Raw genomic sequence first — 270,494 nt, forward strand, 5'->3', positions numbered from 1 at the left:
GCCCAAACTGTCCAATTGTTCGCATGCAAGAAAGTGTATAGGCTCGCCGAGGTCAGATGCAGCAAGAGATACAAAACAAGTTGCGCAAGCTGGCAGGGCCCAAGGTATCCAAGTTTTTTGGAGAACGGACATGGAGCACCACCAGGGGCCCGTTTCGGAAGGCGTCTCCCGTCTTCACGTGGCAGTGGCAGGCGCAGCCCAGGACGCCAACAAGGAAGGACACCGCCCGACGACAGTGAGACTACGGAGTGGCAGGTGATCGTTCATTGCATCCTCCCGATGACCTCGTCTTTCGAGCAACAATTAGACCGGTTTGCAGCGACGCCGGTCATGTTGCTCCCTCGGAGACAAGACGCGGGGAAATGCTTGGGGCGGGGGAGGGGTCGGTTTCGTGTATTGCTCCGTGCGCCGTCCGTTGAAACGACGAGACAGACAGCAGCTCCAGCTGCACCGGGCCGGGCACGCTGTAGTCGCACAGGCACGAAGGGGCAACTGGAATGCCAGCTTTGTCTACATGTCACGTTCGTCGAGACGAGTGGTGAAGCAGCGATGGCTACCTTGTCACAATGATCCATACAGAAACAAGGGGAGGGCCGTGATGCAAAACGCCAATAGTTTGTCGTCCCTCGGGGGCATTAAAAGGCAGCTCGCTCCTGTCCTCGATTCTTCTCGCCCAAAGAGGCGTACTTTGAATATCTCAGCTAGCGCAGTGGTGTGGACCTGGACTCAATCAGGCCATCCAAGCAAACCACTATGCATTCTCGCTACGTAGAAAGAACCCAGCGCACCGCCAGCACTCCGATTTCACCTGCCCGCCGCGAGTTCTCTTGGCAGGGCCTTGGCACGCACCAGCGGGAGGGTGTTCTCAGCGCCGGGTTTGCCGATGGACCTCCGTATCACAATGTCCAATATCGGGAAGTATAATATATAATATATATATTCACATATTCTCAAATTGGTTACAAGAGGTTACGAGCCGGAAAGTGTAGAAACAGCCTTTCAGCCAGTTGGAAGCCAGTCGCAGGCCGCCAACAGGTTGCAGAAAACCGGCACATGTGTCTGAGACGCGACGATCTGTTCTTTGATGGGCATGGGCGGGCCTTCCAAGTCTTTCCTGATTTCTTGTGGAATTCCGAAGGAGTACGAATCACTTTGCATCTATCTTGCTCTTCTTTTCCCATTCACAGAGCCTGTCGACATCCGCAGCATTTCTTCCACTTACAACAGGTGTGTGTCTCAGCGATACAATACAAGCGTTGCACAAGGGTGCGCCCTGTTGGGTACTCTCCAGTGGAACAGGGTACGGACAACGCCGGGCCGCTGCATGATACCAACCGTGATTTGTGCTTTGTGCTTTGTGTTTGCTGTGTCAAGTGTCCGGCGAGCCAAGCTGGCCCTGGTGATGCGTGGTCCAATCGAGACAGCCGAGATGGCGTACCATAAAACAGGCTCAGACTGGTCTGGGCGATTCGCGATGGCCAAGCCTCTGTCGGCTGCACGTTTGCTCGTCTTTGCCGCCACTGAGTTTACAAATATCTTACGACTGCAGGGGAGCGAAATATCGGTGCCTGCTCGTCTCAAGGACAATGCAACGAACTTGTGAGGCGCAGGGCAGAAAGGCTGCCTCTCGCACTGGAGAGGGCCTGGCGTCGGCGAAGCCAGCCTCGGCGTTAACCCCCCAACTGCTCAAAACCGGTGCTGGAAGGCAAGGAAGGGAACAAACTTGTTGGGGGTGGGGAATATTGGTGGACATTTTTAGTGGCTACGATGCCCTCCGTAATAATACCTGCTCAGTCTCCATGTTCTTTTGTGGAGAGCACGACCGGAAGAACGCAAAAGGCAAACTGCTCAAGAACACTCACACTCACACACGTAAACAAAGACAGCAGTGGTTTATGACCATGTGTTCGACATATGGCTCAAGGCGATCTTGCCACAGAATTCAAGAGGAGACGAAACAAACCTCCAAGTCTGTCGGCCATTCTCGTATTGTCCCCGTAAAGTCGTCTACTTCCCTACACTACTCGTCTTAAACATAGCCTACCCCCTATGGCGGGTACGACGAAATGAAGATGCAAATACGGGCATATTACTTCCGTACTAGTCATGGCATACCCGTCGGCAGCACAACCACATGTCCTGTCAGCCAGTCCAGAGCGCCGGTGCCAGCCCACGCCACCAATACGGGATACATCCCATGCGCATCCGCGACTGGCACAGAGAGTCCCTGCGCCTACTGTCGCGTACGTACATGTCGTCCGTACGCACTACTCCATACAGGGTACATGTATTGGTGTCTGTGCTTTGATCGTTTGGGCAGGATCCATCTGCGGGCAGAAGAAGTGGAAAGGTGACATGCATGAGACAAAAAGCCGCATATCCATCAGTCCGTCAAAGGAAGGCGATAAAGGAGAAGAGTGACGAGACAATCGCCGCAGAAAAGCAGAAATAAGAAGAGGGTCTGGAAATAAGGTATGGAGTACGAAAATGAGACCCAGAGACTATTGGTTTGCCAAAGCAAGAGAAGAACGACAGATGCGCCAAAGCAAGAGAAGAACGACAGATGCCAAAGAATCTCCGTCGAAGAGAAAAGAACAAGTAATACAAACGACGATGTATTACACATATACAAATGCACTGAAGGCCAGAGAAGGCAAGACGACCTCCCCTCTCCCCAACCTCGCGCCCTACGAGTGGGTTCCTTGCCAAGACATTTTTCCTGAAGAGGCAGGGACCACCGTCCTAGCTCGGCTCGGGCGCACCAGCTGGGTAGAAATCGACGCTGGAGATCGTTTGTGCCGGGACTGTTTTATTCTTGTTTACTAAGGCCGCTTGCAAAATGACAGCCAGTCTCTCACAAAGGAAGGCGCTGGTGGCCAAAATGTTGGCGAGGAAGGTACGACGCAGAGCCCCAACTTGGGGCAATACCTGTATTCGTTGCTCAAGCTGCACTTGCCAGGCCACAAGCTCGCCAAACCGGAAGCAGCGACCTTGTTGCCTCGCTGCGGCACGCCATGCATATTGGCATTACGTTGCCGTGCAGTGACGCAGCCGGTCTGCACCTTCTGCGTTTGCACAGACTCAGAGTTGCTTCGTCTCTGTGTCCCATTCCAATTCCGCACTTCTCCCATTCAGAGTCCATATGAGTCTTTTGTTTAAGAATCCCCATGGGACGTTCTCTGGACGCCACACTCTCTTCACCGCTTCCGACTTCTTCGATCGACCACCTTGTTCCAGACGTTCTCTTCCTTTTCTACCGCCTGACCCCCCTTCACCCGTTGTCGTCGCCTCCATCGCGCCCTCCCTTTCCTTCGTCTACTTTTTCCTCTTTACTTTCTCGCTATTCCATCTCCGACAGCAAAGCATTCGACCACTCAACGGCCCTGGCCCAAACCGTGCCACCTCCAGACAACTCACATCAACCGAACCGTACGGCGAGTCTTGCCCCATCCGTTCGTATTAAAGACTGTGGGTGCCGCCCTTTGTGGCTACAAACAGACGCCTTCTCCTGCCACGCATTTCTTCTTTCGCCCAGAAATCAATAAACGCCAGTCTACCCCTGGGGCCTTGTCTTTCACGACTCGCCTTTCATCTTCATCGCCAATACCCTTTCATCGACTCTTTGTTTTTTTTTGGTTTTTTTTTTCTAGGAAAGAGGACACTTTTTGATTCGCGCGCTCCGGCAACCTGTAACAGCCGAAGCCTAGGAACTCTCACCAGCTCTTGGCTCCCGTCATCCGCACACCCCTGTCCAAACCGCGCTCTGAACAGTCTGACGACGACGCCCTCGTTTTTGCTGCCGCGCGCTTAGTCGAACAAACGGCCCTGCCTCTTCGACTTTGCTTGACAACATCTTTTCAAGGTGAGCCTTTCTCATCCACTCGATTGCTTTTCGTCTGCTTCACTTCGAGCCTCCGATGCCCTTGTTTGAATTCCGACACGGCTACCCACCTGCCCCGTTGTTTTAACTATTTCCATTGTTTCTATTTTTTGCTCCTGCATCTACATTGAATCGACATCTACCTGCTGCCGCCTGATTGCGCGTCCTTTGTGTCCTTGTCTTTGTTTCCGTCTCTGGTATTCCCCGACATTTTTTGCACGTCCTCTTGCGTTGCGTTACCTTTGTCACAGAGAAGAAGGAACAAGAAGTGGCACAGCACAAAACATAAAACAATGCATCTTGTTCAGACTGGCATCAAGACGATGCCTGCGGAATGGAAACGGATTATCCAATCCTTTCAAGCGACGGATTCCTGGACCATTCTAGACCCCATCTCGCAGACAACAGGAGGAAAAATGACGGCCAAAGATCGCGTTTTGTCAATTTCTTCTGTGCATAACGGCAAAATTGACGAGACGGTGTGCCCACTTTTGACAGGTCTCTTTGACGCCTCATTTCTCTTTTGTTTTTCTATCCCGTTCCTTTCTTCCCCCTCTCCCCCTTGCAGTCCCTCTGCTTTATTTGGCACCTGTCTATGCTTCGTTTAAAAAGCCCGGGAGCTCGCCAGAGGTTCCCGGCCAGTTCTTTTGACCGTTTTCTTGGCGTTTGTCCGTAACACAATCTCATTGTTGTATGCTGAAATGCATCTGTTCCCATTTTTGACCACATGGTACTCCATTCCTTCTGCTTCACCGATATCTCTTCTTTCACACAAATAGGCTTCAAAGCCCCCATTCAACAGCAGTTCTCTATGCACAGAGCTTCAGCTTCACTTGAAATTGCAAACCCCATCCATATTTTGAATTCCCACCCTATCCTTGTCATCATCCCCTGTCAACAATTTCACACCACTGCGACGTCTTGCAGAAAACTTGAAAGAAAGCGGATTGTTCCTTTTACTTTCTCACGGCTTCCCAATACTAAACAACCATGCGCAGACTCTCCTCCAGAACACGAACACAAAGTTGGTCCGTCATGAGTATCGACTCCATCATGCACTCCGTCCCGCCAAAGAGCCCGACGCTCTCGAACCGCTCGTCCCGGGACTACGACACCGGATTTCCTGAACCATTCTGTGGCAACGGCAACACGACCCTGCGGCATCCCGACGCCAACACCTCCCCCGACGCCTGCATCTCCTCTGATGACATAGCCGTCGATCACGTTTACATGCGGTCACGGCGGTCGTTTTTGCACAAGAACAAACGGGCGCCGCTGAGCCATGGCAAGCTCACGGCGGCCGAGCTGCAGGCCTACAACGAGCTGTCATCGATTGTCGAAATCCCATCACGGACAGACGTCTCATCATCAGCGGGCTCTCTGCGCACGGACTCGCGGCAGTCCAAGGATGGCAGCGAGAGCCTGAACCGGCCGTCCTCCTCGGCCCACAGCGACGTGGCTGGCCTCCGGAGCATCAACGGCACACTCGGCCGCACCAGCAGCGTCAGCGGCCAGTCGACGATCTCGCACAGCGGATTCCCCCGCAGCGGCAGCGTCTTCCGCAAGTTCAGACACCACGACTAGAGGCATGCCCGGCTCTGGATCCTGCGGCTGCGGACGCGGCAAACAGGGCAGACGCAGCAAGCACAACAGACGCAAGAGACACAGCAGACACAATCAACGACGAGCCTGTTTGTCGGATATCTGGGGCGCCGCCTGTTTTGCTGCACCTCAATCTCAAAATCCGCTGCGTCGGCCTGACCAATCGTTTTCCTTTTCCTTTTTTTTTTTTGATTTTTGAATTTCGCTTTGGAGTATTTTTGCTTGGGATATTTGGGGTTTATTGCATAATTTGCCGTGGAAAACGAGTTTGGAAAGCGAGGCTGGAAAGCGAGGCAAATATTTGGGCGTACCTTTTCTCTCTTTTTAACGACTCTTTTACGACGGCCTAGTTTTGTTTTGGTATCCTGTCGGACGTTTGTCTTGTCATTAATTTTCTCGATCATGCAAGCCACACTCGCTGCTTTACAGGTCGCTCTTTTCCTCTGTATTTACAACCCCCAAAAACAGCTCCTCCTACTGGATAGGACGCCAAAACGCTTCACAGCGTAGTATCAACATATTTTTATTTTGTCACAAAAGCAGACCACGGAAGAAGATAAATCGCAATGCAAACAAATGAATATGCAGTGTTGCTATAAGAAACCATACAAGCCCTACTTGATCCGGCAAGGTCGTCAACCCACTCTCCCAGTATTCGCCATGCTGTTCATTCCCAATGCCTTGCTGTGCGAGGCGTTGTTCGTTCTTCAGCTGCCCCGGTACGTCGTGTACGAGAACGGATTCAGCAGCAGCGGCACGTGGTAGTGCTGCCCCGCGGCCACCCGGAACGTCACCGCCACCTCGGGGAAGAAGGCCTTGCCCGCACCGTAGTAGCCGTCCGTGTCGAACCGCAGCGTCCACGTTGTGGGCGGCGGCGGCGGCGGGGCGGCCGAGTCATCGCTGTTGCCGCTTCCGGCGACCGAGGCCGCCGCCTCGGCCTCGGCCTTGTCGAGGACGTCGTCCAGTGTGTACACCGGCACATCCCCGGACGCGTTGGACGCCGAGTACGGCAGCCACACGGTCACGCGGCCGTCCTCGTTGGTCTGCGACTCAAAGACCTGGGTGGCGTGGCCGTGGTGGTGGCTGTGCGGGGCCGCTTCAAGGGGGGCCGCGGTGGCCGCCGCCGACGCGCCGTTGGTGGTGGCAGAGGCGCCGGCCGACGACGAAAAGGACGACGGCGACGGGGTGACGAGCTCGAGGCGGACGCGCACGCCGGTCGCCGGGCGGCCCTGGGCCGTGTCGAGGATATGACAGGTGATGCGGTCCTTGGCCATGGCGGTACGAGTGGTGGTGAGAGCGGAGGTTGTTGAATGGCGTGAATGAACGTATCGACAAAAGACAAAGTAGAACGCCAACGGAGTATGTCAAAGACAGTATGCCGTCCTGAAATACGCGATTCAGTGCCTTGACAAAAAAAAAGTGCAAAGGACGAGGCTATGCAGTTGGTATGGGCGCGGAGGGGGAGAAAAGAACGTCTAGAACTGTTCTCCAAGTCCTAGTCTCGTTGAGCTGGCAGTGGTAAGGCGGAGGACTCCGGCCTCCGCACGTGTAAGATACGTTGGGCTGAGCCGCGCCCGACTTGCAGAAGAGGGGCAGCCTGGTTTGTATGGAGACGGAGTGACGACAATACAGTGCTGAGCAACCAGCTGTTCGCACTCATACTGTACGCCCTGATCAGCCACAGGGTGCCAGCCACTGCAGCACGCCCCGTCTAAAAGAAGCACTGATGCCCTTGTGGCCCACTAATACGGCCGCCCTGCGCCTTCCCGCGAGTCAGCAGTTAATTCGTCAAGGGGGCAGGAGCATGCCTGTTTCCATTTTAAGACAGCAGGCCAGCGCCCCCCGAACTGTCCTTTTCGCATGTGTGTCCCAGGGTCGCGCTTTCTGCCGGACATTCGGACGGCACGGAGATTCTGAGCTCCGCGAAAGGCAAGCTGTCTATTCCAAGGATGTTGTGTTCTTGCCATCCAACAGGCTGCCGTCGTTTAGTCCAAACTACGTACTCGAGACGATCTCGTGTATTGCGTCTTTTGCAGACTGGGACTCTCTCTGCCATTGGGACGCAGTCTTAGCTCGTGGGACGCGCCTATTCGGCGTCCTATTATCCACTACTGGCCTTTTTTAGCCTCTACCCATTACGTTGGTTCCCTGACGGGCTTCTCTCTGTTTGGAGTGCAAGCCTCGCCAAGTCATTCGAGTATATTTTTTGTGTGTTTTTGGTAGAGGAACAAGGGGGGCGTTGTTCATCTCCTTTGTCTTTTTGATCTCTTCTGAGCCTGTCATACGATTCATTGTCTTCCGGCGTGCACCTTTTGATTCCGACTGTGGCCACGTCTCGCATCAACATCCCTCGACTTTGACGTTCCTTGAGCGTCTCGAATTGTTTCCCTGTTAACCGCATCGACAACCTCAATCGTCCTTCCCTTTGCTTCCTATCCCCGCCGACCGGCTCCATGCTCGCGCAGCCACGCCAATGAACGTTCGCGACCCCTTTGGCTTGCACCGAAACCCAGCCATTGGCATCCTGCGCGCGACTGCGACCCAGGCTGCCCTTGACTTCCGCGAGCGAGCCATCGAGGCGGGCGCCCAGGCGCTCGAGAAAGGAAAAGAGGTTCGGCAGGTCGTGGAGAGTGCCGTCGAGAACGCGCTCGAAACTGCCGCCAACGCGGCCGCCAACGCTGCAGCTACGACTGCCACCAACGACGACATGGCGTTTTCCGTGCCGCGCAACGTGCCCACGTTCAACGACCCCCAACGGCTAGCAGAGGACCACTTCTGGGCCGCCGCGACGCGGCGACCGGGCGCTGGTGCGAACAACGCAGGGAACAAGGGAATCATAGGAGCCGCCGGCAACCTGCTGGACGCCGCGACGGGCGGCCGGAACCGCCAGGCGCTGCCCATGTACAAGGACAAGCCGTACGGCTACCCGGCGTCGCAGCGCCGCCGGCCGCTGCTCCGGCGCAGACGCTTTTGGGTCCTGCTGGTCCTCGTGCTGGTGTCGATTTTGTACTACCGCGGCTGGTTCGAGGAGCACAGGGAGCGTGTGCCGCTGCGCGGGTGGACATGGTCGACCAAGGACGAGAAGGCGCGCGGGCGCGTGGACTGGCTGAGCCGGCGCGAGCGCGTGGTCGAGGCCTTTGAGCTGAGCTGGGACGCCTACGAGCGGTATGCATGGGGTAAGGAGAGCCACTCGGAGGCGCTTTCGTCCGGGCGTTTGCCAAAGAGACGTTGACTAACCGCACTGCAGGCCAGGACGAGTTCTATCCCGAATCCAAGCGCGGCCGGTACATGGCCCCTCAGGGCATGGGCTGGATCATTATCGACTCGCTGGACACCATGATGCTGATGAACCTGACGGGACGGCTCGCACACGCCCGCGAGTGGGTGTCCAAGTCCCTGACGTGGGACCAGGACCAGGACGTCAACACCTTTGAGACGACCATCCGCATGATGGGCGGCCTCCTGTCCGCCCACTACTTGTCCAACGAGTACCCGGACATGGCGCCCCTGAGCGAGAAGCAGCTCGCCAGCACGGGCGGCGAGGACCTCTACCTCGAGAAGGCCAAGGACCTGGCCGACCGGCTGGTGTCGGCGTTTGACAGCCCCACGGGTCTGCCGTGGTCGAGCGTCAACATTGGAAAGTCCGAGCCGCTGCCGGCGCACGACAACTCCGGATCGGCATCCACCGCCGAGGCGACGACGCTGCAGCTGGAGTTCAAGTACCTGGCCAAGCTGACCGGCGAGAAGCTCTTCTGGGACAAGGTCGAGCATGTGATGGAGGTGGTGGACGAGGGCAGCCGTGCGTTTGAGGGTCTCGTTCCGATTTTCATCAACCCTGCGACGGGCTCCTTCATGGGCCAGAACATCCGTCTGGGCAGCCGCGGCGACTCCTACTACGAATACCTCATCAAGCAGTACCTGCAGACCAACAAGAAGGAGACGGTCTACCAGGACATGTGGCAGGAAGCCCTGGCGGCGGTCCGGAAGCATCTCATCACGTACACGGAGCACATGCAGTTCACCATTATCGGCGAGCGGCCCGACGGCCTGCTGCGCCCGCTGTCGCCCAAGATGGACCACCTGGTCTGTTTCATGCCCGGCACCATTGCGCTGGCGGCCACCGAGGGTCTCCCGCTGGCGGCGGCACGCAAGCAAGCGTGGTGGACGGCGCGCCACGACGCCGACATGAAGCTGGCGCACGAGCTGACGCAGACCTGCTGGGGCATGTACAAGTACATGGCCACGGGCCTCGCCGCCGAGATCACCCACTTCAAGATTGCCGACCCGCCGCCGCCGTTCTCGGCGTCGCACCGCATGCCGCCCGCGACGTTCGACACGGACCCCGACGCGCCCTGGCGCCTCGACTTTGAGGTCAAGCCGCTCGACCGCCACAACCTGCAGCGGCCCGAGACGGTCGAGAGCCTGTTCTACATGTGGCGCATCACGGGCGACGTCATGTACCGCGAGTGGGGCTGGGAGATGTTCAAGTCGTTTATGAACTACACGGCGGTCGACGAGGGCGGCGGGTTCACGAGCCTGACCAATGCCGACGCCGTCCCGCCCGTCGGCCGCGACAACATGGAGAGCTTCTGGCTGGCGGAGACGCTCAAGTACTTTTACCTCTTGTTCTCGCCCAACGACGTGCTGCCGCTCGACAAGGTCGTCATCAACACGGAGGCGCACCCCTTTCCGCGCTTCGACATGGGCCCGCTCTTCCACACCGGCTGGAAGCGGAAGCCGGCCGGCGCCGCCAAGGTGTCGCCGCCTGTTTCATAGGATATGTAGTTGCCCGGTGGGATGGGTTCATCGCGCCGTCACTCTGCAAGGTGTCGGTGGTCCGTCCAGTCGCTTCCTCATTTTGAGCAGTTGGTACACGGCGTTTTGTGTTTGGATTTATTTTGTTTCAGAAAAAGAAAAGGCCGAAAAGAAGCACAAGCTTTTCGAGATGGTAGTCTCTCTCTCTCTCGTCGTGTATATATTTTATATCATTGGACAGCATTGTTGTGGGCATCTTTGATACAGCTTCAAGCAAATAAAACGGGGAAAAGACAAGACGTGTTTGTAATGTGCAGGCCTCTATGTCGCACGTTCGTAGTACTGTGTAGTACTCGGTGAAGTCGTCAACCTGCTTTCCATGCCCTGCTGGACATACACCGGAATTGGTAAGGCGCAATCAGATTGTATCCATGAAATTTTGATTTTGAAGCACCTGCCTTGTTCAGCAAGAGCTTGGACCGGGGATCCAAGAACCGGTAGCAACAGACAGTCAACAAGACACGGCAGAGGGAATAAACGAGAATAAAAGACGCAACGACGAGTCATTCTCATGCGCCAACGGGAGAGGCCCCCGAAAGCGGTCCTGTCATGACTTGCACGCAGTCGATTCCTGAAATGGACGGCAGGAGGCGTTAATCAAGGAGAGCGGCAATCGCGAATCGAGCACGTACGTCGTGTCGTCTTTTGTCGTCTCCTTGTCGAGTGGGTCGAAAACAACAGCTATCTGCTGTGCCTTACAGGATCCATCTCGTGGAGACATCATCCACTTGCTTTGATAGCTTCCTCTCCCCTTATCGTGCGATAGCAAATATGACTTGAATAAGGGAAGAATGGCATCCACAGCCAGCGTAACGGTGTAACCAGAAAGGAAATGTTCTGGAAGACAGACGACCGACAGGGTGACTGAAGCGCGACAGAGACAAACCACACATGCAAAGGAAGACGACCGTCGAAAAGTGAAGCAAGATGTAGAGCGTATCAACGGGCCATCCAGGGGACAGAACGACAGCAAATTCAAACAAAGTCGTGCCGGTTCATAACCCAGCCCCTCTCCAACTGTTTCTACCTGTCGCCTCGATTTCATGTCTTCACAATGGCATATGTGCCGTTTTCCAAAGCGGCTTCTAGTCGCGCTGTTTCTTGACCCTGGATGCCTGGTTACAGCACTGGCTGGGGTCTGCCAAGTCTCCGCTTAAGTGACGCTATCGTACCGCTGTTTCGTCTCTACCTCCTCAGTTGGCATTCTAAGACAAGGCTCACCTTTCTTACGATCTCGTTCGTTTCCTTATCTTGCACCTTCCTCTGTATACATGATACACGCTGCCCCAATTTGCGCCTTCCTTCGTTCTTTCCCATCGATGGAAGCGTGGCGTTCTTTCCATTGATCGTTCAAGCCAAGTAAAGTAACATTATGCTAAACCAAACTAGGGCCAGCAAGCACTAAGAAAGAAGGAGCGAACGAGACCCGCACACGTTTTCGCCAGGTCGTTCTTTCTCTTGACTTCCTGCACCAGCCCGCAAGCCGCCCCCAGATTGACCAGTCCCCCTCTCACTTCGAAAGCCACTAGCACCTCACACCACCTCCACCGCATCCTTTTCTTTTATTTCCACTTCCCACCCGCCTCTCGTTTTGACTTATCGTCTTCTTCCTCTTCACTCGTCAATCGTTTTGCACCTGCAAAACACAAGTTGCCGAACTCGCCGAACATTACGCACACCGCCGACTCGTTTCGCCTCGCCCCGACTTTGTCATTTCCCCACTCTCGGATATGGTCTTTTGCGCGGGCTGACTTGTCGACAGCGTAAACCGCAACAAAGTCAGCGGCCAGCTCGATCAGCAAGGCCGACCTAGTTGGCAATTGGGAACCGTTGCCTTTCCTGCCAGGAACGCACAGAGCGCAGATCACCGCGGGCTGTGCCTTCACGTTGACGTCCCTTCTCTCGCGGCCGCGCCGTGCTGCTCGAATCGAGGGCGCATTGACGTCCTGTCTCTTATCTTGCACAGCATCTCTCTTTCGGACACCGACGACTCTTGCGATATACGACCCGAATGCCCATTGCCATTCCACGAATTGGGCAAACGACCTTATCCTCTGCTTCATTCGTGACCTCATAGCCGGTTGTTTATTTGCATTTATCTGGCCTTTTGCAAGCGACTTGTGACACACATCGGAGGTAACTTCCGGGACGAACAAGCCGCATCGAAGCGACGATTTCAGAGTCGATTATACTCGAACGAAAAGCAGGTCCTTCCCACGGCACTGCGAGCGGTGTGTGTGACCGCCGTTTGGACTTTCAAGAGACGCCACAACGATTGGCATTCTTTTGCAACAGACGAGCAAACACGGCGAACGGGACCTGTCCCGAATCGACCAACTCGCTCCAATGGGGAAGAAGCCGTACTTGTCATCGTTGGACCCAGATCTGGAGTTGAAGTTTTTTAAAATAAAGGAGGACGGCTTGCAACCGGCCAACGTCCACAACATGCGAAACTCGACAAGCGCAGGAGGCGATAGCGGGGCGCGCATTGGCCACATTACGACGAACGATCCAGGATACTACTATGACGACCCGGAACGGAGCACGCGAGGATCCCGGCTCGGTGGTGGTGGCGGCGGCGGCGGCGGCTCGTCCTTTGTCGGGTCCGAGAGCCGGCCGTCGTTTGGCCTGGGCACGGGCGACGCCCATCCCAGGAACGCCTTCTCGCGCTGGGTCGACACATTCCGCCGCGACCCAACCGTGCATTTCACACCCGATTCCGTCGTTAATGCCCGGGTCGGGAGCAGTTATGGCAGCAGTGCGGGCGACGGGACCGGTCGCAACCGGATGTGGAGAGCTGGATACCCTCTGCATAACATGCGATATGGCGGCCCACAGCATGACGGTGGCGACGAGGACGAGGACGACAATGACGATATTGACAACGACGATCTCGAAGGAGGCGGCGGCGGCGGCGGCGGCGGCAGAGGTGGTGGCCGCAGGGGGCACAATGGGCGCAACGGACGCAACAGCCATTTCTACGACCTACACAGTGCCAACCTCGCTACGGCTCACTCGGGCCTGGCTCGCGAGCTCAAGGGCCGCCACCTGCAGATGATTGCCATTGGCGGTTCTATTGGAACCGGTCTCTTTGTGGCATCCGGCAAGGCGCTGTCGCAGGGCGGTCCTGCTTCCGTACTTTTGGCGTACGGGTTCATCGGCATGATGCTCTACTGCACTGTGCACGCGCTCGGCGAGCTGGCCGTCGTCTTTCCTGTGGCTGGTTCGTTCTCGGCCTTTTCGACGCGCTTCCTTGACCCCTCCTGGGGCTTTGCCATGGGCTGGAAGTAAGTACCCCTCTGGAATCACACACCATCGACTACCTAACCTGCTAACCCACTCAGCTACGCATTGCAGTGGCTCGTCGTTTTACCGTTGGAGATTATAGCAGCGTCGATGACGGTGACGTACTGGAATCCACACCTGAACAAGGCCATTTTTGTCACCATATTTCTCCTCGTCATCATCAGCATCAACTTGTTTGGCGTCAAAGGCTACGGCGAGGCCGAGTTTATCTTTGCCATTATCAAGGTGACGGCCATTGTCGGCTTCATCCTCCTCGGCATTGTCATCAACATCGGCGGCACGCCGACCGAAGGCTACATTGGCGGCAAGTACTGGCACGACCCGGGTGCCTTCAACAACAGCTTCAAGGGCCTCTGCTCGGTGCTCGTGACGGCCGCGTTTGCATTTGCCGGCACCGAGCTTGTTGGTCTTGCGGCGGCCGAGACGCAGAACCCGCGCAAGAGCCTGCCGACGGCCATCAAGCAGGTGTTTTGGCGCATCTCGCTGTTTTACGTCGTGGCCCTGACGCTGGTGGGCTTGCTCGTACCATATAACAACCCTCGGCTGCCCGGCTCCAAAAACATTGCCGACGCCACGGCGTCTCCCTTTGTGATTGCCATCGAGAGCGCCGGCATCCAGGTGCTGCCCTCGGTCATGAACTCGATTATTCTGGTTGCCGTGGTGTCTGTCGGCAACTCGTCCGTCTTTGGTTCTTCGCGCACACTCGCTGCCCTCGCCGACCAGGGCCAGGCCCCGCGCATCCTCTCGTATATCGACCGCCGAGGACGACCGCTCATGGCCATTTTGGTTGCGTCGAGTCTCGGCTTTCTCGCCTACCTCGCCGACGTGGACACACAGTCGGACGTGCTCAACTGGCTGCTGGCCATCTCGGCACTCAGCAGCGTCTTCACGTGGGGCAGCATCTGCTTCGCGCACATCCGTTTCCGCATGGCGTGGCGGCGCCGCGGCCGCACGCTTACGGAGCTGGCATTCCGCGCGCAGTCGGGCACGATCGGATCCTGGCTCGGCTTCTTGATGAACGTGCTCATCTTGTTGGCCCAGTTCTGGGTGGGCCTCTGGCCCATCAACTACGGCCAGGCCAGCACGTCGGCCAATGTGAAAAACTTCTTCTTGGAGTACCTGGCCGTGCCGATTGTGCTGGTCATGTGGCTCGCGCACAAGCTCTGGTACCGGACGACGTACGTGCGGCTGTCGGAGATGGACATTGACACGGGCCGGCGCGAGTTCAACCTGCCACTGCTGGTGGCACAAGAGCAGGAGGAGAAGCTGTACTGGCCGCGGTGGAAGAAGATGTACAAGTTCTTCTGTTGAGCAGCATGTGGTCCACGACCTGTTATGATGTGTTGCACGAGTCTTCTTTTTATGTTTCGACGATTTTGACATTGATTTCCTTTTCTGTTTTTGCATGGCGTTGCGGACTGGGAGGGTTTGGAATCCCCACCCAGGGAGCGGGAAAGCATTTGACCATTTGTCTTTTTTGTTTCTGATTTTCTTGTTCTTTTTGTTTTGTTTCTTGTCACGCAAATCTAGATACCACGATTTTTGAGGCTTGGGTTGGTTGGACCGGGATCGGTCGGCGGTGATTTTTGTCCGCTTCTTTTAAATTGGAATAAAAGCACAGTGAAAAAGGTGGCAACGACTTCAATACTCAACGACTATTATGTGCGGCTGGAAATGGAAGCCAAATGAAGTGAACATGCACACATACCGTGGCTTATTGCTCCAGACAAGACCGCATTCATCAGACAAGGCAAGTAGTTCATTCGGATGCTCCTTTTCCTTTTATGTTTTGCTACTCTTTTCAACGATACTAACAGGCTGTCTACTCCATGCACGTCGATCCAACGTCGTCGTCATCCCGGACATTAGAAACCTCCCACCCTTTCCTCTACGGGCATTCCGCCGTCTGCCGCCTCATCATCTTGGGCACGGCCTTGCCGGCCGGCGACGTGGTCGACGGCGCCTCCAGGTACTTTATCCGGAAGGGGTCCGTCTCGACAATGTCATAGTCGCTGGGCTGCTTCGGGTCGCCAAAGATGTGCAGTGCGTGGAAGACAATCTTGTACAGCCCCGGAGGCGCATAGGTGCCGTCGGTCATGCTGCCGTCCCAGGTGGCGTTGAAGGGGTCGCGCGACATCCACTGCACCGGGAAGCTCTGGATGGAGCCCAGCGTCTTGTACCCAAGAATGTCCTGCAGAGCCGGCGCCGGCGTCGTCGGCGACGAGCACAGCTTGATCGGCACCAAGTCGGCGCGGATCAGCGGCGAGCCCATGACAAAGTTGAGGTTGGTCTGGACGAGCGACGCGGTGTGGTTGGCGTTGGCCAGCAGCTGCAGCGCCGCTTGCTGGGCATCGGTCAGGTTCTTCTGGCCGGGGGTCAGGCGCACCGGCAGCACAAAGAGCGTGTTGGCGGGCACGCGACGGGCGCCCAGCCCGGGCACGGCGGTTGCGTTGGTGCTGTTGCCGCTGGCGGCGGGCACCTTTCCCAGGTACGTCTGGACGGCGTCCAGGACGGTCAGCGAGCGCATGCTGCCGACGACACCGAGGTACGGCAGCGACAGACCCGACCCGTCCGATCCGTTGATGGCAATGTAGCCCGAGTACACGGGCAAGCGCGCGGGATCCAAGCCGGCCGGCGGCGTGGCCGACACGATGACGACGCGGCGCTGGCCAGCAGGGATGGTGACGGTCGTGCCGTCGCCGCTGGCCGTGGACTGGTCGGACGTGCTAAAGGCCAGCGCGGCCGGACTGTCCGCGACCTGCAGCGTGAGTGGGTAGTGGGCGGGCTGGATGTCGGTGCCGGCCAGAAAGGTGTACGAGGTGGCGGCGCCGATGTTGGACAGCGTGTACACGACGGAGGTGTGGCCGTGGTTGGTAATGGTAAAGTTGCGCAGGGGGGCGTGGTGGTCCGTGTCGTTGAAGGAGAGGCTGCTCTCGCTGAGGAGCGTGGTGGCGTACGCGGCGTCGTACACCTGCACGAGGCCGGCGCCCTGTTGCGGGACAGGCGCCAACAGGGACGGACGGGGCCGCGAGGTGCCGTCGTTGTACAGGTTGGGCTGGGCGGTGGACGACAGCAGCGACTGGAGCGCCTGCGGGTTGTTGCGCAGGTCGGGGCGGGCCTCAATGAGCAGCGCATAGATGCCTGCCACGAGCGGGCAGGCCATGGAGGTACCCGACAGCACGGCATAGGCGCCCTGGCTGCGCGGGAAGGTCGACAGGATCTGGCCGCCGGGCGCCGCGAACTGCGGCTTGACGTCGAGGTCAAAGGTCGGGCCCCAGCTGCTGAAGCTGCTCACAAACCCGCCCGACGCGGTGTTGTTCGCATTGTTCAGGCCCTTTGGCGCGGTGAGCGGGTCCGTCATGGCGACGAGGACCGTCTCGTTGCGGGCGAGGGCGGCAATCCAGGCGGCGCCCTGGTCGGCCGTGACCATGGCCATGCCCACAATGCCGGGCACGGAGCTGACGTCCACCTGCAGGGTGCCGGGCTCGTTGTTGTACAAGAGGACGTACTTGGCGCCACGACGCGCGGCGTTCTGCGCCTTGATTGTGAAGAGACATGTGCCGCGGCGGGCGAGCACAATGTAGCCAGACAGGTCGTTGGTGCTATTCTTGGCGGGAAGGGCCTCGCAGAGGTCCGTCTCGGTGCTGGTGTTGAACGTGTCCGCCCACAGCGGCAATGTGACGGACGACCAGTTGGCGGGGCTGCCGGCGGTGTAGCCAAAGGACGTGTTGGCCACGGGCGAGGCGGCGCTCTTGACGGCGAACGTTGCCTTGGAAAACAAGGTCGGGGACACGGCGTTGTCGACGGACGCCACCGACACGACGCCAAGACCGTCTGCGGCCGCCGACGCATAGAATTGGCCGCTGCTGCCATCGTTGCCTGCCGACAGCGTGCAGGGCACGCCGTTGGCGACAATGCGCGACGTCGCGACCGCCCACGCCTCGTCGGACCAGCCCGAGGACCCGCCGACCGACGACGTGATGACATCGGCGCCCGCCTCGTAGGCGCGGTTGAAGGCGGCAATCAGCACGTCGTCGTTGACGTTGCCCTCGCACCCAAACACGCGGAACATGCCCAGCTCGACCCCCGGCGCGGCGCCCGTCACGCCAAACGAGTTGCTGCCGCCCTGTGCGGCCAGGATGCCCGACACGTGCGTGCCGTGGCCGTTGCAGTCCATGGGCGGGTTGCCCGAGGGCACGGGCTTGTTGGTGCCCGTGTAAGCGTCGCCCACCAGGTCGTACCCGAAGCTCACCAGACACCCGGGGCCGAAGCAGCCGCCCAGCGCAGGGTGCAGGTAGTCGACGCCCGTGTCGACGACGGCCACGCGCACGCCCTTGCCGGTGATGCCCTTGGCGCGCAGCTGCGTCACTTGCGTCATGACGTGCGTCGACAGCGTGTCGTCGGCGGTGGCGCGCCGGACGTGGTCGTCGTCGCTCGACAGGTTGGCTACCCAGTGGCGCGTGTGCTCCGGAATGCGGTACTGCCGCACTGGCCACATGCGCTTGACGGCCGGCAGTGCCTCCAGCTGCGCCGTGGCGTCGACCGTGGACGTCTCGTCGGGTGCGTGGAACTGGATGGACGCGCCGCGGAAAAGCTTGAAGTTGAGGTCCATCTTCTTGGAGGCGTTGGCGGCAATGGCGTTGTAAAACTCGCTGCCGTCGTGCCCGTCTTCAAACTCGACAATGTAGTTGCCGGGCACAATGTTTTCGGCGCTGGCGGCACGCGCGGCCTGCTCGACGATCTGGCTGCCGGGCCCGCCGACGGCCGCCGAAACGGCGCCGGCCAAAAGAGGCACCGCCAAAATGGCGGGGATATGCATGGTGCCAGGCGAAGGGATCGAGGACAGCAAAATCAATAACGGAACGAGTGGAGTGTTGACAAACGAGTGGCAAGACGAGGAAACCAAACAACAGAAGCAATGATGGTCCTCTCTGTTGTTGTACGGCAAGCGCAACTCGTCTCAGATTCAAAATGACGGTGGGACAGAGGGGGAGGACAGGATGGCAGATGTGTCACTTATGAGGGAGGACATGAAGACAGACGGCCAAGAGGACAAGAGCCATGCGCACCCTGTCTGGGGAACAGCTTGTTTCCATGCTGCCCACTTTCGACCTTGGCCATTTGAATTGATTATCCCCTCAAAGCGGCCATAGCCTCATTCGTTCCATCTATGGGGACATGTCTAGATTGCCGTTCCCGGGTCCTGGTGAGGACGCTGAGTTGACCTGACTTTATCCAGACGGCCAGCAAAGGAACCAGGAACAAGTGTGGGGGATGGATGGAGCGTCGTGCCTTGCAGATGCAGATTGTAATCGGGGGTTCCTTGCCGTTGCGGCTATGTTGTCTCTGGACAGCCCCCTGAGAAAGGGGCAGTCACTGACGTTCCCTTTTCGTTCTGGAATGTCGATGGGCTGGGCATCGGTAGGATGCAGAGTATTCTCATTACGAGGTATTAATGCTTGCTGCAGGGACGGTGCGGCTAATCTACATAATACAGAAAAATGAGGCTTTAACGGGATGTAGACGACATACAGATAAAGAACAAAATTTCGACATGAAAGGAGAAGAATGGCCAAGTCGGGGAATAGATGCACGAGTGCCGGTGCGCCCTCTTTGTCCCTTGGTGCTACAACAAGCAGTACACAGTCAGGCAATCACCCGTTCTGTCCAACCGCCGACGGACCGTGCTCGCGTGATAACGAAGCGAGGACAGGGCATTGGCAGAGCGGAGGGTGCGATAAAAGAATAAACCAAGCCGATGTTCGTCAATCAGGACGCACATTGCGTGTATCAAGACCACTCGCTGTCGGACGCGGCTTGGCAAATAATCGTCGTCTGGTTGCACGAACTGAGTTAAGGCATGTGCTGACTGTTGGCACGGCTTGTGGCTGTTGGTCTCTTTCTTTATTTGTTTATTTTGTCTTTTATCTTTTATAATGTCCCAATTTCCAATCTTTATTGTCATCTCTGTCTCTCACTCTGTTCGGCATCTTGTTGCCCGAGCGTCCGTTTGTTGTTTGCGGAGGATGTCCGATTTGGAGCAGGGAGCAGAGCGGCATAGGGGGAGCTTTGAAGGCTCATATCTGAATATACACCGGATAAACCGTGCCAGAAAAGTAGGAATGATGGCCCCGAGGACAAAGCACAGGAAAACGGACCCACAAAGCGGGAGAGCTCGTGGGAAGAGGCACATAAGAGCCAGCCTATTATCCAGAAACGTACAGCTACAGAAGGGTTAACGTTACAAAGTTGACCGACAAGAGCACAGCGATCCGGAGACAGGAAATACGACTTCTCAAGAGCTGTGAATATAATTGCCGCTGTTTCATGTTTATATTTATTTACAAAGAGAATAATCCATGAGTGGCGAAGATGCATTTGACCATATCGACGAGTAAATCAAGAGAAATCTGCTTATTTTAAACTGTCAAAATAACACTCTTCAAAGAAACAAAAAGAAAAAGAGGAAGAACAAATCAAGTCTAGAAATTTCAACCCATCAACACCTCCAGTCATTGTAGTGGCATCGTGAGAAGGCATCGAAATTTAATTAAGCAAAGTACTATTTTCCACATAAGGTCACATTGCGACTCGTAAAGGTGAAGACCCTTGTGCACATTGAGATGATGCGCGCATGCACAGAGTGTTAGTTGTCGTCTCGCTTAGCTCCGGCTAGTCTCGGGATCGCCCTTGCTGAGAGAGGAAGCTGAGAAATCTTCGTTGCCGCAGGGCAAGCACGACCCAGGAGCCAGTCCACGCCTGGAAGGTCGCCGTAAAGCGCCACGAGCGTTCTCGACGGCCAGGTCTGGCCACAACCCCCACCAGGAAACGAAAAAGAGTGGGTCCGCTCGCATGTTGCACCTGCATGGCAGTCACCTAGCTTTGGGTTTGCCGCCACGGTGGGAAGGCGCAATCGTACGGCAAACTTTTGATTTTGTCAGAGTCTGACGTCGGTTGGCTCTTTCCTATTTCGTGACTGTCTCCCCATTTTCTCGCTCCTTCTTCTTCCTCGTAGCCTCGCTCTTTCCCCTTTTCTCCTTCTCCCGTGTATCATTTCTCTCGACAATCATCGACAATCTTCGACGCGAATTATCACAACCAATCCTTACCCTCCCTTGTCTCCCACTCCACTCAGAAGCAACACCCAGCATGGCTGCCCCGCTGCCTACGAAGCCGGCGGCGCCTGCGGACGCCCGCACCGCCTCATCGGTGCTGGAGCTGATCAACGGCACGCCCCTCGTGCGTCTCAACAAGGTGCCCCAGTCGCTCGGCATCACCGCCCAGGTCTACGCCAAGGTCGAGCTGTTCAATGCCGGCGGCAGTGTCAAGGACCGCATTGCGCTGCGCATGATTGAGGAGGCCGAGAAGAGCGGGCGCATCAAGCCGGGCGACACGCTGATTGAGCCGACGAGCGGCAACACGGGCATCGGCCTGGCGCTCGTGGGCGCCGTCAAGGGCTACAAGACCATCATCACGCTGCCCGAGAAGATGTCGGCCGAGAAGGTGTCGGTGCTGCGCGCGCTGGGCGCCACCATCATTCGGACCCCCACACAGGCCGCCTGGGACAGCCCCGAGTCGCACATTGGCGTGGCGCTGCGCCTGCAAAAGGAAATCCCCAACAGCCACATCCTGGACCAGTACACCAACGTGGACAATCCGCGGGCGCACGAGTTCGGCACGGCCGAGGAGATTTGGGCGCAGACGAACGGCAAGATCACGGCGGTCGTGGCCGGTGCCGGCACGGGCGGCACGATCTCGGGCATCGCCAAGGGCCTGCACAAGCATAACCCCAACATCAAGATCATTGGCGCGGACCCGGTCGGCAGCATCCTGGCCGAGCCGGCGAGCCTCAACGAGGAGGGCAGCAACACGCCGTACAAGGTGGAGGGCATCGGCTACGACTTTGTGCCGGACGTGCTGGACCGCCAGGCCGTGGACAAGTGGTACAAGACGGAGGACCGCGAGTCGTTCCAGCTGGCGCGGCGCCTGATCGCCGAGGAGGGGCTGCTGGTGGGCGGCAGTTCCGGCTCGGCCATGGCGGCCATGGTCCGCGCGGTCAAGGACCTGGCGCTGGGCCCCGAGGACGTGGTTGTGGTGGTGCTGCCGGACAGCATCCGCAGCTACCTGTCCAAGTTTGCCGACGACGACTGGCTGGCCGCCAACGACCTGCTGCCGGTCACGGAGAACGGGGCCGAGGCCGAGCAGGCGCACCAGGCGCACCAGGAGAAGCGGCAGAAGCTCAGCGAGCCGTCCAAGCGCCGCCCAAGCAACCCGTACGGCACAGACACGGTGCGCCAGCTGCGGCTCAAGCCCGTGACGTCGGTGCTGGCCGACAGCCCGTGCAAAGATGCCATTGAGACGATGCGCGACAAGGGCTTCGACCAGCTGCCCGTGCTGACGCCCAAGGGCGACCGCCTGGCGGGTCTGGTGACGCTGGGCAACCTGCTGTCGTACACGTCGCGCGGCCGCATCACACCCACGAGCCCCGTCAGCGCGGCCATGTTCGACTTTGGCCGGCTGGACGAGGTGGTGACGGACCCGCGCGACATTTTGGTCGACACGTCCGGCACCAAGGCCGACCGGCGCAAGGGCAAGCGCGGGTTCGTGGAGATCACCATGGACACGCCGCTGTCGGTGCTGAGCCGGTTCCTGGAGTGGAACAGTGCGGCGATTGTGACGGAGAGAAGCGGAGATGCACGCACGGCCAAGCCTGTGGCCGTGGTAACCAAGGTGGACCTCCTGACGTGGATGATGAAGGAGCTGAAGAACTAGTAAAGCGGGTCGAGCGGTGATGTCTGGCAAGTGTTGCGGCCGACCGTGCCGTACAAGGCGCGAGGCACAAAGGTCTTGGATATAAGATGATCAGAGACTGATGACGCCCGCTAAACAGTGCGGATCGTCAAATGTCATAACGGAGCATATTCAACATGGGATAGAGGGCATAGATTCACACATTCTCCTCTGGGAAGGGTTCTCGTGCATTTGCCGGGGTTTGTATTGCTTTTGTTTTTGCTTTGTGTCCCCGTCCAATTTACGTTGCTTTTGATTTATATTTGAATTTGACTGGGATGCTAATTCTACAATTGATTTTCTATTATCAGATTAAGTGTTTTTTGTGCAGTCGTAATTCGTGTTGTTACAAGTACTGTGAAAACTGTAAAAACGATTCCATGTTCCCATGCTTCCATGCTTCCATGCTCCCATGCTCCCAACAAATAAAACTTGACTGTCCCTGTCTCCCATCCCCCCCCCCTTATACCTTGCTGGCAATCCACGTCCACCACTTGTCGACGCCCGGGCCTGCACCCTCAGCACCTGCCACGTTGCCTGCAATCACGTCCACCTCGGTGTCGAACTCGCGCATCTGTGAGAACTGAAAGGTTTTGGACCCATACTCGCCCAGCCATTCGTCCGCCTCGTTCGTGCTGTCCACGTCGTCGGCGCCCACGTTGCTGCTCAGCAGGCCCTTGCTGCGCGTCGACCGGATGCGGCCCAGCTCGGCCTCGAGCTGTGTCCGGACCAGCGCGGCAGGCAGCGCCGTGAAGAGATCCGCCTTGTTGGCCGCGACCAGCACGGGGATGCCGGGCGGGGCCTTGGACGAGGGGGTGCTGCTCATGCGCTTCTGGAGGGCCAGGAGAATGTCGTACAGGTACGACGCAGCCGCCGCCAGTCCGCCGTCCTCGCTGAGCGCGGCGCCGTCGACCATGTAGACGACGGCCTTGACCTTGGTCTTCTCGGCGGCGGCCGTGGACGAGGCGGCGTGGGACAGGCGCGCCAGCGTGGCGCCGCGCAGCTTGCCGTGGCCCGGGGTGTCGACGGCCAAAAACTTCTTGGCGACGGCGCCCGAGGCGTCGAGGTCGTCCGTGTAGCTCGAGGTGCCGTCCTCGTTGACGGCCAGCTCGACAACGTTGGCGGTCTGCGAGGTATACGTGTCGGCAGGCTTGGGGCTGCGGCGCTCGAGGCGCGTGACGAGGGCGGTCTTGCCGGCGCCGGGCGGGCCTGCGATGAGGACCGAGGGCAGCGTGATGTAGGCGGTCGAGCGGGAGAGCAGCCAGTGGAGGAAGATGGGGAAGAGGAGGACGGTGGCCAGGCCGATGACGATGACGGGTGTTGAGGGCGTCAGGAGGAACTCCAAGACGTCCTTGGAGGTGCTGTGCCAGTCCATGGCGGAGGGAGGAGGTGTCGCGTGGCTGGCGTCGGCGTAGAGAGGCGTACGATAAGGAAAGCGAGACACGCAGAGAGGCAGAGAGGAGAGATCGGTGCTGATGACGAAAATGTTAAGGCTACGAATTAGACGTTGCAGCTTTACAGATTTGCGCGTGTGAATGGCCTGATGGTGATAAGTGCGCCCCACTACAGCAATCTACAGCGGTCTGTTAAGCCCTGTGGCTTTCCGGCGGATATGAACAATTCAGCCTGTCATGCCCTTCTTAGGCAGGAAGCCACACTGTGGAACAGAAACTCCATTAAACTCCAGGGTCCACGCTGTAACATTTACAGCCAATCAGTGGCCCGCCCAGCATTGGTACGGAGTACTGGGCGCTTCCTTGCTGAAGCAGAAAGACACCTGTCAGCAGCAGACAGAGGTACAAAGGTACAAAGGAGACAGGTAAATTGCAGTGGGCAACTTTGCGTACCCTTCGCTCTTGCCTCGCATCGTTAGCACGAACCTAAAATAGGGGGCCGCCTGCCCCGTTTCGAAGAATAGCGGCGCGCGGCTGACTGGTAAGGCGCAGCAAGTGCGCCAAGCGGAAAGAGCAATGGAGGGCTCAGCGGCGCGTCGTAACAGGCAGAGGCAGGCAAGGATCACCGGCTGAACAATTAAAAAGCATTCGTCTGAACGCTCCGCACAAAGGTAAAAGCGTGACAACTGCCAGCAGCCACGCCACGCGAAAGGAGACGTTTAGAATTAAAGTTCAGCAGGGGTCTGTGTATTCTGGATCTCCTTTTATTCAGCCCCGTCGTCGCTTCTTTCCCAGGCCACGCTTCTCTGCATTCTCACTCCTCGATTTCCGCGTCATCAAGCGTCACTTTTGATCTCGACTTTGCTGCGCTGCTCCCCTATTCTCGAGGCCTCGACACCCTGCACGCTGCCTAGGATAGGACCTGACGACGTCGTCCGCACCCTCGACACCTATAAAGCCCTCCTGCCCCGATGCCCGACGCCAAATCAGCACCGGCACAGCCGCCGGCCAAAGGCAGCGCGGCCACGCCAAAACTGAACAACGAGATGGAGCTCGGTGCTCTCAACGGCGGAAGCTCGGCGGCCGGCGGTGCCGCGGCCGCGGCGGACGAGCAAAAGGACATTATGCACCTCGCGCGCGTGGGCGATGTCCCGGCGATGCAGGCCCTCTTTGCCGAGGGCGAGCTCGACGCCACCTACACCGACGCCGAGGGCATTACGCCTCTCCACGTATGTTTTGTCCCGCCTATCCTTGCTTTTATGTCCTTGTTTTTTTGTCCTCACTGCGCTCGTTTTTGTTTTGTCCTCGCTCCGCTCTTTTCTTTCTGTCCTCGCTTCGCTCGAGATCGCACCGCTAACCAACCAGTGGGCTGCCATCAACAACCAGTATGCCATGTGCACGTTCCTCCTCGACAACGGCGCGCCCATCAACCAAAAGGGCGGCGAGTCCGTCGCCACGCCCCTGCAATGGGCCGCCCAGCGCTGCCACTACTACACCGTCCACCTGCTCCTCCAACGCGGCGCCGATCCCCTCATCACCGACTCGCAGGGCTACAACACCCTGCACATCTCCACCTTCAACGGCAACGTCCTGCTGCTCGTCCTCCTGCTGCACCAGGGCATCCCTGTCGACGTCCTCGACGGCTTTGGCCACACGGGGCTCATGTGGTCGGCCTACAAGGGCTTCCCCGCCTGTGTCGATCTGTTCCTGCGCTGGGGCGCGAGCGTGTCGGCACAGGACGAGCAGGGCTTCACGGCGCTGCACTGGGCCCTCGTCAAGGGCTCGCCGGGCTGCATCCAGAAGCTGCTCGAGTACGGCTCCGACCGGTTCGCCAAGACGGCGACGGGCAAGACGCCGGCCATTACGGCCCAGGAGCTCAACACGGCGGCGGCGTGGCACAAGGCGCTGCGGGAGTGCGGGTACGACGAGGACGGCAACCCGACGGCGCCGGCAGCCGGCAGTGTGGTGGCGTTGCTGTCGAGCGTGCCCGGCGCGGCGGCGCTCGTGGCCGACAAGCGCGGGTTTGCCACCAAGTTCTTGTACCTCTGGCCGTTTGTCATTGTCTGGGCCATGGTCTCGCTGCTGGCGGACCTGCCCGTCTACCTGGGCGTCCCGCTCTCGCTGGCGGTGGGCTACGGCATGCAGACGATTGCGCAGCAGGTCGTGCAGCAGGCGCCGCCGGACATGCGCCAGCTGCAGCGCACGCCCTGGCTGTCGGGCATCTTTGCGGGCAGCCTGTTCTTGGTCGCCATGACCTGGCTGTTCCGCGTGCTGCCGGCGACGACGTGGCGCGTGGCCGCCCACACGACGGCGACGTCCACGCTCAAGTCGGCGGGCGACACCATTGTCACGACGCACTGGCTGCTCAACCTCGTCTTTGCCGTCGCGCTCGCGCTGACGACATACTACTACGCAGTGAGCATGACGTCGGACCCGGGCTTCGTGCCCAAGCTCAACGGCATTGCCGAGCAAAAGGCCGTCATCGACGACCTCATTTCGCAGTGGAAGTTTGACGAGGCCAACTTCTGCGTGCCCTGCATGATCCGCACGCCGCTGCGCAGCAAGCACTGCCGCCGCTGCCAGCGCTGCGTCGCCAAGCACGACCACCACTGCCCCTGGATTTACAACTGCGTCGGCATCAACAACCACCGCCACTTCTTTTTGTATCTCATCAACCTGACCGTCGGCGTCGTCGTGTTTGATTTCATCGTCTACTACGCGCTCGCGGCGGCCGTCGCCGCCGCCGAGGCCGCGGCCGTGCCGGGCTACGACCGCTGCAACCTGCTGTCGCCGTCGCTGTGCGTCGTCATCAACGCCGACGCCTTCACGCTGCTCGTGGCCGTCTGGGCCTCGCTGCAGCTGTCCTGGGTGTCCATGCTGCTGTTTGTGCAGTTCATCCAGGTGTCCCGCGCCATGACCACCTACGAGAACATGTACGGCGTCAGCGCGCACGGCCACGGCCACGGCGGCGTGAGCGCGCTGCAGTCGGCCTTTACGTCGACGGGCGCCCCCCTCAACCCGGGCCACGCCGCGGCCGCTGGCGACGACGGGCATGGCCATGGGCCTGGTGCGCACGGCCACGGCCATGGTGGCCACGGCCACAGCCACGGCGGCTTCCTCAAGCAGTGGAGCAAGATTCTGGGCGTCGACACATTCATCGAGACGGCGACTGGTCGCGGCGCGGCGTCGGGCGGTCCCGGCACCAAGCGGCGCAACAAGAACCCCTACTCCCGCGGCTGCCTCACCAACTGCAAAGACTTTTGGTGCGATCCGGCGCCCCTGTTTGGCCAGCGCGAGACGGGCAGCGCGCTGCTCGGTGGCGTGACCGTCAACTACACGGAAATGTACGAGTCGCCGCGGCTGATGGAGGCGACGCGGCGGAAGCGCAACAACAACGGCGCCGCATACGAGGCCGTGGCGGGCGACGAGGTGTAGAGCGTGTACGCGAGCCGGAGTGGTACCATGCTGCATAGGAGTTTGAGCCTGGCGCCATTAAAACATGGGTGGTGGGCCTGGTGGCTGATGTTTTGCTTTTGCTGTTCAGTTTTTGGGTTGTGCGCGTGTGTTTGTCCGGCATTTATGCCTTGGGTGTCTACTTCAAGGGGTATCTTTCCTGGGTATCTGGAGTTTTGTCTCTTCCTAATCCTGGCTACATCTACATCTTACTTTTTTGATCGACCATTTTCTTCTTTCGTTTCTTGTCTTTGGTGCTCGCCTTATTTTTGTACCCCATTTTCGTATTGACAATAGACAGAAGAAATTATGACATGATGAACAGAATCGATCGAGAGAGTTTAGGTTGTTGTTTAGGATAGAAGATAAACGTGAGGTATTCTTTTCTCTTTTTGCACTTTTTATACTCTGAGACTCTGTATCAATGATCCTCCACACTTCGGCTGTGGTTCTATTTGGTGCGCTGCCATTGGCCAGTTTCTGGTCAGGCCCCACAACTACGTATGTGTATTACCGTCTGCTGCTTCACATACAAATTGTAAATCAGCAACAAAGTGACCTCATCCCATCCAACACCGACCACAGCTTCCCGGCGCATCTACCCAATTGGCCCAACCACGGACGCGGTTCGTCTCTACAAACACCCCACAATGATCTGCTCTGCCTGCCGCCTCGCCCGGCAGCAGCTGGTGAACAGCGGACGCCGTGCAGTCTCCTCGCCGACGTCTTCGTCGGCGTCCACCGTCGTGGCCCGCCGAGGACTTGTGACTCTTGCGCGCTCAGCTGTGCGGCCCTCGCTCTCTGAGACACACACTGTCCGCCGTACCGCCCAGCCGGCACTTCTGTCCACCGCGCGCGCGCACTCGGCGGCTGCCGCCACGCCGACAGAGTCCTCTTCGTCCGCAACCGCCTCGCCCTCTCCCATCCCGAAGCCAGACTTTCTCGACGACGCCGAGTCGCACATCTGGGACTTGCTGGTCGCCGCCTTTGAGCCGCATGAGCTGAGTGTGCGTGACATCTCGGGCGGCTGCGGCAGCATGTACGGCATTGAGATCTGCTCGGAGCGGTTTCGCGGGGCCAACATGCTGAAGCAGCAGCGGATGGTGAATGGCGCGCTGGGCGACCTGATCAAGGGCTGGCATGGCGTGCAGCTGAAGACGCGCGTGCCGGAGTGACGGGAAGACGTCACGGCGTAATGGCGTACCGGCGTACCGGCGCCGGAGGCACATCTGTCGTAGCAGGCGGGCGGACAATGGACGACAGCCGGGCACGTACAATCATATAGACAAACCCAATTCTTGACACATATTATTGCTTGGCGTGTTACTGTAGTATATATAATTTACATACTTTATATATGTATACATTTTCTTCATTTTTATCAAAACGTATATGCTAATGATACAGTGTGCAGTGGTATGGATACAGGCGCGACAGAGACACGGACAAAAGAAATGCAGTGACAAGTCGCACCAAGAAAAAGGAAGAAACGCCAATATATCCAGTCTTGTTCGCATGGCAAACGTGACGGTCAGAACGGCTTCATAATAGCCTCCAGCCAGTTCAGATCAAACCCAATACAGTCGCCAAGGGTGCCCACTATAGCGCATCCGTCGTCTCCTCGGCAGTGGCAGCCTCGTCGGCCTCAACAGCCTCGTCCACCTCGTCCACTGGCAGGTGCACTGTTTTAGCATCCGCCGTAGACTCGGCATCGGCCAGTTCAGTCGTCTCCTGGGTTGGCGAGTCGTCGACCACTCCGTTTGCGTCGCCCAGAATGATGGGGACCTCGTCAGGCGCAATTGTGGCAGCGTCGGCTGCTTCCGTATCGGCCTCGGCTTCGGCTTCGGCGGCCTCGTCAGCCAGGACGGACTCGGCCGCTTCGTCATCGTTTGTAATCTTGGGCGGCACAGCCGCCTCCTTTCCCTCCGCCTGTCCCTCCTCGGTGGCCTCAGTGGCCTCAGTGATCGGCTCGGCACCAACAACCTCGGCGGTCGCAGCTGCTGCTGCCAGAGCCTCTGATCTGGCCGCCGCCTCCTCCTCCAGAGTTGCCTGTGCGGCAGCCTCGGCGGCAGCCGCCTCCTCAGCCTCCTTTGCCAGGCGTGCGGCTTCTGCGGATTCTTCGGCCTCCTTGGCCGCCTTGGCCGCCGCCACATTGGCCTTGATCGTGTCCGCGTCAAACTCGTCGCTGTCGTCGAGCTCGGCAATCTTGAGTTCGGCCACCTGGCGCAGACGCCCCAGCTCCTTGGCCGCCGACGCCGCCACGCCCATCGCCTCGTCCTCGACCGCCTGGCCCGCGCTTGTCGCCGCCTCGAGGCCGGGGTGTGTCACAATCAGCTGCTCCAAGTCGTTCTCCCACTCCTCAAAGCGGCCCTTGAGCTGGTGGTACTTGGCCCAGTCCTTGTACGTGATGCCCTCCATCCACGCCCACTTCATGCCGATCCGCTGCAGCGCCAAGTCCCTAATTGACCCGAGGATCTGGAAGTGGTTCTCGGCCGCCCGGCTGATTGTGTCCTGCAGCTCCTTGCCGTACTCCTCGCGCCACGAGCGCACGGCCTGCGCCTTCTCCTTAATCTCGACGCCGGCACGCCGCACCACCACGAGCACCTGCTCCTCGGCCGCGGACGGCGTGGTCGTCTCCTGCTTTACCGCGCCGATAATGTTGACAATGTCGCGCCGCAGCTGCACCAAGTTCGTCACGACCGTGTTCTGCAGCCCGTCCACAAGGGCCTTGCCCGACGTGCGCGCGCTGCGCCGGATCATGCGCTTCGAAATCTCCTCGACGCTCTTCTCAATCTCCGCCGCGCCCTCGTCTGCCGCCTTGGCGTACTTTTCCTGCCAAGCGTGCAGATCTTCGGCCACAGTCTCGCGCGCAAGGCGCCGCACCTCGTCCTCCGCCGACTCCGCCTGGTCCTGCACAATCGGCTCCGGGCGCTTCAGCTTCGCCGCGTCCGTGATGCCGGCGGGAGCAGGCGCCGCGGAGGCGGTCGAGCTGGCGGCCGCAGCCGTAGCAATCGAGGTGGTCTCGGGCTGCTCAGTGTGGGCTGTCGAGGTCGAGGTAGTCGTGGTGGACGAAGACGCCTTGATGGAGGTAGTCGAGGTGGTCGGCTGGGCTGGCTTCGTGAACGAGGAGGATGCGCCACTGGTGTACGCGCTGCTCCACTGTTAGATACAAGCTAAACGGTTGAGTCGCGCCAGGGGCGACAAGTACTTACGTCCGCTGCGATGTGACCTTTTCCGTATACTGGCCGATGTTAAGGCCGATCTTCTGCAGCTGGGGCTCGACCGTGTTGACGTAGAAAATGCGAAGCTGGGGCAGGACAGTCGAGTCGATAAACTCCGAAGCCTGACCATACGTCCAGATGGCCACAGGCACAACTGTTCCCGTCGTGAAGGCCGAAGCGGCCGAGTAGCCCTGAAGGGCGTATGGCGAGAGGAACTCGTACGCGGGGAGGATCACTTCGTGGTGCGTCTGGAGCGCGCTGTTGCGGCCAATCTCGTAGTATGGTGCAACGGCCGTGGCGGCCTTGTCGACGTGCGGACCCAGCACCTGGTTGTATTGCTGGAACGCGGCATTCTGAGCCTTGGCCAGCTGCGGCTGGATGTTCGACGTCCACTGTGCCTGGCCAAACGCTTGCGCCTGCTCGACCTGGGGCGCACCATACTTCACAGCGTACTTCCACGCGGGGGCGATGACGGTGCGGTCAACCGTGTCGTAGTACGGCCTCACCACTTGGACATATGGCGCGGCGTAGGCATCGTAATGCTTGTGGACGTGTGGTGCGACGGCCTGCTTGATCTGGAAGTACGGCTTGCAGAGCCAGGGTGACGAGGTGTCGCATTCCTCGAGACTCGACGGACACCGGAAAAGGAGGACGAATATGGAGTACCACGTGAAGATCCTAAGAGGAGGAAGTTAGAGTGGCGACAGATTCAAAACGGAACAACAAACACAACATCAGCGACGCAGCAATCAGCACGAACCTAGCAACCGTATTCAAAACATATCCGAGAAAGCTCCTTGACGACGTCTTTGTCTTCCTTTTGTTGAGCGATGTCGTGCTGATTTTTGATGCCTGCGGCGAGCCCGAGGCTCTTGCCGGCGGCGCTGTCCCCCTTATGTCGGCCATGACGTGAATCTTGGGATGGCGATGCCGCGCCGAGGAGCGAAGAGAAAAGGGGGAGACGCGGTGGCGATAGAGGATGCAAGCTAGCTAAAGGTGTGTGTTGACAATCGACAAGAGAGGTGGGCGAAGTTGATAATCTTTATCCCTCTCGGCGTCGTCGGAGGCAGTCGACAAAGATATAACAAAAGAAAGAAGCTCGAGCGAATAACAAAAAAAAGAAACACAGAAACCAGTCCGCGCAAAACGTCAGAGGAAAAAGAAACAGAAGCGCGTTCCCACTAGCGACAGGTGACGCTAATCTTGCGGAGATCTGGAGGGCTCGACGGCTCTCGATTGGTGTGAACGCCACAGATGGGGAGCAGTTGGCCGAGGAAGCTCGAGATCAAGTGCAACGGTGATGATGGACAAGAACTGGAGACGGATATAAAAGACGGGATGAAGTTTGTCAATAAGGACGAGCAAAGCCAAGACTTTCTTCTCTCGAGTTAGACCACGCCCTGCAGTGCCAATTGGGAAGGGGCCACCTGGATTGTTCTGCGACAGAGGAAAGGAAAGTGCTAGGATCGCGCCTGCACCTTATGCCCCGTTTTCACACAAGACAACACACTAGCAGTCGACGCAGCGCTGTGAGCTATGCGCTAGGGAAGGCAGCACCTACACAAACCGGGTTTAGCAGCCGAGGGGCAACAGTTACAGCACCCCCTTGTCTCACGCGGCTCCTTGCAGCAGCTCCACCAAGCCCTGCTTTCGAAACAGCTCACAGACAAATTCCGACAGGGTGGAGGTGTTCTCGATGTTTCCAGTTGCCGTGCACTCCGTACCGTACTCGCGGTCGTCGTGAGCATTCGGAGGCTTCTCCGTGGCAACATTGCACCTGAGCCAAGTACGCCAGGACTTGCACGTGATTTCGCCGTACATATTACAGCTTCCAACAAGTGGAAGGTGCGACCGGCAGCTGCTTTCCCCAGCATCACCATCACTTATCCTGACCCTGTGATAACTACGTATCCTCGGTATCGTACTGCTGTAATACAGTGTCCAATCAGCTGACTGACTCTCTCTTGTCGCTTATTCCGCTCTAGCCACCTAAATGCAAGCATATGTACGAATTAGTCTACAAGTACTGAGCCGTATTTAATCGTCCATTCACTAGTAGTAGACCAGGCTGAACCTCGCACCTTCCATCCATGATAATCGACAGCCGCGCCGTGACTGTTTGTGGTTGCTCTGTGTCTGTTTGGGCAGGCGCCAGTGGAAGGGTTAGCGTCTCACCTGCCCCACTATTGGCCGCTCTGTAGTGTGAATGAATCGCCTTGGACGACAGTCGGAGGCTCGCAGGCTGGCCTCAAGTGAGGAAGCACCCCGCAGTACGAGCGCATGGTCGCGCCTTCTGCAAACGGGCGTGCATCCCGTGCAATCAGATCCGGCACCACTTCACTAGGCTTCACTCTCGCTGCCTTCGCTCTTTCCGCTTACTTGATTACCGTCATTCCCGAGACCCGCTGCGTTTGCGTCTCTCTTTTCTCCCATTGAAATATCCAGCGTCTTCCGTTGTCCTTTTCTCTTTTTCTCCTCCTCGCCTTCTCACATTGCTGCACCTAGCTTTGCCATCGTCCCAGCGTCATCGCTCCCTCAGACCCGAGATACGACAGTTACCCCTCTATTTCACGACGTTCGATTTTCCAACCAATTCTGCCACCATCTTAACTCGACCGACGATATCCTTCTCTCTGATCCTTCGTCGTAGCTTTGTTTTTCGAGCCAAAAGCCGACTGTCGGAGCACTCTAACCGTCGACCTTGGCTGTGGACCATCGTGCTTCTGCAAGACATCCCGATCCGCGCAACATCGTGCCTCGCTCGTGCCCTCTTCACAGCGGCCACTCCGACCGCCACGCGCCGCGCATTCTGCCATCGCTTGCAGAACTGCCGTCGCCATGTCGGACCAGTCGATCATCCGTATCTCCAAGGTTTGTCTTGTGTCCTGTCACGAGAAGAAGAGCATTGTTGTTCTCCCGGCTTGATCCTGTCTGTTGGACAAGCCTCTGCCTGGCCAGCGCTGAATGGAATCCTCCTACTTAGGAATTGAGCGACATCCAACGAAACTCTGATTTATGTGAGCATCGCCTTGTGTTCCCGTTCTCTCGCGTCTTGGCTCGCCACATGGTTCTAATTCTCTCCGACTAGCACTCGCCGTTGCATGCCGCGATGCCGATGTTCGAAATGTCACGACCATGATTATCGGTCCTCCGGACACGCCTTACGAGTTTGGCTTCTTCGAGGTGAGACAGTGGCCGATCTTTTGCCCATTCCCATCCTTGGGGACCCCTCTGTGTACGACCCCCGACTTTGGTTGCTAACCGTGTCTGCGCATAGTTTACCGTCAAGTTTAGCAGAGGTGATTATATCCCATGTCGACATCGGTGTAGAGTGCGCGTCGCATAGCTGACCACGGAACTGTCTGTTCTCTGTCGAATAGACTACCCTCGAAAATCGCCCAATGTCACAGCCTTGACAACAAATTCAGGCCGCAGCCGGTTCAACCCCAACATATACTCCAACGGCCGAGTTTGCCTGTCGATTCTCGGAACATGGCGCGGCGAACGCGGCGAAGAGTGGTCGGCAGCACAGGGCCTCGAGTCGATCCTGCTGTCGATCCAGAGCCTCATGTCGAGCAATCCATACGAAAACGAGCCGGGATTCGAAGAAGCCAACGACCCTTCGGACAAGAAGAACCAGAGCGACTATGTCCAAAAGATCCACCACGAGACCATACGCGTCACGGTCATCATGCGCCTTGAAGAGTTCTTGGGACTAAACCACAGCCGCATCGGCCGGTTGAGCCAAGCAGAGCGTTGCAATATGGTCGAGGACATTGACATGGACGGTCTCGAAGAGACCGTCGCCCCGTTTGAGCCCTTTAAGGACCTCTGCAAACGCCGTTATCTCTGGTACTACGACACGTACCTTGCGTCGGTACGCAAGGCCAAGGCCGAGGTGCCAGAGGGACAGATGTTTGTACGGATGCCCTTTGAAGGGGCGAACAACACCATGGAGGGCCGCTTCTGCTACGGCGAGCTTGAGAAGCGGCTGGTCGCCATCAAGGAGGCGCTGGACGAGGAAACCAATGGTTGGGCCGCCGAGGGCAAAGAGGCCGTTGAGCAGACTGCAACGGTGTCGGTCAACCTCCGCCGGCAGTTTGAGCAGGCCGTCGAGGCGTTCAAACGCGACGGGACGCCTCACAACATTGAGCTCGAGGACAACAACCCGTTTGTCTGGATCATTACCTATTTCGGCAAACCCATGACCAACTTGGACGGCGGTCTCTTCCGCATCCGTTTGATGCTGAGCCCGCGGTTCCCTCAGGAGCAGCCGCGTGCCCGGTTCGAAGTGAACATTTTCCATCACCGTATCTCTGGGGACGGCACGCCGTGCTATGTGGTGTTGCCCAACAAGCGCGAGGACGTGCGGTCGCACATTGAGGCCATCATCGAGGCGCTGGAAGAGGAGAACCCACCATATGACCCTCGCACGCTCGTGAACCCCGAAGCACACAAGTTGTTTTGGGGCTCGCCCGAAGACCGCAAACTGTACAACCGCAAGCTGCGGCGGACGGTCCAGCAATCGTTAGAAGGGTATGTTCCCGGAGCCCCTGTCTCGTAGTGGTGTCTTGGCCCATATCCAAACTAACTTTGTGCAGTGATTTCTAGAGCAAAGTTCTGAAGCGTGACGCAGACGTTCCATATCGTCAATCCTACACTAAAGGCACGCCATATCCAGCCATGGACTATTTTGACATTGAAACTGAATGTGGTTCCATGGCCAATTCGTTTGCTTTTTCCTTTGCTTTCTATTTTCTTTTCGGAGTTTTAGGGCTTCCGTTTTTCTCTAGCCAGCGACGGGGAACAGCAGGATTTTTTGAAATAAATACAGCCTTTCGTGAACCTTTTTTGGCGTGTCATTTAATTTTGCAAAGCCCCTTTGATTGTGTTTCTTATTCTCTTTTACTGTCATCCACGACATTTGTTCTGTATCCGTCAGTGCCTATTTTGCCAAGGACAAGCCGCGTTGGAAGACTCACGCAACTTGCTCCGCCTCTCTTTCCATTTCGCTTAATCTCTGCACTTATTCCTTGCAGGTGCTGGTCAGGCTATATAACGAGCAGGAAGTTCAACGTTACGACAACATCCCGCATCCCAGCCACAAAGAGTTGTTTGGATAAGTACAACAGTCGAGGCCAACCGTGTCCATCCTTCAAAGTCTACCCTCTTTTGTAGGCAGGCAGGCCCAGTTCTCCGCGCCAATTGGTTTGTGCACAGCTGCAGTTTAAAGCAAGCTCGTATTGAGACTGTCGGCGTTGCTGATGAGAATGATAGTTTCAGGCTTGCACTGCGACGCAGCAATATCGTGACCCGATGAAGGATCCGGCGAGGCCAATTATGTAGTCATAGCGATGGCGAGATATGCCTTACAAAACGCATACATAAAGACTATCGAGTCTCTCGTTATTCTCGTGTCCGATCCATCGTTACCCAACCTTGTCGTCTAATTCGGTAACGTCCCTCTTCTCTCCCGCTCCCATCGTCCATCTCCTCACCTTTTCATCATGACTCGTTTACATACTCTCGTGGGCACTCTCGCCCTCGTATTCCTTCGTCCGGCCCTGGCCGTCCCCAACGTGACGGCCGTGCGCCTCGACGATACCACGTGCCAAAAGTACCCGGCTGCACTTCCGTTGGCGGGCGGCGACCACGTTGACGCCAGCCGCTACCTCCAGCTCGTCATCGCGCAGAGCGAAGACCCGGCCGTCGATGGACTCTATGCCACCGAGATCCCTGTGCACTACGACGGCAGTGGTCGCGGCGAGCCGCTCGGCGACTTTAACTTTACCAGGCTGGCCTTCAGCCTGCTCCGCTCGCGCCTGTTTGCGCGCGTCACGTTCCGGTGCTTTGACGGGGTGCTCCGTCTCAGCACCTCGAACAGCAACGACACGGCCACGCCGTCGAATCTGAAGCCGCCCGCCCTGGGTGTGCACAAGGACAAGAACAATGCGTTTATTATCGAGTCGAATCCCAAACTGGAGGCCAAGAATGCGACGGCGGCCGCGCCCTGGCGCGGCTACCCAGTCGAGGCGTACGGCCACTACAACACCACCACGGGCGAGCGGCTGCCCGGCGTGTTTCTGGGTGTGCTCAATCAGACAACGTGGGCCTTTGATTTTGACACATCGGGCCCCTGCGGTCAACCGTACGTATACAACGCGCGGCTGCTGGGGCTGCCGCTGGACCCTGACGTGGAGAGCCGTGCATCGGCCCCGGCCTGGTTCAATGGCTTCATCCAGGTGGTCGAGTACTCGTGAGATTGAGTCCGTCATACGGCGCGGTAGTGAGGTGTATCTTCCGCGCCTGTTGGTAGATTAGTGTGTTTGTGTATTCAATTATTTTCAGAATATGGAAACATTTCAGTTCGTTCAATATAGTGTCAATTGCTATCAGCTATCGTCAAGCTTCATGAAATTCCTGCCATTATCTGCTAGACGTTGGTGTCCTCATGCACAGGCACCGCTCAATGAGTAGCAATCTCCCGCACGGTGCTGCGGTGCATCCGCGCCAGCCAAGTGCCCGCCATGAACGTCCGGATGCGCTTGCCGAACACCATGAAGATGATGAGGGACAGATTGTTGGCCAGCAGCACGCCGGTGAATGCGCCGGCAATCATCGTCAGGTACCCATGCTCCGTGATCCAGTCCAGCAGCCCAAAGCCCATGCCGAAACTAATGGCCTGCTTGCCCAGATTCATGGCAATCAGCATCTCGCTAATGTTGGACGTGTAGCTGTCAATGGCGTAGGCGAGCGCAAAGGTAAAGTAAAAGTAGGCGGAGAACTGCGTGATGCCGACGCCGAAAAAGTAGGCGATCCAGTGCAGGTCGCGCGCGGCCGCAAAGCCAAAGATGATGAGGCCGGTGGGGGCCAGCAGCATCGACGGCAGCATGGCGCCCAGGCGCATCTCCGACTCGCGGATGCCGCCGTTGCGGCGCGTCAGCCGCGCGGCGAGAAGGTCGGAGGAGGCCGTAAAGGGCACGGCCAGCACAAAGCCGATGAGCGATGCCAGCGCGATGAGGCCGGAGCTGGTCTCGGACCAGTTGTAGGGGGGCGCCACGATCTTGAGGGGGAAGATGTAGTTGAAGGTCAGGGCGCCGAGGCCAATGTAGATGCCGTACGTCGACACGACCCAGAAGACGGGCGGGACCAAAAAGTAGGTAAAGCTGCGGACCATCATGGTGAAAAAGGGCGAGTCGCGCTCCCAGACGCCCCAGAACTTGAGCTGCTCGAGGCGTGACTTGCGGCGCGGCACGGACCGGCCCGCCGCGCCCCCCGCCGTGCTGCTGTTGTCGTCGTGCTGCACGGTCGCCTTCTCGCCGCCGTCGACGGCGACATTCGTCGACGTGGCCGTCGGCGACACGGCGGGCGGCACGCGGTGGTAGGTCGTCTCCTCGACGACAAAAAAGGCGACAATGAGCAGGGCCACGGCAAAGGCAAACTCGACGTAGAAAAACAGCGGCCACGAGTAGCCGCCGGCCAGCATAAAGCCGGCAAACATGGGCCCCGTCGAGCCGAGGCACAGGCACACGGTATAGTAGCCGAGACGCTTGCCGCGCTCGTGCAAGAAGAAAATGTCATTGACCAGCTGCACGGGCAGCGCCTCGCAGACGCCGGAGCCGAAGCCGTGCAGCACGCGGCAGGCCATGAGCGAGCCGTAGGTTGTGCACTGCGAGCAGGCAATGAGGCCGGCGCAGTAGACGACCATGGAGCCGAGCATGACGGGGCGGCGGCCAATCTTGTGGTAGAGGGGCACGAGAATCAGGGAGCCGAAGCCAAAGGCCAGGTTGGCGTAGCTGATGATGTTGGAGGCGATGCCGGGCGGTATGTCAAACTCTTTGGCGTAGATGCCAATGTAGACAGAGGGGCCGAGCAGGGCGGAGTTGCCCAGAAACGAGTAGATGGCGCAGACGGCCAGGATGAGCGACTTTTTGAGGTTGGTCCACTGCAGCGGGTCGTTGGGGTCTTCGGCGGGCACGGGATACAGAGCCTGGCCGTAGGCGGTGTCGTCGCCCTCGGCGGCCCGGAGGTCGACGGTGCCGGGAATGTCGCCTTCCTTGGCATGGCTGTGATGGTTAGGGGCGAACAGCCGATCAATCGAAGCGCGGACAAAGCGACATACCTGTGCACGAGGTGCCTCTGTGGATCAGACATGGCGGCAGACAGTTGAACGATGAGAGGAGAATGAAGGGGCCAGAGGATGAGGATGATGAGTACGATGAGAGGGGGGGAGGGGGAAAACAAGACAGCAAGAAGACCTAAAGAGGAGAACCTGGTCTCGGAACGGTCAAGCTATATAAAGAAGGGATGCAACGACGGGTCACAGAAGGCAAGCTGGAGACAAACGGCAGGGGACGGTGTGGGAAGAGAAGACTGCATGGGGATACGGTTGTACGGAGTATTGGTGCGTCTTTGATGCAGATATTTCGTCAAATCCTTCCAGCTCGTTTAGTTTATTTATTCTCTTTCGTTTCCTGTTTACCATGCCGATCTCCGAGGCCCGGCATGGTTTGAGAGTTTGAGCAAATCTCCAACGGGTAAGAGAGTAGGGGTGACAGAGGGAGAAGGATCAGAGACAGTTGCAGATACAGGTTGCAGCTACATGCACAAGACACCTATGACTGTTTATGAGCAGGGACCTGTTTCTGCTGTCTGCCTCCCGATTGTTGTCGTCTTCCGTTCACCTCCCCCAGTATTGACTTACACGTCAACTGCCCGTCTCCGCATTTTCTCTGTTCTCAACTCTTAGCTTATTTACCCCATGTGGCCCCCCATACCCCCCTTCTCGCCTACTCCTCCTTAGCCACACTTCGGCAGTCGTCCTGCACCAGTAACACAACTTGGATGGTCGTGGGCCGATCTCAGAATGTGCCCGACACGGGGAAGAGTGACTCGTGAGTGCGCCGTATGTACACCAGATGCTCATCACCGGCCCCCACCGCCTATTCTTCCCCCGTTCCCCTCACCTTCCTTCTCGCCTCTTTCTTCCCTTCCAGTCGACCATTCTCTGGAATAGGCTAGACAACGCGGCCACGCGAACGAGTGTTATGGAATTGGTGTCAACGAGGTTAAATTGTAATATCAAGCAAATGAAGCAAATGAAGTTGTACGGAGGGTGGGCGGGCTCGACAGCAAAAGAGTACAATAAAAATACAATGAAATAAAGACTCGGTTGTGCTTCTGGGCGGATGCATTCCGTAGAGACTACCTGAACCTCCTGTCGTGCATGCTTCTAGTCAATATTGACATGCTTGGCAAGAGGGGGCGTTCAAAGAGCTCAAGGACAACGAGGCGGGCTCACGTATGGTTGTGGTCGGTTTGATATCTTTATGTGCAAATACGACACGTTTCTTTCCTGACTTTAAGTTTACTGTAGTTTCTTCATTCCACAAGAGAACACTACACAGCAAGCGTTTCTGCCTTCTCGGCCGGGAAAATTAGCGGTGCCTTCGTCCAAAGGCAAGCTTCTTCAGGTGTGGGATTGATCCGGGGTAGGGCTCTGTAGTTCTGGGGGAAGACGACTTCCCCAGGTCTTTTGTGGGGATTCGACACCAGCGGGGACGGCGCCAGCAACGTCGTGCTCATTATTTCGTATGCAGTTGTGACAACCCGGACAGTGCTGGAGTATTCAATTCGGTGGGCTAAGCAAAGACCATGAAGCGTGGCCAGACCGGCATAGTTTCCGCTTGTTTGGGGTAGAAAAAGAGGGGAAGGAATGTCGGAATGGCAGGGCAGTTGAACAGTCGGCGGCATCAACCCGAAATCGCAGCCAAAACCGTTGTGGCCCAATTGAGGAGGCGTCTTGTTGACAAGGTCTTGGCTGGGAGCTGACAAGCAGATAAAGGTGAATGCAAAATAAAGAAAGCTGAAATGTCGTGTGACCAGAAACCTTTATACTAACTCTGTTTTATGCAATAAAAAAATAAAAAATAAAAGACAATGACGAGAACAGAGTTGGCTGAAACACCACATGCGGTATCTGTGCGTTCAGCTGCGCCATCGTTATTCGGTGCAAGTCCAAAAGCACAACTGTCCATTTGTTTGACCTGCATGAACACATCCTGGAAAGACATGTCTTGCCTTTTTTATGACTGACGAGTCTGTGCGTAGGGAGTCGACTTCACCTTGCTCTCGGCCTCTGCTCACCAATGTGCCTTGTCAGTCGTTGAATTTCCCTCTGTTTTTGTGATGTCTTGCAGACTGATATGAAATAACAACTGCAAATGGTAACTCGGGAGCAATAATGGCAATTCATGAAAGCGCGGTGGACCAACAGCGCCTAAAATTGATGCGCAACGCTTTGTAAAAACAACGTCAGGACAACGTCAAGTCTTCGTGCTGTCGGCGACTTGACAGTTCGCTTTGCCGTCACCTATCGTCCGTCGTGCAGGTGTTTGTCGATCCTCTTTCATTTGCTCTTTCTACACTTTTGTCTTTCCATTTCTCCATTTCTCCGTCTCTCTTTATATTCCCTTTGCCATATTTTCCGCCATTCAGTATCGTCCCCCTCCCGTCTCACGTTGCATCCCTCCCGTGTTCCCGCGAGTGCATCCAACTTTGCCGTATATAATCAAGAGAACCCATTGCTCCATCATTGGTCGGAGCATTTGATCGGTTGTACATATATGTGTTTGTGTCTATATATATAAGCTTCAAAAAAACTCCAGTTTTGTTAGAGTCCAAGTCTTAAGGACTTACAAATTCGTTGAAGTCAGACTGTACATACGAAAGGATCGCTCTGTTCTCTGTCGTCCTTGACCTCCGTGGCAAGTAGCTGTCAGTTCCTGTTTGCTAGGCAGGAAGACGTTATGTAATGTTTTACTAAGAAGTCAGTGGCTTACGTATTAGTTGTATACCTTGAACTGACGGCAAAAATATAAAATAAAATAAACTGTATCATTTATAGGGTGTGTACTCCCGACCTTGTGCAACATGTGTAACGATGCCCTCAAACGAAATATCATGATTAAAAGGTACTTTTCAGATGTACCTTTTCAGATTGATGGCCCCAGTTTTTCGCCTTGCGGGAAGGAGCCTCCGTAGATCCCATTGGCCAGATTGTTATCGGCTATCGCTGTCTAGTGTCACGTGCCAGGCGATCCACGCATTCGGTGGGGCAAGAGTTCAATAATAGCTGGGACCTCACAACGCAACTCACCACAGCGCAACTTGCGCCAGACAACACACCTGCGAGTCTTTCGCAAACGGCGCGAGACACGCAGCGAAACAACGAGGACACTTTTCTTTTTCTTTTTTTCTTTTGTCGACCATGGCTGGTGGAAGCGGGTCCGCAGGCAGCAACACCGGTGCGCAGGCAGCCCGGCCGCCTGTTGTCGAGACCCAGATCAAGCCGCCCCCGATTCCGCCACAGGCCTTGCGGCCGCCCCAGCCGATCTCGTCGGTTGCGTCATCGTCGTCGCTGTCGTCCACCTCGTCGGCGTCGTCAACCTCGTCGGACACCACAGGCGGCGTGCCCGCGTCGACAGCACCTGTGCCAGCAACAAACAACGGTGCAGGATCAGCATCGTCATCGTCATCGTCATCGTCATCGTCATCGTCATCATCATCATCGTCATCGACAGCGGCAACGGCAACTGCACCTGCCACGGCAGCTGGTGCTGGTGCTGGCACAGGAGCACCTACAACGGCAACTGCACCAGCAAGCACCACACCTCAGACGAGCATCAGCCCATCGGCCGTGCAGCAAACGCCGGTGCCACCGCCAGTCCCTCCCACGCAAACGCAGCAGCCACAACCAAAGACGGCCACGCCCGTTCCGCCGCCCACCGTACCGCTGATCCAGGAGACACCGGTGCCGGCGCCGTCGATTCCGGCCTTTGCCTTTTCGTCCATGTCGCCGCCGGCTGCCGGCAGTGGGGGCAGTGGGGGCAGTGCAACGCCCAAGACGTCACCCAAGGCCAGCGGGGCGACGGCAGCGGCGGCGAGCAAGGCGGCCAAAGTGTCGCCCAAGGCAGCAGCGCCCAAGGCGGCCAAACCGGCGACCAAGCCGGCTGCGGCTGCCGTAGCTGCGCCCACAGTTGCACCTGCACCTGCGCCTGCGCCGCCGCCACCACCGCAGCAGCGAGCCTGGTCTCCGCCGCGACCGCCCATCTCGCCCGTGCTGCCCGCCGCGGAACTGCCGCCGCACCTGGCGCCGACGACGACGGGCACGGGCACCTTTTACACGCCCAACTTTGTCTCTGGGCGGGCCATCTTTACGCATACGGAGGCTGCCCGCGAAGCAGCAGCACACAAGGCTGCAGCGGCGGCGGCGGCGGCGGCAGCGGCGGCAGCAGCAGCAGTTGAGCCGGTGCGTGGTGCCGGTGCCGCCGCTACAACAGCCTCCAACGACAACCCCAACAGAGACGCACCTCTCCCTCCAGCACCCGTTCCCATCGACTTTGCCAGCAACACGGACGTGCTCGCCCTCCAGAGCACGATTGCCATTTTGCAGCTGCAAAAGAAGAGGGCGACGGCGGACATCCAGGCGCTGCACAGGGCGAAAGAGGCCGCGCTGGCCCAGCCCGAAGCATTTATGCGGCAGCTGCAGGGGATCCGCGAAGGCGGCGCTGCGGCAGACGACTCCTCTGTGAGCGACAGCGATAGTGGTGACGAGGACCAGGACGAGGATGAGGACGACAACAAGTACAGCAACGGTGCCGGTCTTGGCGCCGCCGATAAGGACGGCGACGTGGATATGGTGACGGAGACCGACGAGGGCAGGCCGTCGTCCGGGACGCTTCATCATAATACCGACAGCACCTCCTTTTCGACGTCACCGACCCGCCTGCTGCCGACGCCCGACACGCCGTCCGTCCACGGATCGGCGTCGTCCAACTCCACGAGCGGCCAGGGAGGGCGTGCGGCACCGCCTGGCCGCCGCATGGCTACCGCGCGCGGTCGGCTCAGCCAGGCCAACCGAACCGGCGACGGCGACGTCGCCGGGCTCCCCGACCTCCGCAAACTGCCGCAACCGCAAAACGTCGTGCGCATGCCGCCCATCAACTGGAACAAGTACGCCGTCGTCGGCGAGGGGCTCGAGAAGCTGCACGCCGAGCAGGTCCGCCGCCCGCCCGTCGGTGCGCCGGCGTCGGCCCGTGTTGTCGAGGGGAGCGCTCAAGGCGCCGCGTCTGCCGTGTACCGGTTTGCGGGCGGCCACGACAACGCCGCCGCCGCAGCTGCCCAGGCGCCACCCGCGCCCGAGTACCAGGGCATAGCGGCACCGTACGACCCGCTGGGGGACCCGCTGGGGGACCCGCTGGGGGACCCGCGGGGCGCGCCAGGTGCTGGGTTGGCTGCCCAGCCGCCACAGCGGCCGCCTGCACCTGCACCTGCTGCACCGCCTGCACCGCCCGCCCCGTCCACGGTCCAGACGACCGACCCCTTCGGTATCCAGCATGGTGTCCAGAATGGTGTCCAGAATGGTGTCCAGAATGGTGTCCAGAATGGGGGTGCCCTTGGCAGTGGAAATGGCAAGGGCACAGCAACGACACCCGTCAACCCGGGTGCCGCCCAGACGGCGGCAGCCACGGCCGCGCGACGCGGCCGGTCGTCTATGTCGCGGCGCTAGAAAAGTCACGGCAGACGACCGGGTGTACGGGGAGGTGGGCGCGGACATGCGCGTGGGCGCGGAAACAAGGTCACCGAAGTGTAGGTTTCGAGGTGATGAATCCCCGTGTACATAGCTACTGCTTTTGTTCGCTTGTATTTCTCTTTTGTCTTTTTTTCATTATTTTTCGTGTTTGTTTCCGTTTAGATCGAAACATCGCTGCGGCGTTGGGGTTTGCATTGGGCTTTATGGACTGGACAACATTGGGAGTATGGGCCACGCGGAAATTATGGAACGAAACCGGAGAATTACGATAGAAGCAAAGAAATATGAAAATGACGACAACTTTACGAGGCTGCTCAATGTGGACGTGTTTATATGTAAGTTTTGCATGAATCCGGCTGCTTCTTTTCATTCTTTTCATTCTTTTCATTCTTTTCTCTCTTTTCTCTCTTTTCTCTCTTTTCTGTCTTTTCTGTCTTTTCTCTTGACGATATACGATCGACCGAAAGCATGGAGTGTCCACGACGGCTCAAGGGTTTAGCCGCCACCTCTCGGCACAGATCAAGCAGCAATATACCAAGAAGCCTGACGTCTATACGAAACCACCCAAACCGTTCGGTGTGGAGATGCCACGACTGGGCGTCGTGTTCTTTTGAGGCGAGGGTGTATAGAATTTTATTTATTTGTCTTTTTTTCTGCGTCGAGTTCTGAGTCTGTACATACGTTTTGTTTTTCTTCTGTCGGTCTTCTTCCTCCACGCGGCAACCCACTGTGATGACCATTCCCGACGCTCGCCCTCGTCCTCGCTGGCGACGCATCATGGCGGCCATTGTCGCCGCCTGCTGCGTCGCCTACCTTTTCTTGTTTGTACAGTTGCATGCGAGAGCGCCCCATGCGTTATCTTCTTCGTCATCCTCGTCATCCTCGTCATCCTCGACGACATCCTCGCTCTCCAACAACCTCCACCTCACCGAAAAGGAATGCCGCGCCGCGTTCCCCAGCCTCATGGACCCCATCGACAAACAGGTCCGCCGCGGTCCGTTTCCGCTGCACCCGGCCTCCGATCTCGGCCCGCTGCAGGCGCGTGTTCGCAACGGCCGACTCCGCATCCTGTCTGCCGAGAAACACAGCATGCTGCCGCCCGAACTGCTCGACGCACGCGTGGCGACGCTGCACCAGATTGAGCGGGCGCTCCTGACAGCGCCATCCTCGCCTGGCGGTGCAAACGCACTCGACACCGTCTTTTCCGTCAACGTCCAGGACCAGCCGTACGGCTCCGCCTGGACGTACTCGCTGCCGGCCTACGCGGCCCCCACGGCCGGCAACGCCCCCATCGGGCGCGCCTTTCTCATGCCGCACTTTTCGTTTTGGGCGTGGCGGCCGCGCATGGTGGGGTCGTTTGCGCGGGCGGCGGCGGCCATTGACGCGATCGAGGCGCGTCTGCCCTTTGCCCGGAAACAGGCGCAGGCCGTCTGGCGCGGCACCGCGCGGTTTGCGAGCGCGCACCACCCGGCGCTGCGGACCGACCTGCTCCGGGCGACACGCGGCCAGCCCTGGGCGGACGTGCAGGAGCTGGCGTGGCTGCCGGAGGTGGTGGACAACGACAACGGGACGGGGGCCGTGAACGCGCTGGCGATGCAGGACGCCAGCAACGGCCTGATGATTGAAGACTTTTGCCGGTACAAGTACGTGGTGCACACCGAGGGCATCACGTACAGCGGGCGGTTCCAGTTCCACCAGCTGTGCGGCAGCGTGGTGCTGACGGCGCCGCTGGCGTGGATGCAGCACACGACGCACCTGGCGCGGCCGCTGTATGCGTCGGATGTCTTGGGAGGCGGCGGCGCGACGACAACCGCCGACGAAGAACAGGCGTGGCCGCACGCGGCCCCCGACGCGGCCAACATTGTGTTTGTGGCCCCCGACTGGTCGAATCTGGGCGCCATGGTGCAGTGGCTGGAAGACCACCCCGCCGTGGCCGAGGGCATTGCGCGGCGGCAGCGCAGTCTGTTTGCCAGCGGCCCGCACGGCCGCGGCTACCTCAGCCCGGCCGCGGAGGTCTGCTACTGGCGGGCGCTTCTCGCCGGCTGGCGCCAGGTGGTGCAGTACAACGACACAGAGGTGGGCGAGGGTGTGCCCTGGGAGCTGTTTTCGCTGGAGCCAAGGTGGTAGGGGGGGTGGGGGGTCTGGGTCTGGTTGGAGTGGTGCGGACAGACGCATGTGGAAGCTGGAGCTCGTCACGCGTCGCGACTGGCCCTCCGCCGCCGCCGGCCCACGGGCGCCTGGGGCTCGACCTCCATCATGTCCAGCCACTCCAGCGCAAACCCGACGAGAATCCGCGACCAGTCCTGCACCACCGGCCGGTCCACGTGCTGTCCGTCGTCCAGGAGCGTGCCCGCGTGCGCAGGCTTCGCGTCCGGCACGACGGGCAGGACGGCGACGCCGCGGCGCATAAAGGGGATGTGGTCGTCCCGGTCGGTGGCCCAGCCGCTGGCGAGGTCGAGCTGGTGGACGGGGGTGGCGTGGTCGGGCAAAAAGGCGGCCGAGGGGTCGTCCGTGCCCAAGCCGCCGTTGCTGCTGCTGCTTGTCAGCAGACCCAGCCCGCGCAGGCGCTGCTCGACCCGCGCCATGGCCTGGTAGGCCCAGTGGGTGGTCTGGTACCGCGACGGCACGCGCGGTCGGCTGCCCCCGAGCAGGTCCAGAAGCAGCAGCAGCGAGATCTGGTTGAGGCGGTTCGGGTAGCCGTAGAGCGAGGCCGCCAAGGCCGGGTTGGTCTCCTTTTCCCAGGCCGCAGCCAAACCTTCGCTCCCTGAAACGTCTGCCGTGGCGCCGGCGCCTTTTTCGCTGTCTTTGCCGGTGGGCACGCCGTCCACAAACACCACCTGCAGCCCCATGTCCATCGGCACCGTCCCGCCTTCGCCCAGCTCCTGCATCTCCCGGTACATTTGCGCGGCAAAGCCGTCCAGGCTCCGCGCCACGTGCAGCAGCAGCGCACACGACACGGCCGCGTCCGTGGCCCCCACGTACCCGGCCGGCACGCCCGTCGAGGGCGTCGCGTAGTGCGTCGCCAGCGTCAGCAGGTTGGCCTGCCCCGGCCGCGTCCAGGGCGGCTCGCGGCGGAAGACGAGGTTGGCCAGGTGATGCGCCACAAACTTCTTCTTCTTGTCCTTGGGGTCCTGCGTGTACGTCGTCGCGTTCTGCCACTCGACCGTCCAGTCCGGCAGGTTGGCCGCAAAGTACTGCACGAGATGGTCTTGGATGTCGGCGTGGCCTTCGGAACCGGGCGCGCGCGGCTGCAGAAACGGCGCCAGCAGGTCGCCCGCCACAGGGTCGAGCTCGGCCTCCGACACACCCGGTACTTGTCGGAGGAAATTGTCAGAGAGCGGCTTGTATGCGAGGCCGTGCCGGGCGAGGGCGAGCGAGGCGAGGAGAGAAATGGAGAGGTGCATCGTGAGCGTTGGGATGTGGGATGTGGAATGATAGGAAAGAAGGGGGCTGTTTTGTTTCTCGGTTGTTTTCGTTCACCTCACTCAGCCTTGTGTCGTTGTGATGTGAAGCACAATGTATGGATGACTGGGATGGTAGAATGAGAGTACGAATAATGGGCCAAAATAACAAAAATAAACGACAAAAATAAATAGCAGAAAAATAACATCAATAGACGGGCACGAGTCAACGCCGAGACTGATTTCCGTCAACGATACTCGTCACGCCCGAAGCTTGACGTTTTGATTTTCTGATTTTCTGATCGTCTTTCTTGTCATTTCTTGTCTTTCTTGTCAGTTCTTGTCTTGTCTTTTTTTTTTCATTCCTAGTCTTTCTGGCGGAGAACGACCGTCTGATGTTTCTCTTTTTTTCTTTTCCATGTCCGCATACATGCCTCGTCGTCCCCTTACCTCGTACCCTTGCATCGTCCCCGACTCTCCCTCCTCTCCCTCCTCTCAACTTGGACCCAGGCCTGAAACAAGACTTGAAGCAAGTCCAGCCGACTCCTGGGACGAGCAGAATGCGACGTGCCGCAGATGTTCGTTTGATCGCCCGCCAATCAGCAGTCTGCATGTCGTGTACGTGCACGGTCGTGCCGGGCTCAGTAGAGCGCTAAACAGACAAAACCCGCTGAATGTCGTATTTTACAGCGCTGTGAATTAGGAGCCACAACCCCGTGGACCATTTTACAGCGCTGCAACGATGACCTACAACCCCCGTGGCACTTCTCCAACACGACGTGTTTCAGGACCGACGACGAAGGCGTGAAAAAGGAGGACCAGGAAGAACAGGAAACAGTAGCATCGAGAATGGGACAAGAACCACGACAAAACAAGAGACACTACGACGTCGAGACGTACGGGCAATAAGTATTGTGACAAGAGAGAGGGTGGGGAGACGACGTAGAAGGCATGGAGGATGCTATTTTTGATCGCCATGGATCTGTAGGGCAACAACAAAAGAGGAAAAGAACATCACGGCGAAGAAGAACAGCACCGATGAGAAGCAACCAGAGGAAGGGGTTGATACAAAACCAGTGTGAGGCACGTCAAGTCGAGAGGCTGGTCTGGTTTCTTTTGGTTGCCTCGCTTCGTCTTTCTTTCTTCTCTCCTGTTTTTGTTTCTCTTTTCCTTTTCTCCTTTTTCCCATTCTCCTCCTCTCGTCTTGTATCTCATCCTATCCACTCGTCTTTCTCTTGGTTTTCGTTTTCTATTGTGTTCTTCTTCCCATCCTTTCTTTCCCTTCTCACCAGGCTGGCCCTCCGGTCTATTTGCTATTGACATTAAAGTCTCGATACGTCTTGTCTTGTCCATCCACTTCCACTCCTTTTCTCTATTCCTCCTTCACACCACACTCACACCCACAATGAACGCAAAGTACGAGTCCGTCGGCCGCCCGGCCAACCACCACGACGACGACCTTGACGACGAGGACCTCGATCTCGAACTCGACCTGGCCCTCGGCCGCCACAGCAGCAGCAGCACCGAGGTCGACGAGAGCCTGCTGGGCGGCAAGAACAACAAGCTCGGCGGCACCAGCGAAGACAAGCTCGACCGCCGCCTCGCCCGCCAGCAGCAGCGCGCCCTTCAGCGCCGCCGCCGCTCCGTGCGCGCCTGTGTCGGCACGTGGGCGCGCTGGGGCCTGGACACGATCCTGCTGCTGGCCATCCTGGGGCTTGTGGCCCGCCAGCAGACGATGTCGTCGTCGTCGTCGTCGTCGTGTGCCGGTGCCGGCCCCGGCCGCCTCCTGGACTTTGGCGGCGACTTTACCGGCGTCGGCCCGCGCGTCAGCCAGCAAATCACCCGCTTCACCTCGGACCCGTCCTATGCGCCCATGAACACGTCCGAGTTCTTCACCGAGGCCGTCCTCCAAAAGTGGAACCACCTCATGCCCGTCGGCATGGGCTTCGTCTGGGTCAACGACACCCACCGCTACCACGACCTGCCCACGCCCATCGACTGGCCCGACAAGACCGTCTTCACCACCTCCGTCACCCACCAGATCCACTGCCTCTTCACCATCGCCCAGACCTACTCCGGCCTCACCAGCGGCCACCCCATCCCGCCCGACCACCACTGGCACATGATCCACTGCATGGACTACATGCGCGAGGCCATCCTGTGCAGCTCCGACATGGCCCTCGAGGGCCACGAGACCACCTTCCCCGACGACAACGGCGGCTCCGACGGCTGGGACTCCAAGCACGTCTGCAAGGACTACCGCGAGGTCAAGGCCTACCTCGAGAGCGTGCGTGCCTATGACGACCAGCTGATCTACTAGACGGCGCCGTGCTGTGATGCTGTGCGCGTCGTAGGAGTTGTGTCTCTTTTGGTTCTCTTTTTTCCTTGTCTCGTCCCTGTTCGTCAACTTTCTTCGTTCATCTTCCTCTTTCGCTTCTTGTATATATGGATCGGGCATTCTAAAATCCACAAACACGTTAAAAAGACTACCAACACAAATAAACTTTATGATCGGGACCGCAAGGAAGACATGCTGTGACGGAATGAGTATACGATCCGTTGATATGGCGTTGGCGCTCGTCGGCATTCTCTTGAATCATGGAATTCGCATGCCGGGGCCGGTGTAGGGACGCTGACAACACAGCAAGGTAAGGATGGCACCACCGTCCGGTAGGACTTCTCTAGGCTGTGATGGTCCATTGCCATGATCGTCTCTTGCCTCCTTACTTTGTGGCTGTCCAGCGCCCCAGCATGCTCACCGAGACAAGATGCCAATGCCAGAGAAAAGGGCCGCAAGCGGCGCAAGGATGCGACGCCCACAAAGCGATGACCAGATCAGGGAATCATCCAGAAACGAGCACGGGCGTACAGAGGACACAGCAAAGAGGCACGGAACGTAACACGCAGCGATAGGACAAGCGATGATGTGTTTAACGACGTACACAACGAGGCGGGAGAGGGCTGTGGCGGTGCCCGGTCCGCTGTGAAACGCCCATCCGCACGACGGTGTTCTATGCAAGATATGTTGTTACGCAGCACAGTGCTTCTTCCTTCCCACTCGTAGCTTTGTTCGACGGGTTCTGCTCTGGCTACCAGTTTGTCCCATGGTCGCAGTGATTGCTTCGATGGCCGTGGCGGTAGTGCAGCAAAGGTCTCGTTTGTTCAACAAACCCCCTTTTCGTTTCTACGATGTATACCGTCTCGTAATTGGCTCGTGAGGAGACGGCGGGAAGGATACATGTGCGCGAACCAAAGAGAGGGAAAAATAGCTGGTGTCAGGGAATGTCTTCGGCAGCACTCTGGAGTTGCATCACCCATGCGTCCTTTGTCGGCTCTACTCCGTTTTCTAGCAAGACTGTCCCTGCTTCAACGTACATCGTACACAAAGCAAAAAGAAACCGGAGAGGGCAGGGGGTGACGCACCCGAAGCAACATCAGAGTCCCTACAGACTGTCATGCACGAACCTGGACGCAGGACAGGCAGACACAGCAGGCATCCTCATTTTCACTTCGGTCACGATTTCGACGCTTGACTCTCATCCGACGGGACCATGAGGTCAAACACTGTGACATGCTGGCCATTGTGTCGATTTCTGTTGGGCCTATTTGTTTTCGTCTCTTGGTTCTCGGCTTCTTTGGAGAGAAAAGAATCCTTTGTGTAGGGAGACTTTTTGGTCTCGTGTCAATGGTGGTGGTACCAGGCCTTGGTCACAGGCCGATGGGTTTTGTTGGTGCCACAGTAGAGGGCTTTCCCTCCAACGCCACTGCATTCTCAGTCTGCACGGTAAAGCATCGGCGAGGCCAGTCCAGTAACTAGAACTAGACGCAGGATGAATCCAAAGGTGGCCCTCGTGCATCCAATTATTAAACACGATGATGACCCATCCGTAGGTGCCAGAGAGGGTGTGAGGTGGGCGGCTTCTTGTTTCTGTGGGCCTGGGCTATGTCGAGTGACCGTTTTTCGTTTTCCTTCTGCTGACGAGCACCCAAGCACTTGGTTCCAGTCCAACTTTTTGCCATGGGACAAAACGGGTGTGGGGCTCGCTCATTGGAGTTTGCCGTCGAGGGCACACCATTGATATCAAGTTGAGAAAGCCGCTCCACATCTTGACATGGGTGCGAGTATATTTCTGGAAAGCTAGAAAGTCCTGATATGGGCAAAACGAGTTTACCTTTGAAATGTCCATCTCCGTCTTGCAAGACTTGCTCTTTGTCGTTCCTCTGGTAAAAGTTCTGACCAAGATGTCACAGGGAAAGCCAGAGTAAAAGTGAAGCGGGAGCCGTGACAAAAGGGAAAACGGGTCGTCGGTTGGATGGCCCCAGAGAGACCTTGCAGCATGCCAGGCCAAAGGGCCCAGGGTGTACGAAGTAGCCCATTCAAAACTAGGCCCGAGAGTATCGGACCTGCAAGGTAAAAAGCCCGCGCGTGTGCCAGCTCATGCTGCGCTGTTTATATTGCACCTCCTGCTACATCGATCTTCTACACCTTTAGCATTCGGAAGTGGAGTAACAGGAAGAGCAAGGAAATAAGATAAGAAATAAGAAATAAGGACTAGGAAATAGGAAATAGAAAACAGGAGACTCGGGGGGAAAGAATTGCAGACGTGCGTCTCCAGGTGGCTGGCTTATGGTGTGCTTGCAGGCAATTGGTCGGAGGCGAAAGAGACACTGGCGTCTTTACTGTGCATGTCCTGTGCTCCCGTCCAATATCGGGTCTCGATATATCGGTTTCCAAATGTGTTTTGTCTTTTCGTTTCGAGCGCAGCATTCGTCCAAGGAAGTGATTATTCTTCCCATAAGTTATAGTGAACAGGCAAACCACGCTTGGCAAGAGCCACCGACTTCTTTTCGCATCCTCCTCTTTCCTGCTGCTCTGTGTCTTTTTGAACCTTGGGAAAGAGCGACGGGCAAAACATATTTGCACAAGGGTGTATCTTTTGCCCGTGTTACCGGGAAGGAGCAAGCGGAAAGGCCAGTACTGAGAAGGACCAGGCCCACTGACATTCCCAAGTGCCAAAACGTTGGACACCAAGAGGTTAGCAGCAAAAAAAAAAAAAAAAAAAAAAGCAAAAAAAACCACGCAACTTGTTTGGGGTGCTGTCTGCTCGCTAAAATACAACAACGAACAACGTACCCTTGCAATACCCCGTTCCGACCAACCAACGACGACATACCCCTGTATCATGTTGCCTGGTGTTGTTTCCATCCCGCGTTGACACCGAACGGGAGAAAACCACTTTGTTTGGCTATGAAAAGGCTAGGCTTTGCCTGAAAAGACAACAAAATGGGCACGGGACACGGGATACGGGAGGGTCTTGGAGAGTGTTGTATTCTATTTCTCCCTTGTCTCACCGGGGACCCAGTCGTCTAGCATTCAGACGCCCATCCTGCTTCTTTTCTATCGTCTGACCCTCGTATTGTCGGTCGGCTTTGGGGCTTCCTTCGAGGGGATCGTTCTGTCAGTTGAGGCGAGAGAAACATAGCGAATGCAAACCACAAGAGAAAGAGCTCGCCTCTGCGACATGCCTCGTACTTGGCAGGGCTTGGCCAAGAGGAGATGTCTAGACACTTTGTGCAAGTGGCCTCGACGGGTCAACAGTGAGGAACTTTTGACGAATTACAGAGGCGTTTAGTTTAGATGACGGGCGACCGAGAAATGTGCACCAATAAGATTACAATCTCAACGTCGTCGGTTTTCCAGCGCCTCGGATGCTCTATTTCTCAGAGTATCTTACCTGTGCCGCATGCGCCTTTGCAATACATCAGATGCATCGCCCGGCAATGGAATTGGCTTCCTTTATCTATGGCTTTTAGGGCAAAGAGGAAGAACAAGCCAAGTAGAACAAGGCAACGGTGGCTTTCGCAAAATGTATACTTTGCCATTTATACACCATTCACCGAGTATACTGGTGCGTTGGCAAAAGCTGACGACAAAGAGCTACTTGTCAATACAGTCCTTCGTACGCACTAACACCGCCATCAGTGCGCTCGTCTCGTCGGTTTGCATGACGTGTTGGTCTCTAGCGGCAAGGTCGCCATGGCCGACCGACTTCGCGGACTCCGGTTTCGCCATCAACTATCTCAACTACTGCTTTCCGTCACATTGTCTTTTCTAATATGTTTTTGCCATATGACTGGATGCTTTCCTCGTATTCCGAATCAAACATGTATTATTACTGAGTACGTACGTTGCGTCGTTCATGTAACAAACAGAAACGATCCAACAATATAGATATTTGCTCAGCCGTGGCAACCGGCGTGAATGGAATGCAGCGGGAATGACACTTCTTGCCGCATCATAATTAGTGGCACAATGGGCTTATTAGATATCCAGTGAGCCAGTCCACCCCAGACTTAGCAGAGTGCTGGGCTTCCTTGGTTGTAATTAGAATGCTTGCCATCACCCAAGATTGGCGGGATCAGCGGGAGGGGATGTTGAATCGAGCTGACTACACACGAGTTTTTGTTCTGTCGAGGCAAATCGGAAGCTTCCGGTGGGCTTGCAAACGGCGCTTGGTGACAAACTAGTCCTTTCTCTACGATGTATGTACTCTGTATTTCAATTCATCTCCTGTGCTTCCCGATTTCTTATGGCAATACGGCACACTCCTGCCTTTTCATCTTCTTGTCGTCGTCGACACATCCTTGTGACCGGAATGTTTAACGACGGTGATTTATTTATTCAAAGATTTTGTCTGCAAAACTAGATTTGGGTGCGGCCTCTCATTTTGGTAAGGTACCTTTTGCCTACACGGGATTCCCTGTGAATATCTACCCGTAGTTTGCATGTTTCGGCACGGTTGAGAGACAAAACCGATTCTCGTCTCCATCCAGCACTGACAGATGGCTATTCCCGGCAATACGACGGACTAACAGACGATCATAGTAATCTGCCACAGAGCGTATCGCCTACGAGGAACCACCTGTAGACCTCACGATCGATGGCCGTAATCTAAATCATATCAGCGCCATTGGCGATTTGTACCTTTTTCAACCGTGTTCATCTCTTCTGAGTCCTTAATGCCCCTGGAGTTCCAATATCCAACCTGTGGGATGAGAAGGAGAGTAGCCACGAGACGAACGAAAAGGGGCCAGGTCTTTTGATGGAGTAATACAACATACGACGTACTCCTTACGCAGCACAGACTTACTCTTGTACATACGATACGGCATGCAATATGCCGCTAATGGACCCCAGACTGTATTGGATTTTGTCTGTTTTGTCTCACACTCCATTCTTTCGCCGCTCTTCTCTTCTTTCTCTCTTTCTGCTGTCTAATACTTAGTCTATTCAAGAGAGAAAAGCTGACTTGAAACAAGGCTATGATCGTAATAGCAAAGAGACAGTTTTTGCGATCTGAATCAATGGCTAAACAGCAATATTGTCGATATGCCCATTTAGATAAGATCTTTGCCCCAACGACAGCTAGCCAGCAGTAGCGGACCAACCAGTAAGAGTAGGCTCGTTGGCAAAGAACACAAGGCCGAGCCCTCTCCGACGGCCGCTTCTTCTCTTCGCGTTGGTCAACGACATACATGTGAATAGAAAAACTGGGCCGGCGAAAAATACGTCGTACGTCTTCTCAGTGTTCCTACAGCCGTAAATGGTCCGCCCTGCCATGGACTGGCCAGGCCCACCTGCCGACTATCCATTCAATTATGTTTTTTTCTTTCCAGTGGTTCACAGCAGGAGCGTCTCGTAGTGCTTTCCCCAAAAGAGCGAAAAGTGGACCGACCAAAACAGTTGCCAAAGTAGAAGCACGGAAGGAAGGAAAACAGGGCGAAGGCAAAATGAGGAAGGTACAGACCGGGGAGGGTTTGCAAATTGACTCGTGTCTGCACTCTTACCACATTGGTTGTAAGATTATCTCTCTTTCGAGTGCAACACAGAAAATGAAATAAACTGAATGTAGACGCTTTTTGTTTTTATTGCAGGTGTCGAAATCGCCGTCTTTGAGATGATGAAGACGCCACTAGCCTAAACTGGGATAGGACTGCCTTCAGTGCCCTAACAGGACAAGCGGAGCGAGGGGTTCTTCTTAGGGAAAGGGGAGGGGGGGGGGGGGACAACGGGCGAACAGAGAGCGACGGCATCAGGTGTGAAATTCGGAAGGCGGGATGGGACAGTCGGATTGGCCAGGCCAGCAGGCCTCACCCAGCGCTCCCCTCTAGTGCGATTCGGGCGTCGAGAGAGTAAAATGGTCGCCTCACTCATTACGAACGGTGATTGGCGCCCTCGTCGACGTTAAAAAAGCTCGATGTTGGGATATTCCCATTCCTATGCCTATCTTGTCCATCCTGTCGTTCCGGTCCTGTATTAGTTGTTTTAACACAATAAAAAACAGTTTGCTCATCACATTCGGCAGATTGTCTGTTTTTCGATCGCCTTGACTTTCACTTTCCCTTCTTCTTCTTCTTCTTTTTGTAAATGGCGGACGTAATCCCACTATGGTGGAGTAATACCAAGCAGGACGTAGAGCACAGTAACACTTCAGTAAGGAATTCTGTCCTCTACAGCTTACAGAACCACAATGTGCACAGCGAGAGACAGGTGGAAAGTGGCCTGAAGAATACGACGTACCAAGACTTCATATTATGGGGGCCCAACCAACGGGTGTCCGTACCGGACAAGGCAGGCGCGAAAGCAGGGGGAAGGGGCTGCTAAAGGGAAACTGATTGGTGTGGGTGGGTGCCGTGCCACTCGCTCCTTTCACTGGTCCCAGAAAAGAACGCCAGGCTGATGAAATAGAAAGTGCTTCAGTTTTGATGACCATCAGACAGATATTTTGAGTGCAGGGTACGCGGGTCAATGCGGGCTTCACTGGGGCGAGGTATTGTATCCGGTACTCCGTACTCCGGCTTGATACAGCACAAATACGTGCGGCTTTCTGTTGTTCCTTCTCTCCCTGCCCGTCTGTCTCGCCGCTTCCTCTTCAGCCAAGCGAGAAAAAATGGGGAAAGCGGTTGCGAGACGAGGAAACGAATAGTTTGGCAATGCCCGACAAAAAAAACACCGGAAGGTTCCATCAGTATTTTTGGAGACCATCATCGAGAGGCAACTTCTTTCGCGGAGAGGGTAAGACTCTTGCATGTTTTGTGAGTTCAAGTCTCCAGTGTCTGGGGCTAAGACGGGCAGCCCTGTCTGCTCTTTCCATTTTTGTGGAGACCGGTGTCGTTCTTTCCCGGTCTTTTCACCTCCACTCGCCCTTGCCTTGTTCAAAATTCACCTTTTGCTGCCACTTTGCCCATGTCTCTACTTTTGGTTTGTCTTTCATTATTAAGGGCGTCGCCTTCATTCTGGCCTCAACCCCAAGCATGGCATTCCTTGTCCTTTGGGTCACAGCTCAAACACTTTTGCCGGACGAGGTACAACTTCTATCGTACTTATTGGCCCCTTGCGTTGTCCCTCGGCCTTCTGCTTCTGGCCCAGAGGGACTTTGGAGCCAAAAGACAAATCATATCTAAAAGTGGGTTCCGCTTGGATGAAAGCAGCGCGGGATCAACACCCTATAGTCAAAAGGAGAAAGAGCCAAGAGGCACCAAAATTTCACTACAGTAAGACAAAAAGGCGGGCAAAAAGCACGGATACAAAGGGCCTCCAAACGCCCTCCTCATCCACCAACAAAGACTGTTGTGGTGGGCGCGGATACTGTGGCAGTAACGCATCAGCGTGGCCCGAAGTCAGATGGGCACGCACTTTAATCTTTTACGGGCCACATTTTATATCGTACAGTGGGAATATCATCTGACGCTCGTGCAATGAGTGCAGTTCAGGCGCAGAAGCCAACGCCGATCCACTTTTCATTAGGCCTGATTTCGATGCCATTATTCGCTCGCTCCTGTTTGTTTCCCTGTTGTATTCTCTTGCCCATCTTTCCTTCATTCTCAGCCTCTTTCTCACTTCCATCTCTCCCTTTCTGTCCTTACTTTCAGGTTTTGTCCGCTTGCCCGCTTGCACTGTTCTTCCTCCCATTTACGTCACAATTCTGGCAAGACACAGCCAGGGACCCCATCGGCGCCTTTCAGCCATGGTGCGCACATACCCAAACGCGATGATTTCTCCTCGCCGACCTTTGTGTGTCCCAGAAAGAGGTAGCGTTTTTATGTCCCTTCCCTGTCTTCCCTGTTCTGCGTGTCGCTTGGTTGCATCCTTGCGCACCTCCCCTCCCCTCCCATTAATACCGACGGGGAGTCGCAAAGATACAAATTGTGTTCGACATTGGTTTTCGGGCAACCGACGGGGACGGTCCATCTCCTTCCCGCTTCATGGTACGTGGACAGAAAGCAGAAACGCAACAGCCAGACGGTAAAGTAGCATTGTTATGTTACCTGCGCCACCAGAAAACGAACGTCGAAACAGAGCGGCGAAGAACAGTTTGGCGATGGGACCATTTTGCTCAGGAAGACGAGCAACCTCGTCTCGTACTCGTAATGCGGTGGCTTGCAACTGGCGTATAGTATACTATTCCTACACTGCTGCGACGTGAAGGAAGTCTTTGCGGTTTGCTTATTTTAGATGGATGTGACAAGGGACACCCACAAGGGAGAGCCTGCGCCGCCCATCGTCACTCCGCCCCGCCTCAGCTTCCAGCTGCGTCGTAATTGGCAATGAGGGCCCTGCTTTTTGTTGCCAGCTTGGCCCAGAGCCCCAGAACTGGCATGGCATGGCCCAGCATACCATGGCCAGGCCCCAGTTTTATCTCAGAGCGACCGACCGGCCGGTCTTAGCTGGGTGGTGGGTTCTTCTTCGGAATACGATTCCTGCTTGGTGGCGCGGACTGCGTTGTCTTCAAGGACCTTTCGGTGCGTTTGAAAGGACAGCAGAACGACGGGGTTTGGCCATCGTTTTCTAGCAAGTGCGAGTGGCAGCTCGTGCTGCCTCATTCCCTCTTCCTGCTTTACGTCCCCTCCCTCTTTCGTCCAAGGTCAGGAAAGGTGGCAGGGGCAACCGGGCTAAATGTTGTTGTGCAACACCTTCGTACAGATTGTTGTGCATTTCAAATGCATTCGCTGCTCGGCATGGATGGACCTTACCACGCCCTTTCCGTCTTTCCCAAAAGTCACATTCACAATGGTAGGTGCAGGGTTGCTCTTTCTCTGCGACACCCACACAATGAACTCCTTTGCCATGGTCTCGTCGAAGGTTCCTTCCCACTCATCCGTAGGTGATCCCATTTCCATTTGCATTCCTGCCTTGTGTTGCCATGCCCAGGAAACTGTCAGACTGTGTAGACGCTCGCTTTTTTCTTTCTCACAGAGCAATGCCTGCGTGTTCAATTTGTGTTTCGTAACTGGCAATTTCCTGTTTGCTGGTCTTGTCGCCTGGGCGAAGAGCAATCCATCAAAATCCTTGTCAGGTTTTCTCGTCGTTCTGTGTTCGGTCCCTGTCTCTCATTTGCTTCTTGCGTGTCTCCCCTGCTTGGACACCAGGCCGCACCTTCCTTCTGATTCGCCTGCCAGTCCTCGAAACGACTTCGGGAAAGCTCCCCACCTCTCTCCTGCCTTCCTTCCCCCTCCGCTTGTGGACTGGACATACGACGTGCGTCGCAGTCGCCGGCGCCCTGTCTTTCGCCAGCCCGCTACCAACCGCACCAATGGCCTCCTCGCCGCACACCAAGTGGCGCTACACAGGCTACAGCAGCACTACAGGTGTACCATTCACGCACTACGACCGGCTACGAGGTACCTTCCACATGGCGGATTCTGCCACAAAGCTCAATGTATCTTGACGCTTTTTCGTACCTTTTCCCGTCTTTTTGTCTTTTACACGCCCCTCTCGTATATTGGCTGCCTTACTTACACGCTTGCCCATCTCTGTCTTTGTCGTTGTTGACCTCCACAAACCTCCACATCATCCACCACCTCCACCACTACGCAAACTAATTACAGAATCGAGGGAGAGACTTCCATGCGACGGGGGGGCAGTACGACGATTGTCGGAGGCGAGCATCACTCCTTCAATATTATTGTCTGTCTGCTTTCCTTTTCACCTTTTTGTTTTTCACATTTTCCTTTAATAGCTCTTGCCTCATGCATCGTACATTGTTCTCCTGTTCTTTCCTTTTTCATCTCGACATACTACCGATTCGTTCCTTCCTGATCTGGACTGGCAGCTTTGCACCGACCTCTTTTAACTCGCTCTCAAGTCCTCCTTGACCTCATCTTTGTTTTACGACCACGTCGGTTTACCTCTGCAGCCTCGCTGTTGCAGCCCTCTGGTCTCTTGTTTTCATCCACCATACCCGTCGCGTATATCCCAGGCCTTGTTACCTTTTGGAGAACAACATACACGGCCGCAGGCTCTTTCGCCTTTTGCCATTGCTCCCACCCGCGTGGACGGCATATCTTGGTCCCAGTTCCCATTGCAACGACGTCTATTTCGCTTCTATTACGATCTTTACTTGCTCGCCCTACGCTTCGTTGGAAGACTTGGAGCGACCATTGGCGACAACAACAATGGGCACTGAATATACTTAGGTTCCCGCCAACGACGAAATATCGCCTCGATATCTCGAGTTCTCCCGACGTGTCTTTTGTTTGCACTCTTGGACTTTGTCATTTTCGACGGCAAGGTGAATGGCAATACATCGTGCTCCAAACTAACTTAGGCCGATACGTTCTGAATAAGAGTTGTTTGGCCGTTGGTCACTGACATTCGCCAAACGACAACGATCCTGCACCAAGCTTAATGGTCCAAGTTTGGTCCATCTTGCCTCCAACAGGATTGACTGTGACTATCTCCGTACATCATCTCATCGATTTGCGGGAACAACCGAAATATCGCCTCTAAGGGATACATATCGCTGGCCACACATCACCATTCACACCTGGTATATCCCTACCGCGGCTGGCCTCGACGAGACAGCTGTCGCTGCCTTGGTCTCCTTCCTCCATCCCCCGTTATCAGCCGCAAATGTATTCGGCCGCCGCATCATTCAGTCTACCACCACCGCCGACTTCTCCATTGCGTACATCATCACTATCCACGAACTCGGCAGTGGCACGACGTCTTCCTCTACCTCGCGAACCTTCCAGACTCCTCCATCCACTCCAGCCTCCGGCTTTCTATCCCAGAACGACGTCTACGGCATCCAAACAGCAGGCGTCGTCCTACGCTCCGAGCGGTCTTCGCACACCACCGGGCGACGACCACTACGGCGCTATGGGCAGCCTCACGCATCACAACCTGCACCTCCATTCAGCTGGTCTGGCCGACTACGAGGGTCGGCACCATGTTAGCTCCTCATCACACGCCGCCGACGCCGACCGCAGACGAGCCATCCTCAGCGAAGCGCACTCCGCTCTGACTCTCGGCCCATCACCACCCACAGTGAACGACTACAACAGCGTCGCCCGCTCCGTGAACCACGAGGTCGAAGCGCTCCAGGCCCAGCAGGTCCAGTCACAGCAAACATACCATCAGCAGCAGCCAGCAGTTGCCCGTTTTTCCTCGACCTACCTGACACCACCAGACGCGGTTCCATTGGGCTCTCGGCAAGCTACTATAGAGAACGAGATGCTGTCCGACAACGGAGTTCTTAGCCAGCCGACGGCCTCCTTGAACGCCGTCCCCACGACCACAAATGGCGGCACAGGCACCAGCGCAGGAAACCCGCCGCGACACCAGAAAGCAACATCCATCACGGAGAAGGACTCGTTAGCGATGGTGATGCACAGCCCGGAGGTGCCCAGGTGCATCAACCCCCAGGGCGGGAGCATATCAGACTTTACTGCAGAGGTGCGTAGGCTCCGCAACATAAACGATGCTCCTTTTGTGCCAAACCAACCAGAACCCGACCCAACATGTTCATTTGAGACCTTGTCGCCGCTGACCAGTCCTCTCACTTTAGATGACCTGTTTGTTTTGGTTTGAGACGCCCAGCGTCTTTATCCAAGCAAGCAAAATCGACGCGCTGCCCGCTGACGCGTGGATACCCCGACTGAGCAGTAATGGCTTCCCTACAGAACCGTTTCGGTCCTGGGTGAACCGCATGATCAACACAACACAAGTCACGCAGAATGTTATTTTGCTTGCTCTGCTTTTTATCTACCGTCTTAAATCGCTCAACGTCATTGTCCGGGGAAAGCCAGGCAGCGAATTTCGTCTTCTGACTGTTGCCCTCATGTTGGGAAACAAGTGTACGTTTTGAGTTGATGTTTTGCCGAAATACATATTACTGATGACTAATCATTTTATGCATATAACAGTTCTCGACGACAACACGTACACGAACAAGACGTGGTCTGATGTATCGGGCCTACATGTGAAGGAAATCCACGTCATGGAAGTCGAGTTTCTGAGCAACATGCGGTACAGCCTGCTCGTCTCCAAAGATGAGTGGGAGGACTGGATTGGCAAGCTGGCCAAGTTCCGCATGTACTATGAGCGTGCGTCTACGTCGACAACGTCGCCCCCTAGCCTTGCAGTTGCAAGGCCCGCTGCTTCACCGCTGTCGTCACCTGCATCATACCATCAGCAGCCGGTAGCAAGCAACATGAACTTGTCTCCTACTGCGGGGGCTGGTGCCCTCCAGATGCCGTCCTACTCGCCGTCGACCCGCCCGAATTTTGCCGCACCTCCTGTTGCATTGGGTCAACTCCCGGCCTGGCCTGGCCAACTGCCTACACCACAGGTTGATCCTTCTATGAACGGACGGAACGGAAACTCGAAGCGGTCCTTGTCCTTTGAGGACATTACGGAGCCTCCGCCGAAGCGGTCGTCTCGATATGTCTCCCCGGGGTCCACGCTTCCGCCACCAATTCCTTCACAAGCACGATCCCAGGCAAGCTCAGGCTTTTCGTCCATGGCCCCTGTTGCAGAGTTTGAGAGTGTACCTGCAAATGTCGTTGCGTCAACTGCAGAGTCTCGGCGGTTGCCCGCTCCGCAGCTCACGCTCAACACAGCCGCAGCGCAGATGCAGCATCCGGTCCAGCAGCACCTCCAAAACAGCACAATTGCCAATTATCCGCCCACCACAGGCATGCAAGCTCCTCAGCAGCAGCATCAGCAGCATCAGCAGCATCAGCAGCATCAGCAGCATCAGCAGCAGCAGATGGCTGCACTGTCCCAGGCACAGGCCCCAGTTGCTCTGCCACCTCTTCTTGCACACGGCGTGCGTGCCATGGCGACTGTATACCCGCCCAACGCCGGTTCCAGTGGAGTCGCACTTCCGTCTGCTGCACCCTCAACTCAGACGGTCTCGACGACCTTGGCACCCGCAACAGGCCTCGCGTCCCAGCTTTCCATGCAGCAGCCTACAAGCGGCCCTGTCACAGGCAGTAGCTCGGCTGTGCCATCATACCCGCCGCCACAGACGTTCAGTACGCCTACGAAACGGATGAGCCCGAGCAACGTTCTGACGCCGAACGCTGCGTCCGTGTACGCCGCTGCCACCAACTCTTCGCCGCTGGCCGAGAGCTTCCCCCATCTTGCCAGCGGTGTGCACACGCCACTTACGCACTCCCCGTCGGTCTATCTGCAACAGCGTGCGAGCCCGTACCGGCCTATTCGCAATGTGCATATGCTGCTAAACCCGCCTCCGACGTCGAGCCTGCAGGATTACCAGACACTGGGCCCGATTCTGATTCCGCCCACGCAAATGTACTACCAGCCACTCGGTCGCCCCAACGACCTGCGGTCGGGTATTGTCCCCGAGTTCCAGGGCATGCAGCAGTACGGCGTTGGTCCGATGCGTCACGGTGCATCGCTGACGCCGATCCATGCTCTCCAGCAGCACCAGCAACAACAGCAGCAGGCGATGCAGATGCCGCTGCGCGATGCACGGGTCAAGCAGGCCCAACAAGCGCAACAGCAGGCCCAACAGGTGCAGCAGATTCAGCAGCAGCAGCAGCAGCAGCAACTCCAAGCTCAAGCTCAGGTGCAAGCACAAGCACAAGCACAAGCCCAGGCTCAGGCTCAGGCCCAGGCCCAGGCTCAGGCTCAGGCTCAGGCTCAGGCTCAGGCTCAGGCTCAGGCTCAGGCTCAGGCTCAGGCTCAGGCTCAGGCTCAGGCTCAGGCTCAGGCCCAGGCTCGGGCATATGCCAACCAGCAGTCTCAATACAATAACTAGGCGATATGGCAAGATATGCAGCCATGTATGGCTTACTGAACAGCCGACATGCCTGTTTTCTGTCGTTCTTGGCCCTCCCAACTACCAACACATCTCACTTATTCGCATTAGCTTCAGCCTTACTTTGAACGCTCGCCCATGAGTGCTTCTGTATTATAGTTATACTCTATTTTTTTTGTTTCTATTTCTTTGATCTGCTCGTCTTGTTTCTGCGGGATGGGTCCAGGGGCACTCTACTTCATCTAGCATATTAGCGGCGTTTTGCTTATCTTTTGTTGCTTTTCTCATTGTTTGCAAAGGAGGGCATGGCCCATTACGTTTCATAGCATAAGGCATCATCACGGAATCGGGAAGGAAAGTTGGGGTATAATATTATTTGAGCGCGCCGACGCTCTGTCGTTGCTTTCCATAACGTCTTTATTGCCTTGCGTGTTGCGTACTGTGTAGACATGGTGTTCTGCAGTCGCCCAACACCTCTGCGGAAAAATGCAGTCTCCAATACTCATCCACGAGGCACGAGATTGTCTTTTACCGAAGTGTGTCAGCGCAGGCGAGACGCGTTTTTCTGCGAAGCATTGCGAAGTGCAACCGTAGATACGAAAATGAACCTTTGAGCAAAAGGGTGCTTCACTTTGAACCGTGGAAGTTTCATCAAATGGGTCCAAGGAAAATAAGATGGCAAATGCAGACATTTTGCCCATTGTGAAAAAATGATCAGAAATTGTCCCCAGACAAAAAGTGTTCGACGAAATGCCGCCGGTGGTGCGTCATTCAGATTGCGTGCTGTCGCGGTGTGATGTCATCTTCGCGGGCCGCGCTGCCTGGTGCGGGGCGGACACCATCGGCGTCAATTAGCGCTTCCGTGTATACTAAGTCCACTGGGGTATCTGGGTATGTCCCCTCAAAGCGTAATGCTCATCATCCTCCTCGCTTACGCGACATCGGCTACATCTGGTGACACGTCAAGGCCCTCATGCCCCTTTTCTTCTCGTTCCATTTCTCCTGAGCAAACACACCTGTTGGGCGACTTTAATAACATTCACATTCATCGCCACGGGACTACAAGTTGCCTTGCCAGTTTTATTCGCTTTTCTATACGCCGTACGGTACAAGCATAATGGCATCTGACACCAGAGCCTCGTCCGACGCGGTGGCGGCCGAGCAGCAGCCTCTCCTGGGCCCAACATCCAACGGCAACAACGACAGCAATGCGTCCACATCTGCTCCTGTTTCTGCTGGCTCGGCGCCTGCCTTTCGCCGAAACTTGGGCGCCCTTGAGGCGTTTGCCATTGTTATTAGCATTGTCATTGGCAGCGGCATCTTTACGTCACCCGGCGCCGTCGACACCAACGTCCCGTCACCGGGCGCTGCGCTGGGCGTCTGGCTCGTAGGCGGCGTGCTGGCCTGGACCGGCGCCGCTACGCTTGCAGAGCTCGGCACGGCCATCCCAGGCGAGGGCGGCGTGCAGCCGTATCTGCAGTACATCTATGGCGACATTGTCGGGTTCCTGGCCGCTTGGACGTGGCTCGTTGCCGTGATGCCGGCGACGCTGGCCATTCTGTCGATTGTCTTTGTGGAGAGCCTGTCGACGGCGACCACGGGTGCGAGCGGCAACGGTGTCGACGGCCAGTCTCTTGCACACAAGCTCCTGTCGATTGCTGTTCTGGCGGCTGTCAGCCTCGCCAACTCCATCAGCACGCGCGTCAGTGCACGCCTCAACAACTTTTTCGTCGGCACCAAGTTTGTCGCCATCGGCGCCGTCGTCGTCGCTGCTCTTGCCGTGGCCATTGTGCAGACGACGTCCATCAAGCCCGGCGAGTCGCTGCCGGGTGGGCACGACTGGACAAGCAACTGGTTCGCCTACCGGCCGACGCTCAACCCAGACGGCTCCCTCACGGACTGGACGCAGCTCTCGAGCTGGGCACTGCTCGGCCACGTCTCTGCCGCCTTGTACGGCGCCCTCTGGGCCTACTCGGGCTGGGACAAGGCGGTGTACGTGTCGGCCGAGCTGCGCGAGCCGGCCCGCCAGCTGCCTCTCGCCATCCACGCCGCGCTGCCCACCATCGTGCTGTGCTTCCTCGCAGCCAATGCCGCCTACTATGTTCTCCTGCCCTGGAACGTCGTGTCCACCACGGACAGCATCGCCGTGACGGCATTTGCCCGCCTGCTTGGCCCCGCCGCTGGGTTTGCCGCTGCCGTCCTTGTGTGCCTTGTGGTGGCCGGCTCGCTGCTGGGCAACTCGTTTGTCGCCGGCCGCATGGCCGTCGCCGCGTCCAACAAGAATTGGATCCCGCGCCCCTTTTCCGTCCTGGGACGGCTCGGGCGTGCGCCCGCCAAGGACAGCACCGCCGGGGACGCCCCCATCAACGCCCTCGTCCTGGCCGCCGCCATCGGCTCCATTTACATACTGCTGGGCAACTTCCGTGCTCTGCTCACCTTCAACGGCCTCGGCGAGTTTACCTTTTTTTTCTTGACCGTCCTCGGCGCCATTGTCCTGCGCCTCCGTGAGCCCGACCTGCCCCGCCCCTACAAGCCTCTGATTCTGGCGCCCATTGCCTTTTTGCTCGTCAGCGGCTTCGTCGTCGCGCGCGGCGCGGCCTTTGCCCCGGTACAGGCGCTCGTGTTGCTTGTGCTGTGGCTGCTGGGCGTCGGCTACTACTACTTGCGGCGGTGGCTGCAGCAGCAGCATGCGGTCGTCTCCCACGACGAGTAGACAAGGGGAGATGTGGTTGGAGGCAAGGGAGCCTCGGGTCCGGATGGCTTGTGTTGTCAAAGTAAATAATTGGATGGTTTGGATAACAGTTAGACGCTTTAGGTACTGGATGTTTTTTTCTTTTTTTTTTTTTTGTCTTCTCATATATGTGCATCGACGGCGTTTTGGGTCGCGCCTGCCCAATTCATTATTTATCCAAGTCTCTCCTTCTTTCGTTCGCTCTTTCCTAATTTTGAAGTCGCATGCCAATCATGTTTTCATTGCTCTTTCCTTCTTCGTCTCTTGTCCCTTCTTCTTCCAGCGCTGTCAAGCTTTCCCCTTTAAACATGCCATCATTCTACATCCTAACGCATCTGTTAATTACATATCGTTTTGTCTCGTCACTCGCGAAAGCCACTTCACCAACGTTCGGCAATTCGGCATGGAGGCGGAACAGCAGCCGCCGCTGTGATCAGATAAACCCCCGACCCATCATCGACACACCCACCTCCAGTTCTACAAGGTTTGAGAGGCCTTGCGAATATCGCCTTTTTGCTCCGAACCCAGGGGTTAGGTTTCTTCCACAGTAAGTATGTCCATAATTGCAGAGTTAATGGCAAGAATCCAAGCGGCTACTTGTCTATGGCCTTTACCGAGCCTCCACCCTGGACAAGAAAACGCAATCTGGGCGGATAAATCGAGCGTTTCCCCACGGAACTTGAACCAGCTCGAATCCAACGTTGCGCACATTTTCCCACGTAATGCCCTTCCCGGCGACCGAGAGACTCCCTGGTATCATGTGAGATCTGTCACTTTCAAGTGTCGACAACGGCAAATGAGCACGCCCAAATGTCTACCAGGCCGACGCAAGATCGAGGGAAGTACCTGACATACTCACTTGATTCTTTCTCAACGACCATGCATCCAAGTGGCGAGGCAATTCTTTGCAAGGCGTTCAAAATACGGTCCTGGGCATTAACCAGCATACACAAGACCGCACTAGAAACAAATGATGTCAGGCAGCACCAGTGTACAGTATTTGACCTCCGCGATATATTGCCTCTCGACCGGACAAACGCGCAGTGGACTATCATACACTACTACCAAGGGCACTGGAAGTCTGGTTTTCTGCCGTATCAGTATATTTGATCCCTTCCGGACTTATTGTGCCTTGGCTTCTATCCACAGACGCAAATGCTCCCTTTTGCCTTCTTGTCTCCGATGGAAAATAAACCAAACAAGGTCGATGGATGGGCATGCCCGCTTCGAGCCATCTCTTGAAGACCATAATCCCGCCAGGTTGCCGTCTTTCAGATGTTTGCGAAAGTCTCAACCACTTGTCCTTTTATTTCCTCGACTTAATTTTCCTCGTCACTCCAGTGTTCCTTGGCTTCCTGTTCATTCTGGCCTCTCGTTACTCCTCTATTTCCCCTAACATAATTACTGGTATCATGTTACTGCTCCAGTGAGAGCCCTGATTCCCGTTCCCAATTCAGCCCTTCAACGACTTTGATAGTTCGGAAACTCAGTTTCTTTCCACACACACACGCCGGGAGGACAATATTTCGTCACTATTCGAGCTCGCGACATAATATATCCTGATCCGCAAGTACGGAAACGGGGAGCGATATGCCCGACAGTGTCCTCGTTTAATAAACCTGCCCTCTTCTCGTGCGGTCGTCACGCGCGCTCCTTTCTGTTTCCTTCACATCACTCACGATCGAGCACGTTTTTTGCCCTTTTTGCGTTTCATTTTTGTCTGCTACCACCTCTAAGCGGTCGAATCACAAAGCGTTTATTTCTGTTATGTTTCCTTGCCAAGGTACCACTTCATCCAGAACCTAGCCGGTCGATCAGAATGAGGTATACTGCAAGTGTCCAAGTTCAAACCAGCTAGCCGTCTTCTCTTATCAAAGAATCACAGGCTGCGTGGCTGAACATATCGCCAAAGAACGGGCTGAGGTGCATTTATAGTGGGAAGTTCCTTGTTTTACGTCTTAGTTGTTCGTCAAACTCACGCCCTGCGTTTCTTCCCCCTCCCTTGGATACAGATCAAATTCAAAACACCCGCCTCTTGTATTAGGCTCGCGCAACAGCAAAACAACGTCTAGAATGAGAGTAGCTCAGCTCGTGCCTTGGGGTGCGGTGCTGACTGGTTTTGCTGCGTCCCCGACCTCGGCGGCTCCCAACGCAGACACCTCTGTCTATCATGACTCGGAGACGGGATTCACGTTCACGCAGTACAACGGAAAATACACGCTCAACAACGCTGCTATTACCTTCCGCGTGGCCGTTCCGAGCGGTGTTCCGGCCAACACAAACTTCGACGTTGTCCTTCAGATTGTCGCCCCAAGGGATGTCGGCTGGGCAGGACTTGCATGGGGTGGTGGAATGACACAAAACCCATTGGCAGCAGCTTGGGGAACGTCGACTGGAGCTATCATCTCATCGCGATGGGCTACGTAAGTGTTTTTTTATTTCATTTTTGTTTTTCCCGGAGCCCAAAAATACAAGACCGTCCCCCTGCACATATACTAACCGTATTGCAGCGGCCATTACCTTCCGCAGGCTTATGCAGGTTCGACATATCAAATCTTCAAGAGAGGCACCAAAAACAACGGGACACACTGGCAGGTGACGGCCAAGTGCTCCGGATGCACCTCCTACGCCTACGGGTCGTCATCGATTATAAGCCGGCTAAGTCCCACCGGCAGCAACCGATTCGCGTTCGCCTATTCGGCGCTGAAGCCCTCCAACCCCTCGTCAAACACATCCGACTTTGGCGAACACAGCGTTATCGGGTACTGGAACCACGACTTTGGATCAGCAGCCAACCCGTCATTTACATCTTTGGTCGCGAAGAACTTGTAACCGTGAGATCCGTCCGTCCTTGGCCTATCAAAGGCCATTTAGATTCTCGATAAGGCGAAGGGAGAAGAGGGGTGAACGGGAGTATGTGCATACGAAAACATTACACACGGGAATGAAAGTGGCTAGAGGGAAATCTTGTAGAAATGAAGGCATATTTATTCATTTTCACTTTTCTTCGTTTTATGTTGATGAGCATCATTTTTAAATTCAGAAAGAAAAATTAAAGGCGGCCCCATAAACCAACACCAAGATTAGCTACTAAGCAAGAAAAGGATGTTGGACATGACACAGGACGACCATTACTCACCACTGTTGGTACTTGTTTTGGTTAGCACCACCTAAACTTGAACTCTAATTTAATTGGCATATAAAACGTCGTATCACTCCAACTTGCTCCTGCTTTCCTCTTCCATTTTTTCTCTCTTTTCCTCAAACCTCGACGAGGCAGCCATCGCAGTCGGATGTAGCGTATATAAAACCCCGTATAAAGGTTGCCAAAGGTACGTTCTCTCTTCCCCATTATATTCTGCTGTCCCCTCAATCTACGTCGTTCAATTCCACACGTTTCCTATTTCTTTTCTCTAGCTCTACACTTTAATTTCTGTTCTAGTGGCCACCTGGTTGTTACGACTAGGCTTTGGGAACTTAAGAAACCAACATGACGCCAGAATGAGACGTGCTTCTAATTTCTCTCTTCTTTCTCCTTTTCAAAATATTTTGTCGTTCGGCCACGTACTCTCATCCTTTCTTCCTTTTCCTGCTCTTCTGCTTCTCTCCCCTCGAGGGTGACTACCTTGCCAAAGGGAAACACAGAGGCAGAATGCAATAAAGACAAACTAAGAACTGAAGGATGTTGAATGTGCCCGTGCCCCCAAAGACAAAATAATAGAAAACAAAAGAGATGAGATATTTAATTGAGAAGGCGTGTTGGGCAAGGGGGAGACTTTAGGGAGACTGAAACCAAAAAACAAGAATGAGGGGAGCAGAGACACAACCGCGTGTGGAACAAAACGAATACAAAAAGGTGCAGTCTGGGGGTACTTTCGAAAAAAGGGAAGAGGGACTCGAGTCTACCGGGGTGGGAGGGACCACAGAGAAACAAGACCAGTCGAAGGAAATATGGAAAGAAAAAATGTGAACTGAAGCAGGGGTGATACCCTCGGCGGCTGAGACTGATATCTCCAATTAACCCAATCTTCGTTCCTCTCTTCTGTCTTGCTTTCCTTCTCTTCTCAACTTTCTCTTTTTCGTTTTTCGTGTTCCCTTCCCCCCCATTCTGGAGTTCCAACGTTTCTCGTTGGAACTCGTCAGAAGAAACCCACGACCAAAGTCAAAACAAAACAAAAAGGAAACGTGAGCAAAAGGAGAAACAAAAGGATAAGATGCTGATGCATCTTCCACTCCCCAAACCAGGACGTCTTGATACCTCTTCCTTCCCCTTGCAGAAAATTCCTTCCTTTCTCCAGTCCTGTCTGCCCCATTGATCGCGTCTCTGACTTTTTCTTCGAATCTTTTTTTTTGTCCGGGGGTTTTAACTTTCCATTCGGTCTCCGTCTCTGCCAGGAGCTGCTGCCAAGAGACCGATTGATTCTTTTTGCTCCCATGTTCTGACTTTCGTTTTGGCTTCACGTTCTTGGAAACCGTCACAGACGCGAGACAAACTCATTGGGCCCATTGAAGAGCAGGACTGGCAGAAGCGATTGAGTACTATACAAGCTCAAAAGGGGCCTTTGTCTACAGCGCTTAGGGTCTAGACAGTCGTGAGACAGGTTAGTTAGTTTTACGGGGAGCTGGGCAGAATTCCTTGGGCGTTGGTTCTCTTGTTTGTGGATGTTACGCAGAGGTCCACAAGCAAACATGCCTCTTAACCACCCATTCTCGGGGGTTTGTCTTATTTTCGGCCTTTGTTTCTGCCCCTGGCAGTGCTGAACAGGCCCAAAGGGAAAAGGATGGCTTCTGGGGAGACCCAGGAGCACTATACAGGGGGAATATGTGAACGCATGCAAGCTGGTGAGGCACAAACCAAGACTTGCAGTTTCTTCGGCTTCACAATTAACACATCCGAACCCCTTCTGTTATTGCACTGCAGGCCAGGGATAAGGGCCGGGGAGGTGTGCCATATTGCAAGACCGTTTTGCTTTTCTTCTGCGCGTGGTCGTTTCTTTGCAACCCCCCGCTTCTGTTCCAGATTTTTTTCTCGCTGCTGTCTCTCTCCCAGTTATTTTGCTTGGTTGGTGTGTCCTCCTTTTTGCGCTTTTGTCAGTGATGAACGGCCCTCTCTGAAGTAACGAACTTCGGTTCTCATGTTGGAGAGGGATTGGGATGCTTTTTCTTTACTTCTGGGCGCCCTTTTGCTAGCGGTCTCACAGAGTATAAGGATCGTGAGTCATCTGATCTGAGGCAAGCCGAAGCACATAAAACTTCCCCCTTCCCCTTGTCAGGACTTCTTTTTGATTCCGCGCGCTCTATTTTCGTCGGTATTTTTACTCGTCACAATTTGCAGTTTCCGAGCATATTGCCGTTCCGAGAGGCTTTTATACTCTAGGTGCGTTGTTTTACACCTACACAATTCACAGTGACACCAAGGCTTTAATTGGATTTTGCTTTTCAGTTTTATTTTTTAAATATAGATAACTGGTAGCATCTCGGTAATGGTAAAGGGGGGAATACAATGGCTTCAAAATGTATAGAGGGATGGTCGGTACCAAGCAAGTGGCGAGTAATATGTTGCTATGAAACGAAATTCAGAAGTGGGAAATTTCTCCCTGAAATGTGGCATGCCAAGTGGTTGAAAGATTGAATGAAAATGATGTTGATGTATGGTGAACCAAGAAAGAAAAATAAAAGACTGGCTGCTTGCAAAAAGCACTATGGTTGATGGAGTAATTTTGTTTGACACAAAGGGAAGGAAAAGAAACGGAGACACCACAAATGCCAAGCAATAAATCACGAAAAGCCAAAAGGGGGCTAGATCCAAACAAACGAACGAGTTGATACATTTTATCAAATTAGTTGGCAAAAAACAACGGTCAAAGAAAGGGAAAGGAAATGACATAAAAACATTGACAAAAAAAAGGGTAGAACAGGGCCTCTAGGTCAGTGAAGCCGCTCCTTGAGGTAGACCACCGCAGCATAGCCTGCACAGCACTGCGTGCTCATGTTGTGCGAGCACCAAGGGCACTTGACCATGGTCGTGATCGCGCCCGAGACACCCAGGTCACGGTCAGTGACCACCGCATCAGGCTGCGCCATGCATTCGTACACCCGCGATGGCATGTCGTGGAAGAACTTGCAGTTGCAACACTCAACAAGCATCTTAGCCATGGGCTTGGACTGCGGTGTTTGCTTGGCAAGCTGCTCGGGCTCGTGAGCCGGAATTCGGAACCGTGGCGACGTTGGCGACTTCCCTGATAGCGGCGCACCTGGTGCACTCGCCGGTGGTAGAGGCAACAACGTCGTGTTGGTCGGAGCTATGTGCTGCCCGCTTGAGAACGACGCGGACGTTTTGAGCGGTGGCCGAGGCAAAGACGGCGTCGACATATTGGTCTTTCCGGACCGGATGACATTCGAGAGCGGCGAGGAGACCAGGGGGGCTGACCGGCGCGCTTCCTGCAGGTACATGGCACTGGGTGAACTGCGCCCGGAAGGGGGTCCCTGGTCAAGCACAGCTGGTGCAGATGCGGGGCCCATCAAAGCAGTTGAATCACTTTGAGAGGATGCCTGAGTATCGTGGTCTCCGGTCTTGGGTGAAGCAGCCGAGCTCCGAGCCTTGGACTTGGGCGGGATAAAGGCCTCGTGGCGGAGAGGGGGCAGGAAACTGACATCGATGGACGTCCTCCGGGGATCGTTTCCGGCAGGAGTGGGTGACGTGGCACGTTGGCCATGGTCCGTTTGCCGTTGAGCCTGCGGGTCATGCTTGCTGTCATCTGCTATGCGAGGTTCTTCGCTGACGACAGACATGTGCTTGGCTTGCCTGCTGTTTCGTTTTTCGACTTTCCGGAACGAGCTCTTTTGCAGCGTCTTTTCCGGAGACGGCTGCAGCTTCTCCTCGACGAAATTGTGACCGTCCAAATAGTCCGTCTCGTCGACCTCCCGCTGGGCGTAATTGTAGGCCGGGGGAGCAACAGCTTCACGCTCATGGTTGATCAGTGCTGGGTGGACACCAAGAGCATTCTGCGCCTCTGCCAACATGGCAGCTTCTTTGAGGTTTCCAAACTGGGACTTCAGCGAAGCGCCAGACTTTTGGTTTGTCAGACTCGTCACGAAAGATTGAGCATCATTGTCCGGCGTTATCGTGGATTGACTCCAAGCCTCGTCAAGGATTCCGAGGCCCTCGGAAAGATTGGGAGTGGACTCCAACATGATGTCTTCGTCGTGAGGTTCAGATGCACGCTGATCAATGTGGCCATTCGGCTGAACTGGCTTGGTCTCCTCGTGATTCTGCGCTCGAGTTCCGGGGCGCTCGACGTTCTCAAGAAGCCGACCACGACTAATGGGTCTCTCAAGGTCGTCAAGGATTCGCCCCTTGCTCCGAGGTCGACCTACGTTGATGTCCCGCACACTTTCCGTTCTGCTAGCTGGTCGGTTTGGCAGGACCTCATGGTTGGCGCGACTCGAGGACGTATCAGTCTTCGAGGTTTCACGTGGCGCAGTTGTTACTTCCACCGTCGATGGGCCTCGGTTGTCGTGTTGCAATGCCGTTGTCGTGAGATTCTCCTGGCTATCCTTGAACATGTCAGGGCTGCCAATTTGAACCTCTTCGATGGTGGCGGAGAGTCCTTTTGCGGACTGCGGCCGAGAGGTATCCGGTGTGCTTGCAGGCGATGGGGGAATAGAAGAGTCATCATGGTAGGACGACGTCGACGAGCCCTCTGAAGGACGGCTTGTGACCGGGACCCTTTGTGACATTGTCTCCTGGTTGATTTCTCCGAGAATGCGAGCGGCCTTGGGAAGGCGTCTTGCATCCCTTTGAGGGATTTGGAGGCCGTGACTGGCGAAAGGCGCGTCGTTCTTCGAGCTTGACATTGATGAAACCGCTGTCTGGGTAGAATTCTGTGAGTGCATGCGTGAGGGAGACTGTGACACAGGCGCAGACGTCGGTGCTGTGCCCAATGGATTGCTGTGGGATTGGAGATGCATCGCCCCCATGGCCCGCTCCTTGAAGCTCCGACCCGCGTTCGTGTTTGTCGTGGATCCGCTCGATGTGCTGCTTCGGCGGCCGATTCGAGACTTGATCGAAGAGAAAATCCCACTGGTTGGGGTCGCCAAGTCGAGGCTGGGCGGCGAATACGTCTTTGAGACGAAATTCATGTAATCGGTATTCGACTCGCCGTCCTTCTCCACGTAGTGATCCTTGTTGTTTTCGGGCAAGGATGGGAAGGCCTCAATTTGCTTGTCGGGGATAGAGCGTGCTGGTGGCTGGTGCTGCTGTAGTGGGTGCTGGTGCTGGTGGCGAGACCGTGATGGCTGTTCGAGCCGCTGCTGGCTTTGCTTTTCCCGAAGAGCCGCGTCCTCTTGTTCGCTCGCTTCCTTGACGCCATTTGGTACACCCGTTGGCTTTGTAACCTTGGACTGCGGCGAGCTTGACCGATGGCCGTTGGACTGCGGGTGTTGTTGTTCGGGTGCGCCTAAATAGGCAAACTGTGTTTGGTTGGGCCCATTCAGCAGGTTCGGGTCGGAAAGGGCCGCCTCTTGCATGAATCCTTTGATAGAGCGTTCGATACTCTGTGCCCTCGCCTTGCGAACGTAGCCTCCAGACCCTGGTGAGTCGACACTCTGTCGACCTCTTTCCCCATTGTCCGTCGTGTGATTGAGAGACTGGTCGGACATGGTTTTCGTAGCAAACAGTCGGTGGCCATTTGAGTTTCCAGGCTGATCATCCGGCTTGGCTGGAACAGGTGTGATGGTTGAGGCCGAGTTCTGCCGACTGTGACCAGTAGGGAGGTTGCTCCGGAGAGCGTGCGACCGCGAAGACGTCGGAGGGTACGAGATCTTGTCGTTGGCTGACGTAGGTCTTTCTTCTGTTGTAGTCAGCTTCTTATTCCCGGGGGGATTCTGTTGCTGGACCTGTGTCGTCGTGAGGGCAGGTTCACGAGAGGTGTCTTGGGCGGTGGTCGGTTCCGATGTTGCTCTTGAGTAGGTAGGGCGCGACATCCCCCAGACTTCAGGAATGAGAGCTTCGCTGGTAGATGGGAAATACCGAAGTACCTTCATACCATATCCGTGGCTGCTGTTAAGACGTGATGATGCTGAGCTGGATGGTCGATCCCGTAGGTTGTTGATCGAATCGGGATTGTCTAGAGGCGGAGACTTGTATAGACGGTTGGCCGCTCTCTTCTTAGAACTGGCTCGAAGTTCTTGGTCGAACCTCTCCTTTTCCTTCTTCCGAAGCTCGGCTTCCTGCTTCCTCTTTTTGTCCTTCTTTTTCTGCCCGTATCCCTCCCAACTTGGCGACTGGCATATTGATGACTGATCGGACTCCTCGGCAATGTCGTCCTCCTCGTCATGTCCACCATTCTTCGTCGGTGTCGAAAACTCAACCGACTTCTCTCGTGGTGTAGTATCGCCGCTGCCGTCTGCCACAGCTGACATCACATCGCTATCGACAGCCATGTCGCGAAGTACCGGCCTCTGTGACTTCTGGCTAAGCTGTCCTTTTTCGCCAGCATCTGTAGGCGATGGTATCGTGATGGAGAGTGGCGACGCGGGGCCAGTACGACGCACAACAGTTGTCATTTGGTCAAGCTGCTGGTGTTGCTGGTGTTGCTGGTGTTGCTGGTACAAAGACTCCCTTGAATCTCGGCGTCGGGTCTGTATAGGTACCGGCGGTGGTCGTATTTGATGTTGGAACGACATAGCCGAAGTGTCGGGCGTTGGCGATGTCTGGGCACGTTGAAGCCGGGCGAGCTATATATGGAAAAGAAAACGAGGTGTCAGATAAAATGAGTACATGAGACGTCTTGAGAAAGACAAAAGCAACGAAGGGGGGGGGGGGAAGCAAGACACAGAAGACGGGGAAATGGGCACACGAAAAAATGGCAAAATGCAAAGAAGTGTAGAGAACTGAAATCTCCGCAGAGGCAAAACACAGGTCAAAGCTGAAGAGGAGATGGGGTTGTTTTACCTTGTATTGCTTTTCCAGATCAAGCATTTTTTGCAAGCTCTCCGATCTTGGAAGAGGCTTATGCCCGTCGATGCGTGTAGCTGCCATGATGGCAAAAACAAGTGAAAGTTCGTGAGCTCAGCCCAGTTCACTGTCCTTTCCCAAGAACGTGAAGAAGGAATGGGAAAAATAGAATAAATAAGAACTCGGGAGTGAATACAAGGAAAGAACGGCGGCGAAAGGTAGGCGGGACAACAACGCCAAAAAGAGTATAAAGAGAATAAAAGGCGGAGACAACGGATCCCAGACACGGGAGCCAGTTACGTGTACAGGCGTGGCATAGACGGTACGTGCGAGCTTGAACGAGTAGCCGTGAGTATCAAGTATGAAGAGAAATAAAACAAAATGACGAAAAGAACGAGCGGATGTTCTGCGCGTCCGGTCGTGACGGGCAGCGGTATGGGGTATAGTTTCGACAGAGGTGGAGTGGGCTGCTTTTTTTTGTTGGCTTTTTGGGCACGCTTGGCGAAATGCGGTAGAAGGTAGAAACGGCGGGCAGATATTAAGAAATAGAAGGGGAAGAGGGGGGGCGTGTGCGTCGTAAGGAAACTGAAAAAAAAAAAGCGAGTATGGAGTTTGAATTTAGGCGCGAGAAAAACTCAAACAGGGTTTGAAGCAGCGGACGATGCCATGGGATTGGACGGCCAAGGAGGATGAGAATAAAAAAAGCAACACGTAAAGTGCAGACGTGAGAGTGGAAACAAAATGGGTGTCGGCGGGTAGGGGAAAAATAGAATGAGACTGGATGGCGGTTGAGAAATAAAGGCAGCAGCTCGGTACTGCTGGCTGGCGTTGATCGTCACCCGGCGAGAACGATGGAGGGGCGTGAAAAGAAGAGAGCAAAGTATTGCCGGGTTGTCGAACTTGGTACGTCTCTTCCTTGTTCGTGAACAGTTTCTGTTTGTTGGTAGAATGATTTATCAAGTAGCTGAAAAGTTGAGAACCAAAGAACGGGGAGAGATCACAAAAGGATATGACGAAGACGAAAAAACTGCGTATTGCCGGGACGTAAAACAAGGAGCCGGTAACGAGACAAACTACCAACGACGCAGTCCAGCTTCTGCGGTCTACTACCACTTGGGTTCTTGTCTTGAAATTCTCTCGTTTGTTGCGTTCTGTGATTCTCCGGACTATCGGAGAAGACTCGCAGTCGTCAAGTGTGGAAGAAAGCACGTAGGCAGGGCGATATTAAGGCTTCGTTTGTCGAGGGTTGGTGTGGAGCGAGAGGCAACGCCAGGGGCGTGAGCTTTTGAGTTATTAAATATTAACAAGCAGTCGACACCGACAGCAATTCTGTAAAGTACAGACACAAAAAAGAGACGAGGATCAAGGCGAGGGGGGTGAGTGACGGATGCCGAAATCGTGACTCTCAGTGCATCGTGGAGGGACGATGTGACGACGGAGACAAGGCCGGAGGTGTCGCAGGAAAGGGAAAGAGTAGGAGAGAGAAAGGTGTCAGCGAGTGTGGAGGATTGGCCGGTCTGATGAATAAATGTGGGCCCGGGAGAAATCGAAGAATCGAGGCCGGGCAAACGACGGGCGAGAATTAATAAGGAACGGCGACAAAGGCAGGCCTCGTGGGAGAATGAAATCGAAGCGAGCGTGGCGATGGTGAGGCGTGGTGAAGGCAGACGATGTGACAGGCAAAGAATTTGGTAAGAAGGGCGTGAGAAATACACGACGAGAGGAAGGCAAGGAGATCGTGAGCAGGGAATATGGCCGAAAACGAGAGACCGAGATCGAGAAGGTGGCGGTTGGCGAGCTGCTGGACGAGAACGAAAGAATCAAAATAGAAAGAAGGTCGAGCGGCTGTGCGGTCCAGCAAGCGGGAAGAAAGATGATGGCGTAGTAAGTAAAGGTCGAAAGGGGGCCAACCGAGAGGCGAGGAGAGTAAATGTGTGGTATGGGTGGAAAAGAAAAGAAAAAAGGAAGAAATAGAGTGGACGTGTAAAGTGAACGAGACTGGGCGCCGCGCGTACCTGGAGATCCGGTAGAAGAGAAAGGCGCAAAAGAGCGGACGAAGGAAGCGCTGGGAGGACACGGTGGGAGGATGCGCAGCTTCGTGGGAAATAAAATAAAGAAGCAATCAATAATAAAAATAAAATAAAAAGGAGCAGACATGCGTGATGTGTGCGTGTACGACCTGCAGAGGTAACGCAATGTGCTGCATATGACGAGATCAAAATGAAAATAGATATAGCTGGCCCCCTTGTCAAGAAAAGGTGGCTGACGGCATGCGCATGGGCGTGGAGGTTACGGGAGGACGAAATAAAGGGGCATGGACAAGCGGTCGAAAAACTAAATGGTTAACATGAAGCCTAAAAACAAGGCCACGGAGAGGTTTGGCGAGGATGGCGTAAGAAATGGGAGAAGAGGAAGGAAGCAGCTGATACGGAAGGAGAAGGCACGAACGGGCATCAGAAAGGGCAAGAGCGCGGCCATAGTGCAAGGAAGGTGCAAACGGCCATAGTCCCAAAAAGGCAAGAACAAAACAAGGGAGCGAAGGTGCATTTGACAGGCAGATCATGAAGACGGAAGCCCGAAAGCGAAAGGTATGCAAGCATCAGCCTCAGCCGGCTGTGGACCAATGGCTGCAGCACATGTACTGGCCTTTATACGACGGAGCCGGGCGCGGCGATTCGCATCATCTTGACTTTATTTCGTGTTATGGAGAGAGGCATATGGCGGCTTTTTTTTCCAGGCCGCGACGGAAGGAGCAATTGCTTTTCTCCTTTCCTCGCCTGCTTGTGGCACCTGCGGCGACCATCGCCACGCAACCACGACATCCACGACATCTACGACACCTCTCGACGCCACGCGCTCCGCGCCATGCCCCTGTTTTCCTCTGCCGATATTTCTGTGCGACTGGCAAGATATGTGCTCGTGAACCCCGTCCGCATGGATCGTGATGGAAGCAAGACGGATTCGCATAGCATGGTCATAGCAAAAGGCCGGAAAAAAAAAACACGCCCCGAAATTGCTCAGAAAACAGCCTCATATTCCATGCCATTTTTTTTTTCTCTCTCAAAATGCAATATATCCTAATTCGAGGCTCACTAATGGATGAAAAAATGAGGAACAGCATGAAACCTTGAACCAAACATCAATCACCATGTTGAGAAAAAGAGGGCTTCTCCGACATTCTCCCAAACATGCTTCACCTCCCAACAAAGGCACTACACTCAACTCACCATCCGACGTCGAATTAAGCTCATTGATTCGAGCCTGTACTTGCCATGGGTCAGCCAGTTTGATGCTCCGTTCCGGTAGTAAATGCGACCCTCCATCAAGACCGCACAGGATACAGGTTGGAGCTACCATTTGCGCAACCTACGCTACAGGCAACGTGCGTCGCGCCTCAACGTGGCTCCTGATCCTTTGACTACGCCGCCCGACCGATCCAGTCGTGAAAGAGAGGAATGGGCGGGCAAGAGTTGGGCGTGGCGGGACGATCAACCGAAAAGACACTGGACTGTCGACGAAACCGGTCCAAAGGCTCGAGCCACAAAAAAGTGAGTAAAAGCGATGATCTTGCTGTTTGGAAAAACCTGTTCTGCTGTTTCTTCAGCTCTTTGCTACGCGCAGATGCCGGTGACCGCTACACGCAGCTCGCATTGGGGAAAGAAGTGGCCAGGCCCAGAGTTTTTCGTTTCAGGCAACCCGCCGGGATTTCCCCAACCCAAATGACCAAAGTTTTGCACAAATCAACAAAACACTCCTTCATACATAACCCTCCTTGGCAGCGGAGCAAAGGCCACAAACAGCCAACCTGGAAGCAGCTACGGGGAAGACGAAACGGGAAGAATAGAGAGGAGGAGCCGAAATGGCCGAAATGAGAAGACGTGCTCAGTTCATTAAACATTGCCTTTTTTTCGTATCATTTGCTTTACGAGGTTACCTATGTGTTGCTCTGCGTTGAACACATGTCTCTCTATTGTTCCGTATTATTCTTTTGGCCCGTATTATCGCGTTTGTACGTATACCTCTCCTTTTCGTCTCTTATTTAAGCAGCCACCGGTACCCGGAGCAAGACCTGTACCGTCAATGGTGGTAAGATGCTGACCCGGATGATCCAGTCCAGTGAAGAGCCGAGACGAACATAAGCAGAGTTGTGTCGTCAACGGAAAGGAAGAGGCACAGCTTCCCCTGTCGTTGTACATTTGTAAGAGATCTGTCAAGGACTGGCAGAACTAGGCCCGCGTTGGCCGACGAAGCCGCCGGCAGTGACACGTTCGTATTGGTAGCAGGGAAAAGCAAGAAAAGGGGCTCCAGGCATGCTACTTGTTCCTTGCCTGTTGCCTGCCTGTTGCCTGCCTGCATTCTACGTGCATTTTGCCTGCTGTCTAGGCCAGGGGTCGAGCTGGGTCGATCGAACGACAGCAAATAAAGAAGACAAATAGAGGCCCGTCGACACGAGTTCCCAGTCGGATCCACAGCAGCATACGAGGAAAATATGATCGAATTGACCATGCTGCAGGTCCTCTCAGGTGCCTTCTGTGCAACGGGAGCGGTGACCTATTTTCAGTGTTATGCATATGCCCCCTACCTTGTGCGCCAGTCGTTCCCTGGCACCGGCTCTAGGAAGGAAAACGATACAAACGAAAGTAGGGGAAGGACACTGCCGTGCCACGTAATGCCGTCAAAGTCATAATTGTACTCGTGTGCAATTACACCGTACCTTTACCCAGGAACCCGCCCGATCCAAAGATCCCGTAACCAAAAAACTGTGCCCAAAGTACAACCACACGAAAGACTGGTATGGGGATAAATAAGATGCATTACGTAAATCAATACCTGACGCCTTGCCCGCGCGTGCCCTCACTCCTTCCCCCAGTCAATCGCCAGCGGCTCCTCTCCGCGCCCTGCCCGCCACCGGTCGGTTGCTGCCATCAGTTCGTCGCATCCCGTCAGCAAGAACGGCCACTTCTTCGCAAACCCGGGCGTCACCTCCCAACTATCAGGCAGCCAGGGATCCGACCATACTATGATGCCACGGCGCTCGACGTCATCAAATCCCTCGTAGAGTCCGCCCAGCAGATCGCAGCACAAGTTGTCTGGATCCCACTGGCCGTACGTCCGTAGCAGATTATCACGCATGGCGGGCGAAGGTACGCTGCTGATCCACAGCATGTCTGGCCGCCGCGGTTCTTGGTCATGGAAGATGCGGCGCTGAAGCGGTGTGGGCCGAAGAGAAACCGGGAGATCGTCTGGTGAGGTGGCCGGGGTCGGCAGCGGGGGGTAGATGTGGTCAAGTATCTGGTCGAGACCACAGTCGGCGTCCATGGCGGAGTGCAGGATGGCGAGGATGGCCATGTTGGTGAGTGTGGCGCGGAGGACGTTGTACTGGATAAGGGTGAGGAGGCGGTGGTCGAGCGAGAGTGGGAAGTGGACAAAGGCGGCAGGGAGGATGAACATGTGGAGGTTTGGGTTTGGCTGGAGGCTGAAAAGAGACGACAGGGAGGAATTTGATCCGGTCGCTGAGCCGCCGCTCGACACATACTGCAGGAGTGGAGGTATAAGCTTCACGCGGCCAGGCACATAGCTGGGCGGTGACGACGAGCCCGATGGTAAAGAAGATACTGTTGGCCGAGGCGTCAACACAAAATATCCCGCCGGTTGTTGCACTCGCTCTTTGTAGAGCTGCAATTGCTGTTCCTGCTCTGGATGGGTTTGGACTACAGGTTTGAGGACCCAAAAGCCGGACGACGCCTGTCCCTGTACGATTTATTAGCCTGTGGGAAATGTGGACGATAATAGCACAATGTGGCTTGATCTCCAGCCGCATACCTCATTTGATGCTGCCAGGGCCGCCTCGGATGCCTCCAGAGCTTTGCGCCGTCGCCATGCCCGCTGGTGCAATCGGTTCTGCCGCTTCCTCCGCTCGGCCTTGTCGGACAGCCCCTTCCAGATATCAGCCTCTCCATCTTCATGTGTCTTCCCCTCTCCCAGGCTGTGCGGCTGTCCGTGTCAGTCATTGTAAGTCAATCAGGTCCATCAATTCGTCCGTTAGAGAGACTCACTTCAGACATGTATGCCGACGTTGCCACGGTCACTTGATGTTGATTTGGATGTGAGTGTCAAGATTCAGTATCCCCATAAGCGCGCGTGTCCGCTGTAAGAGAAAGAGATGGATTGGAAATGCAGTCGATATGGTGCAGGTTGAAGAAACAGGTTGCCGACGACGACGTATGTTCTCCTTCGCGATGTCCGGCTGCTCATGGGCTATGCCCCAAACGGGCAATCGTCGCCCTGCGGTCGTGGTTGCCCTGTGATCCCTGCTAGCACGAGGCCCGCAAGCCTTCCTGCCTTCTTTACACAGATATGCTTACGCGCTAGTGGCCTTTTAGGTTTAGCATGTTTTCGGAGACATGTGCAGCCAATGGCGTGCAAGAGATGCATGGATCGTGGCTGCCGGTCAAAACATCAAGACATCGACGGATGAGAAAGGCAAGTACGTTCAGAGCGACAAAAATCTATAAAGTCGAGGAAGGAGCAGTATCGTCCTTGCCTCGATTTTCAAAGGAGTTTACCGCGTGCTCCAAGGTTTTTTCTTTCTTTCTTTCTTTCTTTTTCTCTATTTTCTGCCGTTTTCAGAACCTCACCACACAGCATACCCTCGCATCCACTTCACGATGGCTGGCGTCACCAACTTCAACCCAGAAAATGACATTCCGTCATTAGCTGGCAAAGTCATTTTCGTCACAGGAGGTAGGTCTGACCTGAGTAAAGCACCAGACGTGCAAGCAGCCTCAAAATGACTGACACATCTCTCGTCACAGGCACCAACGGCTTGGGCCGTGAGTCTATCCTCGCGTTTGCCAAGCACTCGCCTGCCCACATCTACTTTACCGGCCGCGACTCCAAGGCTGCTGCCTCACTCGCTGCCGCTCTCGCGCCCTCCGGTGTTCCCTCGACCTTCCTCGAGCTTGACATGGCTTCGCTTCCTACCGTCAAGGCCGCTGTCCAGCGCTTTTCCCACGGCCGCCTTGACATCCTGATGTGCAATGCTGGTATCATGGCCAAGCCACCGTCCTTGACCAAGGACGGTTACGAGCTGCAGTTTGGTGTTAACCACATGGCGCACGGGGCTATCATTCAGGGCCTGCTACCTGTTCTTCAGAAAACTGCGGACGAGCCAGGGTCCGACGTGCGCGTCGTCTGTCTAACATCAACGGGTTGGCGGGCACACCCAAAAGCCGGCGTAGACTTTAACCAGGTGCGCACGACCATGGACAGCATTATGGGATCGTGGGTTCGATATGGGTACGTTCTATTATATTTACCGTTTTTTTTTTTTTAATATTTTCGGTTGAGATCCCGTCTTGTCTTCTAACAGAACGCAGACAGGGGAAGCTTGCCAATATTGTTTACGCCCGTGAACTCGCCAAGCGCCATCCCAACATCACCGCCGTGTCGATCCACCCGGGTGTCGTGGAGACGACTCTTGTCACGGAGCTCTCTTATCCACGAAAGAAGTTTGTCTATATCGCCAACAGCATCCTCGGCGATCCTATCGTTCGCCCTGAGGAGGGCTGCTACAATCAGGTGTGGGCAGCCGCGGCAGCCAAGAAAAGCGAGCTTGTCAACGGCGCCGTGTACTACCCGGTTGGCAAGATGAGCAACGGGAATCTTGACAAGGTGGCACAGGACCCGAAACTGGCCGAAAAGCTGTGGGACTGGACCAACGAGGAGCTGGCGAAGATATAACATGTGCCGTCGTGTGTGTGGCCGGCCTGACTGTTTGTGTGGCGCGCTGTCCCTGGCCCTTGCTCGACAACGATTTGCTGTTGCCCGTCTGCGATTTTCCAGGGATATTTGTTTTCCATTCCATCTCGCAACTGCTACTTGATCCGGGCTTTAATCTATTCCCCTTTCTTGTTTGTTTTCGTTCCGATCAACCGCAAACATTGACAGTGTTGAATATGGTCTAGATGTTTTGTGACCCAGACTTTGATCGACAAAGACGTAAAAGTCCAGACCGCATACAGTAGGGACGCGCGTACCTGCTTTCGGCTTCGGTTTTATATTGCACTTTGAGCGGTACATCTGAGAGGAACAATGAGGGCGGCTCCATCTTCCGCCTTTGTGCTTAACAATATTTTTCACAATATTTTCCACGTGCTCGAAATAAAGAACGACAATCGCAATAGCCATACAAGTGCCCCGTATGCAAGGAGTGGGAGACAATGTTCCGCTGTGTTGCAGCCTACCTCGTCACACGCCAAGCCGGATTCGGCTCCGGCACCGAGACGAGTGCCATCTGCAATGATGTGATGGGTTGTTTTATGCAGTGCGTGGGAGAGCCAATAAAGAGGAATATATATTGAAAATCACCTCAGCAGACTTCTGAAGATCTTGCATCAAACGTTTAATTTACGCCAACATTGTATCTGCTCAATTTCTGAGAAAACAATGGACCAGAAAGGCTTCTTTGTTCAAGCACTCCCTCAAATAAGCTTTCTCGTCTCGTTTTTGTCGATTGGAAATCAACCCTGCCAGTGTGTTCTTTACCCCCTGCCGGCAAAACTCCACGGCGTTAAAAGATCGTTCCCCATGTGCGATTTTTTCTACATCTCCTAAGGGGCTTTCGTCATCGTTCACTTTAAGCAAAATATAAGCGTTTACGAGCCAAGACTCCAAGAACTGGCAAAAGCCGCTACCCCGTAGTCTTGGCGATCTACAGAAACAAAGCCCCGTTGCTTGTTGCAGCTTTGTCACAGCTTTCTCTTACAAACACATTTATTGGAAATCCTTGGCTTTCGTCGGCAGATTTTTGTGTGGGTGTTCACTCATATGTTCATTGTGCCCAATTATCACAACATTCCGAAAGTTTACATGTATGTTGCTCCTGTCGTCACGGACCATGTCCACTCACTTTCATTAACACGTCACCACCTCACAAATCTCACGAATCTCAAACCGTCCATTCCCGGTTCCTATGAGCCATGCTTACATACCTTCCATTTAAATGCATGCAAGGCACGCCAGCTCGCATGACGATTCTTGAACCCCGGGATTACGAAGATGCCTCTCTTGTTTAGCGACATTTTCCCATATCGTTTATTTTTTTTTTATTTTTTTTTTTTTTTTTTTTTTTTTTTTTTTTTACAACCGGCAAAGAGTACACTCGTTGGTGATCCGAGGCCGCACATGTACACGGGAGAGGCTTTCCAATGCCTGTCGGCCGATTTCCCGCCGACAGGGGCGTGTTGTTTGTGTTTTCTGACCTTGAACCTGTCCAGTGCACCAGACGGTATATGCTTGCAACACTTTTGCCGTGTTTCTAGAAGTCTACCGATCCGTACTTGTCTAGTCCTGCTTGAGAGTCACTTCACGTCGGCAAACTCTCCCACGCCTCACCCGCGGAAATTTTGTCTCCCAGTTTTGCGTTTTTCCTTACCTGCCTACTTCGAGCCTTTTGTCTTGCCGCTTCCCCAGTTTTCTTCTCCACGTGAAATGCTTCCCCTCATTTCTTTTCTGTTTATTTCTTTTTCTTTCCTTCCGTAAACCGAGCGTCGCTACGAGGAATATGCACATAGGGTCTGGAGAGCGCAAAGGCACGTTTCTATGCTCCGGTTGGCCGCTCATCTTCTCGTTTGAGTTGCTTTTACGTATTTTGCCTGCCGTCGACGGCAGCAAACGTAATGGAGGAGGATTGATGAATTCGAGTCCACGTGGCTCCTCTGCGATGATATTGGCTAATGTTTGTTTATTCTTGTAACCGTCATAGGATCAAGTTTCTCAAGTCGGTGTGCACTATTACAATAGCGGACATGATACAATTGCCCGACTGCGGAAAATACGACCGAAGACTCCTAGTTTTATTTATAATTTGTATTTAGAGGGAACAAAATCACGTCAGTTTATTCCTCGGTGATGGCGCTGGTCCAATTTCTGCCACTGTTCCTCTCCCATACAAGCCGGAGCACCTCACGGTAAAGAGACAGAGTATTGTGGGCAATGGTATATTAATTGCTGCTCCTATTATTACTCCAGATCCTGTCGCTTCTATTTATTCGCGTACTGCCGTTCCATGGGGGAGCTATATTGAGGCAAGGCGTGTCTTTTATTGAGGCAAGGCGTGTCTTTTATTGAGGCAAGGCGTGTCTTTTACCGGGCCCAGTCATCCATTCAGCCGGACATCAACAAAAGCAAAGTCCGTGTGCGTGCAGTGAGACAAGACTAGAGGAATGTGAAGGAGTAGGAGCACGCAGGAGTCTCGGGATTTTATTTCTCTAAAAAGGGAAAAGGAAAGGAAAGCATAGCCGCTCGGCCAAATTCACAAACAAGAGAGGGCACAACCATGTTTGATGAGGCCACAAGGGGCCATTCATGTCCTCTGTCCTCTGTCTTCTGTTCCCCGTGGCCTGGCCCCTTTCATTTGGAAAGACCCCGGAAACAAGCAATTTTATATGAGAAGATGCGTCCCTCGAAAGGAGGGTGTACAAATATATTGCCAGGCGATGCCTAGTCTCCGGTTTTTCTTTTCAGGCAAATTTGGCTTTGCGCCACCGCACCCCCGGGTGGCAATAAGCTTCGCCAGTCGTTTGATTTTTGCACGACCCGGCAGTTTACTTTTGTCTCTTTTTTTAATGCCTCTTTTATTGCTCTTTTGCTTGTCTTTGACTCCCTCGGACACGACCTTCTTGGCAGCACCCACGCCCGAAACATGCTCTGTCCTGCTTGTGCTTAGCTAGAAACCAAGAGCAAGCAATAGGACAACTTTGCGAAATCGGACGACTAAAGGGGAAAACATGGCCAGTTTGTTTTCTTCTCTTTTTTATTTTATTTTTCTTTTTTTTAAATTTTTTTACTTTTATTTGTTTTACTTTTGTACTGGTCTTGTGTCTAGTGTATTGTGTCTTGTGTCTTGATATGACTCTCGTAGTTGCAATTTTGTTATTGTTTTGAAACTTTGAACTTCCTGACAGTCAAGGATTGTGTGTCCGAATCAGCGTACTCGTAGCACGGGCTGTTTTTGTCTATTCGTTTTGTCACACCAGTGGCTCGCCCGTGGAATCAAAGAAATGAATAAGGCTGAATTGAATTTGAACGTTCGTCAACCTAGAGACATGGTTCCAGCAAGTCGGGGTCTGGGATAAGGGTGTGCCTCTATTTTGTTTTATTTCTGGTCTTTTCTTATCATCTAGAGAGAGACAGAGACGAGACTGAATGTTACCAGTCGGTTGGATTTGCCTTGTTTGTTGAGTGGGAAGTGTGTTTGCCATACGTCTTCTGGGGCAATGACAGACCGTGATGAAACGTTGCGTCTTCTGAGGCTGAACAACCTTAGTAGTATGATCCTACAGAGAAAAGACTTCTAATTGAAATGGAACAAGAGTCCCACGAGCCTGGTCTTGTTATATTCCCATTATCTTCCCTTCTCTCCAAGGCAATGGAACGAACAGCTTTGCTTAAAATATTTCATTAGTTTCTTATTTTTGAAACTTCTATTAAATGGTTTATAATAATCTTTTCTGTCCGGCATCAACAACCAGGTGTATCCAAAACAGAAATCTCAAATCCCGGCAACCAGCGAGAGCCCTAACCACCGTTGATCCTAGTCTATATATCCATCGAGAAAAAGCCCGTAGGAACAAAAAAAAGATCCCGACATAGATTAGGAGAAGTACCAAGCGCCGAAAATCAAAAGACTGAAAGATAAAATAAAATGAGGTCGCTATTGCTGACTGATGAAATGGGGGACAGGTCTATGCAAAGTATTAAGACGGAGGGGATGATCAAAACAACAACAACAAAAAAAAGATGAACAGGGGGTATGTGACGAGGTCATTGTTCGCGGTGGTCTCTTTCTCACGGCTCAACCAGCTTCTCGGCCGTGGCATCGTTCTTCTCCTTGGCCTTGTCAACCAGGCCCTGGTTTGTGATGTGCTCTTGGTTCAGCGAGTAGCCGCGGATGACGAGCGCCAGAATGAAACAGAAGCCAGAGAAGGCGACGAGAGAAATGTAGATGACACGCAGAGAGTCGCTGTAGGCCTGGATGAGATCGGTCCGCTCGGGGCTAGGCGTCATGGCGTTGATGATGCCGACGACGGACGTGGCGTCGCGCGAGTAGTCGCCGGCGACCGCGGAGAAGGCAGGCAGGGCCAGCAGCTTCTTTTTGAAGGAGTTTTGGAAGATGACACCGCTGATGGCGACACCAATCGACTGACCCAGAGTACGCAGGAACGAGAAGAAAGCAGTGGCCTGGGCGTTGAGCTCGGGCTCGACGGCGGCCTGGATGGAGAGGCCCATGGCCGGGAAGAGCATACCGCTGCCGATTCCGACGGGCACGTTGAGCCAGATCCAGGCTGCAATGGGCGTGTCGGGGGCGAGCAGCAGCAGCAGACCGCTACCGAGCGTGGTCAGGAACCAGCCGATCCACAAGGACCAGCGGTAGTGGCCGGTGATGCCAGAAATGACACCGACGGCAGCAGCAGCAGGAGCAACAGTCAGAGTCTCGGGCAGGACGGCGACGGCCGACACGATGGGCTTGTAGCCCTTGACAGCCTGGTAGTAGAGGGGCAGGAAGTAGAGAAGAGACCACAGGACGGCGCCGTGCAGGATGGTCATGATGTAGGTCAGCAGCATGTCGCGGTTGTTGAGGATGCGGTTGCTGATGATGGGCTCCTTGGCCCACCGCAGCTCGTAGAAGCCAAAGAGGAGGACAACAAAGGGCCCGATGATGAGCGGGACCAGGACTTTGTAGGAGCTCCAGGGGTTGGCAACGCCACCGGTGGTCAGGCCGTACAAGAACGAGGTGGTGCCGGCGGTGAACAAGATGGAGCCGATCCAGTCGAAGCGGCCGAGCTTCTGGATGATGCCACCGGGGATCTTGGACTGGTGCAAAAACAGCACAACAAAGCCCAGGCCCAGACCGATCAGGGGCAGGTTGATGTAGAAGATCCAGCGCCACGAGACATTCTCGGTGAAACCGGCACCGATGAGCGGGCCGGTGACGGTGCCGATGCTCCACATGGCGCTGAGGATCGAGAACCAGGCCGGACGGAAGGCCAGGGGGATCAGGTCGGTCATGACAACTTCCGTGAGGGCAATCAGACCACCGCCACCAACACCCTGGATGGTACGGCCGGCAATGAGGACGCTGAAGTTGTTGCCGAGGGCGGCGATGAGGGAGCCGGCGGCAAAGAAGATGACCATGAGGTAGATCATGTACTTGCGGCCAAAGATGCTGGAGAGGGCGGCGACGGTCGGCTGCAGGACGGTGCTCGCCAGCAGGAAACTGGTGCCGGACCAAAAGGCCTCGAGGGCGCTGCCACCAAGGGCGGCACTGATGGTGGGCAGGGCGACAGAGAGAGTGGTGGCGTCCAGGGCGACGGCAACGGTGAGGACAAGCAGGGCCGAAAAGGCAAGATAGAAGGACCGCGTGGCCTTGAAGACGGCCTTGTCGCCGACCATTTCGACGGTGCCGCCGCCGGTGGCGACAGGCTCGTCGTTGCTGCTGCTGCCCTCGCCCTCGGTGGTGTCGTTGGCACCGGTCGTAGGAACTGCCGGCGTTTGGCCGGCAGAGCGGACAGGCTCATTGGCGTCGCCATCGTCGCGTAAGGTGGAGGCGGCCGTGTTGACGTCGGAGTCGGCCGGCTGTTCGGCCTTGATGACGTCGGCTGTAGACGCCATTGTGTTGATTTTCTGTGCTCCTGTGTGTGTACGACGAATTGGTTGGTGTAGGGATATACTCTGTATGTTCCGCAGGTTGTTTTGTGTGTCGTGTTACTGAAGGGCGACAGTTCAGCTCAAGACGCGATGTACAGAACACTATATCGGGAAAAGAGTGTCACAATAAACAAATGGGGAAAACAATGAACAAGGTGGTCGGGGTGTAATTGTCGAGGTATGTCGAGATCAGGTGGCTGCTGATGTGTTGTTGGTGGTGAGTGTTGATTGTTAGGGTTTTCGATTGTTATGATGCTTCGCCCCTATTTGACCCGGTGGGGAGGGAAGGGGATTTGGATATCTTTATAGTTTCGACGGGAGAGGAAGGAAAGAAAGAGAGAATAAAAAGGGAAGGAATAGAAAAGATGAGACCTAGGATGGAAGGAGCAAACAAACAGGCAAGCACAAAAACAGGAAGTGCGAAAATGTGACAAGGGAAAGAACGACGCAAAGTGAGAGACACGCAAAGCGAGACCAAAACTCAAGACGGAGAGAACGCGGATAGATTGCCAGGGATTACGGGGGAACCAAAGGACAGAGAATCCTCAGAAACATCACAGCCTAAGGCTTTACACGTTTTCTTGGCGAGTGGGAAGTACAGAAGTAGGGACCAGACAACAAAGCGTGGAAAGTAAAATGGGTAGACAATACTCCGAATGCGAGGTCGAGAAAATACCGAACAACATGCTCGCATGCAAAGGCGGACCAACAATTGGACGACGGACCAGTAAAACGTGTGAGATAATAAGACGTTGCAACGCTTGAGACCGTGAGCATTTAGATGTAATACTGAAGAATGGTGTTGGTGTGTAAGGGTCTACGATACGGACGTGCGCTCTTCCAAAGACTCGTTTTCGCAATGAAGGAGCGAACAGATGGAGCAAATCGAACAGCAAAAGAAGCGAGACGGATCACAGTCCAGACTGTCTATCTGGACAAGACTACCAAGTTCAGTTGAGGAGGGTACTGAATGGTGAGACATAAGCGACATGGAGAGAGATGCCCGTTTCTCTGGGATCCAAACAGGGCAAAAGCCGATTGGGGGATCCACAGCTGCCAATGCCACATTCCCGCCGTCAGCACCGTCGCGCTACGCCTTATGGAACCGTGCGCGCCAGTGTCTCGTTGGCTTTTGAGACGACGCAAAAGCTCGAAAGTCTGCGGGATCTCCGTTGGTTCAATTCAAAGTGCGGGCCAATTATTGGGCCCTTGGCACCGGCTCATCCAGCAGCAAAAATTCCGGGACGTTCTGACGGGGCGCGCGGCACTACCAATACAGTAATATTTCCAGCCGGCGTGGTCAGTTCGTATCGAAACGAGTTGCCCAAACGAGCAGCATGATTGTTGGCGGCAGTTCTACTTGCAGCAAGAGGATAGAAGGCTCGTCAACCAACACATCAGATGATGCTTACGAGTTATGCCTTACGTACGCCTTGCATCAGCTGAGTTATGGCGTAGGTAGCTGCCCAGCTATTCTTCTTTTGTTTTTGCGACGTTCAATATGCTGAGGTCGGAAACTATGTCGACTTCACCTTAAATGGGGGTCTCGGTAGGGCCATATGGCGGTCCTAACCAAATCCTATGACGATCTGTGCGAGAATGAAGAGGCCAATGCTGCATAGTGTAGGGAGTGCGTAAACCGTCAAATTGGGATCAAGTATAGCACAGTTGTCCGTTTGAAAACGGTGCATGACAACTTGCAAAATATTGCTGCCTTTATTCCGCAAGATGTGAGCTATGATTCATGATCGTGTGTGTATTACGTGGACGGCATGTTAGCCGGACGCAAGACAAGTCGCACGGACCACAGACGACGGAAAATAGGAAGATTCCAGAGACAAACGAGACAAGACAATCGAGAACGAAAGGCAAATTGATAATCTAGGCGGAGGAAGGCGAGGCTGTGGACACGTCGACACTGCGCGGAAACTTTTGTAGACGGAACAAACCTTGCGAGAACATGACATCAAAATAAAGGGGATGACAAACGACAAACGAGGCGGATTCTCATGAAACTCGCGTGGTTGTGGAATGCATGGAGACGATCCGGTCCTGAACAACCACGAGTCCCGTAAGGCTCAAGTTGTGCGGCGCGGAGGAATTGCGTCGTCGTTATCGTCCGCGTGCCGTGGAATTACGGGAACTATGGAGAATTCCGTGGTGGTCAGGGTTCATTAGGCGTGGCGCTGGCATTGAGCGGGCAGCAAAGCAAAGTGCGACTCTTGTGCGTTCTGGTTGGGTTGGAACGGAGCTCTTGGTGGTTTGGCGGTCGAATATTGGGCCGACATCAGAAGGCTTTGGCACCTGGAGTCAGTGGATAACCACTGGACTCTAGCAGCCTTCAGGCGCTGGCAAGACCGTATTTGGCCTGTTGCGTCTTCGCACCGTTTGAGTCGTTGCCCCGACTTTGGTCCGACTCCGTTCCACATGCATCTTACTCCGACGGCCCCACTGTTTATTTGTCAGAACGATGTTTAAGGGAGCCAAGGAGCGTGTAAAAAAGCATACGACATACAATGAATGCACGCGACATAAGACCATTGCGTTATGAAGTGTTTTGAATTCTTCTTGCTTGCGACTTAATTTGGCTGCCTCATCGACGGATCCATGGAGATGCGACGTCACACGATCCGACCGGGCGGGAACAGATCGTTTGCATCTTGTCCACTGCAGAGGGCCTTCGGTCAAACAAGACACAAACAAACCAACGGAGCCAAACTAAGACAGGACAACCGGGGTCAGGAGACGGTGGTGCGTACGGCGTTCATGTTTGACGGTCTGACAGTCGCTGTTGGTCGACTGTCAACCTGTCAGTCCACGGATGCACACCTTGTATGGTAAGACAAAGTGAGCGACATTTGAAGAGTACTACTCACCGTCAGCGGTGTAATCGAGTCTTCACAGACCATATAAACACACTTAAGCAAAAGGGAATGGTCGTCGTCGGCGAAACTGGGCGGGGAAAAGAGAGCATGGAGGTAAGCACCAAAGATGAATATGAGAGCGCGGCAATGATCCTTTTTGGTGTTTGGGTCACGCCTGGAGCGTTGATAGGATCGGTTGGATGATATCAGAGGGCAGAATGGCTCTGTAGGAGACACAGTCGGTTAGTCGTCAGTCGACATAGCAAGCCGTAAACTACGGCGTAAACTACGGTGCTGGTTACTAGAAAAAGTCAAACTCGCTTTTATGAAGCACCACTTTTTTTTTTAAAAAAAAATTCAATATCTCACAGGTTGACAGACGCTTTTATGTGGAATCCTCTCAGTCCGACATACATGACGAGCGTCAATGTCAAGGTTCCATTGTCCGTGATCCTTTTGGGGTAGTCGTATTCCTGGGAGCCTTATGGTTGGGCTGATCCACCGTATTGATTGATAGGTTCTGGATTCTAAGCCAAACCCAGGTCAACAACAAAAAACATATCGCGAAACAACATGACGTAAACAAAGCTAAAACGCTATTATTTTGACATATTTTAAATAAAAATCCAATGACAAAGAGGCGACACTTGAAATAGCAAAAACCGAAAATAGCACAGAACTGCTATTGTGCCACGTTAATGATACCACCATATGCAGGCCAAGAGCAGACAATCCGCGGAGAGGAACAATTTTGGGCAACGTAGGCCAGTTATCCAAACTATCGGCGTCCTTCGCCTGCATGGCCGGATCGTGCTTAATCATGGCCAATATTGTCCAAAAGTAACCAAAACGGTCATGAACGAATGTAGCGAAGACCGTGATCAGTCCAGCCGGTCGTCACCGCCAGCCTCTGCCTTCGTCCACCGCTCCAGCACAGCTTGTGATTCTGCACCGAGATTGTCGCCCACACTGGCCTCCTTCCACTCTGCCTCGCTCTGCCGCTTGCGTGCCGCCATCCGCCGTGCCTGCATCTCCTTTTTGCTGGGCCCGACACCGGGACCCACGCCGCCCGTCAGCTTTTGCACTTCCGCTTGCACGCCCTGCATCGTGTACGCCGGCACCGACCATGCGCCCGCGGCCGGCTTGAACACGACACCACCAATGCCCTTGGCAAAACCCTTGACAAACCCTTTGCCGCCACTCTGTTCGGCGCCCTGCAGCGGCTGTGTCACGAGGCCCGTGACGCCATCGTACAAGCCAAGGCCAAAGGCTTTGCTGGCCGCGCGTATGCCGCCGCCGAGGCCGTCCACCGCCGGCTCGGCGCCGCCTCTTCCACCATCATCGCCGGCCGTGCCGACTCCCGGCAGCGCCCGGACCGTGTCGTCGTGGTAGAGACGCGGCGCATTGTGGAAGCCACGGGCGAGTCCGAGGCAAAAGTGCAGCGGCGTTTGCAGGCCTGTCGACACAATGCGGCTGATGCTCTGGCCGGCTTGCATGGCCGTGTCAAGTGTGACGGTCGCCGACGGCGTGTCCACTTTCACAGTGGTGGCCCCACCGTCAGTCCCTGCCCCCTTGTCTCCGCCATCATCGTTTGCCTTCTTCGCCTTGCGGAACAGTTCCTGCGGGAAATCGGCCACGGCCATGGCAATGCTGCTCAGATCACCCAGGATGGCTGATCCGGCACCTGTAATGGGCTCCCACGGCTGGTCGCCCGTATGAATATGGTACTCTTGTGCGCGGAACAGCGCTAGATCCGAGTACGCCAGCTTGTTTTCGTGAACAAGAATGGCTGCCGCCAAGGCGCTCAGGCGCACGGTTGTCGTTTTCGTCTTGTTTCGGTACTGCCACACAGCCAAGCGGTCGGGTAGAATCTGGCAATGGATCCGGGGTCTGCTTAGGTGCTTGTGGAACGACTGGGCGCCAATCACGGCTCCGCCGCCGTCCTTGTCGTCACGGATCTTGTCGCCCAGTGCAGCCGCCTTCGTCTTGGTCGTCGGGCGCAATGCCAGTTCAATGGCCGCAGCCAGCCGTTCGGCTGTCAGCCGTGAGAAGGGTACAGGGTCCGGTCCTGCGCCAGCTTGAGCCACCAGCGAGCCCCAGAACGGCTGGTCGCCAAAGAAGGGAACAACGACGGATGGCACACCGAACCGTAGGCCGGCAGCCGTTGTTCCGGCGCCACCATGATGCACCACACAGGCCATTCGTGGGAACAGCCACTCGTGTGGACAGTCACTCTCCAAGAAAAAAATGTCTTTCGACTTGCCTTTGTATGCATCGCCTTCCCCCAGACCACCCCAGCCCTTGGACACAATGGCCCGCGCGCCTTTGAGTCGGCCAACGGCATCGACAACTGTCTTTGTCAGACCGACCGGGTCGTCCACCACAATCGAGCCGAAGCCAATGTAAATGGGCGGTTTACCAGCAGCTAGGAATGCAGCAAGCTCAGGCTGGGGCGTATATCCTCCGCCAGATGTGGCAGCTGAAAAGAAGTAGCCGGCCACTGTAATCTCTGCACCCCAGTCTGGTGGCTTCGGCAGCAGAGACGGTGACCAGCAGTAGGTCGTTGGTACGTGTAGCCGGCCCATCAGGCCGCCCTGGTGAAATGGCGCAACTGCCAGGAGCGGCGACAAAGGTTCGAGGCCGAGATTTCGTGAGCGGAAGCGGTTTATAATGTCGCCAAGGCCTTGCCACGTCAGGCATTCGACAATCGTATAGGAGAGAAACGAGGCAAATCCGTACACAGACGAGGAGACATCTGTGGACGGGAAAGACGATGCGGACGAAATGCACTTGAGGTTGGCCAGTGGGTGTGGAAACGATCGTGTTGGTGTCCATGGCATGGTGAACATGATGTGCAGCGGCACACCGAGACTCTCGGCAATATGGATGTGCGCAAAACTGGGCGGGTTGGCGATGATGGCGTCAGCCACAAACGGCACATCTTTAGCGCCGTGTTCGCTACCACCGTTGTTGTTAACCTTGCCATCGCTGGCATTGCCCTGGTCGTCGGCCATCGATCGCCAACAGCCGTGCAACACGGCCTCAATAAATCGACGGCGCCCAGCGATCTCGCCGTTGGTGTACGACTCCATCGGAGGGATGAGTCCACCGCCGCCGCCGTCTTTGTCGTCGTCACCGTTGTCGCCGTCGTCGCCGTGGTTTTGACCTCCGCCTCCATCATCGTTGTCTTTCTGTCCCGTCTTTCCGTTCTGCACCATAAACGACATCAGTTCGGCCGGGTCGCCGCCGCCAATGTCAAAGAACTCGAGTCGGCCACTGTCGCCGTCTCCATCCCTTTCGGGAGCCTCGACAAACTCCTTGAAGACCGAGTGCGTCACTAGACGTACACGGTGGCCATAGGTACGCCGCAGGACGTGGCCGAGAGCGACAAACGGCTGGACATCACCACGTGAGCCGACGACTTGGATGACGATGTTGAGTCGCGCTAGTTTCGGATCACTTGTGCCGCCTGCATCGGCTGGCGAGGACGAGGACGAGGCTGGCAGGGGCTTGGATACCAACAAGGCAGCGAGCTTGCCAGGGTCGGTTTCGTCGATAGCAATGTCGACTCGGCCATCATCTGCATATACGTTAGTAACCGTTGTCGCCCACGAATCCAGTCTGCAAAAACAGTGAGGAGCAAGTACCCGTGACGGTGGCATCGGCCTCGAAGCCCGAGTGCGACGACAGCTTCAGGTGCTGGACAGACATGATGGTGATAGGGGATATGCGCCGCCTTTTCGTTCAGCCTTTCAATGTGCTTGACCTGTCGTCTATATGTAGGCGATGTCTAGATGCACACCTTGGTTCAGGTAAATAACAATAAGTCGTCCTGTGCACAACAATGTAATAAGAATGCTGTCAGTCAGTTTGCCGGGTGCTGAACGACGTCAGAGCTGGTCTTATACCAATGCCCTCGCATAAAGGCCGCCTGCATGTTTGGGTCGTCATATTTGTCGTCGTCATTGCTTTTTTTTTCTTGGCAGACAACAGAGAGGCAAAACAAATGAGACGAATGGGAGGACATTTGAACGATGTGTGTCAAAACCGATGACGAATGTGGTGAGGTGGGCTTTGGCTATTTGGGCGGTCTGGAGTGGGCAAAGATCGGCACACAAGCAAGGGAACGGGCCTAGCCTGGGGCCAAAACCGGAGAAGACGTTAGGCCTCTGGGGCAGATGGAGGCATTGCATCGACATTTTGGTTCGAAAGGTAACGCTCAGAGGCCATGGATCGCCGATTCTGTCGCCACCATTTAACAACGAGGGGAATGACTTGGTGTGGCTGGAGGCCTACTTGACGCGAAAAGAGAAGGAGCAAATGCTCCAAGGTACGCAACGGAAGGTGCACGTGCCCTGCATGCATTTTGCAGGCAAGTGCGAGTAAGAGGAGTAATTCCAATGACAAATTTGGTAGCCGCATGGCAATCGTCGCGTTGCAAACATGGGAGTTTTTGCACGGAAAACTCCCTCAACGAAAGCTGCGTTTTTATTTCCTTTGACGATCCAACCATGAGTGTTTTCTATGTGAATGCCACCTTTCAAACTTTCATGAGCCACCTGTGAGAGGCACAGCAAAACGAGGACAGGTCCCATTTCCATTATCAACGTACATAAACGAAGCAGCATAAAAGACAATATAATGACAGGTACAGTGAATAAAATATAGGTTTTCAAATAGGACCATCTCCAGCGCTCTCTCCCACTCGCTCAGCCTTTCTCATGCAAAAGGCCATTTCCATCGTTCTTTTGTTCCTTTCGTGCCACGAGTTGCCGGCCAAAGAGGTATAGTGCAGGGCGCATGCCAAAGAACAAAAAGACAGTTGGAAATCAGAGCATTCCGCTGCAGGGATATGTTGCTCCAACAAATTTCCAATATTCTCTCTAGTCGACGAGGTAGCCGAGCTGCAGGTGTTCTCTCCACTTGGGTCGGGCTGGTAGCAGTATACTACATGTGCAAATGCGATTGACGAAGAAGATATGTTGTAGTAGTTTAAAAGTAGTTGTGGGGGTAGGGTGTATAAAGGTTTTGGGGGGGCTTTCGTATCATTTCTCGGCTGGCTGGGGTCGCGTGCTGCTTTCCTCTATCGGTTGTTGGGTTGTCGACATCGCGCTTAGCTGGAGAACCGCCGCGTGATCTTCGCAATGACTGAGAGGTGCGTTAGAGGGCTACTGTAAGAAGCAGGTATGGAAAAACAGGGGGCTGGCTTACTGTGTAGGGCCACCACAGAGAAGATGAAGACAAGCGACAGCACCAGCACAACGACGGGATCGACCTTGAGACCGGGCGACTCGTCCGTGTACAGCCGCAGCATCGTGCTGCTGCTGCCACCGGCACCGGCCGCCCGCGTGCTGGTGGGCCGGGAGTTAGCAACCTTCTCCTTCTGGTCGGCCGCGGCGCGGCGGCGGATCTGCGTGCGCGCACCGCCCGGCGGCGGCGGCGGCGAGGACGATGAGGCGCGGTTGATGCTAGCACCGGAGGCGGCGCCTGCCGGGGTGGGAGACGCAGCACGAGGGGAGGACTAGAGACGGATTAGATTATGGGCGCACGAGCAATTGGATGGAGGAGGAACAACGACGCGCGCGACATACCATGATGATGGATGGACGAAAGAAAAAAAGGGGAAAGAAGCGAGTCGAAAGAATCGAAAGATGAAAATCAATTACAAAAGGAGAGTGTCAAAGGAGAGAAAAGAAGAGTCCGAAAAATAGAAGAAGAACAGAAAACAAAAAAGAGACGACTGAATGAGAAGGGGTGGTTGAATTGCTGATCTCGAAATCGCAAGAAGTGGTAAAAGGGGAAGAGGAAGAAAGAGACGAGAAGTTCGCGTCGGTTTGCGGTTTGCTGTCTGGCGAATTGAGGCCACGACTACCACACCTGCCAGGGGTTGGCAGAGGACGGAGCGAAATAAAGCTTCCTTCCCAGCCTGTCTTGGCCCCTGTGCTCCCCAGAAAGAGTGTCCCGTACCCGCTAGGAGGCTGTTTCCAGAACGCCAGTCGCTCAGAAGCGGCCCAACCTTCAACCAATTGCGCTGGTAGTTGCTGGCAATTAATTGGCGCATGAATGTTTGTCCGGGTCCCGGATTGGGCTAGAATGACCGACAAGCAGCTAAAGGAATACCTAATTACATCCTGAAGCTACCGCGCATTACCAGAGGCTATAGAAACAGTAATTTACTATGGCTCTTTGATGGCCGAGCTCAACACGACGCGACAACATAGTCTCAATAGGCCATTGACGGCATCTGGCAGACGCTTTGAGCATAAATTTTGTGATAAGTTCCTATCCATAACCGAGTTGAGATTCGGAACAAGACGATACACGACCGCTAAAACCAGCCCCCGAAGCATTTGCACCATCTTTTTGTCACTATCGACGATTTCAAAGATGGTTGGTCTGCTTTACATACGGGCATCACAATGTTCAATAGGATTGTGTCCAAAGCAAGCCGCAGACAGAAGACGTGCAGGGCGCAGCAGTTGCAATGTTGGGAATGAAAAGAGGCCAAGAAAATGAGCAGGCTTTGTTTATAGAAAAAAAGAGGACTAAGATGAGTAGATAAGAGATGAAGGAAATCAAAACACATCAGAAAGAAAGCGACAAACAGCACACCAAGAAAGCAGACTAGTTGCATGCAAGGCTCCAGACCCAGAACGAACAAGGAGACAACAAAAGGAAGCAAAAGAACTGTAAACAAGGGAAGAAAAAAGGAGAAAAAAATGTAGTTTGAACGCCGTTCGCTATAGTATTAAGAACTTTGTCGACAACGACCAATAATGGCAATGAGACGAAGAAGAACACTAATATAAAATAAGCCGGCATCAGGTAAAACACGCATTCAGAGGCGCGTCAGTTTCTCTTCGCTATGTTCGTCCTCATTTCTTTCCCCACAAAGTTCCCGTCTCTTCTAGAGATGGTAAGGTGGGAAGCGGCACACCGGAAGGAAGATGTCGGGTATGTATGATTGACTTGTGCTTGCGGTGCTCGTATGTTCGTGTGATCTGGATTGTTTGTTCCTTTTTCGTATGTCAAAGCGGTTTTGTAGTTTCTATAGATGCGAAAATTTCAACCGCCGGGTCGCTCAACGACGCTCTCGCCAAAGCAAAACCAAAAAAGTACGTTGGGATAAACGAAGCGATATGTATAGAGGAGAGCGCGCAATGGTATCCGGAAGAGTGAGAAAGAAGAAATTGCGTGGTGAGGTGAACAAAGGAAAAGAATATGTCAAATTGGCCATGGCGGTTCGTATTCGTTTCAAAGAGTGACATCGAGGACAAGGCTGACGTCCTGGACGGTTGGGCCAGCCAGGTCCTCGAGAACGGGAATAAGGTCGAGCAGCTCGTTGTCGTGGGCGTCCGAGAACCAGCTGCTAATCGGAACAGCGTGTTGCGGGTGGAAGATGTAGGATGTGGGCGAGTTGTCAATAATGATGGTGTCCTTGAGGTCGCGACCAATCATAGACAGATCCTTGACATAGTTGCCCTGATGGTTGAAGCAGCTCTCACGGAACAGGCGGTGATGCACGACGTTGTGGATGTCCAGCTGGTCGAGCAGAGGGTTGCCGTACTTGGAGACAGAAGCCGTGAACACAACCACCTCGTACAGCTCGCCGACACGCTTCATAAACTGGTCGACACCCGGCCGCTTAATCACGTAGATATTGTGATAGTTGCCCTCAATCTCCACGGGTATCGTGAAGTCGGCCTGGTGAAGGATCTAGGAGAATGTCAGCTACATGTTTGGCGATGCTTAGGCTTCGCATTACGATTGCCCTACGGCTGTGCTTACCTTGAATGAACTGTGCACCAGCGTCTCATCGAGATCCAGAACCAAACATTTCCGTCCCTTGAGGTGCGGCTCAATAGGTGGCAGAAGAGCCTTCTGGCGGTGCTGCTCAATCAGTTCGGCAATGTTTGCGTTGTGGTTATCAACCTGCGGCAGAGCGCCCGTCGGCGCCGGGCCAGGAGGAGGTGGTGGTACGTTGGGGAGCACTTCGGGCACCTGTGTCAGGACCTGTGCATTCCGAGCGGATGATGTGGCAACACCTGCGTCTTGCATCTCAACATCGTCGTCACTACCGTGCCCCCCTGCCACGTTGCCGTCTTTGTGGGCCGGTGTTCCTGCTGCAACGCTCTCCCCTGCGTTGTGCGTCTCGTCAGCCGTAGCCTGGTGGCTGGGCGGCTCGACGGTGACGATAGGGGCACCTGCTATACTTCCACCGCTGGTGGCACCGGTCAGAGACGCGCGTTTTGAGTCGGAGTCGCCAAGGGTAGATGTGCCTGCAACAGCTGTTGACGCTGCGGCGGATGACGCTTGGTCTTGCACCGTAGTTGCCCCTGAGCTCCGTTTCTCCTTGGACGACGATGCAACTCCTGATGTGGAACCTTGCTGCGCGCCCGAGGGCATGTACTGAGGCTCGGGCTGCCGTGTCTGGAGAAGTGGCTCGTCCGCAAACGCCTCTTGGCGGTGCTCGTCCTTCTCGTTGAGAGCGACGCGGCCTGCAGCGCTGATCTCGTCGTTGGGTGTGGCCGTCCTACGGCTGGCGGTAGCAGGGCGTGGGGGAATGTCCTTTAGTTTGTTGGCAGGAAGGGGTTGGTCGTCGACGTCGAGGGCGTTGGCATCTTCGGGGACGGTGCAGCAGCCGAAGATTGCCAGGAAGCCGCCGCCCCCCTTCTTCCGCTTCTGGTGGGCGTTTGTTGCCACGGCGGGCGAGCTGGGTTGTGAGTTGCCGGGTGTGTTTGTGGGGCCGGTGACGACACCCGAGTGTTTGCTGGATACGCTGCCGTTGCGATGGCGGGCTAGGAAACTGTTCTTCGATTCTCGAGATTGGCGACCGATGCTGTCGCGCGAGTCGCTTGCAGTGGCGCCGCTGAGACCTGTGGATGTCGGGGAGGGCTGGTTTTTCTGTGAGGACGTTCGAGATGGGACGTGGAGGAGCGCGCGGCCCTTTTTCGTGGCTGCAGGTACGTTTGCGTTCGTAGCGCTACTGCCGCTGCCTTCGTCCAGGGCGTACGATGCCTTTTCGTTGGAAACTTCGGCCACGGGCTGGTGCGGCGTCTGCGACAGTGTATCGCGAGACATGGTCTTCTAAAAGAGTGGAAAACAGAGCCCAACAAAGCCGGATAAGTCGGCCAGGTGGGATTGGGAGATAGAAAAAGTGCCTGCGGGGGGGTTGTTCCTTTTCAGGCGTCAGTGGCTAGTTTCGCTGCTTATTTTGTTCGTAGCGGTCGGTTTTCATTCGTAGGCGACATATGCGGTAACGGAATGGGAAAAGAGGAGGCGTGCTGGCTGAAAGAGGGTGGGGGGACAATGGCCATGTGCGCCAGCCTTGTTCAGAGACGCGAAGTGAAAACACAAGGCAATGCGTGTAGCTTTAGTGCGTGTAGCTTTAGAATGAGGCAAAGAGGGAAACGAAGAAAAAAGGATAAACCAGATCAAATAAGAAGCCTGAGGTGGAGATGGCGGACGGTGGGTGGGTTGAGAATTGAAGAAGGCAAGCCTGTCTCCGCACAGTTTCCTGTGCTGGAGATTTTGTAGACGGGCTGCAAGGAGTGAGGAGAGCAGCGTAGTGAAGAGAGATAATAGTGTTATGGGTGAGGTACGAAGCGTGGTTTGAAGCAGGCGAAAGCAGTCGGCGGCAGGCTGCAGGCCGGGAATGATGCAAAGGGGATATGGCTTTGGGATGGGTGAAAAGTATGGAGGGTCGCATGCGACAGCTGTCTCTCGTCGGTGCGTGTCAAACGTGCGAAAGAACCACACGGGGTGTAACACGAGCGGCAGCTACGCCGCAGGCGGGCGAATCTGCACAGGGACAGCAGCAAGTATAGGAGAGGGAGACGAAAGATGCACACAAAAGATGCCAGCGAAAGAGGAAGGCTACCCAGGGCAGCCCGGAAGAGGATGGGGAAAGGCGAAACAGGCGATGGACAAAATGAGAGGATACCGAGAGGCTGAAAATAGACAGATGTGGGCAGGGAGCAAGTGAGGAAAGGGAGCGCGGGAGAGGATAAATAGCGGCTGGCGGACAGTGGAGGATCGAGACGAGGCAAGGGAAGGCGGCGAGAAGGAGACGAGTCAGGATGCGGCAGGCGAAGCAAGCAATCGCACGCGGCGAAAAGGGGGAAAAGGTTAAAGGGAATGGCGAGCAGAATTCAAGGCTGGGCCGCAGCTAGCAAGCTCGACGTTCGCGGCACTGCGATTGCACTCACCCGTGTCTCTCAGTCGGATTGAGTGTGATATATCCCTTTGTCGTGTTGTTGTTCGCTTTGAGGAGAGCCCCTAATGCGCGGTTTGTTTGGGCGGCCCGAGGCAAGGGCAATTCGGGGCGAGATAGCACCGACAGCACACTGCAAATGTGTCGATCGGAGAGAAACCGAGGTTCGATGGTCGAGAACAAGGCGGTGGTCGAGGGAGGCCGAATAAGGAAATACGCAAGGCGAACGATGCTGTGTATGTATGAGGAGTAGATCTGAGGTCCGCAGATATCGATTCGGCGACGTGGTTGATTTGCGGAGAGGGATGGTGAGAGAGTACGAAAAGTAGGAGGTATGGTGAAGAGAATAGGAACGCGACGACGCGGATCTGGCGAAAAGTAAGAAGATAATATCGCTTGGGGGTTGGGTGGATTTTCTTCTTTCCTCGAGTTGAGAGCGCGACGGGAACAGGACTGGGGGGGACCAGAAATTACACCGTAGGAGGAATCACAGTGCAAAGCCGAAAGAAGAAGAGCGAGGAAGAGAGGCTGGCGCTCTGGTTGAGTTTGGGTCTGTGTGCTGAAGAGTGAGCAGCGGATTGGATAGGAATTACTGAGTATGTTGTAGATGCGGCAGCGGTTTGGGGGCGTATTAGTGGAGGCTTTCGTAGGCAGGATAACAGAGAATACAGGTAGTGCCGGCGCCAGGGCGAATAAGAAAACAATGCCAAAGCAATAGGCCGCGGCGGCGCGTTTTCAACAATGGGCGAATAGAATAGAGAAAAAAAGGGGTTGGCTGTGAAGAAAATGTCCGGAAGAAGATGAAGCCAAATGGAAACTTCGAAAGAGGAAAATGTGCGGAGGGGAATGAAATTAAGAAATTGGGCAAGAGGCAACTTGGGCAAGAACGACCCCCAAGGTACGACAACTCCGTCCAGCGTGTCGACAGAGAAACGGCAAGGGCTTTGCTCTGGGGTGGACATAGTTGGTGGCAGGGGAGCGACACAGGGCAGCAGTTTCCCCTTTTGATTTGTGGTGGAGAGTTGTGCTGAAATAAGAAAGAAATGCTGAAGCACAAAGACACCCAGAGCGGGAAAGAACACAACGCCACGCGCGGATCTTGGATAATCTTAGCGGCAGCTTGGGCGCTGTTCGTGGGCGGTGTCGTATTACGCTGTGATTTACAGCGCGCAACCAGTATTGTTCAGCACGGTGTTCACTGGGTCACCCAGTAATACTGTCACATCTAGGCGGTCAAATCACACAGCGCTTGCTTCCTCTTTCTTGGATGGGGAAGAAAGGTCCGAATCCCTGCAACCTTGTGCGAAAGCTCCCCACATATGATTAGCGCGGTACTTGTATGTCCGTACGTTTTCAGTTCGCATTCATGTACCTCATAACAACGCATTTTAAAAAGCGGGTCAAGCAAATAGCGGCCGTGAAACATCGGCCAATGGCGCTCCGCAGTCCTCTCAAAGTGGGGCCGCAGTGAACGGGTACCAGAAAAGCATGAGCCAGGAACCTCTTCCACCGTGCCAGCACGCTCCATATTCCCGCGTTCTGTTCGTCGAGTGTGCATTCCCTGGTTGTGAACGTGCAAGCTCAGAGTGCCAGGTGCGAATTCGGCATTCGAGAAACCTCGTCGTTCTGCGCCAATAGGCCGGCGTGGACCACCTGTAAGTCGGTATCTGTGTGGGGAAGAGGGAGGGCAAAGGAACAGTGAATTGGCACGCAGATTAGCGCTGCGCAGGCGGCAAGCCGCCGTCCATTGTTCCCCTGCAGCAGGTGCCACGCACGCGGAGTGACCAGCCCGCCCGCCCGCCAGGAGCCAAGAGCCAAGAGCGAAAGGGCTGCCTTGACTCGTTCTAGACTCGGGCGCGTGGCTACGAGGCGCTTCCATGCTGGGCGCATAAATGTTCCAGCTTGGTACATGTAGTCACAGTTCACAGCCAGAAAGTCAGAGTGCAAAAAGGCATAGCGCCTGCAATGACTGCAACATGCCTGGGCCAACAGTGGTGTGGCCACGGCCACTCCCCGCAAGTTGTGTGTATGCGTGTTTTCTTTTGACCTCTCGTCAACCAGCTGGCTCCGTACCATCCGCATGAGAGTCGTCGTAGAGCATGGGAGCATGGAATGGGTGGTGAGCCCCAGATCAGCGACTGCAGCTGCGTCCATGCTGTGATCCAACGCAAAAAAGAGGTGAAGTGAGTTGAGGAGAAAGCTCTGTGCTAAAAATAAATCTCCCACGCTTTTCTCGCCTCCTTGCCATCAGACCACGACCGCTTCCGAAGTCTTAGTCTTGAGGACGGAGCGGGGAGAGCATCAGACGCAGGCCTCTGATTGGCCCAGAGCACCTGAGCTTGCCGCCAGCCCAAAAGGTGACAACCGCAATCACAATGATGGGCGGCGGTTGGTGAGGATGCGAGGGAGGTAAAGACGCTCACTAGCCTGCTAGCTTTACTAGAAACACAGACGACACAGAGTTAGCCGACGGCGTACGCGCCCGGCTCCAGCACATTCATGCATGTTCTGCTGCCTGAGTTGACAATCATGACCAGATGCAGGAAGCCGGTTGGAGGTCTACCTTCTACTCATACCTTACCCCTTATTCCAGCGTGTTTATCCCGGTTGATGTGACTCGTCCGCTCGTTCCCCGGTCCATGCCCATCTACGGCATACGCTCTGCTCGCAGCCGCCTGCACCTCCTCGGAACGGGTCCACGGCGGCAAGCCAACGGCCAGACGAGTGGCCGCGATCTCTATCGGACATGGCCATAGCCACGAGCCGGAATAGCGGGTCTTGGTCTGTCCGTAGCTGGTCTTTGCATCGTGCAGCGTCCCTCCGTGCTTTCCGTATGTCTTTTCAACCATGGCTTGGATAGGCATGTTCGTGTGCCACGGGAGGTGCACTCGAGCTTCAACGGTAGCATTGCAGCCATACAGGTTTCACTTCCTAATCACAGGGCTGCGTTTGAGAAGTTGCTGGTTAACGATCATCGCCTTCTAGAGAATCGTTACAGATGCAAATGTCGGCAGCTTGGGGGCATTTTACGCTGTAGAAGCCCTGAAAGTCTTGGTTGATTACTGTGGCTCACCCCTGTGGCGCTGAGTTCTGCCGCCAGTCATATGCGCAGCAATGACGTTGACCTTTTTGGCGTGCGGAATTGGCCTCTTGGTTAACATGCCCGTGCCACTGAAGAAAGAGACCCACAAAACTCCACAGTCCGCGTGCTTTGTCCCAAGCCCCTTCCCCAGAGCCAAAAGTTACCAAAGGCGCAAGAAACAGGAAAGAGCGGCATGCCTCGGAGAGCACTGTCACATGCCTGTTCCGGCCAGAAACGTTCAAGGCGATCTTGGAATGAGAACGCCGCAAACCCCAAAGCCCCAAAGCCCCAAAAAATAGCAAAGAGACGAGGCCATCTCCATCAATCCCATCAACACATACTCTTGTCACTTTCGACAACCAGTTCGTCATCGTCGACGAAACGCCATCACTGCATCCATCGATCCCCATCGGGGCATCCGTCATCAGATCGACTCCGGACTTATCGTGACATCTCGAGGGCGACAATCGATTGAGTTCGTCCCTTTTTTCGACAGTCCCCGGCCGGACTTGATTCGTGCCCCCCCAACTCCAACAGGCGATTGATCGCAATTAATCGCTCGACACCTCCCTCCATCTTTTTACGCAATGGCGGCGCAGTCCACCCTGCGTCGGTCGGCCGCCGAGGTCGCCATCGCCGCCTTCATCGAAAAGTACGGCGGCATGGTGCAGCGACGGCTCAAACGCACCACCCGCACGACACGCCTGCTGGCCGCGCTGGCCCTCGTGGCCTCCATCGTCCTCGGCGGCGAGGGCGGTCGTCGCTGGTGGCGCCGGCGGCGGCTGGAGCGCGAGCAGGGCTCCAAGCTCGTGCGCACCAACTCGTGGCTGCACAACAAAGACGGCTCGCGCACCATCTACGTGCCGTACCGCGACCGCACATCCAAGGTCGTCATCCACACCACCAAGCCGCTGACCTTTGAGGCGCACCGGCGCCTCTTCCTCAACCCGCCGCGCGTGTCGGGGCTAGGCGTGCCCGGTGCGGACGGCCAAGTACCCGGTGCGCAGACCAAGCCAGGTCTCAACCTGGCCTTCTTGCACCAGTTTTTGAGCTTGATGAGCATCATGATCCCGCGCTGGACGAGCAAAGAGGCCGGCCTTCTTGTGAGCCATGCCGGCTTCTTGTTGCTGCGCACGTACCTGTCGCTCGTGGTCGCGCGGCTCGACGGCGAGATTGTGCGCGATCTCGTCGCCGGCAACGGCAAGCAGTTCTTGTTTGGGCTGGTCAAGTGGTGTGGCCTCGGCGGCTTCGCGTCGTACACCAACGCCATGATCAAGTTTCTCGAGTCCAAGGTGTCCATCGCCTTCCGCACGCGCCTGACGCGCTACATTCACGACCTGTACCTCAACGAGAACCTCAACTACTTTAAGCTCTCGAACCTCGACGGCGGCGTCGGCCAGGGCGCCGACCAGTACATCACACAGGACCTGACGCTCTTCTGCGCGTCGGCCGCGGGTCTCTACTCGTCGCTGGGCAAGCCGCTCATCGACCTGTGCATCTTCAACTACCAGCTGTACCGGTCGCTGGGCCCGCTGGCGCTGACGGGGCTCGTCAGCAACTACTTTTTGACGGCCAGCATCCTGCGCCGGCTGTCGCCGCCCTTTGGCAAGCTCAAGGCCATTGAGGGCCGCAAAGAAGGCGACTTCCGCAGCCTGCACGCGCGCCTGATTGCCAACGCCGAGGAGGTGGCCTTTTACGGCGGCGCCGACATGGAGCGCCAAGCGGTCAACCGCGAATTCAAGGACCTCAAGACGTGGATGGAGGGCATCTACATGCTCAAGATCCGCTACAACATGCTCGAGGACTTTATCGTCAAGTACAGCTGGAGCGCCTACGGCTACCTGCTGTCGGCGCTGCCGGTGTTTTTGCCGGCCTGGGGCGGCCTGGGCGGCGCCTCCGAGCTGCTCGAGGGCGTCGTGGGCAGCGGGAGTGGCAGCGCGGGCGAAGGCATGCGCGAGCGGTCGCGCACCAAGGACTTTATCACCAACCGCCGGCTGATGCTGTCGCTGGCCGACGCGGGCGGCCGCATGATGTACTCGATCAAGGACCTGTCGGAGCTCGCCGGCTACACGAGCCGCGTCTACACGCTCATCTCGACGCTGCACCGCGTGCACGCCGACGCGTACTACCCGCGCGGCGGCAACCCCAACAACAGCGAGCTCTACTCGCTGTCCGACGTGCAGGGCACCATGCAGAAGGGCTTTGACGGCGTGCGCCTCGAGAACGTGCCGATCGTGGCGCCGTCGCTGTGGCCCCAGGGCGGCGAGGAGCTCATGGACTCGCTGTCGCTCATTGTGCGGCGCGGCGAGCACCTCCTGATTTCCGGCCCCAACGGCGCGGGCAAGACGTCCATCGGCCGCATCGTGGCCGGCCTGTGGCCCGTCTACCGCGGCCTGGTCAGCCGGCCCAAGACCACGGGCGAGGACGGCATCATGTTTTTGCCGCAGCGGCCCTACCTCAGCATCGGCACGCTGCGCGACCAGGTCATCTACCCGGACGGCGAGGTGGACATGCGCGACAAGCGGAAGAGCGAGTACGATCTCAAGCGCGTGCTCGACGACGCCCACCTGGGCTACCTGCCGGCGCGCGAGGGCGGCTGGGACACCAAGAAGGAGTGGAAGGACGTGCTCAGCGGCGGCGAGAAGCAGCGCATGGCCATTGCGCGCGTCCTCTACCACGAGCCGCAGTACGTGTTCGTCGACGAGGGCACCAGCGCCGTGTCCAGCGACGTCGAGGGCCTGCTGTACGAGGTGTGCAAGGACAAGGGCATCACGCTCATTACCATTTCAACGCGCGCCTCCCTGAAAAAGTACCACACGTTCAACCTGATTCTCGGCATGGGCGAGCGCGGCGACGAGTGGTCCTTTGAGCGCATCGGCACCGAGCGCGAGAAGCAAAACGTGGAGCGGGAGCTGCAGGAGCTGCGCGAGCGCCTGGCCAAGGTGTCCGAGTGGCGGACGCGGCGGGACGAGATTGAGAAGGAGCTCGCGCAGGTGTGGGTGGAGGGCGGCGAGGCCCCGCTGGCGCCGCCGCCGTATACCGAGGTCGCGGCGCTCGAGTCGTCCGAGTCGTCCGAGTCGTCCGAGTCACCCGAGAAGGGGACACCAGAGGTGGCAGAGGAGAAGGAGACAAAGGCAGATGCGCCCGAGGCCGGTGTCGAGGCGTCTGTCGCATCTGTCACGGAGACCACGGAGCCCAGCATTGTGTCTGTCCCTACAGACGATTCCGAGGTGCAGGGGCAAGCGTCTGCATAGATGTGATGCGACGGACCCTTTCCTATCTGTTCCAATTTTGTATAACCACCAATTGCATTGCCATATCTACGGTTTTTGTCTTTCTTATTGTTGGTTTCTTCCTTGGTCTACATATTAGAACTAATATACAACTATAGTCGCCGGTTAACGGTTATTTTATGTGCACGACTTACACAGTAAGTCGAGAAAGCGCTGGGCCGCGGGTGATCTCAAGGACATCGTGTAACGCAGTATATTGTTGTGCCAGTCCATGGGTGTCCGTGTCATTCTTGTATGTGACTTTGTAGCACGAAAGAGTGCACACTATGAAATTGCGTTCCTCAGTATGAAATATGCGCTCACCGTGGCGCCCATAGCACGCATATCTGTCATGAATCTTCAAAGGCTGCGGGAGGCAAAGTTAGATTCATGCGCCGGTCGCGGTTGTCCTCCGTTTGCTTGATCTTGGCCTGCAGCGGACACCGTTATACAGGCGTGCGCGCGGACCGAAGATGGTGGTTCAACTGAACGAGCGTTGCCGCGTGCGTCAGGTCAACCTGCCGGTCGCGGTCCTGGTCCGCAAGGACCTGGCACCGGCCCTCCTCGATATTGTTGGTGCGCGAGTTGCGGCGGGGCGGCGTTGTTTGTGTTGTGCCACGCCCGGTTGCGCCCCGGTGGGCCCGTGATGTATGTCCCGGAGAGCCGGGTATGCGACCACGATGGGCCACGCTTGGGTCTCCCCCCTCAGTTAAACAGCCGGCTCAGTTTATACGGGTTCTTGCCCCGCGGCACCGGTACCGGCACATGCCGGTTCAGCGCCTGCGCCCATACGTAGCAGCACCAGAGCGCCACCAGCACGTCCCGCAGATCGCGCCGCAGCGGCTCCGTCACCACCAGCCGCGACGCCTCGTATAGTTTGGCCACTTCTTTATGCTCCGCGTCCGTCCACGTGCACACGCCCTTTTTGTACCGCGCCCGGAACAGCACGTTGTCCTTGGCCCCGTCGGCCCAGTGGAACTCGTGTTTCTCGATGCGTGCCGGGAGCGCCTCCCAGGCATCGGTGGGCCCCTCGCGCCACCCAAAGACGCCCAGAGGTGCTGTCCGCGACGACAGGCTGTAAATGAACCATTCGGGCGGGCCGGGCTTGAACAGGGACGGCAGGAACTTGTTAATGTGCCCCAGCACATAAAAGCCGCGCTTACGGACGCGCGTCGACCCATCATAGTCCAACCTCTCCAGCTCGACGCGCTTGGTGGCCGGCGTCAGACCCGCCAAGCCCAGACCTGACTCGTACAGAACGACGCCGGGCGCGTTCTCGGCGTAAATAACCTGACCGTCGAGCACGAGCACCGTCGGCGGTAGAATGTCGGCTGGGTCCGCCACAAACGTGTGCGAAATATCGGTCGGAGCAGATGCGCCGCCAGTGCTGTCAGTGCTGTCAGTGCCGTCCGACGGTCCAGTATCGAGCAGCATCGACGTCTGAACACGATACGGCGCGTTGTCCTTCTCGGCCGGGAAAAGGACGGGCGACTTCGGCGTCGAAGCTGACATTCCGGCTGACGGTTTGTAGCCTGGGAGCGCCCCGTTGCCTCCGTTTATTGTCTCCGTTTCGGAGGATGCTCGTACGACCTGCTCGTAGCCCGGTAGCGTCTCCGTTTTCAGATGGGCCTGTTCCATAATGGATGAGAAGAAAAAGTTACAAGGACAAATAGGGACAAATAGGGACAAATCAAATACGGTTGAGAAACGGTGGGAATCAGTTGTGAGAAAAGTATTGCACTGTCGTGCCAGGGATATTGATGGCAGCGGCAGTGATTTAACACAACAAAGACAGAGGTGAGAGTACAAATAAACGACAATATGATACAGAGTCTCCCTGTAAGCAAGAATGGAGGCTGCTTCGCGACCGATAAGTTGAGGGAACAGCAAAGAAGATGCGGGGGCGATGAAAGAAAAGGAAAATGGCAAAAGCACAATGGGGGGCTATATGACACAAATCGAAAAAGACATAGAGTATGAATAAAAAGATGGAACCACACGGGAGCTTTCTGATCCTAAAATGACGCAAAAGGATGTCAAGAGGACTTACGATGCCTCCGTGGCACAAACGGCATAAATAACGAGACCTGTTGCTTGTAACAGGACAGAGTCGTGCCGACAGAGCCGATTAACATCCCGTGTAACCGTAAAAGGAGAATTGGGAGGGCGTAAAGATTTAAGCGAGGAAAGACTAAGCCAAAGGGAGTGACGCTCGCAAGAAGGATGGTGTGGGTAGAGTCTGTTTGTTTGTTTATTGGTTCTGACGGTTTATTCTTTGTATCCTTCATTGTTTTGTCTATAGATGATGATGCCACATATCTCACGATGTTGTCCATCTCTCGTTTGAGAAGTCCACACATCTTTATTCACTCTTTTCAATGACGCATTTACGTTAAGATAAACCAAGTGTTAATCTTTGCTATTTAACTCTTTCCCTCATTATATATAAATTACCACTGGGCTTTCCTTAACGTCCCCGGTCTCGCCTTAGATCACCGGTACGACTTCTGGGTTGCCACGTACATTCACCTCGAGAGCAAGCCAACCAGTGACGAATCTCAGTCCCATGGTTTCGTTTGTAACGATCACTCACTGTGGAGCCACGACAGTGTTCTCCTTTACAACAAAGATGACGCCGTCATGTGCTCCGTCGTTGGTATTTGATATTAAGAAGTCATGTTAAAAGTTTAATCCCAGTTGTTTGTATAATGAGACAATTTTATTGAATTCATTGTGTTGAAGTCGAATTTATGACTTTACTTAAATATGATTTACAAAAAAATTTAAACATAAAAATGAATAAAAAAGCACAAAACGCCAACCGCGCCAACATAAATCGAGAAAACAATAATATCAACAGATAAGTATCTTATTTAAGGCGCGAATAATAAGACGACCAAGGAGAATATATATTAAAATGTGGTGTAATACCCTGTCAAGCCACCTTAACAGCTGCCAACGGAATGGTGAGACGTTTCACAAAAGACATCCTCTGCCATTTTTGCGGGATGCTCTCATAGTTGTGGAGTTTGATAAGACACATCAACCCCGCCGCCCCTTAGTTGTGTTGTGAAAGTCTTGCTTGTTCTCTACCTACTTTTTCAAAGTCCCTTTCATCTCTTTATACTCATTGTCACACAACGCACAGATACGCACCAGAACAAAAAAAAGACCAAAAAAAGACCATTGTCAATCACTTCAAATCTATCATGCTGAACACAAACAGTTCTCACTAGGTAAGATACCAGATCAACGAATTCTTTTCAGAGACCAACATGCTGTTCACGAGACGGGCGAGCAGCAACCCACGGCTACACCCGTCCAGGGCGGCAGTAGCTGCACTGTCGACGAAAGCCGTACGGGAGCAAGACTCGCAAGGTCCACATCGACAGTGTCGAGTTTCTGGCCCGCAATACGGCGGTCGCTGCGCCCAATGATTTGCGATACCTCTTTGGCAGAGACATCGGCTCTTTTGTCCTCCCAATCCCCCCTCCCCCCCACACACGTCAAGTAGACTATCATTTCCGTTTTCCCTTTTAGTATTGGCGCGTTGTGCTGGGCGTTTGCCCATTTCGTGCTGTGGTTGGTGTCTCGCCTGTCATCTGGTCTGCTGGCAGTACCTTCCCCCCCTTGCGTTGCAGTGGAAAGTTAGCGCCGCGACGTCCCCGGCCGGACGCTAACAAACAAGCTCATTTAACTTTTTTGACCTCATTTCCAAAATTGCTCTTGAGAAGAGACTCACAGAGAACAAAACGAGCGCGAATTATCCCAATACGCCCGCCTGGCCCGAAGGATCGCCCTCGACCTCTGTGTTCTCTGTTTGTCTCGTCCCATCCGGGGTTCTCGGTATGTGGCCGATCCAGCAAAACTGCGACTATGGCAGTTCTGGTTCTCGTTTCCGTTTTGGGCCACCAATGCGACTTTGTCCTTTTGGTCGCCTCCGTACTCCGTACAATTTTGGGCTTAACCGTAAGAGCTGCAGAAGCACCGCATGATACGTTTACGATGCACTCACCTACCGTGCGCTGCATATGCAAGCTGTCCCCTCTTTTCACATCGTGGAGTTGGCATGGACACTCGATACACGTATGTCGCACGACGTGCAGTGCGGCTGAGCTGGACAATCTCGATGCATGTAAGATTCTCTCCGCCCTGCTGCTGTCAAAGTGCAAGTGGCCCTGTGCCTCTCTTGTCAGTAGTCTCTTGGCGAGCCGCTCTCGCCTGCATCCGTGCTTGGCGAGAGACTTTACAACAATGAGCGTTCTTTTCGTATTTGTTTCTAATGGTCATATCCATCTCCCATACTTTGAGTCGTTTCTCTCTCCCATAGCGATTCTTTAACTTTGGTTGCCTCCCTGGCAGTCGGCGTGGACCATGAATGCAGTCTGATCTACAGAATACCTCATAAGGTGAAGCAAGGGAAAGGGGGACACGCACCCCGACTGCACATGGCGTTTCTCCCTCTCTCGTTTTCATTTCGAGGTCTCAGGCCCGTCTTGGTTTTGCTCTTTGATATATATCCACCGACGGAGTAATTACATCCCAAAGATGCTGTAAAGGTATCCAGTAAAGAAACTTTGAACGGTCGAAACGAAAGAGCTCATAAATGAACAGAAAGAGCTGTCAAAGGTCCCTTGCCTCGAAGACCCCCCTCTCGTTCGACTCCTCTTCCTTGTCCTTGTCCCCTCGCGATCCGGCACCCTGGTCGTCCAAAAACAGACCGCAAACCACCAGGCCACAAACAGGGCCCGTCCCCTCAGCTCCTCCAAGCACTGACCCTCTGTCCCATCTTTGCCCAAGGCCTGGGCCCGCTCCGTTTCCCTCGTTTTCTCGCCCTCAGTTCTTCTTCTTTTTCTCTCCCTTTGAAACCTTAATTTACCACGTAAAAAGAGGCGAACAAAGAAAGTTTGCCGGCGTTAGAGGGCTGGCAAGTGAGGGTTGACTGGCTTGCGAAAGAGCCTCGTCCTCGTTCAATATCGCCTTTCTTATTATAACAAAAGGCCCTGCCTCTCTTTTACGTTGATTTACGACCTTCAGTTACGTTGTATGTCGTACAACTATCGCCATTCGTTTTACATCTCTGCATTCAACGGCGTAGGGCACAACTCTGCGCCTACCCCGGATACTCTATACGTTCGCTCTTCTGCCCATCATCTTTTCGCTCGCTTCTCGTCATTTTCTCTCTCTGGCAACCGACTTTCGCCTGTCTTGGCCGCTCATTCGCATTCACTTTTACGTTTCTCGCCCTCGACTCGCCCACACGTCGATCCCCATACGAGGCGGCATACGACAAACGACATATAATATTGCAGAAAGAAAGACATAGCAGGAATTACGTCGAGCAAGCCGAGCAAGACAAGACGGACAGGAGGAGCTGTCCGCACTCTTTAGGCCACGCCTCGTCCGTCTTGTTGTCGTCTGTATCGTCAATTACTGTTGCACTTTTAGGCCATCGCCGCTTCTAAGGAACAATCGATAGCTGTAGCGGGCCCGCGACAATTTCCAAAAGACGTGGACATTTCTGGTTTTCAGTTTGGGGGGGTTTCTCTTTTCATTTGTGACACTCTTCCTTGCTTACCAAAGTCAAGGATTTACGACAATACGAGAAATTGCAAGGTCACCATACCACCCTTTAAGGAGCACTACCGCGCGGGGACCGCGGGAAGAATTGGAGACGGAAAACCGAGAGCGACACATTCTCCTTCTCCAGTCCTTTTTCCTTTTCACTTTTTCTGCCTTTTTACGTCGTCCATTTTTGATCTTCTCCTACCCACGGCGTGCGCCCGCCGACAACATCCTCCACAATGGCACCGTCGGGACGGCGCGCCTCCATGAGGAGTGTCCGCACCCTGCCCATTGTGCACGAGGACGATGACATGGTTGTGGTGCCAACGCCCGAGTCAGCCGCCATGTACCCAGTACGGCAAAATCGGCATTCGGGAATTGTCACGGCATTGCCGACATTGCAGGCCAGCGACGGCGGCGAGGGTGCCGAAAGTAGCAGCGGAGGCAGTGCCGGCAGCGGTTCGGATGAGGAGGCAGATTCATCACAAAGTCCCAGCCCCAGCCCCAGCCAGAGCCAAAATTCCAGTCCGAGTCGAAGCGTCAACCGCACTCCGAGAGCATATAGGGCCGGCAGCATTGGCTCCTACCATAGCCAAGGCAGCCTTCGCAGCTACCATTCACAACATTCACAACGGCAACACCCAGCCCTCCCCGGCGGACCTCTTTCACAGGCCTACCACGGCCCCAACTACCCATACGTCAACCCGGCCTGCAGCGAAAGCAGCGAGGAGAGCGGCATCACGGACCGTAAGCTGGAGGAGCAGATGGCCGGGACGGGCGGCGCAGGTGGACGCGGTCTGCCCAAGCGCGCACAAGACCGCCAGTGGTTTTCAAAGCGAGGCGGCTGGTGGCGGCTGATCCTGACGCTGCTGCTGCTGGCCGTGATTGCTGTCGGTCTCGGTGTCGGCCTCAAGTTTGGGCTCCAGCAGGCCAATAACAACAACAGCAGTGGCGGCGATGGCAAGGGTGGCGGGAATGGCGACGGCGACGGCGCGGGCACATCGACATCACCACCGCCCACGCCGGCCACGCCGTCGGACCAGTTCCCTGCCGGGCGCTACTCGTTCACCGTGGCCCTCACCAATGTCTCGACGGCGTGCACGACCAACGGGTTTGCCTTTGGCTGTGCGCCGTCGTCCAACAACGTCTTCTCGGCGTCCGGATCGCCTGCCGCCCAGAACGCCTCGGCCGTCACCTTGGAATGGACCATTGCCGGCACCACCGGCGGCAGCACCAGCAGCGCGTCCGCCATCACCATGTACACCATCTCTTCGTCGTCTTCGTCCTCGTCTTCGTCCTCGTCATCGCCCTCCTTCTCCAGCATCCACATGACCCTCCTCGACACCGGCCTCGCCTCCGAGCGCCTCGTCTTCAACTTTTCCATGGACCTCGCATACGTCCCCACGAGCGATCTCGTGGATCACCAGACCAGCGCCGCCACCTGCTATTTTAACCAGACCACCCTCCAAGCCACGCTCTGGACGCAGCGCCGTGCCACGTTCCCGCCCACCATTGCAAACGTGCCGGCGCCGACCGAGGCCTCGACCTCCGCGTTTGTACCGTGGCCCTTTGCCGTCGAGATTTCCCAAGTCCAACAAGGCGGCCCTGCGATTCCGGACTGCGTCGACTACCACGGCAATTCGCTGGGGGACTTCAGCGTCCCCGACGGTGGCGCGGCGGACGTGTGCGGCTGCTGGTACTCGAACATGGTCGGTGGAGGAAGCAGCAACGGGACGTCGACAAGGTAGTCAAGTTGGCTGGGAACTGTCACTTTGATCAATTATGACTCTGTTCGATACCGCCTTTTTTGTTTGTTTTGGCATATCTGGCGTTCATCTGTTTTTGGCGTTTTCTTGTTTGGCCGAGTCCATGGTCGTTGCTCTTTATGCTTCATATACCCTCCATCGTCATTGGTGTTAGTTTGGTCTGTTGACAAACGCGATAATGTAAATAATATAATACGAATTTAATCATCAAGGTGAACAAGAATTGAGAGAAGAAAGGAGCAAAGACAGTCAACAAGGACTGTGAATCTAAATGGCAACAACGTCCGCCAAGAACAGACGCGACAACTCCGTCTCCAAGTACAACGAGAGCCTTCCGCCTAAAGTGGAAGGCCCGGCCGAACGTCGGTGCCTTTTTGGAGCTCTCCCCGGTTTTATTTTTATTTTTATTTTTATTTTTTTGTTCCCCTCGCTCTTTCCTTGGAGACGGCTTCCCGTGGCGATCGTATTGTGGCCCTCTGTTTGGCGGTCTTTCTTCTTTTGGGTACTCAGTGGATGTCGGATGCGGGATGTTTGGAGTTTTGTGTGGGTTTTCCAAGAAAGAGGGGCAGGCGCGACTAAGAGGATTTATCCACGAACCGCGCTTGGAGAGACAAACGAACTGGCATTGATTTTTCACAGCCTTTCTAGCCTCTAGCCTTTTCATTTGTACATGTACCTGCACAGGACAACTATCTTGCGCTAGAAACGTCGCCCACAAAAGCATCCACAGTAGTTACCATTCAGGCTAAATTCATCGCGCGCGGGAGGGGAAGGGGAAGCCTGGGATGAAGCTTGCTTGGCCTTGTTGTCGGTCCAGACGCTTTTTTGTTCTATGTCATATGTGGGCGTTTGTTCTTCGCATCTTGCGCCTGTATTTGTAAGAGGGGGGCCTATTTATCCCAAATGTGGGCTCTTCAGGAGAGGCAAGTTGGAGATCACGATATCGTGGACATGCTCCGAGTACGGGTCGCGCCTTCCTCTTGCTCCTGCCTCGACGTCTTGTACGCATCGCCCAATCTAGTAATTCTCACGCGCGGGTGAGTTGCCTTCGTCTTTCAGTACCTGTCGAGCTATCTATGCAAGTACAAGGAGTAATTACAGTGACGTCCACGGAGAACATAGAACGGCAGTGCAGAGTGGACAGCGGGACTCAAAATTGACACCAAGTTTTGCCCCAAGGTGAATGACCGAAAAAAGACCCGCCGGACTTCTTTGCGCCGCCGTTCGCCTCCTCACGTCATAGCTCCGGTAGCTCCTTCCCTGTAGAAACGAGAGCAAGTGCGCGCCAACAGGGCCAGATATGGGGCTCTCGCCGGGGTATACGGCACGGACTGCCATTCTTGCGGCCAGCCCAGAATGTGTCTTTTTGGTTTGAAGTGGAAGAAGAAATAGTTTGACAGAACGAAAGCAACGTAGGAGGGCGACAAGTGACGTCTAGCGTGCCGTGAAAGGCCAAGAATCTTGGAGATCAGAAAAAGAAAGAAAGACAGGACAAAAAAGCCTTGGTGGTCGCGGCTCCCTGCCAGCCGGTTTGCCTGCTTGCCGCCCTGCCGTCTTCATCGCCCGTTGTGTTTGGGAAAGGGCATGTGTTGTTCCGCACCTTCCATCACTGGTCTTGACCCCGAGCGAGGAAGTAGTCTCCATCACCCCACCACATGGATGTGGTGTTTGACCAGCACAGCAGGCGCATCCCACGTTGCGCCGTAACAGCTACCCCCCCATTTGTCCCTTCCTTCGGAGCTTCTCGTTTTCTTATATAACTCAAACAGACCATCCCCCCTTTGTCATAAACTTTATTTCCCGATTGTTTTGCTTCTTTTCTTCTTCTTTCTCCCTCTCCTCTCTTCTTTTTTCTTCTCCCTTTCGTCTCTATTCTCTGTTACTCCAACTTTCAACCCCTCATCTAGCAACACATCCCAATCGGGCAATTTTTGAACGTTAGTCCTGCCCTTTCGTGCCCAGATCGTCCTTTGCGCGTCCCCAACAAAACAACCTCAGAGAGACTCGCTCAGTGCATTCTTCAGCCTTTTCTAACACAAGCAGACAACCGCAATCATGTCGAGTCCCACCATCAAGCTCAACAGCGGCCATGAGATGCCCCAGGTCGGCTTCGGCCTGTGGAAGGTCGATAACGCCGTCTGTGCCGACACTGTCTACAACGCCATCAAGGCCGGCTACCGTCTCCTGGACGGCGCTTGCGGTGAGTTTTGCTGTCCTTCGTTCCCGTTCGTGTTGCTCTCTGCTTCCTCTCTTCGCGCTCTTTTGCCCGCTTTGCATTCGCTGTGACCCCGCCAAATGTGCCTTGCGGCACACAACCCCTCCTGTGCCGTGTCTGCAGCCATGTGCAATTTTGTCTTGCGCAATCTTATGCACGCCCTGTGTTGAGACGGGACGGCTGGGAGGCGGGGGGATGGGAGCGAAGGGGGGCGAAGGGGGCCGAAGGGGCGAACGGTCGAAGGGGGGTGCTGCTCACTGACTTTCTGGACGAACATACACTGACTCTACTCCTGTCTCCAGACTACGGCAACGAGGTCGAGTCTGGCCAGGGTGTGGCCCGTGCCATCAAGGAGGGCATCGTCAAGCGTGAGGAGCTTTTCATTGTCTCCAAGCTGTGGAACTCGTTCCACGATGGCGACCGCGTCGAGCCCATCACCCGCCGCCAGCTCAAGGACTGGGGCATCGACTACTTTGACCTGTTCATTGTGCACTTCCCGCTCGCCCTCGAGTGGGTCGACCCCGAGGTCCGCTACCCGCCCGGATGGCACTACGACGACGCCGGCACCGAGATCCGCACCTCCAAGGCCAGCATCCAGGAGACCTGGACGGCCATGGAGTCGCTCGTCGAGAAGGGCCTGACCAAGAGCATCGGCGTGTCCAACTTCCAGGGCCAGCTGCTGTACGACGTGCTGCGCTACGCCAAGATCCCGCCCGCCACGCTGCAGATTGAGCACCACCCGTACCTGGTGCAGCCGCGCCTGCTGCAGCTGGCCAAGCGCGAGGGTGTGGCCGTGACGGCATACTCGTCGTTTGGCCCTGCCTCGTTTGAGGAGTTCAAGATGGCCGACGCCGAGGCGCTGACGCCGCTGTTCGAGGTGCCGCTGATCAAGGAGCTGGCGGCCAAGTACAAGAAGTCCGCGGGCCAGATCCTGCTGCGCTGGGCAACCCAGCGCGGTCTGGCCGTCATCCCCAAGACGCAGACGGCATCGCGGCTGGCCGAGAACCTGGACGTCGTCGCCTGGGACCTGGACGCCAAGGACGTGGACGCCATCTCCGCGCTGGACAAGAACACGCGGTTCAACCAGCCCACAAACTACTTTGAGACGGACAAGCTGATCCTGTTCGCTTAAATGGCCTGTGCTGCTGTTGCATGCGACGTGTCAAAGTCATGATGGGCACTTGCTTCTGTCGTAGGGTTTAGAAGAAAAAACACGTTTTCACGAGAACGAAAAGAAATAAAGATCACTGCAATGATAAACGAGGTGAATCATTTGTGTTTTTGACAACTCGTAGGCCAATAGCCGTATGTGTGTGAATGTGTTACGAAATTGAGTAGACGTGACGAACTGCAATATACCCAATGTCCCAGTCATATAACAAAGTAAGAAAGAGCCCTACAAGAAAAGAAGCGAACGAACAGGACTTCGTGTACATAGTATGGTGTCGGTCATTTCTCTCGGATAAAGGCTAGACTGTATTAGTAGGGGGGCTTGTGGATCAATGCACCTATAACATGACGCAAGGGGAGACATACTAGCATCAATCTGCTGCACCTGCGGCAAGGCCATGCGCACTTTGTTGCGGTACAGCGCCGGCGCGCGCAGCTGCAGCGGGTTGCCTTCGAGGTAGACGGTGTCGAGGTCCTTCTTGTCCCGCAGGCAGCGCTCGACGTCGGCGAAGTCGGCGACGCGGTTGTAGCTGGCCCAGACCTCTTCGAGGGCAGCGAGGTGTTCGATGCCGGAGAAGGAGGTGAGGGCGTTGTTGCTGACATCGAGGACGCGGAGGCGCGGGACGGCTCCGCCCGACGCGGCGCCGCCAGAGGCGTCCGAGTCTGCGGTGGCGGTGGTGTCACCGTTGGCGGCGGCCGCCTCGCCCGCCTCTGCCTCTGTGTCTGACGGCTCGGCCGGCCGTCTCAGGCTTTCGAGTGATTCCAGGGCATTGTGCGAGATGTACAGCTCCTCGAGCGTCGGCACACCGTGCAGCGGACGCAGGTCTCGGATGCGGTTCGACTGCACGCTCAGCAGCCGCAGCTTGGGCAGGTTCCGCAGGCCCTCGAGCGACGTAATCTTGTTCTTGGCCAGCCACAGCTCTTCGAGGGCGACAAACCCGAACCCGGCGAGCGGGGCGATCGAGCGGAGCCGGTTCGAGCCCAGCTCCAGCATGCGCAGCGTCGCCGCGGCCGGGAGGTCCGCGAGCCCGTCGAGCGAGGACACCTTGTTGGCGACCAGGTACAAGTCGACCAGCTTGGTCAAGGGGGCCAGGTGCTTGATGTGCTTGATCTTGTTGAAGCTGAGGTCGAGGCTCGTCAGGTTGGGCAGCTTCTCGACGCCGCGCATGTGCGACACGAGGTTGTCGTACACGTCCAGCTCCTGCAGCGTGTCGGCCACGGGCGCGAGCCCCGACGACAGAGACTGGATGCTATTTTGGCGCAGGCACAGGCGCACCACCTTCTTGAAGCGCTCCAGCCGCAGGGCGTCGATGTCGTGAATGCGGGCGTGCGTGGCCAAGATTTCGTCCGTGTCTGGGTCTTCGTCGTTTAGCAAATCTTCGTCGGCGGCAATTTCCTCGCCAGGCACGACGTTCTCGTCGTCCGAGTACTCGGGATCAGACAGGGCTTCGGGGTTGGCCAGAGCCACATTGTGGTGGCCCGACGGGTCCCCGGTTGCCGTGGCTCCTGTAGTCTCTGTAGTCTCTGCAATCCCTGTAGTCCCCGTGGCCGGCGTGGGCGACGCGTCCTTCTTGGGCATTCGCAGCTTTCCGTCCCAGCCCTTGCTGTTGCGCAGTCCAGGACTGGCAGCGGTCGACGTGACGCTGTCGGCAAGCTGGTCCTCCCCGTCACCCTTGTCACTGCCGGCGGGTGTGACGCCTGGTGCAGCGGTGGTGCCGTCGGGGAGGGTGATGTGTGTCTGGGGTTGGTGAGGTGTTGTCGGCAAGTCATGTCGCGGCGCTGTCTGTGTCGTCTCCGTCGTCTGGTCCTCGGAGACTGCCACGGCCGGCTGTTCGCCGTCTTGGGCCATGGTCGGGGATCAATGACGTTGGGCGCGTATGTGTCGTGCGGTGGCAAGGTCTGGGATCGTGAGTATCAACGTCGGTGCTGCCAGAATGTGGCCAAGTCGAACCAAGTCACCAGCGAGTCGTAGAGACGCCGTAGGTTCGTTTCGTCGTCAGGTCGCCGTCAAATGGAGGCGGCTCGTGTTGTGGTTTAAGACAGTTGATTGCTTTGTAACGTCTGAAAATAGGTGCCGTTTGTCGAGCCGTTATGCAGTGTCACGCTGGGAAGCTTTGTCGCGTCAGGGTGTCTGTTCGTGATTTGGAGTCAAAACAGTGCCAGTTGTGTCTCAGGGTCATTTCGTTCGCCACAAGGTTTGGTAGATGACAAAGAGAGAAAGGTTCTTTAATGGGCTTGAGAAGGAAGAGAGGGGCGAGATTTGCCCTTGTTCAGTACTGTATGTGTAGTTTGGTGGAAGTTGATGGCGGGGCACGAGCTGGCTAAAACGGGCGGTGCAAGGCTACCGCCATCTGCTGTAAGTGCATTTCGAGAGAAAGCTAGGCGATCGGTTTAGAGCATCAGGCCTCAGATAGCGTCACGGGCTCCTTGGACGTGTTCTCGAAGCCGAAAGAAAGAATGAACACGAAACATGTGGCTGCGTGAAGTGGCAGTACAACGTCTTTTTAAATACGGAATATTGCTGCGCGCCTAAAAGGCTGATATTTGCGCTTTCAGTGACAATGCACAACCTGCTTTATATATCTCCAACCGCACCGAAGTACGCAGTTTTGCTGTGTTCGGGCTGTTGTGTCGCCTTGCACTTGGAGCTGATCGACGGTCATCTGCCCCGAAAATATGTTGATATGCTGCAGAAACATTGTAGAAACTTTTGCACCCCAATGAAGCCTCACCTTCTACGCCGTAGCACTCTAGAGAACGAACACTTGCCGGGCAAAACCTGCCGCCAAGCTGGACCACGACTATGTCTTGTCCTGAGCCGCCACAGATGGCCTGAGAGCCCCGTCGAATGAAGGTTATTGGATATGAGAAGAAAGTCCTCCTGTTGGACTTTTGGCTGACGGCCAAGAAGTGATCGGCCCGTGACGGTCCGTTTTGGCTGTGCGGTTGTTTTGTAGTGTTCTTGTTAGTGACGGCGGCCGAGTCCGGCTGGGCTGTCTCCAGAGGCTGCCTAGTTCAGGGCGCCTTGCAAGTGTCAACATTGAAAACGAGGCTGGCATGGCAAACCTCCGGAGCCAACAAAATGAACAAATACCAAAAACCAAAACAAGACCTGCAATGCAAGGCTTTGAACTAGTCGAGACCAGGACAATAAATAATAAACGATCTACTAAACACTAGAACTAATACTGTGTCGTCACGTTCGCATAAGTGTACGTACGACAGAAAGGCGACCAGATGCCTTTTTGACGAGCCAAGCCGCCTCATTTCCAGTTCCCCTCTTTTGCAAGGTGAAATTTCCGTCGGCCACTGTTTGTGTGCCTGGCTGCTTATTGCCTGATCGTGGGACAGGATGTGACTTTTGTTTCTTTAAGATTTTATCACTGTTTTTCTTTTTTCTTTTCTGATCCTTCCCCTGCACATGACCAACTTTGGCGGAAGTGGAACCAGTCATTAAAAGCAAGAGTTATCTTTGAAGGTATTTCCCGTTTCGCTTCTGACTCCGTCTTGGCTCGACCAGGGCACTATTTTTAAAGTGTTTGCAGGGAGGGAGCAACTTGAGATGGTGGGATAAAGAAGAAGCCGAGTGAGACCGGGAGTGTGACTGTGAATCGTCAGTCTTAAGTTTTCACGGGCCGTCTTCGGACATAGTAGTCCAAGTCTTTTTTGTTCAAAAGCACCATGAAACATGCAAAGGACATTGGCACTGCCCTCATTTGATGATACTTTAGAGAAGCCATACCTTTATTTGGTTAAATGCTACTCTCTCGCTTTAACAAGCAGCCTCGTCACCTTGACGACTTTTCCTCGCAGTTTTGCTCCCCGTTTCATTATTGGTCACGACAAGCGGATATATTTTGACGCACGCATGGCACAGGGTTGAAGTAGCAGACCCTTCACCGGCTGGAACCCTAGTCGAAAACAGACGTTCGGAAAAAAAAACATTGAGACCAAGTGCCAAATAAGGCAAGCCAGGCACCCGTACATCTGTTCAGCCATGGTCCATGAGGGTGGATGGATGGGTGGATAAGGTGCTAACGGCAGGCGGGACAACAACGTGCACAAAGGTGTGCGAGACTGTCGTGCAAGTGTGTGACTTTTCTTTGGAAAGCTCAAGATGCAAAACAATATGCACATGAAGCGGGCCGTCTTAATTTCTGCGCAGTGAGCAGCCTCACATATTGGAACGTCTTGTCCGAAGAGTACGCCGTATGTCGTGCTCCGTATTCAAGAACAAATAAATCTAAATGCGTCTCTTGACAACTTTTGATTTTGTTACCCTCCCAATGTCTAAGGTGTCGGGTGTTCCACAGGGATATTGAATACTGGTTCCCTGGTAATTTATTCCATAGCTGTTCACGGGCCAAGTGGCTGCCTTAGATATCTCCAGCTAGTACGACGCACAACGAGGCCCCCTGGATCTCCCAGATGGACAGTTGTTTGAACAAGAAGAGGGGATTTCTCACCCCCAACACCCCCAACAAGAAGTCACGGCTCGGATTGACCTGGAGGACACCCCGTTCCCTCCCTCTCGTATTTATCTATTTTATGTATTTAAACTGGCCCAAGAAATAAAGGCGGATGCAAGCCCGAATGCAGGTTCTCCGGCACTTGATCCGAATGCAGATAGAGCAAAAGACAAGAAAGGGGCTAGGATAACAGTTGGGGATATATTCACGAGATGCGATGACGAGCATGTACCCAGTTCGCAGCAGGCAGCAGTGCACAAATGCACGAGGTACAAGTGTGATAGCAGGCTAGTGTATGCCACTGTGTGCCTTGCCCGATTGTGTGGGTTTCGTAGTGGATGGGTGGATGCACCAGCGGGCTGCAGTGCGACCGCTAGTCCGTTTGAGCTAAAGGCGGAGCGGTACAGCGAATACGCAGGCCCCTGTAATACAAGGATGCGCAGATATTACAGCGCCTGAATATCAATTTAATCCCCTGTAGGCATCACGTGCGGACGTGACAGTTTCGCACTTGACCCAGTTGACTCTTTCTGGCAAGTCGCGCCCGGGAACGCGCCTCGGCCAAGAGCATCGCCATCCATTCTTCCCTCCCTTGTTCCCCCTATTTCTTTTCTTCTTTCGGCTTCTTTTCTGTCCCAAAACTCCCAAAAGTCCCTCACTCCCCTGCGGCCCACCCTTTTACGCGTTTGCTCCTTTCCTTTTTCCTTGGTCAGTTGCTGGCACTGTGTTGGATTTCGCGGATGTCGCCAGTCGGTCCTGCCGCACAGCCCATACAAAAGCACCCTAATCCACCCAAAAAGGCAGCCAGGCAGACAATCGAGCCTCACGCAACTGTTCCCCTCTTTCCCCTTCTCTTTCCTTCCCTTTTGGTTCGCTTCCTTCACAGTCTCGTCCACAACGCACGTTCCTTCCTTCATGCGTGCATTCTTGTGCTCTCTTGCAGGCTTATATAAATATTGGCGAATCCCGCCGCACTCGATTTCTCTTCTTCTCAGATAAATCTCTCTCGTAGTCATTAATGGCCCATCGCCCATCGCCCATCGCCCATCGCCCATCGCCCAACAAAAGATAAGTAATCGCCCAACGACGAATTCCGTGAATGTCAACATACACATCAGTGACAATATTCACATTGCATCTCGACAAATCAACCATTTCCGTTTCTAGAAAACATTATGAACTGAACGCTTATTATTTCCATCATTTATTGTCTGCATCTTTATTGCCTCTCCTACATCTGATTAATTTATTTCTGTTGCTTTTCGTCTCTCCTGCTATTCGCCGCATCCATTTGTTTCCTTTTCCCTCCTTTTCCCTCCTTTTTCCTCTTCTGTGTTTTCTTCGTTCCCCCATCGTCCCACAGTTCCGCCATCATGTTCTCGCGGTCACAGAACAAGAGCTTCTCCAAGAGCCAAAACATAGGCAAGCCGGGAAGCACGTCGTTCAGCAAAGATGCCGGCGTTTCCAAACACCGCCGTCATGACTCCTCCCGTCCCGGCCGCCGGCCGCCTACTATCGGGTCTGCCGCTGCCGTTGCCGCTTTTGCTGAGGGAAGCAATCATCATCGCAGCCAGACCTCTCCAACGTCCATGACATCGGCCATTGTCACGCTCGTTGTCGGCCGAGAACAGCGCATCTTTGCTGCTCACGAGGATATTCTCTGTGCCTCGCCCTACTTCCAACAAGCCCTGCACAACCAGCCGCTCTTCTACGAGCAGAACTCGCCGTTCTCGTCGCCGACCACCCCTTCTTCCCCCGCCTCACCCCCCACAGCCAGCAAGCGCATCGCTCTGCCCGAGGATGAGCCCGAAATATTTTCGTCTGTCCTCGAGTATCTCTACAAGGGAGACTACTATCCGCGCTTGCTGCACAACAAGCGACGCAACTCATGGGAGCTGGAGCGGCCGGACACGGCGTCCGCCGACCAAGGCGTGGAGGCCACCATATTTCACCACGCCGTCGACGGCGACCTGCTCAAAGACACAGTCATGTACTGTACAGCCGAGCGGTTCGGCCTCGACGAGCTCAAGCGCATCGCTCTGCGCAAACAGGGCCTGCAGAGCGGCATCCCTTGCAGCACGATCCTGGCATCGGCGCGCTTTGCCTACGCCCACACGCCCGAGACGGACTCCAAGCTGCGTGCCCACTACCTGGCACTCATTATCCGCAGCCGCGGCACTTTCAAACGGAGCGGCACCATGCAGCTGGAGATGTACAATGGTGGCTCGCAGCTCTTCTTTGACCTGTTTGTGGCGCTCTGCAACCACGTCGACGACATATCGTCGGCCCAGAGTCCGCGCAGCAACCGTTACTAGTGTGGAAAGAGTTGTGTTATTTCCTTCTTCCTTGACCTGCTTGTCTCTCCGTCTCTTCTCTGTCTCCTGCCTATCTCCTGCCTGTCCGTTTGCGTCACAGAAAACATGACCAAAAAAAATACCCTTCTGTGTTTTTGGAAACTTAATCTTGCCGAAGAATAGGGAAGCGCTTTTCTTTATTTTCTCTTTTGTTGACATCGTCTCTTCCTCACCTTGTATTCGTACTGTCATTATTTTACGATAAAGATCTACTGGATGTTCGGGGTTTGTTTTCGTCTTTTATCTTTCATCATGGTCTTCCTTTTCCAGCTTTCTATTTTTTACCTCCTTTGGTTACTCGAACTCTTCTCTCTTGGACGCTTGGGAAGTTACAGAAGACTATTTTACGGCAAAAATGCCAATATTGGTCACTTTGATTTGGTTTTTTATTTGATTTTGGATATTGTTTGTTTTTTGTTTGCAATACGGTTCTTTTTTGTCTTGCTCCAGCCACAGACGGATAGCTACAGCCTCGGGAAGGCCAATCGTGCCATCTTCGTTTTGATATCACTATCTTTACATTCTATTCTTATCAAGGGGCCGTAACGAGGCACCCAGTTATGTCCCAGTCTACAAAACAAAAGAAATACTGCATCTTGGGCAATCACACGTTTCCGTCATTAACGCCAACTATCTGCGTACGTGCCCTCGTCAAAATCAAACCATACCATTTGTGACACTTGGCTCGCCCCTATACCGTGAATACTGGTGGAAATAGGTGTAACGTCAGTTGAGATCCTGAGTATGAGATGTGGAACTTGACATTCGTCTCCTGAGGCATGACTCGGCTCCGGTAAGGTCTTGCAGACGTAGGGCGGCATCAGCATTTCTGAGGCGGCGCCGAGATGTGACGGTCGTATCTCGTTCTGCGGAGTGTACTGTACTCGTGTAGCTTTTGTCGCCATCGACTGTGTCGTCGTCGGGCGCAAACACGTCTCCACTTCATGTCCCCGTCCCCGCCACCGTCCCGGTCCTCATGGTTAGCATCGCATCCAGCTGTCGCTCGTACGCCTGCACGTCCAGCGGGCCCGTCGACCAGAGGATGAGCGCTTGCACGTCGACACACGCGGGGCCTCTCCCTCTGTCGGAGGCGGTGGTGGTCGGAGCGGTGTGCCCCGTCACATAGCCCATCACGTTCACCCATGCGCCCACCGTCGTCTGCTCCGCCGTCAAGCCCTTCAGCACGAGGTCCACGTTGACGCGGGCACGGACTGCATGAGCCGGCACGTGGGTGCCGCTACCGGTACTGGGCGTCGGTGGCTGGTACGGGTGCTGTAGCGTGAGCACACCTGTGATGGGATCGTAGTCGGTGACGCTGCACAGTCAGTGTCTTTGATCGATGCAGGAATGCCGATGCCGTGCATGGAATGGAACTTACCAACCGAGAAACCGAACTTTCTGGCCAGTGATCTTGGCTGGCAAGCTGGATAGAAAGCAAATCTCAGAAGCCGACGTCGAGGGCATTTCCGTATGTGAAAGTTGTTGGATGTGAGGATGCCTAGTTGGAAGGGACGTTACGATAAATGCATTTTGATGTTGGATGATCACCTCATTTCCGGAGTCAGGTACATTTGTTGCCTAGGTTCTTCCAAAAAAAGAAAAGAAAAAAGATAGAACTCTTACGATTTCATTCTTTTTCGACTTAATTTACCAAAAAAGTATATTCGAAATTTGATAGGAAACTGGGATATTATCACAACACCCTGTATTCGACTGGTTGTCTTCGTCTTTGGTGGTGTTGGCTGTTGTGGTCTCAGTTGTCGTTAGCGTGCTTTGCACGCATTGCGCATCATTAGATGGTAATTAGTAGCTAGAAATCGCGTCACGTGCTCATAGTTTTCTAACAATTGCATGGCGGGGTTGTCCATTCCAGCTACTTTTTGCGCGGCACATGGCAGACCATGTCAGGTGGCGAGATGGTGGGACAGTCGCAGGCACTAACCACCGAGCCACCACCGAGTGAATGTGGCAGCCTGGCCACACAGAAGACAGGCTGCGTTCTATGGGCTTCGGCTGGTGGCTACCTACCACGCTACGTATTTGGGGCCTTGCATCATCATTATCATTGGTGGTTGGAGGTCCCCTCTCTTTCTCCTCCATTTCCCGGCCCAAGGCTTCGTCCGTATCGTTTCTTCTTTTTCTCAACCACACCAACGTCCTCCCTTCCCGACGTCACCACCTGCGACCGGTCACCGAATTACCCTGCGACTCTTCTTCTCTACGTAGACAACGCGACGACAAAGACCGACGACCACGCGACTCCTGCGACACGGCGATAGTTGCCACCCCGCGGCATCTTCCATCTTGCGTATCTGATCTGATCTGTCACCAATCCCGCCCCCGACGCACCTCATCGGTTCTATTTCGGAAAGGGGAAACATCCCAGTGACACTACCGCCGACTTTCGTCTACAGTCTCTCCCTTCCAATCCTAGTGATACTCGACGAAACGACACTTGCCGTCGCCCTCTCGTCTTCTCGAACCTTATCTCTCCATCTAGCCGACAAACGACACCACACCCGCTCCGTGATTTTGCGTAACGCGGCTTCGATATCCTCCTCCTCTCCTTTCCCTCCCGTCCCCTCTCTTACCTTGCCACATTTTCACCATGTCCAACGTTTGGGGCTGGTTCGGCGGGGGCGCCGCGCAGAAAAAGAAGGACACGCCCAAGAATGCCATCCTCGGCCTGCGGGCGCAGCTCGACATGCTGCAAAAGCGGGAGAGCCATCTCCAGTCGCAAATCGACCAGCAGGACGCCCTGGCACGGAAGAATGTGACGTCGAATAAGAATGGTAAGTTCCGCTGCGAAGCTGGCACTGGCAGATGAGGAGGCCCCCGCGATGGATGACGATGCTAACAATCATTCTCTCTCAGCCGCGAAAGCTGCGCTGCGGCGCAAAAAGGCGCACGAGCACAGCCTGGAGCAGACCCAGGCACAGATCGGCACCCTCGAGCAGCAGGTCAACGCCATCGAGTCGGCCAACATCAACCGCGAGACCCTGGCCGCCATGGAGCGCGCGGCCACCGCCATGAAGCAGATCCACGGCGGCTTGACCCCCGAAAAGGTCGACGAGACCATGGAGCGCATCCAGGAGCAGAACCAGCTCAGCGAGGAGATTGTCAATGCCATTACAAGCAACCAGATCGGCGAGGCCGTGGACGATGCCGATCTCGAGGAGGAGCTGGAGCAGCTGCAGCAGGAGCAGCTCGACGAGAAGATGCTCGACACGAGCGTGCCCGTATCCGATGCAGTCCACCGACTGCCGGCCGCCGCCAATGGCGAGAGTATGTTGTCCCCAACTCCCCTGCAAACACGCTTGCCGTGGTCGGACACTAACGGAACAGTCAAATCAACACCAGTGGCGGAGGAAGACGACGAAGAGGCCGAGCTGCGCAAGCTGCAGGCCGAGATGGCCATGTGAGCGCCTTATAACCCGGTGACGGATGCGAGGCGACATACGAGGGCGACGACAAACGACGGAACGGAAACGGAAAGCGAATACCCAACGGGACGCGACAAACAACAGGTAACGACAGGCGGCAACAGAAAGCAGATGGCCAAAGAAAAGGTCGAGAACTAGAACGAGATACAATCACCAACGGACAAGACATGCGAGAACAAATGCGGACCCAAACCAAGGAGCGACAAAAACAGAGAAGCAGTTTTCGCTAAATGGACCCTGTGCTCCGTGGACACAAAACCCTACATCGCATCCTACAACATCCACAGTGCCTACATTCCCGATGTGCATGTAGAACAATGGTACGGGGTGTATGGTTTGGTAGAGTGCGATTCCGGGAGGGGGGAGGGGGGGTTATGTTTGTTTTGCATGGTCCTGCATCCCGTTTTCATGGTCCTGCATCGTTCCTCGATCCTATTATACCCGGCCCTGCAGTCAGCTCCGGAAAGGGAGTTGATGTGAGCACGTCTTCTTTTTGATAAACGGCCCTGTCAGACGCTCATACCGAAGATGTGGCCGGCCCTTCCATGCCTTCGCACGGGTTGACGTGTTCAAAATGACTTGCATCGCATTCTGCTCCGTTACTCTTCGACGCGAATCGACCGTTCCGAGCTTCAATATTTGCTTCTCTGCCGCATTTTACGCTGTCCTTTGGATGCGTGCTGCTTGCTACCCATCTTGCGTTTTTGGCGTTTTCGTTTTCTAGCAAATTGTTCCGTCCTGTCTCCCGCCCTTGTACTGTGTATCGCACTCTCCAAACGCCCTCCTCTGCGCGTACCCACCCACGCTCTCTACTATCTATGTGTTATTTCTACCATTATTTTTATTCTCCTCAACAAAGAGGGTTTGGGCGTTGGCGTCTTTTGTTTTTGCATCTTCCGTTCTTTTCACTTTGTAGGGGCTACTTGTTTTCTGCCTGCGTCTTCCTGCTCTTCTCACATCATCTCCATGTTCCGTCCTGGGATATCTTTGCGAAATTCTCTTTTTTTTTTTCGTCCCGTCTATTGCATGCAGCTCTTCTTGCTAGCAAATCATTCCTACTAGTTCTTCTTTCGTTGCCGCAGCCCCTCGTCCATGTTTTTATCGTAATTTTCTTGCAGAGTATAGAAAGACGAAATTCAAATGTAATGAAAAACATGCGCTCTGCCGCGGATAACCTCAAAAATATGCAATCATAGAATTGGCTGACAGCCACAGCCCGCAGATCTTCCACGGAGATCTGTATCTGGACACTTGTGGCGGTCTGTATGTGGTATAGCTGTAAGGATGAAGCACTATACGAATAGCTCTTGGATCGGAGGCTGGGATGCCATTGCTCTTCTTGCTTTTGCGTATGGGGCCTGCTCACCGCGTTTTTGACTACGTGGCTGGTGATGCTTTTCGGGACGTGCAATTTTGGCTTTGGCTTCGTCTTGTCTTTTGGTCCACGAGAATATCCTTCTCCTTTGAGACAGCAAAATCTCATTTAGTCACCGTTTTTGTTATTGCCTTTCGTTCTCATCTCGTAAGTTTTCACCTCTCGGTCGCGTGCTCCACTGGTTACTGTCTAATACAAAGTCACAACCCCATCTTTTGGCGTCTTTTTCGGCGTCTCACCGCTTGTCCTCGGCCAGTATGCATTTACTCCGAATGTGTTTCTGTTCAGACATGTTGTGAATTTGTTTTACTTTAATCATATAAGTTTTCATACGTATACGCAGTGCGGAGCACGGAGGATTTGTGTATCTTGTACTCTCCTTCTCTCCCATCTCATTTAGATAACTGGGGTGACCGTGAAGTGCTCGCCGCATGCCTGCACGGACTCTCATCCCAACAAAAAGTAAGTGGATGGTTCGTTCCCCTCTCCAAACATCTCCAGAAAGGCAATGTGACTTCTCCGCCAATGGCGCCAAGACCAAGGCCCCAGAATGCGAGTGGATGGTCTCATCTGCGAGCTTCTCTTTTTGGTGTATTTACCTCCCTTTTGGGCATTGGAATGGCTGGTCTGTCTCCATTGGGCTGGCGACAAAAGGTAACTGACAAGAAAGTATTTCGTAGGAGTGGGCGGCGACAAAGACATGCTCTCTTTCGTCGACGTTCCATCGCTGGCTGTGGCTGCAAGCGCAATTCTCATGACCTTGCACTTTGTTCCGATCGGCAAGACGACTTTGTAAGTGTCTGGCTTTCTCTCTCCATTCACACATTGTTTTCTCGTCCGGTACCGCTCTGGTCCTGCAGTGTGACGATGCAAGGCCGCTTTCTGGCCCACTCAGTACGTTGTCCCTACATCGTACTGTCGCCCGTCTACTGAGCAAGCAAGCTCCGAGGGCCGATAGTCCGTTGTCTCATTTTCCCTCTCCTCCTCGTCATGCGTTGTCTTCGCAACTCTCCCACCTGTCATAGCCATTACCATTGTTGCGTGATAGCTGCCGTGGGCCGACATGCGAATCTGCTTCGATGCCCCGTATCGCACATCCCGCGCTTGTAGCACTTTGTGCTGTGCGTGTGCTGTCCAGATATGTCGTAGGCGCCCGTTGGGCTGCATTTTTTTTAAAAAAAATAAATAAATAATGGACAGTGCCGTGGCTCCATTTGGGGGTCATTAATTCTGTCGGCTCTTTGCTCCTCAATATTTGAGGCGGGCCGCCGACAGGCCAGAAACGACGCCACGTATCACAGCACCACACAATGTGATTCCACGCATTTTTTTGCTGCATGCTGCACACTGCGCACTCCACGCAAGCAAAAGGAGCATCCCGCTTGCGCACCATGCATACTCCTCGGCTCGGCAAGCGTGGGATAGTCGCTCGTTTTCGTTCTTCCAAATCGGTGATTGCATCCGAATGGCCACTCTTGTCTGCTGTCTTTTCCCTTGAGTTCGAGATGGCTGATTGTTTTCATCTTCTTGTTTCTCATCTCTGCCTCGCCACGTCCCATTTTCTCTCTTCGCCTCGTTTCTTTCCCCACAACCTCGATAACCTCGCAGCAAAATCCCCACTCGTCTTCCCGTCCTTCGTCCCACACCAACCGCATCAATGCCAGCAAACCCAGTCGCCCGTCACCGTTTTTTTTTGTCTGCCCAACTACGTACTGTTCGTGGCTGTTGTCCCGCCTCATCTTTTCTGTTTATTAGGCATACGGCTGTCAACGAGTGAAGTACATTGGGGAGGGATATTGTCTAGGACAGCGCAATGCTTAAACCAATGACTGATAGGTTGTTGCTGTCTGTTGTTGGAAGGAGACTATGAAAGTGATGAGTGAGGAAGGAACACGCTGCCACGGGCAAGTACGTCGTACAGCCGTGTGCCTCCTTCCGTTTTGACGCAGTACATATGGGAAGCTACCCAGTTTCCTTAGGCTCTATTTTGCTTAGTGATACTGTATGCTGTGCCAGGCTGCTCTTGCCTTAAGCAAAAACTACTGTTTATGTAAACAAACACAGCGTCATGTCGCACGTTTTCCCACCGTCACCCCTTGCGCTCCTTGACAATATCGTTCGTCCCGCCTCGTCAAACCGACTCGACTCGACACGTAGACACGGCAATCGTCAAACTAGGACCTGGCCACACCTCTCCAAGGCTCCTTACAAGATACACCTCGCATTTCCCAATTGCCTGACGATAATCGTTTCGTTCTCTTTGCTTGGTCGGCTATGGAAACTGCCAACAGCAACCTCTTCAAGCCCAGACCCTTCGGACTAGGATCAGGGTGAGTCGTCCCCGGGGAATACTGTCGTCGGAGGACTACATACATGCTAGAACCATGACCGGAAGAGTCCAGGGCTATGTTCCCAGAATCGCAATTGATGCCGAACACCCAGAAAAGCAGAAAGTAAGCATGGGGTATCGTACCAACGGCAACAGCAACGGCGACATATAGCCAAGGATGTCTGGTAGTCGACTCCCAAAGATCTGTTATACGTTGTGATGCCCAAAAGTCGGAAGGCCGGTAGGCCTGAAGGTCCTTGAAATCTACGACAAGCAACATATTCCCACAAGACTTGGGCACCAGCCCCGTGAGCACTCGTTGACTTCGTCCCAGTCGCTCACACATGCATTTGGGTTTCGTTGGCTTGTTTGGGCAATCCCCACACTTTTCCACTTTACCAACACCCCCTGTTGCCGCCTGCAAATCTCCTCCACTTACACAAGACGGTGGCCGATTCGTTTTGCTCAACGTCTCGAGCCTTTTACGGAGCACGAAAACAGAGCACACAAGCACGAGCATCGAGGACAAGGACATCTCACGGAGAGGCCACCCCGTTTTGAGCCATCTGCATTGCATTGGGCAGCCATTGTCCCATTTTTCGTTCCGTATGCTGGCCACTTACCGCGGACAGTCACGCACCTGTTACTCCTTTACTTTTATGCTGGTCATTACTGGTCATTCTCGCCTCTTCGTGTCTTGTCCGCTGGATGCCAAGTTAGTGCAATGTTGGCTGGCCTCACTTGGGCCTTCATCTCGCCTTTGGACCACCTCCTTGTTTCTAGTTTTCTTTTTTGCAGCTATGGGCATTTTCATACTGTTTATTGTCGGTGCAATCCTGCAATTGTATTTCTTCGCTGTTTTTCGTACCCAATTCTGTTCAGTCTGTTGCGACCCGCCAACGAAGCAATTTCGAAAGCTGGACGTGGACACGAGCCAATGGACAGTGTGCACGATGTGCTGTCCGCATACCCACCTCCATACCGAGATCACAAGAGCTTGTAGCTTTTTACTTTTTACGTTTTTTTTTCTCCGCTCGGTGCCTGATTGGAACACCAGCTTCTTATGATAACACCCCGTCTAAGTGCAGAGCCAAATCAACCTGCATGCAAGGACCCGCCCAGGCGACTGCCACAACAGACATTCGTCTTACACACCCTTTTCTTCCCGCAGAGGAATACAACGCATTTGCTGTTAGACGTCGACTGGACGAAATAGTGCACGAGCACCAGCACGAAAACTGACACGGATCTACGCAGTCGACGAGGCTGGAATGGTCACAAAAAAAAGAGAAAAAAATGAAGAAGTAACAGAGAAAAAACTCCAAAGACGGTACCTTGTTGACAGGGGAGGCCCGAGAGCTCCAACGACGTTGGGTCTCTATTGGGACTCCAGCAACCCAGCATGTCCCCATTTTTACCCTGCATGTTTGTCTTTGTTCCTTTCGTCTGGTTCCTAATTTTTGACGACCCTTCTCTGGGGTGTTTTCTCTTTCCTTCTTTTCAATTTCCCTCCCTCTCTAACATCAACAGTTCTACGAAATCTTCATTGTTTGTTTTGTTATCCAGTTTTTCTGTTTCCCTGCCTTTTCATTTGCTTCTTGTGCTTGCAGTGCTTCTTGATTTTTTGTTATTTTCCTTTGCATTTTATCATTGTCCTTTCTTAGCCTCTGCCATTTTGCATCCATATCCCGCAGCATCATCCCACTACAGCACGACAGCACGACCACACGACAAAACGAAGAAACGATCCGACGGACAGACAGACGCACCTTTCACCCGCCATCCCAACCTCTCGGAAGACAAGCCACATAGCTTGATTTGCCATCTCCAAACAATCAACATCGCCAATCTTCATTTGCTACGCCCAGCCGTCCACGAAAGATCGTGGAATCTTGCCTTGCATCTGTTGGCCCCCGTTTCCGCCGCCACTTCCTGTCCCTTCTTAAAATTTATTTGTTAATTTCACTCCCCCCTTTCCGTCTAAACATTACTGCCTTTGCACACGATTCTCGTGTTTAACTGCAGCGAGGTACTTGACAAGCAGGCGCTGAAAGGCCCACTTGACGTTCCTTGCTCCACGAACAAGAATCGAGTCATTGTGTTGAGTTTGAACTATCAAATCACAAATCTGATCTCTCAATTTTGTCCCTTTTCTCCGTTGAGAAGGACGTCTCCGAATAAAACCAAAGGTGTGCCTTCTTCGAGCCACTGAAAAAAGATCTAAAAAAACACGAAAACAAACAAATTCTGAAAAAAGGAGCGAGCTTACTCGAGACCTTCAAACCCTACCCAGCTGCCATGGAGGACATGCAGCGCTCGCTGGGTGACAGTGTCATCGTCAGTGAAGCCCGCATTTTTGACCCGGCCAATGTCCAGGTGGCCAACTATGACCAGCTCGTCGTATCTGATTTTTCCAACATCCAGTACCTCGAGGTCACCGACTCAGAAGCAGAAGACGAGTCGGAGTACAATGACGACGGTGACGATGCAGAGGATCGCGAATACTCCCACACTCCAGCCGTCAACTCTGAAGGCCGCACGGCTCCGACAACTATTCTGACGCCCGCCCAGAAGCGCAAAAAGGAGAAGCGGAAGTCCAGGAAAGCGAAAACCAATGCGGACAACAGCAGTATGTCTACGACCTACGTCTACTTTAACAAGCAAAATTACTAACACACTCACAGATGCAGAGGAGGTAAAGTCACCAGCTACCGCTGGCTCCGAAGAGGATGGCGACGTTGCCACCTCATCTCCAGCTGGCGCCAAGGCCGCTTCGGAGGACTTCTGGAACCCCAAGATCAACGCCAAGAAGAAGAACAAGCGGGCCGCCCAGAAGGCCGCCCAGCGCGGCGCGGTTGCTGCTGCGGCTGTTGCAGCCGATTCGGCGACCGCCAGTAGCAGTGGCACTGCAAGTGGCGTCACATCGTCGGGCGAAACTGACAAGCCGGCCACCGGCAAGAACAACAAGAACGACAAATCCGGCGGCAAGAACAGCAAAAAGGACAAAAATAAAAACAAGAAGAACGGCAAGGGCGCCACAAAAGACGTCAAGGTCGAACCAACAAGTGAGGCCGCCGAGGCGCCCGCCGAAGCCCCCGCCGAAGCAGCTGCTGAAGCACCGGCTGAGGCACCGAAAGATGCTCTCGAGGCAGAGGAGAACGCAGCCCCCGAAGCCACCACTGAAACTGCTGCTGAGCCTGCTGCTGAGCCTGCTGCTGAGCCTGCTGCTGAGCCTGCTGCTGAGCCTGCTGCTGAGCCTGCTGCTGAGCCTGTTGCTGAACCCGCTGCTGATCACACCACGGATGCACCGCCTGCTACGGAAGCACCCAAGTCAGAAGACGTGCCAGTAACTGCACCTGAAACGGAAGTTGCCGAGTCCGAGCTCACACCAGCTGGGGAGGACGTTCCCGCTGCTGCTGCCACCGCTGCTGCTGAAGCTGCACCTGAAGTACCTGAAGCACCTGAAGCCACACCGACCGGTGAGGCTGCTCCTGAGGCTGCTCCTGACTCCACTGCAGACACATCCGTTGAGGCGCCTGCTGAGGCTCTTGGCGAGACACCCGTGGAAGCAATAAAGGTGACTGAGGCCGCCACAGACGACACGCCAAAGGATGAGCAACAAGAGCCGCCATCGCCCACGCCTTCGGGCAAGCGTGTCCACTTTTCGGACGATAGCAAGGAAGGCGATGACGTAGTCAAGGCCAAGGAGGTGACCGAGCCAGCTAATGAGTCTGCTGAGGCTCCGACTGAGACGCCTGTGGAGACCTCTGCAGAAGCCCCTGCCGAGACTCCCGAGGAGGTCGCCTCTGAGACTCCTACCGAGACTCCGGACGAGGTCCCTACCACAGAGCCGAGAGAGCCTACAGAGACTCCAGCTGATTCCGCCGCAAAGGCCACCACGGAAGCCACCACGGAAGCCACCGTCGATTCAGCTCCCGAAATGGAGAAGGCCGACGAAGCTCCCGTAGAGGCACCCACTAAGGTGGCCGAGGCTGCCGACGTTTCCGCCCCTGAGGTAACGGAAGACAAGGAAGTCGGAAATTCTCTCGAAGAGGTTGCTCTTGTCGACGGGACTGCAACCACTGAGGAGGATGTATCCGCTAAAGAGGTAACACCTTCTGAAGCCGTCGAGAAACCAGACGATGATCCTCTTGAAGGTGCTGAGGAGCCCGCAGTGGCACTTGCCGCCACCACTGTTGACGAGGTGACCGAAGCTCCCGATGAATCTACCAAGGAGGTCGAGCCCGAGATCAAGGCTGAGGCACCAGCAGAAGAGCCAGCCTCCAAACCGGCCCCGGAAGTTGAGACCGATGCCACCGTCGTTGAAGCCGCTCCAGTTGAGACTCCTCCCGTTGATGCTGGATCTTCCGACACGTCTGGTAAGGAGGAGGAAAAGGAAGAGATAGCTGATGCACCTGCGGCTGAATCATCAGAAGGGCCAAAGGCTGAGGAAGTTGAGGCGCCCTCAGCCGCACCCGAGCAGGCTCCTGAGGAGACGGCGGTGGTAAAGACCGAAGAGACGGCCGAGGAGAAAACTGAGACCGTTTCTGAGCCGACACTTGAGCCAGCCTCCGAAACAACCGCCAAAGCTACTGATGAACCCACCGCCGAGACACCTGCAGAGGAAAACGTTGATGAAGCAGCTGCTGAACCCGCTGAAAGTCCTGCAGAGGCCGCCGCAGGCGATGCACCAGTTGAGCCGGCTGCCGCTGCTGGGGCCGAAGAAGCTGAAAAGGCCTCCGAAGCCGCCGCACCGGAAGTTCCTTCTACCGAGGAACCTGCCGAGGCTGGCGCTGACGCAACGCCTGCTGGAGAGGAACCGCCCACTGTTTTGGAAGTGGTTCCTGCTGAGGATGCTCCCGCTCCATCGTCTGCGGACAAAGAGATCAAAGATGAGCCTGCTGCCGAAGAGGACAAGCCGGAACCTCCTGCCGAGTCTCCTCCTGTGCCCACCTTGGCTGATGAGCCGGCGGGGCCTGCTGATTCCGCTCCGGAAGCAGAGACAGACGCTGCTGCGCACGTCTCCTCTGAAGAGTCATCGGAAGCCCCCGCTGAACTTCCCGCTGATGTTTCCGCCGATGTTCCCGCTGAGGAACCCGTCGAAGAGTCTGCAAACGCATCTTCTGAGGCACCCGTGGAAAAGGATATCAAATTGGCCGCCGCAGAGTCCGACGAACCTGTCGAATCCGAGTCCAAGCCTGAGGCAGACAAGGTTTCCAAAGATGAAGACGAGGAGAAGGTCGCGGAGGTTGCTGAACCTGATTCACCTTCACCTGCCCCTCAGGCGGAGGTTGAGACCGAGACCGCACCTCCTGCCGAAGACAATGACGCAGACGATAAGTCCGAGGTTCTTCGTCCTCCTGCTGAAGAGCCGGCCAAGCAAGAGGTTGCCAAGGAAGAAGAGACCGCTACCCTCGGCTCGGCCCCTGAAGCAGTCGTGGAGGCTTCGAAAGAAGGTGACTCCACCGCTGCTGAGGACGCCCCTACCTTAGAAGAGTCGCCAGAGGAGCCAGCAAAATCAACAGAGACTGCTGAGACAAATCCAGCTGACGAGCCTGGGAAAGTCGTTGGGGCACCTGTAGAGGCTGACGAGGAAGCATCCGAGCCAACTGCCCAGGAGCCTAGCCCTGAGACGTCTTCAGCAACTCCCAACGAGCCAGTCGTCGAGCCTACCACTGAGACTAATACTGAGACTGCTACTGAGGCTGAGGCTGAGGCTGAGGCTGAGGCTGAGGCTGAGGCTGAGGCTGAGGCTGCTCCCGAGCCCGTCGTCAAGCCTTCTGCTGAGCTTGAACCCGAGGAGCCTTCTACAGACAGCAAAGAAGATGCTGCTGCAGGTGTGGCCGCGGTTGCCGCTGTGGCCACTGCTGCTTCAGTAGCCATTGCCGTGTCGTCCGATGTTAAGGACGAGACTTCTAAGGAAGACGAGAAAACAGCCGCCCCCGGTGCTGAAGCAGAAGAGTCCACTTCACCTGCCGAAGAAATCAAAGAGGTCGAGACTATCGAGGTTCCTGCGGCCGCCATTGAAGAAACTGACGCTCCAGCTGAGGCAGCAGCTCAGCCAGAGACAGATCCCACCAAAGAAGTCGTCGAGGACGATCCAGAAGCAGACGCGAAGGCTGAAGAGTCGGGCCCCGTGAAGACATCCGATGAGGCCACGCCTGAGGAGACAGTATCTGCTCCTAAACCGGAAGCCGCAGCGGAGGCGACTAATGAAGTGGGAGCTACCACTCCCGACGAAGCCCTATCCAAGGCTGCCGAGGAACCTATCGCAGCTGCTGCCCCTCAAGACGAGGCAACTGCCGCAGATGGTATCCCTTCCACGTCTGAGGAGACTCCTGTTGCTGCACCTTCCGAGGAAGAGGCAGTAGACGAGACTCCTAAGGACGAGCTTTCTGTCCCCAAAGAAGCTGCTGCCGAAGAGGCTGTTCCTGAACCTCCTGTTGCCGAGCCTTCCCTTGCCCAACAAACAGCTTCTCCCACCATCGAAGCTGACGTTGACGTTGAGGACGCTGGCACGCCTGAAGTATCCCCCGAGGAGCCGGCCGCAGAGTCTGCTCCACCTGCGGATGCGGAGGACGAGGAGCCTGCGACTGAGAAGGAGGCTGACAAAACACCTGAACCAACGGTCGAGCCCGAAGCTGCTCTCGCTGATGTAGCCAAGGCCGAAGCCGCTCCCGAGGTTGCCGAGGAAAGCGAGACTGTCAAGGAGGTCGCTGAGGAGTTTCCAGCTGAAGAGTTGACGGAGGAAGTTACTCCCGCACCCGACGCTACGGTCGAGGCCAAGGATGCCTCTGTCGCTGATCCTACCGAGACGCTCGCAGAGGAACCAAGTGTGGCTCCTGCTGTAGAGAAGGAGACCGAACGTGTCGAAGAAGACACCAAAGAGCCAGACAACAAGCCGACATCTGAGCCCATTGTCGAGGCACCTTCCGAGGAGCCGACGGCGGAGCCGGCTACTGAACCTGAAGCAGTGGAGGAAGCCAAGGAGGTCGAGGCTGAGGAGACACTAGTGGAGACAGCGGTTGCCGAACCTGCAGAAGAGAGCGAAACCGTTGACGAAGCTCCTCCTGCTGAAGAAACTCCTCCTGTTGAAGAAGCCCCTCCTGTTGAAGAAGCTCCTCCTGCTGAAGAAGCTCCTCCTGTTGAAGAAGCTGCTCCTGCTAAAGACGCTTCTGAGTCTCACGAGAAGGAACCAGCTACGGCGTCCGTTCCCGAGACCGATCCTAAGGTTGATGTTTCTCCTGCTCCTGCTCCTGTTGAGGACACGCCGGCTGCCGAGGACAAGTCTGTCGAATCAACTCCTGAGGATTCGAAGGAGATTGCTGAAGCGGCACCAGCGGAGCCTCTCGTTGAACTTACCGCCGAGCAAGCCGACGAGTCGCCTGCAGTCCCCGTAGAGGCTGTCGAAGAGCCAGCTGAGGCAGCTCCCGAGCCTGTTATTGAAGCCACCCCTGAGACCGCTCTTGAGACTACCCTGGAGCCTTCTCAGGAAGTTTCCGAGGAAGTCGCGCCCGCAACCACGGATGAGTCCGCACCCGCGCCAGCTGTCGAGACTGTCCCTGAGACCGTCCCCGAGGCACATGCCGAAGCCCCGGCTGATGTTCCCGCTGAGGCCACTCGTGAGATTGCCACAGAGGAGCCCGTTGTCGAGGTGGCCCCTGCACCTGCCCCTGCACCTGCTGCTGAGCCGGAAGCTGAAGAAGCAAAAGACACCGTTGCGCCCATCCCCATTGTCGTTCCTCCACCGATCCCCGCCGACACAGACAAGTCAGCCGATGTTGAGAGAAGAAGAAGACGCCGCAGTTCGAAAGGTGAGTTAGACCCCGATTCCCACGATGATACCCCTGAAATTGTGCAAGTGAAAGAGGAGGAGGACGAAAAGAAGGACGTGAAAGAGGAGGAATCAAAATCAACAGCCGATGAGATACAAGAGGAGGCAACGCAAGAGGAGGCACCACAAGAGGAGGCCAAAGAGGATCAGGAGGAAACGCAGCTGAAGGAGGAGGCGATTGATTCTGGCATTGCGCAGCCATCAGAAGTCGACAACACACACAGACAAGAAGAGTTGGAGCCGCAGGTGACGGAAGAGGTACAGGAGGAAGAGATGAAGGAGGCAGATGCACCTGTTGTTGAGGATGAGAAAGGAGTGGAGAAGGACGAGCCGGTGGTGGAAGAGGAGAAGCCTGCCATTCCTGCCGCGACAGAAGAAGTGGAACCACATCATGAACCGTCCACTTCTCAACTGGCAGCCGTCGGCGGCGGCATTGCAGCAGCCGCTGTTGCTTCGATTGCCGCGGCCCACAAGATGTCATCGAACGAGACAACACCTGCCGAAGACAGTTCCTCCAAGGAAGCGACAGTGGTCGAGGCCGACGCCGACGCTGAACCAACTGAACCAACTCCCGCCCAAGCACCAGAGGCCATTGAGGAAGGGAACTCTGCCCCTTCACACGACAGTGTCGACGCCTCTGAGGAGCCCACGGCTGAGCAGGCCCGTCTTCTGATAAGAGATGCCTCCCCAGTGACCGCCCTCAGTGAAGGGGCCGATGTCGATGCCGCCGAACCGATCATTGGCGAGGCCGTTACTACTGAACCTGTCGAAACCGCTGTCACTGAGCCCGCGGACGTTGAGGCTACCTCTGTCAATGCTACCGTCGCTGACTTCGAGACACTTGCCCAAGTCAACAACACTGTGACCTCTGAGGTCGCTGCAGCCGAGGAGCCCGCTGAGATTGAGTCGGCTGAGGCAAAGGTCGAGGCACAGCCAGAAGCCGCCGAAGCCGCCGAAGCCGCCGAAGCCGCCGATGAAGACAACTCTGCCCCCAAAGAAGCGTCTGAGCACGAAAAGCCAGCGGAGATTGCAAAAGAATCAGAAAATAAAGCGGTCGCATCAGAGCCACTTGTCTCTGAGCCAGTTGCCAAAGCACCAGACATCAAGCCGGACGCCGACGAGGGGAACGCTGCTCCTACCGAGTCTACCACTAAGCCGACTACTAAGACATCCACTGTGGTTCCCGCCGAGACAAACGCAGAGATCATCGCCGAGGAGCCTTCGGAAGCCCTCGTTGAAAAATCTCCAACTGAGGCCGTAGATGATGACGAGACCATCCCGGCTGAGACTACAGCGGATGCTGTCGCCGAGGCGCCGGCTGAGATTCCAGACAGTGCTCCTGTTGAAGCCTCCGTCGAAGCTGCCGCTGAGACTCCAATCGAGGCCGCTGTTGAAGTCTCCAGCAACACAGTTGAAGTCCCTCTCGAGCCTGTGGAAAAGACAGAAAAGGTCGCCGAGGAGATAACTTCCGAAGCTCCTGCTGAAGCTGTGGAAGAAGCTCCTGCTGAAGCCGTTGAAGAAGCTCCTGCTGAAGCCGTTGAAGAAGCTCTTGCTGATGCTCCTGTCGATGTCACTACTGAAGTTCCTGCTGAGGCTACGGCTGAGGCTCCCGTCGAGATTCCTGACGAGGTTGTTGCTGAGGCTCCTGTTCGAGTCGCCATCGAGGAGGTCCCAAGTGATGAAGCTCAGGCCGAGACCACAGACAAGACAAAGAAGACGGAAGAGGCAGTCGAAAAATTGACACCGGAGCCTGCCGTCCAACCTATCACTGAGCTTGTCGCCGAGGTACCTGTTGACTCTGTTGCTGAGGCTACAACTGACGTCCATGCCGAGCCCGAGCTGCATGCCGAATCCCGCGAAGTCCCAAATGTCTCCGAAGCAGAGCCTCTCTCGGACGTGCCGACAGCAGAGGTTCAATCTTCTCTGATGGAGACAGTTCCAACCGAGACTCAAGAAGCCTCTCATGCCACCGAGGCTGCCCTCATCCCCAGGCAGGTCGCTGCCACAGTCGAAGCTCCCCTCTCAGAACAAGCTACTATCACGGAACTTCCGTCTTCTCCAGAAGTCCCAGAAGTCGCTGTTGCAGGGGTTGCCATATCTCAAGACGATGTCGAGTCTACTATGGTTGAAGCCCCGAAAGCCGCTCCAGAGCCTGTTACTGCGGGTGCTACGGAAGCTCCTGTTGAGCCCACGCCAGTAGAGACAGAAGCTCCTGCTCTAGAACCGGCAACTGAAGAATTGGCTGAGTCCTCCGTCGTGGAAGACACCCAAGTATCTGAGGAGGTGGCACCCACTGTTGAACCGGCTGTTGGGCCACCTACTGAAGAGGCTCTGCCAGCCGTTGCAGCAGCCGAGACCAAGGACTTCTCTCCCACCGACTCGGCTGAGCCCAAGCTGGTCGAGAAGACGATTGAGGAGACCGTCCCAGTCGAGGCGGAGAGTGTAGAGCCAGGCCCAACTGCCGTCAAGTCCGATTGGCCCGATGATACCGCCGAGATTGCTTCTGCAGAAGTGGTTTCAGTAGAAGCAGTTCCTGCCGAGGCGGTCTCGGTCGAAGAAACTAAAGTCGAGGACGGCACTGTCGCAAAGACTGTCACTGAGGAGTCTTCCGCCAATGTTGTCGAGGAACCTACCGAGGCCGCCGAAAAGGCTCCTGCTGAATCAGTGCCAGTCCAGTCTACTCCTACAGAGGCTCCTGCCGAGCCGTCTTCTGAGGAAGCTCCGTCTAAGTCTGTTACCTCTGATGAATCGCTTATCGAAATCATTGCCGACGACCCAGTCGAGACAGTTCCGGCCGATGCCACTGAGCCGCCAACAACGGTCGTTGAAGATTCCGAGATAACCCCAGCCGAGCCAGCCGTCGAGAGCGAGGTGCTTACCACTACTCACGATGCCCAACCGCCAACAGCAGAGGTGGATGTTCCAGTCGCCGAGGAGCCTGTCGCCGAGGAGACGTTCAAGGAAGTCCACGAGTCTTCAGAGCCACACGAAGAGGCCACCGAGTTAGACACCAAGCCAGCCACAGATCTGATTGTTGAATCCGTGGCCAAGTCCATCACGGGGCCAGCAGTTGAGCCAGCAGTTGAGCCAGCAGTTGAGCCCACCGTTGAACCCAACACTGAGCCCGTTGCAGAGCCCATTCCTGAGCCACAATCGACTTCCACAGAAAACCCCATCACACCCGCGACAAGAGACATTCAGTTGCCGACCAATGAAACGGGTGCCCTCGCCACCGCCCAACCCACAGCATCGACATTTTCAGCAGCGTCGCCCAAGGATGTTCTCCCGCATGTCGCCGCGGCTGCAGTCACCGTGGCCGCCGTGGCCAACATTGTGGCAGTAGAAGGTGATGTCGGCGAAGACGAGGGGGTCAAGGAGGACACAAAAGAAGCCATGGACACCACCGCGCTTGCAACGAAGTCGGATCCAACCACTGCTGACACTGAACCCTCTACAACTAGCTTGGACCGATCCGACGATGATGCACACGAATCTACACATGTTGTGGACACAGCTCTTGCACCTCTGGATGATGACCAAATTCATGGGACGAGCGGTGAAGTTCTTGCTGCGCCGGGTGTTTCTGAAGCTGAAACGGTGATTTCTGAGCAGGTTGTGACAGAAGAGGAGGAAGAGGAGAAAGATGAGAAGGTGGAACAGCATGAGGAGGCAGATGAGCAGGCAGTTCACCAGGAAGTGCAAAAGGTGGCTGACGAGTCTCTCACCACTGAGAAGACACCAGCTGAGCCCGAAACGATCCGCGACATCGTCGAGGAACCAACACAAGAGGCAGTGCCCGAGACAGCACCAAAAACAGCAGTCGACGCTCCTCTTTCGACTCCGGAAATCGAGGCTGAGCCACCCATAGCCGATCCTGTCAAGGACTCTCCCACGCATGAGCCTGAAGATGTGCCTGAGGATACAGCTACTGAGGTCCCAGGTTCTGAGCGAGAAGTATTCGACGCTGCTCCTGTTCCCGAGGCTGCTGACCATCTTGTCGTCAAGCCTGTCGTCGAGCCTCTCGAGACTGTTGTCAAGCCTGCTGTTGAGACCGTCGGTGAGCCTCTCGAGACCGTTACTCAACTAGACGATGAGCCAGTCGCTAAGCCAGTCGCTGAGCCACTGGTTTCAGAGGCTGTTCCTGAAAGCGACGCTACTGTCGAGCCAGTTGTGGAGCATGTCACCGAGCCCGTCATCGGGCCGTCTGCAGAGCCTACAGAGGTTTCTCGAGAGCCTCTTGACGCACCAGAACTTCCAGAGGCTGTTCTTGAATCCGAACCGTCTGCTGAACCTGTCGTTGAGCTTGCTGCAGAGCCTGTCGTCGAACGTGCAGAGACCCCTCCTGAGGCGGTTGCTGAGCCCGAAGTTTCTGAAGCCGTCCCTGAGCCAGAGACTTCTGTCGATCCTGTTGTGGAGTCTTCCGGTGAACGCGTCAAAGGGCTTGTCGTCGGGTCCGAGGATGTCCCTGAGCCCGAATTGGCTGCTGATGAGCATTTTGAAGAATCCGCGGAGACTGTTCGCGACCCAATTCTTGAGCCGGTTTCTGAGTCGATTTCTGAGCCGGGTTCTGAGCCGGGTTCTGAGCCAGTTGTTGAGGCGGTGGAGGCTTCTGATCCGGCAGAGACGGCCGAGCCAGTTCCTGAATTTCCTGTTCAACCTACTACGGAACAGGAGGATGAGACAAATGAGACATCTGAACTCGCCTCGGAGACAGCGGTCGATACCTTGGGAGAACCGACAGAAGTTTCCGCCGAGCCTACTCTCGGGCCTGTTCTCGAACCCGCTGCTGAGCCTCCCGTGAATCCCGTTGATGTGCCGGTCATACACAATGTTGAGGCTACTGCCGAGCCGGTTCCCAAGGCTGATGAGACTGTCGTTGAACCTTCGCTTCAAGTGTCTGCTCCTGAGCCAGCTGTCGAAGCTCCCTCTGATATTGTGACCGATGCCCATGGTGCGGTCACCGAGAAAGGGGTCGACCCGACGCCTGAGCCCGAAACGGTTCTTGACGCCACACCATTCACCTCTCCGACCCGCGACATTGAAGAGCCAGCAGCAGCGGAAGCTGTAGTCGAGGAGAGCACAAAACCTACGACCGAGCCCGTACCAAACGCCACGGAAGACGCTGAGGCAAACAGTGCTGAGCCACAAGATAAGATCGACGCCAACGATGACATAGTCTCTTCCTCTGAGGCCGTACCTGAGGTCACCGCCGAATTGGCTCCGGCAGAAGCATCCGTTGAGACTGCTCTTGAGGCACCTATCGAGGCAACAATCGAGGTTCCTGTCGAAGGTCATGTCGAGACCGCCGTTGAGACCCCTGGTGAGGCCCTAATCGCCGTTGAGAAAGACATTTTAGTACCTGTCGAAGGGCCTACTGAGCCCTCTGAGGATGTCAATTCGCCTGCCGAAGCTGCTGCCGACCTATCAACCGGTGTTCTTGTTCAAGATCGTATGGCTACCTTTGAAGTTCCCGCTGAAGTCCCGGCTGAGACTGCGGCTGAGGACGAGGTGCGACAGGAAGTCCATGACACCCCTCAACAAGAAGCTGAAGAAATGACTATGGGTGATAGTTCTATTGTCGAGGCTGAAGATGTCGAACCAGGTTCAGTCAGCGAGCCGATCAAAGAGCTCAATGCTAATGACGCACCTGCTATCGACGAGCCTACGGAGGAGAGTGCCAGTCAAGAACCCACCGTCTCTAACGAGTCCGACAAGCCAGAAGAAGTCACTGCAACGAGCAGCACTCAAGAGACTTCTGCCCTCCACTCGTCAGAAATCATTGTGCCTCTTCCTACGGAAAACAGTGTCCTGAGCCTTCCTGATGACAATCCTCCGGCCGCCGCGGAAGAGGTAGCTGAAGACACCATGGATGTACCGACTGCTAATGACACCTTTGACGAGGACTACGTCATTGTCGACTCCGCGCCAACCGCCGAGGACCAGCCGAGCAAGCTGCATGACACTGACAAAGAGCCTGCTGATTCATCGGAGGAGAAGACAGCCATTGAGGATCCAACTGCTACGGAATCTTCTACTAGGGAATCTGCTGCCAAAGCCGCTGCTGTCGAGGACTCTATCGAGGAGCCTGATGCCGAAGAGCCTGCTGTTCAAGAGCCTGCTGTTGAGGAGCCTGCTGTTGAGGGGCTTGCTGTTGAAGAGTCTGCTACGGAACAGTCTCCTGTCTTTGAGGAAACAGCCGCTGCAGAGACAAAAGCACCAGTCAAAGAAAAGCCCTCCGCTGCCACCGCCGACCCTGGCCTTCTCGCCGCTGCTGGTATTACGGCTGCCGTTTCTCTTGCCGGTGGTGCTACTGTTCTTGCACAGAGGGCCGACAAAGACGTAGAGAAGGAAGCCGAGCAGCCAACTAGCATCACAGACTCCACACCAGAGCTTGTCGAGGAGGTCCTATCTCAAGAACACACACAGCCTGTCGCGTCCCCGGACGAAGAGCCCATAATCTTGTCGCGTGAGGTGGAGCCACCTGTCGATTCGGCCAAGAGCAATGATGAGGCTACCTCCGCTGCAGATGCTGTTGTTCCCGAGCCAGCTACTGGAGCTCCCGCTCCTGTTGAGATTGCTTCTGCTGAGGCCTTGCTTGTCGGAGAGGATGCTGTCCTCAAAACTGCGCCCGATGTTGATTCAGAAGTTCCAATCGACCCTGCTGAGGTTGCTCATATCGAGACCGCTTCCGTGGACGCATCTCCTGTCGAACCTGAAGCTGGTCCATCAACTCCTCTCACCCCCGACTCCAAGGTGGATGAGGCTCCAGTTGCTCTGAACAGTGACAAAGACAAGAAGGAAGAGGCTTCTATCACCGTCACGGCACTGCCGACATCAGACCTGAGCCACTTCTCCGAAGTCAGTCACGCCGTTGGATTGCAACAGGTCGTGGCCACGGTCGAGATTCTCCCAGAGCAGTTGAGCCCCATTGTTGAGACGCCTCAAGTGGTGTCCAAGGAAGTCACGGCAGAGGTGACGGCAGCCGCCAAGGATGCTCCCGCTCCCATCGCACAAGAAGAGTCGTTTGAGCACATCACTGCCCCTGAGACTGTAATCGAGACTGTACCGGAGTCTCATCCAACAGAAACTCCTGAATCTTCTGCTCCTATCCAGAACCCCGCAGAAGAGGACTCGCATCTCAAGGAGAAGATTGCCGCCGCGGCTGTCGGTGCTGCTGCACTTTTGAGCGGCGCTGGCCTTGTCGGCTACACTCATGCCGAATCCGCCAGCAAATCCAAGGACAGCAGCAGCCACGAGCGTGACGTCGAAGAGCTCGAAAAGCTGGCGGCCCTTGCCCCGTCACCCGTCCCACCCGAAATGCTCTCATCGGGTGAGCTTGTCAATGCCGCCGAACCGGAGGCTGACGTTCGTTCCATTTCATCGGGAATCGGTGCCTCGCAGGTGCTGGACGAGAAAGCACCCCTGACTGAGTCGTTTACCGTCGTGGACCAGCTGCCCAAAAAGGGACCCAAGGTCGAGTTCCTGCCACCCCGTGCATCATTGTCTTCGCTCGCAGTGCGTCCGGGCGTCAGCTCGGAGCTGTTGCGGGCCCCGACGCCGGCGGTGGTCATTCCGGACCTGGAGGATAAGCAAGTCAAGGAGCTTGGACGTGTCCGCAGCATCAAGAAGCGGCAGAAGCAAGTAATTCGCGATACAGAGGACACAGTGGCGGCAGCAGTGGTGATATATGCGACAGCAGAGGTGTTGAGCCGGCCCGGATCGCCGACGTTGAAGTCGTTGGATGTGCCAACAAAAGTGGAGGGGAAACAGGTAGAAGACAATAATGTAGAGCGGGGACAAAAGAGTGTCCGGGATGGCGAAAGCGAGGTTGTGCCTCTTGTTTTGGATTCTGGAGTGGGAGAAAAGGGAGAAGATGGCCAAACGGAGATTGGACGAAAGGATGGAACGGATGGAACGGATGGAAATGGATATACACAGACACACGAGAGAGCATTGCGCGATTCTGTGGCTGACCTCTTTGCAGACGAGAAGCTGACGGAGTCGTCCGCCGACTACAACGCCACCCGGTCGTCCCGGTCGCGCGGCGGCGAACACCACTCGTCGCGGTCCAGCCGCGATGCGAGCAAGGAGGCCACCTCGAGCAGTCGTCATCGGCACCGCAGCCACCATGACACCGGTGGACGTTCTCCCCCGGAGCGCGAACGCTCGCAGCCGACCACACCCCGGCGCCAGGATAGCGGGTTCTCGGTGCAGAGCGGACACAGCGGCGGCAGCGGTGGTCGTGAGAGCAGTGGCCGCGATGGTGCTGGGCACAGCTCGAGCAACTCCTCGCCGCGTAAGTCGTACCGTTCCTCGCGCGACCGCGACGACAAGGATCGCAGCCGTGTCGAACAGGACGCCGAAGACCGGTACCGAGCCGAGCGACGCGCTGCGCGGCATGCCCGAGATGCGCACGAGAAGCTTGCAGCCGCAGCCACAATGCCCGGGGGCAGCAGCAAAGGTAAAGAGGATGATACCGAGAGGCTGCGTGATCGAGAGCGCGACCGGGACCGAGACCGAGACCGAGACCGCTACCGTGAAGGCGATCGCGACCGCGAACGGCGCAGTTCGCGCCGCCACTCCGGCCAGCACAGCAGCTCCCGACCGACGACAGCTGATGTTGGATCTGCCCGTGTTCCGAGTGCCTCTGCAGCACCAAAGTTCTTTGACGTCAAACATGCGGCCAGCACCGTGGAGCCCAACTTTGGCTTGCACGATGGTAACGCCCCTCAAAGCATCGACAACACTGCCAGCACAGCCAGCCCAGACACTGCCCCAGCACCAGCACCAGCACAAGCACCCACCCAAGTCCCGTCCTCACCGTCTGCACCACCTGCTCCACCCATCAGCACTACTTCACGAGACAAGGAGAGACGCGAGTCAAAAGAGTATCGCCGCAGCAGCGACCGGAGAGTGCAGGGAGACAGGGAACGAACTGAAGCACAGACAGAAGCACAGACAAAAGCACCGTCCAGTTCTGACAGACACGACCCTCTTCCCAAGCGCTCAAGTACAACCCGCTCTCGCTATGGCTCAAGCAGACGCTCCGAAGAAGCGGCCGCCGTCGACCCAGCATCGACGACAACGAAGACGGCATCGACAGCGATACCAGCAGTTTCGACCTCGGCCTCGTCGCCGTCCCGGATGCGCCCCCAAAAGCAGCACTCGCAGCATGAGCCGTCCTCGTCGTCCCGCGACAAGGACAACGGCAAGCACTACAGCCACGGTCACAGTCACGGTCACGGTCACGGCCATCGTCATCGTCGCCAGAGCGCTGACGTCGGTCGCAGCTCCTACTCGAAGGAGACACCACGAACAGTGCCTCCCTTGGACCGGGAGGCGACCGAGTCCAAGGATCAACCAGTAGCCCCGGATGTTACGGCAGCAGAGGCGACAGCATCGTCGTCGTCCAACCGGCCCGGTGCGCACGGTGCGGCGGCCGCCGTGGTGGACGGGAAGCACCGCCAAGATCGGCAGGAAAAGCGAGACAAGGCCAAGTCGGGCGAGGATAAGAGACGTAGTCTGCGGGCCATGTTCAAAAAGTTTCTTTCCACGAAGGACTAGGAGGGAAGATGGTTAGAATGTGAGGCGCGTTGTGTTGTATTGTTGTCGATTCTCTATTTGCTCATGATTTTTCTTGCGCATTGGTTTTGTCATAGACGTCTCTGCATCTATGCGTTTGTGCGTCTTATGTTTGGATATGGCTCTGTTTTTCTGTTCCTTTTGTTAGCCAGTTTGCTTCTTTATCGCAAGTTTGCCCACGAACCATGTATGATAACGAATATCACGACGAGTTAAATTTCAATTTCCACAGTTGATTGCCCAAAATGCTATGCCCTCGTGATGTTATGCGCGCCAACATCTCGTCGTCTAGAGCTTCGCCGCCTGTTGCACGTTCGGTCCGCTGGGTCCTTTCGGTCCATAAACAATAGCCGTGTCAATCGCCAATCGCTGCTCAATAGGATCCGATTCTGCCACCTTAGCCGCATCCGAATCTCTGCCCAAGAAACCCTTCCTCAATAAGTACCGCTGGCTCATCGCCGCAGCCGCTGTTGATCCGTCGCTGTGTGCGTCGGCCGATAGTAAGCCCGCAATCAGAACCTCGGCGGCGCTGAACAAAATCGACCGCGCGTCCGCCAGCAAGATGTCGGCCGAGGTCGTCTCAATACGCGTACGCAGGGCCGCCCACGCCGGGAGCAAGAGCGACGAGGCGACCGTGTCGCCCACCACAGACGTCTTGACCAGCCACTCCAGCGCATCCAGGCTGGCCCTGCCGGACTTGCGGTGCGTCAGCGTCCGCACCAAGTCCGTACTTAGCACATCCGTTGTGCCTTCCCAGATGGCGTTGACGGTGCCGTCGCGGAACAGCCGTGCCATGTTGAGCGCCTCCGACTCCGTATTCATGAGGTAGCCGACGCCACCCAGGGCCTCCATGCACACGGAATGCAGCAGCGGCACCGACTGCTTGCAGACGTACGCCTTGTGCAGCGAGCTGAGAGCGCGCAGCAGCGGTGACACGGCCGGGGCTGGGGGATGCACGAGGTCGCTGCCTGCACCGCCAGTAGTGCCGTGCTTTCCGCTCTTGCTTGTGCTTGGCGTTTGGCGCTCGTCCAGGCCCATAATGTGCGCCGTGTAAAACGTCAGCAGCATGAGTCCATGGTAGTCAATCGTCAGGTCGGCCAGCGTGCGCATGTGAAGTGGGCTGCGATACAGCAGCAGCCGCGACGCGCCGCCCGCCGCGCCGCTGATGGTTCGCTTCAGCGAGTACGCCTTGGCCACGGCCAAGCCGCGGCCCGCCAGGCCCAGACACGCAATTGAGCAGTGCACGCGCGTAATGCCCAGCACCGTCGCAATCTCGCGGATGCCATTGCCCTCCTGGCCGATCATCCACGCGCGCATGCCCTTCAACTCCAGCTCGGCCGTGGGCACGGGCCGCGTCCCCGACTTGTCCTTGAGACGCTGGATGCGCACGCCGTTGAGCTCTGTGTTGTTTTGCGTTTGCTTCCGGCGACTGCCCGTGGCGACCTCTGTGGCGGGTGCCGAGTCGGGACGCCGCCGCCGCATGGGCGCGTAAAACGCCGACAATCCTTTGCCTGGCTGTGTGCGCGCCAGCAGAATCGTCATGCCCGCATCTGTGGCCGACGAGAACCACTTGAACCCGTCAATGGACCATGGTCCCAGCGGCAGCCCGTCCGCGTCAACATCTTCACCAGCGCCCTGACCATGGTGCTGTCGCTGTTGCCCAACAAACGTCGCCGTCGTCTCCGTCTGCGACACGTCCGACCCGCCCGGCCGCTCTGTCATCCACTGTCCACTCGTCCACGCCTGCTTTGGATCGCGCGATGTCAGCCGGTCATAGGCACTCTGGAGTACCCTGCGCTGCGTCTCGGACATTTTGGTCTCCGACGACGCCGACGTCTTGGCGTCCAGTGCCAGATGCCGCTGCAGCAGCCGTGTCGCGCCGTCCGTCATGGCTCCCGGGCATGTTGTGCTCGCACCCGACGGCTCCCACAGGTGGCACCGCAGCATCTGCAGCACACGCGCATGCGCGCCGTACGCCGCATGGTCTTGTGTATAGTTGTACGCCACAATGCCGCGCTCAATCCCAAACGCCTGCAGGCCGCGCCAGCCTTCGCCCGTCACGAGTTCGCTCGTTGGCCGGCCCATGGCATTGCGTCCGCCACCGCGCAGGTACGGCAGGTTGCGCTCAGCGTCGGTAATGAGGTCAAAGATGTGCGGTGCGAGGACATCGTCCGCGAGCTGAGCGATTTCAGGCTCGACTTCGTTGCGAATGTCGGCAGGGATCAGCACTGGGGCAGGTCAGCGGACTCGTCATGACACGAAAGCATCAAAAGTGAAGGAAAATAATAAACTAAATCAAAAAACACACATACGATTCAGAACACGCTGTACACTGATATCGTCGTAAAATTGGTTTGGGAGCTCCGGAAGCTCCTGGAAGAAGCCCGTATTAGAGCTGGATGGTTCCATGGTGGGCGTTGTCCTCTGTCCCTACAAGGGGCTGGTGACGAATCCGAAACGGTGCAAAGGTCAAAAAGCGTTCAAAAAGGAGACGGACAAAATTTGACGACAATCAGACAAGTCGCGACTTCCTTGGATTGCTGTTTTGGGACTTGCTTCGTCTTCTAATACTCATGGCAGGTCCGCCTTGCAGAGTATTGCTGTTCCCCGTCTGCTCTTTCCCTACTCCACGCCTGCCGAGGCACCACTGATCTCCGCCAAATGACAGGTGCGGAATTGATTCCTCTATTGTTCCCCAGCCGGGGAAAGAGCAAGGCAGGTTTAGTGCATGCATGTGCTGTGGGTGACGTCCCATAACAGTCGCCCCCACCTGACGGGAGCCTAGCCAATGCACGTGCTCACGCAACAGCTCCAAAGCACTTTACGCCAATCTGCGCCCCTCTTCGCTGGCTCCAATGTTCGCGTCGCGTCTTTCATCGCCATTGTCAATTCACACCCTCAGCATAAGGCATACGCAATGCCCACGTAACTACCATGGCAGCGCGCAGCGCGTCGGTGCGATACGAAGGGATCGTCATTGATGACGAGTCCACGGCATCCGAGCTCGATGTCGATTCCGACCTCGATCTGGGGCCGTTCGACACGCCAAGACCATCCAAAGGCGTCAAAAGACGACGATTGCATGTAGCCGACCATGTCGACGACGAAGAAGAGGGAGCTGAAGTGGTGCCGGACGATCCGGATCGGGGCCCAGGGAAATGCCCTCGACCAGAAGATATAAGTGTCAAGATCGAGTGGACCGACGAGTCCGACGGCGAATACGAGCGGCTCAAAAAACGCAAAAGGGGTGGAGGAGGCGGTCGAGGTAGAGGCCGGGGAAGAGGGCGCGGACGAGGCAGGTCGGCCGCGGCCGGGCGGAAGGACGCCAAGGGAAAAGGAAGGGCCGAATCGACAGCACGTGCAGACAATGACGAGTTCGTGAAGGGGGAGAACGAGGACGAGGAGGGCGTCACCATTCCAGAATACATCCGCACGCGCCGCCGGGATTTCGACAAAAGACGAGCGCTCCTGAAAGACGCCGGCCTTCGGCTCCCTCCCGATTACAGCGACATCTACTTTTCCGACGACGACAACGACCGGCGGCGTCATCGTGTTCGTCCAGATGGATCCGGCCGCACCAAGAGCAACAGTAGCCGTCTGCCCCAGACATCGCTCCAAACGCGGCCCCAGTTCGACAGCAGTGTGCGGCCATCCCGCGAGCGGAAAGACATTGTGCTCGAGTTCTCGGCGGGTGTCATTCCAGCTTGCATGGCCCAGTACCTACGGGACTACCAGGTGGCCGGTGTGCAGTTCTTGCACCAGCTGTTTGTCTACCAAAAGGGCGGCATCCTGGGCGACGATATGGGCCTCGGCAAAACCGTGCAGGTGGCTGCCTTTTTGACGGCTGCCTTTGGCAAGACGGGCGACGAGCGTGACGACAAGCGCATGCGCAAGATGCGGCGTGCAGGGCCTCCTGCCGGTGCCATCGGTGACGGTGACGGCGACGACCCCGACAGCCGTTGGTACCCGCGCGTGCTGGTCGTGTGCCCCGGCTCGCTCATTCAGAACTGGCGCAATGAGCTGCAGCGCTGGGGCTGGTGGCATGTTGACCTCTATCACGGTTCCGGCAAGGACGATGTGCTGCAGTCTGCCCGTGCCGGGCGTCTCGAGATCATGGTGACTACGTACACCACCTATAAAAACAACAAGGGCCGCATCAATTCGGTGTCCTGGGATGCCGTCGTCGCCGACGAGTGCCACATCCTCAAGGAGCGCAAGTCCGAGATGACCAGCGCCATGGACGAAGTCAACGCTCTGTGCCGCATTGGCCTGACAGGAACGGCCATCCAGAACAAGTACGAGGAGCTGTGGACCTTGCTCAACTGGACGAACCCGGGCCGCTTTGGCACGTTGCGCGAGTGGCAGCAGACGATCAGCAGGCCTCTGACCATTGGCCAGTCGCACGACGCCACTCTCTTCCAGCTGAGTCTGGCCCGCACGACGGCCAAAAAACTGGTCCAGAACCTGCTGCCCGAGTTCTTTCTGCGGCGCATGAAGTCGCTCATCGCCCACCAGCTGCCGCGCAAGACCGACCGGGTCGTCTTTTGCCCACTGACCGACCGCCAGAGCCAGGCCTACAAGAACTTTGTCGACAGCGAGCAGGTCGAGTTCTTGCGCCGCGTGTCTGAGCCGTGCGATAATCATCCGCACCGAAAGCGTGGCTGGTGCTGCTACAAATATGTCTCCCCGGTACCTGGAATGAAGGTGAGCTGGTTCAGCCTCGTCTTTCCGACGATCCAGAACCTGCTCAAGCTGTCGAATCATCTGACGCTTCTCATCCCGTCGGCTGACGGCGTCGTGGGCACGGCAGAGGAAGATGAGCCGGATCCCGACGACGTTGACGAAGAGGAGGAGGGGGAAAATGAAGGCGAGCAGGGGAATGGCGAAGGCAGCTCACGGCGGCCATCCTCGACAGCATCGGTTGCCGCCAAAATCAAAGCCGTCTCGGCCGCCAAAGCCGCCAACGACCGTTACAAACGCGCCATGGCCGTCCTCAAGACCTGCGTGCCGGACGACTGGGAGACGCTCTACCGCCAGCGTGACTCGCTCGTCAACTTGGCGAACCCCGACTTCTGCGGCAAGTGGAAGGTGCTGCGCAAGCTGTTGCGCTTTTGGCATGAGAACGGCGACAAGGTGCTCGTGTTCTCGCACAATGTCCGCCTCCTGCGCATCCTGCAGCACCTGTTCCACAACACGAGCTACAGCGTCAGCTACCTCGACGGCTCGCTCAGCTATGATGAGCGCCAGCGCGTCGTCGACGATTTCAATGCCGACCCGGCCCAGTTTGTCTTTCTCATCTCCACCAAGGCCGGCGGCGTCGGACTCAACATCACCTCGGCCAACAAGGTTGTCATCTTTGACCCGCACTGGAACCCGGCCTACGACCTGCAGGCCCAGGACCGCGCCTACCGTATCGGCCAGGTGCGCGATGTCGACGTGTTCCGCCTCGTGTCGGCCGGCACCATTGAAGAAATTGTCTACGCGCGCCAAATCTACAAGCAGCAGCAGGCCAACATTGGCTACAGCGCGTCGTCCGAGCGGCGCTACTTCAAGGGCGTGCAGCAGGACCAGACGCGCCAGGGCGAGATCTTTGGCCTCAACAACCTATTTACGTTTTCTGCCGACCAGGTCGTGCTGCGCGACATTGTCAACAAGACCAACATTGCTGAGGCCAAAGTGGGTGTGCACCTGACGGCCATTGACATGCAGCAGGCGGCGGCCGACAAGGACAATGAAATGCTCGTCAAACTGGAGGGCGCCGCCAGCAATCACCAAATGGCCGCCATTATAAAGTCTGAGGGAGCCGACGACGACAGCGATGACAAGAACGGCGCCGCAGACAAGAAACCCGACAGCCCGCCTGGCAAGCGAGATGCGATTCAGGCCATCCTCGCAAGCGCCGGCGTCGAGTACACACATAACAACTCGGAGGTGGTCGGCAGTAGTCGCGTCGAGGCCCAGCTGTCGCGTCGCGCCGAAATGGTCCTGGCAGAAGAAGGTGGTATGGACGGTGGCGGTGGCCGCGGCGACGATGACGAAGACGACGGTGATCTGGACGGCCACAACACCAGTCGCGTCAGCGTCACCAACCGAAGTGCCTACTACGGCCACGACCAGAGCGACAGCGGTAGTCATATCGACAGCCTGTCGGACAACGACAGCGTCGCAGCCCATGAGGCGAACGTCGGAGACATCAGTTCGACCATGGCCGACACCAGCGCTGCTTTCCGCTCTGCCCGCGACGCCGATTTCTCAGGGTTCTATGCGTCCTTGCTTCTTGGCCAACGCCTGCAGTACAACCCGCCCGACGACGTCATGCGCCGCCAATTTTGCACCATGGCGCGCGAGGCCGGCTTCGCCACGGCCACGGACTTTGCCGTGGTCGTCGAGGGTTGGACGCCCGAGCAGCGGCGGCAGTGCCTCGAGAAGTTTTACCGGAAGCGAGAACTGCTGCTCCGCGAGCAGATGGAGGCCTCGCGGGAGACAGAAAGCGAGGGTGAAGGAGACGAAGAAGGTGGCCTCACGGTAAGGGAGCAAATCAAGGTTGACGAAGAAGGCGACGAGGATGAACCGAAAGAAGGCGAAGTGGCTTCCTTGGTCGTCATCAGCGAGGACGTTGTGGAGAGACGCGAGCGAGTCATGAGAATGGACGACTCAGACGACAACGGCAACGGCAAAGGAAAAGAGAAAGAGAAAGATGTCAAGGACATCAAGGACACCAAGAAGGTGGAAGATGATGCCGACCAGTTGAATGGCAAGAAAGAAGCCGACGAAACGAACTCATTACCACAAATAAAAAAGGATGACGACGGCGACGACAAGGGCCCGGTCAAAACAGAAGCCGCCCTCCCCCGAATCAAGCGCGAACCGCACAGCAAGACGATCCTGTCGACACAGGCCACGGCTACGCAGCCTACGCAAAATCAGGCAACACCGTCAGTCACGTCTGTCGCGTCTGTGCGCATCAAGCACGAGAACAACACGGCACGGTGGGAAACGAACGCAGCCGACGAAGCCATGGCGGTGGACGAGGCTGCCGGGAACTCAAAGGACGATACCGTTGTCGTCTTGCTCTCCAGCAGTCCAGTTGCTGCTCCCGCAGATAGGGAGCTGGAGCCTGCCTCGGTCGTCGAGGTGCCCGACCAGCGGACGTCGGTGCCGCCCATCTCGCTTACACGCTCGATCCATGAAGATATCAGCGACTCGGACGACACGGATGAATTGTAATTTCGTGTATATACTTTGTACTTTTATGATGATATGATACCCTATTTAGAATTGACTCCAGAGAAACGGTTTCCCATGCACATTTAAAATTTATGACGTAACAATATATAACTTTTGAGAAGTAATGCTTATGTTGTTGTGTGCTTGTATTGATGAATATGTGGTATAATCATAAAGCATTGTTATTTACTGTTTGAATTGGAAATTAAATAAGAGAAAATAAAGACGTTAATATTTAATATCATGTCAAGTTTCCATTTTCAGGTAAAAATCAAGGCGAAAACTCACACGGTAAATATTAATTTTTTTATTTTATTTTATTTTACTTTACAATACTGACTTGTTTAGAGTTTCGATATTGACCGGGAGCTTGTGAGATAAATAGCATATAATCAATAGACGCTCGAACTGACAATACTAGCAATTCCTATAACATGCCCATCCCTGTCCTGGTATGTGTTGTTTTAAGAACGGACTCTCTCACTCGGGAGTTTGTCCGATGTTGCAGCCACGCCGATACCTTGCTGTTGTTGATGTTGATAAAAAGAGACAATGAAAAACAATGAAAACAGAACACAGTTCAAACTTGGAAAATCAAATATGGCAGAACATGGCCACATATACCCCATACACCCTTTGAAAATACGAGACTCCACGGCATCCCATGTCTCCCTAAAATCGTACATAAACATTCATCTTTACTGGGTTGCATGGCTTTACGCGGCATCCACAGTACGGGCCTTCTTGGCCTCTTCGTCCGATCCGTCAGCCGGCTCCTCGGCCTTCCGCTTGCCATTAGTCGAGGAGGCATCCGCTGACGGGGCAGCAGGAGCAGGGACATCCTTAGCCTTCTTGCGGACCAGGCCCGTCAGGTCTGTGGCGGGCTTCTTGGCATCGCTGCCAACGGCACTGCCATTGCCACTGCCACTAGCACTGCCGAAGCCACCCGCAGCGCCGCCGCTGAGGGCGCCCAGCAGGCCACCCAGGCCGGCACCCGCAGGGCCGTTGACAGCCGCGTTCAGATCAATGGGAGGTTTGCGAAGGTCGACAAGCTATATTTCGTAGTTGAGCAAAAGAGGTCAGCATTTGGTCAAAGTATGGGGAAGACCGTTGAGACGGGTGCGATCATGATATGGCTGTTGGCCTCGAATGGGAACGAAAAGAGAATCGATCCGCAAGGCCAGCGACGATCTGGAAGTGCAGGAAGATGGGTGACCGAATACACCTGGGGTCGACAATGTAAAAGGCACAGGAAAGGGACGGAAAGGGGACAAAAGCAAAAAAGTGGCGGTCCTACCCGTTGCTCCATGTCGGAGATGATATCTTTGACCTCGGTAATTTGCCGACGCGTTGAGTCGTTGTCCTCTGGCGAGTGCAGAGTGGCCAGTTCGACCTCCTTGCTCTGGAGCTTGAGCTTGGTGCTGGCAATGGCCGCCTCGAGCTCGCGGGCCGCCTCGTCGCGCAGCTCCTGGTCGACTTGCTGTGTCTGCTGCTGACCGCCGTCGGCAGCGGCGCCGTTGCCGTTGTCGTTGCCGTTGCCTTGTCCATTGTTCGAGTCCTCACTAGCGGTCGTGACAGACGCAAACTCAAGAGCCAGAGACAGCTTGAAATGGGCCTCGGCAATGATTTCCGAGTCTTCGGACAGGTACCGCTTCTTGTAGGCCAGAGACGCGCGGGAGTCTACAATGGCATTCGGGTATCTGTTTTGGGAAGAAAGAAAATAAAAGGTGAGAAGGTGAGTTGCAAAAGAAGACAAAAAGAGTTGAGGCGTGTGGTGTAGATCTCTTTTCAAACGACGAGTCTTCTTTGGTTCACCCTCCTCCTTTCGCTCTCGTGCATTGATTTAGGCGAGAGTGAATTCCTTCCTTGCGCACAAAAGCAGAATATCTTACCTCTCATTCTCGAGCGAGATCTCGGCCAGGAGATCGTGTGTGTCGGCGAGACGCTCCAGGACGTGGCGTAGGTCGCCGGACACGCCTGTCGCAATGGGAGACGCAGTCTCGTCGCCGTCGGCCTTGCTCTCTTCAATCTCCTTGCCCTTGCTAGGGCCTCCCGCTTCGACTCCAGTGTCCGTGGCGCCTTCCTTGTCCTTCTTCTCCTCGAGCTGTCTTTCAAAGAGAACGCGCGACAGGTCGAGCACCTCAAAGGCCACGGCGAGGTCGTCTTCCTCTTCCTCATCGCCCTCGCCGTCATCGTCGCCGCCCTCGGCATCCTCACCCGCCTCGTCGTCGGACGCATCCCACTCCTCGTCGCCGGTAAATTGGAACAGCGGCTTTTTGGCCTCGAGCGCCGCCGCCTCCTCCTTGGTCGCACCCGACGACGCGCTCGCCACGGGATCGCTGTCGCTGGCGCCACCGATGGCGTTGGCAATGATGCCGGAGCCGCCCGCGGCGGACTCCTTCTTGTCTTTTTGCGCCTTCGGGGCCTTCTTCGCATCCTCGCTCGTCTCCGGCGCCTTGCCACCTAGCACGTCGCTCTTGCTCTGGCCGACCTTGAACAGGGCGCGGCCGTACAGGAACAGAATCTCGGCGTTTTCGGGGTCCATCTCGCCGTTGATCTCGGCCTGCATCTCGGCGGCGCGCGCATAGACCTCGGCGGCCTCTTCGTAGTTCTTCTGCTGGCTGTAGAGCATGGCGGCCTTGGCGCAGAGGTCGGCCAGCGAGACCTTGAGGCTGTAGCCGACCTGGTCGGCGGGGAGTTCGGACATGGCAGGCGTGACGGCACCCGAGCGAGGGCCGCCCGGGGTGCTGACACCCGAGCGAATGCCAGCCGGGACGGCAGACGCGACGACGACGGGGGGAGCAGTGGATTCAGCTTTTGCAGCCGCAGCTGGCTCAGCAGGAGGGGCGTTGTCGGCCATGGTCAAATTTTGTTGATTTGCGTGTCAAGTCAGGAACAGGGACAGGGACAGGTACATGTACATGTACAGAATAAGTATTGTAACACCTGTCTGTTGGTTGGATAATCGATGGATGGACCGCGCAGACAAATGGTCACAAACGAACAGGCGCGATGGCGGATGGAAGATGGTGAACAAAAGGATGTAGAGACGAAGTCGTCGTGAGAGAATTGGGGACAAGAAATGCTGTCAAGGGAGCAGCTTCCAAATTGTGGGGAGGCCCTTTCTGCAGATGGGATGGGCAAGTCGACAACTGTTAATACACAGGTGGAAGGCGCGGCCCTGCGATTCGAGTGACGAAAATGGCAAAGATGGCAAGGGGACAAAGTCACGAGTTGCGATCCTTCCGTATTTGTTCAATTGCAGGTTTTGCGATTCGTGACACTCTTTCCGTGTCTTGCGTTCAGTCGCTCTTTCCTGTCTCTCCACCTGAGCTACTCGTGACACGCGATGTGAGCGCAGGAGAAAGAGGAGAAACTGGCAGCTGTGCCCCGCTCTGGCGCACCTAACGTGTCTGATTGGCGGATGGTGACATGGATGTAGAGAGCTTTTTGGGCAGGCGTGACTGAGACGAGCTGGAACCGTCTGGGCGTGTTTTCAGTGCTTTTCTATGTATGACGACTGTTAGGGCGGTTTTTGGCCCCTTCCTGGTTTTTATGGGGCACTTCAGTGGGCCCATTCCATTGGGTGTGGAGAGGACCTGACTGGCCGAGGACCAAAGGCAGCTAAGCCGAGGGGCTCGAGGAAGCTGCGCTCGGCGCGCTTTTTGCATTTGCATGAGGTCAAATGGAACTGAAGACGCACAATAATGATAGTTGGAAACTCGACATGGCATTGGAATAATGGACTATGTGTGCCGGGCAAGAAGGCGATGGCGAAAGGCGATGGCGAAAAAATGACACAAGATATCAAAAGTATGTAACTGGAACAAAAGAAAACGAAAATAAAAACAACGCGTCAATGTGCTTTTTCAGCTACTTTTTACACGAGTGCCAGAAGAGTCCAGTCTAAACCGGGACACAGAAGACCGAAAAACGACCAAAGCGAGAGGACAGAGAACACAACAGGTCACCACCCGTTTAATGGAACTGGTCCTCGGTCACACCCTTGCCCATGGCAGCCGTGGAGCTGATGCCGCCGGTGACCATCTTCTGCAGCTCGTCCACGTAGGTGGCGCCCGACCACTTCTGGTGCTTGACGACATCGACGCCGCCGTCCATCTCGGGCTCCTGGACAAGCTCGCCGTAGGCGCGCATGCCGTTCTGGGCGTAGGCGCGGGCGAACTGGTTGCTGATGAGGGCGGTGGTGTGCAGGCCGGCCAGCGTGATGAACTGCCAGCAGTAGCCGAGCTGGGCCAGGCGGCGGATGTACGTCTCCTGCTCGGCGCGGGGCATGGCCGTCTTCCAGTTGAAGGAGGGGCTCAGGTTGTAGGCGAGCTTCTGGTGGGGGTAGACGGCGTGGACGCCCTCGGCGAAGTCGGTGGCCTGCTTGTAGTCGGGCAGCTTGCTCTCCATCCAGATGGCGTCGCAGTAGGGGGCGTAGGCGATGGCGCGGGCGATGCCGCACTCGCAGCCGCCCTTGAGGCGGTAGAAGCCCTCGCGCGTGCGGGGCGCGTCCCAGTCAAAGTGCAGCGCGTCGGCGGCGGCGGCGCCGAGGGCCTGGCGGGCCGCCGCGCGGGCCTCTGTCAGCGACTTGCCCTTGGCGGCGGCCTTGTAGGCCGCGATGGCCGACGCGCCCCGGCCGGCCTTGGCGAGGGCGTCGGCAACGAGGTCGTCGAAGCGCTGGAGGCGGGCGTCGGCCAGCCACTTGTCCTCAATGGCCTGCAGGGCGTCGCCGCTCTTGCCGGCGGCCTCGGCCTGGGTCATGAGGTCGTTGAGGGCGGGCAGGTTGGGGTTGGTGGCGCCCAGGATGTAGGCGTGGTCGCGCGGGTCAATGGTGGACGAGATGAGGGTGGCGGCCTCGGCGTCGGTGCGCGCAATGGCCACGAGGTCGACGCCCATAATGTCGGCCTGCGCGCGGATGGCCACGAGGCGGTTGATGTGCTCGCTGGTGGGCACCAGCACCTTGCCGGCCATGTGGCCGCACTTTTTGGTGCCGGGCGCCTGGTCCTCGATGTGGATGCCGGCGGCGCCCTTCTCGACAAACAGCTTGGTCAGTTTCATGACGGCCGTCAGGCCGCCGTGGCCCGTGTCGGCGTCGGCCACAATGGGGCGCAGGTAGTCGACGTGAGGCGCCTTGTTGCGCTGGTCCTTGGGCAGGCTCAGGCGCTCGTGGCGCTGTTTCCGGTCGTGGAACAGCTGGGCCGTGAAGAGGTGGCCGACCTTGTTGGGCACGGTCGTGTAGGGGTAGTCGGCCAGATCCGGGCCGGGCTCGTCCGAGGACGACGCGGTGGACGACGACTGCCAGCCGGAGACGTAGACCGTGTCGAGGTACTGGGCCATCTGGGTGACCATGGTGGGCTCGAGGCAGCCGTAGGTGTAGGAGGCGTCCTTCTCGGCGAAGCGCTTCTCGAGCAGGCCCCAGAGCTTCTTTGCCTGGGCGTTGCTGGGGTACTGGATGGGCAGAGTGCCGCGCTTCGACACAATCTGCTCGGCGGTGAAGGGCCGCTTGGTGTGTCTCCAGCGCGGCTCGCTCCACCACTGCTTGACCTGGCGCACCTCGTCGGCGAAGCGCTGGTCCTCTGCGGCGGCATCAATGGCCGGCGGCAGCATGTTGTTGGACGCCATTGTGTGTGTGTGAGAGAGAGTGTGAGAGAGGAGAAATGAATTATGGAATCACCAGTCGAGATGAATGATGACGATGAGGAGAGGGAGAACGAAGGAGGATACGGAGATGACCCAGAATTGAGGAGGGAAAAGTACAATTGATCAGAGAATCGATCAGAAGACCAGAAGAGAAATGAAAAGAAAGAAGGCCAGACCTGTACTATATAAAATAGCTTCCGTTGTTGTCTCGTCCCTTTGCCCTTTGGCCCTGCAAGCCTGTACGGCTGCTGTACGCTCCGTCACATGTTCGGCTACGAGGACACCTGGGCACGTTATGACTCTTTAACGCCATCCAGACGCGGATGGCAGAAAGAGAGTGAAGACGGTCTCCAAAGGCACAAGGCGCCTCCACGCTTGCTCCACGCCGAGCTAGCTCTAAACCACACGCCCCCCCCTAGCCGGCCCCGCGAAGGACATCCCAACGTGAAGTATTTGGTCTCTGGTTTGTACCGTCTCTTTTTCGTGTACAGTGTGCTCCGCACGGGTACTTTGGTCTGAAGCAGGGCCAATTCACTGGGATGGCACGCCCTTGTTGTCTTCAGCAGATGGCTCGTGGTAAACAGTTTGCTTCCCACAGATGCCTCGAGAATCCTCAAAACTCAATGGCCTCTCAGACGGGACTGCCGTTACTCGGCCACTCGTCTCTTTCTGCTCTTTCTCGTTTCCCTTTCGCCTTTCTCTTTTTGTTTCTGCGTAAGTCTCCCTTTCATTCCTGAGAGAGCCGCTTGACCGACCGGTTACTGGGTTGAAAAAGTGGAGAAGGGGGCGTCGAAAAGGAACAAGAAAGGCCATCTTCCATCACTACCCTTTCGTTGGGGTGTGGGCTTAAACAGCCGTCGATTGTCAAGTGGCAAAGAAATACAAAAGCGCAGCCGTAGAAGGACACTGAACTGAAATGCCTTAGTGTTGCCCGCAGCTTACACCAGCCAATCAACTTACATAGCCCGCGGCTTCCTGGTGACGAAGCGGCCACTGTCGGCGCTGGGACAGGACGAGTCCGCTGAGTCCACCGCACTCTAGGGACGTTACAGGGGAGAGCAGGACCGCATACGCCCCCACTCCACTCTCCTTCCACATTGCCGTAACGGACCCGATGTGCGAAAATGGCCCCCGAGACTTCACTTGGTGCATATCGTTTACCACCGCCAAAAGGAGAGGCCTTCTCGCTTTTTGTTGTATTTCTTAGACTATAATTACACACTTTCTGGCGTCCTCTGGGCCACTTTTCGGGTCAACGGTGGCTCTGCACACCTGCTTTTGCGGATCGGCCAATCACGGCAGCAGGCCACCCGGCTTTTGCCCGTGATTCCTGGGCTTTGAAGTGCATCTGGCGTTTTGAAGCACGAATACATTGTTTACTTTTCGCCTTCTGCTCGCTCCTCCCTTGTCTCTCCGTTCCATACACTAATTGTACAAACATGGACATATTGCTGCGGGGGGACGGCAAGAGTGGTCTGAAGCTGGAAGGCGTTTGAGAATGAGAACTTGTTGTCTTGCGAAACAATAGTAAACATCAGATGGCGAATCTGGAAGACGGTGACCGAGAGATGAAGACGGCATGTCCTATGTTCGTCCCGTGTCCATTCATATAGCGGACTCTTAACAAAACACGGCGTACGGCAAGTCGTGATGTCAAAACTTCCATTGCACCGGACAACCGCATATAGACATAAATTGGCAAACCCACACTATGCAAATAACCGATTCTCCAATGCTACTGGCACGCACGACCATTCGTTTCCGGCGGTTGACATGTCTTGCCTCCCACCCAAAAAGCATGTGAAATGCCGTCATTCGCTCATTCCAAGGGCCTGTGCCAGGCGTCTACTCGGTAAGATACGACGTACATTAGTACCTGCCCTGCTGCCCTTCGAACTGCCCTCTCGCCTTGGTCACTCGTTCTCCTCGCTGACCTAGATTCCGAGCATCAAAAAGGCAGAGAACACGAAGAGAAACGAGAGTCAGCAGCTTATCCCCCTAAAGTCGGAGTACCTAGGTGTCGGTTTGGGCTGGCATGTCTCGGATTATGTTGGAGTATGGATCTGGGGAGACGCCACTTTACTACTCTAGACTGGGGCCAATTTTCGGCTCAACGAACCTCGGTTGTCTTGTTTTCGTCATTACTATTTACGACTATCCTCTTTCGTGCTGTTCTGTCATGGAATGATGATTGAAAATAGCTTGATTGTTTTCAATCTATCTAAGATCCTTCGGATCAACTAATCTATGATATCTTCCCCCCTCTTCCCTAACGGATATGCCATCCGTTGGGAGGGGGACAAGTCACGTGTGGATCCTTATAGATTACACGTGACAGTGTCCCGGGGAGGAATGTTGTCGTCCCGATAGTTAGGAATAAATTCTTATAAAAAGTAACGTAGTAAAATAAAACGATATTATAAATTATAAAGTAGTAGAAAATTAACGTGATTATAAAGTAGTAAAAAATTAATATTAATAAAAAATTAATACGAATTTTTTTTTATATTCTTTTTTTTTATATTATATAATTTAACGAAAAACTAAGTTTATAAACGGGGGTATTATTACTTAAAGATTAATAGTTTCCGTATAAATTAAATTTATTTAAGTAAAAATATCTTTCATTATTATTTTAAGTAAAACGTTTATATTATCGTCGTTTTTTTTAAGTAAAACGTTCGTTTTATTATATTCTTCGTCGTTAAAAGTATTATTTATAAATAAAAAAGATTCGTAAAAAGTAAAAGGTAGTTTTCGGAAAAGGTTCCCGTTTTTAAAAAAAGGTTATAAATTATCCTTTTCGTCGAAGTTAATAAGAGTTTTAATTTCTTTAATAGTTTTATACCGTATACGGAACTTTATAATAATATAGTTTATATTTTTAACGATAAGTTTAAAAACGTCGTTAATATTAGTTTATACGTTATTAATAGTTTAAGTTTTTGTAAATATAAGGTTAAGGTAAAATAAGGTAGTAAATTAACGAATATATTTTAAAATATTTATACGGTCCTTATAAAGGGTTTTATAACTTAAATTGGATTAAAAGTTTTTTATCGGTTTAATTATTAAAATCGTAAATTTTAATATAATTAAACGACGACGTTTATAAGTAATTATATAAGTAATTATATAAGTAATTATATAAGTAATTATAATATTTAAAGATTAATTTATAAAAACGGTATAAGTGATTAATATATCGACGATTCTTTTAAAAAGTATAAAATAGTTAAGTCGTTTAAATTTTAAGTTTCGTTTAAAAACGACGAGGATTTCTTTCGGGACGTCGTATACGTTAATAATAAAATAATCCGTTAAATAAGATTATTTAAAAGGTCGGTTAATAACGTTTAAAAACCGTTTATAAAAAAGAGTTTATATAAGTGGTTTATTTAACTATAAAGTTTTAATAATAAAAGAGTCGGTTTATTAAATATATAAAACGTATATATTATTTCCTTCTTCGATATTAATAAAAAAGTCGTATATACGTAACTCGTAATCGACCACGGTTAATCGTAATAGTTTCGGGGTTATAATTATCGACGTAATAAAAAATATAAAGTTATAATATAAAAGACGTAGTTAAAATCCTTAAAAAAAGAGAGTATAAAATATTAATTATTAAATAAGTAAAGGAAAGGTAACGAAAAAGTTAAAAGGTATAATAGTAATTATTAAAAATATTAAAATTAGTTATAAATATATTTAAAGGTAAATATTTTATAAGGATTTATATATCGAACTTGGGTTTTAAACCGTAATATCGGATAAGTATTACGAAAGTATTACGTCGAATTTATATACGGATAATAGTACCGGGTTAATTATATAATAGTTAAGTTACTACTAGTAATTAACGTTCGAAAGTATTAAAGTAAGTTAAAGTAAAGTAAAAGACTAAAACGACGTCGTAAATTCGTTACGATATAAAAAAAGAAAAACGATAAGTAAAACGGTCGACTCTTTCGATAATTTAAAAGAGACCGGTTTACCGTAAACGAAACTTGTTTAATTATACGGTTATAAATTAATTAATACCGTAGTATAATTTAAAGTAAACGTAATCGTTAAGTAAAAAGAATTTTAATATATAACGTTTATTAAAATACCGTTTAACCGATATAATTATAATAGTTAATACGTTTTAAAGGAAAATCCGTAAAAAAGGTATATTTAACGGTTTTTAATTTATTTATAAAAGTTAAGTCGGGTCGTTAAGTTAAAAACTTAAGATAGTTTAATTTAATAAAGTGTTAATAAATAAGTAATAGTGTTAATTATATTAAAATTAAATATTTAAAAGATAATAAACCTATTTAATTATATCTAAAAGTAATTATAATACGTAACGAAGGAAAGTTTAAGTAGTTTAAATAATACGTTCCGTTTAACCGTCGGATTAAAAGTAGTATATTATTAAATAAAATAGTTTAGTTTATAACCGTATTTAAATAGTTATTTAAAGATCGGAAAGGAATTTTAGGTCGTAGTCCGAAATGATTTCTTTAAAGATACCTTAGTTCGATAAAAATAAATATATAATTAAAATAATTCCTTAAGTAACGGTTATATTTATAATATAATCGGGTAATAAAAGGGTTTATTTAATAAAACGGTCGATTACGATTAATAAAGTATCGTAATTTTAATCCGAGAAAAGGAGACCGAGTATAAAATTAATAAAGATATTATTATATAAAATATTTAAGATTAGTAGTGGTTAAAACGACTTATATAACTTATAGTGTTAAGTTTAGTTAATACGATATTAATAGTATCCTTTAATAAACTTAAAGAAAAGTCGTTATATATATAAAATATAAAATTACCGGATAACTAGTAGTAAAACGTTAATACTCGAATAATAGTTGTCGTAGGTTATTTTAAAGATATCCGTAATATAAACTTTAAGGATATATAATCGTAGTAAAAGAGTGTAGTATTAATAATAAATAAAATCCTTTCGTATATAGTATAAGATTTATATTACGTTAAAACTAAACGTACGGTTCTTACGGATTATATTTAAAACTTTAAAAAAGTAAAGGTTTTAACGATAACCGTAAATAATTCGGGTATAAAAATCCGGAGAGAGGAAAACCGTTAAAACGGTAAACGTCTCGATAACCGAAGGGGTATTATCCCGTTTAGTACGAACTTCGTGTATTACTTAAAGAATATTAATATCGTCGTTAATAAAGTCGAGGTTACCGGGTGTATTTATTAACGTGGTTTAATTTATACGAGGTAAACGAAATAAGGTATTTAAGATAGTGTGATCTTTCCTTATACGGTAAAAGAAACGGAGTTTAAATGTAAATAAGAATTTTATAATACGAATAATCCGTTTATTTTAAACACTAGTTACGGTAAAACTAACGATATTAGTTTATATGTATAGTTTAAGGATAAATATATAATTTATAACGATATTAATAAACGAGTATTAATATACGTCGATTTAGTGTTTAGTTTTCTTTAATATTTAAATAACGTTAAAGATTTTAAGTTCGGTTGGTTAGTAATTCTTTTCGGTGGTAAAAAAGGTTTTAAAAAAGAATACGATAGTTTATATCGTTTTTTAAAGGACTTAAAATATTTTAGTATCGGGTGATAGTAGGTAAGTTAGGATAATATAGTATAGTTTAACACTAATACCGTCACCGAAGGAATTTACGTCGAGGAAAAGTGGTCGTTTAGGATTAATATAATAAGTAGGATTATTATTAACGATAGTTTTCTTAACGTTTTAAAAGGTTTAAAGTTTCTTTTTTATTAGTTAGATTTAAATAGATTAAGTGAGTTTTTATTTAACTTATTTAGATTTGTACTCCGGTAAGGTCTTAAGAAGTTGGGTTTTACGGTTTTATAATAGTGTTATACGGATAATAAAACGGGCGACGTTAGTTTATAACTATATAATTATATTAATAAAAGTTTTAAGGAGTTTAAACGTTATTAAAAAAGTAAGGTTAGTAATCGTAACGATTTTTTTTATAATAGTCGTTATAGTATATCGATTTAAGTAATAGTTTAAGATTTTTAAGTTAGGAAATGTTAAAAAGGTTTTAATAACGTTAATAGTAATATTTTTATCGATATATAATTATAAAAATTTATATAGGTTATTATAGTGTTAATAAAACGTGTAATCCGTTTAAATAACGTCGTCGTAATAAACGTCCGTACCGTCGATATCGTATAAAAAGGTATTTATTTATCTTTAAATATAAGTATTATTACCTTTATAACTTATAATAAGATATTTAAAAGTATATTAACCGATATAAGTGTTAACTATAAAGGTTTATCGTAACGAAGGGTGGATACGTTATTAATAATAAAAGGATTTAATATTAAAAATAAAGATAAACTTAATATCTCGTTTTATTACACTTTAAAAGATTTCGTTTTATATTTTTATAAAGTAAGTATCGGGTAAGGTTATTCGATTTAAGTTACGGATATTAACCACTATACGTTCCTTATTAATGTCGTTTATTTTATAGTAAACGACGAAGATAAGGAAAGATAATAGTGTAGATTTTATTATAGGTTCGATCTTACCGTCCTTTATTAGTTTTACTAACGTGTTTTCGACGATTTATTTAAATTTAAAGTTTAACGGATAAGTGTAGGTATGTTTAAGGATTAATTATTATTAATTAGTTTTAAAGTAAACTTTAACTTATTATTTTAATAGATTATTAATAAAGTTAGTGTTTTAAAAAACCGTAACGTATTCGTTAAAAAGTTTAAAAAACCGTATAATACGTTAAGGATATTTAAGGTTATTAAAGATAGTTACTCTTAATTAATAAGTGATTATATTTATTATAAATAGTTTTAACGTAGGTAAAGTAAAACCGGTGTCGGTGTAAAAGATAGTTAATATTACGGTTTCCGTAACATTATCGGATAACGGGAGAAATCTATAATCTATTATTAATAAAGAGAGACGGTCGAGTCTTTAATTAGTGTAAAGTAAAATAAGTGTGGTTAAATAGTTATATATTAGTAAGACGGTAGTTTTAAAATTAATTACGAAAATAAAAGTGAATAAAGAGAAGGATTTCGTTAAAGTAAATAGTAAAGAATTATAATAAACTTTTATTTTAAACTAAATAAAAAGAGTAGTAAATAAGTATAAAGGAATAAGTATCCGTTTAACCGTTTTAACTATTAAGTTAGTTTATTATTATAAGTGTTAAATAACGAAGTTTATAATAGTATAATATAAATATATAATAACACGTATATTACGATAATTAATATAAAACCGTTTGGGTACTATAATATTATTACCGACGAGTAATTTAAGTGTTAACGTTTAAACTAGAAAAATACGACGGTTAAAAGACGTGAATACCGGTTAGTTATTATAAGTATTATAATCTCGTAATAAAAAGGGAAGGATAACGTAATCGTATATAAAGTAACGAGTATTACTAATACCTTTAACCCGTAACGGTTGTTTAGTATAGTGGATGAGTAAACGTGGGTAGTTGTCCGTTACTTAAATTAAGTTAGTAAAAGATTAGGAATACCCGGTGTCTTTAATAATTAATACGTTTATTACGTTCGAAAAAGGGTATATAAAATAAATTAAGTAAGAGTAGTTATATTCTTATATTATATTCGTAAACGTAAATACGTTCGAATAAATAATTATTAGTTTTTTTATTTTTTTTAAATTTTAAAGTAAGTATATAGTATTATTATAAAGAAATTACGTAAAATATCCGTATTATTATAATTATTTAAAAAAACGTATATATAAACCGGTAAAGAATTTATATTAAAATTCGTAGTTTAAAAATCCGTGTTTAAAAATTATCGTTTATTAAATATTAGTTTTTTACCGTCCGTAATAACCGGTTATAATTATTACGAAAGTACTAGTAAAGTTTATTACGGTTATTAAATACTTATAAGTATTAACGATAAGTTATAAATATAACGGTTAAAGGTAGTACGGTTAATATAACTATATCGGTTTCTTCGTCGAGTTATTCTTATTAAAGTGTAGTAACGGAAGATTTATCGTTCTCGTCGTCGTTATAGTCTAACTCGTTAAAGATATTATTAATATTAAATATTTTAACGGGAGGATTACCGTAGTCTTTAATAAGTTTATATTTATCCTTTTAAAAAGTGTTTTTACGTTAATTATTAACGGTTTTATTATAGTTTTTATCGAAAGGTGAATTATTATTAGTACGGTCGTAGTTTTTATAAAAGGTTTATTTATTATTCGTACGGTTATAAGTTTTATTAAAGGGTTTAATAACGTCGTTATATTTTTAAAAGTAATATATATCGTAAACGGTTTTATTTTAATTACGAGTACGGTAAGTACGTTTACGATTAAATCGTTAAACGATAGTTTAAATAACGGACGTTCTTTTACGTAAAATTAATATATATTAATTTATAATAGTAAGTTCGGTTAATTTAAGAATTATCGATTAAAAGTAGTTATTTATAATTTTATAAACGTAAATTATAACGTTAAAGTTAAATATACCGTAAACTTTAACGTTTATTATAACGGAGTTAAAAAAGATAAGTAAATTACGGTTACGGATTATATCGTTAACCGAGAAACGAACGGTATAAAAGAAATAATTAGTCGTGGTTATATTAACTTTAAATTTATTTTAAAGTACGATATAAATTTCGTTAAAGAATAAATTCTTTAAAAAGATACGTTTAATATCCGTAAAGATATAATTAAACTATTATTATACGAAACTAATAAAGTATTATCTTTAAGTATTTAATACGAATATTTTAAAGTAACGTAAAGTTATATATTAAAGTTTATTAATAAAGTTAAAAATATTCGTATAAACTAATATTTTATTATTAGTAATAAAGTTAGTTTAATTAAAATCGTTTTAAAATAAATCGAAAAAACCGATCCGTTCGGGTTTAAAATATTAAAAGTTATCGTAAAGTAACGACGATTAATAACGGGTATTTTTAAAAGATTTAAATAAATAAATATTATCGTTTTTTAAATTATAATTATTTAAAGAATTAACGAGTAGTATTATATTAATTATTAAAAATATATACTTTTAAAGTTAAATATATTTTACGGTAAATATATTATAAAGGATAACGGGAATATTATTACCGACCGGATTAATAATATTAATAATTTATTTATTAACGGTTTAAGTAAAGACCGGACTCGTATTAAAAGTATATTATTCGAACGGGTTAAAGATAATTAATTAAAGAGTTATTATATTAAAGTCGATAAACCGTAGTATTTTAAAAACGGTATAAAGGTTTATTTATATAAATTTATAACGGATTATTATTAATAAAAAAAGTAAAGGAATAATATTTATAATCGAAAAAAACGGTATTTAATCCGGATTAAAAATAATTTATATTATTAAAGTAATTAAAACAAGTTTATAAAAAAAAGTAATAATAAATTATTAAAAGTAAAACGATAAAGTAATAATAAAAAAAAGGGTAGAAATAATAAGGTCGATTAAAAGTAAAAGTATTTAAAGAAATAATAGTAGTATTAAATCCGGATCTTTAACTTTTCGTTAATAACGAATAATTATTATTAAAAAAAAGTTTTAAGTAATTTAATTATAATTAAAAGTTAAAGAATAAATAAAAGGTAAAGATTCGAGAAATAAAACTTCCTTTAAGTAAAAAGAGAAGGTTTTATAAACCTTCCGTACGAAAGTAACGAAAGTTATTTAAATTTCTTTTAAAGAGTAGTTTTTATAAGTTATATAATAATACGTATAAACGTTAATACAAAGAAAATTTCTTATTAATTAAAACTATCGTAACGAAGTTATTACTATTATTATAAAATAATGATTAAAAATAACTTGATTATTTTCAATCTATTTAAGATCCTTCGGATCAACTAATCTATGATATCTTCCCCCCTCTTCCCCAACGGATATGCCATCCGTTGGGAGGGGGACAAGTCACGTGTGGATCCTTATGGATCACACGTGACATGTTCGTTTGGTGCTAGTGGCACATCCCATTGAGGACTAGACAACGTCTGACACGATCACTTTATCATGAGGCCAGGGCTTTGGCTGGCACGATTATATTCCTGTTTGGACGGCCTGCATTTTTTTGGAGAATAAAAAAGAAGAAGAGAAGGCTTAAAATTGAGAAGGAGGAGAAAGAGAGTACCGCTCGGGGTAAGGGGCGTGTAAACTGCGGCTTTTGCGGGCCACGGTTTAGGGGCTGGAGAGGTGATATTGGTACATGCGACGTTGGCCGCAATGCGCATCATGCGAGCGATCACAGCTGTGGCTGCTTTCTCTCCGTCCTTTTCTTTTCTTTTGGCATATGACGCTATCGCATCTGGAAAAGAAAGGCTGCAGGCATTTTGGCCGAAAACCGCGTGGCATCACCCTGTGCTGTGGTGTTTTGCCGCACCGGCTCCGTACATGGCCGGTTCTGTCGCCCTGTCGATTTGTACTTTGTACTTTTCTCGCTTTGTCACTGTACCTCCAAGAGCACCGTTTCGATACTATTTTGCACCCTTGTCTTGGTGTCCCCTTTTCATGTTGATCTTTGCAAGTGCTTGGGCATCGCTCGGGCGAGGAGATTTTGTGAATTCGTAAATTCGTAAATCCCAAACTTCATACGTCGTAAGTTTGCATCGACCTTTTCCACCATGTCAATCATATTAGGCAAGCATCATATCACGCCGTAGGATTAGCAATTCGTATTCCGTGTCTCGTGTCGTGTGTCCAGGTTACTCCTCGCATATCGCTTCCTCATCTCACACGGCCACTGCGTCCTCCGAATGGCTTCATCGTCCGTCACATGGCAATGGATGGGCAATATGACCACGACAAGGCTGCTGCCCTTGTTTCTACCGTCATCTACCGCCCTGTTCTCGTGTCTCGAACCATCTTTTCCCCGAGGGCCACCTGTTTTTTTTTAGTCCCGCCAGTTTTCTGGGTACGAGGCATGTACGACTAGCCACCTTTTTAAGGGAGTAGTACGTCTTTTGCTTCTGACAGCCGCTCGGCTGTTGCGTCATGAGGTGCTAGGGTCACACACAAAACCAAGGCCAGCCAGGCCTGGCAAACTGTCAACTCGTTCGCCCTCACCCTACATCAAGTACAATCGTTGCCAATCATAACGAAAACTCGAGTCAGGATTCTCAGTCTGGCTTCATTTTGTGGTGTTATACACTGAAGCTGTTTTTGTTGTTCAGTACAACCAGGGCTGTCTATGCTATGCCTCGAATATGCAACAAAAAAGCAAGAGCAGTCCGGCATATGCAAATTGAAGAGCCAGCCAATCTATGAACTGTGAAAGGCAATGCAACTCCGCCATACGAAAGACAAACAAATAGTAAAGCAAAAAAAGGTGAAAACGGCAAGCAAACAAAAGCCCCTCGCCCCAAGAAAGAAAATTGTGACAGAAAAACAGCAAAGAATGCAATCAAGCTTCCTTCTCGATGCCCCAGACAAGCATCCGAGTGAGTCATCTCCACTCCGTTCGTCGTTTGCTTCTTCTTCTGCTTCTCCGTCTTACATCTCCATCTCCTCCTGTCGTTGCTTTCCGTCAGTCTCGGTCCCGTATTTCGGCTGCCGTCCGCCGCGTTATCCCTTCCTAGCTAATCTACCGAGCTGCACCGGACAGTCCAGCCGGTGCACGTTGCCCGTCCACTTCCTTCTCAACCTCTTTGTCCTGGTACAGTTCATCCAACTGGGTACGTTGTTGCCGTTCCCCATTCGTTTCGTGAATTTCCCCTTTCAGATTTTCCTTTTATTTTGTCAAGTCTAAACGACTCCATAATTTTTGTGGTCGTTCTCCTTGGCATCAATTTTGTCCTTGTCGCTCCGCGTCGTACCGAGGGCCACTACTCCATCGAGGCAAGCTCCTTCTCGCGCTCGTGCTCAATGGCCGCCGTAAACGCCTCCCACGGCGTCATGGTACCTAGTGCATTGCGTGCATGCGACCGAATGATCTGGAGGCCGTAGACGTAGCTGGCATTCACCCAACCGAATCTAGACGTCGTTAGCATATTGAAGAGAAGAAAGAAGTCAGCGGCGAGAATGACGAGAGTACTTAGTACTTACCCCTCCTTGGCAACACCCTTAAAGTCCATGCCTTGGTTGCCGTACTCGGCGTCGACACGGTGCGGGTCGACGCGCTGCGTCACATTGTACTTTTCGACCACCACGCCGTTGAAGTCGTAGTATGCCTTGGTGATCATAAACAGCCACTTGTACGCCAGCCGCTCGGCTTCCTCCACGTAGCTGTAGCGGTACAATCCCGTCCACGCCAGCATCTGCTGCGGCGCCCAGCCGTACGGATAGTCCCACTGCCGGTTGGGACGCTCCAGCGAGATCTTGCCGCGGGATTCCTCTGTGCCGGACAGCAGACCACCAAGCGCCTCAAACTTGGGCAGAGCCTTGGACACCATCGCCGCCGCCTGCTTGGGGCTGGCCACGCCTGCCCACAAGGCCCAGAACGTCGTGCAGCTCTCGTACGTGCACTGCTCCTTCTTGACCGTGTCGTAGTCAAAGTACATGCCTTCCTTCTCATTCCACAGGTACTTGTCAATCGCCAACTTACGGCGCTTCGACCGCCGGTCCCACAGCGCCGACGTCTCGACCTGGCCGGGCTGCATCGTGCCCACGCAGTATTCGGCCGGCACCACGAGCTTGTCGTTGAAGACGGTGCGAATCGTCCGGGCAATGTCTAGCTCGTACTTGAACAGCAGCGAGTTGAGGTCGATCGTCGCTATGTTCGCGCATACACGCTCCAGTCGGTAGGACGTATCGTGGCCCGACTCGCGCACCGCGCGGTCGTGCAGGAAATATTCGTCGAGCTCTGGCTCCTTGACCTCTCCAAAGTTGTACGCACGTACAAACTCCTCAAAGGTCATGCCGTACTTCTTCGCGTACGGCTCCAGGACGTGCACAAAATGGGTGGCCTCGGTTTCGGGCGGCACGCCCAGGCCCTCTGGGCGATATCGCGACAGGCCCGTCACAGGGTCCAAGCGCGGATCGGCCACCCAGACGCTGTGGTACTCCTTGATAGCCGCCAGGATGGCGGTTCGGAGGAAGTCGAGGGCGTCGGGCTCGTCGCGTATGCGGTCATACACGCGCAGCGCCATATCGGTTAGGAAGGGGGGCTGGGAACGGCAGAGGTAGTACGAACGTGTGGCGTTCAGAATCTTGCCGTAGTGGCGGATACAGAAGCAGAAGTTCTGCACCATGCTCTTCGCCAGGTGCACCTTGTTGTTGATCAGGAGACCAAGCGACTCCATGTAGCTGTCCCAACCGTACAGCTCGTTGAAGCGACCACCGGGAACCACAAAGGGTCGGCCACGTAGTGTCTTCTCACCGGTTGTGGGGTCTACAACCTCCTCCATGTCCACGGCCAGCAGTCCGGGCTTGTCGTTGAGGTCGCGCATGATCTCGGGTGTGACTTTCTCGGGCAGCAGCTGCACGTCGAGACGAATTTCGGGGCGCTCTTTGGCGAGCTTTGTGTAGTACTCGAACTGCTCAGGAGCACCGGGCGGGATGTAAATGCGTGGCCGCGGGTCATCGGTCCAGTCCTTGGGATCGCGCGCGGCAATCTCAATGCTGGAGGCGTCGATGCGGCGAGTCAGGCTGTCCCAGAACTGGTCACGAATCATGCGAGAGAGACGGTTCACCGGGTTCTCGTTGAGGCGAGCCTCATCCAGCACAATCTGGCGGCGGCCGTACTCCTTGGCGAGAGTCAGCTCCTGCATGAGATTGGACAGCATGTAGGTGCCGCGGATGTCGAAGCGATTGTAGCCGTTAGACGCGGCTGTGCGCAGCGTAAAGACTTTGGGCCCGTTGTCCTCAATGGTGATCTGGAAGTTGCCATCCGTATCCTCCTGGTTCCGTAGGTTCTCGAGCGTGCTGTCAACGTCAATCAGGAATCGCCGTGCGGGTGCCGCCTCGTCGTGGCTGCCGCGCCGGAACGGCTCCTTGACGCCGAGACGGGCAAACTGCTTCTGCAAGCTGTTCTGGGAGTATGTGCGTGTACGGGCACCAGCGCGTGGGTTCGCGTGGCGCTCCTCGGAAGTGTAGTAGGTTCGGGCATCGTCGAAGACGCTGAAGTCGTCCGAGGAGCCGCGGCTCTTGGGAGGGTTGGAGGAGGGGGCTGCCATGGTCGATTTTGCGCTTTGGGGTGAGATGAATCCGAGGCCTAGGGATGTTCTGAACAGAAAAGGGTTAGAAACAGAAGACGAAAACGAAATTAGGAGCCGGTTCTAGGAGCGAGAATAATACTGTTGGGACAGGTCCAAATGATGCCGCCCCACGGGAGAAGCGTAACGTGCAGTCACTGGTTGGACCGTTGCTTGGTTTGCGCTTGCACCCACCCCTGGCAATCCGTACCTGAAATGACGTTGCAAACGAAACAAAACACACCGACAGTGGGTTGCAGAACGTGCGGGAAGCGGCAGCGGTCGATGCAGACGTCACACGACCTAAAAAATTTCAACGACACACAGGAGAAGAGCGAAAAGCGGTAAGGGTCCCGAAAGGGAGACTCAGAGACGGGGGTTTTGTCGCTATTCTGTCAAGGGAATCGTTGCCCGAGATATCGTCCGATAGAAGAGTCTTCGTATCGGAGAGAAACTGGCTTTCGACGTGGGGTGGTAGGATCTCGAGGAGGAGAGGAGAGGCGGGCGTCGCAGTCTGCAGATACGTGACCGGACGTATGGTCAACGGAATAGAAGAGGAAGAGAAACAAGGAAGGTTTGGGAGTGGAAGAGAACGAGCTCAAAAAGGTCAAAGAAAAGTCAAGTCGATGTCGGTGGATAGGAGGCAATAGGAACCCGTTTTGCGTGTGACGAAGCGAACCTGCTAGCCAGCTGGACTGGAATGGCGCCGTCTCAGGTAAGGTCCTCGAATCGGGTGGGGCGGGGAGGTGGTAAGGAACAGACAGGATTGTGGGATGTGCACGATGCCCGATGAAAAGGAACGGCCATCCTGACGAGGAAGAAAAGGAGAAGAAAGAAGACGATTGCCACAAGCTTGATAGGATTGTTCTTATTAGCAATTGACCGTAGCCTTCCTAATTGATTTACATTTGCTCTCATTCGAGGAAGGAGGGGAGGGCATAATCAGGGAACAAAGTGGCAGCTACGGCCATTCTCATTGGCGTGGGGAAGGTGCGGATGCGGTGGCAGGATGAAAGAGCGGCGTTATCGCAACAGTGGGATGGTCGATCTTACAGCATACATCGACGCGCACAACAGCACAGCAAGCACAGCAGTACCTGTAAATAAGCGGCGGAATGTCGTCGGTGAGGCGTTTCGGTGGATCATATGCAAAGCTACAACGAATGCAAATACGACGATGCCTGCAGGGTGTCAGGACCTTGCAGCTTGCTTGACAGAAGAGCGACGAACCTGGCAGGAGCTAGTGTAGGTCGACTGTGGTACATGTCCGTTCAAAGGCAGGTGCTGTCCAAGGCAGGTGCTGTCCTCTGGAAGCGGACCTGAATACGGTGGAGGCAAAAACGCCTACCAAAAACGGTGACTTCCAGGGGAAGAATGTTCGCCTTCGACGAGTACCGGACAGTCGGGACTTGCGAGGAACTGAGACAAGCTTTAGTGCTCCGGGCACCTTGTTTTGTCGGCCGGCGTTCTGCATTCCAGGCAGTTACCAGACCCGCTAGGCCGGAAGCAGTTGGACACTGTTCAGGGACCCTCAGTCATTGAAGCCATGCCCCACGGCAGACAGTCAGAATTGCCAACATTCAACAACAACGTGGGCCTGGCAGTGAGCTCTTGTTGACCGTAACCTCAGATGCCCTCGAAAAACTTCATATTGAGATGAGCACCCCCACGGAATGTTCAACAGGAGAAAATAACGCTAAACCAAAAAGGACAAGCCGCACCCAAATCCGATCACGGGGCAGGCAGAGATTGAGAAAAATAGCAAAAGAAGGTGAGCAAAAAGGGAACGAAGCACGGGACACCCAAGTTGACATGTATGTGAACGGGGACGGAGCTTTGGAGAGGGCAAGCTCAACCTGGTTGGCGGACGGACCTCGGGAACGAGGAGGGCATGTTTGGACAGACAGATCAACGGGAACACGAAGTATTGCCAAATGGAGAAGCTGGGCCACGGAAGGAGAGATGGGGAAATAGAAAAGGAGGAAAAACGCTGCAGGTAGTGCAAACTCTGCTCGACCACATGGTCAGCATTCTGTGGCGGCATTTTCGTCACTTCAATAGTCATGCCCCGAGACGAAGGCGAACTGACAAATATGAGACAGCCTTGTGTGTGTCCCTGACGATTCTGGTTCGCCCCAAACTGGTGTACCATGCAGGACTGGATTTCAAGTACCGGGGAGTAATTGGGATTGGTGGGACTGGGTAAACAAGGACTGGCAAGGAAAGGAAAGAGAGCAGAGATGTAAAAGAATCAAATACAACAGTGAACAAGAAAGCCATGACCGTCGTCATGTCTCCTCGGTCTAATTGTATGTTGTAGTGTCGCAGTTTTGAACTCAGCCAGCCCTCTCCCCCGTATGTCGGCCGCGGTTGAGCTCATTCCATACTGTTTCCGTCACGTAGCTACGAGGCCTCGCTCTTGAGGGCTTTGTGGTAGAACTATGTACCGGGTCTGACAACATCGTCAACGAGCAGAGTATTCAGAGACAAGGATGAAAGAAAGAGCACAACCATAGAACAAGCCCCCAATCCCCCCCCCTAAAAAAATACAGAAATCCCAGGCTCGACGAAAGGAAGCGCCAGCACTAGCAAGCGTACGATAATCTACCCGTCGGTTCGAAATGAGGACCGGAGACCAGAACCAATGTAACAAATTCTCATTTCAGTAGCTGTGGAGGCTAAAGGATCTGATAAAAAGAGTGGAGGAGAAAGAAAAAAGGACATAAGGCGGAGAGTGAGGCTGTTGTGACGGCAAGGCGCCGAAGCCGGAAGGCGTCTTTGGGGAATGTCCGGTACTACACCAAGGAGTTTACGCTGGAACTTCAAAGACTCTAAACTAATGGCCGTGAGCATGGAAAGTCCAATGGCAGGAAACTTGCAGGAAACTTGATGAATAGAGGTTTCGCGAGTAGAGAATAGTTCCGGAAGCTACGATGTGAAGGGATTGACGGAAGAGTGTTGAGGCGGAGAATTGGGTGGACATCGGCTCCCCGTTCCAGCTTTGCCCAACCTCAACTGGAGGTGCAACAGTGATACTCCGCCCTCCACAACAGAGTCGATATTTCAGTGACAGTCTATAGAGATGTGTTCGATACTCTCCTTTCCCAACCTCCGATCGGAGAAGATGCACAATCTATGACACATTTTATATTTCGAATTGACGTTCAAGTTTCATGAAAAGTTCCCTTTCTCGATCCGAGTTGCGCCAAGCGGCTTGCGTGCTAGCTTTCAGCTCCCCACCTGCTGACGAGCTTTTTCCTGTCATGTCGTATCAAAATATCTCTCTGCAAGATCATTTCTGTCAGCAGTCGAGGCAAAAGTCATCGACAGCTAGACAACGCCTACCCAGCACGAGTAAAGCAGACACTGTGCGTGGCCGTAACGTAAGGACCGCGGGTGAAGGCGTGGGGTTGAAGAGGAAGGGTATTATTTACAAAGCATGCCAATATCACATTTGCTCCTTGCTCTGTGTGGCGGTCTTCCGTGCACATGTTGAGCATTAACCGTAGCTCAGAGCGAGATACTTGGCCTGTATAATTGTTAAGGTATCTCACCTGTCTGACTTCTGCTCCGTTATCACTGTACGATGTACATACCTCATGATGCATGACCCTCGCCCGGACCTCCCAAGACAATAAGGCTCCATAGTATTTCCATTGCATTCCGCCCTGACATGATACAACCGAGACAACCTAGGAAACCATTGCCCAACGCTTGCGTCAGGCTTTCGCTAAAACGGAACAGATGGGGATGTATCCTACCGAGCGCTATCAACGATTCAGAGCGTATGAGTGAGGTTGACATATGAGCAGAGATGAAGAGATTGACGCAATCCTAAGAAGCCTAAGGTTGTGAAGATTGAGGAGGTCGATGTCGACGGAATTGCTGGACGTCATCGTCAGGACGGAGCAATGGCCGTGCCTATGCCTGCTGTGGTTATTATTAGCCCGCTGTGCCCGTCACATGGAGGGCGCGCCTAGCACCTCTTGGTGGTGGGGCCAGCCCATCAGGGGAACGCCCAAGCGACCTCGACAGCTCCTTCCCCTCTCGACCCCACTTGTAGCGAGTGCCTCGATTCCCTCGTAGACGCGACATGCAACCGCTTGTGTCATAGGTGTAAGGCGTTGCTCATTAGTTTCAACGAACAAAGTCACCGCCCATCCCTGCCTTTGCACCTCCCTTCGACGGCATTGTCTCTTTCCTCAAGCTCTCCGAAGAAGGAGCCGTCTCTGTTTTGTCTTTCACCCTTGCAACGTCTTCATCTTCATTTGCATCTCTCTCCATCATATTGACAGCCTTCAATGCCCCCCTCTATACTGCTGTCCATTTGTCCCCATCGCATTCCATCGCTTCCTCCCGACTGATTGCTGTGATCGTCGTACCTTATCTATGCTCAGGCTCAATACAGCAGATCCCTCAAGAGCCTGATACGATCCGCCCGTATTTGTCTCTTCTCCTGTCTTGTTTCTTCTCATTTCTTTTTACTGCAGATAACAAAACAGACGAATACCTGTCCCAACATCCACCATGGTTATTTTTGTCGACCTAGACGACGAAGATGTCGAGCCGCCGCATCACCTGCAGCACGGCAAGCTGCTCTGGAGCAGCACCGCCGCCGTTCTCGACCGTGCACACGCCCAACAGGTGCGGACGCCGCCTGCGTCTCCCCCCATCCGACCCCAGACACAGAACAAGACACAGTCGGAAGGGCCGTCAATACAGGATGACGCCAATGCCCACGACAGTGTCGAGGAGGCTCACAAGCCCGATGTTGTGGAGATTCCCAACTGGAATTCCATGACAGAGGCTTTGGGATGCTATCCGTAGGCAGATCCCCCTTTTGATTTCTTTGCGCGGCCTCTGCTGTTGCTTTACGTGACCCTTTTGCCTCTACGTGCTTGCGTTGCGTACTGTGATGTACTGTCATCGGTCATATTTCCCCATGGGATCACTAACCTTATGTTCTTCTTCCTTCCCCTTCTTTTGTCGGCTACTTAGAATTTCTGCCACGATTGCCTCCTTCATTGATCAAAACACCCTGGACAGCCTGGCACGCACCTGTCGCCAGATCCGTGCCGGCCTAATTCAGTTCCGCAAGCCGCTGCTCGCGTCCACCCTCCGATGCCACAATGAAAATCTACCCGTCGACACCGAAGAGACACTGCGGTACCGGGCACGCGCGGGCAACTGGTTCTACATGGAAGACCAGGCGCGCACATCATATGATACTAAGGCGGGCGAGTGTGCACGCGACATGGTGGGCGGCTGCCGGCGCTGCGGCACTATAGTGTGTAGAGTAAGTTTCCGGCGCTTTGACCGGCCTCAGATGCTCCAACGCACTCGGCTAACTTTTTTAGAACTGCGCGATCAAACCTCCTGCACCTATTGTCCTCCGTGACCGCCATCGCCGTCTCTGTGATGGTTGCGTCAAGGCACCTCTCACTACGCTCGCCAAGCCGCCCCTGCCTGCCTCTACACCTTTGGAATCCGATGTAATGCAACTGGCCATCTGCTGCTGTGCGTCTGAGGGGGTCTGGCTCTGTCAGCCGTGTGGTCGTAGTATCCGTGGTGCCGACTACGACTACAGAGCGTACGTGTCCCCTCGAGCCCTTGTGTTTTTCTATTCCGTTCTTTGCCTAATCACTAACGCAATGTCGCAGCATCTGGAAGTGGCGGACACAATACGGCGAGGTGCTTGGGGGTCTCGGAACGGGCATCGGTGAGGGTGATCGTGGCGTGATTTGCGGTCGCGACCAGGACTGTTGCTGTGCCAAAGAGCGCGAACAGGAAACTGACTGCGATGCTGAAGACGCACGCGAGGCCGAAGACTCGCCCAATGGCTCGTTGGCAGGCTCCGCAAGCCCCCTGGCATCGCCAGCCGTGTCGCCCTCGGCTATCATGAACGAGTCGCCCTGGGCGGTTCCTGTCGCGCCAGCTACACAAGCTGCAGCCACAGTCGGGTCGCCGCTTTATTCACCCGAGGTTGCGGCCGCTCTGACCAACCGCCGTACCCCGTCGCCTGCACTTGGCCCAGGATATGCTCGACACGAGATCGAGGGCATCGGTGGCGTTGTGAAGCGGAAGCGCGTCAAGATGGTGCGGGTGGGCGCCTGCGTCCACGACTGGGAGGATGAGCTGGCACGGGGCGCCATTCTCGAGCGTGAGATCACGGGTAGTGTACGGAGTTGGTGCGGCTGGTGCTGGCGGCCGATTCCTAGCCAGCGTGACGCAGGCAACCATGGCCCGGACGACCATGTGGATTTGCAGGCGCACTACTAGGTAAGGCACGTTTTGGTCGCTTCGTCTCTCTGTCTCTCTGTCTCTCTCACTCTCTCTCGCTCTCCATCTCTATCGTTTCTGCGAAGGTCTCCATTTCTTATGGCATAATTTAGTTTCACAACCGACAAGAAGAAAGTGACCCCTACATGATCAAACACGGCATTTGGGTCGCCTTGGTTGTTGTGTTTTAATGTGTCTCTGCCAAAGATGCGTTCCTTAGCTGCGTACATAAAAACCGCATACAGTTCTTGGGTATCGGGGTGCCAGCCCCGACCGTAAATGCTTCCACATAATTATGCCACAGTACGTAGTGGACGTAGCGGCGCCTGAGCGCTTAAATACGTTTGGATATTAATTTTGGATATGGAGTTTTGGATAGGAAAGCACTCACAATTTACGAATAATACTGCGTTCACAAAATTAGAATCTATTTCATTTCGGTTTGTCACACGCCTAACGCTAGACTTTTCTGCAACCCTTGCCCAAAACTGTCCACGAAGACGACAACGACAGGGAGTGGCCAATGCAGAACTACCACTGCCCTCGTCGAGCGCGACTTTTGCTTTACGGCAGAACTCATCCACCAAGTGTCGCCCTGTTTATTGGACACTCTATCGCGTCCCGACGCCACGGCGTACTTGGGATTGGATGTCAGGCACGTCACCGTCAGACGGGCAGACATGGAAAGGAGTAGAGCTGACACAGTGTTGGTTGCTCCATAGCTTAATTTGTGCTTTATAGTCCACGATCTTGCAGCAACAAGAAACTCACCCAGGCCTCAATCGCTGGTTGTGAATTTTGATTGATATATATTTGTACATGGTGTGCCTTTTCTGCAAATGATTTAATACAATAATGGCAAATAGTGGAATGGTGAATGCTGCACATGCTCTACAATGCCCGCCTTTCGTACACCGCCCCGGCCGTGTCTTTTGTCCTTCCAATGCTGCCTACAACTCCCCGTTGAACAGCATCTCCCGGCGCTTCACGCGCTCTGCCCGCGCCTTGGTCCGGATCGGGCCCCACCGTGCACGCGCCGCTGCCGCTTGCTGCTGCTTCGCCGCCCGGTGCTCTGCACTGCTGCGCACCACCATCATCACGAAAATCGGCGAGCATTGGAACTTGTGCGCTAGACGGTGCACGCTCCACTCGAGGGGGTCCTGGGTGCGGAGCCGGCGGATCTCGTCCACGTCCTCGGGCGTCAAGTGGTACTGCTGCGGGGCAGGCGCAAAGTTGCGGTGGGCCAACGCAGGTGCCCGTGGTGTCGGTGCTGAAGAAGTCGAGGCGGTCGTCGAAGACGTTGTCGTCGAGGATGTTCTGGCAAATAGGTTCGTCAGGTTGGACCGGCGGCGCGGGTCGGACTTGGGCAGAAATTTAAAAGGCGTCTGGTAGACGGAGGGCGCGCTGGCAGGCGGGTTGTAGAGGAGCGTCGTCGTCGAACCAGCGGCCGACTTGGACTCGATTGTGCCCAAGGCAGTGGCCACCTCGGATGCCGCGCCCGACGACGATCCCGCGCCCGCCTTGTCGCGGCCGCCGCCGCGCGTCAAAAACGACGCATGCGGTGCAATGTTGAGTGCGCGCTTCGTGCGGTTGGCCGTCGACTGATGCCGGCGGTCGGCGAGGCGCTGGTTATGTGACGGTATTAATGGGGATGCGGAGGATGTGGAGGTGGTCGATTGGAGGAGGCTGCACGTAGTTGCTGTGCTGGCCCATAGCCGTCTTGCTGATGACGCGGCCGCGCCGGAAGAAGAGATAATTGGGGTCATTGATGCCATCGAGGTCGGTCGTCGCGAGACACGCGACTCTCGCCGGAGCAGTTGTGAGTCTGTTGTGGATGGCGATGTGAGGGTCAAAGGAGCGCCAGTATTGCCAATTCTAGGAGAGTATCTCGACAGGAGGCCTGGTCTTGCAATAGACTTGTGGGTGAAGTCGTCGTTGTCGTCGTCGTCGTGTCGCCGTGAAACGATCGTATGTCGTCTGTTGTCGTCTGAGCACTATTGCAGAGCAACCGAAAAAAATTGCTTTGAAGCCAACAGACCCACTCCAAAAAAACTAGGGGCAGGAAGCTTAGTTGAATTTCGAGCTTAAAAAAAAACAATCACGTGTTTAGATAGTGCAGTCACGTGAATTTTCCTTGGAAGCAAAATACCTGCGTTCGACCAAACGGGACTGCGCCTCCCTGCCGACTAACACGTCTTCCCCTCCCTAAAACAGATCGGCACTGGGCAATCTGGGGAAAGAACAAAACAGGGCAAGGCAGCCGTCATTCTCCTCCCTTTTTGGTTTCGCCGCGGCGCCTTCCCCTCCTGTCCATTTCTCGACGTGGTCTCTTCTGAGTTCTTTCTTTTCTCACAATCCTCTTTCACTTCATCTCTTATCCATTGTGCACCCATATAATCATTCACCATCCATCGCAAATACCCATCTCGTCCCCTGCCGTCAGGCACCGACTTTTGCGGGAGACGGCAGCCTCGGGCCACTCGCTCATCTGACACCCACCGGATTTCTTTCACGTGCAAAACGCGAACTCATAAAACAAGCACAAACATCACATTGCCGTATCTCCCCACCTCATCAAACACATCGAATCTACGTTGACGGCTCCTCTCTCACCGCCGTGATGACACGGACGTCTGTCTACGGCGGCGCCATGCTGGCCTTTACCGCCTCCGCCGCCATGACCGTCGCCGCCACCCTCATCCCCAACTGGGTCTACTACGTCATGTATCCCACCGCCGACGGCAGCGACCCCTACTGGATGTCGCTTGGTCTGCACAAGTCGTGCACGTCCGAAAACACCGCACCGCCTCTCTTTCTAACCGACACCTCGCCCGCGTCGCCGCTCACCTCTGCCTACTCGTCTGCCGGAAGCGGCGCGACCTGCCGCTCCTTCCCGCACCGCTCTTGGGACTGCGGCGCCGAACCCTCGCAGCAAGTCTTTTGCACCGTCTGGCGCACCATTGGCTTTTTGATGGCCGTCGCCCTTGTCGCCGAAGTTGTGGCCCTCATCGGCTTTCTCGTCGTCCTCTGCGGCGGCCGCATGCGCCGCGACTTTGGCTGGCGCGTCCTTGTGCCCCTCGTCGAGGCTGTCGCGCTCCTGCAGCTCGGGGCCATGGCCCTCGTGACGTACCTACTCGACCACGATGATCGATTCTTGGTGCCCGGCTGGCACTTGGGCACGTCGTGGACGCTGTGCACCGTGAGCTGGAGTCTGGCGGCGCTGTGCGGACTGGGCCTGGCACTTGCGGCATATGTACTGCCGCCCGAGGACGGCTACGAACTGCTGCTTAACCCCGGCGAGTCGCCTTAATCTAGCTTTGCTTCGTGTTCTTTTCATTTTGTTGTTTTACAATATAGATACCATAATTCGGCGCTGCATATAATCTGGGCTTGCGTTGTTTTCATAGGTTGCGACGGTCTTTTTTCTTTTCTGATGCACACAGATAACAAAATGTGCACGATAAATATTACGATGTAGCACGGTAGATTCGGGTCGAAAAACTTATCTGTCGATGCCAATGCGATGGAACCACCTGCCAAAAAAACACAAACAAGTGCAGGTGTGTTGATGGCTTTTTTTATTTTATTACGGCTCATGGTTTTCTTTTTCTACGTATATACGAAGGTATTCCAATGCGATTAGTTGTTTTCCTCACAAATACAATATAAGCGTGGATTTATTACCACTTATTCGTATCTATCCCTCCATTTCGTTGATATTCTCACAATCGCAAACGTTTGACCACACTTATCGTCACATATGCAGCCCCAACCCGGCGGTTTCATTGTTGTGCCTTTCCATTTATTTAGCATTGTTCCTTTGATAATAAAAGGGACAGAAGCTATTTTTATGCAAGGTCAGGAACGCCTTTTGTCCGAGGAAGAAAGGGGAGATGAAACAGAGCCCTTCCAAAAGAGCACACATAGTAAACAGAACAAAGACAATTTTGGAGGCACACAAAAATGCGGAAAGAAACATGACATGAATCGACGAGCAGAAGGAAAGTTAAAGGGAATCGAAGCCGTATATATATATATATATATATGAAAGATATCATCACTTGCCTTTTCCAGAATCTTGTTCACGTCATTATCTTCCTCAGCAACTCTTCTGGAGCAAATTCTAACCTACTCATCTGTGAGTGCATTTACTTCTTCACGAGTTTCAACTCACCCCATCTTGAATTGAATCGATACCATCGTCTACTTTTCTGCCCTTCCCTTCGCTTCGCATTCCCACTATCACAATGGTCTTGAAAACAGCTACAGCACACAATTCTCAAATGTGCCAGACATCCACGTGCAGGACCGTCACCATCAGCTTCCTTGTTGGCGCCGCGTTGCTGATTTGCGCGACAGGTCTCGTCGTTTATTGCTGCAAGCGAGGCCAACGCAAGGTCAAAAACAAGGTCAAGAGCGGCGTCATGGATCTCTTGACGAGGTCAAACAAGCCAACGCCGGAGGCTGCCGAGAGCGACGAAGAGCAGCTTCAGCCGCAGCCGTTCGTGCCGCCTCCGGGTCCTGTCGAGCAGCCACAGTGGCCCCAAAAGAAGAAGACTGCACAATTCCAGCCTTCGACCTACTACCAACAGCCGTATAGCCAGCCGTACGACGCCCCATACGAGATGCCGTACTATCCTGAATACCATCAGCAACAGCAGCGCCAGTGGCAGGTGCAGCAACACGAGCTGACGTACCAACAGAAACGCGGTATCAAGCAGAACGGTCGCTTCGAGACGATCCCTGAAGGGCCGGTGGAGAGACATGCCCGTCTAACTCGCCTAGCTTCCACTGTTGTATCCTCCGTGTAGGTTTTTTTTTAACGATTAATTTTTTTGGCATGTTCTTTTCGTTGGCCCTACGGTTTCCTTATATTAATGTTTATCCGTTATTATTCACTGTCTTGTACTTTAGTGTACCTGTATTACTTTAATGGTTGTGGGAACATGTGACACTGGCTAGCCTCGCGACATTTATGTCAGCCCCTTTTTTGTTGGCTCTTTTTTATTTACAGCATGCTGCATGGCACCACTTACTAACGAAATACTTACAGCCGTGTCCGGAGCTTCTTCTACCTTTAATGCTACATTCCATCTGTTACTCTTCTAATCGTTTCTTGTTACACTGAGAAATATAAACTACAGTTGGGACACGTGAGACGACGCTTTGAATTTCAGGAGTAAGCATCATCATAACTATCTATTTTTATACTGTGCACAATGAAGTATTTTTTTGCTTCCCTTTCTATGGCACGTGTCTACTATCCACGTCGCATGATTAGGGCTCGCATTCTGCAATTTCTGCTTCTTCTTTTTTTTTTTTTGTTCTTTGGATACTTACTTTGTGCTATGCCCTGCCATCACCATCACCTCGTTTTAAACGACATTCTTCGGGTCACCCATCCAAGTCTCACGATTAAATCTCTATATCAATGATCAACACAAAACCTTATTGCAATCATGGATAGCGCCTACGTCTGCTTCATCACCTTCATTGTCCCTGTCACATTATGCACGATTATTTATGTCCGGCACTGGCTTCATAAACAACCACAATTGTCCGAGGAGGAACAACAACAGGCCTTAGACGACCAGGCCGATTTCAATCGACGTCACCCATACTATGGCAACGCTCTGAGATCCCGACCAGTCCAACTTTCACCACGAGTGCCATCCCAACCGGCCCAACCGGCCCAACCCGCTCAACCAGTCCAGCCAGCCCAGCCGGCCGAAGCAGCTCCACGGCCCGCTCTCCGGAGCCTTTCTCCAGCTCACCTGGAGCCAGATCATTCCGCTGAATACGGCATGTCTCCCCAACGGCACTCGCGGCAGCCGGCGCCGCCATACAGCGAGTTTTCTCCCTCTGACATGCCGGTCTTGCCGCCATACACGGCAAAGGGAGACCGATTGTCGGCGGAACCGATTGTCATGGGACAGGCGTCCAGTGCAAACTCTGCTGCCAACCTGGCATCTGAGACTGCGTCTGCGTCCCCATCTGCGTCTGCGGCTGCATCTGCATCTACGTCTGACGCCGAGGCTACGGGCAGCATGCCGCAGTTCTTGGCTCAACCGCGGCCGGCACATATTGGCGGGGAACGGCCGTAACCCGCGATCAAAAGATACCGATTCGATGGAATAAGTCCTTTTAAAACGACACCGGGGAGGTAGACGTGGTTTGTTATTATTTAAAGAAAAATAAAATACGGCAAACCGCACAATGCAGCGTAATCTTAATTCCAAGCGTTACGTGTATTCATGATAGAATTTAGAATAGAGAAAACGAAAAGCGCTATCTACCGAATCGTGTTTGAATTTCCCATCGCCGGCTGTGAGAGAATGAACTAAATGTAAACGAGGAAGCAAGAAGGGGAGACAAGGAAATCAAAAAAATAAATAAAAAATAAACACACGGAGAGACGCTGAGACCCGTATAAAGTTTGCTTTCACTCCCCTGCCCAAACCACATGTCGTCCCTGCCTCCTTCCATGCATATGTCTTGCTTTGGACAAATCCAACAGTTGTACACATAACGCCTCAATTACATAGTCTAAGATGAAAGATAAAGGACGAAAAAGAAACGAAAAAGAATGGTGCGAGGAGACTGATAGAGAATGGAAGGGATAGGAAGAAGCTGGATCTGGAATAAACACCGGGAAAACGACAGTGAGTTGGTTCCTACCGTGCAATTTTCGCCAAATATCGCTGAGAGGAACAAAAACAGCTAATGCCAAAAGACGTAGGTACAGAAGAACAAGAAAAGGGTCCGTCGTGATCTGTGGCCGACATCGATGGGTGCGAGGTGAACATGTAAGAGGAGAGGATAACAGAAACCCGGGAATCGAAAGCTTGATGGCATCGCACCGGTCGGGGCCAAAGATACCGTCTCCCCATGATAAATCAACGTGAAGTCCGTTACCAGGCAGGTCGAACAGGAGTAGCAGAGTGAGACGGTCGAGAAATCGTGACAGAAAGCTGTAGTGTCGCCTCCGGTTGTCCTCATGAGTTGCGCTGTCCCCAAATTGGGGCACCCAGGGGCTTGCTGATACCCAAGCCGACGCCGATGGCGACGCCCACAACAAGAACGACGATCAACACCTTGACAATGAGCCGATTGCGCTTGCTAAGCCGCGACAGACAGGAACACGACCGCTTCATCTTTTGCTCCTTGGCCTTCTTCTTCCAGTGACTCTGGCCGGGCCAGACTTGCGAGTCGCCAAGGCCGCGACAGGCAATGGATCGCCGGCCAGCGCCTCCGTTGCTGGTGCCCTCGCTAGTGGTATGTGTGATCATGGCCTCCACGTCTGTGTCGAAGGGGTTCTGGTGGCCCGATGTGGGTGTCGGCAGGCCCGAGGATCCAGTCAGGCCTTCGGGCCTGCTTCCTGAGCTGAGCCGCCCGTTCTTTTCGTGCAGCTCCTGCGTCTGGTTTTCTGCCGTCGTGCTGGTACTAGCGATGACTGTAGCCGAGGCCAGGGAGGTTTGGGAGGGTTTCTCCATGATGTATTGTGTCGTTTCTATTGTGTGAAGCCGCTTCTCGTTGGCCGATGCCGTCTCTTCTTCTGCCAGAAAGGGCGAGGCGTTGTTGGACGTGACCATTGTAATGTTGCTTCCTGTCGATTCGTCTGGTATTTTCATAAATCTGTCTGTTCGTTTTCGTTGCTCGTCGTAGTCTCCAAATAGACGGACCTAGAGTGGAGGTCTATCCTGGTCTGGAGGCCTGCTCTTTCAGGAGACACAAATCACAGGGCGATTGGCGTGGAGACGGACTCGGGTTTGGCGATGAACGTGGACCGAGATATGGGAGGCAGAAAAGTGTATCCCTTCAAATGGAAAAAAAAAGAGAGCTGGCGCAATCTCGTATGTTAGCATTTGTTTGTGCGCCTCCAAGACGTAAAATAAAAGATGGCAGCTGTGGACGTCGTAATGGGGGTCGATCGAGGCTAGGGCCCGAGGTCTAAATTGGCATACTGTAGATCTCTTCACTCTCCCAGCCCTCGCTCATCTGCAATGCACTTTGCATCGCGACAACTGAGACACTTTTCAGAGCGTCGAGAACCCAGAACGGCCAAAGATAACCAAAGCCACCTAACACGAGAGCTTATCGCAGGCCAAATGATTCGAAGAACGGAAAAGAAGAAGAAATAAAGTAAAGCCAAGGCCAATGACAAGAGAATGACGCGCGTAGATGCAGCGTCGGAAGGTTGCATACCAATTGTTTCTTGATAGGTTCGCAACGATTCGCGTCCGATGAGTGCTAGCGCGAGGTCAAGAAGGTCAGGAGAAGCAGAGGCATCCGATGTGTTGTTATTTCGCTAGAGATGTCTTACGAAGCTGGTATGAGCTTCTGAGGTAATCGACAGGAGGATGGCAAAAAGTAGAGAGTAGAAAAGAAGTGTAAAAAGAAGAGGCAGGAGAAAAGCAGCTCGGCAGGAAAACGAGAAATCTTTGATTGTAGTTAATCTACTCCGTATTTTGTGTCAGTCGTCGTAGCTTCCGTGTGCATTTCTTGTCGCTCAGCGAGGGCCTTGGTGTTGGATTGTCCGGTTTAGGAAAACAGGGTCTCAGTCCTTGACGGTGCCTTGGGGGGTGTTACGAGCAATAAACCGAAGCCGAATAGAAGAAAGAAAATAAAACAAGAGGGTAGACGCGAAGAATCAGAAAGAGATGAAGAAGGGATCAAAAGCAGAGATCGAAAAAACAGCCGACAACAAGAACGACGAGGGACGACAGGAAAAAGGACGAGAAAGAGCGACTTTGCAAAGTACAAAAAGAGGAAGGAACGTAGAAAGAGGGGAAGGTGCAAAGCTACTCTACGTCGTACGGACTAACTGAGGGCTGAGAGGAAGAAAAAGGAAAGAGCATGAACAAGGATAGGAGGACCGTCCATGCGTTGAGCCACACCCTCATCGAGACTTATGGAAAGATGCACTGCCGAAAAAGGAAACAACGACCTGCAAAGGTTATCCAAAGAAACACGGCGGGCGGAGTACAAGAGCTTGCGTGTGCAAATTGCCCTAATCGGTACTTCCATACGACTGCAAAGGGCAGCAGCGAAAGGGGGGCCGCCGGGGGGGGGGGGGCCAAAACTCTCAATTCATTAAGCAAAGGCATCAGTAACACGGATACAAAGCACGCGAAATGCTGTGGAGCTACGACGTACTGCGACTGAGCACAAGCTCGCCACCAGATTCAACACTTCGACACTCTTGTAGGATACCGAAAGAAGCTCGAGAGCGAGGCAAGCGTGTTGATTACGGGAAAGATGCAAAGCTCAAGAGAGATGAGGTGTAGAGAGGTGGAGAGTAAAAAGCAGACGAAAAGTGTACGGAAAGGGGGAGACAAATGAGCGAGGGTATCGAGATAAAACATTAAATGGCTGCGATATTGACTAGGCGGGCTTCTGCGGTTTGGGTACAAATGGGTGTACGAGCGCGATGTACCCACTTCATTTAATTTGTGGCGCGAGGTACATCTGGGCGCACAAATGACATGTACCCAGCCATCACCAGCCAAAAACAGGTATTATCCGAATGGCCTCCATGCCAGAACAACGCTTCGCTCCGGCCAGTACGACAGGTGACGTCGACTGTTTTACGATGCACATAACGACCTGCATCGCACGCTTGTATCTTGTGCATCGCAGAGCATTACTTGCTTTTGCAGAATGCAGAGCCCATCTATCTGCGCGGACTTTAGAGTCCGTGGTCCTACGTGCGGTCCTGAAATATTCCTATTTTCCTGTAATTGGAGTGACGCGCCAGACAATGCGACGTGCGGGACAGGACAACAGGCTGGACAGACTGCGGCCCTTTTGTGGCCTGTGTCTAGAGCCTGTTTGCGGGCCCTATTTGCAGACTCAATGGCGTGGCCGTCCGAGACATTGGGGAGGGAAGAGAAAGACAAGGTCGAGACAGTGTATGCGACACGAGACGAGATTTGAAGGACCAGACGAGACCACCGCTCCACAGGGTATGATCGCTTACAACGCCGTCTTTGCGCACGAGACAGACCCGTGGAGAAACGAATGTCGAGGAAAGGGCCACGAGAATAGGCAGTGGCTGCGATGTGTTCTATGGTCGGAAGGATCAGGATCAGAAGAGGTTGGATGAAAAGTGTGGTGTGCAAGTCGGCTGGGGTATGTACAACTATGCCCCTGACATTCAGTTCTGGGCTTTGCATGCCAGGCTACGGATGGTGTCGGCTGTGATTGGCTGTTGTGATCAAGGTTTGGGGGTGACGAGATCCATCTGCAGTATGCCGGCGCGACCAGGCCTGGAACAGGCATCCTTCATTCTGTTTTCTAGTTGTTCCTGGCCTTAGCGCAGCCGCTGGTGCGAACGGGGTTGGATCGACTGGCTAGTGCCAAGCAAGGCACGGTCTGGCCAGTTCACTCTCCTGAGTTTTCAGCAGTTGGTGGCTGCGACACTGGACGGCGGCCAGTAACATCGTCCTCTCGGGTTTGGTTGCCTTTTTCTCGCTCAAGCGTGCACTCAACAGTTATGCATTGTAGTCAGGACGCATAACTGTTCCCTTTCCCCCTTTTGACCTGCATTTTACGCCGAATGCAGACTGCATTGGGCTTTCACTGCATGGAGGAAAAAGAAACAACATCGTGAATAGTAGAAAACACGAAACCGACATGACTACCAGTGACAATACGAAAATCGATTCAACGAAATAAAGGGGCGAGAAACATGCTTCGTACGCCGTACGCGGTGTTTATGACTAACAGCACCCCGTAGTGTTTTCGCCTATTCGCAAGCGGCGTGGTACTGGGCGAAGGTCCACCGGAGTCTAATCTCCTCAATATTAATTATATCTCGAGAAGCGACTTTATCCACCTCTTCTTCGGCGTGTGTTCTTCCAAGTTATAGACGAGTACAACCACAAACACAAGCTACTGAGAAAGTTGGTTTGCCTAAAGTTAGGTGCATCTTTCGCCGCATGCCCTCTTCTCCTCTTTAAACCAGTCGTGGAATGTTCTCAGTTGTGTCCAACTCGTTTGCCGATTCTACGTAATCCAATAAATCAAATGTCCCAAGAAGACCAAGAACCTCAAGAAGCGGCCTACAGCGCCTCATCTTGCGGGCCGTGCAGAAACAGAACATAGTTGAACCGTCTGGGTAGTAAGACATCGTCGTCGAGTGTACGACATGCGAAGTTCTATTCTGTACGTACGGCGGAGATCGTAGTCTAGCCGTGAACTACTCACCACCGCCTGACTGTTTATCAGTGTGGCGTTGAATGCCATTGCAACGTCAGAACATCCGCCCCCTCATGCATGTCGTGGACCAAGATAAATAGTAAGATACAGGCCGATAAACAATCGTGAGTTGGCAAATCGAACATGAGGCTAGCAGCACCTGGCCACTCATACAAATCAATGTCTACGGAGCATGTTTGTGCGACATGCAAGAGCGTTTTGATTTTCCCAGTTACTCTCCTTGGAAAGTCTCGTTCTTGTGGATAATCAGCCATCTCCTGTAAACATGCCCCTGACGAAGCACAAAATTGTTGAAGTTTGCCCGGACGGAGTACAGAGTGCGATGTAAATACCCCGTAAGCTCTCAGTCCCAGGAGATTCATACTGTAAGTTTTTTAATAAGTTGACGACTCAATTTGCGCAGAGTGGCGGCGCAATAAGCCACTCGTGCTGCATAGTATCAAACATACGTGCTGCCCAGTCCGCTTGTATTTTCAAGATGTGTGGTGACACTTTGACACTTTGTGGTCTGTCATGTGCAGTCCTAGCTCTCCATGGTTTTCGTATTGGTGAACTTTTATTGCCCCTTGGCAGCGCCATCTCATCCTCCTCCTTTTCGTTTTCTAGCTGTAACCTTCCGATGGAACATGTCGTACAATGGATCCGAAGTGACTTACATCATATCTCAAAGTTCGGGCTCCTATCATCTACTGCAGAGCCAGCCGCTTCACCTCAGCCACCCCATTTTGCAAACGGCCCTCTAATTATTTTTTTCTTTCGTCATGAGACAGTATCGACAATAGACACAAAATAACTTTCCCCTTCAGCCGCCAGACGACAATAGCGAGGAAATTGAAGGCCGATGGGTTTTTGTTAAATAAAAAAATCATTAGATATGTCAAAGGACCACGGGCATCCAAGTTTAAGATCTCCCGCTATTAATCTACGAGTAGTACTCCGTCCGTGTCCTGCGCGTCTCCCGTGTGTGGTGTAAAGCACCTTTCCCTACGGGTAATTGAGAAAGGGAAGATGCAGGAAGAAAAGAGGCAAACTTCCGTTTGGCGTTGCCTACAGCTGAATCCTGCATGATGGCGCATGAATGTTGAGTGAGTAAAAGGCAAAGACTAAGAGTCTGTTTTTCGGGGAATAAAACAGACGGCATTGATGTCACGGACGGGAAATGGTTATATTTTCGTGTACTTCGTACAGGATCATGAAATCTGGTTTTGCAAAGAAATATATACAGTGAGAACGCTTGAATACTTTTACAGCAATATGGCTTCATAGGTAAGATTCGTAATCTCAGCAATTGCAGATGAGGCTGACGATGCTGCTGGCGAGATGCTGTTTACAGTGCCGACAGCCTTGAGCTGTGATTGGCCGACTGTGCTGATCGGACCAACAAAACCACCAACACCACCACCAGCAATCCCAATTCGACAAGCAGCCCCGCCCGCCAACAAATCAATTAATGGTGCATTCGGTGCCTCCATACTGAGCTTACTTGAACATCCAGACGCGGTGACAACCTCAAGTTTGCGTCCACGACCACGCGGAGACCCACAATGGTGAGCATACCATGCCCTCTACGCTGTTGTTGACAACCCGCTGACTTTTCAGAACAAAGACGGCTGCTACACGTCGGTGCACATGCACCACCCTCGCAACGCGGACCTCTTTGAAGACGTCTGCAAAGACCGCCTCCCCAACGACGACATCTTTGTCCCGCCCCAGCACCAGCCCATCAATCCCGAGGACGAGGACGACGTTGTGCCCGACCAGCATGCCGCTTTTGGCATCCAGCGCGCCACCCAGGCTGTGCGCGAGCCTGCATGGAAGGACCTGGGGCTGTCGCAGCTGATGCGCCGCGGGCCGCGCGGCGCACGTGGAGGGGGTGGAGGAGCCACCCATGATGGCAGCAGTATGCATGCTACCGGCGGGAGTGGTGCTGGCAGCGGCGCGTCTGGCCCCGGCGGCGTCACAAACAACTCGTACGGTTACTATGCCTACTACTATGGCTACAACGCCAACGGCATCGGGGCCGGCCTCGCCGGTGCGGGCAGCGGCGGTGGCGGGTTTGCTGGTGATCCGGCTGCAAGTCCTGGCCCAGGGGGCGTGGTGCGTGGACAGTCCGGAGCTGGATCCAGACCGTACCGTGGAATGCCGCGGTGAAGGCAACATGGGCGGAGAGGGAGAGACTGCAAAACATCGGCATGGATACTACGACGATGGGCACGGCGTTACGGTTATGGGCTTTGCGACAAACGGGGCATGAATTACGTCTGCTTAGGGGCATAGCATAGGAACAAGGGCAAAAGAAACATGCATTTTTTAAGTTTCCCATGGTAAAGAAGCAACAAAGGAGAAACGCCGAGATATATACACCAAGCTACCAGGAGCAAGAAAGAAGAAGACACTAACGGATACGACAAGGCCATGACAGCGGTCCGTGTGCAGTCTACACCTCTAGGGACCGTCCCAGAGGCTGCCGCAGGAGCCGTTTTTCTAGCTCTTTCCCAGGTATGATTCCCGCTCGAGCACCAGCGGCTCGAACTTGACAAGAAACACCGTCTTGCCGGGCCACATCTCGCCCTCTTCGGCGCGGCCGACCGTATGCGCTGTCACGCGTGCTGGGAACCCAGCACCGTCGCAGACGCCCTCGACAATGCCGGCCACGTACGCCGCGCAGTTGAGCTGGCTCATCTCGCGCGGCACGCTAATGTACTGGTTGACGAGGGGCTCGTTGTCGATAATCATGTACTCTTCGGGCGTCTGTGGGTTGCTGCTCTTTTCGAGGCCATTGGCTTGACGGCCAAAGAGGTGTGTCCACACGTTGATCTTGACGAAATGAAGGAGAGCGATGATGGTTTGGGGGCGGACTTGGGAGCGCGGTGGTTCGCGGTAGAGAAGGAGATCGAGGAGCTTGACGCCAATAGGGTGGCCTTGGACGTTGAGGCTGAGGTTGTTAGCTGCAGAAGCCAAGCGCGGAGGCAACAGACGAGGGCGGCAAGGACAGAACACACCGTTTCTCTAGGTCCTGGATACCAGTGACACGGCGCTGGGCGTAGCCGACCATCTCGGAAAAGAGGTAGGCAAACGCTGACTGGCTAAGCTCGGCGTTGCGCGTGCGGTTGAGCGGCCGGTGGTAGATGGTCTTACCGCTCGTCGGGTAGCGCAGGCCGCTCTGGGGCTGTTGGGGTGGTTGTTGATGCTGCGGCTGTGCTTGGTGCTGTGCCGGCGACTGTGACTGTGAGTACTGATGCTGATGCTGGTGCTGGTGCTGGGGGTCTCGTATCGGCGCGGGCCCTTTGCCGACGCCGCCCAAGCCGGACGACGCGAGGCTGGCCATGGTGGAGGCGAGGAGGAGACGGTAGAGGTACGGAGGGATGTGGAGGGGGCGTACGGGCCGGAGATGATCGGTATCTGTCGCAGCGCAAATCGTCGGCGGTAGGTTGAAGGATGGGTCGAGGTCGGTGACTTTGTGGTCGAGCCAGCCAATTCACTGGAGAGTTGGGATGTGGGGCACCTCCTAAAGCCGCGCTTGCCTGACCTCCACGAATTAGCCTTAACTTTAGTTTCACAGCCTTGTGTCAAATAAGGAAAATGGAAGCCTCGATTTTTGAACGAAGGGGCAAAACAATAACGATGATAGTAATAATAAAATAGAGGTCGGAGACTCTGTTTTAACGCATAAGTGTATCAAAGAATTACTAACTTATTAAATAATAAAGAACGGCAGTGCGGCAGTGCGGCAGTGCGAAAATATGACAGTAAGGACAGGCGCTAGATCTATCATAAGTATGGTATATGTGGCCCTCGAAAAACACTACGAATCCAGTGTTTGGGGCTTTCTTCGCACGGTTCTGCTTCCTTCCTTCTCTCCGGCTCCGGTTTTCCTTCTCCTTACACTCATTATTCAGCCATTAAGCAGCAGTGGCAGCCGTCGTCTCAGCCGACGTCTCGTCTGCTACCTTCAGGTCGGCCACCTTGAGGTCCTCGACAGAAGTCTCAGCCGTCTCCGGAGTCTTAGCCGCTGGGGCCACAGCTGGTGTCTCCGCAACGGCTACCGCGGGCACCGCCTCAGCGGCCGGTGCAACACCCTGCTCCAGCTTGCCCGCCAGGTAGTCCTCCAGTTCGCCAATCTGCTTGCCGCCCGCCTCCCAGCGCGCCAGCCGCGCCGCACGCCGCTCGGCCGCCATCTTTGTCAAGGCCGGCCAGTACACCTCGTGGTCGTAGTCAAACTCGAGCTTGCCGAGAAACTCGGTCCAAAGCTGCTCCGACGGCACGTACTGGTTCATGTCCTCGTTGAACTTGAGCTTCTCGCGCGTCAGCGGGTCGATGAAGGGCGTGATGAGCTTGAAGAAGCCCCAGACGACCCAGGGCACGTTGATGATGAGGGCACGGCCCAGGCGCTCGGGGTAGTGCGTCTGCAGAATGTGCAGCACCTCGCGGCCGGTGCTGATGCCGGGCGCCGTGTTGGACCGGCTCTTGCTTGTCTTGAAGTTGATGAGCAGCGCCAGCGTCTCCTGGCCGGCCGGCATCAAGTCAATGACACGCTCAACCATGTACACCAAGTGCTGCACCTGGCGCGGCGACGGGTCCGTGTTCTGGCGGCCTGGGTTCAGGTAGTGGCACACGCGGCCCTGCTTGTCGTAGCCCAGCAGCACCTGCTTGCCCGTCTCGTTCTCGTGCGAGATTTGCTCTGCCGTGAGTCCCTCCACGCCGTACTCGCGACGCCATGTCAAGGTTTCGTGCAAACGCTTGGCAGCCTCCTTTTCGTGCCACTTGGTCGCCCGCAGGTACCGCAGCAGGCACTCCCGTGTCAGCCAGAACCGGTCCTCGTCCGTCAGCGGACCCGACTTGTCCTCCTTGCTGTCTTTGGACGAGGCCACCGTCGTCCAACTCTTCACCTGCTCGAGCAGCCACTCGTACTTCTTAGCCTGGGCGTCGGTCAACTCGGCGCGCGGAGGCGGCACGCTGTCGGCCGTCGGAAAGGGAATGGGCAGCTTGAGCGGACCAGCAGAGGCCTGCTTCTCGCTGGCATCCGGCGCCGCAGCCGGTGTTTGTGTCTCAGGTGCGCTCATGTTGGGAGGCTGTTGGGCAAATTGGTTGTCGTTGTGGTCGACTCAATTTGTTGGGATTTCGGATCGAATGGGTGTGAAAGAGTAGAACAACAAATTGGATGGCAAGATGAATAGCTTTTTCAACAAAAGACAAGCACAAAACGATTTGTGAGATTGGGCGGGATCAATTCGGAATCAAGAATATATCGAGGCCGTCGCATAGGAGAAGTCAGCCTGGTGGAGCTCGTCAACCGGTAAAACTGCCCCGTATTCGTTTCCCAGGCTGTTGGTGTCGCTATCGCCATGGTAATCGGAAAATAGAACAATTTTGATAAGGCTTTATCGTTCCCTGGCCAGACCCAGAAATGGGCCCCACAGGGGCTGGCTTCAGGAACCATCCGCAACGGCCACTTCAGATTGAACACGTGACCGTCTCTGAAAAACATAAACGAAGTCTAATGTTCAGCATGTCGGCATTGAGGAAATTGGGATCAAATGCAATGGTTGCCTTCATGAATTGTATAGTAGAATTGATCGGCTTTCAGCGAAAGCTACCAAATAACTCGACATGTTCGTCAGACCGTTCCTTGAGGTTGCAAGACGGCCAGTTCTCTGCGCCGAGCCCCGGCGAAAACATGCCACAATATGAGAGAGATCTGAAATCACTGCAGGAGGGCAGAGAGGCGTGTCATTCGGAGACCAAAACTAATGTCGGACTTGAAGAAGAACCGTGAGGCACTTATGCGCCAGTGATGTAGGCGCTCACTGTTTTAACGATCTTAATTGGAAGGAAGCAGCTCAGCGAGCCCATTGGCCCACTAATGCTTGTTCCCGCAATGCATCTTATTAATTCAAACCTCCCGAGTGGAACAGCAAACTCCGTTGGGGGTTGTATATTTAGTTTGAAAGATTGCTTATGACCAGAGGCAACTCCCTTATTCGTACATCGTTCGCGGTCACAAACAGTCGCCCGAAAGGATGCAATTCGGAGGCCGATCGCGGCCGGACGTGGAAGGCGCTTATAAAAGTTTCTGCCTAACAAATAAGGCGTGCACAGCACGACATAATGCACCCCGGCTAGCGACGCTTTAGCGTTCTTTTCCCTCCCACTGTCACTCCCTGGCCCCGAGTTCGGAATGCAAGATACTGTTACCAAGCAGTTGACACTGCCACCGCTTTACTCTGCGACGTCCCTCGTTTTCTAGTGCCCGGGTTTTCAGCCAGTCCGACGCAGTCTTTTTGTCTTACAGGTTAGGTAGCTTATCTTTTTTATCTTCTTTTTCACTCCACTTGACAACCTGCTCACAAATCAGCCTCCCACCAAAGGTGGACATTTTCTTCATCGTCCCATCTAACTTCGAATACTGGAGTACTTTTCCATTCCCCGTACGACATACAAATTCTTCGACGTACATCTTCGGGAGAGTTTTGCTACAACTGTGTGTCCAGCAGAGCCTACGACTTTTGTTTCATGTGACTGTGCCACTCTTTTTTCTCGCCACCGATATCTACGTTCGTTTCCCGCACGCAAACACAGCAAACACAAACGTAGCTTTCGTTCTGTCGAAGCGCCGTTACCTTTCCCTATATCAAACAACCGCCGCCGACATGCCTGCGTTTCCGTTTGTGTCCATCGACGCCGACGATGACTCGGTCGATTTCGCCCGCTTCAAGTCAGGCGCCACCAAGAGCAACGGCACTGCATCCAAGCCGACCACCCGCACACTGATCCTGGCTCCACCGGCTATTGCCGCCCACGAGGAGAAGCTGCATGCCCTCTTCGCCTCCGACTATGACCGCGCTGCTTGTGACTTGCAGATGCTCGACCGCCTCGCCGCCGGCTTTGTGCCCCTGGTTGCCAACACCTACGATACCGTGCTCGTCCTGACCGATGCCGACGGTGCCCAGCGTGCCGAGGCCGTGCGCCTACTCAGCAGCCGGCCTGTATTTGCGGCGCTCGTGCCCGCAATGAAGAACAATGCCCGTCTGCAGTTCCAGGACGGTGCGCGGCTGGAGGGGGCCGGTGCGCGCGAAGCCATCTTGGCTGGCCTGGTCGAGAAGGACGGCGTGTTTGAAAAGGTGGAGGAGGAAGAGGTCGTTGTCCCCCTGCGGCTGAAGAAGAAGACCCCTGCGGCCGCCGCGGCACCTGTCGCAGCCGCTCCTGCGATCGTCAACGCCCAGGGCAAGCGGCCCGCTGTCACCCTGGATCTTGGCGAGTACAGCGACGGCGAGGAGCTGGTCGACGAGGACAGCCTGTTGACGGCCGAAGAGCGCAGCCGGCCCCCTCAACAGCGTAAGTCCCCCTCCTCCCCCCCCCCCCCCCCCCTACATTATTGATAACGGAAAGAGAAAGCAGTCTAGCTAACACTTTAGTAGCACCCGCATGTAACATTGATGGCCAGAAGCGCCGAAAGCCCTGCAAGGATTGCACGTGCGGCCTCGCCGAGCGCCTTGAAGGGGAAGACCGTGACCGCCGCACCCAGGCCGACAGCGACCTCAAGAACGTCTTCAAGCTCAACGCCAACGACCTCAACGAGCTCGACTTTACCGTCCAGGGCAAGACCGGCTCTTGCAACAGCTGCTCGCTCGGCGACGCCTTCCGCTGCTCCACCTGCCCCTACATTGGCCTACCGGCCTTCAAGCCCGGCGAGGAGGTCAAGATTCTGAGCGGGCTGGTGCAGCTGTAGAGGTTTCACAAAGGGCACCGCCGTGGCGCTTATGAAAGATTATATACCAACACTACCAACAACGACGACGACCATGACAACGGCATCGGACATCATGCGACGTGGGATATGTCATGTCGAACATTGGATTTTATGGCCAGGATCAGAGCCAGGCGAACCGGGACAAGGACCAGGACCAGGCGCAGGGCGTTTCGCTTTCTTTTTCTTCTATTTTGATGTTTTCTAGGACTTTATTCTTCATTTGCTCGTTTTCGTTTATCACAGCATTCAAGCATTTTCGCAAGCGGCTGCGGGCTGCTGACGCATATTCAAATATTCAGTTGGATTTTAGGAGGAAGTGCGAGAGCCTTATAGGCAATGACTGCATCTAAATAGATGAAGCTATTTCAAAATTGAATTTAAAAGTTGAAAATAAACTTTGGATGTGTCTCCAGTTCCTCGTTTACGTGCTCTTTCCTTGGCTTACGAAAAGGTGGCCATCGTAATTGCCTAATTTGGACCGATGGGTGTGGTGCAGTGCTGGCGCGGGGCGCTCTTCCCTTGACCAAAACTCACGGAACAGGGGCTAGAGAGGGGCCTGCCAAAATCGCCAATTAACGACTTTCAGCACTTTACGCGTCGAGACGCGTCTTCCGCGGCAACCACGACTCTTGCAGCCTCCAAATACACACTTCAAACATGGCCCAATAACGACACCAACAACAGACGATTGACGACGACGACGACAGCCGATAGAAGATAATCTACAGGTGGCTTCAATTGAGCGCACAACTCTTTTTTTTTTCTACTTCAGCATACACACGACTTCAACCCCTTCAAGCACTCGCCATGGCTGACACCGTCGCCAGGCTGAATGAGCGCTTCGGCGCCGGCGACGATCAGCCCCTCGAGCCCGATATCATTGTCCAGCTCCAGTCGATCATGAACATGCATGCCCTGCCCGTTCAGGAGCTCTTCTACAAGTGGGAGGCCTACTGCATCCGCATGGACCTGCCGCTCGACCAGGCCGCCCTCACCATGGAGCGACTGCGTGCCTTCAAGCAGAACCTGCAGGACGCGCTCGAGCGGCGCAACCAGGAGCAGCAGAACATGCCGCAGGTGTCATCACACGCCAAGAAGATCAAGACAGAACGCATGGCGGCGACGCCGCGGCGAAACGCGGCCAACAAGGGCGGCGATGTCTATGGGCTGCTGGACGGGATGGGCATTGCGGCGCCGAGCACGCCGGGGTCGAACGGCACCTTTGTCTCCAAAACGGGCTCGACGGGCAAACGGATCGGTGCCGCCGGCGTGACGCCAAACACAAAGACACCCGCGAAGCTCGAGGACCAGCTCAACTCGCTCAGCGGCGGCGCTCTCATCCCCGCCTCGCCCTTTGCCGACCGGCCCAACGCCGGTGAGGTCATTGAGGTGCTCAACCAGCACCTGCCGGCCCCCACACCACCCATTGTTCCGTATGCCGCGTCGCGTATTAAGCTGACGGCGGCCTCGGACCAGAAGAAGCTGGGGTACAAGCCGCTGGCCATGAAGCTGTCTGAGGCGTCCGAAATTCTGGACGACCGCATCGACGAGTTCACGACGCTGGTCATGGATCATCACAAGATTGACTACGAGGCCTTTGGCAGCGCCGCCAGCCAAAGCACGTCGGAGATTGTGGCCGTCGGCCGCATCGCGTCCGACGCCGCCGAGGGCAAGCTGAACGCGGCGTCTGTCGTTCTCGAGACGTCACGGCGCATGGGCGGCGGCCTGCGCGTACCGCTCGACCTGACCCGCTTCCGGAGTGGCCCAGACGGCTTCCAGTTTTTCCCGGGCCAGATTGTGGCTCTGCGCGGCACCAACTCGTCCGGCGCAGCGTTCTCCGTCAGCCGGATCCTGGACATACCGCTGCTGCCCAACGCGGCCTCGACACATGCGACACTGGCGGCCCACAGAGACCGAATGCGAGGCGGCGACAGTGCCGACGACGACATGATGGATGTGGACGGCAACGATGGTGAGGCCAAGAAGGATCCTGCACCGCTCAACATCATGTTCGCCTCGGGCCCGTACACGGCCGACGACAACCTCGACTTTGAGCCGCTGCACACGCTCGTCAGCAAGGCCAGCGACACGTCTGTTGATGCTGTCGTGCTGGCCGGGCCGTTCCTCGATGCGGACCACCCGCTGATTGCGACGGGCGACTTTGACCTGCCGGACGACGCCGTCGTCGACCCGGACACCGCCACCCTCACGACCGTGTTCCGCTACCTGATTGCACCGGCGCTGCAGCGGCTCGCGGCGGCCAACCCGTCCGTCACGATCCTGCTGGTGCCGTCGGTCCGCGACGTCATTGACAAGCACGTGTCGTGGCCGCAGGACGCGTTCCCGCGCCGCGAGCTGGGCCTGCCAAAAGCCGCGCGCATTGTCGGCAACCCCATGACGCTGTCCATGAACGAGATGGTCGTGGGCGTCTCGTCGCAGGACATTTTGTACGAGCTGCGCCAAGAAGAGGTCACGGGCGGCCGGGTCGCCGACGCCAATGCCATTTCGCGCGCCTGCCGCTACTTGCTCGAGCAGCGCCACTACTTCCCGCTGTTCCCGCCCGTCGACCGCCGGCGGCTGCCCAAGACGGGCGTCGACGAGGGGCGGGGCTTGGCGACGGGACCCATGCTGGACACGAGCTACCTCAAGCTGGGCGAGATGGTCAATGTGCGGCCAGACGTGCTGATTGTGCCGAGTACGCTGCCACCGTTTGCCAAGGTGGTGGAGAGTGTGCTGATGATCAACCCGGGGTACCTGTCGCGGCGGCGGGGTGCCGGCACGTATGCACGGATGACGCTGTATGCACCGGAGGACAACAGTGCAAGTGCGGACGGCGAGGCCACCATGGTTGGCCACAAGATCTTTGATCGGGCACGGGTAGAAATAACTAAGATTTAGGGAGTGGGCGGGTGTTATAGGTGGTGAAGAGTGGACATGACGTGACATGGCAATTTCTGTTTTGGCTGTTTGTGTATTATGGGATAAGTAAAGGTGCTCTGAGAAAGGGAGCTTGCATACAATGTGAAAAGATGGATTGGTCAAAGTCAAGAATCACAAACATGCCAATGTGCACGTACACACGTGTTCATATATCTGATTCGTGCCTATACGGGTATCCCCCGACTAAGGCGTTCTGCCATCACATGCTATATACAAAAAGGACGGGTCCGAAATAATATGATTTGGAAAGAAAAAAGATGATAACAAGAAAACACTAATATCCCGGAAGATCAACACCATCATATCCCTTAAAGTCGTCGCAGTCGAGGTAGTTGTTCTCAATGAAAGGCGTGGCCAGCTGCCAGCCGTGGACATTGCCACCCCAGGTATGCATGCCGTTGAGGGGTGCGAAATTGGCCGACGTGACGGACCCCCGGACGGGATGCGCTGCCAGGTTCGTGTTGCCTGTTCCAAAAAAGTGTGCCGTGTTAAACAGCCGGATCTGGTTGTCACAGGCCGTGCCGTTTGCAAAACTGGGCTGATTCGTCATGTTGCGGAACAGGTCCAACGGGAGCGCCGGCGGGCTATAGTATGTGTGGTAAAAGGAGAGGCGTATGGACGTGCTGTTGCGAGCGTACGCCTTGAAGTTGGTAGTGCCGCCGTAGTGCCCTAGCCACCGGTAGGCATCGCACGGCGGGTCGAATGATTCGCTCGGGGACACAAGAGTGCCGTAGGCACGGGATCCTTCGACGGCGTCGGCGTTGCTGGCCGTGATGATCTGGTGCGGCACCCAGCGGAACGAGGAGTGGTTGTCCCCGAGGCGGTCGACAAAGGGAAACTCGTAGCCGGCACGCTGGAAGTCGGAAATGGACAGCTTGTAGGCTGCCATCTGGATGTCGTGGTCGAGACCGGCCTGGACCATTAGCGGGTAGTGGTCTGGTGGAAACACCTCCTCCGACACCCCCAGGGCAGCAAACAGAGCCTGATAGACGTGCACGAGGATGGGCCACTGGGGTGGGATGAGGGTGCGGGCAAAACTAAGAGGAATGGGAATCACAGCAAGTGTGACGTTGAGAAGACCAGTGGCGTTGTAAGGATAATCGTTGGCGATCGGATTTGGTTGATCCAACGGCGTACATGCTGGGGGTGCCGCGGACAAGGATACGGCGGCCACGAGGGCAACAATCAGTGCCAGCAAGGCAAGGAGGATGCGGAATGCACCCATTGAAAGGGGCAGTGCGGAGGACATGGAGTCAGGTTTTGGCTTGGTGTGATGAATGCTTGGCTGAGATGCAATGCCGGATGAAGCGTCACTGTAAGTTGGTATTGGGATTTCGTCTGCTGCAGCAGAAGCAGTGCTCGAGCTCTGGTCAGCGGGGACTGGCGGCATGGTGATTGATGGGAGAGAGTATGATGGCTTTATTTATATGGTTTGTTGCCTTTTGAAAGCCGTACGTCTGCTGACTGCGTCTCTATTTTCCGAGAGCCGGAGAGCAGACGTGGGCGGTAGGAAAAGCTCGACACGGAATCAGAAGGATCGCGTGCAGGGCAAACCGAGTATAAGGCGTTGGGGGTCGAAGCACGATGTAAGATTGAGTGAAAAGAACGGTTACCAAAAAGAAAGCAATGCGACGGTGATATTATAAGGCCGAGTGGGATGCACGGTTCAGAGGGTACGACGAAAATGCACAACGTTGGACGGGTCGGTAAGAGTTGCTGGTATGCGGTCTGCAGCAGGTTGGAAGCCGTGTTCCTGTTCGGACAGGGACATTGCAGAGAACAGAAGGGGAGGCGATGAGATGTCGTGATCGTAGACAAGACATAAGAGAGGAAGGAGAGTGGAGACAATACTGAAAAGGAAGGAAGTCAAGCTCGAGACAGTCATGTGCGGGTGCAGCTAGTCAACGACCATCTTGGAAGGAGCAGTCACATGAAGGTACATGAAGGTAGCACTTTCCGATTCGTCTTTGTCTCCTCAGCAAACAGTCAACATCACTGTGTGAAGCTGTGATGAGGTTGGGTGTGAGGTGTAAGAAGACGCTGGATGGGTCGTGTTCTGTTCCATTCTCCTCTCCGGGACGTGGGTCTGATGGGCACGGGAAGAAAACCGGAATAAAAATAAAAGATGAAATAAAAGATAAAAATATGAAAATGTTTCGTTTCAAGTACGGCTACACAGCGATCCGAACAGGGTACCAATAAAAGGATTGGACAGACGTAGGCAAGGACTGGCAGATTTAAAAAAGAAACGGTAAAGAAAAGCAATGGTTGCTTCAACCAATCCCGTCTACCAGAAGACCTCCTTGTCGGCGCTTCTTTGAGTGTTCGCTTTTGCTGTATTATTTTGGTGGGGCGGCGCAAAGGCCGGATGCTGGGTTTCCCGGCCTTAGGGCGGCAGGAAAGAGGGGGCCAACGACAGGGGACGGTTGGAACTGGACACGAAGGAGCACCAGACGTTCTCCATCAATTCAAATGTTGCCATGCAACTTGCAAACGTTTGCTTTTACGTTTTTTTTCTCTTCTTTTTTTCTTCGATGGTGTATTCTAGTGAGGTTCTATTTCGGAGTTTTATTGACCGATCTCTTCGGAGCATACGTGTGATCGTTTATTTATTTACGTTTCTTTTATTTCAAAACGGTCCACGGATTTGTCCACGGATTTGTGTTGCTGAAATGTCGAGCGCAATGTGGATGGCACTTATGTCTGTCCTTTGTTCCCTGTTAGTGCGGCTTACTTTGGACTCGTCCCAACCTGCAGGCCCGGCCGGAAACTATACGATCCGGCCTTAGCAGATCAGAGTGAGATGAAGAAGCAAGCATTTCCTTCTGTCACGGATGTAATGAGAAAGGAAAACAAAGATGTCGGTTGCTGACGTGCCCCATCCAGCCTATTTTTTGTAAAATGCAATACGTAATATTCGTCGTATCTATAATAGTCCTTGCATTCTAATGTCCATCTTTATCTTTTGATTCATAATATGTACATGTCCTATATTACCTTTTCTTCTTTTTTTTGGCTTCTCTCCCAATCGCAGGCCATTATTTATAAATGATTATGATTCGTGTGCTTACACCCTGGCTGTCAGGTCCCCGCCATGGACGCTGGCGCCGCCTGTCCACTGCAGCTTGGCCGGTACCCTGGGCTGGATCACAGGCGTCCACACCGTATCGTAGAGGCTCGGTCCTCCGTCGGACGCCTTGCTGCCGGGCTCGAGGCTGCCAAAGGCCTTGGAGTCGGTGCAGCAGGGGCTCGCCGTGCCCCAGATCGGCCCGGCAGCCCAGGCGGTCCAGCCAATGTACTCGTCGTTGGCGGCCATGTAGTCGAGCATGGCGCCGAGCATGTCGGCGCAGCCGGTGGCGTCGGACGCGCCAAACTCGGTGATGAATGCCTTGAGGTTGTTCTCGCGCAGCCAGGCGGTGGCCTGGGCCAGGTTGGTGGCTGCGTCGGCAGTGCAGGCAGCGTGGGTGCCGCTGTAATCGACGTCCAGGTACTCGTGGATGTCGATGGCGGTGTTGTTGTTGGGGTCCTGGAGCTTGTTGAGCCACTGGGACGAGGCCTCGGCGCCGCGCTGGGCCCAGGAGTGGCCGCCGGTCCAGGAGTTGCCGGGAGCCAGGATCAGGTTGGACGTGGCGCCACTGGCGCGAATCGCGGTGACGGCCGCCTGGTTGTTGGCGAGCACGAGCTCCGAGGGCATGTCGTGCGGCTCATTCATGAGGCCGAACATGACGCGCGAGTTGTTTTTGAAACGGCCGGCGAGCTCGCCCCAGAAAGCGCCAAACTGGGCAGTCGTGGCGGCCATCGGGTCGGAGCTGTTTCCGATGACGCTGCCGGACATGGGCTGCTGCGACGGGTCGTTGTAGCGCATGTAGTTGTGAGGGTCCAGGATGGCGTACGCCTTTTTGGTCACCGTGATGTAGTCAATGGCCTCCTTGTAGAGCGAGAAGTGCGTCTCGTTGAAAACGGCGCCGAGACCCGTGGCCAGCGGACACATTCGCTCGAGCAAAAATGCCACGCGGAACAGATTGACCTTGTTCTGGTCGACGTGCGTGTCGACGGCCGATTTGCTGATGAACTGGTAGTCGACACCAAAGCGACCCGGCAGACCAGCGCCAGGCGTCGACGTCGCGCTCCAGACACCAAACTCGCCGCCAGACTCGGCGACGCCAGCATAGTAAATGGTAGCGGCGGCCTGGCCCGTCAGGACACCCAGAGCAGACAGAACAGCAAAGGCTTTCATGGTGAGGAGGTGGGGGAGGAAATGACGGCCGTTGTCGAGAATGGACAACATACAGGCAAAGGAGACATCGTAACGCCGGCTATTATATATTGTCCTCGCCGGTGTACGACACAGACGTCAGCGACAACGGTGCGCATTCCGGAGGAAGAGTCGCATTGGTGGAATCCGGGTAGCCTTGTCGTTCCTGAATATGGTTGTGGAGATTGTCCAGGGAATTCGTTCTATCGTGCCGTCTTTCCCCAATTTTGCAATTAGCCAGCTCCAGCACCGCGGCCCGGATGGCGCAACTGCATCCAGAACGGGTTGACGGATGCGACTTTAATGGCTGGAAGCTGGCCCGGCTCTCTGGGCGGACCTGGTTCCTCCGCTATACTATCGAGACTGGCCTTGGCCTGGACCTATTCGCGACCTCCCTTTCTCGGGGAACACTCCGGACTCAAAGTTGGCCGCCCACCAACTGGACAATCCACATGGCTAGACGCACGTGCAGTCTGACCCGCCGTTCTGGCTTTGCAAAGTCGTCGCGCGTCACAGCAGACGCGTGCGTCTGCAGCCAGGCCTGCTCGTCGGCCAGACGGTGCTGCAGAGCAGCGTTGCGCGTGACAATGAGCGCATTGGCCTCGAGATCGAGGCTGTAGCTGCGTTTTGTGTAGTTGGAGCTGCCAATGACAGAGAGAGTGGCGAGGGGGCCCCTGCCGCCGGCCTGCGAAGGATTGAGAGTCACCCACAGCCCCTTGGCGTGGTAGGTCCAGCCGCCCGGCATGCCGACAGTGCCGCGCCGCCATTCCTTGAGCGTAACGGCGTCGCCGTGGTGCTGTGCCTGGACGGCGCGCAGAAAGCGGTGGGCGAGGAACGTGTAGGCGTCTGGCAGCAGCGACGAGACACCGGCTGATCCATAGAAGCCGTTTGCCTGTGGTGCGGCCGTGATGACAGTGTTGTTGGCCTGGGCGGACATGGCAAGCAGGAGCTTCGTAAGCGACGGCGCCGGGTTGAAATAGCCCGCCGTAAACGTCCACGAGGAGGCCGTGGCATACTGGGGAGCGGCAAGCGTCTTCAGGATGTGCGTCAAGGCAGGCTGTTCGGTCGAGCTGTCGGGCTTGAGCAGCTGCGTCATCTGCGCTAGGACATAGACGGAGGTGTCGGGTGCTTCACGCGTCTCCTTTTCGCCCGCTTCAACGCCGTATGTGAGCAGCGGACTCGTCGCGTTTTCTGTGGTCGGCTCCAACAGCTTCTTCAGGACACGCGTGGCTTGCGTCACAAACGCCGTGGGCGCCTCTAACGGCGACGGTGCCGCGTTGCTCGCCGGCCAGACCATGTTGAAGCCCTCCTCCTTGGCCTGCGTCGGCTCGATCCGGAAACTGACAGAGGCCAAGCCCCGCTGAAGTTGCCAGTACGCATCCGTCAGCTCGGCCGACGAAAACACGTGGTAGCGGTCCTGGCGGTTCGTAAAGTAGTCATTGGACAGGTTCGCACCCGACAGCAGAATGCTGTCGTCTACGCCGTACAATTTCATGTGCTGCAGGCCCCAGCCCTCGTTGATACGACGCGGAATGTACTTTTTCCGCAAGCCCGTGAGGTTCGGCGTGTGGTACATGCGAATGTCGACGCGCTCGGGCCCAAACTCGGCCACGAGCGGTGCCAGCAGCGATGCCGACGACGGCCGTGGGCTTTCACGGGTGCCGCGCAATGCGTCGGTCAGGATGTGCAGCGTCAGGTCGGGGTTGGCACGCAGGGCCCTCTGCAGCGTGGCCACGAGGTCGCGCTCCGATGTGCCAATGTAGAGCGTAGACAGAAAAATGCGCCGCTTGGCACCCAGAATCATGGCCTTGAGGGTCTCGTAAAACTCGGCCGGCGTCTCAATGACACGGACTTGCGAGCCATGCATGTCCACACGGGGCGCCATGCGGTCGAGCTCGGTCACCAGGGGTGCGAGCAGGAGAGCAGCTGTGGCTGCAGTGCCGGCCGCAGCTGTGGATGCGACGCTGGCCACCATCGACGGCCGCAGCGGTGCCTCGGCGGCAGTGGTTGTGGCCGACATGGACATGCGACGACAGCAGCGGGACCAAGACTCGGCTACCCATTGTGTTTTTGACCGCACAGAGCGTGAGAAGGAGCTCGAGTAGCGCTCACACTGCCGAGTCGGTCGCGCTGAAGCTTGCCGTTCTCGAGGCTTTTGGAGCTCATGGAGCTGTATCCGGGGCCGAGGAAGGTGAAGAGAAGGCGGAGCGTGTGCGGAGCTCCGCGCCGCACTGCGGACGATCATATCGGTAGTTTGGAAGAGGAGGCGAGGTGACGCCCAATTGAAGGAAAGAATACACGCAGACGTACCGCCGAACGGTTGTTGATCCCGTCTGTTGTATTTCTTAGCTGTGAAGTCTGGTAGAGTTGGGCTAGTTTTGTGGTGAGCAAACCAAGCTCTCTGATTGGTCAGCCCGCACCCCATCGCGGCAATGGGGGAAGGGACCCACCGACATCACCAAACCCGACAAGCGGGAAAGATTTCGAGGCATCATCAATTCGCTCGTCACTTCCACGCTCGACGACAACGACGACGACGGCGGCCACCACGATTCGCTAGCGACGACTTCTTCTCCCGAAAGACAATCGCGTATCCATACACACACCATGTCGACCATTTCGCGGACGCTCGGCTACCTGCGCCGGATCGGTATCAAGGTGAGTCGACGAAACGACCACGACCACGACGACACGACAACACGACGGCTTGGACAACGGCCGGCCGCCTCCTCACAGTACTCTGCTGACATGCGTTTCTTCATTCTAGGAATACTGGCACCAATTGAACGTATGTTGCGCGCGGTGCCTCCCCATTGACGATTGACCGTCTCGGCATAGGACTCTCGGACGTTGAACGTCCCGGCTAACTGCCGCCTTCTCTGCATCTAGTACATTGGTGCGTCCCAGGTCTTCCTTCTCTCTGCCGGCCGGTCTACTGGCCGTCTGCGACGACTATACTGACTCTACCCTCCCTAGGCGATACCAAGGCCGGTACCCTCATCGGCGTCGACAAGTACGGCAACAAGTTCTTTGAGAACATGGAAGAAGAGCTGCCGCGTATGTTCTCTGTCCACGTCTATACCGTCTTTTACAAGTCGTACTGACTCGTACTGACTGACCACTGACTTCGTTAGTCCGTACCCGCTGGGTAGATTACAAGAACAAGGACTACGACGCGTAAGTTTGCTGCGGCGCCTGGTGTGCTTAATTTGCCTGGTGTACCACTCGTGGTTTGCGACGCTTCGCTGCGATCTCCGTCCTGTTTGCTCGCTCGCTGACACTCGCTCGTTTGTTCCCTGCAGCTCCCAAGTCGAGCCTCTCTGGCATGCCTGGCTCGCGTACACCGTCGACACCCCGCCGCAAAACGACTCTCTCATGGCCACGTCCAACGCGCGCGCTTGGGCCGTGCCCGAACATCGCCCCAACTTCACCGGCACCCGCGGTGCCTTTAAGACCTACAGCACCACGAAGCCCAAGATCAACGCCTGGGATCCCGTCGCAGCGCCGCGGCAATAGGCGGAGGGAGAGTATAGGCGGGAAAATGGGTCGCACGGGACGGCCAAGACGGACGTGATTCTGTATATATTTAAGATAACTTGCAAAGAGTGCAGAGTGAAAAGAGTGCTAGGCGTCATAATCTCGGAAACAAAATAAAAACGCATTAAAACTCTCAAAGAAAGAGAGAAAGAAAGAGGAGACATTCTGATGGCAATCGGTGTGTTGTTCAATGTGTCGGGTTCAAAGTATAAACGAAGGAAAAGACCGAGAGGACGAGGCGATACACACTCTCCTCGACCAGGATCGGGCATAAATTCATTGCAAAACGTACGTGCTGTCGTCCTACTTTGAACGGAATATACAGTTGATTCTGGGTGGTGCTGCTATTTACAAAGACCAACAAGAAGACACAACTAAAATCAATCAACTCATTCCTCCAACGTCTGCAGGTCACCAATAAGCCATGCAGAGCTCGCTGTACATATCCAGGAAAACGGTAAACGGCAGAGGAAATAGCAAAACTATGGCAACACAAGACAAGATATAACAGAACAAGACGATCAACAAAAGCAGCAACGTAAAAGAATCACAGCACATCCCGACTCTAGCATCCCTGCACGACGCAAAGACGAATAACGTCTACAGGGCGGTCTATGACTCTTGTAGCTCTTGGAGCGGTCTAGTCTAGCAGTCTCAGTCTACTTGCTCTCAATGGCGGATTTGATAGCTGCAAACAACGTTAGTCAAATTTCGATGCTCTCATTTATACAGGATGGGGGTTCCTTCTTACCATCACATGTCACCTTGGCATCGCCAAAGAGCATCCGCGTGCCCGGCATGTAGAACATCGGGTTCGGCACGTCCGCGTAGCCGCTCGCCAGGCCTCGCTTCATCACAATCACCTGCTTGCTCTTCCAGGCGTGTAGCACCGGCATGCCCGCAATCGGACTGCCCGGCTCCAGCGCAATCGGGTTGACCGTGTCGTTGGCGCCAATCACCAGTGTCAGGTCCGTGTCGCTAAAGTCGTCATTGATCTCGTCCATCTCCAGCACAATGTCGTACGGCACCGACGCCTCGGCCAGCAGGACGTTGCACTGACCCGGCATGCGGCCGGCCACCGGGTGGATGGCGAAGCGCACCTGCACCCCCTTGGACCGAAGCATCTGCGTAATCTCGGCGATTGCGTACTGCGCTTTAGCGACGGCCATGCCGTAGCCCACCACGATAATGACGGACTCGGCATTCACCAAACTCTCGGCCGTCTCTTCGACGTTCGTCTGGACCACCGTGCCTTCAATCTTTTTCTGCTCGCCGTCGGCAGTCGGTGCCACCGTGCCAATGCCACCAAAGAGCACATTCGTCAGTGATCGGTTCATGGCTACGCACATAATGTACGACAGAATGGAACCCGATACACCAATTAATGCACCCACTGTGGTGAGCAGTGGATTGTCCAACATGAATCCCTCGGCCACGAGTGCGAAACCACTGTAGGCGTTCAGCACTGTAATGACAACGGGCATATCGGCACCGCCAATGGCGGCTGTGGTCGTGTATCCCTTCAAGAACGACATGGCCGTGTTGGCCGCGAGTGCGCCTGCAGCAATAGTCGGCGAACCGGGGGCCATGGCCAGGAACGCACCCATCGTGGCAACATTACCGGCCAGCAGACCCGAGTTGATGAGATGACGGCCCGGCAGTATCAGCGGCCGCGACGAAGCACGGCCCGATAGCTTCATGAAGGCGACAATGGAGCCCGTGAATGTAACGCCACCAATGAGCACACCCAGGTAGGCCGTGACGAGGTGCAGCGTGCTGGCGTGGTTGACATCGGCCATGACACTGCCGATGCTGGTGAGGACGGCAGCCAGACCGACGACGGAGTGCAGGGCGGCGACGGTCTGAGGAAGATCTGTGGGCGTGATGCGGCGACCAATCAGGAGACCAGCAAGACCACCAACAACGGCCAGGCCAGCGAACTGGGTGAGCACTTCCGGGGTAAAGCCAACGGCCAGCAGCGAAGCAATAACACCTGAGCCGACTCCGAGGATACCGAGAATATTACCCATGCGGGCGGTGGTCTGGGACGCAAGAGAGGAGATGGAACCAATGCAGAGCAGCGAGCTGACAAGGTAGCCGGCCTGGACAAGGCCTGCAGCACCCGTTGACGCGGCGGCAATGAAACCACCCGTGAAGAGCGTGGCGGGGATGCCGTACAGCCAAGGATACTCTGGCGGATCAGTGGGACGCTTGAACATGTCGAGCATACGCTTGGTGATGACAAATCCACCCGAGATGTTGACGAAAGCCAGCAGAACGGATGCGGCACCGAACATTTGCGGTATGGTCTCGGGCAGGTAGCCACCGCCGAGGATGAAGAAGCCACCAACACCCACCATACCAGAAATTGCATTGGTGACGCTCATGAGGGGCGAGTGCAGCGCGGGCTGGACACCCCAAACAATACGGTAGCCGATAAGCGAGGCCAGACCGAAGATGAAGGCGTTGCTCATAAACAGCGGGCCGGTCAGCTTACCGAGCGCGAGCGCACCGGTCATTCCACCAGTCACGAGACTGACTTCACGCGAGACCTTCTGGAAGGGCGTCAAGGCGACGACCTCCTCCACCACGGCCTCCTTGGGCTTGACTGGCGGCGGTGGCGGCGCAGGGCGCGGAGCCGTGGGGACAACCTCGCCGTTTTGCGTGACAATGGAACCGCGGACGACCTCGTCAGCAAAGTCGACGCCATATTCTTTCTCCATAGGAGCCATGGACAGCAGGAACTTGGTAACGTTGTTTGAGTACAGTGTGGAGGACTGGGTAGGAAGGCGCGAGGGCATGTCAGTGTAACCGATAATGGTGATGCCCTTGTACGTGGCCAGCTGGCCGGGGACAGTCTGCTCGCAGTTTCCGCCAGCTTCCGCCGCCAGATCGACAATCACAGAGCCGGGCTTCATGTTGTCAATGACATAGGTGGGAAGCAGCTTGGGTGCAGGCTTGCCAGGAATCAGGGCCGTGGTAATGATAATGTCAACGTCCTTGGCCTGCTCGGAAAACAGCTTCATCTCGGCATCGTGAAACGCCTTGGACATCTCCTTAGCGTAACCGCCGGCGCCGGAGCCATCCTCCTCAACACCCTCGACCTCGATGAACTCAGCACCAAGTGACTGGACCTGTTCGCGGGTAGCGGGCCGGGTGTCGAAGCCGCGTACAATGGCGCCCATACGGCGGGCCGTGACAATGGCACTCAGACCAGCCACACCGGCACCAATAACGAGAACCTTGCTGGGCGGGATCTTGCCGGCAGCGGTGGTCTGGCCAGTCAGGAAGCGGCCAAAGTGGTTGGACGCTTCGAGGACGGCCTTGTAACCGGCAATGTTGGCCATGGAACTAAGAGCATCAAAGACCTGGGCGCGAGAGATACGGGGGATCATGTCCATGGCGAAGCTGGTGACCTTTCGGGCAGCCAAAAGGTCCACAAGCTCTTTGTTCTGAACAGGTTGAATAAATGAGATAAGGGTCTGGCCGGCGCGAGCATTGCCAGCCTCGGCCAGCGTCGGACCGCGGACCTTGAGCACAATGTCGGCCTCCTTCCAGATGGCAGCAGCGCTGTCCACAATGGTGGCACCGGCCTGCTGGTACGTGGCATCGAGGAAACCAGCCTCGGCGCCGGCACCGCGCTCAACAATGATGCGCCCGTAGCCCTTCTTGAGGAGAAGAGTGACATTCTGCGGCGTCAGGGCCACACGGCGCTCGTTGGGGAAGATCTCACGAGGCGCGCCCACAGTGAGCTTGGCGTATGGCGTGGTCGGTGGGAGAACCTTGGTGGAGAATGCAGCGGTAGTCTGGACGGTGGAGGACGGCTGGGAAGGCGCAGGGCCAGAGAGAACCGACGTGTGGCGCACGAGCTGCAGTGACTTGGCGGTGTGGCGGGGCAGCACGGTCAGGGCAAGTGAGGAAGACGAGGATAAGGTTGACACGGACGATGCCGCCGTGCGACGGGAATGACCAAGCGAGTTGTGCCATTTACGAGTGGGCGCGTTGTCTGAGATGCAAGTTAGGTCGTGTGCAACCTGCGGGGCCAACAGCTCTGGGAACTGAGTGCTGCGCGGCAGTACTTACCACAAACACGACGCACGCAGTGACGGGATAGCCGCTCAACAGCAGCTGGCAGCGGGATGGCCGTGTGGGCCACGGCCGGGCGCACAATCAAGGACAACGAAGCTGCCATTGGCGGAGAAGTAGCTGGCGAGAGCTCCGAGCCGAGGAAGAAGAGGGAGGGAACGAGAGCAGCTGTGCCGAGCTGCAAAAGACGTTAAACTGTCCCTGCTCCTTATGCCTTGAGGAAGAGAGGGAGAGACGATGGGAGAAAAAGAGGGAAGAAGAGGGCACACCCTAGAAATTGGACGTTCCTCCACAGATAAAGAGTCAGAGGTCGAGCGGTCGCAAACACAAGCTGCAGTATGTGAACGTCGTCCCCACAGTTTAGTAACCGGGGCTGCTGTGACGAGTGAAAAAAATAGAGGAATTAGCAAACAAAAGCTTGTGGAGCGCGTTCGGTTGCTGGCGACGAAAAGGCTCGTGTAAGTCTCAAACCGGAGTCGGGCTAGGGCGGCGAAGGAAGGGAACGGCCCTGACCGGGTAACTGACAGCGAGCGCGTGGCCTGGCCGTGTTACTGTGGTGAGGTGTCGGCGAATGCTGAAGCTGAGATTGAGTCGAGTCCGAACGTCTCGTCGTTGGAGAAGCCTTTGGCCTTTCGTCTGGTTGTTGCCTTTTGCTGCTCTCCTCTTCTCGCCTGCTCTTCAGCCTTGCACCCTCCGGCCTGGGGCCTATTGCCGAAAAGCGGAGACCGGCGCTAAAAGCAAGGAAAAATATCAAAAGGCAGAAAACAGTGAGGCGCAGAATGGGACGCAAACAATACGATGACACCCAAAAATGACGATGCAGGAGCAAGAAAGAGGAATTTAGGAAGACTGTAAAGGAGAGATGGAAAGAGGAGAAGGCACCGCGGGGATCTCGGCCAGCGAAGGCTTTGCAGGCGAGGGAAGCAGCACCCCAACGGCGGTTGCTCTTGCTGTGCCCGAACAACAGACGCAAGTTACAAGGCACTAAAACGGAAGGCACCCACCCAGCGGGAATCCACCCCACACCCGGGGCGACTTCCTCTTCTCCGTGAGGCTCAGAACGACGCAGAGCAACAGGGACAAGTCGTTCTTTCCCTTTTGCTTTGCTTCTTCGTTCGTGTGACACAGTACTTGACAATTTTCTATAAACATAATCAAACAATTCAAAGGTCAAAGTTTTGGAAAGTACGGACAGTTTTCCGATGGGTAGCGCAGGAAGGAGTGAACGGGCGCCTGTCAATTTGTCCATCTAACCGATCACACACACTGTTTCGTCCCCCCTGCATGCAACCATGAACAACACCACAACAAACTCCAACCGCTTGCAACCACCACTTTGACAACACCCGTTCGAGCCGTTTTACCAGCTTTCTTGCACAGCGCGCTTCCCCGCTTTCCCAGTTTTAAGTCCGCGTGCCTCTTTCAACCTCCTCTTTCTCTCACACAATACCTCGTTCTTTAACGACCCTTACCCTTCCCTCCCTGAATCCAGGAACAGCCGCAAACAACAAGTAGCAAACCCCGCCACATTGGTTCAATTTATTTTTTTTTTTTTTTTTTTTTTTTTTTTTTTTTTTTTTTTTTTTTGGTAGTGGTGGTCCCTGAATTTGTCATCTGCTACGTCTGTTTCTCAGGTTTGAGGAGTGATGCTCATAGAATAAGATACAAATGTGGATATGCGCTCGGTGGTCTCGACATATGTCAAATGTCGCATACCGCGCCGCAGAGAGGAGACAGCCAAAATGCGGGGGAAACAAGGATACGCAACGCACGGCAGACGCGGGTCCTCATTATATCTGGCGCGCCATGTGTCCGTGTACTGGCCTCTCCTTTCCCTCTCACGTGCCGGATCTGGCGGTACTAGGCATACGTCTTGTTGCTATCAATCGCTACGTTGTATGGCAAATCCCTCATTGTCCACGGCCTCCAAGTGGCCTTCTCCGTATTAGAGGAGAAACAGCTGCCGCAATCGCAAATATCCAAACTTAATGGGGTAATCGGCAACATGATTCCCTCTGGCAAGACGCTGCTGCTGCCCAGCCTTGAGTTCTGGGCTACATTGACCTGGCTTGAGAGGAGTTGGACGTCGTACGAGGAGAGAAACGAAAACGCCACCTTCATGCTGTCAGCTGCCGCGAGTTGCATCATCGGTTTTATCTACAATAGGCAACCCGACGTTGGCAGCTTGGGAGAGTCTGGAAATTCTCCGAGAAAGTGGACTAGTAGTAACGAGATACACATCATACTCGTAACAAAGACGCAAGCACTGACAGGCTCTTTAGCAGGGCGGCATCTCCATCTGCCACCCATACCATACATACCCCATCTGTCTCTTGTATGTGTCCTGTAGTGTCACCACTTGTAGTATGTAGCCATGTTCTGGCATACCTTTGTATCCCTTCAAAAAGGCCTCACAGTTCGTACTTTCACTTGCATCTATTTTTCTCATGTATCTTCTTATATCCGGCTCGTAAATTCCCAATAAATATCCAGCCGAATACTATCCTCCCTGAACCCAAATATATAAAGACAAATACAAGACTCGGCACGCTCGTTGCACCAACGCCATGCTGGTCACCCGAATCCACTCTACGCAGACGCCCGACACCCCGCTTCCGCAAAACCATGTTTATCTATTTCTCCACCGGCTTCTCCCGCACCGGAAGCTCCCTGGCCTCGCCCGTGGCGACGGTCGCCGCGTCGACAGGCTCAGCCTCACCGTCTTTTTTCCCGGCCTCAGCCGCCTTAGATGCCGCCTTCTTGGCCTTCTTCTTTTCCTTGTCAGCCTGCTTCTTCGCCTTGGCCGCGGCCTCGGCCTCCCGCGTCTCGGACGTGCCACCAAACTTTTCTTTCCACTCGGCCACCTTCTTCTCGTCGATACGCGAAAACAGGTACGCAGCCTTGCCGATCTTATGGCCCGGCTTGATGAAGCCAGGATCAAAGGTGTCCGGGATCAGCGGCAGGGGAACGTTGAGCTGCTCGGCAATCGAATCGGACGTCGAAGGCGTGAAGGGCGACAGGATGGACGCCAGCAGGCCGCAGAGAGACAGCGCATAGCCAATGACGGCCTTGGTGCGCTCAGGTTCCTTCTCCAGGCTGGCATTGTCGAGGCGGTACTGCAGAAGTGTGTTGCCCTGGCTCGAGACGGCCGTGGCCTTCTCAACGCCGCTGCGCAGGTGGACGGCGTCCATGTCCAAGATGTACTCGTCAAGCAGCTTCTGGACATCACCGACCCACGCGGCAAAGTCAAAGGACTCGTCCTTGATCGACGTGGAGTATTCGGGTACCACGCCGTCAAACTTGGCATTGACAAACTTGACAATGCGGTTGACAAAGTTGCCGATATTGGCCAGCAGGATCGAGTTGTTGGCCTGCACAAACGAGCTCCACTCAAACTGCGTGTCGCTGCTCTCGGGCCGCGAGCTCAGTAGGTAGTAGCGGAACACGGACGTCGGGATGCCCGTGTCCTTTGCCTGGTCACCGAACACGCCAACCGATCGCGACTTGGAGAACTTCGTGTTCTCGTAGTTGAGGTACTCAGTCGTCGAAATGTTGTGTACCATGTTCCATTTGTCGCCCGTGCCAAGCTGGCTCGCAGGGAACGTCACCGCGTGGAACGGCGTGTTGTCCTTGCCCATGAACTGGTACAGCTTGACGTCTCCGGTCTTCCACCACTCCTCCCAGTATTTCTCTGAATAGCACGACGTAATGGACGGGTAGCCAATGCAAGCATCAAACCACACGTAAATCACCTTGCCCTCGTAGCCGGGCAGCGGCACCGGCACACCCCACTTGAGATCGCGCGTAATCGAACGGCCCTCGAGACCCTTGTCCAGCCACGACTTGGTAATGGCAATGGAATTGGGCGACCACTTGCCCTCCTTGCTTGCCTTGGCGAACCACTCGTCCATCTGAGGCTGGAGGCGGTCCAGAGCGAGGAAGATGTGCTTGGTGTCCCGGGGCACGGGCGGCTGGTTGACTTTGCAGACCTTGCAGCGCGGGTTGATCAGCTCAAATGGGTCGAGCAGGTTGCCGCACTGGTCGCACTGGTCGCCGCGGGCATCATCGTAGCCACAGCGCGGGCAGGTGCCCTCGACAAAGCGGTCGGCTAAGAAAGCGCCATGAGTCTCACAGTAAGGCTGGGTGGTGACGCGCTCATCGAGCCACTTGTTCTCCCACAGCCGCAAAAACATCTCCTGGACAATCTTGGTGTGGTTGTCCGTGCTGGTACGGCCGAAGTAGTCAAAGTTGATCTGAAAGTCATCGTAGATCTGCTTGTGTAGCTTGTGGAACTTGTCGCAGAGCTCACGGGGCGTGACACCCTCCTCGAGGGCCTTTGTCTCGGTCGCCGTTCCGTACTCGTCGGTACCGCAGATGTAGAGCGTCGGGTTGCCGCGCTGCTTGGAATAGCGGGAGAAACAGTCGGCCGAGAGCGTTGATCCGATAATGTTGCCGAGCTGTGTTGTTAGTACCAGACTCGTTTATGAGCTTCTCTAAAGAATTGGTGTGTGCGGACGTACATGAGGCACGTTGTTGACGTATGGTAGCTGGGGAAAGTATATGTTAGCATAAATTTCCAAGAGTAGGTCCATGAAGCTCGGCAGAACCCCGGAGCATAAATGGAGGACTCGGAGGGCGCGATACGTACAGCACTGGTGATCAGAACGTTCTTCTTGCCCTCGATGGGACGGATGACGTTGTCGGAGTCAGCCATGGCGAACGTCGATAAGCTGAGATCGGTGATCGTGGAGAATTCGAAGTGAAGGAGGGATAAGGCGCCAGGAGGTGATCAAACGAAAAGAAAGAAGACGACGTAGAAATAACAAAGTGGCGGTGGCCAAGTCGAGCTGAGCTGCAAATATAAACGATGGCAAAACATACGCAGGTGGTAAACAACAGGGGACGGGAAAGAGGAGGCGACGAGACAGGTGAAGTGTGACTCTTTCTTTTTGGGGCAAGCGGGTGTGTTCCAGAAGCAGAAAGAGTCACCAGGCACAAAGGGCAAAAGTTGCGCTGGCGCAAAACGTCAGAAAATTTGTGTGGGGAGTCTAAATGTGAGGGCGAGGAGGGGTTGTGCTACAGGGTGTGTTGGTGTCATCGGATTTAGGCCTTGACCCACTAATGGCAAAAGCCGTCACTGAAGCCCGTCGCCCAGCAGTGGAGCGCGGGATGGTGATGATCAGAAACTCACGTCGAAGAACGCATTCCAGCCAGTACGGTGCTAAAGCTAGGGTTATAAAGTGAAAAAAGTAAAGAAGAAGAAAAAAATATGTGAGGTGTAAGGAGGCTATGCCTATCGCTCTGAGGCAAATATCGCGCCTCGTATTATTCCTGGAGTTGGCGTCTCGAACGGGAAGGTTGCAAAACGGCGGGTTTTACTTTACGTGACATTCGTGCCAAAAGTCTGTAGGATTGGATTGAAAAGCCATCTTGGACATTCTCCTAAAAGTAGCAGTGTTTCCCTTATTGAAAAACGAAGCAAAAAGGTAACTTTACATGATACTAGAGGCCCCGGGGTATCATCAAAAAGGCGGGTCACGTGAGCGCCTTACAAATACTACAAAACCACACGCCGCAAACGCCACTGCGACTTTCACATCGATATGAAAGACAAACCCCGTCAAATCACCAACACAGACTGAACGTAAACTAGTTCCAATGGCGACCAATACGGACGACCCGTTCAATGATCTCTTTTCTCTAGAGGACGACTTTTACGAAGATGGGTTCCGCCAGGGCCATGCCGACGGCGAGCGCGCCGGCAAAATCGAGGGCCGCACGCTCGGCCTTGAAAACGGCTTTAAAAAGTTTGTCGAGGCCGGCCGGCTGCAGGGCAAGGCGGTCGTGTGGTCCCACTTGGCACTCGGTAAGGCCGGGACGTCCAGGCCGGGAACCAACGCCCGTCTCCTGAAAAATCTGCGCACCTTTTATGCGCTGGTCGAGCCTGGCACACTGCCGACAGCCAACACAGACGAGGCTGTCAACGACGTCGATGACCGTGTGAAGCGAGCACAGGCCAAGGCACGGGTGCTGGAGAAGATGGTTGTCGAGCTGTCGGGCAGTACACCGGCTGCCGCAGCCTCTGTTACAACGACAGCGACACCGGAAGCATCGAGTTAAAGGCATCTCACGGCACGATTGCACGACAGCATGGATATCGGCGTCAACGGCGTTTCTTTTCTTTTTCTGCAGCATTTACATTTCGGACGAATGGCTGGATATGGCCAGAGCGGACGGGGTCGGATAGCTTTGGATTCCCACACATGCCATTAGAAAGCGGAATATTGGGCCTGCAGGTAGATTTGGTTTTGCAGGTTTTACACCGAGGTTTCTAGGATAGAGGTCGCGACGTGAACAAATTCTTATTCTGTCAGATAAGATATATTATTTGCGCTTACTACTTCTTGCTCCTCTGTTCTCAATATGAAATTATGTACACACACACCAACCAACCATCAAACAAACAAAACCAAAAGCGCGAGACCGTTTACTGGAACACTCGGCACGGGTACCTGTATAATGTTAGCATTGACAAACATAGACGCTCGTCGGTGTATACGAGGGCATTTGTATGTGACAGGGGGGATCTGTACGTACTCTTCGGGATATGATTGCTCCGAGACCAGCTCATACTTGTGCACGTCCCATGCGCCACTGTTCAGGCTCTGTCCGCTTGGCAGCGGCGGCAGGCCGTCGACGAACAAGTCGGTAGCAACGGGCGAGCTAGTCGACGGTGTCTTGGCCAGGAACGCACCAAGGCCCTCCGTCTTGCCGGCCTCCGTGGCAGCAACGAGCGCCTTCGAGCCAGCCTCGCCAATCAGCTCCGTCTTGGGGGTAGCAGCGCTGCCGACCGTCAGCAGGGCAACGGCGTCGGCCTGACTGACTGTGCTGAGGCGCGGGTAGTTGCGGCGAGCGTCGCGCTTCCAGTAGGGGTTGCCGGCAATGTCGCCAGCGGGGACGGTGACGGGGTCGGTGACGAGGAGGGGATCCTGCTGACCAGGAGCCGGGGTACGGTAGTAAGGGTTGAGGGGCACACCGTTGGAGCGGTTCTTGTCAATAGCCATGAGGCGGCGGAAGCCTTCCCAGATTCCCTTGCTCTGGAGAGTTTGTTTCTGGGCGATGTCAGTGGGAGTTCGTCGCTGGTGGAGGAAACCCGCGACGACCTACCTGGGAAATGCTGACGACGTGGCTCGCCGAGGTGACGGCCTTTGCGGCCGCCTTGGAAGCCATTGATGCGATAGGTTGACGAACAGACGACAGATTGTTCAAGTGAACGACCGTGGCGGATGGTAAGATGTCGTCGAAAGGGCAGTCGTGGAGTTTCCAATTGATCCCGACGTGACGTTGTTCGCTTGTTCGATGGACGAAGCTCGATTTTCGCGATGCTCGTTCTTCCGCAGCCGAAAAGGCGAAAAGTGGGGTGCCAGCTGGCAGCGGACTGACAGCCAGTCCGCGATGACAGTGTTCAGAATGCGCAACACCTGATTGGCCCACTGGTATGTTTTGGTCCAAGTGGCCCTAGCGGACATAAGACCTTAGAATCAACAAATACGCGCGCTAAAATCGCTCGCAACAATGCTACCGAATGATGGCATCCACTGAAAAACGGAGAACTATCGAATTGGCCGTCCCAGGGCGGGTGCGGCCGCCGGGTCATGTCCTTGTGTATGGCTCACTCTGTCGATGTCTGAACTGCCTTCGCAAACGCGGACTCTGCCGGTTCCGGTCGTTGCTCTCTACAAGGAGCATATAAGGCAAGGACACCCAAGTGAAAATGCTCCTTCCTTCTGTACTCTGTAGTTTTACATTTACATCTCGCTCAACAGTTGCTCTCTTTCGCCTGTTCACCCCCTAGCTGATTAATACTTTGAGATAAGATCCCTATAAACCTCCATAATTTCAATAACAATCATTATGGCTGTAAGTATCTCTGTCTTGTTGCCGCTCTGTTCGTATTTCCGCTGTGAGCTTCGATTTAGCCCCTACTTCCATGCTGCCTTGACCTCTCTTCCTTCCTTCCCTCTCCGGTACTCTGCAGCTTTTCCTTTCCAGCCCGCCCTGTTGGGAAAGAGCCTTGCCGCCCCTGGTTGGCTTACCTTGGCTCTTTCCCAGGCGATTGGCTACAGCCGTTGTGTAGAAAAGCGTCTCCCCTGACTAGGACCAAATCAGGGCCTAGACTGCTCTCTCACCGTCTGGCGCATGCGCGCCACCCACGTTCGCATCGCCTTGCGCTCTTCCTAGCTCCCCCAGCCATCTCCTCGTCGACGCAATTCCTCGGTCCTTCTGACTCCCTTTCCCGCTCCCCGTTCCTCTCAAACCAGCTTTCATTTACTTTCTCTTCTTCTTTACTTTTCTCTTTTGACTTCACACCACCTTTGTCAGTCAACAACTCGTGATTATTGCTTACACATTTCCAATTTCATCCCGTCCATCTTGAAGCTTTGTAACACTACATTGCGCCATCGATTTTTCCTCTCGCGCTCTTCACTGCGCACATCTCCCATTTCCTTGATCTCCTGTTACTCCCAATCAACGTCATCCTCACCCATTTCACTTCCACACATCATGCCTATGGAGCTGCGCAAGCGCAAGGCGCCTGAGGCGGCGCCTGTTGCGCCCGTCAAGAAGGCGGCCAAGGCAGCTCCCAAGCCCAAGGCCGCCAAGGCAGAGACAGAGAAGCCTGCAAAGGCAGAGAAAGTCCCCAAGGCCGTTGCTAAGAAACCCAAGGACGTGTCCGCGCCCGCACCGCCGTTCCCGGAAGTCGGCTCTACCATTGACCTCGAGGGCTTTGGCGGCGAGGTCGAGATCAACGACGGCACCAAGACGACGCTCAAGGCTCTTGTCGAGGCCAGCAAGTCCGGCGTTGTCATCTTCACATATCCCAAGGCGTCCACGCCGGGATGTACGTCCACACATCTCGTCCCTTTTTGAAAAAGAAAAAATAGAGGAAATAAAGGAAATAAAAAAGTCTAACGGAATAGGCACCAAGCAAGCATGCAAGTTCCGCGACGAGTACGAGCCGCTGACGGCGAGCGGCCTCTCCATTTATGGCCTGTCCCACGACACGCTCGAGGCCAACACCAAGTTCAAGAACAACCAGAAGCTGCCGTACCCCCTGCTGTGCGATCCGGCGCAGACACTGATCGGCGCCATCGGCCTGCGCAAATCGCCCATCACCTCGGCCGTGCGTGGCGTGTTCGTGATTGACAAGTCCGGCAAGGTCCTGGCCGCCGAAGCCGGCTCTCCCGACGGCACTGTCGCCACGGTCCAGAAGATTGTCAACGAGAGCAAGTAGAGTGTGAATATGAACAGTAGAACGGGCAGGTAAATAAAAGCGGTTCTACAAAATCAAACCCAAATAATGAAAATTGATAAACATCGAGTGTGTAGAGAAATATTTTGTAAACAAAACGACGGGATAAGAAATAAGCAGCGCCCAAAACGAAAGCAGTGACAAAACGAAAATAGCCGCATCAAGTGCCCAGTTCGAAGGACAATGACTGCCTTTGAAAAGTGGCAATAACTTACCAACATACTTGAGCTTGCATGTCCAAAACAACAAATTTTTAAAAAAAGAGAGAGAAAAATGCCCCAAAATGCTCGCTTCGTCGTTGACCTGAACCAATTCGATGTATCATGTATTAGTGTTTTCATGTAATAGATACCCTCTATGTTTTGATATTTCCCTTTTGTCTTCGTTCGTGCATGTTCATGCCCCGTCTGCAGCATCCTCCGCGTGGCCTACATAACGGCCCTCCGGATTGTCCCAGTCAGCGAGCAGCTGCATCGCACCATCATTTTGATGTGCCTGCTGCGGCTTCTTAATTCGGGGCGGCGGTGGTGGTAGCATCTGTCCTGGTGACTGTGATCGTTCTTGCATCTGGCTCTGGTCGAAGTCGATGAGGTCGGGAACGCTGGCCGTAGCACGAGGCGTCTCCAGGCTAGCGTCTGCACCATGCGCGACGTTTGGTGTATCGACCAGATTTGTGCCGTTAATGCAGTTCTTGTCGCTGCCGTGGATAGCTCGCTGAACCATCTCCGTGCCCAGAGACCCTCTATGCTCCTGTTTGGTATCCGTGGCCACTGGTATGGGTGCTGAGTCTGCCACGGCGTCGTCATACCCAGGCAATGTGTCCACCTCCCGTTGGGGCAGTACCGGTTCGGCAGAGTCCATTCCATCGGTTCCCGCCCTCTTAGTGATGGCTTCATCCATGGTCCGGTTCAATGTCCACTCGTGTACATCATACCCGCTGCCGGCGCCTCTAGCGAACACACCCTCGTCCATATCTATGGTGAACCGGTCGTCGTTAAGGAGCGGTACATCTTCCATGTCACGGTCCGAATACTCGCCCAGGGACGCCATGTTGCTGGCCATGGAGTCAATGCTATTAGCTCTCTGCTGACGCTTTAAAGGAGACGTCGGCGAGGGCTCTTCGACGGGCTGGCGCTTCTTGTCGCGCGGGCTCTCTTCCAGCATTTCCTGTTTGAAAAAGCGGTTGTCGAACCGGACAAATGTCCGAAGTGCGTCGGGCAGGGCCACATTCTCCTCGGCGAGTGACGCAGCGTTGCTGTACACCAGAATTGGCGTCTCCGTTTCCTGAAAGACCGATCCGCGAGCAACATCCACGGTCGTTTTCTGGATGGTGATGGGCGAAGCATCCCTGCCGTTGTAGGAAGCCATCCACCACTGGTCGCCTGTTGCCGTGGTAGTAGGGGATGTGGACAGTGCCGGCTCAGGGTTCTGTTCCGTTCCCTTCCCCTTGCCCTTGACTTCCGCTTCGACTTTGGTATCGCCGCCGCGCTCACTGGCTTCTTCGTCCAAGGGATGAGACTGTAGCTCTGGCTCTTGTTCCGGCTTCGGCTGCGCTTCACGTCGGCAGAAATAGAACTTGTCGGGCGACACGATGACGCCACGTAGTGAGTATTTACTCGTCGGGCTCCAATTCTGCTTCTCGGAAGGAACAGTATACTTCCGCCGGAGTCGTCGAGAAAGCTCGACAAGGGCTTGTCGCTCAAACTGCAGTTCTACAAAGCTGACTGTTAGTAAAACGGCGATAAATTCCAAGTTCAGTTCGCGGTGATTGACCTACTTTGAACTCTCTTCTGTATGCTGATTAGTTTTTGCCGGTGAACCGCGATCTCGGTCTGGAGTGTCCGGAGCGTTGTCTTCTCCTCATCGGTTACCGGCTCTGCCGCGTAGATTTGGGCTTCGTTGTAATCAAAGGATTCGGGCGTATTTTGTGCCGCTTTGTATCGACCCCATACCATCTCCGCACGGTACTGCCATTCTTTCTGAATGGCAAACGCAATTGCCTGGTCCGACAGGACGACTCGATCCCTGACGACGGTGTGGGGGGCTGACGAATGGTCGTTGAATGTAGTGGCGACCCGCATGGCCGCGTCGATTTTCCGAATAGTATCGTATACTTTCTGAAGTTGTACCTGAATCTCCAGAGCCCGCGATGCGTTCTCGCCCATGTAGCGATCGGTGTAGAGCACCTCGGGAACGTCAAAAGGTTCTATGAACGGCACCTGCCTGTTCGTACTCAGGCGCAAAATCTGCACCGGGGCAACCTTCGCCAAGACAGCCATGCTAGCTTCAGGGACGTTAATATGTGAAACGTTGGGATCAAAACGGTAGAGATCTTCCCAATAAATGGCGTCAATGGCACTGTACAGATCGTGCAGGCCGAATGGGACGTTGTCGCCATCCACCTTTATTTCGAGTATCGCATACGACTCAGAACGAAGGGGAACGCCCAAGTGCTTGATGCCCATCAACTGAACGTCACAGAAGAAGGTTTGCAGGATCTCTGGTAGATCCAATCGCCGCGCAGCTTCAAAGAACCTTTGGCTCATCTCCATGCCATAGCACTCCCTCATCACCGCCGTGTCGGCGAGATTGTCGGCAGTACCGTATGCGCGGTCGGTGCTGTCGAGGAAGGCCATCAGCCTGTGCATCTCCTCGACGTACTCGCGGGCAAACGCCGAGTTCATCCTAGGACCACTCTCAAGTCGGCCGCCGTCAGCCATGGAACTATTGCTCGTGTCGTCTTCGTCGCTGTCAACAGAAATGACTGTGGTCATTCCCGCCGTTGCCGCTGCTGACGTCGCCATACGAATGCTGCCATCGTTGTCGGGTACACCAAGTGGCTGTATCCGGCCACCCTTCCACCACTCCGAGTTCTGGCCGTACGTGGCCGGCTGCCGTCCTGAACGTAGTAGTGCGTTGCGGGCGGCAGGTATGGCATGGAGAATTGTGAGAAGCGCACCTAGCGCCGACGCCTCTGTGCCTGACCGCCGATTACGCAAAAACACCGGGACGCCGTGTTCTCGTTTGCGGCCAGATGGTGGGGGTTCTAGAACCTCGGGGCTGGCGCGAACCATGGCCCATTGATCAGGGTCATATACGTCTCGGTTGGCCGGTCCAAAAAAGGGAAGCTCAGTCGGGACTGCCGCATCGTAAGACATGGTGATACCAGTCTCTTGCGGTGCATGGGTGGTGCCGGCCATGGCGGCTGACTCGGCCAGCGCCCTCTCCAGGTCCTCGTCAGCCTGGAGCATAGACGTGGGAGCGCCCACGTCGCTTGCAGTCCAGTCGGTCATCCTACTAAGTGGCGATTGGGCTCGCGATGGTGGACGAGATGGTGGGACGGAATGGAATTGAGCAGGGGAGATGCCGTGGATAATGGATGAGGCGTTGTCGTCGGGTCCTTGGATATTAAAACTAGGAAGTGGGGTATTGTTGAAGCTGTCGCGATCGCCAGTAAACGATGTCTCGTCCCAAGTATATGTTTGTCGGAACTAAAAACAGTGCGAAGATGGTATGTTAGAGCTAGCTGCATAGAAGTGAAGAGCAAGTGGGGGTCACATATCCTCATGGAGTACCGCACCTTTGATGGGTCATCGTAGAAAGAAAGGACGACATCCTGAACACTGCCAGACTTGGCCTGGATGGAAAGAAGCGGATATGGTCAGCATTGCGGGTGTTTATGTTTATGTGACGTTGCCTCGCTCTTGCCTCGCGCCAGCTAAAGACCCGTTTGGGAAGCTGCGACAGGATGGCAAGGGAACAGGAAGCAGCGACTCGGCGTTCGGTAGGAGCAACCAACTTTAAGAGCAGCTATGACGAGGTTGCGGTCGCCAACAGGGTCGAGGTTGGCAAACTCGCAGACCTCTGCAATGGCGGATTCGGGAGGATCCTCCATGACGGCGGCAATCGTGTACTGAAGAGGATATCGGAGAGCAGGAATGACGAGTGTTGGCAGCAGCGAGCAGCACACAGCTGCAAGCTGTGTCTAGGAAGACGGACGCTGTTGAGAAGATCGGGCTGCGTCGATGGAAAGAAAACGTCGCGACGAGGAAGCAGGAAGGCTCGGCTACGGTACCTTCGGCGGCTCCGCTCAAAATGTCGTCGTCTGTAGTAGCGGCGGCGACGGAATGGCGGTGCGGTGGGCTTGAAGGCGCGATTGGCGATAGAAGGAAGTGCGAACGCTTTCAAACAAACAGAAATGGGAAGTGCGACAGGCGAGGGAGAAAAGAGGGGAGCTGTTTTGGGCTGGCCCCCAAGCTTCGACGCAGCTAGGCAGCAAAAGAGCAACGACAAAAAGAACTAAACGAAGAGCAAGAACGATGCTAGCTGTAAATAAAAATGTCTGGAGACGAAATGCTGTGCGGTGCTAGATTAAGAGCGGTTGTTTTATTAGGATCAGGATCGCAACCGTTGGAAGAGCCAGGGACGTGCGTTGAGATACGTGTGATAGGTGAGAGTTGATGTGTGGTGACGTTGGCTTTGGTAGCTCGATGTATTTTCGCTGCAGGCGGCAATGAAACGAACTTCGCCTCATTGTGCGAAAAGTGGGCGGCAATGGGCGGGCTTTTGGAAGCCTTGCAGCAGCGGTTTAGAGAGCCGGAGTGGGTTAGCGGCTCATTTTGTACCATACGACTCGCTAAGTTCGGGGACACTCACCTGTGGCAGTCGGCTCTGATTGGGCAGAGATGCCAACTCAAAAGCTAAGTCCAGTTGTGTTAGGGAAAAGATACTGCACCCAGAGTCTGTATGCCGACCACGCTCTGTGGAAAGCCAGGGGAAGTACGGGGAACATGCAGTGTCCGAATGTCAGCGCGTGAGAGAGAGAATAAAGTATGAAGCGGTCTATTTCTAACACAGATATAAACACTAAACCTGCATATGATCTTTCCTGGTACCAGGAATAACAAAACCCCTTGGAAAACGCCTGAAAAAGCACAGAATCATATACAAAGATCAAAAGTCAAACACCACCCCGTATGTGCGCTATGCAATAGAATGAGACAGTGTCCCTTCAAATAAGAGGGCAGAGATATAGCCGAAGACACCAGGGAAATGAAGCGCAAAAGCCGAAACACCACGCTGAAAAGGATGGGAAGTGGGAGAGCAAAAGAAAACGAGGTGCAGGTCGGACAGAGTCGAGGCCATAATATCCTCTTTAGTCCGTGTGGTCGTCTTCACTCTCATCTTCCCTGTCGTCGTCATCGTCGTCGTCCGGTCCAACCTCCTCGTCGCTGTCGCTGCCAAAGTCCAGCTCCTCGTCGTCGCTCTCGGCCCAGAAGGCGTCGTCGTTGTCCTGTTTCTTGGCCGGCGGCTCCTCGACAAAGGTGGTGGGCATAACGAAGCCGTCGGGGATATCACGCTTGGACCGCTCGACAGCCGCAGCCGCACGCACACGGTACTGGGCGTACTGGTCACGGTACAAGACGCTGGCGTCGACGTTGGCGGGCGAGTTGATCTCGGGGTTGTCCAGCAACAGCAAGATGGAGAGCATGACAGACTCGACGCCTTGGAGCGGTGACCAGCGCTCGCCGGCCTGCTCCCCGGACATGATGTCGTCTCCGGGGTTGTGGAGGATGGAGATACAAAGGCGGCCGTCGGGATACACGTTGGGGTGGAAGATAGTCGGCGTGAAGCGGAAGACGGGGGGTTTGTATGGGTAGTCGGTCGAGAAGCGGATCTCGCCCTGGAGTCATATCGTCACATTAGCATGCTGCACTTGTCGCAGAATTCACTTGAGTCTCTCGCTTGTATCTCAGCCGTCTGGCCAGCCGCAGCATTCCAACTCACATTGAAATAGCCACCGTAGAAGTCGCTATCCGGGTTGATGATCATCAGACTGACACGCCACCGGAAGAGGTCATCGGCCTGAGGGGTGGATTAGACGTTAGCGAGCAAATTCATCGCGTGCTCGATGGGCATCCCATCGGAGAAGAGACGGTGGACTTTCGGCGACAAACCTCAATGTTCAGCCATTTCTCTTTTTGCAGAGCATTCAGCTCAGACATTAACCGTTGCTTGGCACCACTCATGGTTGTTGTAGATAGAGGGTAATCGGGATTGAGGCAGTCGTGAGTGTTGGGAGACGTTTGCTGGCGATGTCGAAATAATCGAGTGCGATGACGGAGGCGATTAGGAGATGGGGCCGTATTTGAACTTGGAGCGAGTCCGGGCGGTTGGGAGAGGAGAAGAGGAGAGGTTGGAGGCAGCAGAATAGAAAAGGAAGGACGTAAAAGGACAGCAGGCAGGAAAGATAAAAGACAAAAAAGGATCGAAAATTGAAAAGTCGGAAAGTGTCATGCAAATTGTCTGATTAGAAAGACAAAAAGGAGGGGGACGGGGAGGAAACTGCAAGAGAAAGAAAATGCCTTGCCTGGTGGCAGGCGACAATGAAAGAGATGCCAAGGGATTCTGGGCGCTTCCTCCTGGGGTCAAGAGTCACGGGGAAGGCGAGGCATTCGGCAAGAGGGGTTGACACGCGAGCCAGACGAGTCTGAACGAGTCTGTGGGGCCACTTAAGTGGTACTGAAAGATACTTTTTATCATACCATAATTTTAGAACACGTTAAGTAACTAGCAGTACTTGCTGACTTCGCGTATTACCAGGGCGAATAACGGGCATACAACATAAGATCTACATACAATTGAAGCACGTTCGAACCCATGTCAGCGACGACAAACACAAGATAGCGAGCGCGACATGTGAAGTGAGGGTAAATATGTTTTGGTTTTTGGAAAGTACGTATAAGGATAGAGTAATAGAGCTTTCTGTCTTGTTTTTTTTTGTTTCGTTTTCCTCACATTGAGATTTATATATATATATATATATAAGTAAATTGCATATGCGTATGCTTCCTGATGATGTTTAAAAGTTGGCTTTTGAAATTTTAACAAATAGATGACTACACAGGACTAAAACTATTAAACCGGACACCCTGCACCAGCAAAAACCAACAAAATGGAAGGCCAATAACGGACAACATCCTCGATATAAAAAATAAATACGATTTAATGCATTAATGTACTGTGATAGTTGCAGCACGCTTCGAGTCTCAAGGTACGGAGTGCCACGGTTAAACGATCCAGCGTATGTTGTAGCAGCAATATATCGACCTGCGAGTAGTCAAGTAGTTTAATTTTTCATTGTGTTTGTGACGTTCCGAACGGCGACTCGCGCGAAGAAAAAAAAGTGAACGCTACATGGAGAATGACGTCGTGCCGGAGTTGCCATTGTTTGAAGGTGCGCTTAGTGCACACCACTGCCGAGCAATACGCCGTAGGCCGCAGTTTTGTTCGCTCTTAGCCCCACCAGGCGGAGCTCTTTGCGTGCTCTTTAAAATGCCTTCTGCCATTTGCATTGAATGGGAGTCAAAACCAAACGATGCCAATTAACACATTCAATAAGCCGCTTTTTAACATTTTCCCATTCAATTAAAAATGTCCGACAAACACGTACTCGTCACAGGCGCCTCGGGACTGCTCGGCCGCCAGGTGGTCCGCGCCTTTGGAGATGACGGCTGGACCGTGACCGGCACGGCTTTCTCGCGCGCCAATGGCACGACCCTCCGCAAGGTCGATCTGGAGGACGCGAGCGCCGTCGAAGCTGTGCTTGAGAGCGTCGCACCCTCGGTGGTCGTCCACTGCGCCGCCAACCGGTTCCCGGACAAGGTCGACAAGGACCCGCAGGGTACGAAGCGACTCAACATCGACGCGTCCAAGTCGCTGGCGTCGCTGTGTGCTGCCCGCAACATTGTGCTCATCTACATCTCGACCGACTACGTTTTCCCCGGCACCAAGGGCGAGGCACCTTACGAAGCGGATACGACGCCGTCGCCGCCCAACCTGTACGGCGAGAGCAAGCTGGACGGAGAGAAGGCTGTGCTGGGTGTTTACAGCGAGAGCAAGGACACCACGGGCCGTGCCGTAGTCCTGAGAGTACCGGTACTCTACGGCCAGGCCGAGAAGCCATCCGAGAGCGCCGTCAATACCCTGCTAGATACCGTCAATAAGGTGCAAGCGCCGGACGCCTCGGCCAAGATGGACAACTGGTCCGTCCGCTACCCGACCAACACGGAGGACGTTGCGCGTGTTCTTAAAGGTAAGATATGATGATCATTCCCACACTTTTGTGTCTGATAGCCCCGAAGTGCTAATACGGATAGACGTTGCCAAAAAGTACCGCAGCGCCGATCCTTCCACGACCCTCCCCCCTGTCCTCCAATTTTCGAGCGAGGATCGCTACACCAAGTACGAGATCTGCCAGGTGCTTGCTGAGGTCCTTGGCGTTGGTCTCGACCGACTTGAGGCCGACCCGACTGGCGGCAATGTGCCGGGCGGCGTGCAGCGGCCGTACGATTGCCATCTCAGCACCAAGGCGTTGCAAGACCTGGGCATCCCGGTGCATACACAGAACTTCAAGGACTGGTGGCGCCGCGAGTTGAAGGCGTTCCGGCATTAAATTGTCGACGGTGGCGTGAGAACGAACGGACGTTGGAGTATCAAGACGAAGGAAGGTTGCTTTGAGCACGGCATGCGCCGAAGTCCCCAGTTCTGTTTTTGTGGGAACGGGATCGCCTGGCTAGCTGGGTTATTTACTGGCTGAGGGAAAACCCAGCTCGACATGGTTTCTGTAAAACGTGTTTCAAAGATTTTCTATTGGGGCTGGCCACCCACCCCTGGTTCGCTGGGCTGGATCGACTGGATGGGCTGGCTGAAAAGGCAACCAAATAAATCCCAGCTACATTAGATACGGAGTAAACAGCCCGGGGTTTGCCCACTCGTCTAGGGCCAAGTGTAAAGGGGAAAACTCGAGCAAACTCTGAGCAACTTCTGTTTTCTATCATCCATTCTTCGCTGTCTATTGGCTGTTTCACTGTGTCCATTTTTTAAAAAGAGTAATAGACTCACGGGTCGAGAAACTCAGCGAGAATAACCGTTGGTCATAGCCCGACATCCTACGTATGTGTGACACTTAGACGACATTCGACCACTCCATTTCTTTTTTCTTCCGCTGCATGGAAATTACGCAGTTCATGATCTCTTGTCTTTCGTCGTTTCTATCCACCCCTCTCCTTTCTTCTCCCTTAATGCAGATAGCCGTGCTTCCGTGAGTTGTTCCTTGCATCGTATTGCCTTTGTATACCGTCTCCTGCGTACCAATCTCGTTGTGCACCCGTTGCCAAGCAAGATTGTTAAGTTGAACATTCTCCCTCATCGTAATATGTAGAGGCAAGAGCTTGGCGGTAATAAACATATTTTCTAGGCAGAGGTCCTTCGCGACAAAAGACAGGCACACTGCCTTCCAAGCCACGCACTAACACGCGTAGAAACCGACATTAGGACGAGGAATGCCCGTTCGTAGTGTGCATCCGAATCTATGACGGGGTACATCTAATTGACCGCGACAGGGCGCCTCGCCCCAGGTTTCTTGTACGAAGTAGGTACGGCCAGCCATTGTTAACTTTTCAGCTCTCCTTCCTTGGCTCATTTCTTCCTTCCCCTTTCGTGTTTGCTCATTCGCTACGTTCATAGGATGAGCAGCAGTGTTCGTCCACCATTCGGATTGAGAAAGGACCGCCCGAAATAAATTTGCAGCCGTTCCTGGACCGGTTCTTGCCCTAGAGCCTAGAGAAGGGGCAAACGGTCAAGCTAATTAAGAGTCAGGTACCACCCAAGACCAGACGAAAAACACCCCAAAATGGAAAGGGCGTAATACGCAAAATCCGAGACTTTTATCCACAACGTCGATGATGCCTCGCCCCCAAATAAGGTTGGTCTTAATATACCTTGCGCAGGATCGTCTTTCGTTTTGCTATTTTATTTAGGTTCTTTTTCACCTTCGTGCGTCGTGGCTCATCTCATTGTCATTTCGCATCCTCTCGTCCTACAGCTCCCCTTGCTTTCTTTTTCCTATGCTGCCTCGTTTCGCTCTTCTCTCATCTCACCCGCCAAGGGATTGCCGCGCCGCGCTCCCGTCTTGCGCGCCTCTTTCGTCCAGTCCACTCGTCTCACCCAGGTCGTATTTACATCTTTTCGCCTACCTATGTTCTTACCGAGAATGGGGCTTCATCTAGCTGATGCCGTCTCTCCGCATTGATCGCATTCCAGTGCCGCTGTTCCACGCAGCCGACAACACGAAAAAAAAAACACCTCGAATACGAAAAAGGTCTAAAATTGAAATCACCTGTACGCGAGCACACGAGTAAACGCCAACAAATGCGCAAGTTGACGGACTGCAGCCGAAACTTCTGTCACGCGATCGACTCCTGCACCTGTCGTTCCTTCCCTTTGTCCGCAACTTTCGTACGCGCCTGCCCTGTGATTCAAAGCTCGCTGTCTCTGTCTTTGCCACATTCCTCCCTGACTGCTTTTCTCCGTGTTTTCTTTCTTTCTGTTCCCTCGGAGCTCTCTTTACCTCGTCTCACCACGGGTCCTGTGCCGTCCTTTTACCATGTCGGCGGCCACAGAACCTGCGCCGCCGCTGAAGCCGTCACGGTATCGGGCTATCCGGGGCAAAAATGTGCCCGAGTCGCGCAGATTCGTCGAACCGACAACAACGACAAACTCCAGCAGCGTCCCTCTCTCTCACAGCAATGACGCGCAACGGCTGCCAATACCGACCCTGACAAACGGGAATGGTGGAGCCGGTGTGAACGGTGGCAGGAACATGGCTGACGCTGTGGGACATGCGCCACTAGAGCCACCACCGTCCCAGCAACAACAACAGTCGTCGGGGAGCACAGCTACGATGCCTGTTGCCCCTTCAGCATCCCCTGGAGAACGCTCACGATACCGCACTACCCGCCAGCGCCCATCTCGTCTGGACACCTCTTTACCTGCACCAGTGCCTGCAGCACCTGAGCCCATGTCTGCATCTGCAGCTGTACCTACCCTTGTGCCACTGCCGTCAGCTAGGGCCCGCGGCATGGTCTCTGGCGTTGACCAACACGAGGTGCTGCTCGCCGACGGCGTGACTTTGGAGGCGGACGAGGTTGCACGACGCGAAGCAGAGGCCGAGCGCTTGCTGGCCGAACAAAAGAGAAAGGACCTGGAACGTCTCGAGCGCGAGCTGGAAAACCACCAGTCCGCCGCCTCCAACCTGCCGCCCAAAAGCCCTTCGCGCGACAAGTTCTCCTTCTTGACCCGTCGACGTGGGATCTCTTCTGCCGCACCTGCGACGCCTACCGCCACGACTTTTACCACGTCCAGCGAACCGCTGCCTTACTCACCCGACGGTCCCAACGGGGCATCTTCCTCGCGCCCGACAACAACCTACGACAGCGGGCGCGCCCATAGCGGCTCCGAGCCTCCTCCTCACTCCAGCACCGCCACCACTGCGACATCCGCATCACCCACTGCTTTCCCGCAACACATGGATGCGCCGTCCTCCGCTCCTGGAAGTGGAGCGAATAAGGTACGTAGTTCTATCCGTTCGTCTGTCTTCTCTGTGATTAGCGCCGGCTAACACGGGCAGCATATCATTGTCCGTTGCCGGCAGTTCTCTGTCAACGTGCCCATCACACCAGAAACGACCGTGGGCGACGCTCTTGACGTTGCGACGGAGCTCCTGCCCCGTGCTATCAATTTGAACGGCTGTGCACTGATTGAAAGCTACACGCGCCTCGGCCTTGAACGGCGCTTGCGGCGGTACGAGCGCATCAAAGATATTATGGGTTCGTGGGATACTGACAACGACAACGCGTTTGTCGTGATGCTCTCAGAAGCGAGCGGAGCTGCGATGGCAGCGTCCGCCGGCGAGCAGTCGCCCAAGGAAAAGAAGGGTCTCTTTTCAAAGAGCAGCTCGCACCATGAGGACATTGGAGCAATCACCAGCAGCAACAGTGTTGGCCGCAATGGCCACGCTAGCGACCTCGAACTTTCTTCGGTTTCGCGGAGCCGTGCGTCTCGCCCGCCAGGTTTTGTGTTTATGAGCATGTACCATTCCCAGAAGCCAGGCCGCTGGAACAAGCGCTTCATTACGCTTGTCGAAGAGACGGGCCAGATGGTGGCGTCGAAAAAGGCCGATGAGAGCCGGCTTGCCTTTTTGGCCAGCGAGACCAGCAACCGCTCGGGCAATAGCAACAACAGCAACACCGACTTCCAAAACCTCTGCCATCTTAGCGACTACGACATCTACACTCCGACCGAGGCACAGATGCGTAAGAATCTACGGCCACCCAAGGCCTATTGCTTTGCCGTCAAGAGCCAGCAGCGCACAACGGTGTTCCTCAACACGGACAACTACGTCCACTTTTTCTCGACCGACGATGCCGTGCAAGCCCGCATGTTTTACGACCGGGTGTTTGGGTGGCGCAGCTGGTATCTGGTCAACCGCCACCTATCACTACCTGATCGCAACGCCGCTTCCAAAAAGAAGAAGCAAGAAGACGAGCAGCAGCAACGATCCATCGGTCAAGCTGCTGCTCAAATGCCACCGTCATCATCCGCTGCTCTGCGGAAGAACACGCTGCAGCGGTCCCTGAGCCGCAGATCGGCAAGCAACGCTGCACCGATCGATAACCATACTCGGTTCTCGACTGTCGGCTCCCTGTTTGGCGGCATTGGCGACTTCGACCCGACCCTTGATCTTGACCGCTCAGAGCCTCCCGCTGCTGCAGCTGCATCTGACCCTAGGACACGCTCTCTTCGGACTAAGGACGACCCTAGCATATTCACATCGGGTAGTCTACTCGGCAATGGACATGACACGCGCCGTAGAGCTGACTCGGCAGCTACTCAGGCTTCTAGTGTTCGCGACCGTGAGCGTCATCACCACCAGTCGTCTAGTGGCTCGTTTAAGGGTCTGAGTGCGGCTGTTGATAACGAGGCCCCGTGGTTCCCGTCCGCAAGTGAACATACAGCTCAACAGCGGACCAAGTCCATCCGCGAAGGCACTCCGTCTTCGTCGCGGCCGCAGTCGACCGAAGATATTCCGTTGGGACTTCAGTTTCCGCAGCTTCTCCAGCAGCAACAGCAGCAACAGAGGCTCGAACATGACGCCTCCATGAGCCGCAGCCGGTCCGTTCGTCGTACCATGGCAAGCACTGCTGCCGCGGCCCAACAGCCATCTGCGCCGCCAGTGCCACCAAACATGCCGGCCCCTCTGATCGACCTGACACCTAAGTTCAAGGAGGCACCACAATGGTCCAAGGAAGGCAAAGGTCATGGCGTGCGTGCACCTGTGGGCACCGCCCATCTTGTTGACCTGGCCACAGACAGAAAAACGCGAATGGCTGAAACCATAGGTGTCAGCCAGCAAGTTGTCGGTGGTGCCGTGCCGCCACCATCCAACGCAAACCTGCTTCGCCGGGACCAGCCTCACCAGTCCCACCCACACCAGGTGATGCAGGGGACACAGTCCAAGTACCATAGCAGCATGTCAGGCAGCAACCCTGCGAGTCGGTCACAGACCATGACTGCCTCATCAGTTGCTGTCGCTGCTGGATTTTCGCGGAGCCGCAGCTTGGCGCAACATGGCAGCCGTGCGACTCGTGGCGGTGGACATGGCGGTACTGGAAGCAATGCACCGCCGGTCCCATTGCTGTCGCTTATTCCTGGTGGAGTGCCGTTGCAAGAAGGCGCCCCGTCGGCACCGACCAGTCGCGATCGCACCGCTGCGCTAACTCGAAACTAGAAAATAAGACGACCTATCGAGGCGACACAACTCGATCGTATTTGTTTGACATTTTCAATCTATATTTGTGGACTTTTGGATAAGGCTGCGAAAAGCCAAGGCTGGCATTACTTTACATTTTTAACGAATGTTACGAGGACAAAACTAAATAATTAAATGGATTGAAGCAAACAAATGACTAACTTTGGGTTTATTACTTTTTTTGACCTAGCTCCCTGAAGCATGTGCTATGCGGGTTTTGTTGATCGGCGGTGTTTGCAACCGCTCTAAGAAATTTGCACCTGAGGACCTCTTTGCACCACCCACCCCTTCCAACTTCCAACGCAGGTAGTTTATTTGCTGCGCTTGTAGATCTTGGACAGGAACGTCTCGAAGACGGCCTTCTTCAGGCCCTTGGACTCGTCGATGCCGCCAATCTGCGTGCGCAGCTCGCCCACCACCTTCTCCTCGTAGTCCAGGTAGCGCTGCTCCAGCTTGAGCTCGTTGAACAGTGCCTTGACGGCAGCCTCGCTGTTCTTGTCCTTGCGGCCGTAGTGCTGCTCGAGCACGGCGCGCTGTTCAGGCGTAGCCAGCTGCAGCGCCTGGTTCACGAGCCACGAGCACTTGTTGTCCATGATGTCCGTGCCGATCTTGCCAATGTGCTCGGGCAGGCCGAAATTGTCGAGGTAGTCGTCCTGGATCTGGAAGTACTCGCCCATGGGGATCAGGATGGACTCGGCCGTCTTGAGGTTCTCGGGCGTGCCGAGCTCGAGCATGTGCAGCGCCAGGGCCACGGGCAGGTAGAAGGAGTAGTAGGCCGTCTTGTAGATGACAATAAAGCGGTACTTGTCCATGCTGAAGTTGTCCAGGTTGACCTTGTCCTCCGGTGCGGTCAGCAGGTCGGCAAGCTGGCCAATCTCCGTCTGGAAGGTGACCTCGTGGAACAGCTCGAGCAGGTCGACGTAGGCCGGGTGCGACTTGAAGTGCTCCTTGAGCAGCGTGTAGATGGCCGACTCGAGCATGAACGCGTCGTTGATGGCAATCATGCCGACACCCTCGTGGCGGTACCAGCAAGGCTTTCCACGGCGCGTGATGCTGCTGTCCATGATGTCGTCGGACACGAGGAAGAAGGCCTGCAGCAGCTCGGTCATCCAGCCAAGCGTGGCAGCCTTGAAGTACTCCTCCTCAGTCAGGGCTCGCCCGAGCAGAATCGACACCGAGTCGGGCACGGACATGCCGCGGTTGCACTTGCCGCCAACGGCATTGACCTCGAGACTCTTCTTGTACCAGGCGAGGTGCTCGGCGGGCAGGTTGTACTTCTGAGCGTGGGCCAGGAGGGTGGCCTCGAGCTTGGGGAAGACCGCCTCAAACTCCATCAATGTCGTTCTTTGCGCCATTGTAATGATTGGGTGGGGGTATCGTTGTGTAGAAAGTTGGTGGGCTGGAAGATCTAGACAAGAGGTCGAACGAGTCAAGGTGTCGCCCTTAATAAACAACGTTGTCGGTACCGGTGGCGGCGAGAATGCGAAGCCTGTTGCTATTCTTCAAGTCGAATTCGGAGCAAAGGAGGGGAGTTATTCTGTGCACAAGGATGGCTAATTAAGGGTCCCAGCTGTTGGCAGGATTGGCGGTGGTGGCGGTGGGGTTGCACCTGCTTGGCCAGGGGCAAGGTACAAAGGCGGTGTGACCATTTGACAAGTGAGGCGAGATGGGGGAAAGAGCGGCAGAATAGGCGCTTGTGGTGGTGGGTCCCGTCGTAGCTTCCTGCAACAGTTCGACACGGTCGACGCGCTTGCGAAAGAGGAAAGAGCAACCGATAACAAGGGAGACTACGGCATCACGAACACAACAAATGCAACGAGGTCCAAATCTTTGAAGATTATCGAATAATCAGCTCCATTTTTTGCGTTAACACATTGACGCATCCAACAAGAGGGCCAGCTAGAGCCCACGCGACTGCAAGATCGCCTGACAACAAACCCATCTGATCACAGTTCGTGTCCACCACCGTCGGCCATTTGGAAGAAGACAAAAGTAGCGACTGAACGAAGAATTCGTCAGCTACCAAGGCTCGACTCTGCCCGGCATACCGTTATTTTGACTTCAAAATCCTTGAGACCGGGCCCGGTGGGAGCACCAATGGCCCTCAACAAGCAGGAGACGCTGCAGTTGAGGTCTGCGCTGCAGGATGCCGTCGTCAAGTGCTCTGAGCGCTGTCTCTATCAGTCGGCTAAATGGTACTTATCTTTCATCTTGCCTACCTTGCACCTTTCGTATCAAACGACTAACAATCTAGGGCTGCCGAGCTCTTGACGTCCATCCCTGAATCGGCCGTCGACAACACTAACATCAACCTTCCTCCGTCGGCGACTCCACCACCACTGCTCGTCACACAAAATGTCGACCCCGCCGAAGCGCGACTCGAGGCCGCCGAGATTAACAAATACCTGCTGGCCAAGTCGTTCTTCGACTGCCGCGAGTACGACCGGTGTGCCGCTGTGTTCTTGCCTGACTCGCTGATGGCGGGTGTGCTATCGTCATACCGCCAGAACCACCCGGACCTCTTTGGGGACAGCCAGGCACCTGCTTCTACGGCGGCAGGTGGCCGGGGAAGCGGAAAGCTGAACCAGTCCGGGAGCTTCACAGACAAAGGTGGCGGCGGCGGTCGCGGCGGCCAATCGCACGACGCCGACGCACCAATGTGGGCTCCGTTTGAAGACGCAGTGCCCGTGGACGTAGGTAGCCTGCCGGAGCTCAGCCAAAAGAGCCTGTTCCTTGCGCTGTACGCCAAGATGATTGCAGGCGAAAAGAAAAAGGATGAGGACGTGGAGATGGTCATGGGTCCGCAGGACACAGGCGACGTGGTCAACCGCCAGCTGCAGGTGATTAGTGCGTACCTGCAGACGTGGTTCGACCAGAACATGGTGGGGATGGACGAGGACGAGGAGCGAGTCGTCAGCCAGGGCTGGCTCGAGTACCTGTACGGCATGGTGTTGGCCAAGGAGAAGAACGAGAAGGAGGCCATGGAGTGGTTCATCCGCAGCGTGCACCGTTTTCCGATGAACTGGGGCTGCTGGCAGGAGATGACGATGCTCCTGTCACGCGTGGACGAGCTCAACAAGATTGCACCGCGACTACCACAAAACATTGTGTCGTTCATTTTCCACCTGCACGCCTCGCTCGAGCTATACCAGCAGGGCCACAACCTGGCGACATCGGTCGAACAGCTGCTGTCCATCTTCCCCAACTCGTCGTTTTTGCTCACATGCAATGCGCTGCTTGCCTACCACAGCAAAGACCTGATCGCTGCCGAGCAGCACTTTAGCACACTCCTGGCACAGCATCCGCACCGACTCGACTCGCTGGACCACTACTCCAACATATTGTATGTTCTCAACATGCGGCCCAAGCTAGCCTTTTTGGCGCACCTTTGCCAGAGTCTGGATAAGTTTCGGGCGGAAACGTGCGTGGTGATTGGCAACTACTACTCGCTCATGTCGGCACACGAGAAGGCTGTGCAGTACTTCCGGCGGGCGCTTGTGCTCGACCGGTCGTGCCTGTCGGCATGGACGCTTATGGGCCACGAGTACGTTGAGCTCAAGAACACGCACGCGGCCATTGAGTCGTACCGGCGGGCGGTGGACGTCAACAGGCGCGATTACCGTGCGTGGTACGGCCTGGGACAGACGTACGAGGTGCTCGAGCAGCATACGTACGCGCTGTTCTACTACAAAAAGGCCGCGGGCCTGCGGCCGTGGGATGGCAAGATGTGGATGGCGGTTGGCTCGTGTCTGCAAAAGATTGGCCGGCCGCGCGACGGCATCAAGGCGCTCAAACGCGCTCTCCTGGCCGATGCCAACTACGAATCCGCGGGCGGCCCTGGCGGCAATGGTGGACGAGGTGCGGCGCCTGGCTACATGGACCCGGAAATCTTGCTGCAAATCGCCTTTATGTACGATCACCTCGACGACCACGAAGAGGCCAAGTCGTACATGGAGCTCTGCATGGCGCAAGAGGAGGGCGAGCAGGATTTTGCGGGTGGCGGCGGCGGCGGTAACACGAACCTGAGCGACTCGGTGGCTCTGCACCGGGAGTCCATGGGTGGGTCCGGCGCGGCACCCGATGACGACGACTACGACGACAACGGCGGCGGCGGGGGAAGCGGTGGTGGAGGCAACGGTAACGAGGGCACAGGCGTCACACCAGCTACAAGCAAGGCACGTCTGTGGCTCGCGCGGGCGGCCCTGCAATCTGAAGAGTACGAGACGGCGATTATGCTGGCGTCGGAGCTGTGCCTGGACGGCGTCGAAGTGGAAGAGGCCAAGACGCTGGTACGGGATGCCAAGGCAGAATTAGAGAGGCAGCGGCGGGAGGGAGGACAGGGAGATACAACGGCCGGTGACGTTGGCATTCATGCATATGCAGGCAGCTAGAAACGCCGGAGCATGTCGCGGGCTCAGCGGGCCTTGGGTTTGATACGGTCGCCTCTGTTTTTTGAACCGCACGGAGGGCGACGACTTCGGCGGTAGCGAGAAGAGGTGTGCTAGGTAATGAGTCATGACGGGCAGCGATGGGCAACGATGGGCATACAACTCGCATCAGTTTGGCGTTTTGGTCAGGCAGGTTCTATTCATTTGGCATTGCAAAGTGTAGAGCAATCAATATATTTTGTCTTTCTCGTATCGTCTCCAAGTTAACTTCTTCTTGCCTTTTAATTTTTTCAAACTTTGTTTTCTATGTGAAAGAATGTAAACAAAAGGGGTAATTGTAATAGTAAGTATACTAAGGAGCAGTAATACTGTAGAAAAGAGAAGATAAGAGAAATAGAAGAAAAAAGCAATAGAAAGGCTACAAATAAAGATATAATAAGAAGGAAGCAAGACATGAGAATAAAAATGTCCCCAAAAGATCGATTGATCCTCATTTTCGTCTAAAGTACCTGGAAAAGAGAAAGAGAATCGGAGTGCGAACTTGAGAGGGGAGGAATAATACGACGGCGAAACAGAAAATAATAAAAAAGAAGAGTGTGTCCAAGAAGTGGTGTCCCGTTCCCACCCCTTTTTCATCATCCGCTTCACCATTCTTCTTGTATCCCCCACTCCCCCTTTCCTTCTGAGCTCTACGAGATCTGCAGAACCATGGGGCCAGCAACAATAATGTCGTCCGTAATGACACCCGTCAGCGGCGCCTGGGTCACCAGGTTGACGTATGCAATGCCTGCCAACTCGCCCTGGCCCGGGATGGTGCAGCCTGTTTCGGGCGAAAAGGCCGAAAAGGCGGTGCCGCCGGCAATGTTGCCGTTGGTAAAGGAACAGAACTGCGCCGTGGACGAGGCATTGGACTGGAGCTGGATGGTCTGGCCAATGGCGGCGACGGCGGTCTGGCCGGCGGCCATGGTGAGGGCGGGAAAGGCGGTCAGGATCAGGTTGGAGCCTTCGGGGCAGGACGTGATGAAGGGCGCGGCGAGCGAGAAGACCTGCTTGGGCGACAGGGCGGTGTCAAAGGCACCCGGGGCGGCGGCGGCGGCGCTGGCAACGCGGACAAAGGTCTGGTGGCGGGCCTCGACGGTCAAGATGGAGGCGGCGGTGGAGAGAATGGAGCCGTCGGAAATCAGCGGGCCGCCGCCCAAGTAGGCGGAGACGCCGACGTTCTCGAGAACACCGGCGGTGGCGACCATGGACTTGGCGTCTGTGAAGCCAAAGTTGTAGGTGCAGGGCTCGACGGGCTTGACGCCTGCCTGGGCGATGGCGGACTGCAGCAGGGAAATGTGGGCTTGTTCGCTGGAGCCGATGCCGATCAGATCATTGACTTGCTGTTGTGTCAGGCCGAGGGCGGTGAAGTCAGAGGCCGGGAACTTGGCGAAGCCCTGCTGGTAAAAGGTACCCTCCAGCCATTCGAGCGTGAGGGCACTTGTGCTGTTAGGGGGAGAGCAAATACTTTTTTTTTATAAAAAAAGAAGGCGAATGGAGGGCTCACAATTGCAGAATGTCAACATCCGTGAGGCCAGCAGCGGCTGCTGCGGCGTTTTGGCGCTTGCTGTACTCGTACATCTTCACTTGCGAGGCACTGAGCCTGGGAACCGATGGTAATGCGCATGCGACGGTGACGAGGCCGGCCACGAGGCCTGCAGTCTTGATGAAGGAAGGCATTATGAGGGTTTGTTGTCGATGTCGCGGTGAGTTTCGGGGTTTATTGGATTTTTATGTCGTGAATCGTAGAAAGCAAGACCAGCCTGATTTTGTTGCAAAGATGCTGCCCTCCGGGGTGCACACTCTGAAAGGTATTAAAAAGGTAAATGTAAAAACACGGCGAATAAAGACTGTGGTTGTAAAAGAGTGAATAAACAAAACGATGCCCAGGAAAGCCGACCAGCGCTTTGGGGTTCTATAAAGGAAGGGAAAGTGAGGGGAGGAAAAGAAGGACGATGATCGGAAAACACAGAATGTCGTGAGATGAGAAAAGGAAGGAGAGTAACAGGAAAAGAAAAGAAAAAAGAGGGAAAGGGGAGAAAGAAAAGAGAAAAGGGAATAGGGAGGAAAAGAAGGGAACAAGATATGGCTCAGAGAGCGTAACAAGAAAGGTCTCTCCCCTACGTGGAGACGTACAAAGACCAAAAAAGCCAAGACCGGAAGGGGTACTGAGGTCCAACCGGTACGGGGGAAATACAAAATGACCATGCAAAGACAGCAAACGAGGGACAGGGGTCAAGGGGAGACGAGAGAACAAGAGACGAAGGACAGACCAGCAAAGGGCAGCCAGCCGTGAATTTGGCGCAAGCGGCTGCTCCTCGATCCGAGAAACGGCTTCCCACTGCTTGGCACAGGCCTGTTTTGCGACAGGCGACAGACTGGCGCAGAGATGGTACGGAGATGGATAAACAAAAGGCGGGTCTGCCTCTGCTGGCAGGAGGCAGACCTCTGTACGGTGTCCGCGCAACACGTATAAGGCACAGCACTCTGGCAATGATGGCTCGGAACAGATGGCTTGCGGGCTGGGGAGCCAGGTTGCGCAATGCACGGGGGCAGAGGCAGCAGGCAGGGAAGAATGGAAGAGGGCGCTCCCGAGAAAGTGTTCCAGGGTTGCCAAGAGGAGGACGAAGGGCACAGAGTCGAGTCCGGTTGAGACCAGATTTGAGATGGCAGGACGGACAGGCGACAGATCCCTGCAGTGGACATATCTACCAAGAGGCGCAACGACGACGCCGAGAAACTAAGTTGGCGATACCATCGTTGGCGTTCTTGTGGAGGCTCGTGGCTGTGAGGTTGTTCGTGTAAGTGAGGCCAGGACGTGGCAGTGGGCCAATCAGAAGCCAGTGAAACACGAAACACTGAAAACCCCTTCCCCCTTCCGTTCCTACCCTATGTAAGATAGGTGCAACTGCGCTTTGGGACGAAAGAACGTGTAGAAACGGGGCTCGGACAACGAATGTACGCTGCAGCTCGCTGTCGTACCTGCCTAAAGGGAGTTTCTTGTTCCTTCCCTTTCTAATTTTACTTGGCTTGTCTGTGTGCCGTACTCCGTACTCCGTAGGGCAAGCACGCTCCAGAAAAATAAAGCTTCGATGCGGGGGTGCTTCAAAACAAGGAGGGCACGGGTAGCACCTTCCCTTCTCCACTTTTTGTGACATCGGAGCGGTTTCAGCGCAGTTTCGGGCGCGCGGACTGTGTGCAAGCCGGCGCAGAAGCTCTTGGGTGGAATACGAATCAAGCGAATGTGTAAATCAGCTGTCGCGTAAGGATAGTGAAGAGTGTTTTTGTCTAGGCATGGCGCGATCGTAGGTGGTGCTTAGGTGGTGCTTAGGAGGTAATTAACACAAATAAACGGTAGCCAGGTAGGAGACAAACAGAGGAAGGAGCGATGGGAACGCAGATAGACAACAAGCAACATCATATTGCATCGGAGGGCCGACAGAGTCCTAACAATACATCGTAGGAGGCAAGCTATTTTCCATTCGTATGGCGGTGCACTCCGTACTTTTGTGCGTTCTCGGTCTCGACTTATCGACGGACAGCTGCAGAAGCATGGCAAGGGACTGCCATGCAAATGGCCAACTTTATTGAAATGCCGTCAGCTCGATCACATTCCGGTACACCGGAAATTTCAACATGTTTCTCTGTCTCCATTGTCCAGACGTACTTTCATAGGTTGCGTTTGTTTGCAATGTCGTGACAGACTGTTCCACCTTCCATCTACAAAAACACCATGTCTTTCTCGTAAATTGGAGGACATTTGTCGGAAACATTGTCAGCATTGGCAGTTTTGGCATGTCCTTGCATGTTCCCACATAAATGGGGATGGATGCTCTGCTTTCCGTTGCATCAGGAAGATATTAATAGAGAAGATGATTGCCCGTAACATAGATAAGCTCGGGAGCCGAGCCGACAAGACCAGGGCCCTTGCAGGCCAGATGAGATGTTCAAAAAATGGAGACAGGATATGCCCAGTTGATGGTCCACAGCGACGGACGGGGTGAGGAGGAGGATGCATCACAAAGGGAGGACGCCATGTTTGATATAGGTGGAGTTTCATACTGGTTGCCATCAGAAGTACCAGCGAAAGCAACTGGGGATGCAAAGCACAGGGGGGCTGTCTAGGACTAGGGCGTTGTCTGCAAGTGAAGTGTAAGCGGATTGGGAACAGACCTGTGTGTCATGGTATCAAAGAGCAGATATGATGCATATAATTTTGTATTATTTAATCAGGATTGTTTTGTTTGAGATAACTCTGGTTTAATTCTTATTCTTATTGTCTTCAATTAATTTTTTTTTTTTTTTTTTTTTTTGACATGGAGTATCTAGACATTATGTTTTACAAATAAGAGAAAACGACCACAGGCAGTGTTTGCTCGACAAACATAAAAACGAATACAACTACATTCAATACGTATAAACAAATATCAAAACATTCGACGATGCATTCGCAGCCTTGCCGACATGTGTTGGTTTTCTTGGCACTTGCTATGTCGTGCTGCAATCATAACAAAACTATACTAAACAAAGCCGGAGGCCGTATCGAGAAGCGGTCCATTTTGAAGCTTATGCCGCGAGCCGACAAGCTCAATGCCATTTTGAATTCGGAGCTCTGGGCGACGATGAAGACCTTGAACCCGCCTCTTTTGCATTCTTCAAATGGGAAAAGTGTCGATCATCTGTCGCATCGACATCGTTAGCTCTGAGGGTTTGACACAGCACTGACGCTCCGGCTAAATAATGACATACACAAAGAACGACCGGATGGAACGGATGGCTGCACAAGCTGCATCTGAGAATGTCTTTGGAGACGAATGGACATGAGAAAGCGTTTCATTTACTTCACGATGATTGAAAAAATTGCAAAAGAGTCGACGGTCACGCACATATTGTGAGAATCTCGTCGCTGCTCATGAACACAAGACAAGAATCAACGTACGAACATCTAACTATCCAATGCTCGTTGGGTTGCCGAATTTTCTTCCTTTATTGATTTTGCTTTCCAATAATATAAAATGAAAAAGAGCACCGGGGATATCCAAGACGGCATGCTCTTTTCCGCACGTGTCATGTATGCAGCATGCCTTGAAAGCGAGTGGCTCTGCGGATGTGCTGCGCAAGGCTTGTCGCTGTCTGCTAAACCGCAGAAGGGTATGTGAAGTTTTGTTCTTTCCAGTACGACGAACGCAGTCGCGTGTTGAGTGACGGGTGCCAGTCTGAAAAGCAAACAGCAAGAATGGCAAGAAAAAAACCACATATTGCAAAGGCATATAAAACAAAAATTGGAAACAGATACAATAAACTAAAGCACTTGCAATAACCAGAAACATGCGCGGATGGCCAAAATCAAAACTCAAATTCTCCATCAACTAGATCACCCACCGCGGATATTGCCGCAAGCACAGTGACACCAGTAGACTGGGTCCAGGCACACGTGCAGCACACATTATCTTCACCTCTTGCTTTTTGTATTTTCGATTCGCCCCCTAGCGTGTTTGCTTCGGCGGCGTTCTGATCTAGGACGTTGCACGACTGCACATCTCTCCTTACAAAGCGTAAGGGTTGACGGAGCGGATCGTCAAGCACCTGGAAAATACGAATGTTAGCAGATGAAATAAACATGAACACGGAAAGGGACGTCAACATACGGTGGGCTCTTGCTAAGATCCGTCTTGAGGATGATGGGCACACGCGTCATCTCCGTCACATCTTGGATATACTCGCCATCCTCCTCACGCAGACTGAACAGCTTGAGGTACTTCTCCTTGTCCGTGAGGCGGGACTCGGGTGACTCCGACGCAGGGACGCGTTCAGACTGCGCACGCTGGAGGGCGGCGTCCGCGCCGCCGCCGACCTCGGGACGCGACGGCGAGCCAGGAACGCTCTGCGTCGGGCGCTCGGCAAGCGACGCGCCAGCCATGGCCTCCGTAATGTCCGAGCCGTTATCCTCGTCATCGTCAAACAGAGCGTCCGTGTCGTCCGTCGAGATGGTGCCCGTGTCAATCTGCTTGCGAGCAGCCTCCTCGCGCTCACGGCGCTGGCGCTCAGCCTCCTCGTGCTGCTGTTGCGCGTTCGCAGCGTCTCTGATGCGCGTTGACGGGCCAGACCGCACACGCTCGTCTTCGGGAACGTACGACGAGCTGGTCACACCTTTCTCCCAGTACAGCTCCAGAACGCGCTTGTCCTTGCGGAATTCAGCCTTCTTCAAAGGCAGCTGGTCGCAGTGCACGCGCTTCTCAAAGCCCCATTCGGGAATCAGCACGTCAAAGGCCGACTCGTACACGCAGAGGACGATACCTTCGGAGATGAGGTCGCCGTGCGTCTCGAGGCGCTTCTTGTCCATGATACGGCACGAGTCAATATGCACGCTCTGCTCCTGCGCGTTCTGCGCCGAGTCCTTCTTGACGTTGCAAGAGTCGACCGTCTTGGTCAAGGTATCGTCCTCGAATGAGTCGGGATTACCAGACAGCACCGCCAGAAGCTGCCGCTGGACAATGATGTCGACAACTCGGCGTGTGGGCGCCGTTGAGTGCGTGTAAACGGGCAGATTGAGACCGTAGTGCATCCATTCTTGCCGCGACTTGCCGCCGCAAACAAAATACTTGGCGCGCTGCATCGACTTCACTAGGGATGTTTCCATGCCCTTGCGAATATCTGCATCCTCCACCTTGAACAGACTGTTTTGAAGCGTCCCGCTCGTGGTCGAGTCAATGTCGTAGCCCAGAGCGGTCAGGCGCTCCACAATCGTTTGCAGGCGGCGGGAGTTGGGCTCCGCGTGCCGGCGCAGCAGGGCCTTTTGGGGAAGGCCCTCGGCCAGCAGCTTGGCGACGTGCGCGTTGACCTTGTGCATGAGCTCTTCGACCAGCTCTACGGCAGGAGTGGTGTCGAAAATGTTGTGCTCAATAGGGATGTTCTCATCATCGAGCTGCTGCACCAGACGCAGAGGGGCCACCGGCTCACCGGCCGAGCCTAGTCGTGCTTCGCGGAACTTGTCGGTCACTAGGCGCAGGATTTGAATGTCCTTGGCGGATGCCGCGCTGTGCTCGAATCCGTTGGCGTTGGCCAGCGCCTTGTTCATGCTGGCAAGAGACAGCTTGCCGTTGCTCTTGATGACACTCTTGCCGACCCAAATGTCCTCGTCGGCGGCAACGCCTGTGTGTGCGTCGACCTGGAAGACGACACTGAGCGTGAGACGGTCCTCGTCCGGCAGGAGCGAGCACAGGTCGGTGGCCAGACGAGGTGGCAGCAAAGCACACGTACGGTTCAGCAGGTGCACGCTAGTTCCACGCTTCTTAGCCTCGCGCTCGACCAGGGAGGCGGGCTTGACAAAATGCGCGACGTGGGGAATGTGGACACCGATTTCAATCTTCCCGTCGGTACCAGACTTCACGTGCACGGCATTGCCAAGGTTGGGTGTGCCATCCAGGTCAATTGTGAACGTCTTCTCGTCGCGAAAATCGCGGCGTTCCTTCATGTCCGCCTCGTCCTCTTTGCAGGGGCCAGAGGTGCCCCAGTCAGCGTGGATGCTGCGAAGAACAGCGTCGGAGAATTCGTCCGACGCAAAGTTGTTGTCGCGTAATAGTGCGTCGGTCTCGGTCTGAACATCGCCCATGTGGCCCAGCAGCTCGACCAAGGTGCCAAAGGGATGCAGCGACGTAATCGGCCAGCGCTTGATGCAGGCAACAAAGATGCGATCAGCGTAGTCTTGGTGTTTTTCAACAAAATCGCGCGGCGCCTGCTCTGTTGGGATTGCAATCAGCGGCACGCGCTTGTCGGTTGGTTTGAACCACACAATCTTGGGCTTGTCCTGGTTACGGTTGTCGCCGTGGCGTGAATTGTTGCGATCCGCATCCTGCTTGTCCTTGGTGGCCTGGCTGCTCGGGCGTAGCAGGCCGAGCGTGCCGGAGAACATCTGACCGGCAATGCGCTCCACAACGGCAACAATGTGGCCGGCAAAGAGCGGCTTCTGTTCGTCGTTGATCTCCTCCTCCTCGACAAGCAGCAGACTCTGGCCCTCGACTTCGACATCGTCGTTCTTCTTCTGGGTCGGGCGCTGGCGGAGACTACCGCGACGGCGGATGCCACCGTCGCTGCCGTTGTTGAGGCTACCGCCACCGTTGCCAATGCCGGAGCCGTTGTTGCCTTCGCCAGTGCCATTTGCTGAGCCAGAGCGGGTATCTGTGATGTCCTTGCGCTTCTTCTTTTCTTCCTTCTCACGCTTCTGAGCCCAGACCTCGTCGACGTCAAGCAGCTCGACCGCGACTAGGTCGCCTTCAAGGGCACGGTTCCGATCTTTGCTTCCGCAGATGAAGATATCCGCCATCAGGTCTGCCGTGGTCACATATGCATCGCTGCGGTTCTTCTTGTTGACACGAAGAATACCTTGCACCAGTGCACCGTTCTGCAAGAGAGGGGGTAGGGTGGCCTGGGGCATGTACGGAGTGAACAGGGTCTTGCGCTGCTGCTGCTGTGCCTGGTTCTGCTGCACTTGTCCTTGGGCAGCGTGCTGGCTGTTCTGCAGACCGAGGAACTGCTGGGCATTGATCTGCTGCATGGCCTGGAGCTGGCCGAGCTGCATGGGGTTCAGCTGATTGAGCTGCTGCTGGCCAGGGAAGGCGCCCGGGATCATCATCTGGCCACCTTGGAGCTGTAGCAGTTGCGGATACGCGCCAATGGAGCTGATTGACTGGCCGCCGCCCACAGAAGCACGCGAGCGATGGCCCGGTTGAAAGCCCTGCTGGGGTTGCTGGGGTTGCTGGGGCTGCTGCTGCTGCTGAGGCTGCTGCTGGCCATTGTTGCTACCGTCTTGAGCTGCTGCCGGGTTGCGCCAGTTGCTATCAAAGTTGCGCGAGTTCGTGCGCGCATGGCTGCCGCCACCGCGGCGCTGGAAGTCATGTGTTCCGCTGAGCGACTCAGCCTGGTAGTTGCCCATGCCACCGCGACCTAGGCCACCGCCGCCACGACCGACCGCCATACTTTGGCTGCGACCATGGGCGGACCCGCGGCCACGGGATGCCACGGCAGGAGGGGGAGTCGGGTTGCTCTGGCTGTCCACGACGACATCTCCCTCGGGCTTCTCGCTACCAGACGAAGTAGAGGCAGCAGCGGCAGCACCAGGAGCAGGGAACTGAAAAGCGGACGTAGTGCGCTTTTGTTGGGCAATCTCGGCCGCCTTGCGAGCGTCGGCAACAACGAGCGAATGGCGGCGCTGGTGCCCACCACCAGCACCGCCACCACCCCGACCGGTACGCGAGCTCGGGCCGCCACCCTCTCGGGCGTGGGCTGGGCTTTCAAAATTACCAAAGGTAGAGCCAGAGGCGCCCGACGATGGGGCCGGAGGCGGGCCCATTCCCATGTTAGGGAGAGCCGACTGATTACGGCGATGTGAGTGGGTCTGCTGTGGAATACCCGCGTTGACGTTTTGCTGCGGTTGCTGCTGCTGCTGCTGCGGCGGTAGCTGAGCCGGGAATTGAAAGCCGGCCTGTGGCGACATGTTGAGAGCGGGCTGCATGGGGAAAGCACCGCCTGCGCCAAGGCCTTGGTTTGGGATCATGCCATTTATGGCATACTGTTGAAGCTGCTGCTGCTGCTGTTGCAGGAGCTCAATCTGCTGTTGGAGCATAGCAGGTGTCACTGTAACGAATACAAACAAAGTAAACAATTGTTAGCTTCGGTGGAGATGCTGTGAGCTATTGTGGGCGAGGTGGTCGAGGTAGGGGAGGTCGGAAGGGGTAAACAGAAGGGGGACAGATGGGGAGAGAGATGAGACATGTGTCAAAGCGCTGTAGGCCGTCGGCGGTGGGGGGGGGGGGTTTCGACCACGACAAGCTCGTCGACACGGACAAAACGAAAAGAAAGATGGCACGAGGGTGCGAAAAGGACAGACAGAGACGCATAGGGTGCATCGGAGGGAATGACAACAGGATACGTACTGCTTTGGTTGGTATACAGGCTGACGAGCGGCGTCATTTCAGACGGACTCCGTCGGTGTGCAATATGTAAGCGGCGGCCAGTCGGCCCGGGGACGCCCCCAGCGGGCGGGTTGTTCTGCTGCTGGTCCATGACGCTAGATGTTTCTGAATACGCGCAGCTCGAAGCTCAGTAGCTCAAGGGAACACAGGCTCGGATGATGATATGCTAACGATGCACTCGGTAAGGGTGGTCGTTCAGACGATTGGACGAGGTGGCGGTACTCGAACTGGAGGTGGGATGGAAGGCAAAAGGCAGGCGGTCGAAGCTAGGTAACGAGGCAACAATGGAAATAGAAATGCGGCGATGCAATGGACAAAGATAGAACAAGCTCGACGATTTTGAATATCAAACGGGGTGAGCTGTCGTTGGGGATAGCTGACGATATGGACGATGCGAGAAAGTGGATGTTGCAACACAGGTCTTTTGTGTGATGATAAAATTGTGATCCGTGGACAGAGGATCGATTAGCTTAGGGAAATGCCAAGGAGACAGACGGTTCCGAGGTCAAACGAAGCTGGAGAATTGAGGATAGCGATGCGAGGCAAACGGCATATGTGCGGATGCGGATGCGGATGGTGGACGGACAGGAAGCTGTTGGCTTGAAAAGGGGGACGGCACAAGCAGCAGCCAGCGACCACGCGGCCTGAACGGACACAGCAACCGTGGTGGAGCGATACTGAGAGAGCGAAAGGCTCGGCAATGGTTGCGGAAGGAGAGACGATGATAAAGAAGGGAAGGACTGATCAAGAAAATACGAGGAAGAGAGGGACAGAAGGAAGGCGAAGAAAACAATGCGAATATGGAGAAAAGGAGAAAAGAAGAAGAGGGAAAGAGCAAAGGCGAAATAATATGGTGATGCTTGGAAGGTGTGATGGAGACGTCGTTGCCCCAGCTCTCGTTTTTTGGGCACCTGCTCCTCCTCCTCCTCCTCCTGGTTGCCCTACTCCTTCCTTCTTCTCGCCTCTTCTCCCTGGTTAGCGGCTGTTGGCAGTCTTGTGTGGGTGTAGGAGTGGGGCCGTTGCTCCTTGTGCGGGCACCTGTGGGCTTCTGCTGCGGGCCTGGACAGCGCAGTCAATGCCGTAAACTGCAAACTGCCCCGCTTTTACGCAGCTTTGGCCCTGTAGCAACGGCGCCTGTTGACCGCCCGGCAGAAAGCCGGCCTCGAGGCTTTTGCGTATACGAGCTGAGGCAGAGCGCTGGAGCACTGTAGCGGCTCCCGGAAGCCCCAGTAATCGACAAGCGATAGCTCATCATTACTATTCTCCGGGCCAGTCGAAAATTCGTAATTACATCGTAGTTGGCATTAAGCGATTCCTTTAGCTTTAGCGGCAGCTGCACTCATAGCGGGGCCTGTGAACGGGTAAAGGGTCTGTAAGGCGAATGAGCTCTTTGCTGACTGAGTACTTGTTGGGCGCAGGCACTTGCAAGCATTAACCAGGTACTGTGTATTTACTGCCCGTATTCGAGAATTTAGAGGCGGCCGGCGCTAATTTTGGCGTACTAATACTTTTGGTAACAAGCCCAACCTCAGCAGGGCCAACGCGCTAAAACGACGCCGCGTCCAAGAGCCAACCAGCAAAACTCGACGGCCTCACATTTCGGTGATGTTATTGACAGCTTTGTTTTGACTTCCAACATCGCGATACAACGCATTTTGCGAGGTACTAACTGCGCGACCACTGCCAACTGTTGACGCTCGCTTCTGTCTTTGCTGTTTTGCATTACCAATACCCAATATAGTTACGCTAACGGTCGCCGAGCTATGAGAGAGACAACTGTTTCCCTCTCACTTTCCGACACTTCATCTCCTTGTCTTATCTCACCTTCCTCCTCATACCCTCCCTTCTCCTCCCGGACAACACTCCCACCGTCGTCCCGTCATGGCCAACTCCTCACCACCACGACCGCGCACGGCCAGGGCCTCTCCTGCGCCGTCGTGGCGCCAGTCTGCGTACCCCATGTCCGACCCGCCCGAGATCTCCGACTTCCTGCTCGAGTCGCGCAACTCGCCCGAGGCGCATCGCCGCAACTACGCCGAGGCCCAGCGAGAACATGACCGCGTGCTTAAGGCGGCGTTGCATGTGTTCGATCTGCACCAGCTGGCAGTGGCCCAGCGTGAGATCGAGGATGAGGAGCGGCGGCGGAGGCAGCGCGTCGCCGAAGAGGCCAAGCGTATCGAGAAGGAACGCCAGGCGAAAATCAAGCAGCTGGAGGACGAGGCGCGACTTGCTGCACAAAAGGCGGCCCCCATACCGAAACCCGTGATCGCAGCACCGCCACCAGCAGCACCACCACCGGCGGCGGCGGCACAGTCGTCATCACCGCCACTATCAACCCGACCACCAGCAGCGGCCGCCGAAGAACCGATTAAGAAGCAACAGGAGCAGGCCCCGGCCGCCCAGCCACCATCACAGCAACCTCCTGCGAACCCCTTCTCTAGAGGTTCGGCATCAAAGTTGAACGGAACTGCACCATCGTCACCGTTTGGTATGCCGTCTCCGGCTTCGGAGCTGGCAGGCACACCCCGACCTACACAGTCTCCGTCTCCGTCCCCATTCACCAACGGCACTGCTGCGGCAGCTGCACCGGCTAAGACTGCTCCAGAACCGGCTGCTGCCCCTGCAGCGACCACACCTGACCGGCACATCGAGGTGCACAAGAACCTCAAGGCTCTGCGCAAGTTTGTTGCACAGCAGTCGAAGACCAATCCTGCGCTGAAGAGCCGGATGGGCGATATGCGCCGGGACATTAGGAAGTCCTTTGGCCAGTTGACCAGCGGCGGCCTGCGTGAGAACCGTGTACCCGTTGCCCGCATCATCACGACGCTTACGGCAGGTTTGAAGGAAGTGCCGAGCGAGTTGATGGACCCCAGCCAGTTTGTGCTGGAGCCGCGCACGCAGCCCGTTGAGGGCGCTCTCCATAACGAACCGCAATTGCCGTCCCTCTACCTGTACCTGCTCAATGTGCTGTCCAAGGCTGCCATTGCACAGTTTATTAACGAGTCGGGCGCCGACCCGCGCACTGCTGAGGCCATTGGCCAGGCTGTTGTCAAGGTCTACTCGGAGGCCGAATTCCTCTGGCGCGGCAAGCCAATGATTGATATGCTCATTGCCAAGTACCGCGTCGTTTGCCCGGTGCTCTTTGGCTTCCGCGGCAACGACAAGATGGAGCGTGGACGGGCCCAGGTCGGCTGGCGCAAGGAGGACGGCCGCTGGATCCCGGAGCAGTACCACATTGACCGCATGACGGGATTGGGCGCCGGGTTCGCGGCGATCACACTGCGTGATTTCTCGCGTGTCAAGCGTGAGAGCCCTTGGCCGCCGACGGTCTACTGGACGGCTCTCGCGCAGATCGTCAACACGCCGCCCGAGGAAATGTCTGAGACGCAGTGCTACGTTCTCAAGGCCATGATTGCCGACAACGAGTCCAAGTTTTTGGGCTTCTATGGAAACGCGGGTATAGCGGCGCTCCGCAGTGCGTTGGTCGACTATCCGGCACGCATTCCCAAGGCGTCGGCTGCAAGCGAAACACTCAAGGTGCTGGCAAAGACGATCAACGTAAAGACGGGATTGGATCTCGAGAACATATAGGGTGTGAAATGAGGCTCGAACGGGCTTTGAACATTTCCTTTGTTGTTTTTTATAGTGTACTTTCACTGATGCACTGCTTTCCTCTATACACGTTTTGTTCTTGTGTCTGCTTGAATAAGGGGCAAGAACTTACGCATTACTTGGGCGTTTATTGTTCATTTTGATATTTGCCGTTAGATTTTGTTGTAACATAGCAAAGTACGACTATGAAGTCGTTTCCTTCGAAGCTTTGTGTTTACCTGGGTGGAAGTGTTATTTGGTTGTAGTGGCTCCTTCTGAGCAAGAAATACTTCTTTACGCATGCTATGTACATCATTTGATACGAAAGAACATGTAAACATTATATGGCAACGCCGCCGACGCCGAGAATAGACATGTGTAGAACATTGACCAAAGAAACAAAATTATGAGGCTTCCGTATGCTAGAGCACGAGAAGCAAAACCAGCAACACAATCAGGACAACAATCAGCACACCGATGCAGCAGCTGCTATACCGGTCCTCGTTGCGCCGGATAATGGTTTGCAAGTTCTTCATACCCGTCTCCAACCGCCCGCCGACACGGTCCGCAAGGTTGTCTGTCACCTCGAGCATTTCGCGCTGCTCCTCCAGCTCGCGGCCCATGTCGTCGGCTTGCCGCCGCAGGTTGCCGACCGTCTGGAACACGCCGTCCAAATGCTGGTCCTGCTCATTCATCATTTGCAGTTGTTGCTCGCGCTCAAACTCAGCGTAATTGTCTGTTCCATCACCATTTTCCATGGCAAACGCGTTTGGGTCGGGCAGGTCGCCGCCAGCACCACCAGCACCTCCTGGTCGGTTGTGGCCTGACACCACGGCCTTGAGCTCACGCCGCATCTTGTCCACCTCTTCGCTCGCCTGCTGCACCACGCGCTGGCGCCGCGTGACTTCGGCCACATTGAGGCCAAACTGAGCCGGGTTGTCTTCAACGGCGCGCACGCTCTCGACGAGGTCGGCGAGGTCTTCGGCGAGCGACGAGAGTGCAGACTCAAGATCGGCACGAGCGGCTGTGAGCTCCGGGGAGGTGGCCGCTGTCGAGAGGGAGCGGATGCGCAGGTAGGACTCAAAGAGGGGCCGTGTCGAGGCTAGCTGGGAGAGGACATCTCTACGGACGAAGGAGAGCATCGGTTAGTTCATATCTTTAGTAGCGATGAAGGCATCTGAAACATACTGTTGGACCTGGAGGAACGGGTCCTCATCATTAGGAGACGCCATTATGTTGTGCGCGTTGGTGTATTAAACATGGTATGTCGTGGGATAGAGAAGTAGGGAAATAGAGCACTTAGAAACGAGTGACGCGAAATGAGTTTGCTGTTCGATTTGATGCGGTGCATATCCAGGAACGTCGCGAGATGGCCATTTGCGGAATGTTAGGATGACGAAGGCAGCTCGGGAACCAGCGACCGTGATTGGGCCAGCCCCTGAGGCTGTTATCCACTTTGGGCGATCCAGGTTCTAACCTAACTGTGTAGGCGGCTCAGTTACAGCGGCTCGTAGCCTGTGGCACTAAGAGACTGGCTAATCGCAACGCTATTCTGCGGCAATTCGGTGCTCGACAAAGAAAGAGACAAACTAATATATAAGACGTACATTGTGCTTGTCACTGGAGTTGTGTCTGGTGGCGGTGAATTAAAGACAAAAATAAAATAAAGGAAAAGGCATAACCATACGGAACACATTTTCGATTGTAGAAAAGGTGTTTGTGAAGGCTAGAAAAAAAGGCAAAAAGCAACTGCAACTTCCGGGAGTCGAACCCGGAGCCTACGCATGGGAAGCGTAGATGTTACCGCTACACCAAAGTTGCTTATAGACATAAAATTTCAATCATTTGCTAGGTTAAATTACCCAGCTTGATCAGGTGAAGAAGCTCCCGCCAATCAAGCAGCTAACCCCGCCAATCCCCCTAATCGAAAACCTGTCTTTGGCGAAGCTACCCCATCAGTGGTCCTTCCTCACCGAACTTGAGACATCTTTTGACGACGCCACCACATCCAAAAACACAACCTCATTCCAATCTATACGTCCTAACCCCTCCGACGATCACCATGGCGGCTCGCAGCGACAAGATCGAAAAGATCATTGCGCGTATGCAGCAACGTATCAGCGAAGGCCAGTACTATGAAGCTCAGCAACAAACCCGCGTCGTTGCCGCTCGTCACATCAAGGCTGCCAACTGGACAGCGGCCATTGATATTTTGTACAATGTGGCGCAAGCCTTGTTGAAGGCAGGCCAGGGCGGCAGCGGCGGCGACCTGAGCATTTTCATGGTCGATGTTTACCAGCAGGCAGAGCTCACGCCCGACGCCATATCGCGGGGCCGGGTTCTGACATGTCTGCGCCTCTTTGACAGTGGGGAGCCGACGCGCAAGAAGTACATTACGGAAGCCATAGCGTAAGTGATGCGTGGAAGTTGGTCTCTGTTCTTATTCTACCAATTCAAGCTCTCTAATATTGTGTGCAGATGGTCTGCCAAGTTTGGCGAATACCCGGCCGGCGACCCTGAGCTGCACCACGTCATCGGCTCGCTCTATGCCGACGAGCACGAACCCTACGAGGCCGAGCGCCACCTCCTGACCGGAACCAAGGACTCTCCAGCAGTTCTTGCTCGCATGGAGTACGCGTGGTACCAGCAGGACGAAGCTCATACAGCCCCGCTGTACGTTGGTCGAGCTGTCCTGCCATACCTGCTCATGGCCAACGTACGCGCCGCCAACGAGAGCTTTCGCGTCTTTGCGACCGCCTTGACCAACGACAACCCGGGCCTCAATATCCAAGACGTGAGCAGTGCAAGCGCTGATGTGCGCGTGTTCCCCAGCCTGCCGCTCCTCAATTTCCTTAGCCTGTTACTGTTGGCCGTCCAGCGCGGCAGCCCTGAGCTATTCCGGCAACTGTCGACCAAATACGCAACACAGCTGCGGGAGAACGAGTCATGGTCAGACGCGGTCGAGACGATTGCCGAGATGTACTTCCACATCCAGCGGCCACGGCAGAGCAACCCGCTGTTTGATATGATGGGAAGCTTGTTCGGCGGCGGTGCTGGTGGTGGTGGTGGTAGTGGCGGCGGTGGCAACACAAGAGCAAAGGGAAACAGAAGCATCGAGGCACCAGTCGCGGAAGGTTTGGACTAGCCGCTGAAATATCACCGTGTTGTTGGAGGCGAAGGGTTGATTAGGACGGCGACTTATCAATATTCGACGATGGGTTAATACCACGACCCGGCGCTTGGAACATGTAATACAGAGACCGATCAATAGCAGTAGACACGATAAAAATGTTCCTAAAGCGACACGTAGCTGTCGGACCTAGTTAATCAAACCGTGGCATATCCTCGGGCTCGTACATCCAGTTGTCTTCCGACAGCGCCGAGACCTTGGCACGGAGGCTTGCCCTGAGAGCATCGAGCAGTTCTAAAGTACAGTCAGCAAACAATGCAGAGCAATTACTCCTCCACGAGACACAACATACCTTCGGGTTGCCCAGGAATACTCGTTCGCTGTTGGTGGTACTTGATCGTATCTGCCAGTCTCTGCCGTTCTCCTTCGCAGCCAGCATTAGCATAGCATTCATACAGCATCAACTGGTCTGTCCCCCTCTTATGAACGTACTCTCACTCTCTTGACGGGCATCCAGTGCCATCTCGCTCATTTCGTCTGCTGTCGGTGATGGCGGATCGACCAGCTCAAGCTCGCCGTTGCGGTCGCGTACAACAATTTCCGCGGGACCTCGAGAAGACGGATCTGAGGCCAGTGCAGACTCAAATCCCGCATCAGAGCCGTCGAGGCCACCTAGGACGCCTGTCCGAAGCCCATCGTTGGATGCATTTGAATTTGCCCCGGATGCGGTCGATGTGGCCTGGGTCGGCCGGCGTGTCAGCTGGCTCTGGAACAGATTCCGCCGCACACTTGTCGATGCCGTCGAAGCACTGCCGCCGCTTCCTGTTGATCCACTGCTATTTGTCGCGGTGACTCGAGGTGCTCGCGGAAAGGCGCCGGTGCCGACTCGAGAGCCGATTTGATGGCGACTCGTATTGTAGATCGGATGGCGGTCGGCCATTGCTTGTTGCAGTGAAGGAGGTATGAAAACTCCTGGTCAAGAAGGTTGAAGAGACAGGGAGCGGAATGTATTCGCTATCCGAGAAGATCGATTGCTGAGATGGTAGGGGGTTGGTGCTTTGATAACAGCGAGCTACAACGAAGCTATAACGTCCCTTCATTGAAAGCTCTTGCTGCCCAACAGCCTCGTCACTAAAACGAGTAAACAGATCCGTTAAAGCTTATATGTTAGTGGGTGAGGCTGCTTTGCTACAGTGGTCTTGACGCGCCCTTCCGTAAGTGCTATAACCCCGCCAAACTTGACCACAGAAGACGCCAAGTCATGTGCTTAGGTGGGTCAAAACACGACTTTGAGAGCAACTCGGGACGCCCGTCACGCTTGTCACGCTAGAACGCGGTTGGCGTGCCTGACCTGTTAAATGGATTTGCCTCCTAGGAAAGCGACAATCCACCTTCGTGCCATCATGACAATCTGAAGTCGTACACACAGCAGACGCAATTACACGCTTCACTTGTTCGACACACAAGGCCGATTCTGATTCAAAGCATGTCGACTACCGCTTCTCTGACGGAAAGATCGTAAACAACCCGAATACCCCGACTCTCCTGACTCTCCCGACATCGCCTCCTGCTTTCCACAATGCCGGCCGCGGTTCTCCCGCAGAAGCGGGTATTTGGCGAGGCGTCCAATGCTCGTAGTAACATTGCTGCTGTACCGTCGACACCGTCTGCGTCAGCCAAGAAGCGCCGCCTGGAACATCTGCCGCCGTCGTCGAGCCCGGCTGCAGGACGCCAGCTGTTGCCAAGCTCGCAAAATGGTCCCGGCCGCTTCGGTGGCTCCAGCCAGCAGAAGAGCGTCTTCGAGTCCGAGGTCCTCGAGAAGCTGAGCCAGGACATCAACGAACTCAAGCAAAACAACGCCGAAAAGGACCAGATCTGGGACCGGCCACCGGTTCCCGCAGACTTTGACGCGCACACGTCCGACCTGTCCTTCCAGCAGATCGAAGCTGAGGAGGGCACAACGCACGGCGGACGGCCTACGGTCAAGCTGTTTGGTGTGACAGAAGAGGGAAACTCGGTGCTGTTGCATGTCACCGAGTTCCGGCACTACCTGTACGTGGCGGCACCGGCGTCGTTTGCGCCCACGGACTGCAAGGCGTTCCAGGCGTACCTGGAGGCACAGATGGCATGGCACCAGCCGGTGATCTACTCCGTGCAAATGACGATGCGTGAGAGCATCTACGGCTTCCAAAACAACACACAGAACCCTTTTCTCAAGATCACGGTGACAGACCACAAGCATATCAGCCGCGTCCGCTCCGCCGTCGAGAACCGCCGGGCCAACTGGAAGGGCATGTGGGGCCAGGCCGAGGGTCAGATTATGACCTACGACAATCTGCAGTACGTCATGCGTTTCATGGTCGACTGCGACATCTTTGGCATGTCCTGGGTGACTGCGCCGGCCAACAAGTACATGCTTATTCCGGACCAGAACAAGCAGTCCAACTGTCAGATCGAGGCCGAGATCAGTTACGTTGACCTCGTGGCGCACAAACCCGTCGGCGAGTGGTCCAAGATGGCACCGATGCGCATTCTGTCTTTTGATATTGAGTGTGCCGGCCGCAAGGGTATTTTTCCTGAGGCCGATCACGACCCGGTTATTCAGATTGCCAACGTGGTGACGCGCTATGGTGAGAAGAAGCCATTCGTGCGCAACGTGTTTTGTCTTGACAAGACAAGTTCGATCGTGGCAACACAGGTGCTCGAGTTTGACCGCGAGGAGGCCATGCTGGCGTCATGGCGCGATTTTTTGCTGCGTGTCGACCCGGACATCATCACAGGCTACAACATTGCCAACTTTGATTTCCCCTACCTCCTTGACCGTGCACAGCATCTCAAAGTTCCTCGGTTCAATCACTGGACACGTATCCCAAGTGTTCAGTCGCAGTCGAAAGATTCCAACCTCACGAGCAAGCAGATGGGCAGTCGCGACACCAAGGCTACCAACATCAACGGGCGGCTGCAGCTGGACCTGTTGCAGCTAATTCAGCGCGACCACCACCTACGCAGTTACACGCTCAACTCGGTGTGCTCACACTTCCTGGGCGAGCAGAAGGAGGATGTGCACTACACCATGATTACAGAGCTGTTCAACGGCACACCAGAGAACCGACGACGACTCGCACTCTACTGCTTAAAGGACGCGTACCTGCCACAGCGGCTGATGGACAAGCTGTCTTGTCTCGAAAACTACACAGAGATGGCCCGTGTCACAGGCGTGCCCTTCAACTTCCTGCTGTCACGCGGGCAGCAAGTGAAATTCATCAGCCAGCTGTTCCGCAAGGCTCTTGATCAAAAGCTTGTCGTGCCGAACCTGCAGTCTAAGGGGACGGACGAGCAGTACGAGGGAGCGACGGTTATCGAGCCGGTGCGTGATTTCTACAAAGAGCCCGTAGCGACGCTCGATTTCGCTTCGCTGTACCCCAGTATTATGCAGGCGCACAACCTATGCTACACGACGCTTGTCAACAACACTGCGATTGAAGCGTTTGGGCTAAAGAAGGATATTGACTACATTGTGACGCCCAACAACGACAAGTTTGTGACGGTGGCGCAACGCAAGGGTCTGCTGGCACAGATTCTGGAGGAACTGCTAGCGGCGCGTAAGCAAGCAAAGCGCGAGCTGGCCATGGAGACGGATTCGTTCAAGAAGGCCGTGCTCAACGGTCGGCAGCTCGCCTTGAAGATCAGCGCCAACAGTGTGTACGGCCTGACGGGTGCCACCACTGGCAAGCTGCCCTGTCTCGAGATTGCACGCAGCACAACAAGCTACGGTCGCCAGATGATTGAGCGGACGAAAAACGAGGTGGAGGCGCGCTACAACATCGCCAACGGCTACTCACACGATGCACAGGTCGTGTACGGCGATACGGATTCGGTCATGGTCAAGTTTGGCACCAAGGACCTCTCGGAGGCGATGAAACTGGGCGAGGAAGCGGCGCAGTTCGTGTCGTCGAAATTCGCCAAGCCGATCAAGCTTGAGTTCGAAAAGGTGTACTACCCCTACCTCTTGATCAACAAGAAGCGGTACGCCGGTCTGTATTGGACGCGGCCCGACAAATACGACAAGATGGACACCAAGGGCATCGAGACTGTGCGGCGTGACAACTGCCTGCTGGTGCAGACGGTGATTGAAAAGGTGCTGCGCATGATGCTGATTGACCAGGACGAGGTGGGTGCGCAGGCGTACGTGCGCGACATTATCTCGGACCTGCTGCAAAACAAGATCGACATGTCGAAGCTGGTCATCACCAAGGCGCTCACCAAGGAGAGCTACAAGGCCAAGCAGGCGCACGTCGAGCTCGCCGAGCGGATGAAGAAGCGCGACCCGGGCTCGGCACCGGGCCTGGGCGACCGTGTGGCGTACGTGATGGTCAAGGGCGCGACGGGCTCCAAGAACTTTGAGCGGTCGGAGGACCCCATTTTTGTGCTCGAGAACAATGTGCCCATCGATACCAAGTACTACCTGGACAACCAGCTGGCGAAGCCGCTGGGCCGCATCTTTGAGCCCATCATGGGCGAGGCCAAGGCACGGTCGCTGCTGACGGGCGACCACACGCGGTCGATCTCGGTGGCGGCGCCGTCGGTGGGCGGGCTGATGAAGTTTGCCAAGAAGACGCAGACGTGCATGGCGTGCAAGAAGCCGCTGCGCGGCAAGGAGGAGAGCCAGGGCGCGGTGTGCGCAGACGACGCGCCGCGGGTGGGCGAGCTGTACAACAAGACGCTCGACAAGGTGTCGGATCTTGAGGTGCGGTTCGGGCGTCTGTGGACGCAGTGCCAGCGGTGCCAGGGCAGCATGCACTGCGAGGTGATCTGCAGCAGCAAAGACTGTCCGATCTTTTACATGCGGATGAAGGCGAAGAAGGACCTGGAGGACGCGAACAAGGACTTGCAACGGTTCGACTTTGACGCCGCGGCGACATGGTAGTGTGGAAGGCGTGTAATATGACGTACGGATAATTTATTCTATTGTCCTGGTTTTCTTTCTTGGTTTGTTTTTGGTCTCAGCATATGTACACTGTTGATTCTGTTTTGTATTCTCGATGCTTTTGTTTGTTTCGTTCGCCTTGTTATCATGATGGGCACGCAGTAATATGGTGATGGCTAACTAGAAAATTCATGGGATATGATAAGCATGTGGATAGCTGTCAGCTTTGTTTTGCTTTCTCTTTTTTGTCCCTATTTTGTCGAGTTTACCTTTATTATTCTAAGATCGTCATCCAACCTTCGACTAAAGCACATCCTCACTTGCACATCTTCATGATCTCCGTACCGACTAACAACTTTGCCTTTTACCCGCCTTGCCTCCGACATGTCACTCTTCTGTTGTAGTGTCCTTATCGTTTACTATGTACGTCCAAGCTCCAACAAGCTTCCTTCTCGCCAGCCCTCCGGCCCTCCACCCCTGGGCAGTGCGTGCGCTGTACCATTCAGCGCCCTCCGAGCTATGCCAGCCAGGGATTAACGTCTCTGCTCCCCAGGCGGCTGGAAGTAGTCGTGCATCGTCGTACACAGTATGTCGTATGCCGAGCATGGAAAGCGCCGTCCGGTCGGCACTGGTCCTGTGAGGCTAATGAGCATGAGGAGATTGATAAGACAACATTAGTACTACGCACGTTGGCGAAAGAGAACGCCGCTGCCGGCCCATCCACATATCTACGACCAGCATCAGATGGAAATAAGTCATCTACTTGTGCAGTCGCTGCCGATTTGCGTGCACGAAATGGCCAGTACTACGTTTCTTTTGCTACCTACGCACTTTTGAAGTGTGATATTTCAAACGATCGTCAACACGTTGTCGGCCACCAACTTCAGTCAGTAGTCATTCGTCCAAGTCGGACGTTTGTGGCTCGCCAAGTCACTTTTATTTTGGGTGTATCTTACAATCGACCCACCGGACCCATATACACATCTTATCTCTTGGCAGCACAATGAGCTTGCTGTTATGTGTTTCGATTGAGTTTGTGTTTGGTGATGTAAACTGCGAGCGGCGCTCCCATTGGGTAAACCTGCCTTACTACATCGACCGAAGCGCCTTGGCAAGGGCCCTTTTTCCCAGCGACCCTTTAGATTTTACCTTTTTTGTCAAGTTTGTCAACCTGTCAGTCCGTTGGCTTTCACGCCGTAATTCGCCGCTCGCGTGGTCGTCTTTAAGTACTCTCTGCACCCACTTGTTGATCTCGTCCGAGCTGCGCGGAACTACGAGCCGTCAGAGCTGCTCCACATCGCGTACATACGAGGGCAGGGCATCGGAGACGGCGTTCTGCCATTCCCAACGTTGCCCTGTTTCTCACAGTCTGAGTCGACGAAATCGCATTTCAATGCGGGCATCCTCTCGTTCTCCTCTTTCTTGTTACACGGCGTGTTTTATTTCACTTTCTTTTTGCCCCCTCTCTTCCCAGCCGCCCGTGGGGGAGCCGTGGTAACCCTCCATCTTGAACAAACATATTGTTGCTTGTTTCTGATCCGGTCGACCTCTCACAATGCTTGGCTTGCGCTCGACCAGTGAGGGCCATTTTTGTTTCGTAACAAAATGAACCAAAACGAACCAAAACGAACCGGAATGCAGGGAACGATGACGCCTGGGACCTCTCAAAGTGCGAGGATTGGAAACTGGCAGAAGTGGACGAATTATCGAGACGGAAAAGCAGGAACTAGGAGATGCACAACAGAAGGCTCATGGATATGCATGAGAGATACACGAAATGGCGTTTGTGGGGAAGTCAGAGCAAAGTCCACTCGTGGAGTTACTTGTGTAGGAGGTCACACCAAACCAGTAGATTTCAGACCAGTGCGGTTGATCGCATGCTGCGTTGCCACATTAAGGCCGGACACACGCGAAAATGGCGATGGCACGACTTGTCGACAAAATCGACCAATATACAAGCTGATGTCGCGTATGTGTTTACTTTTCAGTATGCTCCTTTCATGGGCCTTCAAACGTGACATGTGCTGTGGAAGACAGGCCTATATCATTTGAGGACCGCAACCTTAAACAGAAGAAAAAAGCACTCGGTTTGCGCAGTGAGTCAATTTCCCGCACAACTGTCCAACAGGATAATCCGAAATAGGTAACCGGGAGGCTCTTGCAAGACAATGTGTGCCAAAATGCTGAACAAAATCCTGCCTGAGCTGCAATGTTTAACAACGAAGGAAGAAAAAAGCCGCAAGAAAGACCCAGAAAAAGAAAAGAGCGAGGGGAGATAAAAGACCGCGTTTAAGATTTGTTCGAGTCCTGCGGAGAACCCGTTGCAATAGTACTACGTCTGGTAGACAGGTAGAGGACAACTGGCAGCATCTCGCCCATCGCTTTCAAAGGTCAAAAACGAAATGAAACGAAACGAAATGGAATGGTGAAAAGCCTGCGAATATCGGAGCCAGCACCGAGTGGTGGGACAGAGTGGATGGCAGGAGCGGGAGGGACAAAGAGGACAGGAACGGAAGAGATGGTGTGCGGGAGTCACAAAAAGAAGTACCAGTGGCGCACGGCTGAGGCTTGGGGCCACAATAATTGCGCTGTAAAAACGGTCTCCCAACCGCGTTCCAGCGGGCGATAATTTTCAGGAACAGACTTTCAACAAGAAGCTACCGGAGCACGGAAATGGCCGCACTGAGCGGGCAACCGTAACTGCCAGGCTACCTCCTGCCTTCCGCTCTCCCCAACGCCGAAAGGTCGTTTCCACATTTCAATTGGAATGTTGTGCACATAAAAGGACAACTACAGCCCGGTGGCCAACTGGCGAATCGCATGTTAATACCGCCCAAGTAAGTCCTGTGTCGGACGAGGCAACTTTGGTCTCGTTCTAGTGACCTAGTCGATGCG

General features: G+C 54.3%; 73 protein-coding genes and 1 non-coding gene across 74 annotated transcripts; 36 read left to right on the forward strand and 38 right to left on the reverse strand.

Annotated features, from left to right (window-relative positions):
* Nucleotides 1-4,933: 4,933 nt before the first annotated feature.
* Nucleotides 4,934-5,464, forward strand: SPBR_05364 (uncharacterized protein; the record flags this gene model as incomplete). The annotated part of the gene is made up of 1 exon (XM_040763641.1): nt 4,934-5,464. One exon carries the CDS (start codon nt 4,934-4,936, stop codon nt 5,462-5,464), a length of 531 nt encoding a protein of 176 aa, XP_040615890.1.
* A 725-nt stretch (nt 5,465-6,189) lies between these two features.
* SPBR_05350 (5-hydroxyisourate hydrolase) lies at nt 6,190-6,756 on the reverse strand (the record flags this gene model as incomplete). Its single annotated transcript, XM_040763627.1, has 1 exon — nt 6,190-6,756. One exon carries the CDS (start codon nt 6,754-6,756, stop codon nt 6,190-6,192), a length of 567 nt encoding a protein of 188 aa, XP_040615891.1.
* A 1,199-nt stretch (nt 6,757-7,955) lies between these two features.
* SPBR_04725 (mannosyl-oligosaccharide alpha-1,2-mannosidase) lies at nt 7,956-10,258 on the forward strand (the record flags this gene model as incomplete). Its single annotated transcript, XM_040763002.1, has 2 exons — nt 7,956-8,658; nt 8,730-10,258. 2 exons carry the CDS (start codon nt 7,956-7,958, stop codon nt 10,256-10,258), a joined length of 2,232 nt encoding a protein of 743 aa, XP_040615892.1.
* A 2,385-nt stretch (nt 10,259-12,643) lies between these two features.
* On the forward strand, nt 12,644-14,914 carry SPBR_04735 (general amino-acid permease GAP1; the record flags this gene model as incomplete). The annotated part of the gene is made up of 2 exons (XM_040763012.1): nt 12,644-13,584; nt 13,642-14,914. 2 exons carry the CDS (start codon nt 12,644-12,646, stop codon nt 14,912-14,914), a joined length of 2,214 nt encoding a protein of 737 aa, XP_040615893.1.
* A 577-nt stretch (nt 14,915-15,491) lies between these two features.
* SPBR_04645 (uncharacterized protein) lies at nt 15,492-18,422 on the reverse strand (the record flags this gene model as incomplete). The annotated part of the gene is made up of 1 exon (XM_040762922.1): nt 15,492-18,422. One exon carries the CDS (start codon nt 18,420-18,422, stop codon nt 15,492-15,494), a length of 2,931 nt encoding a protein of 976 aa, XP_040615894.1.
* Nucleotides 18,423-20,752: 2,330 nt separating this feature from the next.
* On the forward strand, nt 20,753-22,375 carry SPBR_04921 (cystathionine beta-synthase; the record flags this gene model as incomplete). The annotated part of the gene is made up of 1 exon (XM_040763198.1): nt 20,753-22,375. One exon carries the CDS (start codon nt 20,753-20,755, stop codon nt 22,373-22,375), a length of 1,623 nt encoding a protein of 540 aa, XP_040615895.1.
* Nucleotides 22,376-22,856: 481 nt separating this feature from the next.
* Nucleotides 22,857-23,768, reverse strand: SPBR_05206 (signal recognition particle receptor subunit beta; the record flags this gene model as incomplete). Its single annotated transcript, XM_040763483.1, has 1 exon — nt 22,857-23,768. One exon carries the CDS (start codon nt 23,766-23,768, stop codon nt 22,857-22,859), a length of 912 nt encoding a protein of 303 aa, XP_040615896.1.
* Nucleotides 23,769-24,758: 990 nt separating this feature from the next.
* SPBR_04704 (palmitoyltransferase AKR1) lies at nt 24,759-27,222 on the forward strand (the record flags this gene model as incomplete). Its single annotated transcript, XM_040762981.1, has 2 exons — nt 24,759-25,016; nt 25,153-27,222. 2 exons carry the CDS (start codon nt 24,759-24,761, stop codon nt 27,220-27,222), a joined length of 2,328 nt encoding a protein of 775 aa, XP_040615897.1.
* Nucleotides 27,223-27,890: 668 nt separating this feature from the next.
* On the forward strand, nt 27,891-28,415 carry SPBR_05366 (bola-like protein; the record flags this gene model as incomplete). Its single annotated transcript, XM_040763643.1, has 1 exon — nt 27,891-28,415. One exon carries the CDS (start codon nt 27,891-27,893, stop codon nt 28,413-28,415), a length of 525 nt encoding a protein of 174 aa, XP_040615898.1.
* A 424-nt stretch (nt 28,416-28,839) lies between these two features.
* On the reverse strand, nt 28,840-31,367 carry SPBR_04694 (uncharacterized protein; the record flags this gene model as incomplete). The annotated part of the gene is made up of 3 exons (XM_040762971.1): nt 28,840-30,391; nt 30,453-31,139; nt 31,222-31,367. 3 exons carry the CDS (start codon nt 31,365-31,367, stop codon nt 28,840-28,842), a joined length of 2,385 nt encoding a protein of 794 aa, XP_040615899.1.
* Nucleotides 31,368-33,596: 2,229 nt separating this feature from the next.
* Nucleotides 33,597-35,025, forward strand: SPBR_04985 (ubiquitin-conjugating enzyme E2 Z; the record flags this gene model as incomplete). Its single annotated transcript, XM_040763262.1, has 3 exons — nt 33,597-33,644; nt 33,739-33,760; nt 33,890-35,025. The coding sequence occupies 3 exons, from the start codon at nt 33,597-33,599 to the stop codon at nt 35,023-35,025; spliced, it is 1,206 nt and encodes a 401-aa protein (XP_040615900.1).
* Nucleotides 35,026-35,968: 943 nt separating this feature from the next.
* Nucleotides 35,969-36,721, forward strand: SPBR_05275 (uncharacterized protein; the record flags this gene model as incomplete). Its single annotated transcript, XM_040763552.1, has 1 exon — nt 35,969-36,721. One exon carries the CDS (start codon nt 35,969-35,971, stop codon nt 36,719-36,721), a length of 753 nt encoding a protein of 250 aa, XP_040615901.1.
* Nucleotides 36,722-36,927: 206 nt separating this feature from the next.
* SPBR_04898 (uncharacterized protein) lies at nt 36,928-38,615 on the reverse strand (the record flags this gene model as incomplete). The annotated part of the gene is made up of 2 exons (XM_040763175.1): nt 36,928-38,527; nt 38,584-38,615. The coding sequence occupies 2 exons, from the start codon at nt 38,613-38,615 to the stop codon at nt 36,928-36,930; spliced, it is 1,632 nt and encodes a 543-aa protein (XP_040615902.1).
* Nucleotides 38,616-41,730: 3,115 nt separating this feature from the next.
* Nucleotides 41,731-44,031, forward strand: SPBR_04726 (uncharacterized protein; the record flags this gene model as incomplete). The annotated part of the gene is made up of 1 exon (XM_040763003.1): nt 41,731-44,031. The coding sequence occupies one exon, from the start codon at nt 41,731-41,733 to the stop codon at nt 44,029-44,031; it is 2,301 nt and encodes a 766-aa protein (XP_040615903.1).
* Nucleotides 44,032-44,940: 909 nt separating this feature from the next.
* SPBR_04697 (uncharacterized protein) lies at nt 44,941-47,459 on the reverse strand (the record flags this gene model as incomplete). The annotated part of the gene is made up of 2 exons (XM_040762974.1): nt 44,941-46,164; nt 46,287-47,459. The coding sequence occupies 2 exons, from the start codon at nt 47,457-47,459 to the stop codon at nt 44,941-44,943; spliced, it is 2,397 nt and encodes a 798-aa protein (XP_040615904.1).
* A 1,402-nt stretch (nt 47,460-48,861) lies between these two features.
* On the forward strand, nt 48,862-49,776 carry SPBR_05204 (uncharacterized protein; the record flags this gene model as incomplete). Its single annotated transcript, XM_040763481.1, has 1 exon — nt 48,862-49,776. One exon carries the CDS (start codon nt 48,862-48,864, stop codon nt 49,774-49,776), a length of 915 nt encoding a protein of 304 aa, XP_040615905.1.
* Nucleotides 49,777-57,484: 7,708 nt separating this feature from the next.
* Nucleotides 57,485-63,526, forward strand: SPBR_04537 (uncharacterized protein; the record flags this gene model as incomplete). Its single annotated transcript, XM_040762814.1, has 4 exons — nt 57,485-57,531; nt 60,531-61,194; nt 61,307-61,595; nt 61,665-63,526. The coding sequence occupies 4 exons, from the start codon at nt 57,485-57,487 to the stop codon at nt 63,524-63,526; spliced, it is 2,862 nt and encodes a 953-aa protein (XP_040615906.1).
* Nucleotides 63,527-64,643: 1,117 nt separating this feature from the next.
* SPBR_04929 (amino acid transporter) lies at nt 64,644-66,239 on the forward strand (the record flags this gene model as incomplete). The annotated part of the gene is made up of 1 exon (XM_040763206.1): nt 64,644-66,239. The coding sequence occupies one exon, from the start codon at nt 64,644-64,646 to the stop codon at nt 66,237-66,239; it is 1,596 nt and encodes a 531-aa protein (XP_040615907.1).
* Nucleotides 66,240-68,330: 2,091 nt separating this feature from the next.
* Nucleotides 68,331-69,089, forward strand: SPBR_05273 (CBD9-like protein; the record flags this gene model as incomplete). The annotated part of the gene is made up of 2 exons (XM_040763550.1): nt 68,331-68,680; nt 68,768-69,089. The coding sequence occupies 2 exons, from the start codon at nt 68,331-68,333 to the stop codon at nt 69,087-69,089; spliced, it is 672 nt and encodes a 223-aa protein (XP_040615908.1).
* Nucleotides 69,090-72,185: 3,096 nt separating this feature from the next.
* SPBR_04591 (uncharacterized protein) lies at nt 72,186-75,701 on the reverse strand (the record flags this gene model as incomplete). The annotated part of the gene is made up of 1 exon (XM_040762868.1): nt 72,186-75,701. The coding sequence occupies one exon, from the start codon at nt 75,699-75,701 to the stop codon at nt 72,186-72,188; it is 3,516 nt and encodes a 1,171-aa protein (XP_040615909.1).
* A 5,368-nt stretch (nt 75,702-81,069) lies between these two features.
* SPBR_05060 (uncharacterized protein) lies at nt 81,070-82,280 on the reverse strand (the record flags this gene model as incomplete). The annotated part of the gene is made up of 3 exons (XM_040763337.1): nt 81,070-81,966; nt 82,039-82,209; nt 82,272-82,280. 3 exons carry the CDS (start codon nt 82,278-82,280, stop codon nt 81,070-81,072), a joined length of 1,077 nt encoding a protein of 358 aa, XP_040615910.1.
* A 603-nt stretch (nt 82,281-82,883) lies between these two features.
* On the forward strand, nt 82,884-83,958 carry SPBR_05130 (oxidoreductase, short-chain dehydrogenase/reductase family; the record flags this gene model as incomplete). Its single annotated transcript, XM_040763407.1, has 3 exons — nt 82,884-82,959; nt 83,031-83,503; nt 83,599-83,958. The coding sequence occupies 3 exons, from the start codon at nt 82,884-82,886 to the stop codon at nt 83,956-83,958; spliced, it is 909 nt and encodes a 302-aa protein (XP_040615911.1).
* A 4,107-nt stretch (nt 83,959-88,065) lies between these two features.
* Nucleotides 88,066-89,889, reverse strand: SPBR_04847 (Major Facilitator Superfamily protein; the record flags this gene model as incomplete). The annotated part of the gene is made up of 1 exon (XM_040763124.1): nt 88,066-89,889. One exon carries the CDS (start codon nt 89,887-89,889, stop codon nt 88,066-88,068), a length of 1,824 nt encoding a protein of 607 aa, XP_040615912.1.
* Nucleotides 89,890-93,670: 3,781 nt separating this feature from the next.
* SPBR_04660 (uncharacterized protein) lies at nt 93,671-96,500 on the reverse strand (the record flags this gene model as incomplete). Its single annotated transcript, XM_040762937.1, has 2 exons — nt 93,671-96,369; nt 96,437-96,500. The coding sequence occupies 2 exons, from the start codon at nt 96,498-96,500 to the stop codon at nt 93,671-93,673; spliced, it is 2,763 nt and encodes a 920-aa protein (XP_040615913.1).
* A 1,402-nt stretch (nt 96,501-97,902) lies between these two features.
* On the reverse strand, nt 97,903-98,383 carry SPBR_05382 (protein transport protein SEC61 subunit beta; the record flags this gene model as incomplete). The annotated part of the gene is made up of 3 exons (XM_040763659.1): nt 97,903-97,937; nt 98,001-98,310; nt 98,381-98,383. 3 exons carry the CDS (start codon nt 98,381-98,383, stop codon nt 97,903-97,905), a joined length of 348 nt encoding a protein of 115 aa, XP_040615914.1.
* A 1,660-nt stretch (nt 98,384-100,043) lies between these two features.
* SPBR_04845 (plasma membrane phosphatase required for sodium stress response) lies at nt 100,044-101,870 on the reverse strand (the record flags this gene model as incomplete). The annotated part of the gene is made up of 2 exons (XM_040763122.1): nt 100,044-100,493; nt 100,578-101,870. The coding sequence occupies 2 exons, from the start codon at nt 101,868-101,870 to the stop codon at nt 100,044-100,046; spliced, it is 1,743 nt and encodes a 580-aa protein (XP_040615915.1).
* A 3,594-nt stretch (nt 101,871-105,464) lies between these two features.
* Nucleotides 105,465-105,866, reverse strand: SPBR_05405 (uncharacterized protein; the record flags this gene model as incomplete). Its single annotated transcript, XM_040763682.1, has 2 exons — nt 105,465-105,561; nt 105,661-105,866. 2 exons carry the CDS (start codon nt 105,864-105,866, stop codon nt 105,465-105,467), a joined length of 303 nt encoding a protein of 100 aa, XP_040615916.1.
* Nucleotides 105,867-106,671: 805 nt separating this feature from the next.
* SPBR_04678 (ATP-binding protein cassette, subfamily D (ALD), peroxisomal long-chain fatty acid import protein) lies at nt 106,672-109,338 on the forward strand (the record flags this gene model as incomplete). Its single annotated transcript, XM_040762955.1, has 1 exon — nt 106,672-109,338. One exon carries the CDS (start codon nt 106,672-106,674, stop codon nt 109,336-109,338), a length of 2,667 nt encoding a protein of 888 aa, XP_040615917.1.
* Nucleotides 109,339-109,802: 464 nt separating this feature from the next.
* On the reverse strand, nt 109,803-110,868 carry SPBR_05134 (uncharacterized protein; the record flags this gene model as incomplete). Its single annotated transcript, XM_040763411.1, has 2 exons — nt 109,803-110,046; nt 110,090-110,868. 2 exons carry the CDS (start codon nt 110,866-110,868, stop codon nt 109,803-109,805), a joined length of 1,023 nt encoding a protein of 340 aa, XP_040615918.1.
* Nucleotides 110,869-115,160: 4,292 nt separating this feature from the next.
* SPBR_04961 (uncharacterized protein) lies at nt 115,161-116,669 on the forward strand (the record flags this gene model as incomplete). Its single annotated transcript, XM_040763238.1, has 1 exon — nt 115,161-116,669. The coding sequence occupies one exon, from the start codon at nt 115,161-115,163 to the stop codon at nt 116,667-116,669; it is 1,509 nt and encodes a 502-aa protein (XP_040615919.1).
* A 2,073-nt stretch (nt 116,670-118,742) lies between these two features.
* Nucleotides 118,743-120,034, forward strand: SPBR_05026 (uncharacterized protein; the record flags this gene model as incomplete). The annotated part of the gene is made up of 2 exons (XM_040763303.1): nt 118,743-118,887; nt 119,205-120,034. 2 exons carry the CDS (start codon nt 118,743-118,745, stop codon nt 120,032-120,034), a joined length of 975 nt encoding a protein of 324 aa, XP_040615920.1.
* A 317-nt stretch (nt 120,035-120,351) lies between these two features.
* Nucleotides 120,352-121,921, reverse strand: SPBR_04940 (adenylate cyclase; the record flags this gene model as incomplete). Its single annotated transcript, XM_040763217.1, has 2 exons — nt 120,352-120,371; nt 120,439-121,921. 2 exons carry the CDS (start codon nt 121,919-121,921, stop codon nt 120,352-120,354), a joined length of 1,503 nt encoding a protein of 500 aa, XP_040615921.1.
* Nucleotides 121,922-125,914: 3,993 nt separating this feature from the next.
* SPBR_05189 (uncharacterized protein) lies at nt 125,915-126,856 on the forward strand (the record flags this gene model as incomplete). The annotated part of the gene is made up of 1 exon (XM_040763466.1): nt 125,915-126,856. One exon carries the CDS (start codon nt 125,915-125,917, stop codon nt 126,854-126,856), a length of 942 nt encoding a protein of 313 aa, XP_040615922.1.
* Nucleotides 126,857-127,837: 981 nt separating this feature from the next.
* SPBR_05368 (uncharacterized protein) lies at nt 127,838-128,359 on the reverse strand (the record flags this gene model as incomplete). Its single annotated transcript, XM_040763645.1, has 2 exons — nt 127,838-128,210; nt 128,274-128,359. The coding sequence occupies 2 exons, from the start codon at nt 128,357-128,359 to the stop codon at nt 127,838-127,840; spliced, it is 459 nt and encodes a 152-aa protein (XP_040615923.1).
* A 1,144-nt stretch (nt 128,360-129,503) lies between these two features.
* On the forward strand, nt 129,504-130,317 carry SPBR_05249 (charged multivesicular body protein 4; the record flags this gene model as incomplete). The annotated part of the gene is made up of 3 exons (XM_040763526.1): nt 129,504-129,687; nt 129,770-130,180; nt 130,241-130,317. The coding sequence occupies 3 exons, from the start codon at nt 129,504-129,506 to the stop codon at nt 130,315-130,317; spliced, it is 672 nt and encodes a 223-aa protein (XP_040615924.1).
* A 6,023-nt stretch (nt 130,318-136,340) lies between these two features.
* On the forward strand, nt 136,341-151,440 carry SPBR_04530 (uncharacterized protein; the record flags this gene model as incomplete). Its single annotated transcript, XM_040762807.1, has 2 exons — nt 136,341-136,671; nt 136,727-151,440. 2 exons carry the CDS (start codon nt 136,341-136,343, stop codon nt 151,438-151,440), a joined length of 15,045 nt encoding a protein of 5,014 aa, XP_040615925.1.
* A 306-nt stretch (nt 151,441-151,746) lies between these two features.
* Nucleotides 151,747-153,867, reverse strand: SPBR_04762 (acyl-dehydrogenase domain containing protein; the record flags this gene model as incomplete). The annotated part of the gene is made up of 2 exons (XM_040763039.1): nt 151,747-153,686; nt 153,771-153,867. The coding sequence occupies 2 exons, from the start codon at nt 153,865-153,867 to the stop codon at nt 151,747-151,749; spliced, it is 2,037 nt and encodes a 678-aa protein (XP_040615926.1).
* A 525-nt stretch (nt 153,868-154,392) lies between these two features.
* Nucleotides 154,393-158,685, forward strand: SPBR_04556 (SNF2 superfamily RAD26-like protein; the record flags this gene model as incomplete). The annotated part of the gene is made up of 1 exon (XM_040762833.1): nt 154,393-158,685. The coding sequence occupies one exon, from the start codon at nt 154,393-154,395 to the stop codon at nt 158,683-158,685; it is 4,293 nt and encodes a 1,430-aa protein (XP_040615927.1).
* A 716-nt stretch (nt 158,686-159,401) lies between these two features.
* SPBR_04755 (HAT1-interacting factor 1) lies at nt 159,402-161,545 on the reverse strand (the record flags this gene model as incomplete). The annotated part of the gene is made up of 3 exons (XM_040763032.1): nt 159,402-159,737; nt 159,983-160,385; nt 160,578-161,545. The coding sequence occupies 3 exons, from the start codon at nt 161,543-161,545 to the stop codon at nt 159,402-159,404; spliced, it is 1,707 nt and encodes a 568-aa protein (XP_040615928.1).
* A 1,118-nt stretch (nt 161,546-162,663) lies between these two features.
* SPBR_04910 (isocitrate lyase) lies at nt 162,664-164,310 on the reverse strand (the record flags this gene model as incomplete). The annotated part of the gene is made up of 1 exon (XM_040763187.1): nt 162,664-164,310. One exon carries the CDS (start codon nt 164,308-164,310, stop codon nt 162,664-162,666), a length of 1,647 nt encoding a protein of 548 aa, XP_040615929.1.
* An 11,905-nt stretch (nt 164,311-176,215) lies between these two features.
* Nucleotides 176,216-178,504, reverse strand: SPBR_04731 (alpha,alpha-trehalase; the record flags this gene model as incomplete). Its single annotated transcript, XM_040763008.1, has 2 exons — nt 176,216-176,363; nt 176,436-178,504. 2 exons carry the CDS (start codon nt 178,502-178,504, stop codon nt 176,216-176,218), a joined length of 2,217 nt encoding a protein of 738 aa, XP_040615930.1.
* Nucleotides 178,505-183,049: 4,545 nt separating this feature from the next.
* SPBR_04872 (uncharacterized protein) lies at nt 183,050-184,801 on the forward strand (the record flags this gene model as incomplete). Its single annotated transcript, XM_040763149.1, has 4 exons — nt 183,050-183,345; nt 183,569-183,818; nt 183,880-184,112; nt 184,183-184,801. 4 exons carry the CDS (start codon nt 183,050-183,052, stop codon nt 184,799-184,801), a joined length of 1,398 nt encoding a protein of 465 aa, XP_040615931.1.
* Nucleotides 184,802-185,751: 950 nt separating this feature from the next.
* Nucleotides 185,752-186,567, reverse strand: SPBR_08945 (60S ribosomal protein; the record flags this gene model as incomplete). Its single annotated transcript, XM_040767071.1, has 1 exon — nt 185,752-186,567. The coding sequence occupies one exon, from the start codon at nt 186,565-186,567 to the stop codon at nt 185,752-185,754; it is 816 nt and encodes a 271-aa protein (XP_040615932.1).
* Nucleotides 186,568-187,421: 854 nt separating this feature from the next.
* SPBR_05301 (uncharacterized protein) lies at nt 187,422-188,111 on the forward strand (the record flags this gene model as incomplete). The annotated part of the gene is made up of 1 exon (XM_040763578.1): nt 187,422-188,111. One exon carries the CDS (start codon nt 187,422-187,424, stop codon nt 188,109-188,111), a length of 690 nt encoding a protein of 229 aa, XP_040615933.1.
* A 1,114-nt stretch (nt 188,112-189,225) lies between these two features.
* On the forward strand, nt 189,226-189,612 carry SPBR_05410 (uncharacterized protein; the record flags this gene model as incomplete). The annotated part of the gene is made up of 1 exon (XM_040763687.1): nt 189,226-189,612. The coding sequence occupies one exon, from the start codon at nt 189,226-189,228 to the stop codon at nt 189,610-189,612; it is 387 nt and encodes a 128-aa protein (XP_040615934.1).
* A 1,056-nt stretch (nt 189,613-190,668) lies between these two features.
* On the forward strand, nt 190,669-190,905 carry SPBR_05441 (uncharacterized protein; the record flags this gene model as incomplete). Its single annotated transcript, XM_040763716.1, has 1 exon — nt 190,669-190,905. The coding sequence occupies one exon, from the start codon at nt 190,669-190,671 to the stop codon at nt 190,903-190,905; it is 237 nt and encodes a 78-aa protein (XP_040615935.1).
* An 891-nt stretch (nt 190,906-191,796) lies between these two features.
* On the reverse strand, nt 191,797-192,393 carry SPBR_05337 (uncharacterized protein; the record flags this gene model as incomplete). The annotated part of the gene is made up of 1 exon (XM_040763614.1): nt 191,797-192,393. The coding sequence occupies one exon, from the start codon at nt 192,391-192,393 to the stop codon at nt 191,797-191,799; it is 597 nt and encodes a 198-aa protein (XP_040615936.1).
* A 5,257-nt stretch (nt 192,394-197,650) lies between these two features.
* Nucleotides 197,651-198,172, forward strand: SPBR_05369 (uncharacterized protein; the record flags this gene model as incomplete). Its single annotated transcript, XM_040763646.1, has 1 exon — nt 197,651-198,172. One exon carries the CDS (start codon nt 197,651-197,653, stop codon nt 198,170-198,172), a length of 522 nt encoding a protein of 173 aa, XP_040615937.1.
* A 333-nt stretch (nt 198,173-198,505) lies between these two features.
* Nucleotides 198,506-199,349, reverse strand: SPBR_05241 (uncharacterized protein; the record flags this gene model as incomplete). Its single annotated transcript, XM_040763518.1, has 2 exons — nt 198,506-198,956; nt 199,024-199,349. The coding sequence occupies 2 exons, from the start codon at nt 199,347-199,349 to the stop codon at nt 198,506-198,508; spliced, it is 777 nt and encodes a 258-aa protein (XP_040615938.1).
* Nucleotides 199,350-199,923: 574 nt separating this feature from the next.
* On the reverse strand, nt 199,924-201,084 carry SPBR_05087 (uncharacterized protein; the record flags this gene model as incomplete). Its single annotated transcript, XM_040763364.1, has 1 exon — nt 199,924-201,084. One exon carries the CDS (start codon nt 201,082-201,084, stop codon nt 199,924-199,926), a length of 1,161 nt encoding a protein of 386 aa, XP_040615939.1.
* Nucleotides 201,085-202,671: 1,587 nt separating this feature from the next.
* SPBR_05128 (uncharacterized protein) lies at nt 202,672-203,750 on the forward strand (the record flags this gene model as incomplete). The annotated part of the gene is made up of 2 exons (XM_040763405.1): nt 202,672-203,356; nt 203,440-203,750. 2 exons carry the CDS (start codon nt 202,672-202,674, stop codon nt 203,748-203,750), a joined length of 996 nt encoding a protein of 331 aa, XP_040615940.1.
* Nucleotides 203,751-204,578: 828 nt separating this feature from the next.
* On the forward strand, nt 204,579-206,669 carry SPBR_04767 (DNA polymerase alpha subunit B; the record flags this gene model as incomplete). Its single annotated transcript, XM_040763044.1, has 1 exon — nt 204,579-206,669. The coding sequence occupies one exon, from the start codon at nt 204,579-204,581 to the stop codon at nt 206,667-206,669; it is 2,091 nt and encodes a 696-aa protein (XP_040615941.1).
* A 316-nt stretch (nt 206,670-206,985) lies between these two features.
* On the reverse strand, nt 206,986-208,101 carry SPBR_05116 (uncharacterized protein; the record flags this gene model as incomplete). Its single annotated transcript, XM_040763393.1, has 1 exon — nt 206,986-208,101. The coding sequence occupies one exon, from the start codon at nt 208,099-208,101 to the stop codon at nt 206,986-206,988; it is 1,116 nt and encodes a 371-aa protein (XP_040615942.1).
* A 1,677-nt stretch (nt 208,102-209,778) lies between these two features.
* On the reverse strand, nt 209,779-210,948 carry SPBR_05081 (uncharacterized protein; the record flags this gene model as incomplete). Its single annotated transcript, XM_040763358.1, has 1 exon — nt 209,779-210,948. The coding sequence occupies one exon, from the start codon at nt 210,946-210,948 to the stop codon at nt 209,779-209,781; it is 1,170 nt and encodes a 389-aa protein (XP_040615943.1).
* Nucleotides 210,949-211,384: 436 nt separating this feature from the next.
* SPBR_08926 (CDP-diacylglycerol--glycerol-3-phosphate 3-phosphatidyltransferase) lies at nt 211,385-212,986 on the reverse strand (the record flags this gene model as incomplete). The annotated part of the gene is made up of 1 exon (XM_040767052.1): nt 211,385-212,986. One exon carries the CDS (start codon nt 212,984-212,986, stop codon nt 211,385-211,387), a length of 1,602 nt encoding a protein of 533 aa, XP_040615944.1.
* Nucleotides 212,987-213,573: 587 nt separating this feature from the next.
* SPBR_08943 (NADH-ubiquinone oxidoreductase subunit B17.2) lies at nt 213,574-214,482 on the forward strand (the record flags this gene model as incomplete). Its single annotated transcript, XM_040767069.1, has 4 exons — nt 213,574-213,754; nt 213,943-214,023; nt 214,101-214,143; nt 214,269-214,482. The coding sequence occupies 4 exons, from the start codon at nt 213,574-213,576 to the stop codon at nt 214,480-214,482; spliced, it is 519 nt and encodes a 172-aa protein (XP_040615945.1).
* A 680-nt stretch (nt 214,483-215,162) lies between these two features.
* SPBR_04588 (NAD(P) transhydrogenase) lies at nt 215,163-218,695 on the reverse strand (the record flags this gene model as incomplete). The annotated part of the gene is made up of 3 exons (XM_040762865.1): nt 215,163-215,191; nt 215,255-218,554; nt 218,587-218,695. 3 exons carry the CDS (start codon nt 218,693-218,695, stop codon nt 215,163-215,165), a joined length of 3,438 nt encoding a protein of 1,145 aa, XP_040615946.1.
* A 2,527-nt stretch (nt 218,696-221,222) lies between these two features.
* SPBR_04769 (methionyl-tRNA synthetase) lies at nt 221,223-223,303 on the reverse strand (the record flags this gene model as incomplete). The annotated part of the gene is made up of 3 exons (XM_040763046.1): nt 221,223-223,046; nt 223,110-223,136; nt 223,238-223,303. 3 exons carry the CDS (start codon nt 223,301-223,303, stop codon nt 221,223-221,225), a joined length of 1,917 nt encoding a protein of 638 aa, XP_040615947.1.
* Nucleotides 223,304-224,289: 986 nt separating this feature from the next.
* On the reverse strand, nt 224,290-225,819 carry SPBR_04951 (NADH-ubiquinone oxidoreductase 21.3 kDa subunit; the record flags this gene model as incomplete). Its single annotated transcript, XM_040763228.1, has 3 exons — nt 224,290-224,671; nt 225,187-225,701; nt 225,757-225,819. The coding sequence occupies 3 exons, from the start codon at nt 225,817-225,819 to the stop codon at nt 224,290-224,292; spliced, it is 960 nt and encodes a 319-aa protein (XP_040615948.1).
* A 1,335-nt stretch (nt 225,820-227,154) lies between these two features.
* Nucleotides 227,155-227,884, forward strand: SPBR_05286 (peroxiredoxin Q/BCP; the record flags this gene model as incomplete). The annotated part of the gene is made up of 2 exons (XM_040763563.1): nt 227,155-227,491; nt 227,571-227,884. The coding sequence occupies 2 exons, from the start codon at nt 227,155-227,157 to the stop codon at nt 227,882-227,884; spliced, it is 651 nt and encodes a 216-aa protein (XP_040615949.1).
* Nucleotides 227,885-228,298: 414 nt separating this feature from the next.
* Nucleotides 228,299-231,195, reverse strand: SPBR_04652 (uncharacterized protein; the record flags this gene model as incomplete). The annotated part of the gene is made up of 2 exons (XM_040762929.1): nt 228,299-229,614; nt 229,680-231,195. 2 exons carry the CDS (start codon nt 231,193-231,195, stop codon nt 228,299-228,301), a joined length of 2,832 nt encoding a protein of 943 aa, XP_040615950.1.
* Nucleotides 231,196-233,057: 1,862 nt separating this feature from the next.
* On the reverse strand, nt 233,058-233,931 carry SPBR_05225 (ubiquitin-conjugating enzyme E2 R; the record flags this gene model as incomplete). Its single annotated transcript, XM_040763502.1, has 3 exons — nt 233,058-233,585; nt 233,690-233,767; nt 233,860-233,931. The coding sequence occupies 3 exons, from the start codon at nt 233,929-233,931 to the stop codon at nt 233,058-233,060; spliced, it is 678 nt and encodes a 225-aa protein (XP_040615951.1).
* Nucleotides 233,932-235,336: 1,405 nt separating this feature from the next.
* SPBR_05154 (uncharacterized protein) lies at nt 235,337-236,357 on the forward strand (the record flags this gene model as incomplete). Its single annotated transcript, XM_040763431.1, has 2 exons — nt 235,337-235,997; nt 236,062-236,357. The coding sequence occupies 2 exons, from the start codon at nt 235,337-235,339 to the stop codon at nt 236,355-236,357; spliced, it is 957 nt and encodes a 318-aa protein (XP_040615952.1).
* A 1,992-nt stretch (nt 236,358-238,349) lies between these two features.
* On the forward strand, nt 238,350-241,532 carry SPBR_04621 (uncharacterized protein; the record flags this gene model as incomplete). The annotated part of the gene is made up of 2 exons (XM_040762898.1): nt 238,350-239,312; nt 239,397-241,532. The coding sequence occupies 2 exons, from the start codon at nt 238,350-238,352 to the stop codon at nt 241,530-241,532; spliced, it is 3,099 nt and encodes a 1,032-aa protein (XP_040615953.1).
* Nucleotides 241,533-241,864: 332 nt separating this feature from the next.
* On the reverse strand, nt 241,865-242,908 carry SPBR_05144 (farnesyl diphosphate synthase; the record flags this gene model as incomplete). Its single annotated transcript, XM_040763421.1, has 1 exon — nt 241,865-242,908. One exon carries the CDS (start codon nt 242,906-242,908, stop codon nt 241,865-241,867), a length of 1,044 nt encoding a protein of 347 aa, XP_040615954.1.
* Nucleotides 242,909-243,650: 742 nt separating this feature from the next.
* Nucleotides 243,651-245,944, forward strand: SPBR_04730 (anaphase-promoting complex subunit 8; the record flags this gene model as incomplete). Its single annotated transcript, XM_040763007.1, has 2 exons — nt 243,651-243,748; nt 243,808-245,944. 2 exons carry the CDS (start codon nt 243,651-243,653, stop codon nt 245,942-245,944), a joined length of 2,235 nt encoding a protein of 744 aa, XP_040615955.1.
* Nucleotides 245,945-246,630: 686 nt separating this feature from the next.
* Nucleotides 246,631-247,660, reverse strand: SPBR_05147 (rds1p-like stress response protein; the record flags this gene model as incomplete). Its single annotated transcript, XM_040763424.1, has 2 exons — nt 246,631-247,426; nt 247,488-247,660. The coding sequence occupies 2 exons, from the start codon at nt 247,658-247,660 to the stop codon at nt 246,631-246,633; spliced, it is 969 nt and encodes a 322-aa protein (XP_040615956.1).
* Nucleotides 247,661-251,582: 3,922 nt separating this feature from the next.
* On the reverse strand, nt 251,583-256,042 carry SPBR_04552 (uncharacterized protein; the record flags this gene model as incomplete). Its single annotated transcript, XM_040762829.1, has 2 exons — nt 251,583-255,613; nt 255,913-256,042. The coding sequence occupies 2 exons, from the start codon at nt 256,040-256,042 to the stop codon at nt 251,583-251,585; spliced, it is 4,161 nt and encodes a 1,386-aa protein (XP_040615957.1).
* A 1,790-nt stretch (nt 256,043-257,832) lies between these two features.
* Nucleotides 257,833-259,542, forward strand: SPBR_04888 (uncharacterized protein; the record flags this gene model as incomplete). Its single annotated transcript, XM_040763165.1, has 1 exon — nt 257,833-259,542. The coding sequence occupies one exon, from the start codon at nt 257,833-257,835 to the stop codon at nt 259,540-259,542; it is 1,710 nt and encodes a 569-aa protein (XP_040615958.1).
* Nucleotides 259,543-259,964: 422 nt separating this feature from the next.
* On the reverse strand, nt 259,965-260,774 carry SPBR_05251 (member of the syntaxin family of t-SNARE; the record flags this gene model as incomplete). Its single annotated transcript, XM_040763528.1, has 2 exons — nt 259,965-260,664; nt 260,731-260,774. 2 exons carry the CDS (start codon nt 260,772-260,774, stop codon nt 259,965-259,967), a joined length of 744 nt encoding a protein of 247 aa, XP_040615959.1.
* Nucleotides 260,775-261,292: 518 nt separating this feature from the next.
* Nucleotides 261,293-261,363, reverse strand: SPBR_09551. The gene has a single exon. It is a non-coding gene; the product is annotated as a tRNA-Gly (tRNA).
* Nucleotides 261,364-261,604: 241 nt separating this feature from the next.
* On the forward strand, nt 261,605-262,687 carry SPBR_05127 (uncharacterized protein; the record flags this gene model as incomplete). Its single annotated transcript, XM_040763404.1, has 2 exons — nt 261,605-261,951; nt 262,021-262,687. 2 exons carry the CDS (start codon nt 261,605-261,607, stop codon nt 262,685-262,687), a joined length of 1,014 nt encoding a protein of 337 aa, XP_040615960.1.
* Nucleotides 262,688-262,865: 178 nt separating this feature from the next.
* On the reverse strand, nt 262,866-263,612 carry SPBR_05280 (uncharacterized protein; the record flags this gene model as incomplete). The annotated part of the gene is made up of 3 exons (XM_040763557.1): nt 262,866-262,966; nt 263,025-263,096; nt 263,165-263,612. 3 exons carry the CDS (start codon nt 263,610-263,612, stop codon nt 262,866-262,868), a joined length of 621 nt encoding a protein of 206 aa, XP_040615961.1.
* Nucleotides 263,613-264,251: 639 nt separating this feature from the next.
* SPBR_04602 (DNA polymerase delta subunit 1) lies at nt 264,252-267,599 on the forward strand (the record flags this gene model as incomplete). The annotated part of the gene is made up of 1 exon (XM_040762879.1): nt 264,252-267,599. One exon carries the CDS (start codon nt 264,252-264,254, stop codon nt 267,597-267,599), a length of 3,348 nt encoding a protein of 1,115 aa, XP_040615962.1.
* Nucleotides 267,600-270,494: the final 2,895 nt, after the last annotated feature.

The sequence above is a fragment of the Sporothrix brasiliensis genome (genome assembly GCF_000820605.1).
Source record: "Sporothrix brasiliensis 5110 chromosome Unknown Cont21, whole genome shotgun sequence".
Lineage (NCBI taxonomy): Eukaryota > Fungi > Ascomycota > Sordariomycetes > Ophiostomatales > Ophiostomataceae > Sporothrix > Sporothrix brasiliensis.